Source organism: Haliotis asinina, chromosome 13, assembly GCF_037392515.1.
Source record: "Haliotis asinina isolate JCU_RB_2024 chromosome 13, JCU_Hal_asi_v2, whole genome shotgun sequence".
NCBI lineage: Eukaryota > Metazoa > Mollusca > Gastropoda > Lepetellida > Haliotidae > Haliotis > Haliotis asinina.
The window spans coordinates 5,517,533-5,805,890 of NC_090292.1; the positions used below are offsets into that span (position 1 = coordinate 5,517,533).

The 288,358-nt window shown below is 40.8% G+C and overlaps 4 protein-coding genes and 2 pseudogenes across 5 annotated transcripts; 2 read left to right on the top strand and 4 right to left on the bottom strand.

Moving 5' to 3' along the window:
* Positions 1-111,039: 111,039 nt before the first annotated feature.
* LOC137260375 (atrial natriuretic peptide receptor 1-like) lies at positions 111,040-186,100 on the top strand. Its single transcript, XM_067798049.1, has 22 exons — positions 111,040-111,724; positions 158,569-158,680; positions 163,406-163,601; positions 166,481-166,616; positions 167,519-167,610; positions 169,324-169,462; positions 171,554-171,638; positions 172,106-172,232; positions 172,868-172,963; positions 173,311-173,388; positions 173,977-174,081; positions 174,920-174,991; positions 175,463-175,628; positions 176,338-176,493; positions 178,382-178,553; positions 178,791-178,940; positions 179,481-179,604; positions 181,045-181,113; positions 181,847-182,021; positions 182,307-182,405; positions 182,583-182,674; positions 183,756-186,100. Exons 1-22 carry the CDS (start codon positions 111,040-111,042, stop codon positions 183,804-183,806), a joined length of 3,177 nt encoding a protein of 1,058 aa, XP_067654150.1. The 3' UTR covers positions 183,807-186,100.
* A 4,935-nt stretch (positions 186,101-191,035) lies between these two features.
* LOC137260064 (uncharacterized) lies at positions 191,036-196,799 on the bottom strand. 2 transcript variants are annotated; one of them, XM_067797757.1, is made up of 7 exons: positions 196,711-196,799; positions 195,236-195,302; positions 194,823-194,899; positions 194,033-194,104; positions 193,055-193,256; positions 191,763-191,933; positions 191,036-191,344 (listed from the first exon to the last, which is right to left on the bottom strand). In XM_067797757.1, the coding sequence occupies exons 1-7, from the start codon at positions 196,720-196,722 to the stop codon at positions 191,085-191,087; spliced, it is 861 nt and encodes a 286-aa protein (XP_067653858.1). In that variant the 5' UTR covers positions 196,723-196,799; the 3' UTR covers positions 191,036-191,084. The 2 variants fall into 2 exon arrangements, with proteins under 2 accessions (XP_067653858.1, XP_067653859.1); XM_067797758.1 differs by lacking the exon at positions 196,711-196,799 and adding an exon at positions 196,409-196,545.
* A 1,783-nt stretch (positions 196,800-198,582) lies between these two features.
* Positions 198,583-204,853, top strand: LOC137260155 (acetylcholinesterase-like). Its single transcript, XM_067797852.1, has 4 exons — positions 198,583-198,647; positions 199,008-200,515; positions 202,993-203,171; positions 204,223-204,853. Exons 2-4 carry the CDS (start codon positions 199,038-199,040, stop codon positions 204,339-204,341), a joined length of 1,776 nt encoding a protein of 591 aa, XP_067653953.1. The 5' UTR covers positions 198,583-198,647; positions 199,008-199,037; the 3' UTR covers positions 204,342-204,853.
* Positions 204,841-217,262, bottom strand: LOC137260376 (uncharacterized; annotated as a pseudogene).
* A 30,784-nt stretch (positions 217,263-248,046) lies between these two features.
* Positions 248,047-256,633, bottom strand: LOC137260377 (uncharacterized). Its single transcript, XM_067798050.1, has 4 exons — positions 256,496-256,633; positions 252,868-252,972; positions 250,901-251,007; positions 248,047-249,034 (listed from the first exon to the last, which is right to left on the bottom strand). Exons 1-4 carry the CDS (start codon positions 256,631-256,633, stop codon positions 248,047-248,049), a joined length of 1,338 nt encoding a protein of 445 aa, XP_067654151.1.
* Positions 256,634-267,666: 11,033 nt separating this feature from the next.
* On the bottom strand, positions 267,667-268,590 carry LOC137260379 (uncharacterized; annotated as a pseudogene).
* Between the last annotated feature and the right edge of the window lie 19,768 nt (positions 268,591-288,358).

A 288,358-nucleotide genomic window follows, 5' to 3' on the forward strand; every position in this document is an offset into this window, starting at 1 on the left:
AGAGATATAATATCTATGTTGTCTTCACTTGGATTGGATATTAATAGATTTTCTACTGACACTGGCAGAATAAATAACCATGGACATAAGCTAATTTATATGTGTAGAAATAATGATCAGTTTATCATTAATGACCGTTTTGGCGTTGATAAATATGTTAGTAAAACTACTTGTAGAGGATGCAGCTTAGTTGATTACTGTATCTGCTCATTTAATATGTAGAAAAAATAGCACATTTCAGTGTACTGGATTTTGACCCTGTACTCTCAGATGTTCACTGCGCATTGAAATTGAGTGTTAATACGTGTGATATAATAGCTACGAACTGTAAATCACTACCGGAAATTGACAAGAACACGGACTCTGCGCGCTCCCACCGCCGTTGGGACAAACGACGTGTCTCTCAGTTTCATCGTGGAATTGACTCTCGTCAAGGTGAAATCGACAAGATTGTATCTGGCATTGATAACTGTGCAACAGATGATCATATATCTTTAACTAATCTTGTTTCTGACATCAACAATGTTTTTATTGACTGGGCTAAGCATGTGTTAGGTCTTAGGAAACCTAACAACGTTACCCATACGTATAATAAGCGACGACACGGGCCTTGCTTTGGTCGCGATTGTAAAGTCAGTAGAGGAAAATATCACGAGGATAAATCTACTTTTCGAAAGCATGAGACTATGGAAAATAAACGAAGACTTATGAACGCAAGTAAATCATGCAAACACGCATTGACAAAATTTCATAACCTTCACAGAAATAACTCGAAGGGCAAACTGTCAAAATTACGAAAAGATCATCGTTTTGGAAACTCTTGCGAATAACCAACAACGATAAAGACGACGTTTCGAAGTATATTCTTACTTCTTCATCAGGTGAATGAAGCAATGGAGTGCAACAAGCTATTTATGTACATGTAGAAGCAACAACAGTGTTGCAAAGGAAGCCAATAGTTAATTGGTGGATGGACAGGAGGGGAAGCCTGGTGAAGAAGTAAGAATATACATAGAATATACTTCGAAACGTCGTGACTCTTCACAATAAAGAAGTTGTCAACGCCCTGGCTTTCACTCCGACAGTATGGAGAGCAGCACTCTGGAGTAAATTACTTTATCAAGGTATTGACTGTAAATGTTAAAAAATTATAAAATCTATGTACAATGGTATAAAAGCATGCGTTAGTGTACAAGGTGCGGAATCGGATTTTTCCCATGTTTAGCTGGCGTTAGGCAGGGTGAAAATTTGTCTCCTGTTCTATTTTCTTTGTTCGTAAATCATTTAGAAGCTTTTTTAATGTCCAGTGAATGCCCGAGTGTTATTATCAATTCATAAACATTCAATACCAAGTTAGATTTCTCCCTCAAACTTTTTGTTCTTCTATATGCCGACGGCACTGTCCTCCTAGCTTCTTCAAGGGATGATCTCTTAAAAAAGCTATTAATCATTTTGAAGTTTATTGCAAAACCAGGAAATTAGCTGTAAATATGAAAAAGACACAAATTCCTGTATTTGGTGGTAATAAAATGATATGCGTAAAGGTATTTTTCTACACAAAGTCCCTTTAGAATATGTCAATGAATATAAATATCTTGGCGTTATTTTTGATACAAACTATTCTTTCAAATAAGCTATCTCAAATCTCTGCCAACAAGCTACTAAAGCCATGCATTTTGTCTTACGCAGAAGAAGAACGCTAAATTTATCAATACAATGCCAACTATCTCTTTGATTCGACGGTGAAACCAATTTAATGTACGGTTGTGAAATCTGGGGACATGTTAATTTAAAACAACTTGAAAATGTACACATGTGTTTCATGAGAAAACTACTACCTGTTAAAAAAGTACCCCAATGTTTATGCTTTACGGTGAACTAGGTAGAATCCCACCTTCTGTTGATGTTAAACCCGTATGGTAACGTTTTGTTCGAAATCATGTACAAACAATCCACTTAAGTTGTCTTTAATCCTATATTCTATCGTGTGTAATCTCCAAAATGAAGGTACCCATGGTTGTAGCTGGGTTTCATGTATACAGAACATTTTTAATAACGTTGGTTTGAGCTGTGTATGGTTCTCACAGTTCCCTACTTCATCTTCCTTGATCAAAAATACAGCTCACTCAATCTTAAATGACAATGCTATTCAACTTTGGAGCTCAAAGGTGGACAGTTCCCCAAAAGGCCAAACATACTCTCTCTTGAAATCTCAGTTTGAATTTGAAAGTTGCCTTACGTCCCTGTCCTTTGACAAAGTTATCCCCTCACTCCACTTTCGTATTTCTTGCCACCATTTACCAGTTGGAAAATGAGGACGGAATAGGATTCCAAGAGATGAGAGAAAATGTAAATTATGTTGTTTAAATGACATTGGTGATGAATTTCATTATAACATTAAATGTGTACATTTTAGAAAAGACAGATTAGTGTATGTATCACTTCACCTTGTGAAAAGGCCAAATATGTTAAAATTTAAATCACTATTTACGTGTAAAAATATATATGTCCTGAACAATCTCAGCAGATTCTGTAAATGTATCATGCAAATTGTAAAAACTTCTGGCTAACCACTATTCTGCTATATATTCACATCTATCTGCCATTTGTACCTCATATGCCGAGGATATCGGCCTGTGTGTAATAAAGTTCTGTTCTGTCCTGATGTAGCCTCCATCCCTAGAAGACTTTAATCCTGAATTACATTGTCTTTCCTTACCTATATATAATGATTTTTACCTGAAGACCTGAAGACGTTCATCATTCTCCTTTCAGTTAAAGACGTGATCCTTGATTAAGTAGTATTTTGTCACCTGGTGTTAGAAAATATCTGTGCTATGACCGGTCCAAACTTAGGTGTCTGACACGCTTCGTTTCCGCTCGAATATTGTGCTCTTCGCTACATACCCACTTATGATGGATATCGTTTTGGGATATGTGACATCGTATGACATAGAAAAGACACTTTTTTTCTTGCATGCACCAAACGTAACGCCCCTCTTCCTCACCCCATTGTGCTCACTTGAGCAATCGAACCCAGGCCCTTAGCGTGATGAGCGAACGCTTTTACCATTGGGCTACCGCCTCGCCCCTAATCCATTGAGGAGCGACTGTTTTAACTAGGTATCTTCCAAACAGATAGAAGCGTGATGTCACTTCGACATGATTAAGTGGTTAAATACCCCGGCTGTCACTGCCTGGTGAGACTTGATCTCTTCACATATGCCGGGTGTGTGTAGACAGAAGGGGATGACAGCGTTACCAGGCTGAGGAGGGTGACTGAGGAACGCGACGCCTTTACTGGGTGGGTTGAAGAGATTGTCTCTGCATTACCGCTGATCTGGTATTTTATTTGGCTGTGACTTCATGAATTCGAAATTTCATTTGTTATAAACCCCACGTACGTGCAGATTAAAATGTTTGATTGCTTGGATGGTGTTGATTGGGTACATTGAGACACATGGATTTCCAGATTGAAACGATACGGTATCCAAAAATAGAAGAAAGAAAGGGGAAAGAAAAACCCTCTGCGTGAAATGAACAAATGAAAAAGAACGAGATGAATTACCATTGAGGATGGTATTTACAATTCACTTCCCTTGCAAACTTACAACGCAGTAACAATGCTTGTTCATATAGGTGTCACAGAACAGCATACATAATCAATCTGAATCATAATAACGGATCAGATAGCGATGTAGTTATGCGATGAAAATATTAATTTCCCTGCAACACCTGCAAAGACGCAGTGAAAATCTATAAAATCTATACATGTTACAAAATTACCTAGACTACATTGAATTTTGTATATCCTCGGTGCCAACAAATTAGTGACACACATTATTCTGAACATCTGCATGGAGTAGGAGAATGCGCAGAGGTCCACAGAGCGAGTGATCACTAAAGGGAGAGAACCGGAAAAAGAACCGGAAAGAAAGACAGAGCGAGTGAAACGGAGAAAGAGAAAGAAACAGCCTAGTTGTTACAACGTTCACTTGTCACGCTGAACACCGATGTTCGATGACCCACATTGGCACAGTGTGTGAAGGCCATTTTTAGTATCCCCAGCCGTAATATTGCTAAAAGCCTCGAAAAACTAAAATCCACTCATTCTGCCACGTGCCCATTTATTGATGTTATATTTACAAATATGATCGTGGTATGGCAGATAGTGTTCTGTTACATAGTATGGATTTCGTATTAATGGCCTGTTTCATGCCTCTGTTGTATGAATACAATGAAGATCAATAGAAACATATGCACACGTAACACTTATGAAACAGAAATATATATTACAGTCATTATAGATGTGAAAGCGAAGAAAAAAATGCTTTGTTTGATGCCCCCACACATGAACACGAGCATTCATTAAATATACATGTTTTTAACGTCCCTATGTCACACTATGATTTTAGTTAGTAATAATACATTATGTTGGTGGATATAATTACGTGATTGTCTTGTAGTTATACACGACGCTGCACGCAATGTTCATCTCAGTTATAAGCCGACTTCCTACATGGTTGTGGCAAGGGTACCAAATATTATCCCTTGTTTTCCAATACCTGTCGTAAGAAGCGATTGAATGGTCGGGCATAACTGGTCATTTTATCCCAATATGCTCATGCTGCTGATCACTGGATTGTCTGTTCCAGATTCGATTATTCACAGACCGCCGACATGTAGCTGGGATACTGCTGATTGCGGCTTTCGACAACAAACAGCCCAGTGACTGACATGCCCCATTCCACTCTAAATGGATTCAGTCAAGTTTTATTTACAGCGTGGCCGAGTGGACCTACTTATCTTCTCAAGCGACCAGGTTATAACACAGCACAGGTGGCTGTGGAAGTGGTCGTTAGTGCCCGCTGCTGCACATAGCTTCTCACAACAACATAGATATTTTAATATGTAAACTCTATTAAACACGAGATAACAATATAAGATTACTTTCATGCTGCAGAGCTTAAAGGTTTGAATAAAAGCAGGCCGTCGTTTTCATTACACTTTATAAATGTATCGACCGGCATTTCTAATCATGCCCCCGGTGGTTATCGATGATCACGAAATGATAGTCACCATATCGCCATACGAACGACACATGTAAGTTGTCTTGTAACGCCTTGTGTCGATGTATACAACATCACGTCCTTGAACACCCCTAAACTCCTCAGAGAATGAGACCAATAGATCGAGCTCCCAGGCCGTGGTAAAGACGAACTGACTCAACACTGAGGAGAACAAAACGGAAGGAGGGGGGCTTGGCGCATTATGGCTACAACAAACAGGTTTTATACTATGTGGCAGCGACCAACTGGTTTTGCACTGCGTAACAAGCAATTGGCTTTACACTTTGTGATGGCAACCGCTTGAATTTTACACTGCGTAACAGCAACCAATTGACTCACTCTGTGTGGCAACGACACATTAGCCTTACTCTGTGTGGCAACGACACATTAGCCTTACTCTGTGTGGCAACGATACATTAGCCTTACTCTGTCTGGCAACGCCACATTAGCCTTACTCTGTGTGGCAACGACACATTAGCCTTACTCTGTCTGGCAACGGTACACTGCTTCACGGTGTGTGCGTTACGTCAGTTTTGGTAACCCCAAGGCTTTACGGTTATCAAAAAAGAGTGAGGTTCAATCAAACAGTTTGGTTGTACACGCGGTTGAGAAATAGATAAGCATTACACTGAGTGAGGCAAAACTCACCGTGTACGTAACTAATCATAGACATTCAACAAAACTTGACGATGACGCCGTCAGGGTCCGACTGATTTAAGGTACCAATGTCAAGAATATGTGTCAGCTACCTCGAGGTAGGGGTACCTTAGAGCTTTGGCTGGGCTATATCCACAGACTTAAGCGTACTTCTCTTAACCGCAAAAAAGATGAAAATGGACTGTTTGTTTTTCAATCGGCATCCATGTCCGAGTGAAACATTTTACTCAGGAATTACTTTTAGTGTTTTAGTTGACTAGCTCTATAAAGTAGTTTGGTTCGACAACCCACGACACACATTGAGGGGGGGCTGTAACCATAATACAACGATAGTATATTCCCCTACATAATACCCATGTCCCTTCACCTAACAGGGTGCACGTGGCAGGGTAGCATAGTTGAGGGGACCGCTCATCACACTGAAGGACCCGGTTCGATTCCCTACAAGGGTGCAATACGTGAAGCCCATTTCCGGTGTCCCCAGCCGTTATAATGCGGGAATACTGATAAATTAGAAGCTGCGTGAATCTCACTCACTATTATCTCACCTGCAAGTTTGCATTCTGAAGACATGCCGGTATTTGAACTATGAAGCCCATGTAAACTAGCCAAAAACCAGAAAGAAAAAGTATGTCATTCAGCAGAGAGTGGTGAGTCATTAGACAACACTTGTGCAGCTCGTACCACATGTGGTATATCACGCTCAGAAAATTACCTTTAAAAAGGCAACGTGTATTGAGTTTACGATCATGTCGATAACCTAACAATAGCACACATATGGTAATATTGCACCACACAATATTGCCATAGATGGCTTTATTTGATTTTATTCAGGAAAACCAACTGGTCTGAAGTGCAAACAAGGGAGAGGTCAGAAATACAGCACACGCAACTCCATTGACCGACTGAGATTAGAGGTACACTGTTAGTGTACAAACCTGCAAGTTCTGTGTGTCTCATAATGTAACGTGTCTCTCACTAGATAGATGTCATTTGTGGACTACTGGGTACGTTTTAAAGTGGTCATTTATCAAACAGCGGACGAGTAAATAGAAGCGAGGGATTATCTAACACTTGACATTGCAAATGAGCATCATGGGATATGTTCCAGTCACGTGACACGGCAGTGGGTTTACTTGTGAATGACACCGATTAAAGGAATTTACTTTTATGGATACGTACTGATGTTACAAGCAGTAGTGAAATGTCGACGAGTGTTGGAGAATGTACATGTTACAACGTCACCAACAAGTACTGAAGAGTGTATTCAGTGCGCACTGACGATCACTGAAATTGTAACAGAATGGAGGAAATCCATTGAGTACCGAGGAGCATAAAACATTGAACACAACCCGTTCAACAGGTACTTGCATATCTGCATCATAAGCTGAAGTTTATTCACCATGAGCTATATTGGAATTATCTACAAACATCAGAGTATCATTAGGACTACATTAAATGAGCATTGAAGAGTGCAAATATTTCTCCGTGGTTAATAGATCTTGTCGCATCTGCTTGTCGTGAATGTATTCAAAGAAGTGCTGGAGTGTAAGGTGTGATGACGAGTATTCACAATACTTTACACTAATTTTAAAACGTAATGGAATTTATTCAGCGAGCGTAGATGAATGCATATACCACACCGCAGACAACAAGTATTGAAGCTTGATGTGTTTCTACTCTACGAAAGTGTGTGCAATGTGTATTAAAGTGTATCTAAAATATATTACAATACCTTAATATATATATATACCGCTGTTCCTTTAGTGAATACATCCATTCAGCAGGTATAAAGTCATCTGAAGTGTTTACGAGGTGTATTGAAGTGCATTTAAAACAATATTTGAGTGCGTTCAAGAGGTACGGATAGAGAAGGAGTCAGGTGATGAGAGAAAACAGAGAACAAGGAAGTACTCAACTGATAACTAGCCAGATTATTATGTTTTCCCAGTAACACAACTTTCTAACGCCAGAAGTGTTTCTTTGTCTCGACTCTCCGTAATGTTTACCTGTCAGTCCTCAAGAGCCTAAAAATACAAAGATCAAACTAATTGCAAAACACCAGAAGGGTGACAGGTGTTGAGCTATTCTGAGTCCTGCGCTGCGGACCTTTCTACCGTGAGCTATTGGCGTCACGAAAAATCATTTCACATCCTTAAATCGATCCAAGTGCAAATATGCTTCAACCTTAAGTACAGGCATAGCATTGTGTTTACAGTATACAATGACGCACGTGAGTACACATTCAGCCACGAGATTTGTTGCGCTAATATGCATTGATATATAAGCTATGGATCTGTATGAATATAACACTTGACTACACAATAAGGAATGTCATCTGCACGTGCGGACCGGTATACAAAACGCCTGTACAAATATCTACTCTTGGCATGATGTTTAATCAGGGAATATTTAGACGAGATGACACTTTGACTTAGTGTAAGAGCATTGATTGTATGTACGGATTGTGCACGCACGGTGAAGTACACGAAACCAAGCTTATTTCCGAACGCACCTGTTTATCCTGCAAATGGCTGTGGGTTGCGATAAGGAAATATTTCATAAGCGGAAATACTTTGTGAAGCTGAAACTTGTCTGAATGAACCGTATCGGTGCAAGTCAGTGTTATTTTGTTGTCAACCATCAACCTACCGCCATGGCGTCAACGGAAAACTCAAGGGCTGTGAGGAAATGTTGAGATCTCCTTGTCACCAGGAACTATTGCGACCAAGAGCTGTGACGGTGTGGGCGAGGTCGGTGTTGGTCCACGTTCATGAAGCACGGAGATGATTCAAATCCTGATGATATCCTCGTCTGACAATTCAACAAAGAAAACTGTGGCTTTGCAACATGCGTGACTTGCGAACTTAGTCAGAGGTGGACTCACTCCCTGAACAAACTCTGATCAGCGTAAGCACTGACATCTGTTATCCTCTATCTTGAAACTCAATTCTGAAGACATTGGTGGTTTTCTCTCTTCGTGGAATGTGATGGGATGTACTCTGTAATATCATACCGTCGTAACAAGCATATTATTTCGACATATTTGGGAACATATCCTGTCATATGAAACCTTAATCACAAGTTAACAACTTCGAGATATGGGAGTGGTATCCTGTCATATGCCACCTTGATCGTAAGTGGACTTCCAGATATTTAACCCTCTAACACCTTTGGCAGAGACTTGTGGACCAGTCATCAGAGTCTGATCATTTGATTCCTCCGATTTGCAAGTATTCGTTTCAAACTGAATCAAACTGTTAACACAGAATGTTTTTGAAATATAACGTGGTTAACAGATGCAGATTTCAGATGAAAAAGAGATGTCACTAGCCCATAAAGAATGAATGCAATAGTGAAACCATTTCCACAAGAGGACTTAGAGAACTGTGTTTCAGTTCAGTGAGAGAAGTTTACATTAATATATATCCATAAATCAATGTAGAAAAACGGGAAAAATTCGGCAGGGTCCGACTTATTCCACTGTGAGGATCGGACACCACTCTCTTGCTTTGTACTCCATTTATCAAACTCTCTGTCCCTTGTCATAATTGTAGTCTCATATTTTGTTTATAATCACTGTGGATCACCTAAGGGCTGTTACAACTTAATGCTTCTGTTGTAATATAACACTGCAGCTGACAGAGATTGCTACAAGATTTGACATTGTATTGCCCACACTGTTACTGCACAATAAACAGCTTTCGTCTCGGTGAAAGGTATAGCCCTTACAAAGATCGAAGCCTTAAGCGAAAACGTGTTAGGGTTAAGCCTACTTACACGACGTACAGGTAAAATAAGCACATTATTCTAGGTCATCAGGGGACACGTCGCCCTCAACCGGGACAAAAGAAACATTCGCAGTATCTTTTACTGACCTGTTGGACGGTTGCGTGTCATTCTTGCTTGGAGTACCTTCAGACATATGTGTTCATCTAAATTACTAAAGGTCACTTGATAAGTTAATCGATCCATCTGTCGTTCTGTCGTGGTTGTGGTAGGTTACTTACCTATGTTTGGCGTGTCAACAGTGACAAATTCTGAAGTGCGATGGATCAGCTCCAGTAAACGTCACCGTCGATTGCCGTCAACTGGAAGGTTGACGTTTCAGGACCGTCGTTGTCGAAAGGTCAGCATGATCCAAAGAAGAAACCCTGTGACTATCGGATAATGGAAGATTAATAGAACACCTGTTTCTGAATCGGCGCCATATTAGCACAGCTCAAGCTTTCATTCAGCTGACAACGTTAATTGTAAACACATCGTCGACAACTCTGCCACGCCTATTGCAACTGATGAGGTGCTGAAAGAAATGATTCATGAAAACCCGACCAAAACTAATACGTTACCACTGACCTTTGGTAACCAAAGAGTGAAACTGAAACAAGTGTTCATCGAGATTCGAATTACAGGAATTGTAAGCACACTTGTTAGTGGATTGTGATTATCCAATAGTAAATGCCTCAATAATATTTGTCTTGCAAACACGAACAAAGGTTTCTCTGTATGGAAGGGCCGCAAAAGTATGACATCAGCATTGGTATACTTGCCGGTTTTCAGGGAGGACGACACCACTTGGAGTACGTACATTTCGACATGGTGTAAGCGTCTTTCAGAACATCGCTGTTTGTGAAGTGTACAGGGTGTTGTGTAGAGATACCACTTAAAAGTCGTGAATGTGAATACCTTGGTAAACAATAGACAATCCCCCACATACCAGGGTACCTCGTTTTCTTAGTGTCCTCTTGACCCTCAACTCATTCCCGAGTTCGGTGTACTGCAAGGCTGTGTATTCATTCACCCACTGATGTTAAAATGCTAAATACACTTTTCCTCTTGTGGTTATGTTGCTTCGTTACGGCATGTGTACCGGCTCACACAACATACGTCCAGTTGGCTGTGATTGTTCCTGATGACACGCGACGCCTGTTTTCATCTCACCACATCGCTCCCGTCCTTGATGTTGTCATAACTCGTGTGACCCAGCGGGCCCTATTACCACATGTCAACATCTCTGTGCAGTTCGGAGACTCAAAATGTAATTCCAAGGAAGCTCCTCTCCAGGCCTTTGACTTTTATCGCCATAAAAAAGTTGATATCTTCCTGGGGCCGATTTGTGATTACAGCCTCGCTCCCGTGGCACGGTATGCCCCGTATTGGAATATCCCAGTCGTGTCGCCAGGAGGGTTTGCGCATGATTTTGGGGCAGACAAACACAAACCGGAAGCTGAATATTCGACCTTGACCCGAGTGGGTGTGACCTTCAACTCTCTGGCAGTGTCCTTGATTAAGATTACACGTCATTATAAATGGACTCGGATAAAGGTTATCTATGAAGGTGAAGGTCACAAAGACGTTACGCCTCGTTTCTGTTTCTTGGCGGCGTCAGCGCTGGTTTTCTACAGCAAAGAGCATAAAATGGATTACGACTTCCACATATTCCTGCCAGGGATACATGACACAGAGAGCCTGCTGAAGGAAGAGGTCGGGGTGCAGTATAACAGTGAGTAAAACCTTTATTTACAACTATAAATTTATCGGTGTTGGCGTGTGTGTTTGAAACGTACTCACGTCATGTGCTGAGGTGTGCGTCACGTGTTTACTCCGAAGAATTGTGATTTTCCACATGTGGTGTGATGGCGCCCTGTAGGACTAAGAAACCACTGACGTGAATAGTTCTATTGGTCACTGTTTACGTAACTCGGGTAGACTGCACTTTACGGGTATCCGGAAGTTAGGGTTAGGAACCGTGGAGTGCAGGTGTCCCCTTAACACCATCCACAGTTCAGAGTATCAATGTCTTGACTATATACCGGATATATTTCAGTGATGCGCATGCAGAGCTGACAATCACATGCATGGATTACCTAGATTCAGATAATAACGATGACGACGACGACGACGATGATGATAGTAACTTTGTAAATAACTACGAAGAAAGATATGACTGAGTACACTGAAGTTGGTGATATTGACCACCCCTATTCAATGATATACAGCATGTCTACTATGGCCACCCCTATTCAGTGATATACAACATGTCTACTATGGCCACCCCTATTCAATGATATACAGCATGTCTACTATGGCCAACCCTATTCGTGGTATACAGCATGTCTACTATGGCCACCCCTATTCAATGATAAACAACATGTCTACTATGGCCACCCCTATTCAATGATAAACAACATGTCTACTATGACCACCCCTATTCAGTGATAAACAGCATGTCTACTATGGTCACCCCTATTCAGTGATAAACAACATGTCTACTATGGCCACCCCTATTCAGTGATAAACAACATGTCTACTATGGCCACCCCTATTCAGTGATAAACAGCATGTCTACTATGGTCACCCCTATTCAGTGATAAACAACATGTCTACTATGGCCACCCCTATTCAATGATAAACAACATGCCTACTATGGCCACCCCTATTCAGTGATAAACAACATGCCTACTATGGCCACCCCTATTCAGTGATAAACAGCATGTCTACTATGGCCACGCCTATTCAATGATAAACAACATGCCTACTATGGCCACCCCTATTCAATGATAAACAACATGTCTACTATGGCCACCCCTATTCAGTGATATACAGCATGTCTACTATGGTCACCCCTATTCAGTGATAAACAACATGTCTACTATGGCCACCCCTATTCAATGATAAACAACATGCCTACTATGGCCACCCCTATTCAGTGATAAACAACATGCCTACTATGGCCACCCCTATTCAGTGATAAACAGCATGTCTACTATGGCCACGCCTATTCAATGATACACAACATGTCTACTATGGCCACCCCTACTCAGTGATATACTGCATGTCTACTATGGCCACCCCTATTCAGTGATATACAACATGTCTACTATGGCCACCCGTATTCAGTGATATACAACATGTCTACTATGGCCACCCCTATTCAGTGATATATAACATGTCTACTATGGCCACCCCTATTCAGTGATATACAACATGTCTACTATGGCCACCCCTATTCAGTGATATATAACACGTCTACTTTGGCCACCCCTATTCAGTGATATATAACATGTCTACTATGGCCACCCCTATTCAGTATTATATAACATGTCTACTATGGCCACCATTGTGCATTGATATACAACATGACCCCTATGGTCATCGAAATTCAGAGATAGCACAACATGACGAGTGTGTGCACTGCTGCCAGTGACAACGTAATGACTAACTATGACTACATGAAACAAACACAACATCCTCCCATAACGCCCGTCAGTCAGGCAATTTTCATAAAACATTTGAAAAATCTTGGCGTGGACTGGAAAGTTGATTTAAAAACCGAAAACCTTCCTTTGGATCTACACCTCGTCACAGTGGCTTCCATCAGCTGGAACCGATACGGCCTACGCCTAGATTAATAATTCCAAATGTTAATGTTTACGTGCCGAAAGCTTTATTCCATATTCCACACAATAAACTCCTACTCGCTAACCCCAGGCATTAGCCCTTAGCTTTGGCAGGAGTTCGTTGAATGAATGAATGAATGAATGAATGAACAAACTGGCAGCAACTGACGAAGACGTGCATGAGGCTTCCATGAGGCAGATGTATGCACCAGTACCAAAAGTCTGTAACCCATTCCGTATTGCGTCCTTGGCATATACAGGTGGTTGATAATTGTCATACGGATAGACTAAGTGATTCATTGCTGCTGTATTCACACTGTTGTTGGAACTGATGCATATCTGTCACGATTCACACCTGGTGGACACCTCCTGGCCATTGGTGAAGGCTCATTAATAGCTTATGTTAGAGTAGTTTTAAGTTGTTATTGAAATGTGAGAAGTACATTTAGATAACAATGCCCTCATGAAAGACAATTTAAAATAGTTGGGATACCGAAAGATCAGAAAGTTTACGTGATTTATTTTGCACGTATATTCAGGTTGAGTCTACAGAATTCTTGATTATATCATTTAGGTTTTACAGTTTTTACAACGCTTTCCCCTATAGCCTTTGACGATATATTTCCGTTTGTTACAATGATTTGGTGTTTTGTTATTTCTAGCACTAACATTGATATCATTGATGGTACTGATACGATTCACTTATCGCGAAATATCTTTGGGTGGTTGTTTTTTCAACACCGCACTCAGTAATGTTCTAGCTGTATGGCGGCAGTCTATAAAGAGTGGACTTTGGACGTGAAAATCCAGTGGGGAACAGCATGAGCGTGTCTCATCATATGATCTTGTTAGTCGCCTCTTACGACAAGCATGGGTTGCTGAAAACCGATTCTACCCGGACCTTCTTGGGTGTCGCGAGTAAAGGCCCATCACGGTGTCATTTTACACCATGGTACTCATATGAATCTTATCGTTTAAAATCCTATATAAGAGGTATGTCAAATAATGTGATTTTTTTTCTGATAACAGATACAACAATATACAAGAATGTGTACAACAGCTGATTTGTCATATGACTTCTTCATACGTTGACTTACCAAGTAATAGACTGCTCCGGGGACAATTTGATGCTCATAAATTTCTTTCCACCAGTTCTCTCAAACGTTCGCATCCAGGTATAAGTGGATTTCAGTTTCCATGAGCGAATGTTCGTAACCACACCTGAAGTTATGTCAAATGCTAGATCACGACAGGTACTCAAATACTATAACACTACAAACTCTCCAAAATACACATCAAATACACAGCCGTAACCATTTCACAAATGAGTAAAGAAATGTTTGTACGTGAAGCTTAGTGGATTATCTCGGGTGTTTCAATTATGTAAGTCCCCACACCAGTCTGAGTTGTGAACTTACTGCATTCATTCACGAGAGAAAGATTAATCCAGACACTGAGATTTGGGCAGGTAGGCTTGCCACATTACCCACTATCGCTGTAAGAGGAAAGTGAAGAAGGATTTTCAGGTAAGCAAACATTGTGGTCTGACGATGTAATGTCACCTGTCTGTGACGTCATGACATATAAACCACTTTGTAACAATTGTTTGATCGGCATTCGAAATTCATCATTCACTTGGTATTGCAGCATTCCGAAAAATCAGGACCATTCACCTGAACAATCCGAATGGACAATGATTATTATAAGCTGATCACAGGGAAAGAGGGGGATATGAGGTGATATATCGTCGATGTTTGTTTATAACCCCTGACACCGTATCTGTCGAGATATAGCGACCGTTGGTTCCTTTGTTGTTGGGATCTTCATTTTGAAATTATATGATGATACCAATTGCACACATCAATATTCCAGCTACATGACAGCGGTCTGTATATAATCGACCCTGGACCAGAGATACGATGACATGAGTCAACCAAGTCAGCAACCCTGACCGCACAATCTTGTCAGTCACCTTTTACGACAAGCATGGGTTCCTGAAGACCAATTCTAACCCGGATCTTCTCGAGTATGGCTCTTCTTGATGTCTTGGACGTGAGGTACGTCCCGTCTCACACTGAGCAGCATGGGTGTATAGTTGATAGTGGGTATGTAATGGTATCTACGAACATAACGAACCAACTTGTTTCTTGACGCTGTTGGTGGAGATTAGGTTCACGATGGAGACACACGACGTTTTTGTCTGCAGTGATGGAGTTACAGCATGAAAGGCAGACGGGTAAACATCATCATTAATTCACAGAAAGAATGTACCCCGGAATCTGTCCATTACGGACTTGGCTGGGACCGAATCATCTGTGCGGATTTTAAACAGTCTGTATTGGACAAATACTTCCGTAACCATAGACACTCCCTCGATCTCCTTATGTTAAGGACAACCAATAAATGGAATGCGTGTAGGTACGCTTTCATATATACAATATATGTATTACTCAGTATAGTTATACTTTCACTGGGAGAAGTCTTTTAACGTGGTTTGTTTCTGGTTTTGTAACCTTCCATTAATACGATGTTTTCCGCCATGTCTTCTAAATTGAGAACACGGGGAAGAATATCGGAACCATTATTCTCAGCAAAATGTCTAATGTCCTTCAACAGTTGCAAACCTTTAACATGTGTCCATGCGGACAGGAATCAACTTTTCAAGCGGTGTGTCATATGATTCATCGTCATTTTGCATTTCTTGGGCAGTATGAAATTCACATTTCTGAAAACAGTTAAACACTGTTCAATATGTCGTTTCACGTAAGGCAATGTTAATCCAGCGCATTGCACCCAACACAGTCAAGTCTTGAACAGTTCACCGACATTCTATCGCTATCCTATCTATCACTTTCCTCTATCCTCGATAGTAATGATTCAGGCATATGTCTCTTATATCGCGCTTTGAATGCACGGATGATGCTTTGGTCCAGTGGCTGTAAGACCGGTGTGGTATTTACAGGGAAAAACGTGAGCATTGCTTATACGGAAATTAGTTCCGTGCGAGGAGGTATTCCCGATGCTTGACAGATTCCGCTGTATTAAGAAATCCCCCATGAAATGCGTGCAAGCTATGCACGGTCACTCTACTGACAGCAGTTCATCATACAGAAAATGAATGACACAAAAATGCCCGTGTTTCTAAATTTACCTATGAAAAAGCTACTATCGTTCGAAAAGTCGCAATTCGGAATAAGGCTCACTGCAGAGCACATAAATCCACTGTCAGAAACTTTGAATTTAGAAGCTTCTAAATTCTAAATGTGGTATCTTTATTTATCTCCCAGCAGATGTTATACACGATACAGTTTACCGTGTTTAGTGTTTACACTGTCGTAAACGCAGCTGGAAAACAAAAGATCGTGAAAATACCGCGTTCTCAGTTAATAGTCTGTCTACCTTTGTCCACAATGAATATTTAATAGAATTAAAAAACACTGAACACAAACAGCATTTCAGGAATACGGTGTACATCCGTGACAACACGAGATTGTAGTAGTAGTAGTAGTAGTTGTTGCTGTTGTAGTAGTAGTAGTAGTAGTAGTAGTGACAGCACTATTCGTGGAAATGGTTTTGTCGTGAGAAGAGTCTTTTACGAATGCTTCTACTACTGCCACCGAAAATAGGCAGACAGTTCCAAGGGAGAGAACTTGTCAACGCTTGTTGCCATATTGAAGTTTGTGAAATCCATTATGCACCGCCCCCACCTCCGATCGTGTCGTTGTTCATCACACGGCCATCGGCCTATAAATACAATAATCGTGGAGGGAAAGTTAGTTACAGCCCAACTGATCTGAATATATTCCCAGAAATTAGTGAGAATGATCTACTTTATGTATCAGTTTTCCTTGAATGAATATGTTGAGATATGGTTCTCTTACAGCCTATGTGTTGTTTTCAGGACTTTTGGGGACCTCATTGCCCTGTAATACGCGACTGAATGCTCCAAGTTACACTACCGACCAAAGTTCGTTGGAAATCGTGCGACAACGTATCCCCGTATCTTTCTGAATATCCTCAAAATTTCTAAGTCATATTTTCTTTATTCTGTTCCTCATTGGCCCCCACATATTCTCAACAGGGACTGTAGCTGGGTCAGTCTAACACCTGGCCATTATTGTCCGACAATCACTGTCTTGTTTAGCCAGTGTGTTTTTGGTCGTTCTCATTTTTGAAGATCCAGTTATCTTCCTACAGTGTTGCCGATGTGACGTTAAATATTAACTCACGCACTCCTACAGTGCTCGGGACGATAGTAGGGGTGATCATTTAAGGTGTTAACAATTCGTTCCTTCGCCATATGTCCAGTGAAAATACACAACGGCGTCACTGATATCTCACCTCACATGGGAAATTTCGGGCCATATTTGGGGCGTTAGTAAATATGGTTCTCTCCGTATTTTGTCCATATTTTCTCACAATTAAAATACAGACATAACTTTAATCAGAAAAGAAAACATTATTCTTGTCTTGATTTCCGCGAGCCTAACACCTGTACAAAGTATGTGCCTTTCATGAAAGGTAATGGAATTCCTTTTTCAACAGATTAAGTATTTTTGATTCTTGTCTACGGGATTCATTACCTACAAGATTTTTCCGGAAGAAACTGTATTTGTGACATAATAACTGAAATAATAATTTTGAAAACCTTTAATCGAATGAAACTTTTATAATAAAGAAGCTAACATCCATAGAACTCTCTTCTTTGTGTGTATCACTTCTAAACGTCACTGAAGGACCTAATTGTAATCGATTTGTACTCTCCTCGTCCCGTGTACCGCGATCCGCAATTTTAGAAGACAGTGTGAGGCCCACACATACAGGCAGGAGTTGCCTGTAAGCAGCACTCACCGTTCGTACTGCTCAGGGCAAGAAGCCTCTGATGGACACTGATGTGATAAGTACATGGAAATGCCCTTGGTTGATTTAACTTGTACGTTAGTCCCCTCACAGCAAAGTCGAGAAGTCTGTATTGGATTACGGTTTGGGGAATGCAGTGACACAGTCGCTAAGACGCACCTCCCTGCTTCTTTCATGGTTAAAAGGATTAATCCTGCCGTCCCCTTTTCTTGTTCCATACATTTTTATCTTCATTCATTTCTCGATACCATCGATTTGTTTCAACGTCCTAAATGTTTCGATCGATCTGCTACGGTTGCTTACAAATGCAGGATGAATTCCAAACGTGTGTGTGCAATTTGATTGTGGGTTCATACAGGGATCATTAATAATATCACGCATATTTCTTTAAACCCAGAAACCTCCTCATAGATGTGTCTCTGCAAGTATGCACGTTCCATTACCCTCTTCATTCAGAGTATGCCGAATGTGGCTAGTTCACACTCTGGAACAAATGTTATGCTACAGTCATAACGTCCTTCCAACGCCGTACGAGCATTGTACCATGGTCAATGACTGCAGCCAAATGTTTCCTCAGTTGATGTGGAAATGTTACCGCATCTCTGAATATTTCTGTATGGTTCAGCTTTGACATAGTGTCGTCAGCTATTTCACTTTTTGTAAATCCTGACATTGAAATTATATTATTTACACTGTACATTATTTCTCTGTGGTGTTTTCTTACGACAATTTACCTATGATAGTCATTTATAGAATTTATCTCATAGTTCAGTTTCGTATTTCTCTACAGAGATTTCTAACATTCTTTCTTTGTCTGGTCAGTCACTTCGCAGCAGCGGTTTCATTACTATTACAGACTGGTCAACTATTTACCAGTGGTTATTTCATGACATGTTTTCATTTACCATTGTCAACTGTCTCGATGTTGGGTTTTCCTGTTGATGTAATCTGCAGCACTTCAGGCTGGCCTTCTGACGGCACGGCCCGCGAGGGACCAGGCACCATCAGAGTTTTGTAATCAATAGGAAGTCAGCCATGGGTCTAGCACTACCACCTGAGATTGATGGTCCAAACGCTGACATGGTGATACGCCTCATACGTAAAGAAATACGTTATGTTCTTCTGGGATCTAATTACATTACAGAGCTGTCGTGAAGCTGAGCGCAGGGAGTTCACTTGTAGATATAATGAGTGGTGTGGCAAACAGTATTCTGTGACCTTACAACGATGACCTTGCTGTGAGGGCTCGAGACAGGTCAAACATGATTCTGCTGGAGTCAGGTTTTTGTACCTGGCGTCTTGCTCTGAAACCTGGTGGGAGTAGACGATATTCATCAACTGTTCAACAATTATGTCAATAGATAGAGATGGGGTCTGAGTGATGATGTTGAACCTTCTAACATGACGTTTTCCCCTGAGACCATCCTGATGATTCTTTTCTCAATTGTTTGTGAGTAGCTATCTCACTGATTGGTTCAGACTGTGCAGACTCGCATTACCAATGTTACCAACTCACGCCACATGCTGTCTTTTCATGGGCAGTAGATTTGCCTGCCAAGAAGTTTTCTTCTGGCATGAGCGCTCATTTACCAGTGGCGAACTAATTTGGTAATACTCTGGTTAAAGGCTTCAAGATCTGAGACTAGCGCAGCGTGGATTTTGTAAATCATGACTAACGAACAGATGTGACATCTCAACATCCTTGTGACATCTCAACCTGATCATAAGATATCTAACTTCAGTTATATCATTGTGCGAACATTGTGATCATAGTCAGGGAAATTATGTCTCTATTGATATATTCATTTTGAAAGTTGATCATGTACTGAAACTGTCTCTTGCATTCCTCCCTCATAAGACGTAACTGTCATCCTATCCATTCCGTGCATGACGACGGATGGAAAGGGAAACATAACTGACTGAGTTGCGGCCCTTGGTTCTGTTTTAGGTCTCAGTCTCTTCCTAATCATTGCATTTTTTACTTGAAAACATACCCATGTTCAAGGGATTCTCTATTGTGTTTAATTCCAACATCTGCCTTGGTATTGTGTCCAAATTTAATCACAGTGAAGCTCATAAGAAAGCAGTGTACATGTACACCTCAATCACTGAAAGTCGTCACTGACATGTTAAATATGATTCCAATACACAGAGTCACATTTCTCTACTATTTTAAAGGAAGCTAACATCAAATTAGCGCCGGACATCCATCACCGTCTACTTGCTTGTGCTAGTTTTGGTTATGCTATTAAACAACTTCGTCTGTTTCAAAGCAGTATTATATTCAGTCCCTAAGACGTTAAAGATGATTCCTAAAGTTTCAGCTAACTAGACTGTGCCATATGTCTGTGCTTCTTACATAACTCACGTTAAACCAAACGTCCATTCTTGTGTCAAATATATCGATTTGATTCATGCAAGCATAGATGGGTTTCAATATTCATATAACTATTCCCAATCCATAATCAGGTAATTCCACGCCAGGAAAAGGTATTACTGAAGCATTTAGTGGATAGATTCTTCTGAGCGAGCACCTGTAAGACGAGTGTGGTGTTCCAGCTCATGAACTATTCATATTGCCTGTACTGGTTTTCATGTTCAAAATATCATTGAATATAGTTCCGGCTCTCATAGTTTGACATTCGAACCGATTCAATTTCGTTGGCTTAATTTCACGAAACGATTGCAAGCCTGTGACTGCAGAGACATGTATGTATTGATGTATTGAGATTATTATCAAGGTCTTTGACTCCTTCATTTTAGCAGCAGAGGAAGGATGTATATTAGGCAGAAATACTGTATTACACTAAAGAAGTATTTTCATCAACACATAAAAAACTAAAACAGACATTCCTTGAAAGATTAATAGTAAATTAAAATAGGACGATATTGTCACTAGCTATCCATCAGCAAACAAAAATCCAAATTTAATAACACAAGTTTAAGGGATCTGACGAGGTCGCTGTAACGCGAAATATACATCAATGCATGAAAAAGCACCACTCTTTATTTTGCGTGAAAGGAAATTCTAAACCCTAACTGTAAAAATAACATTTATCATTTGATAGACCAAGCATTTAACATTTCAAAAGCAATTCATTACCATGATAACTGAGTATGTCTCAAACCGGTGTTCTAAACATATCACTGTTACTTGGCCTATCAATTCGTTATTTTTTGTGAATCGATGAAAGGTTTTGACAGCGATTTAGGAAAGGTTACACTCAAACGTTAAAGGCAAAGTTAATAATGCAAAATAGTTGCTTTACGCAAAAAAAAACCCCAAACAAACAAAAAAAACAAAACAAAACAGATGTTAGCTGTACTTATTTATCAGTATCCGCCGTCGGTAAGTGTTTATACAATACATTTAACGCGATATCATAAGAGATTTATTCCACAATCTCAGTATTGTTGCCTTGTTCAGTTTTTGTGAATTAGCCATCGGAATCGTTGGAAAGAGGGTATTCGGGATCTCCTACAATATGCATAATATTGCTTACGTGATGTGTAAATGTCATGTTGGCATATAACAGATTGCTGTTGTTTTTTTTTCTTTTTTTTCTGTATTTTATTTTAATTCAAAACATATTTATTTTAGCAGAGACCATATATGGTCTCTGATTTGAGGAGGTACAGCAGGAGCGGAATAGCTAATCTGGGTGAAAATCAGTCCCATCACATTTTCTGGAAGAATAGAAAAGGTCATGGTATTTGTAAAACTGTCAGTGGATAAAGCCTTTTCAACTATAACTTGATTAAATTGATGGCTTTCCGTTAACCTTTCTATAGCATGACGTCTTATTTTCAAAACAGGGTGGTGCTTAATTAATGCACGGATGTATGCTTGAAATAAAAGTAACATGAGAACTGTGCACACCACGTACAAAGTGTTCGAATGTGTGTTGCAACATCCATATAGTGATGACGTGATAAAATAAAATTAAATATTATCCATTAGATTTGTTGGCTCATTAACGTAGCTTGATTAAGCATCGCTCTATTTAGGTAGCTCAAATCGAGAATAAAATGGCGTCGTTGGGTTGAAATCGTCATATGATCCTGGTTGAGAACACAGCTTTCGTGCAACACTAGTATCTGATGCGACTGCATAGAGTTCTAAGTTGAAACTCTAGTGTACCGTAAATTCGCGGTAGCTTAGTCGTCAAGACTAAGCCAGCATAAACAGGAAGCCGTTATTAGCTGCGTCGTGCACGACGTTACAATGAGGGACAGAACAATGGCTTACAATGTGAGATGTTTATAACTTTCGCACACCTTCGCACAGTCGTCATTCACACCGCTCAGCAGAATGTCAGTGATAACAGAAATATTACTGTATCCTGTATTAGTCGTCTACCGACAGTGCCAGTGCTCTTGATCCGCTCTCGTGACAAGTCTTCAAAAGCCCACTGCCTGGTGACAAGTACTGTTTCCGTGAGAGGAGAACTTTTATGTGTAGAACTGGTCTAGTCCTCAGAAAATCTCCGACAGCCATCTTCTCAATAGTTCCCGCCTAACAAATCATTGATCTTTGATCGGCCTCTATAAATATTCAGCTGTGATTAGATCTTATTTGCTAGACCGAAATCTATTGATGATGTAGACCTTGTTTGAGTGCCATGTCCCATCCTCGTGTAAATACACTGCTCTGTGTAATAACCCTGGTACAGACAGGTTAATGCTTCATGACTTTCCGTAATGCTTCTGTTAACGGAAGATGTGATATGCACTGCAACGAATGGAGTGTCTTATGATGTCCACAAAGAAAAGATTCCTTGCGCACGGGGACACAAAGCATCTGATGAACGTACTGTGACAGCGAATGATACTATGCCGTTCTTATTTAGGGTAAAATATGAAAATATATGTATAGTGAGTAGTGTCATGATCAGCAGGTCATGAGGTCATCTACACTGCTACATCCCACACGACTCTCCACCAACATAGCGCAGAGGTAGAAGCACGTCGTTGACAGATCATATGAAGAAACCGACTTCACAATGAAACTTTTTGCTTGCTAGTCATTCTACTAAGCATAATCTTGTGAATATGTTACGATGTCGCGTTTTATCATGCAAAGGTGGTGGTATTGTCCAGTTGTTTTCACCAGGAGGACGCTCCTGGGGACAACGGTGATACCTATACCAACGATGAACAACCGTGCTCCTGACACCTCTAAGTCTCCATGCTACGAGCTCTTAACGTCTAAGAGTCACGTGCTCGCTATTGTGGCTTGAAGTCATCGCTTGCGGAGAATTTAGCCAATCAGCGACGTAACTAGGGGCCGTTCTGGCCAATACAGTGTATTATTTTCATATTATTTACATCACTACCAGGCCTATCGCAGTCCTCCAACTGTGCTTCAGCGAACATGGCATCAAATCAAATTGACAGCTCTTTCAGCTCCGGGAAACTAATAGACGAAAGATTCGATAGTTGAATGTGGAGCCATGTCTATGTATTTTGAATCCAAGTCAAGTTATACGAGCCCTCTTACATGACCGACCAAATGCAAGGAGACGATTGTCCGTCCGTGGCAATTCCATTACGCGACAGATGGGAATGCTACACTTACATGCAGAACTTAAAAGGACAGTTGATTTTGCTATGTACGTTAGCCAGATTATAAGCACATATATCGGGGAGTGTTGAGCTGTGTTAATTAAGGACTGTGGAGAGGTGTGTACACAAACATGTCAGCCTTGTCGCTACATATCTGAGTTGGAGTTTGTGCACAGAATACACGTATATTCGTAAAACGTATTTTCACAAGCACCGACTATTGGTGATAATGAAGGCACCAGTTTCATTGTTTGGGTCGGTAACTGTATGGAGAGAGAGTGAGAGAGAGTGAAACAGAGTGAGAGAGAGCGAGAAAGAGAGAGTGTGAGAGAGAGTGAGAGAAATACAGAGAGAGAGAGAGATGGAGAGACTTTTGTTTTATTGATTTTTTAAAAATAATTTGTTCAGTATGTTAATGTGGTGGCCTAAATTTTATTCAATCATCTTGTCGGTACATTGTACAGGTGTATTTTCTTACTTGATATTCAAAGTATATTTGTTTTACTGTCTGGAGAATCCACGTCTGAAGTTATACATGACAATCTGGAGGTGTGAAGTTGTTGTGTGTTCTGTAGAAATGAAAGCCGTTCCTGTGAGAGACCATGTTTTTTAAACATTTTATTCTAACAGTGAAAGACAATTTGGCCTTGCTGTTGTCAGCGCATCATGAGTGCCACTAACACACTCATCAGTCAGGACGATGCATGTGCGGCCATGTGGAGATATTAAATTTGCCCTAATCAAGGGAGGATCAAGCTACAAAGGCTCTTCATCTCAGATAAACGTAATTGTTCTGGCACTTGAAAAGAGGACATCTGCTGAATCGGAAGGAGAAACAGTCCATCATCATAATGAATCATTAGTCCGAAACACATCTCTACAACAACATAATAACTGTTCTTTAGTACAATGAACTTTGGTGATGTGAACTACAACCACATATTCAAGGAAATAATCAGTTAGATAAGTTTGAAGACATATTGCTTACGGAGGCACGATTTTATACGTGTGTAATATGAACACGATTATCATCAACGACAAACGCAAGTACAAATACATAATTATTTGTGATATCCATTGATCTATGTAGGCGACAAAGGTTCATTTTATCTGAGCTACGTAGATCGGTGCTCCTTATATCAATCACTGAAATATCTGATCAATGATATTTACTGACCAAGGTCAATATGGCTAAGTAGGGCGTTCGACAGCACACTTTGTCACCTTGTCAATGTGACCCTCCCCTAAAGTCTTTTCACGTAAAGACCCCTGAAATGTTGTTAGTGGTTATCTGGGAAAAACGTCAATGAGATTGTCTCTTTTTCTGCCAGAAGTTTTGGGCGAAGCTACATTTTTCCTTCGTGAAGTTTGGATGTTCCCAAAGTATTCAATATTTGAATCAACTGTGCTAACAGTGCCATAACAATTCAATTTCACTTTGAAAAATCAGCACAGACCATTGTGTAACTTCTGCAAATCTCATTCTTCGTTTCATGAAACGTGCATCTAACGGGGCAGATCAATAATATGTGTTGAAATGTTTGAATATACATATCGGCCATATATTAAATTAATAACTTCTATACTATGAGTAGATGTACCATTTCTTCTTATCACTATAGATGTGGAGCGCACCATCTTATGAACTGCAAATGGGAAAGGCCCGTTTTCACATCCCAATACATACACAACTACAGACAAGAAACGGCAATGTGGACCTTCACACGATGTTTTCATTACAGAAAGGAGTTCCTGGTTAAATCGACAATCATAGTCTGATGAGAGCCACATGTATAGAACATTCTCAATTTTTTTATCAACTATATCAACCAAGATGACTTGATTAAAGTGTCTGATGAAGTTGAAACTACTATTGAAGAAAGTTAGTACATATGTTATAACAGAATGGGAGAGTGTCACGTTATGCTTGTACAGAGTCACAGTACAGAAGTTAATGGGCTGCAATGATTACTGATGACAAAGCCGATTAGATTCAGTGCATACCACAACAACTACATACATTCTATAGAACACAATACTTATAGCACATGACACACCTTAAGCACATAGCACATACTATATCACATAACACAAACGTCCTCTCACACAGCACAATAACTAACGCAAATGACAAATATTTTTATTATTATCTCACTAAACACATCAGTCTCAGAAAAATGGTTAAAATGCACTGGACAGTACACCTACAAATCCTCCCAAAGCTAAATGGCATTTAAAAATCAACGTCTTCACATGAATTCATATCGCAGTTAGAACTATGTTAGTTAACACAACACTCTACACTCATGACACAAAACTGCATCACATAATACAACTGTACAGCTTTATCAGGTCATTTCTGGTCCCGATGGCAGTGCTGTTTAATGCCCTTCGAATCATTCCTTTTGCTGTAATGTCAGCCACTGAAAGTAACTCCAAGACTATTGCTAATTACGCTATCTGAATATATTGAACAAGACGTGAGGAAACCACTGCAAAAGCGAATGTATGTATTTCATGCGATCGTATTTGAAGTACTGTACGTGTTCAGTGTTTATTTAAAACTTCACAAATTATCTTGGAATGAGTGTTTGAAGAAGCGTTTAAAGAGTTAAGAGGAAGATAATGATAGAATGGTTTAATACGACACGACACAGAAGAGCCAGAATGACGATTTGTTGCCTGTGGTTATCTCCCTTGTCTAGTGCCGGTAATTGGCAACGCTGTGTGTACAGAAGGTGAGGGAGTGGGGCGTGCAGCACGTGATCTTGCACAGAGCCTAGTTATCTGTACCAGGGGAATCTCGCTCTGTCTTCACCTGGACTATGGTCTAATGCCAACCTTGGCCCTGTGCCACCACAAACTTCCATTGTTCAAACAGTACACATTGATTATTGCTAATGCGTGTCAAATCATAGTGACTGTGCCAGTGTTTGCCACAGTTAACTTAGAAGGTGGTTTCAAAATATTTCCTTTGATTTCATTTGATTTTCTGTTTTGTGTTGGATATCATGTTTGGAAATTCAAAAAGAAATTACTTCCACAAGTATTCAAAATAAGTTATAGAAACACGATCATTGTTCCTTTTCGGGGTTTCGTTTCTGTTTGTACATGTTTTTGTTTATCTTTAAATTGGTACAAAACTTGTAATGATTATACAAAGTTCTTAGTGATCCACAATTCCTTATTTCGTTTCAACTCAACTGACATCCTCAACTGACAGGTAGCAAAGGTACCGTAAGTCTCCATGGTCGCTAGTCTGGTGATCTACCTTTAGTTGTTTGTGATTTCCAGAATATTTTTTCTTTTCTTTTTTTTTCTTTCTTTTGGCAATGTCCATAACAGTGTGTCCAGTTTTACAGCTCCATGCTAGATTTGATTGTCTGTCAGTGATAATCCAGTTACTTTACTGCTCTTCGTTGGCAGTGTTTCACAATCAAATTGTGTCTCTTATGAATTTACAACTTTCAAGGCAGGATATGACTAAAACGTTGTAAATGTGCCAATAAAGTTTAACTAACTCAGTCACTCACGTCGTCTAACTTGAATACTTTAGCAGCATAACATGCCACAATATGCTGTGACAGTAAAGTCAATCTGTAGAATACTACAATAAAAAGTATGATGACAAGATGTCTTAGGATGATAAGTCTACTTATCTTCATAAAATTTCAAGTGTAGAGTATTCACATGTCCACAGTATTGATAAAGTGGTATATATAGAGTGACATTTCCCAAATAGTTTCTATATTTTCTTATTGGGAAAACTTTGATTATCTGTGAAAAGATTACTGTATCCCTTAGAGCAACACTTCAATTACATCCACCATGTTGTAAGGGCGTTTTTCATCCTAACCAGGGCGTATTTTCGACTGCGGGTTTCAGCAAGATCAATGTTAAGGGTGCAGAAAAACCGCAAATCCGTAATGACTAGATAACCCCTATGCCGTAATCGATGGCATGGGGATGAAAGAAGATGCTGGCAAATGACAAGCAGACGCTCTCTGGCTCAGCACCGACATCTCAAGTTTCCTGGAGAAACTGTTGCGTCCAACTGTCATGTCCGGTTGTGTTTTAACAACATTGTTCAAGGTTTCATCAACAACAGGTCAAATATATCTGAAATAGTTGACAGCGTTGACGTATTGTAACAGAATGCAATTTCCATGTCTTCACTTTTCAGACAGCACTCCCGAGAATGCCATCAATACCTTCAGCTGTATTATGCTGGTGTATCGAATGTATCCACAATGAATTTCTGCTGATGTGAAGACCTCATTTAGTCAAGTCCTTGAATTTGGGTGGTTAAACTCTGCAGCAAAAATTGAATAAATGTCAAAGTTATTACAACCTAGAAAATGTGAACTTATTTTCATAAGAGACCTTCAGGAATCAACAACCGCAAAAGGGATATATTTTTTTTCCAATCTAGCCTTTTTGTCAACTGTTTATATGAAAGTGTTTAGAAATCACTGTCATCACTGTTGCTTGTGGAAAATTATGCACCGATGCACAAACATGCAAAGTCGAGGCACTCTCAAAGTGAGTTTGGTACTGTCAGTCGAGACATGGACAATGGTGTCTAAACTCAATCGAAACTTGTATGTGGCTGTTACAGTCTCTTGCATAGTAGATGCACTTCTTCATGTTCAGTCTTATCAGTGGATTTAGGATAAGACAGGCAGCAGGCGAGTGTGTCTAGTTAGTGAGGAACTAGTTTGAGCTGGTTTGAGAGTGATATTGCACAAGTGTACGACATCCGGGGACTGTGCCTAATCAGCTGGACATCATGGGCTCAAACAAATACCAAGGCACAGGTATATGGTATAGACACATTATATAGTCTCAAGAAATACGTTATGTTCGTCTGGGATCTAATTACAATACGGTACTGGGGTAAAGCAGTCTGTAGGGATTTCACTTGTAAATATAATGAGTGGTGTGGCAAACAGTACGATGTGAGCTTACAGTGATGACCTTGCTGTGAGGGTTCGAGACACAGGTCAAACACGATTTTGCTGCAGGCAGGGTTCTGTCTCTGGCATCTTGACAAATGCTGCTCTGAAACCAGGAGAGAGTAGATAATATTCATCAACTGTCTAACAATTATGTCAAAAGATCTGTTTTGACTGGTGATGTTGAACCCTCCGTTATAAAATTGCCCCTGAGACAACTCTGAAAATTCTTTTTCATCTTCAAATTCTTTTCTTAATTGTTTGTGACTATGTAACTGACCGATTCAGACTGAACTAACATGCTTACCAAAGGAATGTAAATTGCCGGATTCTGCAATTAGATGTGTCTACTTACAGCAATGAATCGGTTTGCATATATGTCACAAAGACACAGGCTCAAGCCAGGAATGATAGATTAACCTGCCAGTAAAGATTTGTCCTAGCGTAAACGTTCATTTCTATGTGGAAAACTAGTATGTTGGACAATGCTCGAGTTAAGGTCTGAAGATATCTAGGTGGTAGAGTGTGGGTGTTGTAAATGATTTACACGTGATGAAGAAATGGATGCACAAATCCTTTGTGACATCTCGACTTTATCATATCTCCTCAAAAATTGATTTTTTTTATGAAAGTATTCCGGCACTCATACATCCTTGCTGAATACTGTGTTGAGTGGGCCTCAACTATCGTAATACATTTTTCATATTTACTAGTTGTCATATTCGCGAGATGCATAATGTTACAAATGAGTGTCTTATGGTGTAGAGACAGTGCCCTCCCTATGGTGGACTGTATAAATTATCAACAAACCAAAAAAAATGAATGATACAGTTCGAGCTATAGAAAATAGTACTGTCACTTACCCATTTGCAGAAGTCGGACAGTGATTCTTCATCGTCAACGAAGACATTGTTGATAGACTTTGGTTGACGCCATGACCAGCTGCGCTATTTGTCCGGTGCAGTCGAATATCTTAGTCTGTCTTATATAGGTTTTAATAAGACAGACTTATTCTGACAAAGTCATAGTCACAAAATCCGCTTACATATGTTTTTATCTGACATTAATCAGCAATGCTGCATCGTGCACCCAGAGATAAGAGTGAGCACCCTGAATGACAAAGGAGAAACAGGTGTCCTTGGTACACATACTGGAATAGTTAGGCTTCTTGAATTAATGAAGTTAGTTAGACAATAACGTAAACATCCAAAAGTGAAGTGGGTTTAGTGGGGCACTGGTTCATGGGAGATGGAGTCCCATGTGCTACCATGGCCGCATGTAAATGCACATAATGAAACAGCTTGGTTATTTAATGATCGCATGGACCCGCTTTGCTGCATTCATATATATTGATTTTAAAATAACGATTAAAAATGTACTTCTTAATTTTTCTGGGTTCATTAGCGAGGGTGCGTGAGATGTCAGATAACATTAACCAGATAAACATAACTGCATTCAGCGATGGAATCTGTGTCATACATAGGTTGATTACTCCAGCTGTCTTCCCCAAATCCCTGACTACGCCAGGAATATGTCTGAGTTTTTTAAACGTTCGTAAATTTCACGTTCACTGCATAATAATCCCTCATGAAAATTAAACATTCGAAAAATAAATCCCATGAAGTTTCTGATGAATATATATGTAGAACTTTTTAAATCAAATTACAAATATAGACAGTTTTTGAACGTTGAACGATAAGCAATGGAATCACACCAATTTTAAAGAAACGTTGCTCTTAGTCTTCTGTGATTGTAGTTTCAAAAGAAAATGTTCTTCAACGATTTTAGGATCCCCTTTGTACCACCACGTGGTTTCGTATAATCTCCTTTCTATGCCCAAATGTCAATTTTGCTTGTTTCGTCGTTTTGAAACAGGATATGATAAAATATCAATGCATTACAATAACCCATTAGTCTATGTTCTTGTATATAAAGCACGATCATTTAATGCAAATTGTCATATAACCATTTACCCACAGGTATATAGGTCAAGATTATAATAATGAATATTACAGTATGGATGCATGTATGTCAATGCAGTAACTTCTGCTGCAGTAAAATTAGGTTGGTTGGAACATGCACAGTTGAGCTCATACAAAATGTCCTGAGCTGAACATTTTCAAATACTGTTGTTTTTCAGACATTAGACATTATTACCGGAGTTACATCGAAAGTTCATTGTCTCCTTTAAATATCGATTTGGTTGATACGACCATAGTACAGTTTTATTCTCCCCATAACTACTTCCATTCTCTAATGAGGTAATACCATGCCGGTAAAAAAGTACTACTGAAGTATTTAATACATAGTTTCCGCTGGTCAGCGTCTACCTCGTCAGTAGGATAAGTGTGGTTGTAAAGCTCATGAACTATTAATATTGCCTATGTAGTGGTTTCTATATTTCCATTTCATCAGTAAGGCTGCCACTCACCCGGTTTCGCATTCCAGTTGATTCAATTTACTTAATTTATCCAAAAATCACAAATATCATTGAGATTAATATCAAGGTCACTCTAGACAGCGAACAGCTGCTGTTACTGGCTATCCTTCAGAAAATAAAAAACAAATCTTAATTACACAAATGTAACATGGATCGGATACTATGCCTTACTTTTGGAGACAGAATTGCTGTATCCTTAATACCTGAACCTAAATAAAGATGAAGACAAGATAGTCAGCTAGCAGCTTCCTGTACGACGTTAAGCATATCAACTGAGGAGAGAGAACAATAGCAGGCAAGGTGAGATGTTTATCACCGTCGCACACCATCCCACAGGCGTCTTTCACACTGCTCAACAAGATGTCAGTGATAACTGAAATATCACTGTAGCCTGTATTAGTCGTCTACAGACAGTGCCAGTGCTCCTGATCCGCTCGCGTCACAAGTTTTCAAAAACCTACTGCCCGGTGACAAGTACTGTTTCCGTTAGGGAACTTGGATATGTAGAACTGGTTCAGTAATCAGAAAATCCGGCAACAGTTCCCGCCTAACAAATCAGGGACCTTTGGTCGGTCTCTATAAATATTCAACTGTGATTACATCTGATTTGCTAGACCGAAATCTATTGATGATGTAGACCTTGTTTGAGTGGCATGTCCTATCCTCGTGTTAATACACTGCTCGGTGTAACAACCCTGATACGGCAGGCTAATGCTTCTTGGCTTTCCTTAATGCTTCTGTTAACAGAAGATGTGTTATGCAACAGATAGAGTCTTACGATGTCCCAAAAGAAAAGATGCCTTGAAAAGAGCTAGAGACCAGAAGAAATAGATGAATGAGTTAACATTTCAACGGTAGGCTCAAGATGGCATATATCATTTGTATTTAGGTTGAAAGATCAACATGTGGGCACAGTCAGTGGTGTCATGATCAGCAGATTTGGAGGTCATCTTCACCGTTACATCCCACATTGATCTTCGCCAACAGGCGCACAGATAGAAGCACAGCTTTTAAGCAGGTAGTTATGCTACTGTGTGTAATCTTGTGAATATGTGACAATGTCTTGTTGCGTCATAGAACATAGTGGTATTGTCGATTTGTTTTAACCAGGATGACACGAGTCATGCCATTCACAGAGGTTACCAACTGTGGGGTCTGGGAACTTATAAATTCCCATTCTACGAGCTCCTGACATCTAAGACTCACGGGATCGCTTTTGTGGCTTGCTATCCTCGCTTGCGGGGAATTTTGCCAATCAGCGACGTAACTAGGGGACGTTCTGGCCTCTATAGTGCATTATTTTCTTATTATTTACATCACTACCAGGTCTATCGCAGTCATCCAACTGTGCTTCAGCGAACACGGCGTTAAATCAAATTGACGACTCTTTCAGCTCCGGGAATCTAATAGACGAGAGATTAGATAGTTGAATGTGGAGCCGTTTCTTCCCTGTTTTATGCCAAGTTAACTTATGCATGACCGACTGGAATCAAGGAGACGATTGTCCGTCCGTGGCAATTTCATTACGTGTAAAGACAGATGAGAATACTACACTTACATACAGACCTTAAAGGGACTAATGATTGTGTTGTGTAAGTCAGTCAGATCATGAGCACATATAATCGGGTGTGTTGAGCAGTGCGGATTAAGGTCAGCGGATGGATGTATAGGCAGACATGTCAGCCTTGTCGCCACATATCTGCATTGGATTTTGTACAGAGAATACCACACATACATCTGTAAATCGATATCTCATAAACCATCGATTTCATTGTATGAGTCGTTAAACTATGTCTTGTAGAATGAATCGTATCAATTAATTTCTTGTTGAATCCTTGACGATGAATAAATTATTCAATCTTAACAATATCCTTACCGAGCACGTGAATGCAAACTCTTCTTTCAAATGACTTTTGAATAATGAAGAAAGAAAGAACTGTTTTTATGGATTTTTTAATACATTTTTTTCAATTTCTTGATTTGGTGACAATTGAATGATCATGTCAGTACATTTTGCAGCCGTATCTTCTCTTGGATGTTTGCCACTGTATTTGTTTTAGTATCTGGAGAATCCACGTCCGAAGCTGGCATTGTAGTCTTTAGATATGAAGTAGACATACAGTTCTGGTGTTCTGTAATATTTGAAAGCCGTTCAAAGCCGTTCAAAGCCACTCTGTGGTCTAAAACACCACACTACCGTATTTCAGCCTCAGGCAAATTTTAGCCTTTTTATGTATTTGATTACTTTTCTTTATCAGTACGCCAAGTGTGCCGGTAATAAACTCCTTAGATAGGACGATGCATGTGCGACCATGTGGAGACGTTAAATTTGCCTTAATCAGAGAGGATCAAACTACAAAGGTTCGTCATCCTAGATAAACGTCTGTGTGCTGACACTTGATAACAGGGCACCTGCTGAATTGGAAAGCGATACAATCTAGCATAATCGTGCTTTTCCAAACAGAGCGAAATTATCAGTCCACAACACATCTCCACAACAACGAAAATAACTTTTCTTTAATGTAATTTACTTCGGTATCCTGGACTAAAGTCGTTTATAGCTGGAAGCCATATCGTAGAGTGTAGTTTGATTTTCAGTATATGTATTATAAATGGTAATGTCATCAAAAATAGTTGAAATTAACAATATGTACCATTGTGGAAAATGTCTGATGTGGTAGCCATTGATTTACGCAGGCTCATTGTACCCCCGGTACTTAGGTAGGTGCTTATTATGTAATATCCATAGCTGAAATATCCGATTCATTCATTTAATGACCATCGACACATGCCCAGTATTCGACAATGACCAATACAACAAATTATACAGTTTCCCAATCCGTCCATCAGATAGAGTGATCATTTGTGCTGCCAGAGCCATTTAAACAACTCTGAACAATTCAACAGTCATTGCATAACCTCTGCTAGTCTGATGTCTATGACACGAACATTTAATGGACCAGAGAAATAAGAAGTGAAAAGTTTTGATCACTATTAAATATTGATAATTTATTTAGTGTACCTTTGTAAATTACAAGCAGACGTCCAAGTGCTTGACTCCTGTCCTTGTCACTATAAGATGGAACTCGCCATCTTATGAACTGCAAATGTTTAATCGTACACAGAGGAACGACATCGGTCCTTGTTATTTATCATATCAACCAACATGAGTTGATAAAACTAGCGGAATAGACTTTAACGACCATTGCAGAATATTGATATATATCTTTTAAATAGGACAGAAGAGTTCCACATTACAGACCTGGTCAGTCTTGATACAGATGTCACGTGACTGTTGATTACTGACGTCTATGTCGAGTTGTGCATACCAGGACACCTACATGTATAAAACAGAAGGCAATAAATACAGCACATACAAACTAGCTGAAGTACATAACACATGATGTATAACATAACATAAAATTGGTATTATAAAGCACAATAACTAAGTGACATGACAAAAAGTAATACATCACAAAACACAATATCAACCTCAGAAGAAACAGTGAGAATACACAACAAAAACAATGTCATCACATGATTTACTGCTATACTACATATATTCACCTTAATTTATAACCATATGCAATTAACACAACAGCACAACTAACCCCAAGACTAGTGTTAATTACGCTATCTGAATATATTGGACAAGACGTGAGGAAACCACTGCAAAAGCGAATGTGTGTATTTCATGCGATCGTATTTGAAGTGCTGTGCGTGTCCAGTGTTTATTTAAAGCTTCCTAAAATATCTCCCAAAGAACATTTGAAGAGGCGTTTAGAGAGTTAAGAGGGAGGTAATGATAGAATGGTTCAATACGACACGATACAGAAGAGCCAGAATGACGGTTTGTTGCCTGTGGTTATCTCCCTTGTCTAGTGCCGGTAATTGGCAACGCTGTGTGTACAGAACGTGAGGAGTGGGGCGTGCAGCACGTGGTTATGCACAGAGTCAAGCAATCTGTAACAGGAAGGTCTCGCTCTGTCTTCACCTGGACTACGGTCAAATGCCAACCTTTTCCCTATGTCGCCCAACATTTCCATTGTTCAAACACTACACATTGATTTTTTTCTCATGCTACAGACTTTTAATGTAGACGTGTCAAATTATAGTGACTGTGCCAGTGTTTGCCTCGGTTAACTTACAACGTGGTTTCAAAATATTTTGTTTTGATTTCGTTTTGTATTAATGTTTTGTGTATGTAATGGGTATTGTGTGAGGAAATTAATATAAAAATATCTTGCACATACTTCAAAACGTCCTATAACAAAATTTCCACTATGTATAATTGTTCCTTTTTGAGATTTCGTTTCTGTTTGTCTATGATAGTGTAATCGATTCAAAGTTGCAATGATGATTGAAAGTTTTTAGTGATGTACAATTCCTTGTGTCTCTCCACCTCCCCTAACTTGAATACTTCAGCAGCATGTCATACCGCAATATGTTGGAATGGTAACATCATTTTATGGTAACACAATTTTAAGTATGATGACAAGATGATACGTCTACGTATTTTCTTTAACTTTACAAGTGTAGAGTATCCATATGCCCATAGTATTAATAACCATAGTATACATTGTGTGACATTTTCAAAATATTTTCTTTCCGAGGCTCTTATTGGGAAAACCTTGATTATCTGCGAAAAGATTACTAGTATCCCTTGGAGCAACACTTCAGTTGCATCCACCATCTTGTAAGGTTTTTTTTTAACCTTTCCAAAGCGTATTTTAGACTGCAGGTTTCAGCGAGATCAATTTTAATGGTGCTAAATAAAACGCAAATCCTGAAGGTATTCAAATCCGCAGCAGAAATCAGATGGATGACAACACTATTACAAGCTTTGCAAGAAAATTGGAATTTGTTTTGACAGCTGTGAAAGTGGATACGTGTTTTTCATTTTTCAATTCAGTCTTGTTTCCACTTTCCTTGTTTAACAGTGAACATATAAGATTCGTGAGACAATAATGGTTCTTGGTGATATTCGTGCCGCTGAAGTACGGCGGTGCTCCATACACAGCATGCTCCATTATCACACCTTACTTCCACATAATGTTCGTCAAAATAATAGCTTTCAAAGTTCAGTGCTGAATATTACCACATGACCCACAGAAGTGTCATTACGACTATTATGTATAACAGCTTCTTGTTTATTGCGATTTGACTAACTAACTCTTGGTGGCGATGTTTTCCCCTAAATTTTTCCACTATCCGCTATGGACCAATTGATACAACCAATGCGTGTGTACTTTCTGTTACTCCAGACAGAAAAAAACCCGTAATACTACAACCATTCTACCGCCATGCGTTGCTTCCAAAGCTCATAGCGAACAGAGTAAGTTTGTGTGAGACAATTCCGACATGGACAACGACTTCTAAAGTCAATCGTAACGCATATCCAAGTAACTGGACACCTTCGTCTCCTCTTCATCTCTTCTGATACCCTCCTCTGCAGTGTATTTGGTCAGACGGTGCCAGGTATCTCTATTCCTACGTTCAGGTTCGGTTTACTCTAATCCTAAATCCCTGGATCAGACACAGCATTTCATCACCAACAACAGCAGGTGACGTCACTTGGTGGTGGCTTGTTGGGATGACAGTACGATCCTGCATAAACACACCTGCTGACTGCGTTAGAAGGGACAAACCCAAGTCTGGGATGGGTGGATCGTATACCTTATGTAGACACAATGGTATGTCTTTTTATAAAAGATATAGAAAGATTGCTGATCTAAAGATTAAGCATTCACTAAGCATAGACATGCCAAAAAATGAAGCTTCTTATCAAAACCTCTTCCTAATAATGTAGCTCGACTTGAAACCGCCTGAACAGGTTCTTATAACGACTTGTTACAACGGATGAACTCATCACCAGATAATCTATCACTTTGGAAGACAATGACTGTCCTTCCCCTGGAAACCTCAGAATGCCGAGACTGTCAATATCCATCTTCTAACATACCAGAATATATACTGAAGGTATTATGCTGTACTCATTATGACATATTACGGGTTCACATGACAGCAATAAAACACAGGGACTGTTGAAATATGTACGCGTCGAGTTGGCACTTAATACGTATGCTTAGCGATGGCTTGCAGCCAAAGAAGTGGTCTAATACTATTTCTCACGATTTGCCGTCGTGAGATTTATATTTGTGCCCAGACATGAACAAAACTCAGTCTGGAGCCAGTTGATGTCGGCGATCTGGTAGTCCAGGTCACGTAGTTTATTTATCCCTTCCGACCATTGTAAGTTGACCATCTGACCAGTGTAAGAAGCCACGGTGGTTGAAGTATACACCTGGAAATTAATCAAGCAACACCCCAATTTTTTCTATTGGAGCAACTTTGAAGTGTTCTGACAATCAAAATATGCCGGGTTGATATAGTTTGACACTTTTTTATTCAACAGACGATCTCTGACAAACAACTTAAAGGGAAAAAGTATCAAGACTTTGCTTTATTGCAACGAAATCCAAATTCTTAAAACTGTCTTAAATTCATGAAAAAATGGACACAATTTACTATTCATCCACAGACGTTGTTGTCAGGTGTATTAACACAAATGTCACATGGAAAGAAAGAACAGTCATCTGAGAGTCTGCACACCGACTTTCATCAATATCTAGTGTGTCCTCCCTGCGCACGCACCACCGATTCCAGACGCCTCCTCATTCCTTGGATGAGTCTCCGGATCTGATTCTGGGGGATCCTGTTCCACTCCTCATGCAGGGCAGCCGTCAATTCGTTGAGATTATGGACTGGTGGGTCTCTCTGCCTCACACGACGGCCAATAAAGTCCCACAAATGTTCAATGGGGTTGAGGTCAGGGCTCATGGCAGGCCATGGAATTCTGTCAATTGCATTTTGCCGCAAAAAATCATTTACAGCATGCGCCCTGTGAGGTCTAGCATTGTCGTCCATAAATATGGGTCTCGTTGCCAGAGGATGGTTCTCAAAATGAGGTACCACAGCCCTGTCAAGAACCTCCTGTTGGTAACGAACACCGTTAAGGTTGCCACGGATGGTAATGATATCCAACTTGCAGTTCATGGAAATGCACCCCCATACCATAACGGAACCTCCCCCAAAGGCCACAGTCTCCTGGATGTTCCGTGGAGCCATTGCTGTGTTCCTCTGCCTCCAGACCCGAGTACGACCGTCCACCATGTGCAGCAAGAACCGGCTCTCATCTGAGAAATGGACCTTCCTCCAAGAGGCAATGTTCCAGTGCAAACGGTCATTACACCAGGCCAGTCGGGCTGCCTTATGGGCTGGAGACAGTCTGGGTCGCTTGATTGGCCTCCTTGCCCGGTATCCTGCAGCTTTCAGACGATTCCGAACAGTCCTGTTCGAGATGGGTCTCCCTGGAAGCCACTCCTGTCTCAACCGAGAGCTCGAGTCGAAGGACCTGCGCCGTACAAGTCTCAGTAAAGCTCTGTCCTCCCGGACTGTGGTCTTCCTGGGTCTTCCTGGTCTAGGCAGGTCTTTAACTTCATTAGTGGCCCGGTATTTTTTCAAAAGTTTTGAAATTATGGAATGATGTCGTCCGATTTGAGTCCCGATTTGTCTTAGAGACATACCAGCATTCCTCATGCCGATTATTTGCCAACGAGTGGCCTCTGATAATTTCCTACGTGCCATGACATTGAAATGAATGAAAAACCGAATGCAATCGACAACCTGCGCTTGTAAACACCCCAGGGAAAAAGTGCATTTTTCGAAAGTTGAGGTTAAAGCAATGCACGTGCGCTGTGCAAGCTTCACGCGCGTCATATCAACCCATGAAAAGCTCATGCTGTATGTCAATACATCAAAATTGAATAATCAATCATCAAAATTACTTCGTTAAACTTTGTTAAGTTTTTATGTGTCTTTGAATTTGGTGTTGCTTAATTAATTTCCATATGTATACTTTGGTTTCTGACTTTGTGTGCTCTCTACCAGGTGCCTGCCTCCGAGAATGCAGTTTCGATCCACTGAAGGAACTCAAACTAACTAGATCCTATACGTTCCTGAGACAGTGTTATCCCAAGCATGACATTAACTACATTTTGTTCACGTCAGTCTGTGTGAAGCTGAGACCTGAAACGTGTATTCTCCTTGTGATGGTATTACACAGACGCTTCTGAACTGCTCGTTTCGTCCACACAGCGAAGACTGGTCTTTGTAGCAGAATATTACGTAATACAGGCGGGTGGTAGCACCGCGTGGTAGCGATTCTTTACATCTGGATGGGTGGATCATTACACTAGAACATTGTCAGGCTATCATGGAGTCACAGTACTCTGATACCGCTTAATGAGGCGGTGCAGCTGTTGTCAATCATCTCAGCGTAAATGCAAATCTCTAAAGTAATAAGGAGCCTCTTCTATTGCTCATTAACAATCATTGCATACTAAACCAGTAAACACCAAGAGTCCAGTGAACGGTTTATTGCGATGGATACAGCGTCACGTTATGGCGATAAATCAATCAAAGGGACACATACTACTCAAATACATCCTAAACTAGAAATGGCATGGCTATTGCATTACCCAAACTGAAACACTCATTACGTTCAGCCGACAACATAAATAAGCCTTTGGTCAAGCACATGCTTCCTGGGAAACGACGCCAGAGACGACGAATAACCCCTAGCCTTTGACCTTCATGTTGTCTTTCATGTTAACCTCTGTGTCCAGCAAGTACATCCATCACACATGCTACAGGGCACGACTGACAAGAGTCTATAACGGAACACTCACTCAGCACATTCAATGGTTCTTCAGAAGGCTTGATTCACGACCAGTTGTCCGACAAGCACAATATATATGCAGATGTGAGAGGAAATCGATGTGGTCAGTATTGGGAGGGTCTGGGGTAATATTGACGTCGTCCACGTTTGATGTAGCGTTGTTGGAAGCTGCCGTTATTAGGAACATGCTGCACTTACAGATACGTTTGATGTAAGAGACTGTGTATACTAGACTGACGTCTCCCACCTTGTATTTGATGTGTCTACTCGCTGCCATAATGAAACGCGTGGAATGGATTACTCCCAACAGAGCGGCAAGCAATTGGCATGGGCGCAGCAGGAGTTTCTTCACAACTTTAAAATACCCACATGACATATGTAAAAGATGAAATATGTATGTAAAAGAACAAGTCAAGATGAAAAGTTACGTCCGTGTATATACTAGCCTTACTTGAATGTGAACATTTTATTCTACTCCTTTATTTTCTTTCCTAATCAGTTCATTAGAGTCACATTATGCGTTTAATAAGTTTAACTTATTATTGTTCTGGTTCTGGTAATATTACTTGTTGTAGATCAAAGAAAATGTAAAAACATCACATTTTCATAACAGTTTTCATTTATTTAAAGACGCGGAAAAGGGAAATATTGGACAGTCTTCCCGCGGGGTATTGTGTGTGTCTCAGACGTCATTTTACACCATGATAACGATGGAAAAGTCGCCTTCAGCAAGGCCAGGGTTACCGAGGTTTGAGCCCGACTCCTGATGACGGATAATGCTTGTAGAACGGACACAAAGACTCGAGATAGTTAACTGTTCCAGTTACACAGATTTGAGATGGCTGTCGTCAGAGTGAACGCAATACACTGACCTGATTATAGGTACAGATAGTAAAGTGCAGTTGTTTTCTTGCACGATTGATAATGTACATGGTAGTTCGCATATTGGCTATCGCATATACTTAAGGATGGACCGCTGTGCAGTCTTCCGCTTGTGCTTTCCATATGCATCCACGCACTATCATCTGTGTTCATTATCATCTCTTCAGTGAGGTATGCGCGACATTCTGTCCTTTGGACAGAATAAAATAAAACGAATACTCTGACATGTATATGATGTGTCTATGTAGACGTGTGGAAACAATACCTTACCTATACCTTACGCCCACTACTTTAAACATACGAAATTTCGGAAACATTGGCGACTACTTGATGACACCAATATTGACGATTGGATGCACCACTTACCACTGGATGAATCTACATAGACTGACACGCAGCCTGTTGCATGTCGCTGTATGCGTAACCATAGAGGAATAAGAAACCTGTCGCTGGATGTAGCAGTATAGACTGGTACTCAGCTTGTCCTCTGAAGCATCAGTGCAGACGGACATGCCTTTCCCGATATGCCACGATATGAACGGCCACTATTCACGCACCTCTTGAGGCAAAAATATATCCCGATACTCTACCTGTTCATGGATGCATCAGTATAAACGGACACATATGTTATTTGATGCATAAGTATTGACGATTGACTACACTGGATGAATTTAAACCTTAAACTTTTAAGTTTTAAACCTGTAAGCATCAATATAAACCAATGGACGCTCTCTGACCTATCTCATGGTTAGATACAGAAGGTGCTCTGTCAATCAATCAGCTGACATCTGATGGGGATGGACACACGTCTGACTGTTTACATTAAGTAGGACCAGATGTACACGCTGATGTGTGGAGACCCGCCATTCAATGACTCATTTACCCTGAACACTTCTTTTGCAAGTTATCAACATCAAAACAGACTGAAAGTGAATCGCATATGCCATTTGCAATGATCCTGCCCCGACATCGATAGCAAGATCAAAGGACGTTTTTTGCTCATCACCCATGACACCGCAACCTACGGTGTCTTTATTATGTCTGGTGAAGAAGATAGGAGGAAGCTGACATTTATAAACCAGCTCTTGCTCAAGTATCTTCTCATAACAGATATCTGACGTGATTGGTCGGGCAGTTTGGCCATATATGGCCACGGTTATTACAAAAACTCTTAGCTAACAATTTCAGTGATACTTGAATACTGTTTTAGCCGTGAAATGGTCCTATTTAAAGCAGATTTTCTCAAAGTCACTCATCGTGTGGCATACACCATTACAGCTCACTGTGCCTATGGCCCGGGACTCATCCAAATCATTGCAACATTCACCAGCATAGTCCTTCGCCCAGCCATCTGTCCAGCTTACCTACCCACTCAGCAAACCACCATTCACCCACTTGTTCAGTCCTCCATGCTGACACTAAACGCTCCGCATGTGACAGAGCCATGAGCCAAAGCACTGAGCCGCTTGACGCCATCAGGAAGCCAGTACTGTTTCTTAAAAGACTGTACAGCGTTCAACAGTGGTGCAGTAACGTTCCACACACAAATAACGACACAATAAAACACAACGAGCGCTGCACGCTCTTTGTCTCTCGAATTCTGAAAACTGAAGGGGAGCTGTCGCGGAGAGTGTTCCAGGTGTCACCGGGATAGACTTGAGGGGTTTGAGACTACTGTAGCGACAACGAGGAGACGTCATCTGGTTGCGGAGTGTACAGCGAGAAGTAGCTGTAGAACGTGATGTCACTCACAGCCCGGCAACAACACTCATCTACTCTCCGTTAGAGGAATGAGTGTGGGGCGACCTTAATTGACCAATTGTATTTGTCAATGGAAAGCTCTTACTCAGCATGAAGAATGACCACTGTTGCCGTGCACTACACATCGTTTTAACTTCTTAGATCGCGTTAGGTACGCCTGGAACCGATATCTGACATAAATGTGAGCTGATGTAAGTTCTTTCCCACTCGATGTAGTTGAATCTGGAAACCGGAGCTATATGTGATGGCTGCTGGCGGATGTGACGACATACTAGCAGATACAGCAACTCTATTCGAACACTTCACTCGATCGTATCCCCATAGTCATATGTTTAAATGATCAGCATGTCATTTTTATGTCCTAATATCTCCCTAGTAGCAGACTTAGCAAAACTGACAACCTAGTTTGGGGTAAAAAAGGTTACATCGTCTATACCCTGTGTTAGGTGACATATTAATTTTTTTCTTCTGAAAATGCGTTTTTAGAGACGGTGGGGGGGGGGGGGGGGCACACATTTTTTACAGAATTGACGAGTGGTTGGTAAGTCACATTTTTAAGCTTGGATAGAAAAAACGTACGCAAGCGTAACACATTTTCTATTGCTTTCTCTCAGTAATACAGTTTGGGAAGTTTAGCACGTGCTCTTGAGTTGTAGATTCGGTCACATTCGTTCTTACAGACTATCACTGTTATAATGGACAAATGAATGATCGGGTTAATGCCAATAAAAAAGTGTTAAGCGCACAAATAAAGTCACGCACCGATGCCCGAGAAACTTCTTTTATTTAGCCTTTTAAACTTGTAACACATGTGTAATTGTTAGTATTGTTTCTCAGTGCGTCGAATGATTGATTGGACAAAAGAATGCTCCGGCATGTGTCCCATAGGATCATACATACAGACTAGATAATACTTATAGAAATAGACATCGACCCGCCACAGGTATACAATTAAGAAGTGATATGCACAGAAAGCTCAGATTACACTAATCACCGGCGTTGTTTGACAAATTCCAGTATTATCGATGATGACATATCTACGTTACATGGACTCGTGTTATAAAGATTACAAAGCCAGCACAGATACTCAGACAGACCCTTTTTCAAGATTAGCCATGTTAAGGCGTGAATATGTTAGATACTGCACGCCAGAAGTTGGCATCCGTCCAGGTGATCAGACGCCGACGTGTGTCTTGGTCTGCTTGGGTGATGACAGCACGTTACGTCTGTCGTGGCCACTCTCCTCTCACTTGCTCTTCATGTTGGAAAGGTAGGAAAATGAGTGTACGTATTCACATTCACATTCACATTTCACATTCACATTCCACATTCACATTTCACATTCACATTCCACATTCACATTTCAAACGATGGCCAAATACCAAAGTTTTATCATTTCTTCGGAATAGACGATCGTTTTAAATGCAACTGCTCTGAAGTACCGGTTATGCATTTTACACATATGGTTCCTGAATTGTGGATGGTAAAGCCCACTACAGTTTCGTGTCTTCCGGTAACACGACATGCGGGTTTTGTGGTTCATCACTGCCTAAAACATGTCGCTAATCTTCTGTTGGTTTTGCCTTAATGATGAAGTAGTCAGTCTTTTGTGTTCTTTGTACATTATATCTTCATAAATTTCAAAATGCTTTCGTATATATTTTTATAGCCTAAGAGCCATTGTTAATTCTTGTGTGCACTATAGTCTGTTGTGCACTAATTGCATGTTTAAACTGCAATGTTAATCACATGTTTTTCTAAACTATAACCATGAACGTTTGACCTATGATACGCTAAGGTAACTGTAATTACAGCGTTGATATAATGTTCACCTAAACATAAGAGAGTCGTGTCTACATATCCAGAGTGAAGATAACGATCTATATCCATTGACATTTTTGAGATATGTGAGATGTCCCCATTTAAATCCATAAACAATGTTCCATATTCTGCTGGTTTGCTGTATGTTGTTTCAGGAGGTTCTTAATCACCTCTAAGTAGTAAGGCATATAATTAGAGTAATTCTTAGATAACATAAAAGTATATTTTGGACAACTAACTATTGTCAAAAGTGCATACAACTGTCACAGTGTATTTCTACATAATGCACTCCCATATAACAGTAGCTGACATTGCGCAGCTGAGGCGAAACGTGTAACCTGTCTCATGTCTGTTTCATGTATACATGGAACAAAGTGTCATATCGCCTTTAATTCAATAAACACTTTCTCTTGAATATTTGAGCAGTTTCCTAGAAACCGCCGCACACATCACACTTTCCATGCTTGGAGCTGAATAAGGGGACGACCCCAGTGACATAACATATCCCTGGTGTGGGTATTTGTATCTGCTTCTTCCTCCCATTTGATGAGCGTCTGACAGAGGACAATTACAGACCTGTCGCCTCTCTCTGTCCCCTGGGAATTACACCTGTCACCCAGACAACACAACGAGACGGCTGTTCCATTAGGTACCGATACTAAGTAGGATTAGCTTGACACACTGTCGAGAGATGTTATTTCATTTGTTTATAGGTTGTATAGACCTCCTAAACAACAAGTGAGTGAGTGACTAACTTTAGTTTTACTCCACACTCAGCAATATTCCAGCTATATGGCGGCGGTCTGTAAATAATCAAGACTTAGTCTGGACCAGACAATCAAGTGATCAACAATATGAGCATCGATCTGCACAGTTGGGAACCGATGACATGTGTCAACCAAGTCAGCGAACCTGACCACCCGATCCCGTTACAACAAGCATAGTCGCCTTTCATGGCAAGCATGGGTTGCTGAAGACCTATTGTATGCCGGACCTTCACGGGTCTGCTAAACCACAAACCCATGGCGTATGTTTCTATCTGTCTTTGGCCGAGTTGAAACACTGGTTGTCAGGATATACTCATGTTTTAATGTGTTTATGTATGTTTCTATATATTTTGCAGCTTTGATTTGATTGTTAAGTAACTGCCGATAAAATAAAATATCTTGAATACAGGTTTTTTCAAGAATGTCATTAGTCAAATCAGAATCTGTTCGTCGATTAATACTCACTTCTTATAAATATTGCAGTTTTATCGACTAATGTGCAGCTGGAAAAATGCCCTTCAACCAGAACTGTCAAGAAACTCTACGAGATTAAACATGGCATTATTACGGTGATTTTGTATTGGCTTTGGCCAATTTACTGATGGCATCTCACTCTGTTACCTCTCAACTCAGATATCCGTGCTTTTTCACGCAGAAGCACTACCTGGTATCCTTGACTGCAAAATATATTACAAGGCGAAATTCGAATGATTTGGTGAGGGGTGTCCTGCCAGCCTGTGCTTTCTTGACATGAAGAGGCAAATGTCGGTATTAATATATTATCAAAAAGCGTTATAATCAAGTAACTACAAATCACAATTGCTTTGGTTTTCTAATTACCATTGTGTGGAATTATGAAATATTAAACTGATCGCTTCACTAATATTTTCATGTTCATTTAGCTTGTGTTGAAGTTCGTCTGGGGAGAAGTATCATCTATCATTTTAACACGTATCCTAAGATATTGCAGTGATTTGAATACATATGTAAACTGTTGATATTATATATGTACTACCTAATAAAGTGGTTTGTACATGTAAGCTGATGAAAGTAAAGGTGATATGTAATTATTTTTACGTATGCTCCCAGTTTACACGTGCTAGAATTCTTCTGCTAATGTAGTAAACGATAAAGTAACGATTAGCGATAAAAAGTGCTATACTTGATTAAAAAATCTCCTCTTCTAGAGAATATATGTATTTAGTAGCTGTTTTAGAGGTTCTGTTGCGATTTTCATGAAATGTATATAATGTCAACGACAACAATACAATAACCGGGTTCGATTATTAATAGCACAGGAGTTTTATTATAAAATATCAATAGACGTGCATGAATGGGGTCACTAAAATCAATACGTCGGATAGATTTGCCCATTAAAAGGCTGACCTTTTATAATAACGTCCACAGACACATTATTTGGAATTCCAGAAAACCGTTATTATCTGGTCGCTGTTTGAACACGCATCTTTTCTTGAAGAAACTTTGTTGACATTATGCAAAGATATATACTCAATGGCTTATAAATGTAAAAGCTCTCCATGGCTTATAAAAGTAACAGCTCGCTAACGTTACAAATCGCTCGGTCAGATGGAGTGAGTCTGGTTATCGATGGGTCAGAAGAACCTAGAGCTCTTTTCTCATGCTTCTGGTTTCCCGTCTCAGAAGCAAAATGTGGAACAAAGCTCGCTGTGTTCGTGTGATATTATGTTCATTATCAATATATTTTCAGTATTTGTAAAATGCCCTGCGTCGTAATAAAATCTTGGTCCTTTATACAATTTTGACATATAGAAGGTTCAGGTTTGTTAGACTCACCATCATTAGTCTTGAACAGAATGATTCTATCCTGCTCCACCGCTGGCATGGTTTAGGCACGCATGTGCAGTCAAGGTAAGTTTTCATATGAACGAAGACAACACCATACGGAAGTCGATATAGATCAGCTGTGCAAAATGTCATTGGAATCTCTGCCACCAATTACTTTGTTTCTACAAAGATTCGACTTCAGTTTGAACCTACATGTATACCTACAGTCTCAGTATTTCATCCTACTGAAATGTCCACCACGAACTATTTCGCCTCTTGAAACCTCTGACTCCGGTGACTCATCTGAACGTACAAATCTATCTCCAGTCTCAATGTTTAATACTGGACCTACAAAACTCTCATAAATGTATGACATTTGTTGTTTTGTTCAATATACTAGTTACTCGTATTTATGGTGGATTGTAGACACAGTTGGTTAGTCCCTGTCTGTAGTGTGCTAATCCGGGTCGTAGTCCGCTAGTATAAGAGCCAGCTGCAGATAAATATCCATGTGGATAGCCATTAGTTGGAGCCGGGTAAACAGTTATTATACCGCTGTGTGCGCATCGACAAAATCTGTGCCGAAAAGGGCTGAAAAAGTGCAACGTGGAGCTGAACTACGGGACATAGTTTTGACTCAGTGGTGTACAATTGTCTCTGAGACTCGCGATTGTCTCCGGATTTTACTGTACGCGCATTAAGCTACTATAGTGCTTGAACAGCATGGCTTTAATACGTTCTGGTACGGTGGGTCAATATTCGTGTCGGTATTCATCACTGCAGGTACAGTGAAACTCTCCCAGTACCATCAAAGCTGGGTAGTGTCCCCCATCTTTAACAATTTTGGTGCAGATGTTTGACAAATCTTTCAAATAATTACGAACTGCTGTACCTCTGCCCCAGTGCTCATGAATGGGTACAGATGACGAGGAAGGGTTTGTCATCGTGTGAAATATTGATGCTCACTAATAGGGCCTTATAGAGGCGACAAATAACTGTAACAAAATAAGAGTTTTGGGGTTAAACAGGTTCTCGCTCAACGCCATTTAAGTACTTTCTTCTAAATAAATCTAACACGAAAATTTAAAGACGCGAATTTAATTTCCTAGCGCGGAGGCTTCCCTTACGATATAAGGGCAAAGGTTAAGGGATCTTTAAGATTAGCAGTAAAACACAATGGAAACTTAGGCAATGTAGGGACATCAGGTCATATGGTAATGGGCGTGGACAGCTGAAATCCAATATGTTACATTTTAAACCTGTAGAAACAGCTAAACAAACATGTTTTGAAGTGATTGATGTTTTCATACCCGCTGGCAAACTCTAATAACCAAATAGACTGAATAGAAATAATAAATCTAGCTTTTCACTGAGTGTGCTATTAGTGGATTTCAACATTGATGTCTAACTGTAATTGCGACAACAGACCTAGTATGACCTTTAGTATTGATAAAAGCAGGATGATATTATTATAACGTCCCTTCTGTCATTAACAATGTCGCCTGCCACCGCTGTGTTGAAACGTCAAAACCTATTATGTGTATGCCTCTGGGACTTTCTCATTAAACCACCACATATTGGTATTAACAAATTATAAATTGAAAAGAGAATGAAGAAAGCAACAAGAATTCCATAACCGAAGGAATTCCACAAGAAGCAACAAAGAAACATCACATATGAAACAGCTGATTTTAAAGTTTAATGACATTTACAGATCATTACTAATTGCTGGAAAATAACTAGCAGTGATATTACAAGGGCAATAGGAAATTAACAATGAGTAGCAATAGCACTGACATGGGTTAAATTATTCTTAATTCATCCTGAAACAATAGTGTCCATGGGTTGCATAATCCCGGATAACAACTTTGATTGCTCTTGCTCACAAGCAGTGTCTACGTGTCCTTTAGAACGTTTCATGTCCGTGACAAACTGTTACATAGACTGGATCATTCCACACACCAATAGACTTCATAAGTGTCAAAAGTAGTAATGTCCACATTGCACCTAGAGAGAATTATCGTTTCGCTTGTTTGGTCTCCCAACACAGGCGTGGAACCTACATGTAAAATTCCAGTACCTGCAGTGCAACAATATGTAAACCTTATGGACCTTGTAAGCAAACGTGGCATATTTTTTTCTGAAACGAACATGAATTCAGACATGGTTTCTTAACGACTCAAGTCCAATACTGTTTTGCGATCGCTAGTGTAATTTGACGAAGTGTTCAATCTAATATAATCATTTAGCCTTCTCGTATTCCTGGTCATATTGCCATAATCGTGCTGAAAGCGGCGTAAAATGATACTCACTCACTCACTCACATAGTGGTGACTTCACATTTTGGAGTGTGTTTACCGGCTTTCAATCCTCAATCCCATGACCCGTCTTGAACTCATTACAGAAGAGGGACATTGCTGTTATTTAAACATGGTATGTTTGGCATTCAGTTGGGAAGTAAGAACAAATGGGTAGGTTGCTGAGAGAATTCACATCACCTCTGTGTCATCCACGCTTTCAAAACACCTTCTACCACCGTTCATTGTGTCCATCACTGTGTGATTCCTCCGGTGTGGTCAAGAACAACTAAACTCAAAAGGACGTGACTGTTTTCATGTCTAGAACTTATGGGAACAGCCGGAGAGTCAACCTGACAAGCGGATTGCTTCCACTTGACTTCCTACCCCGTCCCAAATGACAGATCTGACTGCCCCATGCAGCAGGAGTCAGAGATAATATTCACACACGTCAATTACCCTCAGTCTGTCTCTAATGAAGCCAGCTCCCTTCCCACAAAGACTTGTCCTGCTCCACGTGTTGACCACACATGGTGATTAGAATCTGGATATTGGAGGTATATTATTTGTCCTGAAAGTGGAAGAAGAATGTACTTGAGTATGTAAAAGATTGTTGGTATGGCAACACAGTAGGAAGACTCATTTTCATACTTAGAGAGCTCTCGAAACTCCGATAATTAGATTTGAATGATGGCTCTGGCAATTATGCTTTTTTTGTGTGTGTGTTTGTGTTTTTTCTTTTTCTTTAAATCTTGATTGCCTGGGATTACAGATGAGGGGCAGGTGGTAGAATTTGTGGTGTCTTGTGTTGTTTCATACCACGTGATGTTGTTTCGTTCTGAAACATCGATTTTGAAATAATATTTATGCAGAAAGTAATATGAACTATACGGTGTACGTTACTAGCGATGACAGGTACGTTTGTGCGTGTGAACGGATGATTGTGGGCATGCACGGGGTCGTAAGGAGGATTCGCGTTTGTGTATGACCGTTTGAGCGGTCGGACGTGGCTGTTTGTGTGGATATTTTAGCAGAGTGTTAGTGTAGGTGGCCTGAAGGAGGTATGTTAGTGTCAGTGTCCTGAAGGAGGTGTGTTAGTGTGGATGTCCTGAAGGAGGTGTGTTAGTGTGGGTGTCCTAAAGGAGGTGTGTCAGTGTGGGTGTCCTGAAGGAGATGTTTCGACTTGTGTCAGTGTGAATTGGTAGATGGGGTGATTGAATGAAGAGGTATATGTTTATTATGCCTCTATCATTTATCATGCAATATCAGTGTGGAACCAGACTTTACACATTGTGCCCAGGCAGTCGGAGCTGGGTCTTCAGTGAAAACTAACGCTGTACAACAAGCCTACCCAGCCTGAGTGATATCCACCAAAGTCTCCGCTGATATATGACGTAGGATGTCGGCACGCATGATGTTACCTTTAACTTAAAATATGTACGGCGGTAGATTTATAGACGCTTCATAAACACCATCATCCTCTGGACATTGTCTTCATTTGTTTTTTACTCGAAGGATGACATATATGTACTCTGGTCAGTACTATTATACATTTTTAAAGCCCCGGGTATTAAATCCGAATATTAGCTGATATACAAGTCTGAGTCTTGGAGGCTTCTTTTCATCACGGCATCACAGTCTTGCCATCATAACCGTTCACGTTCCACAAAGAAGTCAGTGGGGCTTTGTTTTAAAAATATATTTGTGAGTATTATTGCTTTTTCTTGGCTCTCTACTCGAAACAACGACTATGAATTTACGGATGTTATGGGGAGGGTGGAGGCAGTTGCCGACTAGACAAAAATATTTTTATAAGCTGGAAGTTTTTGTAGGGACCAAAACTGAGAATGGTACACAAAGCCAAGCCTTTGTGAGAGTAGAGGCAGTCAGGCTGATACTGTTATTAACAACTAACATGGCGTCGATGGGTTCTAATCAGTGGACTGTAGTGGATGTTGCCCGGGAGTCCAGTTCATTCAATGACTGAAGACGCAACAATACCCCTGATATTCATGGCTCCATCCGATATGCCTTTCGCATGTATATTGTCTATATATTAGCATTCTAGAAATTAATGATAGGAAGAATGAGGAAAAGGTTTTTCCCAAAACATCGAATTTACAGAATAAAGAAGTTGTATATGCATAAAAATAAAAATTGTATTCTTTCTTCATGTCATACCGATCAGTCAAAGCAAAGCAAAAATATCCCAAATATAATCAGGATCCCTAACCTATAGTGTCCACAAGACGGAATATACACTTCTGTAGCATTGATTACACTTTAAGAATGAAACATCGTGTTATAAGCGCAGTTCTTTAGGCAGGGCAGTATTCATCTGTTTTATTCATTCGAGCATGATTCGTTCAGTCAAAACATGCAATCATTTTGGCCACTGCCTTACTTGCTACGCCGTCTGTCAAAGCTTAAAAACATCACTTTGATCATGCTTTCATTGTCCTTCTGCAATATTGGCATCTAAGTGCCTGCTACTCGGCCAGGTAAGTGTTTTTGGATAATCTGTGGATATATTTCGTTGCAATTTGCAGCAATCCAAGTTTGTCTCTCTGCAACGTACCCGATGGTTATCTGATCCTCCTTCAGCTAAATTGATTAAACCAGATGCAACATACATCTCTCCAAGTAGTTGTCTCCGTTGTCGTGGCGGGAATGCTGGTGCTTGAGGAAAGCAGCCTTGAAAATACAATAGGTGTGGATGACGTCACAGATGAAGAGGTTGATGCAACTGATCCACTCCTGAATACGTTTAACATTGCATCTTGTATGATATGGTATCAAACACGTGATAAATCGACACCTAGGAAACTTATGTCACTCATTGTTACCAATCAAAAACGTTTCAGTCAATTTTCAACTGTCCTGGGACAACAATATTTAAATCCTTTATCATAGTACCATACATTTGATAGATCCCTCCTTACAGAAAATTGGGACCTGTAGTCTGGCGCCTAAGTTTCAAAATGGCGCCAAGCAACACCTCACATCTCATTTCCCATTTGTTGTGAAAAAAGTGATAGATAATAAACATGACGGTAATTTGAGAGCGTCCCTTATTTTCTCCCCTTCCAGAACACTGACTTTTAGACAAACTAAGCCCACTTCAAACATCACCTCTTTGTGATAAGCCTTCAAAGTAGCGTTCCATTGTGGTTGAGTCACAGAGAGACAAGAATCCGATCGCTGATTTTATTATTGGCGACCTTATGCTGATGTAAGTGTAATATTGTTATGGAAGTATATATATAATATTTCCTACTCTCAGAAGTTGTACATCAGATAGGTTCTTCTTCTGTCTGTGTTCCATCTTCTACGTTACTTTCGTACTCACGGGTTTTGCAAAAATGGTAAACAATTACTACCTCTATGCATGAGACCTGTGATTCTCATCAAGCTGTCAGATCGTTCCCTAAGACAAATGATACTTAAGGCGGTGTTAATATGTACTCCCCATTGCTACATTCAATCAGGTTTTACGAGACTGTATTTTCTGTAATTTGTATTGTTATAGATAGAGTGATAATTATTATTGGGTCACAATATTAAGACTAGAGTTTTGAGTGATAGTTATTGGGAATCACATGTCGTATCATAAACGTTCAGTGCTATTGGCTATTTTAGTGGCACGTCTTTAAAGTAGTGCTTTAGAGTTGCCTCCCTTAACTATATGTGTTACTTCCGGGAACCTGCGAAGAAGTTCTAAGTTGGTGGCGATGTGGTCGCAAATTGCTTAAATACTCAGGAATTAATTAACTGTGTATATATAAGGCTGGTCATGGTGTTCACACACACACACACACACACACACACACACACACACACACACACACACACACACACACACACACACACACACAACTGGAGTACCTCATTCGGCCAGCATCAGTCTGCCTGCCTTTGCTTGCCGCATGACTGTTTCTCACTCTCAAACCAACACTTTGGTGAGTTGATATCATATCTGTGACCCGTTACTTTAGATGTGACTCAGTTGCAGTGTACATGAAACCTCTGTTGTGAATCTTTATATCTTGCTCTTGTTTCTCCAATATATGTTACTGAAAATTGTGGACTTGTCAGTGTTATATTTTGCTGGTTCTGAGAGGATTTCTTACCTTTTACGTGTCGAACTTGCAAGTAAAAAGCTTGGACTGTTCCTTTTCTTTCTATAATTATTTATTTGTTCACTGAGTGACCACGGATAAATCAAAGTATTTCCTCAATCATCAACTTTGAACCAATTGTGTTCGACTGGATCTTATGTTCCTGAGATAGGACATTAACATAGCACAATCTTTATCATATGACGTAATGATTTCTCACAGTGAAGTAATTTTAGGAACAACGTAACTATGAAACAAAATGTCTGTGAGAACACAGGATTGTTTACATGATGGTCCTACGTGCTGATCTTGCTTGCATAATAATTGGATAGAAATACCAACCACAGTGGACTGGTTATTGCATTAACCAGCCGTAACATTATAGCATCTTACCATTATTATCACCTGAGCGTCGTCTTGACACGTGGCCGATGACACCAAGGTCGCCTGTTCCAGGTATGCCAAGACACTTGCTTGACGCCATGTGCACCAGACTCCAATCAACTTAACACATCATAAAACATTCGCACATACAAGGGATGCATCATGGGACGTCATATTCTTTTTCCGACCAAAGCGGGTAATTTTCCCCTGAGAATACAAAACAAAAACAATTAATTAAAAAGGAACGTAACATTAATTTGATCATTAGTGTATGTCATGCAGAAAATTTAATAAAACGTAACGAAACCAGGATGTGTGGTGTTAGGTAAACCTGGTTAATATGTTCCCGCTCGTCATGGACAATGCTAACGTTTGAAGCCCACGCTCCAGTATAGTAAACCATTTTAATATGTGATGCATGTGTATATATATATTATATATATATATATATATATATATATATATATATATATATATATATATATATATATATATATATATCCGACTCACTCACGTCATTTGAGACATTGTAATGTTTCTACAATGTTTATGCCAATGTTTGTTGTATGCTATTTTAGCATACCTTAATGTTTAACTTAATTACACACAAGCTACGGCTCGGTTTTCCACAGACTGGAAACACTGAAGAGAGTAATGAGAGTACTAGGGAAAATTACTTGCCGTAAATATCTCACTACATAAGCTATCAAAGCACATATATGTGCGCATCTGAAATATGACAGAGAACTGCAATATACATTTATTTCGTCCAAAAAAGGCCAGGCGGAGATGAAAAATGGCTCTGAGTGCCCACAGATAGCTTTAATGTGACACCTAACGTGGCTTTAACTTAACACAGAGAACCCCACAGCTGGTAGATCAAAGGCACAGTCATCATAAAGTAAGGGCGTCCGGCCTCCAACGTTCCAGGTCTTGTTTACCCTTACGGAGCCCATCACAGTGATGAGTTCAATGAATGTTGGAATTATTTATTACGAATGTATTAGTCAGAAGATGAGACTGCTAGTCTCTGCTGGTGCAGCTTGAGCTCACTACTGTCATAACGTCCGTCGTAAGAAGAAGATTGATAAACCATTGAACGTGGGGAATATAACCAGGAGGTAGTTTCACAGTCTTACGCTCAAATATTGTCAACGCAATACGACTGTACGACTGATTACGTCAATACCTCCCCACAACCTCATCTGTACCTCCTTAAATCAGGTTATTTTTGTAATGTTGACTTGTGAGGTCTTAAAGCTTTTATAGAATTCCTCAACTACATAACGGAATTGTCACGTGGAGTGATGTACTATGTTTGTGTTGTTGTGTTTGTCGCTCAAACCTAGCTAGAAACATGTGCGTGTGTTCATATGTGTTTGAGACTGATCCGCCCTCTTTTGGGCTGCGTATTGTTTTGTTTTCGTTTGGTTATGTTATTTGTTTTCTGTTGTTGTTGTTGTTGTTGTTGTGGTTGCATTCTATGTATTTTGTATTATTTTTTCTATTATTTGGTTTCCTTAATTTAGAGACCCACCCCTTACACCATATGAAGATCAACTTACAGAACGAACAACATATGATATTCAGATTACCTTCCCGATAATATGCACATTGCCAGTCGTTCAAATCATGAAGTAGCCTGATTGATCTTTTTGTAGATATTACATATTCTCGTATAAATTCATAATATATATTCCGTGTTTCAAAAGTCAGAGGAGAACACCTTTGGGAGTAGCATAGCATAGCATTTTGGACCCAGAAGACATATTAATTTTCTGCTGAAAGAACGCATATCTAATAGACTCACCATGGTGGTATACATTTAGGTAGTAAACAGAAAGCAAGTTCGAGTTTATGTGACTATCAGGTAATATTATACAAATATATAATGCGTCGATTGATGAATGGATAATAAATGGATGACTGGTTCATACATATAGATTAGGTAACACTGATAGAAACAGACTTGGGTATACGATCAAGAGGTAATACCATTAGGAAGGTATTTGAAGATCAGCTTAAACTAAACACTGTCGGAGTTTGAATAATTCCAGTACTATTGATGATGACATATCCACGTTACATATGCTCGGGCTATAAAGATTGCAAAGCCAGCACAAATACTCAGACAGAACCTTTTTCCAAGATTAGCCATGTTAAAGCCAGAATCTATTAGATTCTGCAGGCCAGAAGTTAACATCCATCCGGGTGATCAGACGCCGACGTGTGTCTTGGTCAGCTTGAGTGATGACACCGACCTGTGTCTTGGTCTGCTTGGATGATGACACCGACGTGTGTCTTGGTCTGCTTGGATGATGACACCGACGTGGCCATTCGATTCTTAGCTAATCGTCATACGAGTGTAGTTACTGATCTTATTTTTTTATCCACATTCTTGTTTTAAACACTGAACATAGAGCGGAGTTATATCGCGGGTGGGGAATGCTGGATTATTCAACCCACACTTGTTTCGATATACCACTTTTATTTATGTTCCTTGCAACAGAGTTAAAGATGGTTAGGTCTCCGTATATATGCCCCTCTATGCAAAGCTTCATTGGTTAACATTAACTGTTATTGTAAAGCAAAGCGAAAATTGTAAGTCGCCGTTTAGTTGTATCAAGGTGAGACTAGAATATGTTCCGGACATGTATCCATTGAGAAAACGCTGTGTTATTAGCCTCTACCTATGCGTCCTGTATGCATGTGTGTCACATGGCTTTTATTCAATAAACACTCTCTGTCAAATAAACAAACCGTTTCCTGGAAACCGCCACAGTTCTTACCCTTTCCATGCTTGGATCTGACTAACGGAACGACCCCAGTGACATGACATATCCCAGGTGTGGGTTTTGTGTCTGGTTCTTCCTCTCCACTGGGCGTCTGAGTGAGAACAATTACAGACCTGTCACCTCTCCCTACTCCAAGGGAATTACACCTGTCACCCAGACAACACAACAAGACCGCTGTTCCATTAGGTACCGATACTAAGTAGGATTAGCTTGACACACTGTCAACTGATGTTATTTCAATTGTATATAGGTGATATACACCTGTTAAAACCCAAACCCATGGCGCATGCTTCTCTCGCCGTTTTAAAACTCTGACTATCAGTAAAAGCCCAAGTTGTAACGAGTTTGATGTATGTTTCTGTATATTTTGAAGCTTTCATTTCAAGAGTGGGGCTTAATTATTAAGTAACTATTGATTCAAATGGTTAAATGTCAAACCCAGGACATGTACCTAATGTCTTTGTGTTAAATCACTGTCAGAGTAAAGCACTGAATATACTTCATTGTTCGACAACGACCAATTCAAATGGTTGAGAGATCCTCCGGACACCCTAAAAACGATAAAATAGGGTGAATATATATATTTTTTTACCAAGAATGTCATTGGTCAACAAATTTTGGTTTTATAGACGTTATGAAGTAATTCCACCTGCGACATTGTATGGCTCAAACTTTGATTTAGACAGAACGAGTGCAGAAACTGATGGTCGATCAGTGTTCCCTTCTTTTGAACATTGCTTTTTTATCGACTAGTGTAGTTGAAAAATTGTCTTTTAACCAGGACTATTATCACGGAGCTCCTCGCGATTAGATATTACACTTTTGCGGTCAATTTGTATTGGCCAATTTAATAATGACATGTCACTTTGTTACCATTCAACTGGAATATCCGTGGTTTTACATGGAGAAGCACTACCTGGTATCCAAGTCTGACAAATACATTACAACAGGTCGATAGCTGTAACAGCATTCGAATGATTTGGTCAGGATTTAATACGGAAGACCGTTGATTATGTGTCATGAATAAAGCAAATGTCAATGGTAATAACATCACTTCAAGTAATTAAAAACCACAAATATTTTTTTCTTTCTAATTACCATTGTGAAGAATTATGAAATCCGATCACTGTGCGATGAGGCATCAATATTTTGTCCCTTCATATATTTAACACGTGTCCTAACATATTTCTGTGAAATGAATACTTGTATAAAATATAGATACACTACCTAGACGAGACGCCCAAAAAATACCCAGTCTCGATTTCGAAACGAAACGTATTGAGTGTAAGCCTATGAAGACATTTGAACATAAATGATGTCAAATGAAATTTGCAAATAATGTAAGTTTGTCTCTTGTATCAGTATCAACGATAGGTGTGTGGTGTTTGCTAGGGTGAAGCGATAATTCGGAAATGCATTTGTGGCCTTAAGAGAAGCCAGATAATCCGGTGGTTAACTGGATAAATGAAGTTACTTCTATAGTGATGAAGGTAGAGGGGATATGTAGGCGTTTAAATATGCTTCCTGTTTACAAGTTCGGCAATTCTGCTGCTAATATAGTAAACAGGAAAGGGTACGATCAATGATTAAGAAATCTCTTCAATTTGGTAATATACGTCCTTTGTAGCTGATTTAAAGATTCCAGTAGTACTTAATACTCCAGACATACAATAACTTGTTTCCAGTATAAAGAACAATGGGCTTAAAGTATATAACAGCAACCGAAGTGTATGAATGTCTCCATTAAAATCAATAATTCGGAAAGTATTGCACATTAAGTGTCTGACCTTTCACAGAAGGATTCACATTTGGAATCCCAGAAAACCGATGTCATTATCTTGTCCGCCGTTTGAAAATGAATCTTCCTGGAAGAAAATAGTGTTTTAATTATTTGAAGGCATTTCGTCTTAGTCTTATAGAAACGGTCAAGTAAGGTTCACCAACGTTGCAAATGGCTCTGTCAGATCGGCGGGGTCTGCTTACAGATGGATGAGATGAGCCTGGTGTTTCGCAGAATCCCAATGCCAGATGGAATCAATTTAATCGCTGAATGTGGAACCAGGTTATGTCGTTTTCAGTATCAATATACATGTATTTCAAACATTTTGTAAATAAAACTTCAAAACTATTTAAACTGTTGATCTATCGTACAATTCTGACTATACCTGGAGCATGTGTCTGAGAATAACCAACTAATGTTCAAAACAAAGCGAGACTATCTTGTTCCAATCATAAAAGTAGAAAGCGAAAAGGCGAGGTAAATTTTCGCATGAAAGACATCCATATACGGAAGTCAAAACACACTAGTTAGCAATGTACAAAACTTTGAAATGTCATTGAAGAGTCCATCACAAACTACTTGAGGTCCTTGAAGCCGTGATCTTTGCTGGCGATCTACAGCCGGGTTTTATAGTGTATTGTAGAAGTGGTTATATTAGTGTTAATTGTCCACTTGTGATATTCTAGTCGTTTTACTGTCCTTCGTTGTTGACAGGTCTCTTTTATGATATTCACTATGTACAGGTGTTTTTTTATGATATACACTATGTAATATTCATATAGTATCAGTCGTCTGAACGTGTATATATTTGCCTCCAGTCTCAATGTTTAATCCTACTGGACCTACGAAGCACTCATAGGTATATGGCATTAGACGTTTTGTTCAATATACCAGTTACTCGTCGCTACGGTGGATTGTAGACGCAACTGGTTTGTAATGGGCCCGCAGTCTGCTAGTAAAAGCGCCAGCTGTAAATAAATTATCCACGTTTACAGCCATTAGTAAACAGTTATTACACAATTAGAACCGTGTAAACAGTTATTACACCGTTGTTTCCACATTGGCAAAACCTGTAACGAAAACGGTTGAAAAGGCGCAACGTGGAGCTGAATAACGCTACATAGCGTGTACTCAGTGTTGTACGAGTGTCTATCCGAGCCTCATGGTTGTCTCCGGATTTTACTGGACACGTATTAAGCTACTGGAGTGCATGAACACTACAGCTATAAGACGTTCAGGTATGGGCTGGACAATACATGTGTCGGAACTTGGTATTGATCACTGTAGGCAGAGGGAAGCTTTCTCAATACCAACACGCATGAACAGGGTTGGGTCAATTCTCCCTGTCTTTAACTTTTTCGGGGAAAATTTCACAAATGTTTGAAATAATTACGCATTGCTGCGCCACTGTCAAATCTTTATGAATGAGTACAGCTAACAAGGAACGGGTTGTCCTCGTGTGAAATATTGATGCTCGCTAACAGGGCTAACAGGCTTTGACATGTAGCAGAATTAGAGCCGTTGGGTTAAACAGGTTCACTCTGAACGCCGTTTAAGTACTTTTTTCCCGAATAAATCTATCACAGAACTTTAAAATCACAAATCCAATTTCCTTGCGCAGAGACTTCTTTTACGATATGAAGGCAGGAGTCAAGTGATCTATGAGATTAACAGTAAAATATAATAGAAACTTAGGCAGTGTGGGACATTAGGTCATATCGTAATGGGTGTTTACAGCTGAAATTTGATATGTTATATTTAAAATCCCTAGAAACAGCCAAAACAAGCCTGCTTTGAAGTTGTTCATGTTTCACTATAAGCTAGCATACTAAAATAACAGACACATTAAAACCGGCTTTTCACTCAGTTTGCTCTCAGTGAATTTCAACATTGACGTCTAACTGTAATTACGAATCTGCCTATATGACATTTAGTAAAGGCAGGATGATATTATTATAACGCCCCTACTGTCATTAACATTGCCGCCTGCCATCGCTGAGTGGAAACGTCTAAATCTATTACGTGTATGTCTGTGGGCCTTTGTCATCAGCCTGACACATGTTGATCTTATCAAATTCCAAATTGAAAAAGTTTTAAAGAAAGCAGCACAAAATCCATAAGGCAGAGACTCCCACAAGAACCATAATTTCAGCAGTTGCATTACATAATTTTAAAGGTCATGGGAAATGGAAAATAATTGTCAGTGCTATTTCAAGAGCAATATGAATTAATTCATCAGTGGCAATAGCATTGATGTAAGCGCAATTAGTGTTAGTTCATCTGGAAACAATAGTGGTCAGTGCGTCCACTATCCCGGGTAAACTTCCGATCTCCACACACCCTGATACAGTGTCACAGAGACATGCACTCTCTCACAAAGTCTAAATGTCTTCTGGAAAGTTTCATGTCCTTGACAAACCTCGGTGATTCTGGGTGGTTCCAGATGTCCTGTGAATCCAAAAGTGTCAAAATTTGTAATTTTCTCGTTGTGCCTAAGATACAATTAAGGTCCTGCTTTTTTGGCTCCCAACACAAGTGATCATGATGTTCCTACATGTATAATTCCAGGTCTTTACAATTTCACGTTTTCCTGGTTATATCTCCGACAGGTAGCTATTAGATCTCTTTGTTCAAAAGTACGAATACGCTACTTATGGAGCTGGTCTTATATGGTCTGTACAAGGATTAAACCAACATGATTTCAAGCCTCACTTCTTTACGACACAGGTCCTGTGCTGCCTCGTAATATAATCAATCCTTTAATTTCATGAAATGTTTGACCTACGGCAACCATTTACCCATCCTGAGTGTCGTTCTCACAAGTGCGGTGGGACAGGCCAGTGGTTAACATGCTCTCTCCTCCATCCGAAGACCTCAATCTTTAACTCAATACAGAAGAGGGACACTGCTGTTATTTAAACATCATCTTATTGGTATTCTGTTTGGAAGTAAGACTAAAGGGGACATATGCTTGTATAATTCACTCCACCTCTGTGTCAGCCATGCTTTCAAAACACCTGCCACCGTTCATTGTGTCCAGATCATCTGAACAAGACACTGTGTTTCCGCAGGTGCGGTCAAGATCAACGAAACTGAAAGGGATGTAACTGTTTCAATGCTCACAACATATGGGGTTAGCCGGACAGCCACCCTGACAAACATACTGCTTCCATCTGACTTCATGCACCTTCCTAAGTGACAGATATTACTGCCTCACATGGCAAGAGTCAGAGACAGTACGTACACACGACAGTTACTTCCACAAAGACGTGTCCTGCTGCATGTGTTGACGACACAAGGTTAGAAGAATTTGGATAGACGATGGGTTTTGGACGTATCAATTTATCCTGAAAGTGGATGAAGATGAAGAATGCACTTATAAGGGATTGTTGTTATCTAAATGCAGACGAAAAGCCTGATTAGATAGTGACGCACATTTTAAGCAAGGTGTGAGAAGGGGTGGTAGGATTTCATATTGACATATATGTTAGTAAAGGTGTGAGTATAGAGAGTAATATGAATATGGGTCACACTGTCAACAGATTTTACACATTGCACTCACACAGGCAATCGGACCTGGGTCTTAACTGAAGACTGAACGATTTCATCACAGGGCTACCCGCGTCCTCTTGAGGCCCAACTAATGTCTTAGTTGATATGCGATGAAAGATGCTATCTCGTCGCAAGCTGCAAAAGCATGTACGTTGGAAAAGTGAGAGAGGCATTCTCGTATCAGAGGCCAGTGGGTGTAAGATAAAAGGTGCAATATTGATTATTGTCCTTAGATGTTGTTATGGTGATACTGGGTACGGCCCTGTTTGTATCTGCCCCTACGATATCACCCTGTGGACACTGTCGACATTTGTTTCAAAAGTTGATGTATATGTACTCTGATCAATGCTATTTTTGAACATTTGAAGCCTCGGGTATTAAACCAAAATATTAGCTGATATACAAGTCAGAGACTGTAAAGCTCGTCAGAGACTGTAAAGCTCGTTTTAATCATGAGATCACAGTCGTGTCATTGTAACCCGTTGCTTCCACGAAGAATCCAGCATGGATTTGTTTTAATAATATCTTTATACACATGTTTTATTGCTTGTTCATGGCAATTCAAAACAGCGTCTGTGAATTTATGGATATTATATTTCTTTTGAATCCCAACCATTAAACGTCAGACATTGATTTAATGAATTATCTTTGGTAAGAAACACATGGTTGCAGTTTGTACCCATGGCAATCCCAACCGGTGTATACAACAGTATTAGGTATCACGCAAGCCCCAGGATGAACATGTTCACCATCCCATCTTCCAGTCACTCATGACACAGACCGTCAGGGGGAATACAGTGGTCAGAGAGAACTGTTTTGTTTTCAGTTTGGAACTTTTGTTTCATTCATTAATATCCAAGCAATAGACAACAACAACCAGTGGAACCTTCAGGGGTTTAACACTATAAAAACATTTGGAAATATTATCTTGTTTTGTCCAGTATACAGGGCGGACTACAAGCCTCGACATCCTTGATTGCACTTCAAGATACCTCACCGTGTTGCTTCAAGTGAAGTTCTTTGAGCAACGTATGTGGTCGGTATGTCATTCCGAGCGGAGAATTAATTCGTTCAGTTCGTTACCTGCAATAATTTCGATGTTGTCGGTCAAGGCTACCAACCATCACTTGATCATACTTTGACTGTCCTTCTGACCTAGGGTATCTACTGGTCTGCCACTAACACTGACTCAAGTGCGTGTTTGGGGATAAATTGTGAAGATATTTTGTTGCAGTTAGCAGAAATCCAACTTTATGTCTCTTCCGTTTACAGGTTCTTTGATCCTCCTCCGGCTACTTTGGTTAAACCAGATACAACATAAATCTGTCCACCTAGGATTGACTTGACTGTTGTCGCTGTTGTCGTTTTCGTTGTAACGAGATCAGCATGTGCTCTGAAAGCAGAATACGTACTGTCCTCCTCGAACTCCGATGTGCCGAACTTGCAAGTAAAATGCTTGGACCCTACCGTGTCTTTCTATAGTCATTTGTGTGTTCATTGAGTCTGACCACGGACAAGTCTAAGTATTTCCCCAATCATCAACTTTTAATCACTAGTGTTCGACTGGACCTTATATTTCAGAGATAGGACATTAATGCAGCACAAACATCTGATGGGAATATTCTCTTTATCAAGTGATGTTGTTGTCTTACAGTCTGGCAGCGATTTCACCCAGCGAGGTAATTATAGTAACATCGCAACAATGGAACCAGTGTTTATATGAACAGACCATTTTACCACATGTGGTGTCAAATGTTTTGCACTAAAGATTGTTTACATGAATGCAGTAGCAGGTCAAAACATGCACATGTACTGGAGCCAACAGTCAACAGTGTGTGGGAAGTGTCATCTGGTAATGATGCATAAACCTTGAACATAGTTCCTGCAAGGCCTCAGCTGACTATTAATTGGATACAAATACCAGACGCATCGGACTGGTTCATTGCCTCTATCAACCATAGCATGATAATCATTATCATCATCTGAGCGGTCGTCTTGCCACGTGGCCGATGACACAACCAAGGTCACATGTCCCAGGTGCTTAACGCCATGTGCACTCCACTGAACTTAATGCATCACACAACACTCGTGTATATAATGGATACTGCATAAACTGTAAGGAAATTAATGAAACGTAAAGAAACCAGGATGCATATATATATGCAGGTAGTTTCAACGTAACGGGTGTATGACTGATGACATCAATACCTTCTCACAGCCTTATAGCCTTATCTGTAGGTCCTTACATCAGATTATCTTTTAATGTTGACTTCTGAGATCTTAAAGCTTCTATAGAGTTCCTATACATAAACTGATTTGTCCTACTCAGCGCTCGTCAGGTGCAGTTACGTACATTGCTTGTGTTGGTGTGTACATGAATGTGTGTTTATGTGTGTTTGTGACTGTATCTAAGCACGTGCACGTGTGTGTCGCCAATGTAACTTACAACTTCCTAAGAGCACTCGTAATTCTTATGTCCTTAGTTGTATGGTTACCTTTTGATTGACCAATTGTAAGGTTGAACTGTTAGATTAATGTGTTTGCTTTTGTTCTATTATTGTTTTCTTTACTTTCTGTTCTTTAGGACCGGTGTAAGGTTCTTGCTTGCTTGATGGTGTCTGAGTGAGAGTAGTTTAGAGACACGTTCTTTACACCATGTCAAGGTCAACGTCCAAGTCCTAGGATGAATATAATATGATATTCAGATACGTCTCCTAGAAATAATGGCAATAATAATACAGGTATAGCCTTATATTTTATTGAGACATTTTAACTTTGCATTTTGCTGAAAGAACACATGTCTAATGGATACACCGTGATGGTATACATATAGGTATTAAACGGAAAGCACGTTCAAGTTTATGTGACTATCAAAACGATTTATGCTATTGTCCATCAATGCGTCGATTGATGAATGGATAAAGGTGTCTTCGACCTTAATTTCCACTAGATCATACATACAGTGTAGATAATACTGACAGAAATTAAATAGACGTCAGTCCGCCATTGGGTATACGATCAAGAAGTAATACCTTCAATGATCTGTTTAAAGATCAGCTTAAACTAAACACCGTCGGAGTTTGAATAATTCGGTACTATTGATGATGACATATCCACGTTACATGGACTCGTGCTATAAAGATTACATAGCCAGCACAAATAATCAGACAGAACCCTTTTCCAAGATTAGCCACCCTAAAGCCTGAATGTGTTAGATACTGCACGCCAGAAGTTGGCATCCGCCCAGGTGATCAGACGCCGACGTGTACCTTGGTCTGCTTGGGTGATGACAGCACCTTACGTCTGTCGTGGCCATTCTATTCTCACCTATTCGTCATTTCGGACAGGTAGGAAAACGCGTGTAGTTTTTCCTCATTGATTCATGTGCTATGTCATACATTTTGAATATTGGATTATGTAACCCACGTTTTTTAATATACTGGTTATGCCTATTCTATTTAGGCTTCTTGAAAACGAGTTACGGATGGTCATATATATATATCCATTCGACAACAATTTTTCGTCTTGTCGATACTACGAGGTGACACTCTTGTGTTTCTTCACTGAACCTACTAATTGACACTGTTATCGGCACTATTTGTCTTAATGATGAAACAATCCGTCTGATAAATTCTTGTCGACATGTCTGTTTGCAAGATTTAACATCTTCATATTTAGAAATGTAAAACCAATTCTGTCAATGTTTCAACATCCGCATATGTCTTGATTCTATTGAGATGTCTTTGAAAACGCGTATCTGCAAATATGTAAACTATAAAAGGAAACGTGTGTAATACTTAGTGCAATGGTAATACCAACTAATCTGTGATAGTATCATTCATTCAGCAGTAGTAGGGATTAAGCTTCCTTACTAAGTCTCAACATCATGTGTGGAAATACGATCTTCTTGACATGAGGTGAGATCAAAGAAACCACACATATTGCCTTGAAGAATCTTCCAGGCCTGTTGTTGGAGATTCTGCATCAGTTCCACACTCCAGGAGCATCTGAACGTAATACATTTATGTCAGATAAAAATACAAAACACCATGTTATAAATATTCACAGAATGTGTACAATGTCATGCTATTTTTTTCTGTACTATGCACCATTGGGTAACATTTTACGTTATTATAAAGCAAACACGAAATCTGTAACCTGTCGCATGGATTTGGAGGACACCATGTTGTTAGCCTCTACCCATGCTTCATGTCTGCATGGAAACAGTGTGCCACATGGGTTCTATTCAATAAACACTCTCTCTCGTATAATCAAACCGTTTCCTAGAAACCGCCACAGTTCTTACACTTTCCATGTTCGGAGCTGCCTAACGGAACGACCCCAGTGACATAACATATCCCAGGTGTGGATATTTGTGTCTGGTTCTCCCTGCCAACTGAGCGTCTGACAGAGAACAATTACAGACCTGTCGCCTCTCCCTACCCCCCTGGGCATTACACCTGTCACCCAGACAACACAACGAGACGGCTGTTCCATTAGGTACCGATACTAAGTAGGATTAGCTTGACACACTGTCAACTGATGTTATTTCATTTGTATATAGTTTGTCTACCCCTGGTAAGCCACAAACCCATGGCGTATGTTTCTAACAGTCCTTTGCTGTGTTAAATCAGTCAAAACTGTCAGTAAAATCTCATGATCTGAGGAGTTTGATGTTTGTTTTGAAGCTTTGATTTCAAGAGTGGGGTTTCATTGTTACGTACCTACTGACTGAAATGGTCGAGAGATCCTCCGAATATCCCTGAAATAATGAAATATCTTGAAAAAAGGTTTAGTCAACAATGGTTTGGTTTTACGAATGTGATGTGGGAATTCCACCTGTATACCAAAAATTTTAATTTGGATGGCACCAGCAGAGAATCTGGTCGTCGATAAACATTCATCTTTCGCCTCCTGTAAATATTACGCTTTTGTCGACTACTGTGCAGTCGAAAGATTACAGTCCAACTTCGTCTATCAATGAGCTTCTCGAGATCAGATATTGCACTTTATCGGGTTTGGCCAATTTACTGATGAAGTGTCGCTTTGTTATCACCATTCAACCCAAATATTCGTTGTTGCACATGAGGAAGAACTACCTGGTATCCTACAATGTCAAATATAGCACAGTTCGTCGATTTCCGTAACAACACACCACTGAATGGGGCGTTACACTGTCAACCGTTGAGTATGTGACATGAAAACTGAGAATGTCAATGTAAATGAATTATCAAAAAGCACTTTAATTAAGTAATTAGAATAATAATTAAGATGGTCTGGAATTCTCACAACGGATCACTGCAAGATGAGATACCAATATATATTTCCAGTATTTGCAATCCTTTTTTTGAAGTGCAGCAATTCTACTGCAAATGAAGTAAATTAACCAGAACCGATTAAGATGTCTGACACCTACTTAAGAAATACTTTTGTTAATGTATATCTTTTGTCGCTGATAAAACGATTCCACTGGAGTTTTCTCGATACTCCAGGAGATCAGAAATATACAAAAAGTCACTGACGTACAATAACTGGTTTCAAGTATGTATAACACAGGGCTTATATCATACAATAGCAACTTCATTAATACGGTTAATATTGCCCGTTCTACCATGACTTCAGTAAATACTGGATTGTGATTGGTTAATCAAAGCCATTCAGAGGTATATAATCACGTTATATACCTCTGATTTTCCAACACTTTATGTATGTGATTAAAATCTGAATAAGACGATCTTGGTAGAATGGAACGCGTAGCGTGAGGTTTTAAATGCAAAATTTAGAGCTATTATAATTTCGTTATATACCTCTGATTTTCCAACACATTACGTTTATCTCCTAATTATAGATCTAACCTTTCACAGAAGGATTCATTTGGAATCCTGGACATCAGAATCTTCCTTTTTCAATTATTGACAGGTATTTCATCTTTGTCTTAGAAAAGGTGAAGCTAGGTTCACCAACGTTACAAATCGCTCTGTCAGGTCGGCTGGGTCCGCTTATCGATGGATCAGATGACCCAGGCGCTTCTCTCATTTCCAATGACGAACCCAAAATCTTGAATCGCAGATTGTGGAACCATGCATACTGTGTTCATGTCATATTGTTCTCTATATCAATAAATTTGATAAGTATGCATTTGTGTGTGTGTGTGTTTGTGCACGCGCGCGTGTGTCTGTGTGTGTGTGTTTGTGCGAGCGCGCGCGCTCGTGTGTGTGTGTACACACACACACACACACACACACACACACACACATATATATATATAATATATATATATATATATATTAGGTAATCAAAATACACCAGTAATATACAAATGTTCCTTACAGACGTGACCCTATGAATCATCTGAACGTACATATCTGTCTGGAGCTGCAAAGCTCTCATAAATATATCACATTTGTAGTTTAATTTAGTACACCCGTCGTTATGGCGGCTAGGAAACATAATTGGTTTGTCCCGGTCTGGGTTCCAGTATTCCGGGTGGTAGTCTGTTAGCATGAGAACCAACTCCAGCGCACTATATTCACGTGGATAGTCATTAGTTGTAAACAGTTATTATACTCTTGTGTGTGCATCGACAAAGCTTGTGCTGAAAAGGGCTGAAATGGCTCAACGTGGATCTGAATTACGGGTCAAAGTGTTGATTCAGTGTTGTACGTGTGTCTCTGAGCCTCGGATTTTGTCCCCGGATTTTACTGTAGTCGTGGTAAGCTACCAGAGTGCTTGAACAGCATAGCTGTAATACCTTCTGGTACGGCCCGGTCAATACTGATGTCGGAACGCGGTATTGATCACTGCAGGCACTCTCCGAAATCTCCCAATACCATCAGAAATGCACAGGATGAGTAACTGTACCCATTTTTTAGGCGAAAGTTTGACAATTTTTTCAAATAATTACGAGTTGCTGTACCTCTACACCAGTGCTCATGAATGGGTACAGATGACGAGGAAGGGTTTGCCACCGTGTGAAGTATTGATGCTCACTAATATGGCCTTGTAGAAGCAACATACAACTGTAACTGAATAAATCTAACACGGAAATGTAACGACTTAGATCCAATTTCCTTGCGTAGAGACTTCCATTGCGATATAAGGGCAGAGGTTAAGTACTTTTTAAGATTAACAGTAAAATACAATAGAAACTTAGGCAGTGTGGGACATCAGGTCACATGGTACTGGCTGCATCAAAATGTTACACCTGAAAGCTCTAGAAACAGCTAATATAACATGTTTTGAAGTGACTGATGTTTTCCTACTCGCTTTCAAACACTACTAACCCATTAAACTGAACAGAAATAATAAATCTGGCTTCTCACTGAGTTTGCTGTTAGTGAATTTCAACATTGACGTCTAACTGTAATTACGAATCTGCCTATATGACATTTAGTAAAGGCAGGATGATATTATTATAACGCCCCTACTGTCATTAACATTGCCGCCTGCCATCGCTGAGTGGAAACGTCTAAACCTATTACGTGTATGTCTGTGGGCCTTTGTCATTAAACGGACACGTTGATTTTATCAAATTCCAAGTTGAAAAGATAATAAAGAAATCAACAAGAAATCCATAAGCGAGAGAATTCCGCAAGACACATCAAGAAGCGTCATAATTCGGCAATTGCATTACAACATTAAATACATTTACAGATCATTACCAATTGCAGGAAAATAATTGGCACTGCCTATGCAGGGCAATAGGAAATAAATAATCAGTAGCAATAACGTTGACACAAGTGAAGATATTTCTATTTCATCTGGAAACAATAGTCGTCAGGGCGTTCGCTATCCCGGGGGAAAACTCCGATCTTCACATACCTTGATGCAATGTTACAGAGACATAAAGAATCTCACCCAACTGTCTACTGATATCAAATATTTCAACATACGTTTGCAAAATAACACATTATTGATATCAGTAGACACGAGGGTGAAAATCTATTTATCATCCAAAATCATTCTTCATTAGTTTTCAATGAAAAATGTACATCTCTGAGCAGAGCACTGGCATCAGATTTGCAGTGCAACGATGTCATAGCATTGTGACGTCATCACGTTCATGACGTCATAGCAATGTCAGGATTGGTGCAAAATATACTGCCAAAGTGATATCGCCTAGGGGATATCGTTTGGTCTCACACAAACGATATCTCATATGGAACACAGTTTCGGATGATAAATGCATTTTCTCACAAAGTGTAAATGTCTTCTGGACAGTTTCATGTCCTTGACAAACCTCAGTGATTCTGGGTGGTTCTAGATGCCATATGAATCCAAAAGTGTCAAAAACTGTAATTTACTCGCTGTGCCTAAGATACAATTATGTTCCTGCTGTTTTGGCTCCCAACGCGGGTGACGATCCTGCAATTCCAGTCCTGGTTATATCTCAGATAGGTTAATATAATCTCTCTTTGTGCAAAAGTAAGAATACGCGACACATAGAGATGGTTTTATATGGTCTGTACAAAGGTGACACCAACATGATTTCAAGCCTTACTTCTTTACAACACAGGCCCTGTGCTGCCACACAATATAATCAATCCTTTAACTTAAAAAAAATGTGTAATCTAAGGCAACCATTTAGCCATCTTGAGCTTCGTTCTCACAAGTGCGGTGGGGCAGGCCAGTGGTTAAAGTGCTCTCTCCTCCATCCCAATACCTCATTCTTTAACTCAATACAGAAGAGGGACACTGCTGTTATTTAAACATCATCTGATTGGTACTCCGTTTGGCAGTAGGACTAAAGGGGACAGATGCTTGTATAACTCACTTCACCTCTGTGTCATCCACGCTTTCAAAACACCTACTGCCACCGTTCAATGTTTTCTGCTCTTCTGACCACGACACTGTGTTTCCGTGGTCAAGATCAACGAAACTGAAAGGGACTTGACTGTTTTAATGTCCACAACATATCGGGTTAGCCAAATAACCACCCTGACAAACAGATTCCATCCATCTGACTTCCTGCCTCTTTCCAGATGATGTCAGATCTGACTACCCCATATAGCAGGAGTCAGAGACAGTCCGCATACACGTCAATTACCCTAGCGTCTAATGAAGCCAGCTCGAGGCCCTTCCCTTTCCACAAAGACTTGTCTTGCTCTATGTGTTGACCACACACTGTGATTAGACGGTAGAAACTAGGAATGCTCACGTTCGCACTTGAAGAACGCTCTCTTAAGTACTTAATTAGTTTCGAATAATAACTTCGGAAATTACAGAAAAACGAATGATGACATGAGATTACATAAGAGTTGCAGGTGGTACAGTTTCGTGTGTTCACATCACTTGATTTTGTTGTGTTCAGAAAACTCGATCTAGAATAACATTCAAGCAATGTTAGGTGTGTGCGTGCGTGCGTCTATGCGTGTGTGTTTGCATGTGTCTGTGCGTATATGTTTGTGGGTGTATGTGTGGGGGGATGGTGTGTGGTGTGTGTGTGTGTGTGTGTGTGTGTGTGTACGTGTGTGTGTGTGTGTGTGTACGTGTGTGGATTTCTTCATGCACAGGAGTATTCGTGCTATTTGAAAGTTAGGATGTGGTTGTTTGTGTGGCATTGTATTAGTATGGGTGTCCCAAAAGAGGTGTCCGGGGTACGGGTTTAGATTTGTGTCAGTTTGAATGTGTGGATGGGGTGTTTGAGTGAGACGGAATATGTTTAACCTACTTGCATCCTTTTCCCTTTTGTATCAGAGTGGGTTGCCATAGTTACAAACTTCATGAAATGTTCTCACATAGGCAATGTAACATAGGTCCTAAGTGAATTTAAGTGAATTTAATGACAGTGCTACCCAACGTCTGCTGATGCACCAAAATTCTCGGAGACGATATATGAAGAAGGATGCTGTCATGCTGCTACGTGTGACATTTGTCTTCAAATATGTATGGAGGAAAAATGAGTGCGGCATTATCACTTCAGATATCAATGGGTATAAAATGAAAGATGCAATATTGATTATTGTCATTATACGTTGTTATAGTGATACTGGGCCTCCTCTTGTTCCTATCTGCCCCAACATCATCGCCCTCTGGATATTGTCGACATTTGTTTGATAATCGAAGAATGATGTATATATGCTCCGATCAATACTATTATCCAATTTTTAAAGCCTCGGGTATTAAACCATTAGCTGATATACAAGTCAGAGTCTTTGAAGCTCGTTTTAATCACGACATCACAGTCGTGTCATTATAACCCTTTCCTTTTTACGATGAAGGCAGTATGGATTCGTTTTAAAAATATGTAGCTTCGTGTGTTTTATTGCTTTTCTGGTCAATTCAATACAGCAGCTATGAATTTGCGGATGCTGTATTTGTTTTGAATCTCAACCACTAAACACCTGAGACTGATTCAGTGAACTGACTTTGAGATTTGCATTTTGTTCCCACGTTTCCGACTGCAATTAAGACATGCAACGTGGCAATCTCAACAGATGTGTCCAACACTATCAAGGTCAAAGAAGGGGCATGTTCACCACCCCATGTTCAAACACTCAATGCACAGACGGGAATACAATCGACTAGTTAGAAAGAACTGTTTTTAGCAATTTTGGAAATTATGTTTTATTCATCAATATACAAGCTATTGATAACACCAAACACCGGAAGCTCCAATTTAAAAGAAATAAAAACTTTCTGGCAAGCATTTCCTGGCAGCTCATGCAGTTTCCTTAACTATCATATAGGGAGAGTGTGAAAGTGTAAAAGGAGAAAACAAGAGAAAGTAAGAGAGTTAAAGTCAGAGCACAAACTCAGTGAAGCGCCATTGCTAGACTTGTATCAGTCTTAATGGCGGTCATACTACTACTGACGTATGAACTGACAATAGTTTCAACGTCACTTACAGCCAGCGATGATGTTCAGGAAGATTGACGATGACAGGGCGATTTCTCCTTTCATGAACATCAATATACTATTCTGTTGTAAAATTGTTATTGATTTTGTATTGGTGTATCAATGCCATTGATATTTATAGATCCACTGGACATATTTTTCACCTGTATATTGTCTACATATACCGAACAGACGGCATTGATGGGGATAAAGTGATTAATTTTATTTATGGCTCGGACAACACTAAAAAATACAAGTTTCAAATACTATCATGATCCCTAGCTTATTTTGTCCAATAACAAGACGGAATATACTCTCCAATAGCTTGACTGCACTTCAAGGGGACTCACCAAGTTGCTACAAGTGAACTTCTTTGAACAGCGTACAAGGTATCTGTCCTACTCCTTCCGAGGGAAGACATGATTTGTTCAGTTTTTACCTGCAATAATTTCGACCAATGCCATTCTTCTAACGATGTCTCCCAAAGCTACAAAACATCTCTTTGATCATACTTTGACTGCCCTTCTGATCCATGGGTATCTAATGGCCTGCAACTAACACTGACACTAGTGAGTGTTTGGGGAGAATTACGAACATATTCAGTTGCAGTGTGAAGCGATCAGATGTTTGTTTCTCTGATCCTCCATCAGCTAAACTGGTTAAACCAGATACAACATAAATCTCTCTAACTAGGGTGTGTTCTATTTGGCTGACTGTGCGTTTTCTCGGTGGTCGTTGCGAGAATGCGGGTGCTTCAGAAAAGCAGTCTTGGAACTTCGGTAGGTCGTGATGACGTCATTGATGATGACGTTGATGCACGTTTCTTCCACTCCTGCATATGTTCAGCGCGTCAATAAGGGTGTCCCTAGAAAACAGTTGTCTCCATGTATGAGAGATGGATTTCTACTACCATTTGCGTCCTAATCAGTCAGGGTTACCGTTGGTTTCAAACAATTTCAATTTCTTTATGTGCAAAATACATTTCTGTAGATCAAAGACGTTTTTCAATTTACATTTAACCAGGAACAACTGTGTTCAACTTGAAAAAAAGTACACTCTGTCGTCATGGCAACATGCATTTGATAGATGTCTCCTTACAACAAATTGGCGCATGTAGTCTGGAGTCGGAATTGCAATGCCTCGCGTCTCATTTGTGGTAGATAATAAACATGACAGTAATTTGAAAGCCTTCCTTATTTTCTCCCCTTCTGGTGCACAGGTTTTCAAGAACACTTGGGTAACTTCAAACAACACATCCTTGTGATAAAGAATGAAAGAGTCATATAATTGTGGCTGTTTTAACTCGCTATTTAGACAGGACAATGTATGTGGACACATTTGCTGTGTCATATAATCTGTTTCTTTTTTTGCATCGGTGGCTTCGACTAAACATTGCTCATTTTTGTGTCGAATTCTGATGTGTCGAACTTCTGGTTGCAAGTAAAAGACTGGATCCTTCTTCTTTGAGTGACATTGTAGAAGTTGGGAGGACAAGATTGACAAACTTCATGGATATCAACTTCTTTATTGTTTCCTGCTTGACAACGGTGCAAGAATCTGTACGTTGCACTATCGCAATAAAGAAGGCTTGGACCCTTCGTACTGTATCTATAGTCATTCATGACCTCAGGTAAGTCAAAGCATTTCTCCAGTCATCAACTTTGACTCTTCTTTGACTGCAGTCTCTGACTGCATTCCATATTTCTATATAGGTCGTTAACACAGCGGAAACACGACGCGATGGTAATCCTCTCTTTATCATGTGATGTTGATGTCTTATAAACTGAAGGTCATTTGTCCCAATTTTAGTAACAATGTTTGGGTGAACAGACCCATTTTAGTAGTGCCAAATGTTTTGCACTATAGATTGTTTATACGATGGCTCAAGCAGACCAAATTATGCACATGTACACCTGATGGAACCACGAGGTAACAGATTGTACAGCGCATCCTCTGGTATTGACATACAGACCTTGATAATAGTTCCTGCAAGGTGACCTCATTTGCATATCAAGTGGTTAAAAATGCCTGACACACTGGATTGGTTTATTGCCTCAACCAGCCATATCATGGTATCATTCCTGTGTACAATGGATGCTCCATGAGTCAACATATTCAGGTATGTTTTACTAAGTTTCCAAAGGCATAACAATATTTTAAAAACAGGAACCTTACACTTATTTGATGATTATCTTGCATGTCATTTTGACAATCTTGTTATCTTTATACAGTGTGTTACGGTTAAGAATTTACCGTGACAAACTATTTAACAAATTCCCTTGTAAGCCAGCAAAACAGAACAAAGACAAGTTGTTTACGTTCAAATAATATATTGTTAAACCACGAGAGCGAGATATACAGAGTCACAAGTCAATATATCAATGCTGATTACAAATACATTTCAAGAGAGACAAAATCTAAGTCATTGGGTCACAAAAATACAATATATCAAACTCACCAAAGTCTTGGTGTGAGAGGGAACAGCTACGGCAAAATGTAAACAAAGCGATCGGTGCGACAGCAGATAATGTAGATTCAGGATTTCAAGCGTGACAGAGAAGTAAATCCAGCAGACAGGTATGAATATCAGTGAGAGTGTCGCCCTTCCACACGGCAACCAGCCTATTTATATAAACTAAGCCACTTCCCGAAAGTTCGGGCACAAACTAACATCGTGAACACTGTAGAATGGTCTCGAAGCAGTATTCCGGAAGTGAAACATTGAAAACTAAGAGCAGGTAAATTCCGGAATGCCAGAATGCTAAAAGCGTTGACCAGATATTAAAACGAAATGTGACCCATAATATTTACTATCCAAAACACCAAACATTGTGACCCAATAATGATTAATACTGAATTAATAACAAAATATACAGGAAATACACACTCGTAACAAGTGTTTCAAAAGTTTACAGTGTTTAGTGAGTATAAGTTTGGAAATAATTTTGCCCATACTAATTGGACCTAGTTTACTTATATACACAAGTCCATTAATGATATTACGTTATAGTTAATATATATTTTTGTTTTACGTTATAACCTTACATTTTACGTGAGGAATGTACTTCACATAGATACACCATGGTCATGTACACTGAGACATTTAACAGAGAGCAAGTATAGTTGTATGTGTAGTTGTATGTGATTATTAGACAATATTCATACATGTACCACTGTTCATCGACCCGTGAAGGTCCCGGGGTAGAATAGGCCTTCAGCAACCCATGCTTGCCATAAAAGGTGACTATGCTTGTCGTAAGAGGCGACTAACGGGATCGGGTGGTCAGACTAGCTGACTTGGTTGACACATGTCATCGGTTCCCAATTGCGCAGATCGATGCTCATGTTGTTGATCACTGGATTGTCTGGTCCAGACTCGATTATTTACAGACCGTCGCCATATAGCTGGAATATTGCTAAGTGCGACGTAAAACTAAACTCACTCACTCACTCACTCACCACTGTTCATCAGTGTGTCAAGTGATGAATGGTTAAATCGATCTTAATTTCCACAAGATCATACATGTAGAATGGATAGAAATAAACATCAGTCCGCCTCGGGTATAAGATCAAGAAGATCATCAAGAATTGTTTTGAGGATCAGTGAAGATCACCTGCACTATTGATGATGACATATCTCTGTTACGTGGGACTAGTGTTATAAAGCTTACACAGCCAGCAAAATATTCAGACAGAACATTTTTTCCAAGATTAGCCATCTTAAAGCCCGAATCTGTTAGGCACAGCTCGACAGATGTTAGCATCCATCTGGATGATCAGGCACCGGCGTGTGCCTTGGTATGCTTGGGTGAGTGATGACGTCATGCCTCTTCTATAATAAACAGCAATTACAAGACTGACAATATTGTTCACACAAAAGTAAGAGAGGTATGCGTTGGTATCCAAACAGCGAAAACGCATATACGTCTAGTTATTATTACATAATACAAGAGTTTCTTCTGGACGACTAACTGTTGCCAAATTACTATGTAATTTTCAACTACCGAATCAAAGCAAAGTTCATACAATTGTCAAATTGTTTTTTTCTGTAAAATACACTACCATGGAACATAAACTGATACCGTCAACCCAAGGCGAAACCTAACTCATATCTATCGTATACATACATGTAACGAAGTGTCATATCGCCTTTAATTCAATAAACACTTTTTCTTGAATAATCGAGCAGTTTCATAGAAACCGTCACAGTTCTTACACTTTCCATGGTCGGTGCTGCCTAACGGGACGACCCCAGTGACATAACATATCCCAGGTGTGGGTATTTGTCTGCTTCTCCCTGCCAACTGAGTGCCTGACAGAGAACAATTACAGACCTGTTGCCTCTTCCTACCCCCTGGGAATTACACCTGCCACTCAGACAACACAGCGAGACGGCTGTTCCATTAGGTACCGATACTAAGTAGGATTAGCGTGACACACTGTTGGATGATGTTATTTCATTTGTTTATAGATTGTACAGACCTGCTAAACCACAAACCCAGGAAAAAAACCTATTCCATTGTATTAAATCACTGCCAGGGTTTAAACAGTGTCATGTTTTTGTCTGTATTATTTTGTTTTCTGAAGAAATGAAGTCTTGGGTTTCAATGTTCAACAACTATCAGTTCAAAAAAACTTTGAGATCCTCCGAACATCTTGTAAATGATTAAATATCTTTAACAAAAGTTTTACCAAGAATGTAATTAGTCCACAAGGGTTTGGTTTTACAGATATCATGAGACAATTCCACCTGCGATATGGTATGGCTCAAACTTTAATTTAGATAGAAGCAGTGCAGAATCTGATCGTCGACCAGTGTTCACTTCTTTTGAATATTGCGTTTTTATCGACTAATGTGTACCAGAACTATCAAGGAGCTCTTCGAGATTAGATATTGCACTTTTGCGGTGATTCTGTATCGGCTTTGGCCAATTTACTGATGGCATGTCACTTTGTTACGATTCAATCAAATATCCGTGGTTTTACATGGAGAAGCACTACCTGGTATCACAGAATGTCAAATAGATCAGAATTGATCGATTGCTGTAACAACATTCGAATGATTTGGTGAGGCTATTCTTCCAGCCGGTGCTTATCTGATTTAAGAGGGGAGAATGTCAATGTGAAACGATTATCGAAAAGCGTTTAAAGTAAGTAGTTACAAAAGACAATAATTGCTTTGCGTTTCTTTGTGATATTTGTTTGTTTTGGCTTTTTGTTGTTGTTGTTGTTATTGTTTTGTCCGACTAATATGGTGTGGAATTAGGACATGTCAAAACTCATCACTGCAAGAGGCGGTCCGTCCGGTCATCAACACAATAAGGAGCCTTTATATACACAGTCACTGATTCCTGAATATTCGAGCTCAATTCGACCATCGCCATTAACTTAGAAGTCTCCCAGAAGTACGAACAACTAATCAAGGGAAGGCAACTCTAAAGCGCTACCTTAAAGCCTGCTGCCAAAGTATGAAAAACACAGAACATTTATAATACGACATGTAACCCATAATACTTTTCACTCAAAACTCTAAACATTGTAACACTATGATATTTCTTCCTTAATAATACACTTTACAGAAAATGAACTCTTGTAACAGTATCAACGCCTCTTATGTATGTGGTGTTTGCCATGGTGAAGCGATAACTCGGAAATGCAGCTGAGGCCTGAAAACAAACCAGACAATCAGGTGATAAATCAAGAGACTTGTGCATGTAAGCTGATGGAAGTAAAGGTGATATGTAATTATGTTGACGTATGCTTCCTGTTTACAACTGTAGCAATTCTTTTAATTTGAAAACTAAAAAGTAATGATTTGTGATTGAAAAGTCTTATACTTGATTACAAAATATCTTCGTCTTTCTAATATATGCATTTTGTAGTGGTTTCAAATTCCACTTTGATTATCGTGATATTCCAGAAGGTCAGAGGAAACATCAACGGCATACAATGACTGGTTTCGATTATAGATAGCAGAGGGTTTAAGATATATACTAGCAATGGAAGCGTATGAATGGGGCAATGAAAAGCAATAATTCGGAAAGTATTGCTCATTAAAGGTCTGACCTTTAATGATAACTTTCAACAGAAAGATTCATTTGGAATCAAAGACAACCAATCTCATTATCGTGTCGGCTGTTTGTAAACGCATCTTGTTGGAAGGAAACGGTATTTACATTAGTCAATGGTATTTACTCCATGCCTTACATAGGCGATGCAAAGTTCGTCAACGATAGCAATTGCTCAGCCAGATCCGCCAGGTCTGCTTATTGTGTCTAGGGCGTTCTCCATGGGTCACATGTTAACTTTGAAGCGCAGAATGTGGACCCAACCATACTGTATTCATGTGATAATCGTCCTCAATTTGAAAATATTTCTTTCATTTAGGAAATGCCTGCGTCGTAATTAAAACGTGATCGTTTGTATAATTCTGCCATATCAGGGTGAAAATAGTAAGGATCTGTCCATCAGCAGCATGAGGCATACACGCAAATAAAGGGAAGGGAAGATTTCCATAAGGAATTGACAATGTCACAAAACAGAACGGCAGTGTACAAAGCTTGGGAACGTCATTGAAATGTCCACCACGAACTATTTGGTCTCTTGAAACCCGTGACCCCAGTGAATCCTATGAACGTACAAATCTATCTCCAGTCTCAAAGTTTAATACTGGACCTACAAAACTCTCATAAACATATGACATTTGTAGTTTTGTTCAATATACTAGTTACTCGTATTTATGGTGGATTGTAGACACAGTTGGTTAGTCCCGGTCTGTAGTGTGCTAATCCGGGTCGTAGTCTGCTAGTATAAGAGCCAGCTGCAGATAAATATCCATGTGGATAGCCATTAGTTGGAGCCGGGTAAACAGTTATTATACCGTTGTGTGCACATCGACAAAATCTGTGCCGAAAAGGGCTGAAAAAGTGCAACATAGGCCGGAATTATGGGGCATAGTGTTGACTCAGTGTTGCACCAGTGTCTCTGCAAGTTGCGGTTGTCCCCTGATTTTACTAGACGTGTATTAAGATACTGGAGTGCTTGAACAGCATGGCTTTAATACGTTCTGGTACAGCCGGTCAATACTCATGTCGGAAGGTGGTATTGATCACCACAGGCACAGTTAGGCTGTCCCAGTACCATCAGACATGCACAAGGTTGAGTAATTCTCCCCATCTTAAACATTTTTAGGCAAACGTTTGACAAATCTTTCAAATAATTACGAGTTGCTGTACCTCTGTCCAATGATCATGAATGGGTACAGATGACAAGGAAAAGTTTGTCCTCGTGTGAAATACTGATGTTCACTAATAGGTCCTTGTAGAGGCGACAAATAACTATAACAAAATAAGAGCTGATGGGGTAAACAAGTTCTCTCTCAAAGCCATTTATACATTTTTTTCTGAATAAATCTAACACAGAATTTTAAAGTCAAAAATCCAATTTCCTAGCGCGAAAACCTCCTTTACGATAGAAGGGCAGGGGTTAAGTGATCTCAAAGATTAACATTAAAATACAATGGAAACTTGGGCAATGTAAGGTCATCAGGTCATATCCTAATGGGTGTTTACAGCTGAAATTTTATATGTTACATTTTGAACCTTTTGAAACAGCTAAAACAAACATGATTTGAAGTGGTTGATGTTTTCCTACTCGCTTTCAAACACTAATAACCCATTAAACTGAACAGAAATAATAAATCTGGCTTTTCACGGAGTTTGCTGTTTGTGAATTTCAACATTGACGTCTAACTGTAATTACGAAAACAGATCTAGTATGACCTTTAGCATTGATAAAAGCAAAGTGATATTATTATAGCGTCCCTTCTGCCATTAACAATGCCGCCTGCCACCGCTGAGAGGCAACGTCAAAATGTATTACGTGTATGCCTGTGGGCCTTTCTCATTAAACTGACACATTTTGGTATTTTCAAATCTCAAATTGAAAGATAATAGAAAAAGCATTAAGGAATCCATATGTGAAAAGGTTCCACAAGAAGTACAAGTCAATACTCCTACTATTCTTGGTGAAAATACACGATTGTAACACGAAGCCATGCACTTGGCTTCCGTAAAAAGTCTAAATGTCTTCTAGAACGTTTCATGTCATTGACAAAGCTGTACATAGACTGGGTGATTTCAGATAAACCTTGACTCCAAATGGGTCAAAAATAGTAATATACACAATGTACTACAATTACCTTCAGATACTTGCTTGGTTCTCAACACAGTGTGGGATCCTGTACGACTTTGTACATTAATTCAAATTCTAGGAAATTTCGCCGCGCTTTTCCTGGCTTTATGACCGATAGGTAAACATTAAATCTCTTTACTCAAAAGTAAGAACGCGACATCTAGAGCTGGTCTTGTCTGAAACCAGCATGATTTCAAACGTGACCTCATATCGATGCAAGTCCAGATACCAAATACTTTTTATTTTATTCCTTTTTATAACAAAGGATATGCATTTTGTCGTGTATCCGGGTGCAGAAACCTAACATCGGGTGTCTGCTGAGCACGAAATTTCATTTTAGAAAATATTGTTTCTGGAGTAGTTGAAAAGAATAGACCTTTTCCCATTCCTGGCAGATGTTTGTGATTTTCAAGCTAAAAGTTTTTCTCTTGTATACAAGAAACAGCTCCATAAAAGTATCAAATAATCCGTGATCTCTCATCTTGTGAAAGTGGAACTCCCTATCATGCTCATTAACAAGTTCTGGGTGAGAGTGATAAACATGCGGCGTTACGTTAAAGACAAAACTTGTAAAGAAAATGAAGTAGAAAAGGTAAACATTTGCAAGTATTTTGTATAGGTGTCTTTTAAGTAACATCAATTAACAAAAGAAGCAAACAAATGTCCAAAAATATGTGTTTCTCTTTGCATTTGGAACCATAATTACAACGCAAAGATGTTGTGTGAAATGGGGAAGGGAATAGTCATTATTTGTTTTTTCGAATTTACTTTTGCAATTCGTCTCTCAAATAACAGTCTTTTCTGTAACAGCAATTTTGTTAGTGGAAAGACCATCAGTGTTACTTCAAAGAAAAATGTCTTGATTAGTCACATACTCTTTTTATTTTAATGCCAATGTCATTATCAGCTTAACTGTGATAAAGATCTAAGTAGTATATGTGCAGAAACTGAACCATGTTTTACACTTTCTCTTCTGAACGCAGCTATACTTATTTTTGTAAAGGTTGTTACTGGAGAAGCAAGTTATATAACTGCAAAGACAATTCAATACAAATTTGAAAATACCCAATATATCTAGAAGGTCTTCACCTAGTTCATCCAGATTAGCTATGTCCTTACATTAGGACCATTAAGTCTATATTTGAAGTAACAATCGATATTTTCCTTAACAATTTGTATGTTTCACGCCTTTGAAAAATACCTGGTATTTAAAGGACTTATGTTCTTACTGCAAGGACAGTCTAATATAAATGATCTTTCATTTTTGTTTTTCTTTCCTGATTTATTCAGATGTGCATTAAGAAATGAGACGAAATTACCGTATCCTTAACACAGAAGTCTGTTCTTGAAACTTATGCTTATATCCATTTTAAATACTGTTATTTGAAAGACAGTGTGTGACTGATCATACTAATTATGACACTGTAATACTCAGTCTGTAAAAACAATCAAAACGTTGAACATCTAGTTTCCTAAATAAAGTTAATTGGCACGACATATACAGAGTTTAATTTTGTTGATTTATTTGTTACTTTGACAGCTTGAGGCAGATGATCAAAACTTGGGTTCGTTTGTTAGTTGTAAGCCTGTTTGACTGTTTGAGGATGGTGGTACAAACTTTGATACATTTGTTACTTGTACACTTGTTTGACTGTTTCATAAATTCATGACAAATCTTGTCATTACTTATTTTTTTGAGTTCCTAAAAGAAACAAATTACAAGATGGTAACTGCTACTTAAATTGTCGTTTATTTAAAGCACGAAGTCTATGTTTTTTAAATTCTTCTTTGTCTTCCATTAACTTGTTCTGAAATGTCTTTCCAGTAACACTGACTTGCCTGTAGGCTAACAAATAGGCAAAGACTATATATTTTGGTCCACAAGTATGGTAAAACAATACCTTTAGAAACTGATTGATATGAACCTAGCTTATCATCAGTGCCACTGATGTGTTCTAATCCTAACTGAATATACAATCGAATTGTCTTCTCTGTAACAAACATGTCATTGTCAGTCACATTATTTGGCGATATGGATATACCATGTAACACTCACTATGCGTCTGAGGGTAACACGCAAAGAACTCTTTCTTTCATAACAGATAGTTCAAAGATATTTGTTACAATTAAATAGTTTTTCAAATTTATTTCACACATTTTCTTTCCAATAACATGTCTTTGGCACAATGATACTGTCTTTCATATAACAGGACTTGACAGTAAATGTTTTATGATCTACAGAGTAAGACATTGTCAAAAAGCAATCAGAAATATCACGATATTCTCTTCAAACCGCATTCAGTGCAATATGGTTTTTTTTATGACACACAGTTGAGAGCATATCAGGAACATTGAAAAGTACCAGCAGATTTCACCTTTTCATCTGACACAGTGTCCATCAGGTCAATTTCATAAACATGCAATCACAGAACTGAATTTTATGTGTGTGCAACAAAATAACAGGTAAGGTAGAATTCACAATGCAGTATCTTTAGATATCAATGTATTTTTAAGACAAATATAAGTACTGCTGTTGCTACAGGAAAGACATTGTGACTTTGACCTAAATAGATTAATTAATCTTCATGACAATATCGAACATAATTAAGCCTCGAATATTATTGATATGTGAACCTTAACAATGTAGTTTGCCATTTGTGAAAATAGTGATTGATTATTTTGTCTTTGAATTACGTTGTCTTTTGAACACCAAATAGCTGCAACTTTTGAGAATTACCCATATACATCATCAGGATTCTGTCTGGTATTTTGTTGGGAGATAAGGGAAAAGGAGAGGGATGCTTGTAGAATTCGCTTCACCTCTGTGCCATCCACGCTTTCAAAAACCTTCTCCCATCTATCACTGTGTCCAGCACTGTTTTGTGACCACTGTGTTTCTGTCGGTGTGGTCAAGAACAAACGAACTCAAATGAACTGGACTGTTTTAATGTCCACATCACGTGGTGTTAGCTGGACAGTACCTCTGACAAACAAGTGGCTTCCATTTGACTTCCTGTTCCTTTCAAGTTCCCAAATGACAGATCTGACTGCCCCATGTAGCACGAGTCAGAGATAGTACGCACACACGTCAATTACCCTCAGTCTACCCCAATGAAGCCAGTTCCAGGGCCTTCCCTTGCCACTATGGCTTTCTCAGGACAATGTAAAACAACGACTATCAATTTACGGATATTGTATTTCTTTTGAATATCAGCCATTAAAATCGGACATTGATGTAGCGAAATAACTTTGACAAGAAACACATTTTTGCAATGCATTCCCGTAAAGTATTTTCGGCTATCATTAAGACATGTAACATTGCAATCCCAACAGTTATATGCAGCAGTATCAGATAACATGTAACATGCCTCGGGAAGGGCATGTTCACCACCCCCTCTTCCTGCTGCTTAATTCTGTGGGAATACAAGCGAGGGTTTAGAGAGAAGTCTTTTTTATGTATTTAGTTTTTTCATTTACTTTTTTCTAATGGTATTTTATTGATTATATATAGATAATATCGCCCAAGTGTCTACTGATGTCAAATATATCAACAGGAGTTGATAAAGTAACAGATATCCGAGACTTGCCTGTCTATACCATTTCACCTTTGAACATCAATATACTATTCTGGTGTAAAATCATTACTGGTTTTGTGTTGATGCAACAATATCATTGATATTCTTGATCCAACTGTCATATTTTTCACCCGTATGTTGTCCATATATTCCGAACACACGACATTGATGAAGAATACACACGACATTAATGGAAAAAACACACGACATTGATGGAGAAAACACGTTTCATGACATTTTGCGGTCATTCTTCCAACGATGTCTCCTAAAGCTACAAAACATCTCTTTGATCATACTTTGACTGTCCTTCTGATCCATGGGTATCTAATGGCCTGCAACTAACACCGACTCAAGTGAGTGTTTTGGGATAATTATTGTGAACATATTTCGTTGCAGTTTGAGGGAATCAAAAGTTTATTTCTCAGCCTCTTTGAGGTTCTTCGATCCTCCATCAGCATAATTGGTTAAACCAGATACAACATAAATCTATTCATCTAGGAATTGTTGACGTAACTGTTGTCGCTGTCGTGCCGGTGCAGATGCTGGTGCTGCAGAAAAGCATTCTTGTAACTTCGGAAGGTTGTGATGACGTCACTGATGATGAGGTTAATGAATTGTATTTCCACTCCTGCGTATGTTTGACAGTGGTACTTGTATACCATGTCATCAAACGGGTGATAATACGATACCTGGAAAACCCGTGGTTCACCATCATGTGTATCCTGAATAAGCACTTATTGTTACTATAGACTATAGACACAATTTCAATTCCCTTATGTACAAAGTACATTTTTAACGTTTTATTCAATTCATATTTACCCCGGAAGAATTGTGTTCAAATTGGAAAAAAAAACAAATCCCGTCGTCATGGCAACGTGCATTTGATAGACCTCTCCTTACAACAAATTGGCGTCTGTAGTCTGAATCCTAGCTTGCAATAGGACGACAAATAATGCTTCACATGTCATTTCCCTTTTGTTGTCAAAACGTTGGAGATGATAAACATGACGGTAATTTGAAAACGTCTCTTATTGTCTCCCCTTCCAGAGCATTGATGTCCGGACACACTAAGGTCACTTCAAAAAGCAAGTCTTTGTGATAAGCCTACAAAGATGCATATCATCGTTACTGTTTTAAGGTCTCACAGAAACGAGGATCCGATTACAGATTTCAATTGTGGCGGCCGTCATGTTGTTGCAAACGGAATTTCTGCTGAAGTATGCAATGCTATTTTCTTCTCTCAGAAGTATAAGTAGAAATGCTCCTTTTGTGGTTTACCATCTCCAGCACTATGTTCGTGTCCGTGATTTGTACACGATATCATGTTTAAGATCCTCATCATTTCAGACCTCTTGCATCAGGCTGTAAGATTGTTTCTGGGCAGAAATAATGTTCAAGGACGTGGAATACTAAGCTACCAATTGCTATTTTCAGTCAGGCCAATGCATGTCGACTGTGGTATCGAAGAGATACCTGTTTATGCTCTGGTGAAGATATTTGCCGAGAGTTGTATTCTGTGTCGTACGGATTTGGAACAGATATTGTATTATTTGTAAAGCAGATTACACACAGCCCTACACTGTTGTTTCGAACTTCCGGCTGGACGTAAAAGCTTGGGTACTTTGTTTTATTTCTATCTTCATTTATATTGTTATTGAGTCTGACCTTATTTCCCCACTCTTCTTCTTCGACACAATGGTGCTTGACTGTATGGTGTTGTTAACGCAGTGAAAACACGCGATGGCCTTCACCATGTTAAGTCTGTGTCATCAAATGACGATTATTGAAACAATTGAATCCTTTGACGCTGGCATATAACGAATGATAAAACCAGACCCACGTTGTTTAATGCATTGTACAATGCTTCTGCAAATGTTGTATTTGTTGTACGGTATTTCAGCATAACTTCGTGTTTACCTTCATTGCACATAACCTACCTCTCGGTTTTACACAATCTGGAATCAGAGAAGAGAGTTATCAATGAACCAACGCCTTTAAAATCGGCCAGGAAAAAATTCTTGCCATCACTACATAACTACATAAGCTATTAACACACTCATGTAGGTATCTGATATATGATAAGCAACTGCCATGAAACGACCAGGTGGTGGTGCGAATCTGGCTTTGGCTGCCTATGCATCGTTTTAATGTGACACCCAACGTGGCTTTAACTTAACATAGACAACACCAGAGCTGGTAGATCAAAGGCACAGTCATCATAAAATAAGGGCTTCTGACCTCCATCGTTCCAGGTCTTGTTTACCGTCACGAAGCCCATCACAGTGATGAGTTCAATGAATGTTGGAATTATTTATTACGAAGGTATTAGTCCTAAGATGAGACTGCTAGTCTCTGCTGGTGCAGCTTGAGCTCACTACTGTCATAACGTCCGTCGTAAGAAGAAGATTGATAAACCATTGGACGTGGGGAATATAACCAGGAGGCAGTTTTACAGTATTATGCGCCAATTTAGTCAACGTAACGTCTGTACGGCTGATTAAATCAATACCTCCTCACAGCCTTACATGTACCTCCTTACATCAGGTTATTTTCTAACGTTGTCTTGCGAGATCTTAAAGCTTATATAGAGTTTCTGGAATGCATACATATATTTGTCGGTATTCCAGCCATATCTCTGCGGTCTGTACATAATGCAGTCTGGACCAGACTATCCAGTGATTAACACCATAAGCATCGAACCACGCGACTGGGATACGATGCCATGTGTCAACCAAGTCAGCGTGTCTGACCAGCGAGTTGTCGCTTCTTACTACAAGCATGGGTTACTGAAAATAAATTCTAACCAGGATCTTCACGGGTCCTGTGTGTACGTGTTTGTTTTGGTGAGTGTGTCGCTAATTGTATTACTTTACACATATTTAATGATGCAAGACAATTCAGATACCATGACAAGGTGAGATATGAATACAATGTAATACACAGTATACGAGTTCTCGGCCGTCTGTCTTCAGATAACCCTTAAATGAAGAGCTTTAAGCAGCGTATAACCCTTGAACACCTTTAGGTATAACTCGTCCTGTGATCGAAGCAAGACCTTCCGTGGGACGGCGCAACCCTACCACTCCAAAGGACATTGCTTGACTGTATTACCTGTACTTGTTAGTTTTACTTCAGAATCCACGGCTGCCGTGACGTAAAGTGCACGCATAATTCTTAGAACAAATGAGACAAAATAGATTCACATGCAGCTCATTTAAGCGTTTAAGCATACGGAATCAGTTGCATTCGGTAATCTGAAACCCATGATATGGATCAGCCACTCAGCCCGAGCTTTCTAATATGGAGAGACTGTTTGTGAGTATTATTTAGTATCGCTGTGATCTTAAATCCCACAATTAACATTGCTGAGTTAGTGGGTTCGAATCTAGCTAAACCACACCCTCAACAACAGTACTGTTAAGCCAGAATGTTGTGATCCGAAAGAGTCCCATAATGCAACTGACTTCTCCCACTCCACCCAGCAGACATAGAAATCGTTAAGGAGTAGCTTCATGCAATGTAGACTTCTGTGTCTACCAAACTGCTCACCTCACACAACACATCGAAAATCAATTCGTCATACAGCCAGCCCTGTTTAACCTTGTCTAACGTATTTTCTCTTACCTACATGTAAAATACTTTAATTCCATTGGTCAGTGATTCTTTAACAAATTTCAGTGTCACCACTTCCAGGAGGTTGACAACTGGAAAACATATTACCCTCAGCCACGGCAACGGCCAAACTCTCCACCGAGAAGCCGTAACGCTAAGAATCACATGACGTCATAATATGACGCATGTGGTGCCAGGAATATGGTATAGTGAATGGAACATCTCTATGTAACATAAATATAGTAAAGTGCACGCTAGCATTACATCCTGGACATCCTATTCAGCTACACTTTACAACAAACTTCACAGCAGATTAACAATAATAAACATACCATACGTCCAAACGTTCAACTGTTAAAACTAATATTTGTTATAAATAAAACCTATCAACATAAATTGTTTCCTGCAGATGAAAGAGAAGAAAACACACACTTCACCATCATCTTACGACACTCGAGTCACAGGAACGTATTGTCTGTTTATCAAATCGTAAATATTTTCTCAGATGTGTTTGTACACCAAACGTGTCTAATGGCACGAAGGCCCAATTGGTGTCTTTGGCTTCAGTTGAAGCTGCGGATATCCTTCACACATATCATCCATTCGCCTTTATATAACACTGTTTGATGAAAAATGTTAATGTTACATGCATTAGATGTAACAAGCTCTATCACCGACGAATCGAACGGGGATCAAAGACTATCATGCGAGTATTTTTCAAACGTGATCAATTTCTCCTTGAAAAGGTGAATTGGCCAAAGCAGCGTCAGATCGATATAAGCATGTGAGTTTCTAAAGTATTCCGTTGCCTTGAGTTTGCTGTGAGCTTGGCAAAACAGTTTCTTCTTTGCACTAAGTTAAAGATTCTGTTAGAACGCATGGTTGTTTAAATTCTAACTATATTAACTGATCGTGAAACTCACCCAACGTTCGTGATGAGCTGTCTAAATATTGGACAGTTTTAGTTTGAAAAACGATATATTTGTGAACCTTTTCTGCCATGCCAGAGACATTTCCGTGTGAAGATATTTCAATTAGGAAAGTTTGGAAACTGAATTGATTTCGAATAGCATTTGCTGAAAACAGTGTCAAAATCGTCTGTACATCATGCCGCTATAAGACCTCAGGTCAACGTAACTGGTTAACTCCGGAGCGGTGCTGGTGATTAGAATGTACAAGATCAGGAGTCAGTGAGTGTAGGGGCTGTGACAGGCTTCGGAGTTGACACGGAAACCCAGACACTAACTCAGAGCTCCTCACAGCGTTGTCACTTATCGTCATACTTTGTAGGATTTACGGCTTCAACTCTCCTATGACTGTCAACACAAGACATCATTGTGGAGAACGGATGCTTAAAAATGGAGCATAATATTTATTTATTTATGTATGTATGTATTTATTTATTCCTTCACAGTTTCGTGCGTGTTTGTAATGGGACTGAGTAGCCATGGGTCCCTAGGGACCAGTGAACAACATATTTATCTTCCCGAACACCTCAATGCAAATTTGGTGTTCGCGTTAAGCACAGGTATCGGATCGTACACTTCAGCGAACCTGTGTGAATCAAACGATTCGAATTTTGCATCTTGACGGTTTTTTTCGTGCACGTCTTCGTAATGTCGTCGCGATGTAATTTCTGTTCTTAGTTTTCATACGGACTAAATAGCTGTATTTAATCGAATCGTCAGCGGAACTTATGATGCTTCCCCGATAACGCTAGAATAACTTAATAATAATTAATTAATAATTAAACATCAACCAGTTTGGACAGTGTTTACAGTGCCCCTTCTTTTAAGTACACCGAAAATGAGATGCTTATCTCTCCACGTCTATTTCCAGCACAGCATCGAGGTCTTTGTCACTATTACAACGTCTCTATGAAATCCAATGAACCAAATTTAATATGGAGCTGATAGCACTTTGTGGCTTTCGAAAGTTTTGGTTTTTTTTTTTTCCACAAATAATAATCACTGAACGTAAAGCAATGTAGTCTGTGTACATTAAAAATAGGCGAAAATGTATGTTTGTGTACGCATAACTAACGTTTGAATGCCATTTATTGTTGTTGGGGGTTTTTTTTGGTTTTTTTTAACGCGAACCGTTCAATATTTGCAATTATATGTACTTCATCAGACAAGACCGGTAATATTCTACATCCTTGCTTTAACTACTCTTCTGGCGAAGATAGTCGTACGCACAATTCACGGCACGGGCTCACTTGCTATGGAGGTAGCGTTATAGACAAATTATACTCTTTTTAAACAAGTAGGTGATCTTCATTTTTTTAAATTTACGATTAAAAATACTTAGGAGATTTATCGGACTCAATCAATATTATTGAATGTTTTTGAGAGTGCATCACCATTTGCACTTCCTTACAACCATAGTTATTTGGAATGTAGTCGATTTTGAAAGATGAGTGGTATATGGCATGTAATGTGCATGCATACGATTTTCATTAATTTTTAAAATGACTAGAAACAAACACAAACAAAAGTGTGATGCAAGATTAATGTCAAAATTAATGTCCTGAGTGATTTCTCGACCTTCTTGAAAGAAACGTCAAAATCATGAATAGGAGCCCATGCACGTGTATGGGGCTACTGCGTTGTGCACGTGCATACCGTGCGTTGTGTTTAGGGGTGGTAATAGAGGGAAACGGTGGTGCGTTAATAAGATCTTTATCCTTGAACCTTTTTGATAACGTTTCCACTTCCTATCCAAATTGAAAGTTCATTATCCCTACTTTTTCTTAAGAGCACATTAGTAATGAAGGATTTCTAACAACATTGAAATGGAATTAGGTGCTCAAAGCAGAGATGATTTCCAATTTGCTTCTCAAGTGTTACATAATTCCATCCTAAATTCACTGCATGAAAATTATTTATGCTACACTAATATGCCATATATATCGCACGGGTCTTTATATGCCGACACGCGCACACTGCAAATACAAACGAATATCCATCCATCTCTTTTACGGAAATGACGATAGCCTTTCCCGTGATGCATCAGCCATGCCCCTGGGTCCTGCTAGTGTACGGTCACCACGTGACCTGACCTCCTCTCTGACCTCCCAGATGCTGTCATGAACGCTATCTCTCTGTCATAGTCTGGCTATCCACGGTAGAGTGAGCGATGTCGGTAACGACTTGGTTTTCATTAGGTGTTCGGCTCCGTCACCTCAGTGTCATCACGCCTGACAGATGCTCTCTCGCTGCTTGTACATCAACGACTGGGGAGTAAGGCTGACATCGTAATCAAATAACAGGCCGCCATGTTGGTCTTTACACTCCGTGGAATAATGTTGTACACTGAAATATGTTGTATGGCAGCTAGAGGTAACGGCCCGAACGATTTCGTAGTTGCATGCGTTAGTGAGTGAGTGAGTGGTATGAAGCCACATTAAATAACGTTACAGATGCCAGGGCATTTCCAACCTGATGTGATGCAGCAGTAGTGTTGTCAGAATCAGGAACATCAATCAGATCGTACCCCGAATTTGAACTCACGATCTTAATATGTTCGTAATACTCCTAATACACAACTGCCATCGACGATGTCAGGTGGAGTGTCAAGACATGTCAGATGGTGTACCAGCGGCGGAGGGTTGGTCTAAAGTCCTCATTATACTATAACGAGGACATTCAAATAATGTCATTTACACCGCACCATCGGTTCGGGCAAAATGCATGGAGCACTAATTATAGGTACCAAGTCTCCACCGGAAACAGCCCTATGGGGTGAAGATGAGAACGGATGCATGTGTATTAAAGTTGAAGAGGAAGACGATACGCTGGATTAGTGATGGTTCTAATGTGATAAATGTGGTATGTGAAGCGCATGTCCAAGTTTAGCAGCAGTCACACTGGTATCGTTATTTTGATAAGCATCTCCAACGCTTGGTTGTAGTGGTCGCGTTGTCGAGGATTTGGGTTGCTGAGGAGAGTCCACATTGGTTTTAAATAGTGACACTGCCAACACATCTGGATTTATTGGATTTATGTTGTCTGTGACGTTGCAACACAATATATGGCCAAGATTGGCAAAATGAATTCAATAGATAAATAAGGCAAAGGAGGTGTTTGGTACTTTCTGTGGAATTGAGGGGTGGGGGATAGGGAGTGGGAACTTTCCATCCAGTAAGGGAGACAGCCCGTTACCGGCCTAGTGGGTGGGATTCTTCATATCAACCAGAGAAATATGCGAACTAGGACAACTACAGCAAGCCTTTTTCACTCGTTGGGTGGTACAAAAAATGCATGATCTAGACTACCAGTTGTGACTTTCAGCTGCGGTAGCTGAGTGGGTCTGACTGTCTTTGAGGATGATTAGATGCCTAAGAATATGGTTTACAACTCCGGAAAACTATAGAGATATACAGAAAAGAAACACCAACAGCATGAAGGTAGACGTTTGGAAGCAAACATTTGTTGCATACAAAACCACTACAGCTCACTGTGAGTAATGAAGAATACGACACGAACTTGTTATTTTAATCCATTGTTAATGTACTATAAAAATATTTCTGCTGCGAACTATTCTTTCGGAGTTCGCTACATTAAAACTATTCCTACTCGGAGGTCATTATTTGAAATCACTTCTGACACGAGAGTCCGCTCGTTAAAAGCTGTTCCTGTCCAGTGTCTGCTCTTTGAAACTTTTTAGCAAGACAAACAATAGCTATGATACAATGAATGCAAACGTGAAGGGAAACTTGAATATTTTTTGATATGATTTAGAAACAGTAGCAACAAAACCCGTTATCCCACCACATGCAATTTCTACTGGAAGAGTCAATTGAACTAAAGATGTCCACAGATCAGATATTGAAATTTATAAGGGACCCTAATGTCTCATTCCCGGAGTATCCAGTTTGGAAACTCTAGGAATAACACTGAACCCTAACGTGACGTACACAGCGTCCGAAATCAACTTGAAATACATCATTGTAGAGAAGGTGATTCATAGTATCATGGTATTGAGTTGACCCTTCCACAAACAAGCAGCAGCTGGTCCTGAAGAAGCATATGTTCCACCAAATTGCCGCATATGATTGTTGTATATCAGGTGACACTACTAGCTGGTGTATCTTTACACGGGTTAAGTATAATGGTACAATTACTGATACATTAACCTTATCGCCAACTCCTGAGTCCAGCAGGGTGCCCGTAACGAGCAGATAGTGTCGCCGGAATGATCACATGCAGTGTGTGTATATTGTTTACATTTGTACACCTGATACGCTGTTGAAAGAAATATAATCCCGTGATGTAGTCACATTTGTTATCAAGGTGGATAGAGTTTTTGAATTTGATGAACACAAAAGACAGGTCCTCTCCTTGTCGGATGTACTTTCTGTATGTTGAAATCAATGTGCGAAATTGTTTCCAAATTTTGATTGTCAGTCGGGCTGGCTAGCCCACAAACATAATTGACAACCCCCAAACTTGGATGTAAAAAATAAGCAAAATATTACAAAAAGGCCAACTGACACCATTTATCAGGTCACAATCTGTCATGTTTTAAAGGCTTTTAATGCCTTGCAAGTTGGAAAGACTGATATATTTGTGAAAATAACCCTATAAAAATTCACCAGCAAGCGACTGTCAAGATTTATTGGTCCGATTGGATTTTAACTAGTCATTGGCTAGTGGGCCCCTGGCTATTTCCCACACTGTTTGAAATGTATACGGTCCATATAAAGTGTCCAGGGCTGGGACATTGCATGATCACCATCAATAAGGCATCCACTTGTGGTCTCACCATTTCATTCACTGAACCATTCACTGACTCACTCACTCGTTCGCTGATTTGGGTGATAAGGTAGCCTAGTGGTTAAAGTATTTACCTGTCTCGTAAGTCCGATTGCTCACATGGACACCATGTTTGCAACCCATTTCTGGAATTTTGCTGAAAGTGGCGTAAAACGATACCCATTCACTGATTTCCCCACCGTCTAAGAAAGTCCTCTTACTAACTCAGTCACTCACTCATTCACACATTCTGTACAGTGTTAACTCTGATTAATGACTCAACAACATCAAGGGACCTAAGTCTTTACCACGCAACGAAGCGTTGTGCATAAGTACAGCTGCCTTCAGTTGAATCCATTTTTCTTAGAAGTATTGTTTGTCCTTTGAGAATCTCGGCACTTAAAACCCAACTCTCACATCTCATCCCGTACCGACGTGAACTCCTAGGTAGGTGATTGAAAAGTCTCGTATACTCCATGCGGATCTTTTTAGGGATTTACATAAAAGACATTGCATGTTTTCACCGAGGCAGCGTAACTTGTGAAAGCATTAATGCTTCTGTTTGAATGTAGAACAGCATTGCGAAAAATCGCCTCGTAACCAGTTAGGAAAACAGCTCAAACATGTGGACACTAACTGAGATATATTTTAGAATGAATGTTTTCTTCGGCTAAACCACCTGCCATTGCAGTTGCTTCTAACATGTTCTGTTTCGTTTTTCAAAGACCAATTCCTTACTTGAGACATGTCGTTGTTACTGGCCAATACCTGTTGTAATATAGCACACTGCATCCCTTTGAAGGCCCTTTACTCCTTGTTGAAAATTCAGCAAAATACTCGTGGACTCGGCATCAAAGTAAGCTGTTCCAGAGAAAAAGTCTGTTTTTGCAAACTCAGCGATTTTGAGCTCAGCTCCTTGTGATGATTAAGCTTATAATTTCTTAATGGTATTAAAAAGTGGAAATGTACTGCTTTTGGATATTAAGGTTTCCAGGCTATCGTGATTTACCATTATTTGTTGGTTTCTTTGATATCGATTTGTTATATCTCACTATGTCTCCGGGAATTTTTAGAAAAGCTGGCGTAGAAGACCGTTATGAACTTGGTAAACTAACTGATGAAAACAGTGATTCACTGCCATGTAGAAACGTAGCTTTTTATTGGAAAATCTCAGGAGACCGAGAGGTGTAATACAGTAGTATATTCCCGTCAGAGAAGAGGCTTGTTCACTGCTGTGAAAATAACTCTTTACCCGACCAACATTTCTCGTTCAACTTTCCTTAATGTTAGATCACCTTTTGACGATATACAAAATTGACAGTCTGTCATGATGAATTCTCTCATAGTGTTTAGTTGATTGGTTGGTTAATTGTCTAACGCCGCACTTCACCTGTATGATCAGGGTCTGTGAATAATCGAGTCTGCACCAGACCACATGATCATCAATGTACGAAACTGGGATAGTATGATTCAAGAGTTTAAAGTAACGATCGGGTTTTACGTCACACTCATTAATATTCCGGCTATATTGTCGGCGATCTGTAATTATTCGAGTCTGGACCAGACAATTCAGTGATGAACAGTATGAGCATCAATCTACGCAAATTGGGATGCTATAAAAATGTGTTGGCCAAGTCAGCGAGCCCGACCACCTGGTACCGCTAGTCGCTTCTTTAGACAATCATTGGATGATAAAGACCAATTCTGTCCGGATCTTCACGGATCCTCGGATCAGTTGAACGGATCGGTACCGTCCAACAGCGGTCGGAAACGACGTTACCTTCAAACTACTTGTCACATATCCTGCAATAGCAGGGCTTCTCAGACCTAACAGTTCACAGCTGAAACATTTTTTTTAATACTTTCTTGATATTTTGTTCTCAAACATTATGTGTTTGAATTTCGTCCCAAACTGGATTCTTGCCTTCCACATATGGTAATTCGTTATCGCATCCGGTTCCTTATCGTGACATTTTATTGTTAAAAAAGTGATATTGTAAATCGCTAGAATTTGATACAGCCATAACAAAATTACTATTTATTAATTCAGTATGTTTGAAATAAAACTAATCAGTATGATAATAAATTAATACTTCAACTATTTATGGACCCCGTTGTCATTTTGAATCATTTCACAGCATGCTTTGTGTGTGAACATGAAGCCAGGTGTGAAAAGGTCAGCGTTGACAGCACAGACGGTTTCAAGTTGACGTTGTATTTAAGGGGTAATTAACATACCCAATAAACGAAGTGTATAGCAGATAGTATGTGTCATGTCTAAATATCATGCATATTGCGCCTGACAACGTGGAAGATAGGATATTAGTAATCGTGAGTGCGCCGTTTCTGAAAAAATGTGTTGTTTTTTTTTCATTTCCACGTCATGAGACAAAGATCATATTGCATTTGACACAAGACAATTCGTATGTACCCTCTTTGTGTTGCTCATGTAAAGTGGCCGTTCTCTCCAGATCGAGAATTGTACAATGCAGCTTACATGTTCTACTAAAATCAGAAGTAGGGGACCTTATTAAGAAGAAGGTATGAGCAGGCTGTTACATAGAGAATATTGAGCCTTGGTCGGTGTAATGCCATATTCATGAAGCTAGGAAATGGTTTGATATCTAACGAGTGACAGTTCCCATTAAGACCCAGATACTCGATTAAGACCCAGAACTAGATTAACCCACGCATCACAATTCAAACAAGGTCTGTACACCTAATGTTCTACAAGAGCATTAGTAAATACTAAATTGTGATTGGGTAATCAAAGTCATTGTGAGGAATATAATCACGTGATAAACCTCTGATTGTCCACGAGCCTGACCACCCAATCCCGTTTGTCGCCTCTTACGACAAGCATAGTCGAATTACATTTAGAGCTATTATAATTTCGTTATGTGCCTCTTATTTTCAAACACACTATGTTTATCTCCTAACTAACATATTTTCTCTGAAAACTGTACCAAACGTACACGACTGGCTTCAGGCATTAACCTTCCCGGGTCTCGTTCCAGAAAACGATCACAGCGCTACGACTGCTCTAAGTCTGAGTTAAAGAATAGGACGATCGTCTTTGAAGAATGGGGCCCCGGGCCTCCCGAAAACCACCTATATGTAAATGTAAACATAACCCGTGTAAGATGGCGACTAAACCAACAGCAAACATGAAATAGGGATTTGATGGTGGTGTATTGATTCCACTGTCATAGCTGTGTTTTGATCCTTAAGAAATCAGAGTCTCAGAGGTGATCAGAGGGTATAACATTTTTCTGAACCCTAGCGCAATGCATAGTGCACTGTTCTGGCGATGTCCTCTATACCGTTTGTTTTTCTTTTGATCCATGCTGACTTCCTTTCATTTAACATAATTGTGTCTGTGTTTCCAACGCAAAGGTTGGTTCATTTGATTCTGATAACAAACGACCGTAGGCGCTCACCACAGACTTCAGTTGGATTATGGTTGAATCTCAGCTTCATTGATATATTGGCTCACTTATGCCATATGCACAGAAAACATCATTTAACCTCAACAAATGTTTTCCTTGCATTGCATTTAGAATCATGGAACCTTTCTAATATACAAACTGTCCGCGTACTGTTACCTATCAGCATTATTCAGAGGTTTATCATGACTTCTTTGCATCCAGAAAGCGTCTCTTCATCACTTAGATATACGAGTTAGAATTCGTCTCCAGTGGTACTTTATATATGACAATATTCAGTGATGAAACGAGAAGTTCGCGAACCAGACACGTGAAAATCCTTGTTAGAATTGGTCTTCAGCAACCCGTGTTTGTTGCAAGAATCGACTGACGGGATCGAGTGGTCAGGCTCTCTGACTTGTTTAACAATTGTCATCTGTTCCCAGTTGCTTAGATCGATGTTCATGCTGTTGATTACTGGATTGACTGGGGCAGACTCGGGTGTTTTACAGACCGTCACCATAGCTGGAACATTGCGGCCTAGTGAGGCCTAAAACTAACCTGAATCTATGACACATGATTCAGAACACAACTAACAACCACGAAGGCCTTTATCAAAGTTCCTACCTGCAAAACATTGTTCTATAATGCATGTTTGCTTGTGGTTTAAAGCTGTAATTAGCAATGTCACAGCTAAATGACCGCAATCAGTAAATAGTCCGATTGGAATCGACAATCGAGTGTTTTACATGAGCATGAATTTGCTTTATTAGTATGCGATACAATTGACCATTCCAGCTCTATGACCCTGAACATCCGTGGCTTCTGATGAGCGATTCTGACTCGAATGTTCACGTTAAAGGCAAGTTTTCATTGGAAATGCAGTCTTGTCGCACAAACGTCCACTCTACGTTAACTGATACCAGAAGACGGGACTTGAAGAGGCGCATAATGTCGTAAAGTTGTTTCCGCTAATAAGGGTATTTAATGTGGCATCGTCGTTTTGCTGCGACATATCAAGATCAGATGTGACATTACTGAAACTGCAAAGCGCCGTTCATGCATCTATGTTCGACGTGGAACCCTGTTTTCACCACTGGTAGTGTCATGGATGCAGGTCTCCAAGAACAAATGTTACAGGTTTGTAGGAATCTAACACACTGAAAATACACCACGCCATTACGCCAGCTATCAGTAGCTTCAGTTAATAGTCAATACCAGGTGCGGAATCCATTTTCCAACTGTTAAAAATTCCAGAAACAACAAATTTGTGTTTGTTCCCAAACACCTCGGATACAGACGCCTGTTCAAAAACCTGTTCTTTACCCGGAGTTCTGTAAATCTAATATAAACGAGCATATTGTTTACATAGCACACTTCCCCTCTCCACTAGCCATCGTATCAATAGTTTATCAATGCCCACACTATTAGACGTGGGTGATAGTATGTACCTTTGCCTAAACACAACGTTAAGTACAAAGGCCACGCCTGGAACACAACTATAATTGCGTAAAGAATGCAACCACGAAAACTACTTTTAAAGTATACCAAGCAATGTTTTGAGTCGTTTACAATATTTGTCCAACAACGATTTTCAGCTGTAACGTTGCGTCCCCGTCGTTGCAGATACTTTAGTCCAAACGCCATCGCTCGCTCTTGTAGTTGTTTTATCCTTGCACGCTTAAGCAGCGCGTCGATATCTCACAGTGTTACTGCTGATTCTCGTTCACGACTACCGAAAACCTCATGACCATTCCTATAAGGCCGTGTGTGCACCGCTCCCATGTACGTTACTCTTACCGCTAAAGAGATACCGCTACTGTTCCCGCTAAACGGACACAATGGTCAATACATATGGCCGAACTGGTGTCACGTCACATTGAGGCTCGACAAAATGAGGGCCGTCACATACCTTCATGGAGAGTGACAGTCACTGATTTCTCCGATTTCTATCTAATTACGGAGGAATGGCGGGTTTCTGTGCGCTAGCAAATCCCTCCATCAACTGTCAGTATTCTGGATGAAGGATACTAGAGTCGGCGACTGTGCTCCGAGGGGTTCCAGTCTGCATGCATTGACTATGTTCGACATATCTCAAGCAATTTAAGGACACTGGAGAACAAACATTTAAACATGTTATTTCTGTAAGTCGTTAAGCGTCTGGGAGCGGGATAGATGGAACACAATGCCCTGACGATAATAGACTAGGATCCGAGGAATACGACCTCTGCAATAGGACTGTCACACACAGCCCTGTCTCTCCGTCACTGATATGTGTAACAACGCAACCTAGCAACAGTACACGTTGACGCATCAAAATGAACCAATTCAAAAAATAAGTAAAATCAAGCTACACCTCCAGGTGTCCGGTTATTATATGCAGAATTTCTGCTATTTGGTTTTGTTCACATCTTTGCGTCTATTGTCACTTTATCCCATATGCAATATGGCACGTTAGTACGAGGACTTTCAATGCCCCAGGCTCTGTTTTTTTTCCTTCTTGTTAAACAAATATTCAGTAGTTCAACTGCTACCCCGAAACAATATTATGTTTACTCACGGGAATTTAGTTTGGACAAGTCTCTTTGCTATTTGTTTTATTTGCGTTGAAAATTAACTGTTAGGGTTTTATTGACTTCTGTGTCCTTGACTACTGCCAGGGCAGGAAGTTTAACCAGTTAATAAATTTCGATTTATTCATATTTTACCTCTACAGTTTAGTACATAAATATTAGTAAGTGTTGTATGTTTTCGCAAGGTATCGATGCGATAAATACGTACGATGTGTTTCGTACACTCAACTTCACGCAGAAGGAGTTATTTTCATCGACCCAGTTCATCGATGTAAAGTCTTTACACTCAATTAACTTACGCAAAGCATTCATAGTTAATATAACGTTGGTTTCTGTGAACGTTGTACATAAATAATGCCTGGCAATACTCCTCGTTTTAGTATTCCGCATTGATACCCAATATGACATTTATCCAGAGTGTCAAAATGTCTTCAGCATCTAGTATTTAACAATGACGTATAATGACGAGGATGATACAGCTACCTTCAGTAATCATGGATCGGATCAGACTGTATGTTAGAAGATCAGGTTTTGAACGGCTTGTTCTTGACATTTGGTGTCAACGGTCAGGAAGAGTCAGCCTTTTTGTGACTGAGCAGGTGTACGTCGTCTTATTCCTTATCGCGATATTCCTTGCTACGTTCCAGTTCGTTCTAAACTGGATGTTGCTTGGATGAAGACAGCAAGGTGCGATCGTTCTTACATAGCAACTGCACCCTTGGCCTAGTGGATGAAGCGTCTGTCAGGAGGAGCGGGAGGTCGTGGTTGAAATCCCAGCAGATGGACGACTTTTTGTAGGGTATCTGCATTTTACAAGATGAAACTATTGTCAAAGAAATCCACACTCACGGTTCCACATCAAGTCTGTCTGATTATTACAGTGCACCGATCTTGTTAGAGAATTCGTTTGTAAGTCTAACAAAGCCCCTTTGTAATATCAAACTTGTCCCGAACTGAAACACAAACGTTGAGGTATATCTAATGTCATGTTGCAATATCAGGCTTCTCTCGAGTGGAAGTACAAATGTGGAGCTATATCTAATGTCACGTTGCAATATCAGGCTTCTCTCGAGTGGAAGTACAAATGTGGAGGTATGTGTAATGTCATGTTGCACTATCTGGCTTCTCTCGAAATGAAGCAAAAACATGGAGGAATATCTAATGTCATGTCGCAATGCTGATCTTGTCTAATTGGGTAGCATCATAGAACTGTATACTTTGAAAAGAAACGTTGGAAAGTCAGACAGTTCTCTCGTATGTAGGCACACACAGAGAACTGTATTTCAAGGAAGGACGTTTCTCGAGGGAACGGTCTAATTTACCTGAAATGATTGACGTTAAGAAATGGCAGCTTGAGTTTTAACCTCTCCGTGATTATGACTGACGCACAGAATGAGAACAGTTGGCGGAACGTAACCCGGGGAATCAATACTAGATGTTCCAACAACTGGTTCGACAACTGCGATGGGGGTGACATTACATCATCCAAAGGTTGCCTCCGCATTTAAGATGAGGATGAAAAAAACATCATCCATCATTCTCATTTCATTGCAAAAATAATTATTTAGGTTTATTTCGCAATTAGATTGGGTGCGCAAGTACATAGTATTACGTTTGTAACGTGTTTAAACCATAAAATGCCAGAAAGTGTGAAGATAACGGATAGGAGAAAGTGACGGTGGATGCTTGCCTCCAACAATGTCGACAATAAATGCTAACTTCATCTATCCACGTGTTCATTGAAGCGAACGCTTGTTGGTCTGGAATGATAATAAATATTTTACTGCGAAAATATACGATGGTTAGCTTCCCCCCAATGAATATAAGCCAAAACGAAAGTATTGCATTGTATATAAAGTTTACTTGCATTGCATATACAGTTGACCTAACTCGTCGATGTGTCGTCTGTAGCGTGTGTGCGCTCGTGTGTGTGAGTGTTTGTGGTTGATCAGACTCATTTCGTGTTTCTTCACCCGCATACATGTGATCTACAAAGTCAGATATAATGCACCAGGACGTAAAGAAGCAACAAAACGCATGTGTACCTGTATAGCTGCTGGTCCACACTACCCGTGACGGGTGGTTATAGAAGTAAGTGCGTTGCCCGTACATGAGTTCCAGGGGGACAAGGACAAGCTGACGGGGTACCAGAAGTACTTATAAGTGCTTCATCGACACGCTGTATAATCTTTTAAAAATTCTTGTTTTCGACCCACATCAAGCAGGCGCAACGTGATTACTACAGTGTTATTCCTACAGAAAAATGTGGTTGTAGCTATTCTACTCCGATTTTTATTCGGTTTCCACTCCTATAAGGCAATATGATGTGTGTCTAACCGGATCCATCTTGATTATTAAAAGCTGTTCATATGTCCAGCTGATTATAATATGAAATATTTTTTGTCTATTCTTATCTATTATTGTCTATTTTTGTGCATTTAACTCCATGAGAAAGTAAACTAACATAAACAAACTAACTGATAAAGAGATTCACTAATCAGAGCGTCTTACATGAGACTAATTTAGATAACTAAAACATACTTCATGAAAGACTATCAAGGTATACTGTGAATATGATCTTTGTGATGGACGTCTTCTCATTTCTGAGAAATCAATATTATGATCATTAGGCAAGTGCATATTAAAGTAACATTAAAGGGCATATTGGTCCTTGTGCAACAAAAATATATCACCGTAGGCAAATACCTTAATGTGTTATATAGATAGTTAATACTTCCGGAATCAACAAATCACAGGATTTTGCCAGTATGTGAAGGATATATTTATGCTCACAACGACACGTTATTTGAGTCGTTGTGTACGTCGGGCTAATACATTCGGGATAAACAATCGGAACTCCTTTCACCTCATACATTACGCTTTGTGAGGTTAAGTAGACGCATGGATTATCTGTCCCTCGTGGACTAGATACTTCAAGAATGAAAGAGAGTATGGAAACAGTACCTCTAGAAATAGTGATGTTCTCAGCTTCATTGCGGATAGTTAGTTAGTTCATTACTGTTAACTGTCTAATTCTTTAGAAAGGGTGCGGATCAGAAAACGCCCTCAATAATCTTGGTATACAATTCCTACTCCAATAAAATGCCACTTTTGAAACAAGAGAAAAGAATGATACTTCTGCTCCTGATGATGATACGATGATGGTGATGGTGATGGTGATGATCCTGTGGTGGTGATGTGGTGGTGATGGTGATGATTTTGATGATGATTTTGATGATGATGATGATGATGATGATGCCGACGACGACGATTATGATGTTGATGATGGTGGCGGTGGTAATGGTGATGGTGATGGTGATGATAATGATGGTTGTGTGGAGATGATGATGATGGTGGTGGTGGTGGTGATGGTGATGGTGATGGCGATGGTGATGGCGATGGTGGATGTGATGTGATGATGATGATGAGGAGGAGGAGGAGGAGAAAGAGGAGGAGGAGAAGGAGGAGGTTGGTGGTGGTGATGGTGATGGTGATGTGATGGTGATGATGATGATGATGAGGAGGAGGAGGATGGTGATGGTGATGGTGATGGTGATGGTGTTGGTGATGGTGATGGTGATGGTGATGGTGTGGTGATGGTGATGGTGATGGTGATGGTGATGTGATGGTGATGATGATGATGATGAGGAGGAGGAGGATGGTGATGGTAATGGTGATGGTGATGGTGATGGTAATGGTGATGGTGATGATAATGATGGTTGTGTGGTGATGATGATGATGATGGTGGTGCTGGTGATGGTTGATGTGATGTGATGGTGATGATGATGAGGAGGATGAGGAGGAGGAGGATGGTGTAGTGATGATGATGATGATGGTGGTGCTGGTGATGGTGGATGTGATGTGATGATGATGATGAGGAGGAGGAGGAGGAGGAGGATGGTGTGGTGATGGTGATGGTAATTCTGATGGTGATGCTGATGCTGATGCTGCTGATGGTGGTGCTGGTGCTGGTGATGGTGATGACGACAACGACGACGATGTAACAGAGACGACCACGCTGCTGCTATGCTGCTGCTGCTGGTGATTGATCGGTGTTGATATCCGCCGATAATGACATTGCTCGTTATACGCAATATGGACGGTAAACGATTGAGGAACTGTGACTGACAAACGAAGCACGTTGGCTAGGTTCATTTCACAAGAACATGCCCTGACTGACAAGATGAAACGGCCTTATTTCATAACACATATGTTATATCGATTTAATCAATTTACATAGAAAATACACCTCGATGTGACAGGAGAGATTTGCTGACCTTTGCTTTGAACAGTTCAATTACGACTTACACCGCATGACCGGAGGGAGAAGAGCGGTGATAATGATAAGCATGTACATCAGTGGCTGTGGTAGATACCTATCTTCCGTCAGAATCTCAGCTAATTTTCTATACCAGTGTGGGTAAGGTGAAATAATAACAGCACTTATACCTTGTTGACGTGATAGATGTAGCGCTGAGCTGGGCAGGATTTAGAAGATGGATAGGTCGACAAGTTGTCTGTACGCTGGAGGAGAACGTGGGAAGCTGGAAGAGTGAGTGAGAGAATAAGAGATTAAGTCAGTGACTGAGAGATTAAGTCAGTGACTGAGAGATTAAGTGAGAGAATGAGAGATTAAGTGAGTGACTGAGAGATTAAGTCAGTGACTGAGAGATTAAGTCAGTGACTGAGAGATTAAGTGAGAGAATGAGAGATTAAGTTAGTGACTGAGAGATTAAGTCAGTGACTGAGAGATTAAGTCAGTGACTGAGAGATTAAGTGAGTGACTGAGACATTAAGTGAGTGACAGAGATTAAGTGACTGAGAGATTAAGTGAGTGACTGAGAGATTAAGTGAGTGACTGAGAGATTAAGTGATTGAGAGATTATTGACGTGTAACAATATGTTTGGAAGGATGGTGTTTGTTCGGTTTCTTCGGGTTGTGAGTGAGTGAGTGAGTGATACCCTACTGTATGAGAGATCGCAGTCAAAGATTCATAGAAAGATTAGCTCGACAAATTTGTTGTACAATCAGTTCGTGAATTCGTGGGTTAGTTTGTGAGTGAGTTCGTGAGTCAGTGAGTTAGTGAGCGACTTTACCTTGCTCCCTAAACTGACTCCAATGGTCGACGTGGGCGTATGAGAAGTAATCCTGCATACACTATAGTAGTAGAAAGGGTTGGTTGCCGTGACTGAAGATAGCGCTGGCCTCGTATTTTTAAACCCATAGTGGTTCTGTTGGTGCTAGACCGACCATTCATACAGGCTGTCAAGATACAGCCATGTTTGATAATGCAATCAAGAAATGTAAACAATGGGAAGCTTCAACAAGCAAATCCTGAATTAGAGTTGCTTCTACCTTGATTTAACATGGACACGTTTCACAACAGCACCATGAAACTGACAGGATCATTTTTGCATAGACACGAACGTAGAGCCATGGTTTTTGACCTATGTGTAGAACAGTCGGAGTATTGACTTGCTGCGTAACGAACCATATATTCTGATCGATTAAAGTAAAGCGCAATCCGATGATGTAACTTAACACTAGCGGTAGTTATATGCCCAGAATACACTCCAACACGTGGCACACACGTGGTTCTACATTGCTGAATTTGGCACCTAATCTATAAAATATTGATTGGGTATTTTGTTTAGTAATGACGATATGTCATTTTTGTTTGTCTTGTAAACTGAATTGTTTTGTCAGACTGGTGAGGAAAAACTGACCGTTTATCTATTTAGTGATAGTAAACTGGCAGTTTAGTATATCTTGTAACGGTAAAGTGGTTGTTTATCTCACGAGTGAGGATAAACAGTCAATGCATAACGGTAAACCTACCATCTGTTCTGTCTTCTGTTTCACATCTGATATGTTTGTGGTATCTCTATTCACTATCCAGTAGCTGTTGGTCATCAAATCTAACTGTTTTGTCCTAATGTAAATTCCACCCAGATTGAGGGATTGGGTGTTCGCGAATAGGGATGGGTTGCGGTGCGAGGTTTCAAGGTGGGTCATTGAGGAAAGTGTGTGTGTGTGTGTGTGTGTGGTGGGGGTGGGGTGGGGGGATGGGAGTTGGGCTGCTGAATGATAGTCAACTATGGCTTTCTCTACGGACGAGGTTCAGAGTGCGAGTACGGACTGTGAAATACATTTGGCTGCGGACAGAATGTGAGTGCATACGAACTGAAAACTGCACTCGGGAAACGTGCCACCTTGGCGTTTGATTATGGCCTCCACTTATACATTCGTGGATTTGTCAGATTGAGATTGTTGTGGTCAATACAGATTCCCAGCTTCAATGCCACAGTACACCATTAATGGTAGCGAGTTAATCTGTTTGTCTTTTTCTGTTTATCAATAACACATCGTCACGCCTGCTCGGTCGATCAGCGATAACAGACATGCCATGCCATGTCTTCTGTTCTTCATTGTATCAAAATGCACATTATGTCTTAAGTGTTATACCAGCGAAACTGATGTAATCCGCGCACCTTGTGAAATAGCAGTATGTACCAGTCTGGTTCAGAGAGGCAAATAACTGTAGGCGCATACAAAGAAACGTCTCGACTGGTGAATAACGCATTCGAGGTTCAATACAATTTGGTCCGCTATTGAGTCTCTCCTATTCGATATTTGTTATTCGCAACGGTCTAGGGGTTCCTATTCATGTAGGGCATTTGCGGAGCTGACTAGGAGGAAGGTCAACGTCTCTACAATACAACAGTAACGTCCTCCCCACCAGTACTGTGACTGCACAACAGTAACGACCTCCCACCTGTACTGTGACTATACAACAGTAACGACCTCCCCACCTGTACTGTGACTTTACAACAGTAACGACCTCCCCATCAGTACTGTGACTATACAACAGCAACGACATCCCAGCAGTACTGTGACTACAACAGTAACGTCCTCCCAAGGAGCACTGACAGTATACAACAGTAATGACCTTCCCAGCAGTATTGTGACTATACAACAGTATCTCAGCAGTACTGTGACTATACAACAGTGACGTCCTCCCCAGCAGCACAGTGACTATACAACAGTAACGTCCTCCCCACCAGTACTGGGACTACAACAGTAACATCCTCCAAATGAGTACTGAGAGTATACAACAGTAACGTCCTCCCCAGCAGTACTGAGACTATACAACAGTAACGACCTCCCCACCAGTACTGAGACTATACAACAGTAACGACCTCCCCACCAGTACTGTGATTATACAACAGTAACGTCCTCCCCACCAGTACTGTGATTATAGAACAGTAACGTCCTCCCCACCAGTACTGTGACTATACAACAGTAACGTCCTCCCCACCAGTACACTGATTATACAACAGTAATGTCCTCCCCACCAGTACTGTGACTATACAACAGTAATGTTCTCCCCACCAGTACTGTGATTATAGAACAGTAACGTCCTCCCCACCAGTACTGTGACTATACAACATTGTAAACCAAAAGTCACTGTGTTCTGTAGTCTGATTGGTTGAAAAACATGATCAAATGGTATTAGATTCCCGGAAACTGCAAGACTATTCACTGCGTATTTACACGTAAACAATTGTTTTGTTGTGTCATCAACAGTGGTGACGTCATTCAAATCATATTGTGACGTAAAGTTAGAATGACGTCACAAATGAGCAACTCCAGATGCTACCATGGAAACCAGCTGAAACGGCCAGCTGATGACACTTTACTGCTGTACTCATACTCGATGTAAACGAGTGCAGACATTAAAACCCCTTTGGTATACTTTTGTGTTTACAATGTCGATAAACATCATGTGTTGGCCAATTTCCGGGTGTTATTGAGTATTTGAAGCACGGGAATATTTCATTTGAAACCTCCGGTTGACGCCGTCGGTTCCAAATGCATTCCCGTGCTTCAAATACTCAATAACACCCGGAAATTGGCCAACACATGATGTTTATCTCCTAAGTAATGTTCTCCCCACCACTACTGTGACTATACAACAGTAACGTCCTCCCCACCAGTACTGTGATTATAGAACAGCAACGTCCTCCCCACCAGTACTGTGACTATACAACAGTAACGTCCTCCCCACCAGTACTGTGATTATAGAACAGTAACGTCCTCCCCACCAGTACTGTGACAATACAACAGTAACGTCCTCCTCACCAGTACTGTGATTATACAACAGTAACGTCCTCCCCACCTGTACTGTGACAATACAACAGTAACGTCCTCCCCACCAGCACTGTGATTATACAACAGTAACGTCGTCCCACCTGTACTGTGATTATACAACAGTAACGTCGTCCCACCTGTACTGTGACTATACAACAGTAACGTCCTCCCCACCTGTACTGTGATTATACAAGAGTAACGTCGTCCCACCAGTACTGTGATTATACAACAGTAACGTCGTCCCACCTGTACAGTGACTATACAACAGTAACGTCCTCCCCACCTGTACTGTGATTATACAAGAGTAACGTCGTCCCACCAGTACTGTGATTATACAACAGTAACGACCTCCCCACCTGTACTGTGACTGCACAACAGTAACGACCTCCCAAGCAGTACTGTGATTATACAACAGTAACGTCCTCCCCACCAGTACTGTGACTGCATAACAGTAACGACCTCCCCACCTGTACTGTGATTATACAACAGTAACGACCTCCCCACCTGTACTGTGATTATACAACAGTAGCGACCTCCCCACCAGTACTGTGATTATACAACAGCAACGTCCTTCCCACCACTATGGTGACTATACAAGAGTCTTTGGGGGCAGTGATCCCACACCAGTAGTGCTATGATTCCGAACCGACCACCGAAAACATAGATCAGCCAATCAGCTTTAGTCTTTGTTGCGTTGATGATTTTCATTGGGTAGCGGTGTAACCAATTGATGGCATAAAATATGTAAAGAAAAGTAAAAATAAAAAGTTACGTTAAACTTATCTGAGCGCGCATTGTTATAGTGAAGCATGATCCCAGTTGTAAAGAGGATCCCAGTTTGAATAGCCTTGACACGACGCCCTGTCTACAATGAGAGTCTTTAACAAATCAGGCAGAAAGGTATTGGCGACAATAAAAGCAAACCGACGCAACCCCCCGGCCGACTCGTGTCGTGCGGTAGCTAAAGAGAGATATTGACTGTTCGCCTAGCTGAGCGACTAGTCCTTGAGTGACTGTCATGGTAGTGCTGTATGACTGAGGTTTGTCTGCCAGATCGCTCTCTGGTGCGGGACAGGGGAGCTGCACATTTCCGCTGATCAGCTGGGAAGTCTCTCAACAAGCAAAACCCCAGTGTAGCGGATTTCTGAAGGAAGTTTCCCTGTCTTGAGGTTTGTGGAGTTTAGTTGTTGTTGAAAGTTCTTGTTACAGTATCGTGTTGACTATGTTCAGTCAGAACGTTAAATTTGCTTTAACCTTTACGTGTTTCAAAACTCAGTCGAAATGGATATTTCAATTACCTTAGGAAAGTGATATTTATTACAGCAGTATTCTTCCACATAAGTCAAGTGTTAAATTTAATGCGATGGAACCACTGGAACTGGAAGCTAAAGTGCTCATTTAGAATTACAGTCTGTCTGTAAGATCAGGTATTCTTTCTGTAATATTTAGTCAGTGAAAGAAGATGGCTTTACGTCGACCCGATTGCTCTACCCTCAAGGCCCGTTATCATTCTCACAAGAGAAGCATCATATATAAGGTTGATCGCTTCACCCTCTGCATAATGACAACAAACATTAGAGTGTTTTCTCTCATGTGAAGTGGAGATATTAATAAAAGGCTCGCTACGTCGCTCGAATCCGTATAAAATATCCTTAATGTGTGACCGGTCAATATTGGTATATTAGTGTGCGGCGATACATATCGACATATATGTAGGGATACTTCATTATATATTGACCTGTTATTGATGTGCTATTGTCAAGGTGTTTAAACCGTTGTGACAGCGTGCCTTCTGTTATAACGTGATGACAACCGAACTGACACAGCTGGTAGGAGCTGCACAGTTCAATCACAGCCCCTGACTCACGGTGATGGGGTCGAGATAAACCATATCTTGGAACACAATCTGAAGGATAAATAACTGTCTTCCAAATCATGTATACGATATACAGGGGCAGCGAATACTAACGGATGTGTTCAATGGTAGTTGTGACTAAATTCAAGGAGAAGATACACAGTACACATTTTCGGCCGTTAAAAAAGACCTACATATAAGGAATTGTCAATGAAGACAATGCAGGAATTCAATGATATTAACAATGCATGTGGACTCAGAAACGTCCAACCTGATAGGGACGCTTTCTTTGGAATACGCCATGGATTTCAGCAAGAATAGTTTGTCGTACATCCTGAAACCCTTGTCCTTTGAAAAGAGGTCAAGTGTCCATGTGTGTTTTCACCTGTAACTAAAAGGCTGTTGAAGAGTTCTGGTCAATAGATGACCAAAGGACGAGACCATATTTCCATAAACGGACATCACTATACATATTCCGGCGACGGAGTGACTTGTACGTATGTGTAATACAGAATGGACCCGGTCATCAATATATGAACAATACTACGAGTGATTACATTCTTCAGTAGTCCGGTCATGACCGAGCCAGTGGGCGTCAGAGTGACCATTATTGTCATCCCAGACTACTGGAGTCTATCTCTACTGCTTTTGTCTTCAGTAATCGCCCTATGAATGGTAATGTAGCGCCTTGTTGGCTGACTTACTGCCGTGTTAACCTGGATTAAGTGGACAGAGAGACCAGTAGAATCATTTGCATCACACGTCGGTGGCGTCCGTTTCAGGTGATGTATTCGCATGTGAATCAGCTGGGCCGGATGAACATAACACCATAGATTTGTGTCCAGCTCATTGTTGATACCTTCTTCTTCACCATTCTCATCAGTTATGTCCTCAGCAGTTTGTGTTTGGCTTTCAGCAAATCGTCAGTCCATAGGGTGTATCTAGTACAATGTGTGCTGATGTGAACAGAAGCATGATATTTAATGATACACTGAACATTGATTACGTCGTACATATATGCATAATATAACAAAAACGTCTGCGAACACAACAGATCCAACTGGGGGATGTGAAACAGTGGATTACAATCATAAATGTTGTGCAATGTTCATGGCACCCCGAGATAGTCTTTTCATGGTAAGACTGTGACATTTCATGAAATCAAAAGACTTTTAGATGTGTGGACTGAAATTAAACATCATATCGATCACATACTTTATCACGACTCAATTTTCCGTTGTTGGATTTCCTTTGTAAAGTGAACACAGAAGCTACCCCAATCGTTGTAATCTCGTGTGGGGGAACAGACGCGACTTCATCGACTCTTGATGCTAGTGTTTAGTGGTTGCCCAAAGGCCCAAAGTAAGTGATTGTCAAACATATTCAACACGTTTACCAGTCACCAGAGAAAACATGTCGACCTGGAAAATACACACCGTTTCGTTGCTGTTCATTGTACAAGTTCTGATGACCATAGGCAAAGAGGTTGTAAAGGTTGGGATCATCCTCCCTATGCAGGGTGATAATCCCTGGATACTACCTCGAACCCGACCAGCAATTGACTACGCTGTGGATACCATTCAGAAAGATCCGAACATATTACCAAATCACCAGATAGAGACCACGTACAAGGATTCCCAGTGTTCTGAGACGGAGGCGCCATTGGTGGCCATTGACATGTATGTTGAGAAGACTGCTCATGTGTTTCTGGGTCCTGCTTGTGACTACAGCGTGGCCCCGGTAGCCAGGTTCTCCCCTAAGTGGAAAATACCTGTCATCACAGCAGGTGCGCTGGTGTCCGCTTTCCATGACAAGAAGGAGTACAAACTGCTGACACGGATCCTTGGCTCGTATGCGATGACTGGAAACTTTTTCCTGGAAATGTGCCACAATTTCGGGTGGAGTCATGTGGGGATGATGTACAATGATTACAAGACCAACCCCAATAAGGGCAAGTCGAACTGTTTCTTTGTAATGGAGGCAATCTACCTGACCATGACCAAAGAGTTCGGGAAACCGTGGCATCTCAACTTCGATGAAGAGGCTGGCGATGTGGATTTCGAGGACTTTCTCAACCAGGCGGCTAAAAACGCTAGAAGTAAGCATATGTTTTTACCACTCCTCTGAAACCCCATTAATCCAGACTGGCTGTTTGAAACTAAAATGTTTAATGTTTAATTCAAAAATTATACACTACTTTATAAGCAAAAGTAACATTTCTAACGAGACTTGGTTAATACTCAGTAGATCGACATGGACACACGTGTTTCTCTCTGGATGTTTCTGAGTATTCATATTTGGTGACTTTATAAGGCTTACATTTTTTACTGAGGCTTATTTTTGACAAAACCATGTCGCATGAGAACCCTACATCTCTGTACTAAGGATTGCAACTCAGTAATAAAGATTGGAGAATGTCCTTCTGGTCAATGCCGCACGGTTGGCGTGTCATTGTTGTCTGGATTAGTGGGGTTTGACTGTACGTGAAGATGGATGACGTATTTTCAGGTGTTACAACATGTAGCTAACATTTAGTAGATGTATCTCCGATACACGAGGAATTATGTGGGGAATATAGGGACAGATGGTCACAATATCACAAAAGGATGTGAATTATTTGTCGTGTACTAAAAAATGTGTCATTTTTTAATAAAGCACGAATACTCTGGGCATATAAATAATAAATGTTCAATTTGCATTTTAGTGTTGGCAGGTAAATAAAGCAAATGACACCTTTGTTTACAACTTTGGAGCAATTAGAGAAGTATGGATGCAAGAATTTATAAGAAAACTTAGCCACATCCCAAAACCAGGTGTTCCTGTCAAAGTTGTACGTGGTCGTATCTATTCGTTCATATTGGTTTACGGCAGAGCAGAGTGATCGAGATAGGTACAACTTGCGGTTACAATAGTAACAAGGCTTTGAACATTCGTTTCTTAAACAGTTTAACACAGTGTTTAAGAGTATTCAGTCGTATTAGGACCTGTTATTTAAATCTGGGGAAGAATTAAACCAATCAGTCTACGTTGTCTGTCCCAGTGCCACTGACTCTGAGGGTCTTCGGTTGATATGTTGCATGAATACGTATTTACGTTTAATTTATACATTTCGATATCGGTCAGAACAAGCAACAAATCCCTTTTTTGCAATCTCTACTGTTTGCAAATTCTATTGTGCGATTTCATGAGCGTTGTGCTTATGAATCACCATGGGATGATAACAGGTGCTTGTGCGTATAATCTGTCTCACTACTGAGACCAGTAAACACGTTCAAAGGCATATCAGTTGTTTCATATGACAAAAACAACCTAGAAACATATTGTATTGGAAACACATGCGAACACGAGAGACAACTAGGTATGTGTTTTGCTCGTTACATTCATGATAGAGATACATCAATGGCGACCGTGGTCGCACGTCAACATTTCAACCTCCAGGATATATTGCCTGTCTTAGAGCATAGGATGAGACATTTTCACTCATTGGCTCCAAGTTCGTCATATGCCAAGCGGCCATTCCATCCACTGGTGTCAGTGACGTCTTAATAATCATTTTCATCAACGGTAAATTGGTAGTGCCACATTCAAGCGTCCTCGTTGCTAGGATACGAACACTGTCTTAAAATGCCACGCCCCTCCTAATACACATCATTACTACTGTTTGGAGTAATTCAATCTCTTTCCTCCGTTGTTAATATGACTATTGGCATTGTATTATGTTTCATTCAAGACATTGTGTCTGAGCTATTTATATCGGACTTCTCGCTGGCTCTTTTAGTGAGCATTGCACCAGACTATTCTTCAACTTGCTGTCGGCACTTTTTGGTCTGTTTAGTTTGTTGCTTGCAGTGTGTTGTTTAAAAATCGAACAGGCATGTACACGTCATGAAGACTGCACGATTAAACATAATTTAGCTTCGTTTCATGAATTCCAATTGTTTTATAACAACGACGTTTGCCTCCGTTATTTTGTGATATTTCTACAGTGAGTACAGAACGTATGTTCAGTACAGAATCTTTGCTGCGAGTTGAGGGTATTACTTTGCGAAAGGTGGATGTCGCAAGCCGTTCCCGTTGCTATAATAGTGTATAATTGTTTAGTCACGTTTCCATTGCATATAACTGACAGCACAAAGAGCGGCAGCCATTATGCCTCTGTTTCTATAACGTTTAAAGATATTTGCTAGCTAGTTCAACGCACTTGTGGCAATCTGGTAATCTGTTCTTCATTGTAAGGGATTTACATTTTATGTGTCTGTATTATGAATTTTGACAGAATTTTAGTCACGACATGGCTGAAATATTGCCGATGTGAAACTTCACTCACTCACTCACTCACTCTGTCCCTTTTCAGATTACTAGGATATATTGTACGGTGTTTTCATACCGTTCCCCACATGGGTACAATGGTGTCCACCGCCGTGATATTGCTGGAATATCGCTAATAGCGGCGTAAAACCATACTCACTCTCTCATAACTAATACCGTGTGCGAAATGTATGTGTCAACTTCACACGCATAGCTAGAGAGTTAATTGGATATGTTTCCCTGTTCTTTAACATTCGCATTGAAGTGTGATCTCCCTTTTGTGTATCTGTTACATGGTTGCTGTGCTTCTTTGTCCCAACAAGCCGTTACAACATTCCGGATAGCACGCACATGCTCTGTCTAATACGACATATTTCGTACGTTATTATATCCAAAGGTTCGAGTCATATCGGTGGTACTTTGTACGTGAATGTCAATACCGCCATATATTCAGACACATAGTCAATAGCAGGACAAGACTATTATGAAAACGACAATGCCCGTTCTGGTTGATGGTGATCTCAACGATCAAATGTTGCCTTCGTTGGGGCATTAATGTCCTAGATAGGCCGCACACGCAAACAGACCCACTACTGTACGAGCCATTGAATACGTTTGAGTAACTTATTCCTTGGCGATACCACCTCCAGCAAGAGCTGTAATATTTCATGGGTTAAAGATGGATGATCTCTTCTTCAATTCCCTTAACAGGTTCCATACGTGAGGTGTAGGCATTATGTATGAGACGAATACTGAGACAGTTTCCACTTAATAAGCCATCCATACACATCTGTGTGAGCTCTAGATGATTAGTTAGGAAAGAGGATTAAGACCAAACAGGTTCCACCGTGTTTATCTCACTGCTTAAACCTAAGTTTCCCGTCATACCTATTTGAAGGCAGTCTTAGTATAGAAAAGATTATGGATAGTTGGGATCTTTTATTTGCATTTATGAATCTGAAGGAGCTTGAAGCATTATAATCCCTGTATAGCTATCGCTAACCCAACAGCAGAGGAGATGATGCACAGGCTGTACACATATTTGGACACAAAATATGAAAAATCCTGTTTTTCATGTGGTGTATTCAGTTTGGTAAATTCTGTTTTCAGTGTGTTATTAATGTGTATATGTACTAGTGTCGCCGTTAGGTTGGTTAGACACCCTTGTAAACTCAGATTCCTTCTACATAAATCTCGCATTTTGAGATATTAACACCCGGTGTTGGTTAGCGTGACCTATGTTTCAGGCATTATATGTATATTTCATTTATCAATAACTTATCAGAAACAAATTTAAACCAGTTTGTCTAGGTAATCTTCAAAAGAAAGCGGCTTGGTTGCCATAGAAACAAATGACGGCACTGTTTGCCTAGACACGTGCATTCGACGCCTTTTTCAGCATGTATATGTGTATATACACATAATATAAAAAGCCTGATGTACATACCGTAATATTGTGTACACAGCCGACAATATCTAATGACATCGGTGTAAGACACATACAGGAACATGTTTAATCGCATTGAAAAAGTGTAATCTAAATATTTATCCCTAAAATAGAAAATGCGTGGTGCTACTTCTGAGACGTTTCCGAGCATGAAGAATATTGCTCATTAATTACAGACCAACGTTGAATATTGACTTGGACTTAAAGAACGAGGTCATTGCAGGTCTTGTGTATTGTATTGACATGCGGTGTTGGTCCTTGTATCGGCGTGTTGTTGGTGGCAGTCGACATGGCTTTTTCATACTATATTCATTCTCACACATATGACTGTATCTGTGAAAGGTATCTGCTGAAATATAATTTCAGCTTGTTTCGGAAAATATACACCTCCAGCACACGATTCATGAAAATGCTTTTGTCTTTGTGGAGATGCATTCAATTTTCATATTTAATGCACTAGAGTACCATATGTCATTATCTATAACCCTATATGCGGAAAAACAACGAAGGGCATTTGAATATATATGACTTCTTCAAACAATGGAACCTTTCACTCTGCATATATTATCATATTTTAAAATACTATGTGTTCGTCTCAATAAACACAGCTGTTGGAGACGGACTATGAAAGGTGCCATCACTTAATATTTGAATACCTACAAACGACTAACAAAAGAGTTATGAAGGGTGTTCAGTAGGTCATTTTTAATATTATACAATACCATTCTTTCCGCCTTAGTAAAACATATCAGCTGATTAACAACATTGACAGGTATTTGAATATGTACATTACCTACACAAAACATTGAAAGGTTTTCTAGTCTAACAAACCTGATATATATTCTGAAACCGTTGTACAGAGATCTGTCCCTTTGTATGAATGTGTTTGGGGGTCTACGTGCATTAAGCACAGAATGGATAACACATGAGGTTTCATTAGTATCCTATGAATTCTGCTGTTAAATGAATTCTTCACCATGGAACAGAGTGAGGTGGCTTTTCCACCGCTTTATTTCACGGTGGATCATCTTCATGTCAGATATGGTTAGCTCTCTCATGTGAATGTCGGATGGCGTAGCCCAGTGGTTTGCTCGGCATGCCGGAAACCCGGGTTCGTTTCCTATCATGGGTACAATCTGTGAACTCATTTCTGGTGTGTCATCTTTGTGCCAGATATTGTCAGTTTTCTGATATGAACGAGGACTGGGGTAGGTCAGTGGTTCAAGCGTTCGCTCATCGAGCGACCAGGGTTGGATTCCCATGGATTTTGTTGAACTATTACTAACAACGGGGTAAAACATTACTTACCCACTCACCTATTTCCGAGAACGGTTCGACGTGTTCAAGTCTCATATATTGCAGCAATGCCACCATTCCGGAAAACAAGTGACCTGAAATACGAACTCACCATCTAAAGTTTCTTACATGCCCAATGGACGTTACTCTATAAGGTGCATTGCGGTACCCTTGACCTATGAGCAGTCCGTGCCACCTCAATTGTCCCGTTGTCTTATTATGTTGTATAGGAAACACGAAACTCAGGGTTTTGTCCACCGACATGGCATGAACATTGTGTTCTACAGTTGTTAGCCTCCCAATACTTAATTAGATCCTGTACCGGAAACCTAGACCCGATACTTGCTAAACAAATATAAAGATCACATGAGTTTAGTAAACGCATACTAATTTGAAGTAGTTAGATGTTGAAATGTCATGTTAAATTTACCCCCTCAACCTTCAACTCCTGAAGTGTAATTGTGCAGCGTTTTGTTGAAAATAGACTAAATGCCAGCCTCGAAAGGGCGATGTGATATATTCGTGATGCTGGCAATAATTGGCAGTGGACGACACGGAAAGGGAGATATAAGATCCCCTTTAGTCTACTTCCGGCCTTGGTAAGACCGCCATTGTGGGATCCTCGCCTCTAGCCGTGACATGGGCTGCAATTACTGAGTGATTGTCTCACGATTGTGACACTGGGTTAAGTGGCAGTGTCAAAATCGGTAGAGGAGATTCGAGTTGTGTTGGAGCAGAAATAACATTCAAGGTAAACTGATTGAGACGAGATTCGAGGAGGATCATTTGAACCCCATTCTACAGATAACACAATAAATGGTAAGAACGTAAGTAAGCAGCTTTGTTAAAGGCAGCTGCGAATAGCCAGTATGTATCATCGAGAGCGGGTGACCAGCGAACACAACTCGAAAACCTTTGCCATTTCAGATAACTACACAACAGTTAATAGCAAGGTTCATAGCCGGTATAAAAAGTTATTGGTGCGTGTGAGTTAGATGGGTTTTACACCGCATTAAGCAATATTCAAGCAATATCAAAACAGGTTTCACGTATTGTACCTGTGTAGCCAATGGTGTGGGGAGCGAACATTTAACTGTAGGCTAATCCACCCCTTGATTCGAACCTACCACAAACGGAACAGCCTACACCCTGCGGCTTTCCGTCTCCCAATGTTAGCACACGTAACGACTTTTATTCACCTATGCCTCATCAACATTTCCATTCCGCGATACAGTTAAATATCTTCATCTAAAACAAGTCAGATCAGATTGTCTACGTAAAAGCGTGATCGCAGTACACCCCTTAGACATTGACGAAGGTCCCTTCAGAGATTCGAGAGTAGTAAAAATACCAAACATGGTGTAAATTCTGAAATCTTGGACAATGCAGTTCCTTACGTTCTGATAATTGGAATCTGACAGAGCAGACATTGAAGCAAATACCCCGAACAAACGGAATGGCGTCCACGGCATCTACTCTCAAGAAGTTCCCTCTCTGAATCATTTCACCCTGCACTGATTCGGTCAATAGCTTGAATGATACTGTAGGCCGTAGACAAAGATACTTCGTATTGTAAGAGTAATGACATCTCTTTGGAGAATTCTACATCAGGAGCAGCTATTAGACCAAATGTATGCTCCTTCGGCGAATGCTCGACTTATTGTTTGTTATGAATCCCCTGTGATCAACAGCATAAGCATCGATCTGCGCAAATGGGAACCCATCACATATGTCAACCATGTCAGCGAGCCTGACCACCCGATCCCCTTCCTCGCCTCTTACGAAAAGGATAGTCGCCTTTTATGGCAAGCATGGGTTGCTGAGGGCCTACAAGGTATTCTTCCAGTGTCCTTCATGTGTCCTTGTACGTTAGCGTTCTAGAAGTAAACTAGACGATGGTATTATTGAAAACCTTAGCGTGTGTATTCTGAGACATCTGGTAAATCCTATTTCTGAAAATATTTGTGACAGAATAATAAAACAAATATTTACCAGACGTTATTCCAAACGAGTGCACAATTCAACAGGCACTCGTGTTTGCTTTGGAGCCGACGAAAAATACGAATGCGTTATTACTTCCATGGACTACCAATAATGAGTTATCCTCTCCTTTGAAAACCACTTCCGATTTTGAAATTTTCAGTTGGCTCTACGTACGCGTAATGATATAAACTGTCATTTAACAGCTAGTTAACCGATTTTATGCTACGCATTTTGAGGAAGCTTAGGAAAAGATTGTACAAACATCCTTGAAAGCCACGGGCTGCTGCCTCAAGGAATGTCCTTAGTCTTGAGAACAGTTTCACGAAGAAGGGTGTTAGACAACTCCCTACACATAAGCATCGTCAGTTGAAGTATGACACAAGTACAAATTTCTTCTGAGCTAGGGTGCGTTTTGGTCCCGTGGGGAAGACCGAAATACCGATATTCGCTGCTGCTTCGGCATGCACGAGAGGACTGTGAAGCCCGGGCTTCGTAATTAGAACCAAATATTTGCTGGCTTGTGCTAGCCTTGGGCAGATATCTTGATCTGGATCCAATGACATTTACACTATACTTGAGAGGACTGTCTATCATTCTTAATTGTCGGGAATGGGAGGGCGTGCAGTTGATATGAACAAGGTGTTGATGAGGTGTGCTCGTTAAAAACATATGGCATCTAAACGTTTAACGACAGGAAATTTCTGGGTCTTAGGTTTAGAAGGGATATATAAAATATAGACTATGTATCTTGCTGTCAAGGATACGGTTTGTTCCAAACAGCCATTATTCTCGGTTAACCTTGCTTCTTTTCAGGATTAGGCTAAAAATAAACTTTAAACATTGAACGTTTAATATAAGTGTCTTCGGAAAGAAAAAAAAATACACAACAAAACATTTTCATAGATCACATGAGTGACACTTTGATTTCTATTTCATGTCCTTATAGAAATGTAAAATTGTATGCAGTAGATCACATCTATTGAATAATGATTCCATCTGTGAAATGTTAATTATTATACCATCTAGATGAAATCACGTCATACCTTCCTGAGAAGCTTTGCTTTAAGAATTGGAACAGCTTTCTGTTCTCACATTACGTTTAAGATAGTTTAAGACTTGCACACTCTATCTTACACGTCTCTATCTCCGCATAGACATAGCCATAAACTGATGGCCTATATCAATAAATCTCACGCTGAAGAATCGATATTTCAGTGATAATCATGAACGTAAAATGCCATCAAATAAATAACTCATAAGACAATCGTGTGATATGTTCTTCACAGCGCTGGGTTATACAACAGTCTGAGATATTGACAAGCGTGCCCTGGATACGAGGTTCTCAGTAGACGGTGGTTACCCAGCAGGGCATAAACTAAGATCCTAGAGCGTTCTCTTTGTGATTTTTCTTTGGCTATTGCCAATTCTTCGCTGGTATGGTCGCAGAGCAGTAAGCCTCATTACTATACGGATAATTGTGTATCTGTCAGCGCGGAGTGGTGTTGTTGATGGTGACCCGTGCAGATAAATACAAGAAGTGTTTTCTCCTTGAAGGGTCTCATTAAACAGAAAGCATCTATCACAATTATACTGCCTCCTTTCGAATGTTTATGCATTTCGTGAATAGTTTGTAAACGATGTGATGAATATAGAGACGGTGGGTACTTACTCCGCGTCATATAGCCTCGTTGTTACTTTTTTTCAGAGGTTGGTAATGGTGTGATGTAATCTTTTGGGGCATTAACTGGTGCGCTCGGTCACTCAGGAACCCTGTCACTCACTTATTTACTCACTAACTCATTCACTCGCTCACTCGGTTACTCGGTCGGTCATTCACCGACTCATGTTTGCACTCTCACTCTCTCGCTCATTCAGTTTCTGGGCTACTAACCACACTCATTCACTCACTCATTGTACTCACTCATTCACTCACTCACTAATTCACTCACGCTCACTGTTATTTATTCATTCAATACTCTCACTCATTCACTCATTCATTGTCTTGCTCACTCACTCGCTCACTTAGTTACTCAATCACCCGGTCACTTCGTCAGTCACACACCGGACTCTATGTATGATATCTGCCATGGTTTCTTGGTTTACAAACCCCGAGTCCGGTCAACTGTTACATTGTGTCAGCTGCTACACTTTCATTCCAGTGGACGCAAATCTGAAATAAAAATTGGAAATCAATCTTAAACAGCCAAAACATATCTCCAAACGTTTAAGCAATATACACATGGCTATAAATGACTATTTCTGACATATCAGCTGACATTCCAGCGTCAAAGAAACATCTAGCAAAATGATTCTGGGCCAGCTGTCGACATTGTCGGCAAGGTACTATACGGAGAGCATGCGGTGTGATTCAGTGCGCACGTTCACTTTCATATAGTGTCACAGCGTGCAAGTCTATTTTGGGTATGTTCACTTTCACAATGAATACTAGACTCACCGCTTAAGAACTTATCTTCGGATTGAAGGTCTACATGTAGCAAACTCTGTTTACGTCTGTTCTGAAATCACTGTATGTCGGACAAGGCCAAACGAACATAGTATTCACGATGTGCGGATCCTGTTAACAAGGAAGGGTCGTAAATCCTGGTTATATGACTTCATCAAATCTTCCCTCCACTTGACAAACGTGACTTGCACTATGCCAGATTAACTACTTTGAAAGTAAATTCACAACGATGTCAAATTGTTTCGCATCGTCTTTTGTACAGTGTGGTCGATACTCATGCTGTTGATCACTGGATTGTTTGATCCAGACCGTCGCTAAAAATCTAGAACGCGGCGTAAAACTACAAACTAAACTAGTCGGCCAGTCTTTACGATAATCATTATGTGGTCTGGGAATAGCTCAGGCTATGGCCGACGTGTTATTCGGTGAAGCCTCGTCAAAGTGCCACAGTCACAATAATGCCACAGAATAATACTCTATATCAAAGTGTACATTTCAATTATTTAAAGTAAGGAAAAGTTTTGGCTCCATTGAAAGCTGCATTGTACGTGGTTGTAAAACCAGACGCTGATAGATCTTGTGCAGGGAGTTATTGGAAGAATGTATCAACAAGCACACAATCACTGCCAGAATGATACAATTTTAAACGTAAATTTATCGAAACCTGTTCTATTTTGTCTCTTAAAACAGAAAATTTCAATTTCCGTTCACAATGTTCTGTGAAAATGAAGACTCGATGCTGCCCATAAATACATACTATCCACCACTGATTTAGAGTGGCTTAACGGGATCTTTCTGTTAGCTGCTGTACCTTTCACAAGATACCAATAATACAGAACGCTACTAGATTTTCCATTCACGAGATTTGCATGTAGCAAATGCCTGATATAAAGGCGACTAGTATTTAGTGGCGTATTCAATTTTTACTTCGTCAGCAACCAAATGTTTACTTGTCCTCATAAATCAGATGTGTTCTGTTTTTCATAGTTCCACTTTTCTGTCCAGGAAGAGAATATTCCTCATGATAAAGCTGTAAAGTTTCAATTTAGCTGATTCATATTGGTCATTATTTTAGAAATGTCCATGCCTCTTCTACACCATCAGTCCATCATGTTCTACGACCCTCCCAGACAGTCAGTGTAAATGTGTGTTCTTCACTGTTCGTTCTACACTGTTCGCGAGCAGTGCCGTGTGCAAAATAGCCAGTGGCTCGCGAGTCGGAGGCTAGTTAAAGTCCAGTCGGTCCAGTACATCTCCACAGTCACTAGCCCGACTAACTAGTGAATGTTCATTGGGTTATTATGAACATATATAACATATGTTAAGTTATAGTATTCTTGTACACCATACTAGATCATGGCAAGATGAGAATGTTCATCATTTTAGCAGCTTAATGATCAAACCCATGTCTACATTCAAATTTCCGACTGGTTAAATATTTGTCGTCAAGTAACATTTCGGCATAGCTAGCACGACTGACTAGGAAATATGGATAACTAAATCGCACACTGGAACCGTGTACTTTTAAACGAATTCTACCTTCCTCGTCCTGCTCTAGCTCTTCAGGAAACTCTCTACGGTCCCTGCCACCTACCCACATGACCAGGGTCAGAGTTGACATTTCGTGTAGCTATCACGCATAGCTTACATTTGAAGCCTGAAATGGATTATCTTCACACAATAGCTAAATACATATTTGTTTTGTAATGTTTATAAAGTGAACAAAATGCAATAAGTCTGACTATTCTTTATTATTTGTTAATAGCATTGCGTGTTCTTAATCGATGACTGTGTAAGTTCAGATTAGTGGGGTAGTCTTGTTGTTAAAGCTTTCGCTTGTCACGCCGAAGACCCGGGTTCGATCCCTCACTTGTGTTCTGTGTGGGAAACTCATCTCTGTGTCCTTCGTGTTATTGATGGAATATTGCTAAAAGATAGCCCGACTCTGTATTTGAGTATAGTCAGAAGTGAACACCGTAATTACCAGCCTTAACCTACCATTTAACCAGTCACATCTATCGACTCATCCTAAGCATGGCAAAGCGCACATAGTTACAAATCGATCAACGTTGTATGTTTATCATATCCACGCTTAGTATAAAACGAATGGCAATAGTGTAATTTAGTTAATCAACGATATAAGAAGGAATGCGTGTCTGCTTATTACATGTCCTTTACGAACCATCAACAACACTTTAGCCTATCATGTCCACTTATCTTTAGTTTTTATGAGGCTCGATGAACTCGACGTCTTCTCTCGGCATACACCTCGACGCCACATGCCATAACTTGACAAAGGTCAGAGGAATATGAAAGCAAATTCCTTCCAATATTGAAGAAAGTCTAAAGGTCACAGTCAGCTACGAAAACATAAACAAAACGTCAAAACACTCCGAGGGTCTATCACTTGTACGTCTTGTCATAATGTTGCCATGAATTTGAACACACGGTGTTCTGACTACGATATGTAGTTTTCAGGATGCAGAAAAAACATTGGCCAGTATTACGTCATAAATTTGCTCTGTATTTTCATTTCAGTCTTGTATAAGCTCTTCAGCAGTATATCCTATTATCCACGTATAGGTTGTAGGCGCTGTATCCCAGACACCTGGTGTCTCTCAAAGCTCCTGCTCCACCTTAGTGTCTGTTCCACGCAGTCTCTTCTGGAAGCAGTAATGCTCCAAATGAAGCAAGCGTGGATCTTTTTGGGATCAGGATCTCCCACGTCACCGACACTGTTTTTCAGATTAAATGGAATTGTTTGTTTGAAGAAGGTATAATGATTCAAAAACGAAACGCCAGTCCACCCAGACACACACAGTTGTCCACCAGTTAACAAGAGTAAGAAAACAAATATGAAAAAAACTAAAACAACCCAAAACAATAACCAACCTACTTGATTATTAACCAAGACGATAACAGCTGTCAAACAGTCAAAAAGAGCAAGAAAAAAATATGAAGATGAAAACAACCCAAAACAACACACTTCGATTATTTACTCAATCGCCCAGTTGTCCAAAAGTCAAAAACAGCAAGAAAAAATTAAAACATCCCGACAACTACAACCAACTAACACTAGTATCTACAAACCGCCGCCATATTAGATAGAATATTGCTGAGTGCGGCGTTTAACAGCAAACCAACCAACCAAATCGACTATTTACATACCGCCGCAATATGGCTGTTGTTAACAACAACCAATGTTCAAACATGAAGCGGTATTCAAACATAGAAATCATTACTGCTGTAGCGCTATTCACCCAGCGCCGCCATTTATATGCTGCTTTGTTAACACACATTGTCACATTGTCGTATTCATGTGTATAAAACACATTGTTAACACGCGGTTGTCATCTCAAGGAATCTTCGCCAACCGTTCATATAAGGTGGATGATTCGTTAAGCATTCTCCTTAAGCGTCCCTGTAAGTGACAGCCGATTTACCTTGAAGATATCGTAGGTCATAGATCAAGCATGTATCAGGCATCGAGAGGTATTTCCTCTTTAAAGCAAGACTCATTTCCAGTTGATGAATATTCATGAATTTCTGGCAGCTATCTGTTTCATTTCACGGACAGCTCCTGTGTGACACAATAAGGAGGTCAAACATCTAGGGAGTGGTGACCTGAAGTAACTAGATAGTCTCAGGCGATTAAACAAGGATTGTGTATGGTCAGTAACACTGCTTAGATGCTCTGTATATAAAGTACCGTTGTGTAAAAGAGACGAACTGCTGACAGTTTCACAACTTGCCAATTACGGAAGTGCTTCACTTGCCACTGATTCCGGAAACTTCTTCACTGTCTTCGTACTGTCTCAGTATTCTGATTTACTTCTCCAAATGGTTGTATTTTTAAACCAAATACTTAAAAACACATCTCTTGAAGCCACTTCTCAATAACACCGTCATATCATATCGATATCCTATGCAGTTTTATTTTCTAAGCGTCTGGAAGGATCTTCAAAATATTATATTTTAATCAAAATACATAATACATTTTTTGAAGTTTTGAATTCCACATCACAGTCCTATGCTTCTGACATTTTGATGTATTCTAATCTCTTACGAGCCAAGCTATGCAATTCAGTGACGTTGTATATGTGATATTTATGTTGCCCGTTATTGAAGAGGAAATTGAGAATTTTACAGAAAACAATAAAATCGACAGGTTTGATGAGTCCAGTAGGATTCTATACAAATCGTTGTAAATACAAACTGTATGTTTCTGAATTCAAACCACGGCAGAATTCCTGTTGTGTTTGCATGACAGAGACCTACTGGCGTCTGGTGACGTCAGAACCGCCCAGGCTGGTGCTCAGTACCGAGTTGTATAAACAGTTAAGACGACCAACGGACAAATATTGAGTTTCCAATACACTGAGAGTTTATAGGGAGGTGACACTGCATCTGATGGGATTGTAGAATCGTTATTTGCCAAAGCTTGTAACAGGTTCATCTCGGCCTCACAACGTCAAACCTGACCGACGCACGTCTACTTCGACGACGCCCCTATGTGATGTGTACAGTGTTACTGGCCCCGAGGCAAGCTGCATGACATGTGACACCATCATTTCGATTTCAAGATAACGAGATGAAGGTTTTTAACAAAGACTTCGTAGAGGTGTGTGTTTACGAACATTTGTTAAGTCCCTTTTGGGAATATTATATTCCAAACAATTACAGACACCCATCCTCCAACTCTTATACAAACAATGTCTGCGATACCTAACGCAAGGTAAATATACTCTCAACAGTTGAATTGATTTTGGGGCTGAAACAGCACTGTTGTTAATTTTTCGTTTTCCCAATGACAAAGTGTCATTTAAGTTAAATATTGCTGAATCAAATTTGAAGAGACCTTCGTTTATAAATGCGCCGAATTTCCTGACAACCGGAGCGCATGAGTAAATTGTGTAATAGAGACATCCTTGGATTCGACACAACTAAATTCATGTTGATAAGAGTATTGCAGATGCAGTCTGACGACCTTTTTGGAATGTATATTCTTGAGGGACTGAAAACTCTCATTTCCCATCTGATGATGGTTAGGGTAACCTTTGAAGGTTTCTTTTAATGTTTAAAGAAATTAAATCTAAATCCAAACTATTTCAATTCCGCGTTCTAAGCAAGGGTAGAACACAAGCTGGCGTCAGTCACGTCACTATGCAATACACACTGGTGATGTAGATTTCCCTACTGCTAAGAAGTTAGCCATTAGAAAAGGAACGTGTCGCAATTCATCCCGTGATGGAATTCTCTTGAGTAAAAACTGAAGATTAATCACTAAAAGTGAATCAATTCTAATTTCTTTTAGAAATTTTGTGGGACAACGATTCTACGGGCTTTCAATTTTTTTTTTGTCCGAAAGTAATTAAAGACCGCTGGAAATTGCCTCTGTTTAATATCGGGAAGTGTTACGTGCCTGTCCGAGGGAGACAATAAACTGTCTTCTTACCAAATATAACTCGTTGCATATTCCGCGCACCCAAGTAAATTCATGAAAGAAATATTCCGTCTATGAACACGCGGTGCGTTGTATGATCCGGTAGTAGTCCTGCCATATGCTTGACGGGTCACCATCAAGATTACCTTCTTCAAGTCGAGGCTCCAGCTTACGGTGGTCAACATAATCCTTCTTACATGTATAAATTATTTCAATTTTTTCAACCCTATGTCCCTAAGAACCGTTGTGTCGATATCGACAACAGCCAGTAAACAGATATCGCTATCATCCCTATACAACAGGTAAGTATCTAAATACTCTAACTCATTCTTAGTAATATGGTATTAATATTAATCTCGTTCATGGTTTGCTTAGGGAGTTAAAGAATATCTGCAAATACCTGTATCACATTAATTATCAATAGTATCCACCGGTGACACGCAATACCACTGAAGTTGGCTACTGATTATGTCGTTGTCAGGTGTCATGGACTGACTGACATGGCATGAGTCATGTGGTAGCTGGCGTCACTCGGTAGCAGCAGGTACGTGTTTATATTGGAAACAGTTTGGAATAAACAGATACTTCAGTGAGACATGGAGATGGAGACACGTGGCTGTGAGGATGTTATTACCGCGAGGTGTCATATGACAGGGGGCTACGTAATATGTATGGCAGGAATAAGTCAGTTGCGAACGACTTGTTCCCTGATGTTGTAATCATGTCTTGTACAAATCTCACGTTTCATGCAATAACTGCCGTTGAGATGGGTTGATAACGATCGACGTGGGCTGATAACGTCATGTTTAGTCTGATGAAAGGACATATTTTAACGACGTGCATTTCATCGTGTGTTTCGTGCATGATATTGTTGTTGGCGATGACGATGACGATGACGATGACGATGACGATGACGATGACGGTGACGATGACGATGACGATGACGATGACGACGACTACTACTACGACGACGACGGTGACGATGACGATGATCATTAGATACAAGATCACTACTATACAGGTGTGTAGCCTTCTTTCAGCAACGATTGTTGAGCTCTGCACTGAACCAGAGCACGAACGTGATGTTCAAACGTAATCCAATGTGTCACGAAAGCAAAAACAAAGCATGCGAAAAGACGTAGCATTAAAAAAACAATCAAACGCACCTATACACTACTTGACCAGTATAGCAGGTTTCATGCAGTAAAAGCTGACAGTAGGTCCGGGAAAGGATTTCGCACTGAGGATAGGCCGACGGGCGGAAAGGCCGATCAGAATATTACCCTTTTTCAACCTCGGGGATAATAATATATCATTACTTTAGACCAGTTTAACAGTTTAATGTGATACCCTTTGCTTCCATGATTGCACTCAGGGTGGATTAATGAGACTATAGTATGGATAAACACGTCCATCTCAGTTACGCCAGAAGGTCTTCATCGTTCCTTGTATCTGCCTCTATATCCTCGGGCTTGTCTGGGTGGAACCTTGTAAGAGTACAGCTGCTACCATTCCGCCTGTGACTGTCGGAGACAAAGGTCCCGGGCAATGCCCCTAAGAAGGATGTGTTTGCTTTGCCTGTGGAGACACTACAGTTTCCCATCCCGAAGTGGACATGCAGGTGCTCCTCCACGATGGTTGTACCGTTATGCAATGGTTTTGTAACATCGGCTTGCCCTTTCCTCGTCCTTGGGGCTGTTGGTACAACGGTTGTTACACAATGGCTGGTGATAATTGAAGACTAAATATGGTATGCTGTCATGGCTATCTTGCTGGATTTGTACGAGTACTCTGCGGCGTTGTGTTATAAGAAACTAGACGTGTCAGATTCTTTATTGGATTTGCTTGTAGTCTTCGTCAAGACTCCTCAGACACTCTGCACACAATTTGTACAAATTTCGTTGTAAAAAGAGCAATTGATATGCCGCGGTAGGGAAGGTACCGCTGTGAAGCCTTATGTTTTACGTGTTCGGACATTACAGGGTTCGATTCCCACAGGGATACAAGGTGTGAAGTCCATTTCTCTGGTGTTCCGCGACTGTACTTGTCGTAAGAGGCGACTAACAGGATCGGGGGGTCAGGCTCGCTGACTTGGTTAATACATGTCATCGGTTCCTAAATGCGCAGATCGATGCTCATGCTTTTGATCACTAGATTGTCTAGTCCAGATTTGTTTATTTACAAACCACTGCCATATAGCTGGAATGTTGCTGAGTACGGCATAAAACTCAACTCACTCACTCTGGTGTTTCCCTGGAGTTGAACAGGCACAACACCGTAAAACCATATTTATTTTACTCCTCATATATATAACCTTAACAAACAAAACAAACAAACAAAAAAAAACAAAAAAAAACAAACAAACAAACAACAACAAAACAACTGCTATAGTATAGTCAGTATGCATCATGACACAGAAACTTGTATTGTTCATTGGTATCAGTATAACGATTTATACGATGGTGTTCTTGAAGCAGTCGTGGATAGGTATGGGCTCATCGGGACATAATTATACGAGTGGAAGTATCCACGGCTGAAAAACACAAATACAGTGATGCCGGAAGACTCCTCAGTTAATATCACTTTGAACTGATGCGTCTGAAGCAAAGGGTCAATGTATCAAACATCCGGGTCTTTAACAAACACAACAGTATTTTCCGGCGACGTTTATGTTGCCTGTAACGTTGTTTATTTGCAACCAAACCCCAGAAGCATTTCACTCTGATTTGAAAGAACCATATGATGTCGCGTTGTAATGTTCTCTAGTAAAGGCTCTCGGAATTAAGAAGGCGCATCTATCAAAACTCAAACAACTTCAAAGTATAGCTGCCGCGTCCATATAAAGCGGGTGTTATAAACGTTTTACAAATAGGGCAATTATTTGAAATTTTACGGCTCTACTGTCCTTTTATAAAGTCCCTATACAAGCACGCGGTACAATTTATAACAAATTGTGTGTTGTCATTAAACTGATTTTAGCGTCATTGAGAAGTTATGTCCAATAAAGCCCCAATCTGTTCATGCTGTGACCTTCTGCGCAACACTATCCCTGGATGCGCTGAGGACGATGCAGTCGGCCGACTTGCACATTGCTCTATTAGAACCCTGATCAAAGACTCATGTAAAGATTAAAGCAGTGCTGTAGGCGATTGTGAACGCCACAAGGTCGGATACCATATTCACAAGCTCCAGTTCTCTGTGTCCTACTTTGGTGTTGGGCGACGCCAGTATGTCCGTCCTTTGAACATTGTACATCCTTGTTTTTCCTTTTATACGCAACCGTAGGGTTTTCGATGTGTCAATTTTGGTGTTCTCTGATTTGACAAAGTAAATGCAATGTAAGTGATCTCTTTAAACAAGAAATATGTGATTAAAAATATAGATAACCTCTTTCGTATCATATCAAAGTGCTCCTTTAAAGAATCTGCAACATTTCCATCTTAATACGTACTCAGATTTCCAGCGTAAGGACTCGCATTGCTCACCTCTCACATTTGATTTAAAATGTATTGAATTCATATTATAGCATCTGAACCGTAATGATATTAAATTCATTAACTAGATATTGAAATGTTTATGCAAAACCTTTTTTTCAAAAGTAGTGCACTTTTGTGTTTCTACGACATATGGTAATAACGTTTTCTAAATGAGAAAGAAAACAACAACACGTGACATTTACTCTGACGAGCAAGTCTCACAATCTGCATTTTACGTTCGAGTCGCTTGGTCTATGCATTGATGAGTGAGTAGCCCATCTGTCTACCTTGAGGACACTCCCAGTTCTCATTCCCATCTACCATCTTAACTGACCCCACTAAATTCCTGACATTTGAAGTCAATTATCAATCGCCTATCAAAGAAATACTGCTTGCCACGCGACTGCCCATTCCTATACGACAGGCAGCTTTAGACGGATCAGTTTGGGATCTTCGTTGTGAATAAGGGTGAGTGTTTCATCAGCATATGCAATCATCTCCCTGTATTTCCCTCTTCGCTGTCCTTCACGAGTGACAACACCACAAATTCCCTCCCATTCAGCCCATGAATTCCTTGACAGTTTAATATTTGACTTGCGGCTAAACAGAGCTTCCCTCATCAGAATAGGTCGCGAGGTCAATAGCATTCAGAGTGGTCTAAACTTCCCCTTCACTGCAGACAACGTGTGTCACGTGACTACCTTTTGATCTTACGTTGGCCCGAATCAGATCCAAAGCCGGAAACGCCAAAGTATAGACTCGGTGGTGGTACCGGTCTTGTTGAGGACACATTACAGTAAATAAATCATTCCTTAACAACGTACAAGATACAAGAAGACTTATCCTCCCGTGATACCATAAGTAAACGAGACTACCTCATTGAATTTTTTTTAGCAACTCAGGGATACAGAACTTGGAACGAAAGCTCTTACTGTGCCGACGATGACGATGATGATGGTGGTGATGATGATGATGGTGGTGTTGGTGGTGATGATGATGATGATGGTGGTAGTGGTGGTGATGATGATGATGATGGTGGTGGTGGTGGTGATGATGATGATGATGATGATGGTGGTGATGATGATGATGATGGTGTTGGTGGTGATGATGATGATGATGGTGGTAGTGATGGTGATGATGATGATGATGGTGGTGGTGATGATGATGATGATGATGATGATGATGATGATGATGATGATGGTGGTGATGATGATGATGATGGTGGTAGTGGTGGTGGTGATGATGATGATGATGATGATGATGATGGTGGTGATGATGATAATGATGGTGTTGGTGGTGATGATGATGATGGTGGTGTTGGTGGTGATGATGATGATGATGGTGGTAGTGGTGGTGATGATGATGATGGTGGTGGTGGTAATGATGATGATGATGATGATGGTGGTGATGATGATGATGATGGTGTTGGTGGTGATGATGATGATGATGGTGGTAGTGATGATGATGATGGTGATGATGGTGGTGGTGGTGGTGATGATGATGATGATGATGATGATGATGGTGGTGATGATGATGATGATGGTGGTGGTGATGATGATGATGATGATGATGGTGGTGGTGATGATGATGATGATGGTGTTGGTGGTGATGATGATGATGGTGGTAGTGGTGGTGATGATGATGATGATGGTGGTGGTGGTGATGATGATGATGATGATGATGATGATGATGATGGTGATTGTGATGATGATGATGATGATGATGGTGGTGGTGATGATGATGATGATGATGATGGTGGTGGTGGTGATGATGATGATGATGATGATGATGATGATGATGATGATGATGATGATGATGAAGCAGTACTAGAAGCACTACCTTGCAATGCTAACCCTTAGCAACAATACACACACCCAAGTTTTCAGCAACATAATACTACCAACATTAGATAGATGCATGATTACCCTCCTTCCAAGCCGACGTCCAGGTGCAGTTTGTAGATCTTTGATACTGATTAGATCTGAAAAATACCAAGTTACATTTTAAATATCATATTGGTCGATGTACAGAAATAGTACTATATGATACCGTTATGTCTATTTAATGGTGTAAACCTACACATTTCCAGTACACTATACACGTGACAAATCGTGCAGACAACGTTAGCGAGAATCTCCGTAGCCAGACTCCATCAATTGGAAAAAAGTCATTCATTAGATACTCAGAAGGTATAAGTGTTCATCTGTGTTTCCCTTGGGAGGCCTAAGGAAGAGATTGCACCATCACTACCGCTACAGAAGCAATACGGGGAAGCACCAAACACATATAGCAGTCCGTGTTGAAACCCTGGGGAGAAACTGTCTAGCGAGAAAAGTACCGCGTGCCCGACACAAGCAAACAATCTCACAAAATACCTACAAAATATTATCCTTTTAACAGTCAGCGTCCCCACGCTGCGATTCATCGCGATTGTATGTCACAATCATACTGAATTATCCCATTGTGCGATCCTACAATGCACATTGATGTGGTATGTTACAGTCAGGCACCCTCTTCCAAACACAGTGAGATCCTGTGTTACGCTTAGGGACCTCATCCCATTCACGGGGTGATCGCATTTTCCAATCACGCACCTTCTTGCATACAAACATCAGTATGATTCACGCACCTGACATTTTATGTTACGATCACGCACCACACATACAATGAAATTGTACGTAGCAGTCAAGCACCTCCCTTCCCACACTGTGATATCGTATGTTTCATTCAAACATTTCTCTACAAACACATAGATATCGTATGTTACAGCCGAGCACCTCCCTTCTGACACATTTGAATAACACGTTACAATCATGCACATCGTATGTTACGTTCAAGCACTTCCCACCACGCAATGGCTTAGCATGTTACGTTCAAGCACTTCCATCCACACAATGAATCTCATGTTACGTTCAAACACCACCGTTCACACAATGAATCAGATGTTACGTCCAATCGCCTCCATTCACACAATGAATCGTATCTTACGTTCAAGCACCTCACTTCACCCTTATTCACATCGTAAGTTGTATTCGAGCACCTCCCTTGAGGCACGTTTAAGATACATTCAGGCATCTTCCTTCACACGCAATGCCATGGTTTGTGACAGAAAAGAACATTCATCGCACCGCCACTCTACACATTTTAAGGCTAGGTTAAAAAAAATGATTTTTTTTTCTCATGCATCTGCGCTTCACTTTTCTGTAAGCGCATAGCAAGTGTTACTGAATCTACAGCTCTTTAACAGGTGCTAAACTTCCCAGGCTGTATGTCAGAGATAAAAACAGCAATAATGTGATCTTCCCTTGTCATTTTTCTCCTATCAAACATTTATAAAAGTCTTGACGCCCTCGTCACTGTTGAAAACAATGTGCCCGACAACATTTATGATTTTTATGTCGCCTAATATTTGTCAGTTCAGGTTTAGATCCATTCAGGTAGACACCTACACTACAAACAGAAACGTGACTACGCGCATGCAATGCTGGACAAGGGAATATTTATCCGTCCGTCTTAACGCATGAGGACTGGGTGGTTACGTGGCGTGCCATGATTCCCTCCCTCATACCTGTCCATGGAGGGTCGTCCTTTGTGTATGTTAATTTTGTTAAACAGGAGGGTACTTGCTGAAGAACGTCGTACACGGTAGTAAAACGCCACCACATGATGACTCCTGTAATTCCTCGGCTCTTGGTCAGACAATTAGTGATTGATGTTAGGAGTTACCACTGATGACCTCCAGTCACCCAGGTCACCTAGTCTGACCATCCATACATTATGTCGAATAACATGGGATTCATGAAATAAACGTAAGAAAACCATTTCTACTTTTGTAAGAAATCTCGAGTCGATGGCACCATTCCGAGTATACTGCCCGCATATATGTGTTTGCAGTCAGCAGTAACTACATCTCAACCATGCGAGCTGCAAAGAGTGGCGTCGGGCCACACAATCTAGTAACACAATGAGATATCATGACTGGGCATGATGCCAGCGAACCACTTCTGACCTGAGAGTTCCATCAGGTTTTCCTGTCTCAGCCACAGAAACACTTCTACAACATTTACACGTGTATTCACAATATTCTGTCTCCACCCACTTGGTCAAGAGTTCTAGAGTTCCAGGACGCTGGAAATGGCATCAACCAATTTAATAATTTCTTGTTGCGTGACCTTTTGAGATCTCTCCTTAAAAGATTTCGATAAAACATCACGATATGAACAAAAATGTTCACTTAATTTGCATATTCTTGTGATCTGGCTGTGTAAGTTCAGTGATGATAACTAAAAATCAATCACATTCCGAGACGAACCGGATAAGCATTACAGCGATTCGGAACTTGAAACATTGAAACATTAGATTCAAACAACTGTTAATGTAGAGCGCCCACTTCAAAGACAACAGACTCATGGGAGGAATTCGTTATTTTCTCCCAATCGCCTTGCTGAGGATAATGAATATAAATTGTAAAGTGGCAAGTCCTTTACGGTTTTTACCCGGAAATATGGAGAGATTACTTTTTGAAATGAGGAGGTTTAAGCGCCAAAACTACAACCATGGCCTCCTTCAGATAGCCTTTCAAATTAGTATCAACGGATTACTGGTAAAAAATTACAACCTCCCTTCACATTACTAGATGGGTTCAACAAGTAGTGGCTTGCTTGTACCGATTTCGGAAATGAGGGAACGCATTTTTTAGCATGCTTCATTAGGTATCTATGGTAACAAATTGTATTTTGCCCGATTTCTGGCTGTGTGTGAATTTCAAATGCGACCATAAAGGATTGTAGCAGAGCAATTTCATCTGCTGTCGGAGAGATGCTATGGGCTAGATGAGATTTACACAGAAGCGTTCCGACCGATAGCTGTTCTACAGAAATCTGGCAAAGCTGCCTCCTCATCAGACGAAAAAATCTAATCTGCGTTACTCGGGTTTGACTCAATCAGCTTCTGTAGGACACTGGGTTCGACTGTGCAGTTGGTGCTGTGTGCGATGGTGTATTTAAATTCCACACAATATTCTGTCTGAGATGTGTATTCACGTGATATCGCCCAGACTGACTGGCGAACGCTATTGACAGTCGCTAACGTGAAGGCTAAGTAAAGCATCTTGTGAACAAATTGAAAAGTTCTATAGAGGAAATACTTGCCACCCAATGTTAAATCAGATTATATACTATTCGACAAAACAGGACATATACCCCCAGAAATTGAACGTCACAAATATTTTTATCTGTTGTCTGAGCATTACATTGTGGAAATCAGTTGCTGACACATATTTTACGGACATACATTACAACTCTGCAGTACTCATATAGAACACATCCCAGTAGAATGGTAGCAACCGCGTCCTATTTGTTTCAAGTTTCACCGTGTTCATTTGACCGATGTCCACCTGTTACCGAGCATATGAAGCACGGGAATTCAGAACGGTCCGGAAAATTGAAACTGGACACAATGCGGAAACATGACCATAAACTCGAAATGGCTACAGAAAATAATTATTGGAAAATGCTATGTGTGGATTCAAGCATATACTTTCTTTATTTTTAACCTCATAAGAAGCATGGGTGTTATTTTACAAGAACGCCAGACACAGTGAAAACTTGTTCATAGTATTGTTGAAGCACATAATTTCTTTCGAGACATGTGGTGTTAACTTACGCTTGAGATGGTTTCAAAAACTGCAGTGGGTGAATTTAGTTTTACGCCGCACTCAGCAATATTCCAGCTATATGGTGGCGGTCTGTAAATAATCGAGTCTGGACCAGAAAATCCAGTAATCAACAACATGCGCAATTGGGAACCGATGACATGTGTCAACCAAGTCAGTGAGCCTGACCATCCGATTCCGATAGTCGCCTATTTTGGCAAGCATGGGTTGCTGAAGGCCATTCTACCCCGGGACCTTCACGGGTCTCAAGAACTGAACATCTTAAGAGATATATTAATGTGTCATTGGTGTTGAGTAACTGCACCTCAGAATACGGCTGATATATAGGGTATAATTTCCCTGTCTTCATATTCTTCTTGCAAACGTTGCAAGGAAGTAAGTGAGTCTGGTTTCAGTCCAATATTTCCATAAATATTTCCAAGTTGTATCAGCTTGAAGGCCCGAGTGGCACAGATCTGCGACCTTTGTACATTTCGTGATGCCAACCAGCTAGGATGTCAGAAGTGGCACACCCCGAAACATGACCATTTGTAATAGGATCCAGACGCCTAAGGGAGACAACTCGAATCGTGAGCCCTCGAGGTGCTCTTGTATCTAAGGCTTTTTGCTGAGTTTATGTCACGTATCAAAAAATCTTAAACGTGGCGTTCTAGAGAAAAGCGATCATGTATTTTCCGTTGCGGCATTATTTGGCCTGAGCATTCCATGCGATTCAGTCCTAAAGGCAATACTAGAGCACATCACTGCTGCAGTCAAATATAACACCTAAACCTATGCTGTCAAATAGAAACATTAAACCAAGCCATTTTTTCTGCTCTTGTATTGAACGAGCATTATATTCTCCCCAAAACATAAATTGGTTGCTTGAAGTTTTAAGACATGACCACTAAGCAGTAGAGCCTGTCATTTCATCAGCATATTTTAGTACAGTGAATACGTTCTTATGTATGACAATAGTCGTTTGCAGTATGCCTACTTAAATTTGTGATAGCTCAACTTGAAGTTATGTTTTAGGCGCCAGTGGTCCCTCCTTCTGGTCCAGGTCACCCGAAAACTTTATCAGCACCAGCACCAACTTTGGCGGGTCTTTTGTATCCAATACAGTGCACATGTAGAACTTCATTACCTAACCTTCTAACACGATCAATAAAAACATGAGCATATACTACACACATCTCCACATTGTGAAATGACGCCCCAGCGGCGATGCTGTCCACCATGCTTTATACAACAACATGCCCACATATTTTTTATTACTCACAGTAAGTAGGTCATTAAGAAACTGCCGTTGCAGACGATGTTGTGAGTGGATGTAGGCGACGTCATTAGTGTTGTATGCAGTTGTAAGCGCGTTGTTTTTCAATCCCCTAATGCTGCTTTTCTGTTCTCCTGTGTTATGCAAGCGCCTTCTCAAAGAAACATTTCAAACTTTCCGTCTATGTTCGGGTGCTATAGTGAATCAGACGTATATACCATTATTTTCGGTCGACTTTGAAGTTTAATGTTTTTTCCTTACGGTCTATATGAAATCAGCAAAATTCTATTCAGAGCACTTAATGAATGAATGAACGCTTCAAAGTGATTACCCAACTAAGAACTCATTACTGCTAAAACACAATACCGCGTGGGCTGTGCTGGAGAATTGGACAGCAATCAAAACTCAATTGAAATTTCCCTTTCTAATACATTCGCAATCAACCTGTCATAGCCTGTGACAGATCAAGTGATAAACGTGGCCCATTCAGATTATAGCTACAATACCTGCCCCGACTTTGGCTTCGTCTCGGCTGGGTTTTGTTGTCAGATTGGTTAAGCTGCGTTTATGTGCTCCTTGGGTAAGCGAGCGTGGTGTCAGATCGATATCACCATTTATAGGGGTAATTACCCAAGGGAGCTGATGCGCCATGAAATCCTACCGTGGGTCTTAAAGGGGGGATTCACGTTGAAACGAAACAAGCGACTTTCTGTTATCTGACGAAAAATAAACTGAACACGATGTGACTTCAATCAAAGAACAAAAGAGAAAAAACATGTTTTTTTCAGTTTAGGCAATTCATGTTATTATACGCATTTCGGAGGTTGTTATTCTTACAAAAGTGTGTTTCAGATGTAAACTGAGTTAAGTGTATATGATTCAGTCCTGTCTCATCATTTATTTTTCACTGATATTAAAACAATATGGGACTGTTAGGTTTTTTTGGTGACAATCGTTGCCTGCTTGACATAAGAAATTACAGTGCTGTCACTTAAGCGGGGCCATGTGTCTTTCCAAGGACACTTAAGCCATATAATGTATTTATGCAGTTGCACACAGAATACACATGTACTTGATGGTACTCAATGAACCTATAAGAATAAAAACTGCATGCGTACATGGCAGTTTAGGAAGAAAGTTTATTGTAAGGGCAATTTAATTTAAATTGCACAGAATTTGTGTCTTTAAATTTTACACATTTAACAGATTTAAATACAAACAATTAATGCTTAAAGTATTATTATTACGATACCATAACTAAGGCAGCGCGTGATATAGATTGCAGCTCTTTTTGGACGTTAGTTTATCAATGTTGGGACTGTGGATCACATAGGTACCTAGCCTGACACGCGAGATATTTTAGGATCTTCTCGGTCCTGTTGGATCCAATACTTCTGACTTTCACCTTGAATTTACATCGTTTTAATACAGCAAAAGCATACGCGCACGTGTTCAACTTGTGGCGATTGTGATGACATTCTAGGACGTCAGATAACGTCCAATGAAATTACATGCCACTAATTATGAATACACTCAAAACAAATATATCTGCAGACCAGGGCCCGCTTTCACAGAGCATTCATAGTTACAATCAATCTTCGGCCTCTACAATCAACTTTACAATCACCGTACAATTGCTCTAATCCACTTGCACAAACACGATCTTAAGACAGCATGGATTTAAGATCCCAATCTTAACTAAGATCGAACTCTTCAACGTTGGAGGTAGAAATTTCTTAACTCGACTACTGTCTACAGTTGTCTTCAAGTGCGCATAGCATGCAGCGCAAATAAAACGTGGAACTGGTTACGGCACGCAAATGACATCCCTTCCTTAATCGCATCTAGCAGATTTTTCATCAAAACAAAACAACCCCACCCCACCCCACCCCACCCCTACCCCCACCAAAAAAACAAAACAAATAAAAGCAAAAAAAAAAAACCCAAACCACTAATTTTTGAAGGAAATGATAACGTTGAAGAAGGAAGCGATAATGTGGAAGGTAACACGTATAATCACTTGTACCTCAGGGGTTATTCTCTAATTTTTCTACATTCTATTTTTTTAGAACCAAACATGTGATACTGCAACCACAGAAATATCATGTTTTATGCAAGTATTGAAATACAAACAAATACATTAACAGATTGGGTCCTGAGTTATTGACCTTAAAATCATGAAAGTAAAAGATAGCACATAAATAAAATTTCCTTAAGATATAACACTTAAATGTACCATGATTTGTCTGTGGCTGTCAGTTGAACATAGTTTGGCATGTCGTAGGTGTTATTTGGTGTAAAATTCCAAATATATCCCACAAGCATTAGATCTGGAAAGATATGAAAGTGTGACATGACTGTGGGAGTGTTGTGGAAAATTCATGACAGGGAAATATGAAAACGTTATTATTTCGTGTGTGTTGTATGTGTTGTTGAATGCTCATCCACTGTATATTAATTACTTTATGCTATTTTGTTGATAATTATTTTTTCGTTTTGTTAAAAAAACGTTTTATGCAAATTTCACATACCCCAGCAAATGTATTTTTCCCGTTTGAAGAATACTTGTATCATATTTAAAATGCATAGATTACAACTCTCGTCAGATTTAATTTTTACAAGTAGAAAAAACATAATTTTGCACGTTATCCAACTGTAGATTATTTCAATGATAAACTAAGACAAAATCATTAACCGAAAGGAAACATGTGGAGATCTGTTCTGTAACAACAGGACATGCATTGTATTTGGGCATGGAAGATTTTACGGCAGCGGCATAATACGCAAAGGGAAACCACTCCCATTTTGCGTAAAAACTAAGATTAGCTGCCCTTGAGTTTATTGAAAAGGTCATGGCCACTGCTAATCGCATGCAGACACATTTCGTTACTATCCTTTCTTTGTTTATCCAAAAGGTATGGTGTTCATACTTTTTCATCGTCCTAGTGCAGAAGAAAGACCATTCTGACTCTGACAATTATCGAAGTATTCGTCTTTTGAATATTTAAATCATTTACAAACTGCGGGAAATTCCTCTGTACGTTTGCCAACTTCAAGAAAGCTTTTATCTTGATCTATAGAGTGAAATTAATGTACATTTTTCCGTGTAAACAAAATGTCGGACGAATGTAAACTGTTCTGTTGTCAACAATATAATTATAATTATATGAAAACGTGAACACGTAAGAACTGACACCTGTACCTGTGTCTCTAAGGCAGACAGACCCGTGAAGATCCCGGGTGGAATATGTCCTCAGCAACCCATGCTTGACCCAAAAGGCGACTATGCTTGTCGAAAGAGGCGACTAAGGTGATCGGGTGGTCAGGCTCGCGGACTTGGTTGGCACATGTCATCGGTTCCCAATTGCGCTGATCGATGCTCATGCTGTTGATTACTGGATTGTCTACAGCCCGCAGCCATACAGCTGGAATATTGCTGAGTGTGATGTAAAACTGAACGTACCCACCCACTCACCCATCAGGACTGCATGTTGTCCCCAGTCAGTCTACATTTTTATTTTCCGAAGACAAACATGGAATATTTATTGACAGTGACATAGAAGAGACTTTCCTGCTATTGTTTGCCGACAGTGATGCTATATTTGCAGACTCCGTTATCAATGTATTGTCTTAGCTAGTTATGTTGTGAAATGGGGACTGTGTCTTAATACTTAAAAAGTGAAATCATGGTACATGTATTAAAAAATGGTGGTAGGCTCTTAAAATATGAGAGATGGAACTTCATGGAAAAGACGTTGAACACATCTCCCATTATAAATATCCTGGTATAGTATTTTATTCTACGAACATTTTTTATTTGTCTGTAGCATGTTATACTTTAGCACAACAGGCAGACAAAAACAGGCCCCATTCGTAAAAGGTTTTATCTGTTTCCTGATTTATCAGTTGACACCATTTTGAGGATGCCAGACAATAAAACCGTACCTATTCTACTATATGGTGCGGAAATTTGGGGAGTGTTTGTCAGCAAACCAATTAAACGAGTCCATACCATGTTTTTCAAATACATTTATAAAGTTACGTACAGAAATTCAAATGTAGTTGTTGTGGGAGAGTGTGGACGTACTTAATTGCATGTTAAGATATAAAAGCGTGTCATTACATGATGGTTTCAAATTATACGAATGCCTGAAAATAGATAATTTCAGGTAATTTAAGCTACTCATTGTTATGCTATGTTAACAAATTTTAATGCTCAAGGCTACGCAAACTGGAAGTTTTGTGTTCGCCACATCCTATTATTTTCACAAAGCTTAGCTTTTGTTTGGCTAGCTCATAAGTTGGTAATATTGATAATGTGATTACTGTATTTAAGAGGCGATTGAAAGATGTATGTATGCAGGACTTGAGTGCACGTCTACACGAATCCTTATTGTTATCATCTAATAGGTAAGTACTTTGAAAACCACCCTTCAAACAGTGCCTTGTGTACAACTCTGTATAATTTGCTGTATAGTGTTTTAACTAAATTTCATTGTGTATCAACCGATTTTAATTTCCAAGCGTATAAACACGGCGTTTGTGCTGGTTCCGCTATTCCGTTGACAGATGCAATCTCTCCCTTCTGTAACGATGGTTTTGAAGGTTATAGGTGAATATCATTATCCTGTTAGTTTGTCCTCTGTATATACCACGTTATTACTTTACACGCCACACTACACTTAAATTTACACAACTGATGTCCAGTCACATAACATTCTGTAGATATTCATTGCATGTGGTACGGTCTACCAGTTATTGCATACGGACTCAGCGAGGGAGACAGCCAGTGTTCCCGTTATAGCACCTGGTAAACAGCTCTTAGTCTATAAACTGCCGCATGGTTTACACACACACACACACACACACACACACACACACACACACACACACACACACACACACACACACACACACACACACACACACACACACACACACACACACACACACACACACACACCACCCCCCTCGGAAATAGAACACGTGTCTTAGACATGAAGGAACAATTCAACCATTCAACTGCACCCTCGCCCCAGGAAACTGCAGATCCTCAGGTATAGTACACACTGTCAGTCTCCGCTAATGTCTAGCAAACACATCATACAACGATCAGGGCAAATTTCAAACAGCTGCAGCTGGTGTTCACACTTTTTCGAACGTTCCTTCGTTAATTATGGCGCTGATGGGTTTCTTCTAATTTGATGGATGTCTAGACTAGCTGAAGAATGACGCAAAGGGTCAAAAAACAATTTCCCTGAGATTTCATTCCGATCGGTCTTATTTCACTGGCTCTACACTGAATCAATCCCGAGCTTTTTAATTGATAAAAGTGCTGTAAAAATACCTCCCAGTCCCAGTGGGTATAACTCGACTCGTTTCACCGTGGTGAAGGTCTTATATCGCCTGCCCCCCTAACAGCTCTTAGTGTAAGTGTAAGACAGTAAAGACATTTACATAACTGCAGGAACAGCAACGCTGGTAGGTGCTGATTGCACCGGTCTTTTACCGAGCTGTGTTGAGTGCACATCTGTGTAGCTCTCACGGCCGTTAAGGAGGCATCTCCTGAGGGGATGTAGGAGATTTGATACACTGCTTGGATTAACAGTTCAGGTAGGGGTGCGAGGACGGAACATAGGGACCTAATTAACTCCCTAATGTCTCCCCCCTCCGTCTCCATCACTCCTATCTTTGACCCTTTCACCATTTCTTCTGCCATTCCCGTTCTTTTCCTAAGTTCCTACCTCCTTCCTCCCCTCCTCTCTCTCCATCTCTCTCTCGTTCTTTTTCTAACTCTCTTGCAGTCGTCTCTCTTTCTTTCTCTCTCTATCCGCATTCTTTTTATATCACTTCGCGTCAATATATCATGTTAACCATTATTACGCTATTTGCCTACTCTACCTTACTATATCCTCTCCCTCTCTCTCAATATTTTTGTTCTTTTCTCTCTTTATATATCTCTCTCATACCCTCTGCCTAGCTATCTCTCTCTATCCCAAATCTCGCTACATCTCCTTCAATATCTAGCATCTTGGTGTCAGTGGTGGATACAAATGAGTACCAAAGAATGGTGACTCCATACTCCATACGCTGTGTGATACCATTACATGAAGTCTGCAGGCATCTCCATGTAACACTGGGGAAATGACGTTATCCAGCAGTCATTGGGATAACAATGGTTATCAGACACATACACGTAGGTACCACGTGTACCTCCTGTTTGTGTCAAGTGTTTGCTGAAGAGTCTGCCCATATCGCCATACTGTGTGTGTATCAGGTACGGGTAGGATCCTTGCATGTATCTCCACGGGTACCATAAACAGCCAGAAGCATCTGTTAGAAGTGGTTGGGGAAGTTTAGACATATTCTTAGATAAGGTCAACGTGATACACAAATTTAGTTTAAATACTCTTTCTACGCTTATGTTTGTTTCAAAACGTTCTTTTGTTGAATGTCAAAGAAAGCCTACAGTGTCTGATGTAAGCAACCAACAATCAGTTTCAAAACTTGTTTTTGGTGTGTGTCTTCAAAGTTTCTGTCTTTGTAATATTATACCAAGAGAGCCAAGAGCATACACTATAGAGAGGAAATGAAGCTGGAATCTGGTCTACTCCATCAGATCTCACAAATCACTGTTTTAATTGTTTCAAAGACCTTATTGGACGTTATACAAAGAGAGATATCACGGCAATGCTTGTGTCAGTATGCAACACGTTTGACTTCAATTCGACGTACGACCTTTTACACGTTGAAACGTGATACAACTCTGAACAGCAACCCGTACAACCCTATTCTACACGCACGTAAGCCTTTAGTTATTTCTTGACAGCGTGCCCACAAACAGTATGTCCAATACTTTAATGAATTTCAGACGTCTTTAATATAAAGATACTCCCAGACTTATTTCCGGAAAGCAATTAATCACATGATGTCCCAAACATTATCCTTCGTGGTGGAGGACATGAATCTACCTGCAACCAGCCTCCCCAGACACCTCAGACACATTGACAGATTGTTTGTGTTGAGAAGCCCATCATCACACAGTCACCCGCAGCAGACAGATTACTGTTAAACAGTCTTTGCTGGCTGCTGTTAAACTCCCTATTCAATCAGAAAATACCCCGGAACTGTAATTTGCATTTACAACCATATTGTCCCATCATGACAGCTCCGCGGTTAATAAATGTCATCCCGCACTTTAGCCATAACAATCCCGCACTTAGAAACGAGTCTCGCACCTTCTGATGATTACGGAATAGTAAATTTTGGTCGTATTTGCTTGGAGGAGTTTGACCACGTGCAGATGTGTACATTTGCTCGCGAAATGTCTTTACATTCGGTCGCTGTGGGTCATGAGGCTGTTGTGTGTTAATGCTTGTTCTGGGGTCCTAACGTTGTTAGACGTCGTCAAATAACGTATTTCTCTCGAGTTTGTTCTGTTCAGGTAATTGACATATGCGCCTGTAGCGACTGTGCACTGAGAAATCCTATTTCTAACCGATGCAGAATTCTATCAAACATTCGAATTGTGGTCTGTCAGCGTTATTCGCTGTCTGCATATCGATTTTCTTTTGGGGAATTCACGTCTGCAATAGACTGTAATTGTAATATTTATGTCTGGCATAAAACAACGTTCAATCATTCTTATCGCCACTACATATTTTCGATGTTAAACCGTTTATTGGTCTGTGTACCGCTAATGTTATAAATATCATAGTAATATCCACGCTTAGAAACTGTACAATATATAGTATATAGCATGTGCCAGTAACACATAGTGTAGAGACACAGAGGATGTCTGTACAGTATGTAGGGTGACCAGTATCACTATACAGTGTGTACTACGTCTGTACAGTATGTAGCATCTGTACGTATGTATTACAAATATACTTCCTGTGTCTATACAATATGTAGAACAGAAGGGTAATACGCGTTTATTTACTGTGTCTAAACAATATGTAGCACCGAATGGTATTATTTAAGTTTATTTACTGTGTCTATGGGATCTGTGGCAAGGGCTAGAAATACCAGTGCCTATTTCATATGCAACACCTCATAGTAATGTGTTAGACTCTTCCCATACGCTCCGTGACTCCGGATAGCATTACCTGAAGGTATATACTGCCACGATACACTCTACAGCACCGACGCGTATTATAGGCTGTGAATCCGGGGAAAATAACAGGCGCGCAGAGCAGCGAGTAGTATCTCTTTAAGCTGAACCTGTTACAATTATTATCGCTTATGCCATAAGCAGCTTGGTATATCGCTTGCAAAATACTCCAGCCGTAGTTTGAATCAACGTAGTGTAAATTGCTCTCCTGTATTCTATCAGAGACCATTGTGTTATATACACATAGACAGAAGTAGTGTAACAAGATCTGACCCTTCTGCAGCATCAGGGGATGCTAATGATCAAAGGTATCAACACAGATATTCGTATTATGTATGCTTCCTACTTCAGTGCTGAAATCAGAACAAACACAGACAATAAAACCCTTCTCAAATTTATAGAAACAGCAGAGTGTGCTATTTTGAGAATGCAATACATCAACCTTTAACTTTTTCTTTTACAAGCTATGCTTGGTATAGAATACGTAAAAAATATAGCTCTTTAAAAATGCATGTACAATTGACAACTATAATATCCACGGATATCCACAGATTATTATACTTAAATAGAATACATGTTTTCCGGGGAATCTGAGTAATTGTCATCTTTTTGTAACATGTATTTACATTGATCCTGCGTTGTTTGGAACCAGGATTTCAGTTCAGAAGTTCATCCGGTAATTATCAGATATCTGATAGTGAATGAATAAATGGTTGGCTGGTTGAGTGAGTGAGTGATTGGGAGCGGGAATGAGTGAGTGAGTGAGTATTTGATATTGTGTATTGAATATCCAACATTCGAACATTTACGTAGTCATTTTACATCACGCCTCGTTTGATCAACAGATACCTAATTGTCTGCATACAACTCCTCGAAAGATATGTTAATTGAAGCCGAATCAGCTCAGGGCGCGAGTCTTCTATCACTTTCCCGTACTCGTGAGACGTTGTAATACTGGAAAGGCTATCCGGGCCTCGCAAGAACATACAGGTTATTCAATATTCAAAATGTCACCATCAGTAACGTTTATGAGCATCATCTGTGAACGTATCACAATCATCCTCGACATCAAGAGATTCTCTGGACATTAAAATCCAACGTGGAATATCTTTGAAACATATAATACTGAAAGACAGCTCTGTGTTTGTAACATTGATCTGCACTGTGTAGTCCGGATATTGATTTGTAATGGGTACTGGCAACATTGATCTGCATTTAGTAACGGGGATTTATATCTGCGTTGGGTACCGGCAATCTGCATTGAGTCGTGCGGACATTCACCTGCTTTAGGTAATCGGAATTTTTATATGTATTGAGAACTGGTAACATTGATCAGAATTTGTTAGTGCAGGCATGCATCTGCTTTGGGTAATCGGAATTTTGATATACATTGAGAATTGATAACATTGATCAGCGTTTGGTACTGCGGGTATTCATCTGCTTTGGGTAATGGGGACTTTGATCTTCATTGGGAACTGGTACCAATGATCTGCGGGTACTGGTACCAATGATCTGCTCTGGGTTGTTGGAGACATTAACCTTCATTGTGTAGTTGGGACATTGACCTGAACTTGGTGGTTGGACATTGACCTTCAACTTGTTTTGGGGACATTGACCTTCATTTGATAGTCGGGTCAAGGATCTTCGTTTAGTACTAGGGAACGGAATGGAGTAAGAGGGCCTTCTATAACTTGGCGGATGCAGTCTCACGCTGAAAACGCTTTTTGAAAGCATACTTTCGACTTTTGGTTTTACAAAGGTGTTAGCATCTACACAGATACGTCCATTGCAAGACAGAAGTTGTCTATCCATAAACGTCTTCATGCTCCTCACACCAGCTTCTAAAATGTCAGTTAAAGAACAAAAAAGTAAACGTTATTTCACTACATCTATCTAACTTAAAACCATGGCGATGGGGATGCCTAATCACTTTAGTCTTTGCACGTCGCCAGGAAGTTCTCCTGCATCATTTATGTGAGAGTCCATTTGTAGGAGAAACTCCTTTTGTCACGAAATGGCGTTTATTCACACTAACAGCGAACTCCACTATGTTACTATTCATTATCAAGAAACACTGAGATGAAAAGCCTCTAAATATCATGAAGATTATCATGCTCAATTCAGTATAAGATAATAGTTGTATAATATCTATACTTGCAGTCGAAAGTTGGACTAATACCCCTATTTCAACATACTGCGCCTGAATATGATTGTCGTAGCTGGATGCGGACTCACACCATTTGCACTGGAGAAACAAGAAAAAAAAGAGAAAAAAAACAAAAAAAAAACCAACCCAAAATAAAAAAAAACGTCTTCTGCTTCCCCAGCTCCTGTCAAACTTTGAGGAAACGAAAACAAATGTCTGAAACGGATTATATACACTTGACTAAGCAATTTTAAATACACACGGCCACTTAGCCACACTCTTACGTCATTTTGCCGCTCTTTCCCCCCTCCCAAACACTCCCCACCTCCTCCCAAGCACATATATCCTTGTCTGTGGTGTGTCTCCTTCAACCAACAAAACGCTAACACAGGTTGGTTATAGCTTCCTTCATCTGACAAATGATTGATCGTGTTATATATTTCCATTCACATCACGTTGGATGTACCGCAGTTAGATTAGGTGTGGATGTCCAGTCGCTCATTGAGCCTCACGATGTCCGACTGGAGAGAGCAGAATCGCTAATTAGTGGTCACTTAGTGGCTATCGTGAAATGCATATTTATGGACAGTGCCGACAAAACAGAACTCACTTCTCAGAGATTGCAGACCTTGATGCAGATGACCAGCGGTTAGTGAGTGAGTTTAGTTTTACGCCGCACTCAACAATATTCCAGTTATATGGCGGCAGTCTGTAAATAATGGAGTCTGGACCAGGCAATCCAGTGATCAACAGCATGAGTAAAGATTTGCGCAGTGGGGAACCGATGACTTGTGTCAACCTAGTCAACCAGCCTGACCACCCGTTCCCGTTAGTCGCCTCTTACGACGAGCATAGTCGCCTTTTATGGCACGTATGGGTTGCTGACCATCCATTCCACCCCAGACCTTCACGGGTCCACCAGCGCTGGCATAATGAGGATCGTATTACTAGCGAAGTCGCAGTGGTGGAAGTAGTAGTAGTAGTAGTAGTAGTAGTAGTAGCAGCAGCAGAGGCAGTAGTAGTAGCAGTAGTAGTAATAGTAGCAGCAGCAGCAGCAGCAGCAGCAGTAGTAGTAGTACTACTAGTAGTAGTAGTAGCAGTGAGGAAAGTAGTCTTGGAGATAAGGGAATCTGGAGCAGGCAAAATACTTACAGCACACGGACCCAAATGTCCCTCCGTGGATGCCGAACGTTGCTATATGCTCAGCGTAAAATGGCATTCACTGCTTTAATATGACTAGATGAAGATTAATATGAACAAGTTGTAGAGATTGGCATTGATTCTATTGCCTTCGTGTTCTCTATTCATCATTCCCGTCACCTATCACCCTCCTCAGGACATTTGACCACTCGGGAGTCCCAGCGCTCAGATGGCTCAGCTCGAGGACGCATCACGATTGCCGACCATTGTCATGCCGTCAGTTTGTCACGTAGCATTAACACGCGGTCACGTGGTCGCACGCAAGTGCTGATTGGCTGGAGGTTCATTCATTAATTGGTTTACCGTTATTGGCACCTCGCAGTCAGCTTCTGTACCCCGTGCTTCAAACTGAAGTCTTGGGGAGACTGCTCAGCACATCTGGTAAAATGTCATGGGCCTAGTGAGTCGGTAGGACATACTGGTGGTTAAAGCGTGCGCCCGTTACACACAAGACCCTGGTTTGAATCCCGACATGCTTGCAATGTTCAAAGTTTTTCTGTTGTTCTAACCTGTTATATTTCTAGATTTTTCCTAAAATACGTCTTTCACCGACAGTATTATTGTTATGTATCTCTGGTTCATGTTTAACTGCAAACTTAGTAACGTTCCAACTTGACAGTTAATACATAGTCGAAACTGGGCTAGACAGTCCTGTGATTGGCATAAACAAAGTGAATGACTGTATTGTGCTCAGCGTTGCTTTACTATGAACAGCTTACTTTACAGTGTGTGCATAATTAGAATACTGATTTTTTTTGGATTTTTTTCTACTTTGTTTTCTAGCAGATAGAGCACTAAGCTGCTTCGGCCACATAACTATCAAGCGTCAGTGTTAGACGAGTGTTAACTTACCTAATTGGAAACTGAAAGACACAGAACCTGACCGGGGAGATCTTTCTTCTTCTAGATCATGAAATCCCTAGCTTGAGAGTAGGACTCACTGGTTTGTGAGTCCAGCTCCGTAATTGCTATATTAAGTCCCACATTGTGAAGGAGATGTCTTTTCATTCTGGCGCTGAAGGAGCCTTTTATCCGCCAAGATTACCGTCTCAATGTAAGCAGTTAGTGACGGAGCTCCTCACAGCGCGTGCCCTCATCAGGAACGTGCAGCATTTCAGCCCTGGACCACCCATGTTTAAGCCCAGGGCGTATGTGATTACCTACTGTGACATCTATGTCCATCTTTGCTCCCATTTGAAAGGAAGGACACACGTATTATTTCTTTTCGGCATGCAGACAACACAACCCCATTTCTCAGCTTTTTCACTTGATATTTTCGGAGGCGTTAAATGAATCTCATCTTTTAACACGCCACGAGACGTGGAGAGCCTATGGTTTTACTTAAATAGACAGATAAAGGGGACATTTTTTTCGGTGACGAAATGTCATGAAATTATCCCTCGGTTGATGAGTAGTCTGAACTCATAGGTCCAGACATACAGAGCTGTCATTATGAGTCAGCCGTTTTACAACATTGATCTGCTGCTCATTTGGAAACTTTGTTCGAAGTTGAAGTTTGTGATGTATCGTTGTCCGAGTTAGAACTGGTCTTCGTCGACCCACTCTTGCCTGTCAACATCCGGGGTAGACGTGGTCTTCAGAAACCAAATGTTTATCTCTCGTGAAGATCCGGATAAGAGTTGTTCTTCAGAAACCCATGGTTGTCTCAGGTGAAGATCCAGGTTAGAATTGGTCTTCGGCCCCTCAGGCTTATCTCCCGTGAAGATCCATGTTTGAACTGCTTTTCAGCAACATATACTTGTCTTTGAAAATCCGGCCAGAATTGATGTTCAGAAATCTAAACCAGTAGTTGAGGAATCGTGTGGTCAAACTTGCTGATTGGCCTATTTGCAATTGCACAGATCCATGCATCTGGTATCAATCATTAAATATGAATTTTCTGGTCCAGATTTGATTATTCCCAGACCTGCGTGATGTAGCTGGGATATGTCTGAGTCCAGTGTCAGCAACAACAATAACAACAACAACAACAATTACAACAATTACAACAACAATAACCACACAGAATCCATCTGTTACTTGGAACAGCTTGTCTATTTCATATCCCAGGTTTACCATACATATTTCACCAAACTACCAGGAACTTTTTCCTATGTTGTTTGTAATGGTTCCAGGGTGGTACATCAAACAATTTGGGAATTAAGAGCTGACCCGAGAAAATCCTTCTCTTCATCACCTCACGCTTGTCGAAAGAGGCGACGAACTTGATCGGGTGGTCAGACTTGCTGAGTTGATTGACACATTTTATCGTATCCCAGTTGCGTACGTCGATGTTCATGCTGTTGATCATTTGATTGTCTGGTCCATTCTTGATTATTTACAGACCACCGCCTTACATCTGGAATATTGCGGTGGCAACCTGCCATTAATAGCTATCTCGGTATGATAACATAAAGGTGACATACTGTCAGCTCTGGGGTGTACAACAGAGCGTCAATTGTTCATTTGAAGTTGAATTTTTACTGAAACATATGGTCGGCATAGTGAGTCTGTATAAAGATGTATGACAATATTGGACACTGTCAAGTTTCTCACTACAAAAACGTCATTACAGGCAGCTACCAAATGATACAGATTTGCATAACTCTAACACAGGCGCCCCTCAAGTCAAGTTAAACCTAAAACAAGATAACAAAATAATAATAATTCATTTATGAATAAGCTCTATACGTGACATCGTGCATCATCTTCGATGATCAAGGGAGTTAATAATATCGTTATTCTGTATCCATTCGCTCCCGAAGGTTTCTTTCGCATTCAGCGTTTCGTCTTCACCTGTAAGTCGGCTCAAGATGCCCTTGCTTGTGAAAATGGATTAAAGTTTCTATCAAAAGAGTCATGTGATTTAGCTACTGTGTGACAATACTTGGCAGCGGTTCCCGGCACAATAAGGCTTCGTTCTGACACTGATCAGAAGCCCTTACGTTATAAATGATCCTTTCATAAACAACTCATCAGTCAGCGATATGGCGCTGGTTCTGACGCTCTTTTCGTCACGCGCTACGGTGGCCTCGCTTTGGGCTGACTTGTTTTTGAACTGTCCTCGTGGTTCAATCGGCTTAGTATAATCTAATTACCTGCAGTGCCTGAATGAAAGCTCAGGGCTCCAGGCACGCGATGTCACAAACAGATGAGTGCATATTTACCCTTATGTCACCTTCCCGCTGACACACGGAGTCCTTACGCTGATTACTGTAGGGAGTATAAATTAGCCTCAGTAATAGTACAGTGTTTCTGTGCATTTGTGGTGTGGGAGTGTTAATATAGACGTGCATGTATTTGGGCACAAATGCACCTTACGTGTGTTTGAAACTTATAGTAAGGCCTCAGGTTTTCGCTATGATGCTAGGAAACAAGTTAAAGAAATAATTGTCTACAATGATATGATATAAGTGGCAATATTTTATATTGCCATTTAAAGCAATCTAGTATATTTTCGCATGGGACCTAGAAAATAAGTTGAAATTGTCTGGACTGATTTTGTTTGGGACTCTACTTATATTTTTTACATCACATTGGATACTGAAACTTACTTCCTTTGATGAGGACATCAGTGTAGATTGTCCCGGACGCAATGATTAGTGACTTTGAGAGTTAATCATTGTCGCTGTATCATTAGAGCAATCAGTTAGAGATGGTGCCCTACAGTTACAGATAATTAGACCAAATGAGGCTGTTTTGATAACTACATCCTAACTGCTTGTAATTAGCTTAAGAGTTCAGACTTTCATTTATAAGTCATAGGTTCTGAAGGCCATCATTGTGTGCGAGACCCTTGCCGTGTGTTGCCGTATGTAGACATATACGTTTCAGTGCTGTGTCAAAGATGGCGTTTATCATCAGGCCCAGTCGGTTAGTAAACACATGATTAAAGAATTGAAATGCCATATAGGACAGCACAGTTTAAGTAAAAAATCAAATAAGCAATGCAGTACATGACAACCTTTGGCCACATTTCAAAGGAGGTTGACTGCATGAATGTTCGGAAAGGGGTCCATTGTCTCGAAAAGAAACCTGCTGAATGGTGTCCACAACCAGTGGTCAGTGTATGTTATTATCTACCCACTGCTTAATCGACAAAGTGGCCTTCAAAGTGTATTTTTTTTTGTTTCTTTTGTAAAACGGTCGCATGCCACATCTTCACGAGCCGTCACGCCCTCTATGGACTTAGAGAACTAGGGGCGACAACTCAGAATTCCATTCAGTATGGGTTTCCCTTCATCAGTGGTCGTTAATTATTTTACAACTGTAATAAATAATAGCGGCCTCACAAGGATCAGTATAGCAGTAGAACCGTTGCATAGATAGATTACGCTTGAAGCATCAAACTCATTTCAGCTCTGCACAACGTGTATGTGCAGTGGTGTAGCCAAGCGGTTAAAGCGTTCGTTCGTCACGCCACACGCCTGGGTTCTGTCTACCACACGGGTACGATGTGTGATGCCCATTTCTGATGTTCCCCGCCCAGATTTTGATGGAATGTTGCTAAAAGCGGCTTAAAACTAAACTCACCCACTCACAACGTGTATCGACCTGATTTATCCAGGGTCGTCAATCTCATGTTAAGAGAGAAATAGATATCTGAAGAGAAGTCACAACTTCCAATTATTAAACTCAGCACAAGATAATTTCTTTCGAAATTAAAACTGGCTCGACTGGGCTTTTCAAATCGGTTCGAAATAAAATTGTGACAGCGAATCAATTCGATATCTTAATCGTAGTGTGAAGCCCACTTATTGTGTCCCCTGTCGTTATATAACAACAAGCTGCAGTCAACCACTTTAACTCACTCATCGCGGCAGGATATGATATGATGTAAGATATTTGTATAGCACATATCCACGCACTAGTGCATGCTCAAGACGCTGGTACTTTTTCCCTCGATCACTGGATGTCAGTCTCAACAGCACATCGTATTAGCAATCTCAACCCGCTGTGGAGTGTGCGACTCTTGTTGCCACTAGGCGCACCGAGCCATTGTGGCTTTCTCATCCTAACGATTACCCATTACAGCTTGGTTGACTGGGACACAAGGACACAGCACTTTGTCCAAGTTCACTGCACGTTGCTGTAACCGCAAATATGTGTTTGCACGTATTCATGTGGCCACCATCTGGTCGTATACCAACGGATTCGCGGGTTCTTTTAAATGCACAGGGTTGCGTACTGCACACTAGGGTTGTGACAACACGGGAGGAGTCTGCATACAAAGTTGACTCCAACTCCAAAGTTTTTACACCCGGTCACAGGTGGGCTCGATTCCGCCACCTCAGCCTCGCTGGATCACTAGCCTGGAGCCTTTGTTAGCTCATGCAGCACTCAGTGAAGATGCTAATTCATTTTCCATGATACTAAACGCCGGATGCACACACCCAATAGCAGCAGAATCTTGACCTCCTTATTGTCATCCCAGAGAGCTGTGGTTTGCTGGTTCTATTAACCAACAATAATAGCCAGATGTTATAATCGTGTTTACAGAAAATGTATATGGATAGCCCTTACGGAGGACGTCTGTCCAGTATAGTAAAGAGCAACCATATTTTGATGCCGTTTAGTGTCCGGAATTACAGATGTACAAAAGACACATCCCTGAGGATTTACACGGGAATGATACATTTTATTTATAGCGGAGATAGTTGGATAGACAAATGTTGCATGTTCTTTCTTATCAAGAGAATATTTTTCCGGTGGGTCTTATCTTATATAGCATGTAAGCTTTGGTATTCCACTTACATAGTCCCAAGTCATGGTGGCTGGGTGGGTTAGGCGGCTGATTGGGTGCTGACACTGAGGGTCTGGGTTCAAATCCCAGATGGGACTCAACTCCCAAAGCATGAGACTCTTTACTAGGAACGTGTAATCCCAAATAGCACGTGTCGACGTTACAGTTTCCAAATGGCATTGCGTCAACAATCAGAGTCATATCTTCTCCAACTACGTCTGGATTTGGTGGCCATTGGCACCATGTAACCGTCCTCAGTCTAGGCAGTAAATGAACATAAACATGCTTACATGACACATGTACCTAAATCAGCCATGAAAGGATAAGGCAGAACTGGTCGACGTAGGGTAAGCACAGTTTTGTTTTGTTCTGAAACTCAGAAGAACGGGACCGCATGACCGACAGTGCAATACAAGGACACAAACACGCATGCGCGTCGCATGTATATTTAGATCAGTATCAAGTGGAGTAAGATAAAGCGAGTCGGCTAGGGATCAGTGATGTGTCTCTGAATGGAGCCTGCATGTTAACTACAGCGTTGCAACTCAGATGTCTGATAATACAGAACATTAGCCCAATACAGGGAGGGGATACATAAGCATGCATGACCCTTGTGTTTGGGTGAGCCATAAAGTGGTTGAACCAAGGTGTATTTAACGACGGGTCAGCATGGCGTGTCTGGATGGGGCATGTAACAGGTGTTCAAACATGTTTTTAAAAGCCACTTGCCACATAGCAAGTGACTTGAAAAAAGTGACTTGTCCTGACTAATGTTCCACTCGCCCTGACGTTTATAACATAATCATGTTGTTGTAACTACGAAAGAATAAATCATCATGGTATTTGATGTTAATATTTACTGAACTTCTTCACGGGAAGTGATAAATAGCCAAAAGAGATAAATCTGCACTACTTGATTATCTTTGCGAAACCTAATAGCTACATTTTGAGCAGACAAATCTAAGTTTATTTGCAGTCTGAAACCTTAAGCAGAAATGATGTAGTGGCGCAGGGAAAAGTCATATACCATTATTTGATTGCTCGAAATGAAAACTGACTTATCCTGGGCGTCGAGCCGTGAGATTTTTGAATCGCTGTTTACTGGATGTTACCTGTGGAATTCTGTCTCAAAGGGATGACTGCCTTTGGTTCTGGCGGAATCTCTCTCTCTCTCCCTCCCCCCTCCCTCTCTCTCTCTCTCTCTCTCACACACACACACACACACACACACACACACACACACACACACACACACAAAAACATTACCTTAATCCCCTTTTTCACGCCGTAACATCGCACTGGCTGATACCGACTCGCTGTTTGTGTATACGATAAATCGATCTATACGTCATTAATGACTGAAAGCCTGAGTGTTGTCCTAGCTACATCAACAGGCTGTTTCAGCATGTCGAGAAAGACATAGCTCATATGCTCCTAGCTCTGAAGAGGTAAAGAAAATACTGAAGTAACAAGTTATCTTGCGAACCTTTGTCATGCGAGTTAAATAAAGCGATTACCGTCACGGGGGCAAACGAGTGGACCCAATAGAGTCTCTGAGATTAGAGAATCTATTACTGCGATATCAGATCGATGACACACGGTCGCTGTAAGGGAATTAACACAGGAATCAATCATCGAATAATCTAATTTTTACTGGCAGGTCAGGTGAAGGGTTATCTCCCTTCGTCTCCATGGTATTGAACGACCGTGTCGTACTGTTTGTAGGGGGTAGATTTTAAAAGTTTAGTCAAGGAGAAAAGTTAGATAAAAGTGTTTCTGTTTGTAGTCACCGGCTAAGAATTCAATGCTCTGAATTATTCTCTAGTTTTTCTTCGTTAAAAGACAGCTGGTGTTTCATTTAACAACGAGACCGAGTCCACTACAGAAAACACAAGACGTCCCCGTTATAACACAAGTCACACACTCACCTGCATGGGCAGCATGGCAGAGTGAAAGGATAGACATATTTATCGCAGACGCTTGGTCTGTAAATATTTTATTGTTTTGTATGTTCCTGGTACTGTAAAGAGAGAGAGAGAGAGATCGGGAGAGGGACAGAAAGAGAGATGGAGAGTGGGAGAGAGAAAGAAAGAGATAAAGATAGATGGGGAGAAAGAAATAGAGGTGGCGAGAGAAAGAGAGAGGTGGGGGAAGAGAGATAGAAGGGAGAGATGCCCTCAGTTTCTTAGGGAAAGAAGAGGAGATATGGCATGATGCAGAGAGAGAGAGAGAGAGAGAGAGAGAGAGAGAGAAAGGGATGGAGATGGCCAAACCTGCATAGGCATGTTCTCTCTCTGGTTAAAAATCACGGTCCCTGTATAAGCAGTTAACCGCTGATTCTGTCGCATCACCCACCTTGACGAGATAATGCACAATAATTCTCCTATAATCCCCAGTTTGATATTGCACATCAGTCCCAAACTCACTTAACAAAACGTCAGATCTGTCTGTCAAATACTGTTAAAGTCTCACCAGATAAAACATCGGTTTTCTAAACACATTCATTTTCTACTGGATCCTTTGACTCAAAGATTATTACTTGCGATGCATTAAAAAAGACGTATAGGAAATTCATACAGTTTTTTAAAGAAATGTGTTTAAACTAGAAAATGGCTTGATATTAAAATCCGCATCGCCTGGATATAAACACGCAAGGCTTCCTGCAACGTTCTTGATGTTGCTCAACATCACCGACGTTGTGCGTCATGGTTGGGGTGAGGTGGCGTTGTCGACGTGTCTGTAACATGCTTCAGACCCACGACCATGTGTTTTCTTACGGCCAGGACACGGCGGCAGATTTTGCGATCAATAAAACTTTCAATCCGTCTTCGATCACAAATGTGTTTCTACAGGGAGACGGAAGTGAGTTTAACTTGCAATGCCCAGTTCATAAAATACAGGATATAATTAAACCCTTAATGTCTATTCCAGAGGTTCCATTACAAACTGAATGGCACTTTACCTAACGACTCTGAAGACGTCATGAGCTTTCCACTGAATAGTCTTTGCCAGTGAACCAATACATCATGGAAACATTAAAACTTTCTGATACGAACTTTACCTGGTATTGTTAGAGTACATGTCTGTCTGTGGACAATGTGACTGAAAGGAGAGCTATACATAACAATATATAGAAGACAACTTTACTGACAATTGCAATATAAATTTGCATATTTACGAATTATGCAATAGACGACAAACATAGAGAGTTTTATTGGTTTGAAACGGACGTATACAATACATCACCACCATGACTGTTTTATGTATTCATGAGTTTTTATTGATGTTAAATGGCTTTCAACTGGCTTTTTAAAATATAAAAGTGTTCATGAAAATATATTCCGTTGACAAATGTGGCCACGTTTATAAGACAGATGCACACAACCACCATGGAATTTATACATGTGTAGCATGGATGATTACACGTGTAATAACAACGCCCATTGCCATGTGACCTAAATGTGAACTGTATAGAGCAAAGTCACCTCTGTGACCTTGACCTGATAACGGTCTGACCTTGACTACCAGAAACATGTTTGAATAGACTTAAATGTGAATAAGGTAATTTTAAAGGCTTTCCCGTAACCTACAGTAATCAAATCGTCAACCCATGCCCGTTGACATATGTCGCCAAGCCTAGTGACTTATTTAATGATAAAATGACAAATCTTGATGGGACCGCCTCGGCGTCACAATTCTAGGACATTACCCTGAAGCCCCACTGACGCTCACATGTCATGGTTAACCGTCTTGACAGGCTGTCAGCTGATTGCTGCTATTTATCCTTCTTAGCATGACCTACTGTGTGGCAATATGTTGTGTGGTAGTACCAGTTGGTATAGGTATTTATAGTTACAGTCAAACCGTAATGGGCTATTCACCCGAATATATCAGCATTTTTACAATTGACTGAACAGCATTGATAAGCTCAAAGCTGATTTCAAAACAATACAGTAATTATGTTTATGGAAACTTCAAGATATATGACATTTTATTTTTTTTCCAATCCATTCATTTGAAGACCGTCAAAAATGTCAGCATCAACATGTCTTTGATTTTAATCTTATAACCAGTGGATTAATCTTTTACATGTCTTTGTAACTGATATAGTTAGCATCAGTGAATTTTCGAAATGAAAATGTCTTTAAACAGTATTTGGGAACGGTAAACTTCTAGGCAATAATTTACGTATGCCTTTACGTTTATGAGCAATCCTACACCATCAGGTGGAACTTTCAGTCATTTTTACACGTTGCTTCCAGCATATACACCTGAAGCTACAATAATGAGAATATTTGTAACGCTAAATGTCCAGCTCAAAGCTGTGCCAGAGTGAAGCTATGACTGGTTGTGTGTACAATCACTTGTGCTGTATGGTCTGGTTCTAATTTCAGTCATCGTGCTGTGCGCATCCCCAGACTCCGTCAGAGAGATTATGATAAAGGCACATGAACTGAACTTCGACAATGGCGAATACGTTTTCTTCAACATTGATCTGTTCTCGAGGTAAGTGCAGCGGTAGTAGTAGCAGGAGTACCACCTCCAACAGCAGCAGTAGCAGTAGCAGTAACAGTGGCAATAGCAGTAGCAGTAGTAGAAGCAGTGGCAGCAGCAGCAGCAGTAGTAGTAGAGGTAGTAGTAGTTACTGTAGCAGTAGTAGTAGTGGTGGTGGTAGTAGTAGTAGTGGTAGTGGTAGTGGCAGTAGTAGTGGCAGTAGTAGTGGTGGTAGTGGCAGTGGTAGTGGTAGTAGCAGCAGTAGCAGCAGTAATAGTAGTAATAGTAGCAGTAGCAGTAGTAGTAGTAGTAGTGGTAGTGGTAGTGGTAGTAGTAGCAATAGTAGCAGTAGTAGCAGTAGTGCCAGTAGCAGCAGCAGCAGCAGTAGTAGTAGTAGTAGCAGCAGCAGCAGCAACTGGACTAAATGGATATTTTTTCCAAGACGAGGCATTTATACTGAATCTGGTTGAGCATCTGGAGGCATTTATACTGAATCTGGTTGAGCATCTGGAGGCATTTATACTGAATCTGATTGAGCATCTGGAGGCATTTATACTGAATCTGGTTGAGCATCTGGAGGCATTTATACTGAATCTGGTTGAGCATCTGGAGGCATTTATACTGAATCTGGTTGAGCATCTGGAGGCGGCTTGCACATCATGTACATTGCTATATCTCCCGGCTACGGCTGTTTTACTACTTGCTGCAAATGTAAAACAGACATGAGCTAGAACTGATAAAACATTTAAATCGCAATGGCTTCACATAACCTAACATCACCCTATCGATAGGCGTTATCCAGAAGTATCCACGTAGGTATTTTGCGCAGATGAAAGACAGTGTTTCTGGTTGAAATCTCTAACGCTGTGAGTTATGTCGTTATAACTTGGTGTGTAGTACACAGACTGTCAAGGCAGATAGTGATTGAACACTTCAAGCACGGCACCACATTATCAGCTTGCTCGTCAGACAACCGTGATGGACCCCCGATCTGCTCACGACATGCAGTGATGACAACAAAGGGCTCCATCTGCGAAGGTGACGACATGAACGCCAATCACACCTCCATCTCCATCCTCACCGTGCGACAATCAGGTCTAAAACGAGTCTCCGGGGAAACTAAAACATAAGTGCGCAGTCACAGATACATAAAAGCAGATGAAGCGAATTTTTTTTGGCAGAGGTGCCTCGTCTGAAACTATATAAGTCTCTCGGGGAGAAGTAAAGATGGTTTTACGATTTAACAACCAGCAAGTAGTAATAACACGGCGGGAGAAACCAGAAATGGGGTTCACACAATGTACTTTCGTAAGGAATCGAACCCGACCCCGAGCGGTTTATACGCATAACGTCACCCAGTGTGAGGTGAAGGTTGTCGCATTATGTTAACACTGCATATGCAAGAATAATCGAAGTTCGTATAATGAATATCGGTTTCAGCTGACAAGTGACTGCATGCTGCAGCTTCATATTGCTGACGACCTTTGAAGATCCAGGGTAGGATAGGTCTTCAGCAGCCCATGCTTGGCCCTAAATGCGACTATGCTTGTCATAAGAGGCGACTAAAGAGATCCAGTGGTCAAGCTTGCTAACTTGTTTGACACATACCATCGGTTCCCAATTGCGCAGATCGATGTTCATGCTGTTGGTCACTGGGGTGTCTGGTCCAGACTCGATTATTTACAGACCGCCGGTATATAAGTGGAATCTTGCTGAGGGCGGCGTAAAACTAAACTCATTCACCCACTCGTTTTGGTGACTAACGATCTGGTGTTGAGCAACTCTACATCCGGGTTATGATGAACAGAACACTCTTGCTCTCTTTTGTTCGTTGAAAGATATGTCTGTACCTTTGTCTACAGAGTTTTCCGTGGGAAGAGGCATCTGACGGGGGCGTGGTCGGGTCTAAGATACTGTATTTAGTCATTGCCAGATGATCTTTAAGCAATGATTTCTTGAGATGAGAAAATCTTATGGATGATCAATTTTACGTTACAGTGGTGAGGTTTCGGTAAAGATGATTATATCGTTTGAAGCTTTTTCATTTATATCTAAAGGTGGATAACGCCTGAGAAAGCCCAATGAACTTTCGCAAGACAGAATTATTTCCTATCGTATATCACTGAAAGTATTCCATCAGTTAGCAAACATAATCAGTCTTAATAAGAAAGCTGCAAGCGGAAAATATCGACACAGATTCTCCCATGTCTTACATCTGCGTCTGGTATGGCGCGCACTTGCTGGTCCAGTGTAAGAGTCTGTGTCTGTGAGCGGCCTCGCTGACTGATCTGTAATGCAAGTAATGCGGTATTTATACGTATAAGCCACACTGTTTACCTGCTTGATAATGAAATATCTTGTACTGTAGCATATTCATCTTGTTGACTGTCTCTTTCACGAAGAGACATTTGAAAAAATAACACAGAGCATGGCGGATAACACGAATTATAGAAGTTTTTAACTGAAAGACGTCATGCAATTATGTGAAGAAAGAAATGCAATGTACTTTGTAACAACAAAGTCTACTCTATAAATGTGCATTCTAGTTGAGATGTGGACAAGGAGAATGGTCACTGAAGGTTCTCTCTATCTATCTCTCTTTCTCTCTCTCTCTCTCTCTCTCTATCTATCTATCTCTCTGTGCGCGTTTATGTCTCTCCGTGTGTTCGTGGAAGTGTCTGTGTTGGTTTCTGTGAATGAGTGAGTATAAGTTTACGCCGCTTTTAGCAATAGTCTAGCAAGATAACGGTAGGACACAACATAGATGGACTTTATATATTGTACTCAGTCGAGGAATCGAACCCAGGTCTTTGGGGTTTCGTACTTTTTAGAAGATGCTCCAGACAGTTCTTAGACGGAACAAGTCACGAGTTGACAGAAATTATTCCGGATTCCTTTGATCAGTGCTATCCTCTTACTGTCAAACGTGCCAGTGTATAGACCTCCAGGACGAAAGCACGACTGGCTGCCAGCGGGGTCGGTATGAACTAACCCCTGATCAAAGGGGGATGTGGGGTAGGCTAGTGATGAAAGCGTCCACACGTCACGTCAAAAGCCCGGGATCGATCCTTCATATGGTTTCAATGTGCGAAGCCCATTTTTGGCGCCCTTACCGTAATATTGCTTGAATACTGTTTAGTGCGGCGTAAAACTAAACTCACTCAGTCACCTGATCGACCCTTACAATCAACACAATTTCTGTATATATGTAAATCTCGTAATACGAAATGCAACTGTCCTAAACGACCTTGTCCGGATTATCTTGATAAGGAGTCACCGACCACCGCCAGCCTTCCATTTTTAAACATAAATAACTGTCGAGATAAGAGACAACTAACAGGATCGGGTCGTTAGGTTCGTTGATTTGTTTGACACATATCATCGAAACCCAGTTGCGTAGAACGATGTTCATGCTGTTGATCACTGGATTGTCTGGCCCAGAGTCTGCCTCTATGGAGCTGTAATATTGATGAGTGCGGCGTAAAACTAAACTTACTCACTCACTATGGTTGACGTCTTCACATATAAATTGTCGAGTATCTGGATAAACGGGGTCTTTCTGTTGCACATCATGCCAATATGTCAGGCATAAACTGACGGAGACGTTGAAATGTAGTTCCGTCGTGAGAGGCCCATTCCACTCCGATCAGTGCAGGACTGCTTGAGTTTCTGTACTCTCGCTGGTGATCAAGGCTTTGGCGTTTCCTATCAACCTCATGCCATTTCCGCTCTCCTCGCCTGCAGATAACCCCTTGTTCCTATAGTCTCATTCGTTAACATCAAAACCTGCAACACATAGCTGCCAATGAATATATTCAAGCCATTGATTTCCTCAATTTTCTGGAATATACGAGGATCGTTGTTTAGCCGTGTGTCTCCGCATCGCTCGTCTTATGTGGATTAGCTACCAAGTACATTAACTTGCTTTTTTGTCAAGGACATTCCTCTTTCTTCAGATAATTGCAGGACGTCTTTCGCGTAATTTGTTTTTCTTTAGAGGAATGTTTATCCACGAGTAAATCGATTAGCTGCGGAAAATAGGTGAGAGTTGGAATGTGATTAGGTTCAATAGAGCAGGTGAAATAGAAAGTTTTTGTATAATTTGCATGAGAATTGGTGTATCTTACATGCAATCTCTTCTCAAGCTCTTAAGCTACCGGCTTTCAGCCTTTGATGATTGGAGTCGGTTTAAAGATAAACAATTAAATTACGTAACCCTGATGTACTCCGGTGTGATTGAAAGAGTTTATATTTGAATTAGTTCGTTCTGATGTGTTTAATAGCGAATCTATTCTCAGTCAGAATCCTCTATCAATCTCAGTAGAGCAATCTGTCTGATTGGAAGATTATAAACTTCAATTTATTTTTTTTGTGTTAACTCATGAATATAAAGCTATGTCTGTGATTAACATTTTAAAAAAAGCTGAATAATACCAGATAAATACATTAGTTGTGCACAGAAAGGATATGCATATTGTATCCGTCATATTAGTAATTAGCCTGTGCTGTACGTGTGTACATGCCTGTCAATAATGGTGAGGTTATCTTGGTGATTGAGAGGTGTGTGGGTGCATAGCATGTTTGGAATAACGTGCATTAGGACATACCACGAAAACGTCAAAAGCAGGTATTTATTTTCTTTCCACCTACAAAAAGGTGGCATATTGTAATATAGTGTGATATCTTTTTGTGACAGTGTTAATTTTTACTAACAAGCTCACAAATCTTGATTGACAGCAAGAACGCCAGTGAGAGGCCATGGTTCCGGGAGAACGACACAGAAGATCGCAACAAGAAAGCAAGACTTGCGTATGAAGCACTGATGACCGTCACCTTGAGAAAGCCGACGAGTCCCGAGTACAGGCGTTTCTCGGAGGAGGTGAAAAGAAGAGCTGCCCAAATGTACAAGAACTTCACTTACGGGGAGGAGGAGGTAAGATCTAATGATAGAGCGTATTCAAAGTGCATGTGAACTTAAACTGTACGGATAGGTACATCTGGGCTCGTACAATAAAATAATAAAATAATAAAATTAAAAAAAGGCTATACAGACCGCTCACATCAAGAGTGAACGAGTAAATGTTCAGTTGTATATTGTTGATTAAAGTGAACTTAGGACATAAAGATATTGAGGATCAGTAAGAAGGCACGGAAAGACGTGAGATGCCGTCACAGTGCCAGAATTACAAATACCATCGATCTTTGGAAGCCGAAACTCCTCTTAGTACCGCTACTAATATATCTCTTTTTTCATTTAATCAAACAAAGAGGGATTATTTGATTCTTACAGTGAAGTACACGTGACCTTGTCAGATTATTCAGATCGTGCGTCAGCTGTATGCACCGTCTGTTTTTACATACTGAAATGAGTTTTACGCTAAATCAGGCAGTACCGATACTATGTGTTTCGTCGTTCAATACTCATCCCCTAGTGACGGGATTCATCAGTCGAAAAGGCGGACGATTTAAGTGGAGACTCTTTTAGGCGACTGTAATCGATCCTGTACGTTTTAGTACGTGATGTCTGCAATTTATTCCCAGAGCTGTTTCCAATAACGAGAAAGTCTCTCCTCGGTGGCTGTACGGTTTCGCTTTTGTACCTATCCCCTCTTTACTCATTCGTCCGATTAAACAATGTCCCTCTAGCCTATATCCACGTCTTCAGCACCTTTCTCGCTATCCCATCACCCAACACAGGCACAACATTCTGGCAACACCAAGCGAGATTCCTTATTCTCAACTCCCATTCTACATGACCCACACCCATCGTCATTAGCAGAGCAGCCCAGCATTCAGTCGCCCTATTCCTCTACTACTCCAACACCATGCAGTATTCGCAGTTTGTATCGCCCACATTTCATAAGGCTAAGTACATAGAAAGCAAGAAATGTTTCTCGGGCATCGGCGCGTCACTGTTATTTGCTTTTTGTTGCAACTATGATTCTACGAGCAAAACAAAAAATAAATATATAAATAAAAATGTGGTCCTCCCGCGCCACTTTTTTAATCAAAAATTTAAAACAGTCCTCCACCCTCTTCACTTTAAAAATATGCCCGAGAATCCTTTCATTCTTTTATGTAGCCTAATTCGTTTTATACCCGTTCTATCGTCCCTACAGTCCGACTACTCCAACATTTTAATTTCACATCTTTCATAAGTCATCTCCATTGTCATCAGCATCCCCCCATCACCTCCTGTTACCACCCTCACCAACCCCCCCCCCACACACACCCACCCACCCACACACACACATCTACAGTCTTCTCCCTCATCACCCCGTCACTTGTCTGCCTTAGAATGAGTGAGTGAGTTTAGATTTACGCCACACTCAGTTTTACGCCACACTCAGCAATAATCCAGCTATCCAGCGATATGGCGGCCGTTTTTAAATAATCGAGTCTAGATCAGACAATCCAGTGACCAACAGCATGAGCATCGATCTGCACAACTGGGAACCGATGACATGTATTAACCAAGTCAGCGAGCCTGACCACCCGATCCCCGTTAGTCGTCTCTTTCGACAAGCATAGTCGCCTTTTGGGTCAAGCATGGGTTGCTGAAGACCTATTCTCATCCCGGATCTTCAAGGGTCTGTCTGCTTTAGAGTCTCTGAACCATGTATTTGCCTTCCTGGTAGTCCTATCAGTAATTCATACAACTCATATGAAGGAAATCTGTGTTTTCCTCAAAACGAGGTCTCTTCAATTGTTTCCATGAAACGTTCACGTCACAATCATTACCAACCCGCTACCTGCAGTTCTCAGTACCACCATACACCCCATTCGATCAGTAATTCATACACGGCTCAAATGTAGGAAATCCTGTTTTTTGCTCAAGAGGAGGTCTTTCCAACTGTCTTTATGAAACTTTCCCTTCACAGTCCTTCTACCTGCAATTTCCTAGAAGCGACCTGTGGGACATATATCCCATATTACTAGCATGTGGAAGGCAGATTCGCTTATTATTGCTTACCTTGAGTGATCAGTCTAAGTAAACTCAGTGTCTCAGTGTATTTCGTTACTCTCCGCGACTGAGTCTAACGAAACTTAGTAGAAGGTCGCATCAGCTAACCTTTGAGCGACCAATGCCCGTCCAATCAAACGCGAGACAGTCAAACATATTTAACCAATCAGACAACCGGTATTGTTCAGGGATCAGAGGGACTCTCAGAATATTCAGGTCACTGACACAGAACTCTCCACAAACAAAAATCCGCATATAACACAATCATTTGATCTGCAGTATATACGCTTTTGGGTTTCTGTTGACATCGTTACCATTAGCTAATATTTCCGCAAGATGACATCTTTGAATATTGCCAAAACACCATTTTCAGCGACTGTCATGGTAGCGTACGTTAAATAGCTTTCGGAATCGTTCGGGTACGAATCGTTTCGAGATAAAAAGTTCAAAAGGTATGTGCGAATGTCCACTTTCGCGATTTGGTAAGCTGTGGTCTAATTGGTCAATCTCAAAGGATATAATTACCTGACGCGACCTCCCATAAGGTTTAGTTAGATTCAGTAGTAGAGTGTAACGAGATGTACTGGGGATTTACTTAGACTGCTTGAGTGATCATTTTGATTATTGTTTCGATGAGACTGCAGTGGATCTCTAATCATGACTCCTAAATTCCACATGCTGAACTACCTGCCTTATTGTTATCAGAATTTGAAGACAATAGCCATGTTCATCATTTTCAAGAGGGAGGTAAAAGACTGTGCCCTGCAGTTTTTGTCCTACATGTAGCTGCCATAATATATAATAGAACAAAAAGGTTAAGTTACCCCAACATCCTTGTCTTATTCCAGGTGAACAGCTTTGTCGGTGCTTTTCATGACGCGGTCATACTGTACGCCCTGGCGCTAAACGAGACGCTGGAGGCGAACGGCTCCATCTCCGATGGCGCTGCCATCACACGTCGCATGTGGAACAGAACGTTTGAGGGTAAGTACCGCTCTAGAATAAGTGTACATGTACCCAGAAGGACAATGGCTCTCGGATATTTTACTCTAATTATGGTGTATCCTTAACTCAAATATATATTTTTCATAAGTTTTACTCACATATTTGCGATATGATATTTGAAACAAAACAAAACAACCAGTTGCTTACAAAATTGTCGCCTTTTTAACACTTGGGTGAATTTTCAAGTTCTCATTTCATAAAATACAATATTAATTTCGTTTAAAATAATTTATATTCTTTGAAAAACACACTGTTTTGATGGATATTTTAGACATTTTATCTCTACAAATCAATAAAAGTGCTTTTTTACGGAATACATGTGCAACATGTTTAACTTACTAAGTCTCGTGAGACTGCAAATTCCTTTTTTTTCTACCAACAACTCGATGAAATCCTTTTACAAAGTTTATACCGCTACAGATTTTTGCAAAGCGTTCGTGGTAAAGGGTCAAGGTTAAATGGACATGATCAATGTTGACATAACGTCTTGCAAAGGTTAGTTACGAAACTTTCCCCACGCCCCCTCAGCATCAAGCGTTATACAGAGAAAGTATACTGACATTGTCGTCTCTGGTTTCACCGTTGTTTGCAATGCCGTCACAATGGCGGTTGTCACCTACTATTTTACGAACGCATCAGTAAAATGTTGAACGTCTTCGTTCAAAGATGTCTGAACAGTGTAACGTTTAACACCCGTTTGGACAAAAACCGGCAAATCCCGAAGTGATGAAGTTTTTGTCTATAACCTTTTCTTGAATAGCTGGCAAAGTGTCAAAAGGGTCTAAGTGTCCTTCACCGTGAAAAGAGAAGTCACTAATGTATCTTCGTGGTGATAGCCGCTATCCAACTTTACTGTAACTGTCCTATATATCTGACTGCAGGCATCACAGGGACTGTCAGCATTGACGCTAACGGAGATAGGAACGCCGATTACTCGCTGCTGGATCTTAACCCGGAGTCAGAGAAATACGAGGTATAAAGCCTTTTACAGGATTACAGGATGTGTCGTCCTGGCGGTTAAAGTGATATATCACATAGTGACTGCCAAACAGCCCGTCTGTGTAACTGCTGCCTTGTCTCATCCATATCGGATGGTGGCGTAGCTCCCCGTGTCTACCTCATCTATATTTCCCGGTAGCCTTTGTGTTTCCAGTTTCCAGCTTATAACATATCATCATCATCCTCGTTGTCGTCGTCGTCATCATTATCGTCATCATCGTCGTTGTTGTCGTCGTCAGCAGCATCAGCATCCATTGATCGTTAAACTCATTTCCCATCCATCAGTCCATCAACCACCCACCATACCATCATCCATCCATCCATCCGCCATCATCCATATATCATCCATCATCAATCTATCCATCAACCACCACCACATCATCATCATCATCATCATCATCATCATCATCATCCATCCATCGATCATCATCATCATCATCATTGTCGTCGTCGTCGTCGTCATCATCCATCCATCGATCATCATCATCATCATCATCATCATCATCCATCCATCGATCATCATCACCATCATCATCATCATCATCATCATCATCATCACCATCATCATCATCATTATCCAGCCATCGATCATCATCATCATCATCATCATCATCATCATCATCATCATCATCATCACCATCATCATCATCATTATCCAGCCATCGATCATCATCATCATCATCATCATCCATCCATCCATCATACATACATATATCATCTATCCATCCATCATCATCATCATCCATCCATCATCATCATCCATCCATCTATCCATCCATCATCAACATCATCCTCTTCATCATTTATCACAACCCACTAAATCAGATGGCTGTTACTTGTAGGGTTAGAGAAATAGGTGAGAGGACGCCATGATGAATACAACTGTCAATGTGTGTCACACGCTGGGCTGTAGTGAAGATTTGCTGTAGTATTGTGTCGTTGTTAATGCATTTACCTCCGTGTTAAGGTCGGCGCAGTCATGATGTTTTTTCTCGACTGTATTTGGGGTTTGTACGAGAAACCACATGGACGTCAGAGTGCAATCCAGATACCGTGGGCGTAACGCCAACGAAGGTGTCGTATTGTACCTTGATACGTTAGAAACTGAAATATTGATGCTACATAAAGGAAAGAAACACACTCTTGACTTTGACGAGTCTATAAAAAAGTATGAAACAGCAGATGCAATCCGTCACGTGAAATGGGGAAAAATGTCGCGTTCTTATTGAGTTTACACATTCACATATATGTGAATATAAGGGTGCGTGTGTGCGTGTGTCTACTATGTTTTCTCCAAACTTGTGACTATTTAGTAATATTTGCCCACTGACATGCCATGGGGATACTCCATTCAAATACTCTTTACTGACTCCGACCGACCAACGCTTGTTTTATCCCCTGTCTTGTGTCCCGCAGGGAACGGTGACTCGACCGGGACTCGAACGGCCTACTTACTTCAGTTCTGGCTGACACACTTTCTACATTTGCTCATACTATAAACACATACGACTGCACACGTATCACCCCTAGATATGGCTATGCGACTTTCAACAATTATGAAAAAATATCGTCAACATTAATCCGATTATTTTGCTGTCTCTCATGCACGATTGTAAACAGAGATATAAATGAATGAAATAAGACTCAAGGGTATGTTACCATGTTTATCGTGATATTCTTGTTACAGGTGGTGGCTAATTACTATGGCAACCGGAGACGCTACGAACCTGTTGCCGGCAAGAGAGTGTACTGGGCAGGGGGACTGGACTCTCCCCCTGCGGACACGCCCGAGTGCGGTTTTGACGGATCGAAATGTCCCCCTGACGGTACGTCGTTCCCCAGTGCAATCGTAGGGTATTTATAGTGACCAACATAACGACAGTGATAGTGCGGACTTTCCAGCATCTCAAGCTAAGCGTGGCTTCATAACTATTTCTGTTTTGTCTTTTTGTGTTGACTACGTTGGTGCAACTGTCTGCATGTCTCTCTGGCCAGTGAACAAACATTTATAGAAAAAACCCTCACTGGTCAATGGTTTGCCTTGCCTAGATTGTAGAATGAACTGATTTTAGTGACATGACTTGTTCACTGCCTATGAGAGGGGCATGGGTTGATGTACCCTCGATGTTTGTTTGTTCTCTAGCCCGAAGGTTGAAGGACCTGTGAACAATGTGTGTATTATGCCGAACACCTCAATGTTAATTTTGTACTGTATGAAGCACGGATATAAATCTTTGCCATTGCTAGATTTTGCAGACAAGAAAACAGATTTACAGTTATCTCCCTTCCATCGATTTGCATTTGCATGACATTTGTAATTTTCGTACATCATAGATGCTTCAATGTTATTCGAGGTTATTACAACGGACAACAAAATGAATGTTAGTCGCCTGTAAGCTGGGAACATTGTAAATAATAGGAGAGCGCTCAGTCAGTCAGAAAGCGACATTTATGTGTGAGGTAAGATAAAAAAGTTATTAAATGTACCAGTCAGTCCAGAAACTATACTACCGACAAGAAATAAGGGAACTAATGAAATAATAGCGAATTTGAAACTGCTTTAAATATCCACTAAATCAATTTTAGGCGTCAAGTTCAATATCTGGTGTGTCCACCATGTTGGGCAACACATTCACGGCACCTTGATGGCATGCTGTTAATCAATTTCCGGATGGTTGCCCGTGGTATTGCCCGCCACTCCTCTTGGAGAGTTGCACCAAGCTGGGCCAGGTTGGCGAGTCCTGTGTCCCTGGCGTACACTCTTCGACCAAGAACGTCCCAGAGATGTTCAATTGGGGACAGGTCTGGGGACTTAGAGGACCAGTCCAATGTCTGGATACCTTCTTGTCGGAGATAAGCAGAGACAATTCGGGCCCGATGTGGTCTGGCATTATCATCTTGGAATACAAAATTTCGGCCGATAACTCTAGCCAATGGAGCCACAACAGGACGCAATATTTGGTCAACGTATCGCTGACCAGTCATGGCTCCGTTAATGATGACCAAATCTGATCGTCTGTCATGTGTAATCCCACCCCACGCCATGACACTACCACCTCCATATCGATCATGGTCAAGAATTGCTGCTCTGGCATATCGCTACCCGCTCAGACGCCAACAACGTTTTCTGCCATCTATGAATCGTAGGCAAAACCTTGACTCATCAGAGAACATGGTGTAACGCCAGTGGCGCATAGCCCGTCCCTGATGCTGCCTAGCCCATGCCGATCTTTGGCGCTTATGGTGAGCTGAAAGGGTGACACCCTTAAAAGGCCGTCTTGCTTTCAGACGAGCTTGATAGAGTCGGTTTTTAACGGTTGAGTTTGAAATGCGTCTTCCAGCGAGTGTGCGGAATTCTCTATTGATGGCAGGGGCCGATTTAAACCTATCGCGTAGAGCAATTAACGTAATGAGACGATCCTGTCGTGGTGTCGTTGATTTTGGTCTACCACGCCCAGGTCTCGTTGCAACCCCACCCGTTTGACGGTACTTATCCCACAGGCGTGAAATTACACTTTTTGATTTACCCATCTGCCGGGTAACTTCACATAATGATGTCCCCCCCTCTATCATCCTCACAATACTCCATTTTGTTGCTTCACCGAGATACTGCCTCGGAGGCATTTCTGTCAGTAAGTGTCAATCTCTATTGCATTAGTGATTGCGACTTCTCCAGTACATTTACAGGAGTTAACTTCTGTATGCACGTGTAGCACGTGCTGGGCATGCATTATGCGAAATTCCATTGTCATTGGATGTTGCGTTTGGGAGATACGCCACGATAACGGATCCTGTCACAGTCAAAGTCATCTACATTCAATTTCTTGGTTCCCTTATTTTCTGTCGGTAGTATATGATGGCTTCCTCTACGTCGCCATTCCAAACACGCTGTGTATCAGCATGTGATTTTATTACAGAACCCTTCCCTGAATATGGCATCGTCATTATTGTACTCGGATCTGTCCTCCTCGTGGTCCTCATCGTCACATTCTTTGTGTACAGGTGAGCTAGGGAGGGGTCGATACTTCACTCCTGAGCAAAGCAAAGCATGCGCTTAAATATAGATTTTACTGAAATATTGCGAACATTATCAAAACAGTACTAGAGTGACCATAGCTGCAAACACAGAACCACCACAACCATGATATCTGCAACAAATATGATATAGAATTAGTTAGCATTTTTTAGTTTGGGTTTTGTCTTATCACTATCAAAAAGTCTCTCTCTCTCTCTCTCTGTGTGTGTGTGTGTTTGTGTGTGAGAGGCAGAGAGAGGGAGGGAGCGAGAGAGGGAGCTAGTCATCAATTTGCGTATAGCAGAGTGTCGTAATATTTGAGTATGTATGGTATTTCGTGGGTATGGAAACAGGAAACACGTGCACGTGTGATAACGTCTACGTCTGTTCGAGGTAACATCAGGATGTTTTCAACATCCGAGTGTGTGAGATAACATCCGGGTATATGTTGCAGGCACATCCGACTTGAGGCGGAGCTGGCAGAGATGAACTGGAGGGTGAAGTGGGAAGACATTATGTTCGGGGCGCCTGAGAAGAACCGGAAGCTGGAGAGACAAGGAAGTCGGTATAGCCTGAACAGGGTAAGCTAACATGTACAGACGAGTTGTCATTACCTGAACACATATACAAGATAACCTAACCTCCCATGCGTTTACCACAATCCCTGTGATGGAATCGATTTGTCCAAACTCGGCAATTGCTGTGTTCAAAACTGCAGTTTGGGAGTTAAAAACTTAATTTGAGTTAGAAACTAATTTGTTTTAACTTGTATTTCGAATACATTTTCACAATGGTATCATTCCCGATGCGCTTTTGAATAGTAAACGATCAAACAAGAGGAATCACGTGGAACAGGAACATAAAGGTCATTCGTTTGTCAACCACAATTGCACTGCACCCATGAAGATCCTTGTTAAATTGGTCTTCACCAACCCTGTTTTGTCGTAAGGGGCGACTACCGGGATCCGGTGATCAGACCCGCTGACTCGGTTAACACATGTCACCGTATCCCAACTGGGTCGATCGATGTTGATCACTGGATTGTCTGGTCCAAATTCGATTATTTACGGACCGCCGCCATATAGCTGGAATATTGCTGTGTGCAGCGTTTAACAAACAGGCAAACACAACATCTCTGCGACTGCAGTGTAAATGTTGGCATCAATATCGCGTACGCGCATTCTTCACCATTCAATCCAACTTTGTCTTCCTACAGAGGTACTCCTACGTGAGCGACTGTTCCCGGGACACAATAGCAGTACAGCTAGGAGATGTGAACAGACAGCTGTTTACAAAGACCGGATACTTTAGGGTATGTGAACAGAAAACTGTAATAAGATCAGACACGAGAAGGTATATCAAACAACAAAGGCTTTAAAAGTATTGGCTGTTGTTCGTGAAAGCCTGATAGGGTACGCAAAGTGACGTCACCAAACATTTTATGAAAAGTGTATAAAATGTACTGTCAGGAAAGGCATATTTGAATGTATATAATTTCAACACATCTTTGAGAATATGAAATGTTCAATGTAGGTTTATCTCCCCAAAGACCTGCATACACGTAAGTGCTCTTAGAATAGTTTCCTTGTAGTTTATGTTTTGAGGTGAATGAGTTGGTCTGAATGATGTCATGAAGAGACTCTATATTTGTGTTTTCAGGGAGCAATTTTAGCTATCAAAAGCATACCAAGACAACATATCACCATCCATAAACCGTTGCTGCTGGAGGTGAAGAAGGTAAGGATGTATCCATATGTGTAGTTCTATCAGTAGTATTAGACGTTGGTTATTGATGTCGTAGAGAAGGTCGTAGAGGTAGAGGAAGTCCGTGTCGTCCACAGCGTCATCGTCTTGTACTGATGAGCTTGTGATGTCCTACAGTGAACACTACTGAGGTTGTGTCTAGGTACAGTGAGGCATGTCAAGTTGTGTTTAGACCAGAAGGCCCAGTCAACCACCAACAGCTCGCATCAGCTCTTCCAAGACTGTAAAATGAACTTGCCACAGTGGCACTTTGTGTGAGAAGAAAACAGCCCAGGTGTCTCACGACAACTTTGCTATTATCATCGTATCAGTATGTACTAACATATGGACTGCACAGACATCTATCTGCTAAACTTTCTCGTCATGTGGCGTTGTGTGTTCCTTTTCCAAGTTAGGTGATTTAAGTCCCTGTTAAGATTATGTTCATCCTCCAAAGTCCAGTTTGACATATCTGCATCAACGATTTCAAGTATATGATTAACATAAATGTGTCAGGACAATGCAATTACTCGCGTCAGCTAACTCAGCAGAATACACTGGTATTCAACGCTTCTCTTTCAGATAAAGGACCTGCAGAACGACCACCTCGTTAGGTTTATTGGAGCCTGCATAGATCCCCCTCACCAGTGTATCCTCACAGAGTACTGTCCTAAAGGCAGTTTACAGGTGTGTCTTGCAGGCATTGTACACATACATTTATGTTCTGGACCTCTTCAGTCCGGACATCAATCCTGTCTGAACGCCGGCAGTAGAAATTCAAATATTACCAAGAGCTCCTGTGTGATTACCAAGGACATCTTTCCCGCATTAAACTATGAAAAGAATTTTCTGTACCGATCAACGAGAGGTCATCAACTTCTGTTTGGGATATTAACATGGTCGTGAAGGAGAGTGATGTAGATCATATTGTCATTCCTGTAGAGAAAATATCTTCAAATCTAAAAGTAAGGTCCTGGATGATGAGAACGTCTTCATCTTTGACTAGCATATGTAGAAGTAGATGTTTCATCAGTATCTTGCTTGACAAGACTTTGTATCGAAACGTCGCACCACCTGAATAAAGAAGTTTTTCACCCATAAAGTTTCTCCCGTTTCCTAAAACACCCTAAGTTCCTCTCCCTTGTTTTCCTTGTCCCACTGTAAACGTATTAGAAAACATTGTCCAAGTGTGAATAATTCACATGTTACAGAGCTAGTTGAACACTATAGTACCATGCATACATACTCAGTGCGTACACTGATGATCTTAGTATCAGTCTCCGGATTTATCTAGTTCAGCCTCTATCTGTGTCTCTCATTCATTTAGTCACTGTACACTCCCAACTTCTTCTTTTCCCAGACCTGTTTTACTATATATTGAGGGGTTACGTACCTGTCATTTACCTACAGTCTCTGTAATGAAAACAATCACTGCCCCCATGATGTCCGTTGCATGTCAGTGTGAAGAGTTGCATCCTTTTCATGCTCGTGCAATTACTATAACGAGTACAATCATTGATTTTAGGATGTCCTGGAGAACGACCAGATCAAGCTAGACTGGATGTTCCGCTACTCTATAATGCAGGACATCGTTAGGGTAAGTGGCATAATACCAATGATACTGAGATTGGGAGAGTAGTAGAGTACCAGGGTTGGCAGCCGTTAACAAAGCCGGTCTGGTTGTCTGGGTAATGCAGAAGGCTACAGTGTGGTTGAGCCTTCACATCCTCGGAACGTACTGGCGACTTAGAATAGACAGAGCATTGTACGGGCTATCTGGACTGCGGGTAGAGGGACTTTACTGATGAGAAGTTTAAGCAGTTTGATTGTGACAGATCACATGAACCTATTATAACGCAACAGTAATATATGATAATCTGACATATTCCGAACTCATGAACTCACCTTTTACAATCCGTGTCTGTTTTCCTTTGGAGATATGTTCACTTGAATTTATATGTTTTATGTTAACACGTTCATCCAAAGTCTTGTACATTTGTGGCAGGTTTAATACAACAGTTCCTGTTGCCTGCTCACACTGTGACCATCTTTGACTGTTTGTTACTAGGGCATGGCATATTTGCATAGTACGGACGTACATTCCCATGGCAACCTGAAGAGCACCAACTGTGTTGTGGACAGCAGATTTGTGGTTAAGATCACAGACTTCGGTCTTCACTACTTCCGGGAGTCGGATGACGACATGGCAGAGGACACATACGCTTTCTACAGAAGTGAGATATTTCACGGTTGCATCTCACGCGCAATGCCCTAGCAACCATTATCAACTGCCCATGTTTGTCGTAAAAGGCGACGTTATTGATTGGCGGATCCACTATCGTTCTTTGATTATAATATCATAGGAATTTCTGATCCATACCTCGGTTGTTGGTTGTGTCTGGTGAAGCAACCATCTTTACCAACACAACATCTTGTCATAAAAGGAGACGTTTTTGTTGATAATCACTTGAACGCCCGATCAATTTCTCGGTGATATATTTTGACAGGATAGTTAGAATAGTTTCCATTGTGGCGTTAGACAAGAGTAAAAAAACAAGTTTTGAACACACATGTTTTCCAAATCATTGTCGAATGTTACGGTTTTGATCACCCGCTTGAAGTAACATAAAACTTGACAATTACATCAGGCTATGTAACAGCAGCGTGTTGTCACTACCTTATTAACGTAAATAACAGGTAAAATTGATATGAACGGTCTTTCTTCACAAATGACATACGTTATTCCAGAAACTGATAAGGACAGTATGTTCAGGATTTCATTACAACTCCATCTGCTTACACTGACTCGAGCCAATATCCACCATGACATACCTTGAATAAGCATGTTATTTAAATTGCAGCACGACAACATAAATAACTCATAACATCTATTGGTTCAAACGTGGAGAAGAGTGTAAGCAATACTGGAATTATCATCTTCAGGTAAACTGTGGACGGCGCCCGAACTACTGCGCATGACCAATCGTCCACCAGAGGGCTCCACAAAAGGTGATGTGTACAGTTTCGCCATCATCTGCCAGGAGATCGTCTACAGGAACGGTGTTTTCTACCTGCAAAACTTGGACGTCGGACCGCAGGGTAGGTGGAGATGCTGTGTGTCGCGTGGGCTCATGATGCACCTATAAAATACTTACCGAGCCTTCAAAATATTCTGAGAAACACGCAGAACCAGTATAAATACAATTAGAAACTTCGAGGGATATTTGGTGACTGTCATCTCAATCTTTCGTCGGTTACACAGATCATAGAAATAGAGAAAGACGGGAATGCCAACACTCGTGCTCAAACACAAATAGATTCCATTCGCGATACTTCGGCGAGAGTTTGGTTCCTCACTTATTCGCTTACACTCTGCGACAATGAGCCCCAAACTTCTTTTTCTTTGGATATGCTCGACGTAAGTGAATATATAACACCAATCGCACAAGACGATTTCCAGACTTTGTGTTTTTCGTGTTGCATGAATTGTTGTTATGAAATGAGTTTTGGTTGGATCGTCGTTAAAATGTGGCGGTTGATTTCAAATTATTTTCAAGGAATAAGCGGCTGAAATCATGTGTCTGTAGCTGAGTTCATTTCTCAAACACGTGAGAATATGGATAGTGCATTAAGTGTGAATGTCCATATAAGTCCATGAAAAGACCGTCGAGTGACGAATGCATGTTATTTATGTCCGGTGACTACTGGCTAGCGAACAGTTATCACCATAGTCTAGCCGTGTTTTTACAAAATAACTCCGCCGTTCGTTAATTAATGAACAGAATTGATTATAGTATGAAACAGATTGATTTAATTTAGCTATTCGTTGATGTGTTCCACCCGCACTCTGCCGCCGAACATGTTTTTACGTTGTAACACGGCGTCAGGAAATAAAGGCAGGAAAAATAGATGTTTTCTCACTATTAACTGTGTCAGTTATCACTATTCCGAGGTTCTCGTGCCATTCGTGAAATAACAGATATATTTACATCATACAGAAACCTGCGTAACTGATTGTGCGGCTACTTGCGTGCTTCACTTACAGTAGATTGAAAAGGAATGCAATAATGAATGACACGCATACTTGAGCTTGCTATGATGTAGGTCGTGGAGCATCCCCACCCCAACCAAATTATTCTTTTTTTCATTTATAGGATCCATAACCTTATTTTTGATTTTCATAGCCATATCTCTATTGTTCTGTTTTGTTGCCTACTGTGAACAATGTTCCTTTCTTGTCCTGTCTTGTCTTGTCAAACACCGTGGGAAGTATGCTGTTACCGTAACTGCGCACGTGTCATACTACGTACTGGCTGTAACTGTACGCTAGCCATTACAGTCGGTAGACTGACCTTTGCTCGTTGTATTGTTGGCCACCCATCTGAATATACGGTCTATGTGCTGTCTCTGTGGATGTGATCAGCAAATATCGTCATTTAACTACTAGAGTATTTACTGTGTCCCCGCCGCCATATCGCTATTGCACACCTACTCACCCTTGAACGGGTATTTGAACCCATTTCATTTCCCCATAACTTTCCAAGAACAAGAGTCACTTATCTGAATTTTGCGGTCAAAAGCCCATGACATGTCACTTTCCTTTCCATGTTTGTAGCGTTTGGTACACAGAGGACAAGAAAGCCTTGTATTCGGGATTACACTGTTTTAGTAACGCACAGAGTCCCATCCGGGGTTCAAACTCAAACCCTCACAGTCAGGCACCTAATCACCAGCACACAAATTCAGCCTACTAAGTCAGCCGAAATATTGTTAGAAAAAAATCGTTTCTTCGATCCATACTGTGTACACATTGGGTAACTCAAGTACAGTATGTGCTAATTTGCACTGTAGATCGAATAGCCTTACATGCAAATAAATCCCGCGCTCTCTTTCTCTCAAAGTCAGCCGCCTAAGCCGCTCAGCCACCATGACTTCCATTTACTGATTGATTTCAGTCTTTGATCAGTGTGAATATTTCCTGTTCCAGAAATCTTGGAGAAGTTGAAAAGCGGTCTGAGACCCTACTTCCGACCGACAATCGAGGAGTTTGACTGCCCGTGTGATGAACTAGCCGAGGTCATCAAGAGGTGTTGGGCGGAGGACCCCTCCGAGAGACCTGACTTCCAGTCTCTTAAAACTATCATTAGGAAGTTAAACAAGTAGGTTGTACGAGAGGACGCCTTGCTTATAGTTAGACGGCCAGGTGTCAACACGAAGCTGAATATCAGCTGTATACACTGACTGATGCGGAAAGATGGGTGTATGACTGGATGTAACGTGATATTTGATTGGCTGTTTCCAGGGAGGATAACAATGGCGATATCCTTGAGAACCTGCCGTCCCGGATGGAGCCGTGTTGACTTGAAGTAACATGGTATTTGATTGGCTGTTTCCAGGGAGGGTGATAAGGGCGACATCCTTGACAACCTGCTGTCCCGGATGGAACAGTACGCTAACAACCTGGAGGCTCTGGTTGAGGAGAGGACGTCAGACTACCTGGAGCAAAAGAAGAGGGCGGAGGATCTGCTGTACATGATGCTGCCGAGGTGAGCAGGAGCAGTGTGTTCTGGAGCGCCTCTGTTGACATAATCAGTTGGATAAATCTCACACATTTTACATACAGATGGGGCTGAGGGCGCCCATAGGCTCTCCGTTGTCACTATCACCTAATATGCATGTGGAGTTGGGTGAACTTGTCACGCCGAAGACACGGGTTCGATTCCTCACATAGGTACAATGTGTGAAACCAAAGTCAGTCGTTCCCTGTCGTGATATTGCTGGGATATTGCTTAAAATGGCATAAAACCATAGTCACTCCCAGCCCCTACATCAACCCATGCGTTTCGTGAGAGGCGACAAACGTAATCGCATGTGGGTCTGAACGAGCCTGGATGGGCTCAGGAACTTGGTGGACAGCGTAGACTGTTGCTCAAACTGTCAATTACTGGATCCAGACTCGATTACTTACAGCCGATTGCTATTAAGATGGCGATAAACAGTAAACAATCAAACAAACAATAAACACTGTCCAAGACAATACACAAATAGACAATACTCGGACGTTGCTTCTGCCGTATCTCCCACAGGAGCGTCGCTAACCAGCTAGTGAAGGGCCAGTCTGTAGCAGCGGAGTCGTACGAACAGGTCACCATCTATTTCAGTGATATCTGTGGCTTCACCGCCATGTCAGCTGAAAGTACACCCATGCAGGTCAGTGAAAGGCGTGACTTCCGGTCCTAAGCTGGTTCCCGGCGCCAACTTCCGATATCAGGCCTCAGGTCATAATTATTTTCAGTCTTTGCTATCTTCAGTGAAACGCCATTCCACCATAATTAATATCGTTCATAGGCTGTTCTCCTGTTGCATGCTGACCAACCTGCCTCTAGTCACTTAACCAGCAAAATATAACCCTGGGTTGACCATCGACATTTTTTTTTGTATCCTGTGTCAACAATGGTCACTTTCGAGCCGAAACACGCTAAACTGTCTTCAACTTGCAGACTCTCAGAACATGGAAGGCTGGTGTCAACACCATGGTCAGAATTGGGTCGAAAAGACGTTGGCAATAGAGTGCATCGTCTGTTCTTCCATTTAAGCTATCACAAATCATCTAGAAAACATTAGCACAGACAGAACTGCCCACTTAAACAAGGCACTATATTCACCTATTTTCTTTCCGGGTCATGCTATAAGTTAGGAGGGGAAGCTATGGTCTAAGGCCATATATGAGACGGGACCCAGCTTATTTCCAATACCATATTTCCGGTGACAAACGTGTATTCAAGAACCAGTTCCAAATTGCGCGACCGTCAAATGTGAGTGGACCAAGTGTACCTTGCTGGCATGTTGCAGCTGTTGACAGTCGTGATATTTCGCTAACTGGCGATGGTAAGATCGGAAATTTGTTAGTACTAGTAGAATTATCCGTTCCTTACTGTCCACTGACAACCAGGAGACCAAACGGTTCCAATTGGTTGTTTGTAACCGGAAGTACGAGCACTTTATGTTGTCTAATGTGTCGTACTATGTAAGTAATAGGTACATGACTTATCTGTTTTATACAGAAGTTGAAAATGAATCACTTTAAACATATTAAATATATCATTTTTCAAAACAACAAATGTTGGTGTAGTATGCTAGCTTTAGGGAAACACATTAAAGGATATCTGACGTATGTTTCATTGTATATCTTCATGACAGATTTTAAAATGGCGACTCAGTAAACAAGTACAACACCAGATTGCCACCTACAACAACCCAGTACAACACCTCATGTGCCAGTCACACCATGGCACATCATAATCTACATGCAACTCTCTTTCCAAAGAGCTACAATATGTCCAAACAAAACATGAATCTGAAGCCAAGCGTGTATCCACCATCGGAAGATTTGCTTTTCTTTGTTTTTAACACCGGCGACGAATTCCCGTCAGGTGCGCCGATCTATGTCTCGTAAGGCTGGAGCACGACTGTTTCCCAGACATCCTGCTGCTAATCACTAAATTGTCTGGTCATTACTCGATTATTTACAGACTGACGCCTTATGGGTGAAATATTGATAAGGGCGACGTCCTTCTCTTCTCAATCTTTTACTTTTTCCCGTCGGTCAACGGAGGTTAAAAATGCTTTCATATTTATTTTTTCATACAGGTTGTAGCACTGCTGAACGATCTCTACACCACATTTGACTCCATCATTGAAAACTTCGATGTTTATAAGGTAAGTGCACTTTTGACATGGATGTTCACAACTTGAAGGAATCTTTTTATAAGTTTCACTGACAGATTTCGTTGAATACAATAGTTGATTCTGTTGTATTACCCATACATGGTATTACAGTGATTCGAATCACTGTTGGGACAAAAGTTTATGAGAAAGAATATCTAGATTTGTGTGTATGTTTTATGTTGCATGAATTGCAATGAGTGAAACGGTGGAATTTGCGCTTCATTTCTTCTCTGATTTACTTTAAAGTGAAACATATGTTAACCCTGACAAACAAAAGCAAGTTGTGATTGCAAAAGGTTTGTGTTGTACGAAATATATGTTGTCCAAACAATGATTCGAACCCATATGTATTGTATACCGCGTGATTATGGGCACTTGCTCTTCACACAAAAACCCGAGGTTTAATTCAAAACCTCGATACAACGGACAAATGTTATGTGTCCGTAATGGTGCTGAATACTGTTGAAACGGTATAACACACAACGGAACAGGTTGTTCTCTTTTCAGGGGAGCTGAGATTGAAAATAAAAGTAAATCACAGTTGACAAGGGCCTCCTTTCACGCAGCACTAAGGTGACCGTAAGTCACTAAGGTAACCTTAATACAAGATTAAAGAACGCGAGTTAAGGTTAACCTTAGTAAAGGTTGCTCCGTGAATGGAGCGCCTGACTGACAATGTTATGACTGTGATGGGGTGTGTTAAATGTGATGTGTACTATGTCAGGTGGAGACTATCGGGGACGCCTACATGGTGGTATCGGGTCTTCCCATACGGAACGGGAACCTCCATGCCAGGGAGATCAGTCGCATGTCTCTCTCCATCCTGGACGCAGTACTGTCTTTCAAAATAGGTCATATGCCCAACAGGCAGCTGAAGCTCCGTATTGGCCTGCACACAGGTGGGTAGATCTAGCTATACGTCTAGACAGATGGACACAAACAGTGTGCGTATTAACACAACACTCAGCGATATACTAGCTATATGGAGGCTGTCTATAAATAATTATACATAGATAAGTGAAACATTATTAACATCTACTAAAGCAATTTGGATACGATGACATGTGTTAAACGAGAGAGAGAGAGAGAGAGCAACAATCATGGATTAAACATTGACATAGCAGTGTAGCACTTTCTGTCTGAATATACATTCACTAGTTCTACTATGTTGGCCTTGTCTGCAGGCTCTGTGTGTGCGGGAGTGGTGGGGCAGAAGATGCCGAGGTACTGTCTGTTTGGGGACACCGTCAACACTACCTCCAGGATGGAGTCCAACGGATTACGTGAGTTTCAACATATGTCATGCTGCCAAGTTTTTCTTCAGAGTGGTTGATATTCTCCTACTATTTGTGCCTCGACAGTTTCACCAAGTCCAGCAAGATGCCATACCATACACCAGATTCCACTTATGTTAATTCCGTAGTAGCTTCCTCGTCACGGGCGTCTTATTATTCTTACAGCTCTGAAGATCCACGTGAGTCCGCAAACGAAAGAGGTGCTTGATACTTTCCATACATTCCAGCTTGAATTACGAGGCCCAGTAGAAATGAAGGTGAGAAGAAGTAAAGACCAGATAATCTCCTGCATATACATATAGCATCGGAACTACCCGTTAGAAAGGAAAACATGAACTAGAACTATTATGAGTGATACATTCAGAGACATACGTATCTCTATGTGCAATAGAACTAGGAAAATAAATGAGTGACATACGTATCTCTATGTGCAATATATGTGCAATAGAAGTAGGAAAAGAAATGAGTGACACACGTATTTGTATTTGCAACAGGAGTCGGAAAGGAAATGATTGGCAACCGCACGTGTGTGTACAGTAGAAGTAGGGAAAGAAATGCTTGGATTATGTTCTTGTATTTGCAATGGACATAGGAAACAGCAAGATTGATGCGAGGAAATGATGAGGCACTGACACCAATCTACGTATTCCTAGTGGCAAGAACTAACAGTTTTCTTTTGACATTGAGAATCCACCAGGTGTTCTCATGGTGGTGCCTAAATTAAGTTAACGTAGTGTCCAGATCCCTGAAGAAATCCGTGGGGAGCGAGTTATACAGACCGCAGTATTTGAACGTCTCATTCCAGATTAAAATGACGACAACACACCGAGGTTCTTGAAAAGTAAAACTCTGTAGAAATTCCGGAACGATCATAGATGTCTGAGATACCTAGTTGTACAAATAATAGTGAATAAATTTCCGAATAACAGTGAGTTCGGATCACGTTGTACTGTTGGTTATAATCAACACTGGTAACTCGACGACTATGAAGTTCACAGAGGTGGTTTTGAGAACCTGATGATCATTTGTTAGCAACTAGGACTCTCTGAACTGGTATATATTATATATATATTGCTATGATTTAGGTAAGTCCACGGTGTAGAGACAGAAGTTCGGAGAACTACGAAGAGCAATAGCGTTGTAGTTGGGAGGAAAGCTAGAGTTATCTACCTTTGATTACTTGGTGAAGGTCTAGAGTTCAACGTTGAAATATCGCACTAATAATATATTCGTGAAGGACCGTCAATGGCGACAACTGTTATAGCGACAGCTGTTATACATTATGTATGTATAGTTAGTTCAAGCCTATGGCTCTAACATACCACGTTTTACTTGCAGGGTAAAGGTGAGATCATCACGTGGTGGTTACTAGGGGAGCAGGGCCGGTAGTACACGTCCACATCGCAGTTGTTGCTGCTGCAAGTCTAGTGTGGTCATGGTCGTGCCTGCCGATGCGGTCAGGAAGGTGACAACGCTGACAATTATTGTCGCTGGCGCCATATCCGCGGCGGTCGTGTTTCAACACCAGCATTACCAGGAACTGTATTGGAAGCCATCATATGCAGAGTGTCAGAAGTCACCTGGAGCCTCATGGCGCCAAACCCAAATCATTTCAGTATCTTAAGTTCATCACCAACATTTTGTGCCTGAAACCGATGGACGGAACCGTTGTATATACACGCATAAGGTAGTGTGTGATCGATTTATGGACAGGCACGCCAACCACAAATAGATGAACAAGGTCCATTGTTAACACCGTGTATACATGAAAATCGTCATGGAATATATGCATAGAACGATGATGATGGATGTATGCAAACATCAGTGTAAGACTTTGGGTCTTACTTCCAGTATCCTGGCTGAACCCTGACTGTGATGACGACAGGTCATGATCATGCTTGCTCAATTATGATAGTTTTACAAAGGCTTTCTGTGTCGTCCTCTCGTGTGATATGTATTTAACTTCTAAGTGGATTTTACATTACGGAACCCGATGCTGTGGCCGGTCGTTGACATCTTTCACCTGAAAGCTGCTGACAAACCAGCAGATTCAGAGACTCCAAAAGTGATCATTGCTCGATGAGTCTGTTCAATGTACCTGAGGTAACGTTACAGAATATGCACACCTGGGGCAAACGTATGCAGTCGGCCAGTTACATATCTGCCATCAACAGACCGACACTGGACACTGTATGTTGTCACATCGTCTACAGTCGCATCTTCCAGGATGATACAAATACATTGGTTGCTATGACAGTTATTGGTACTTCTCGCCGGACACATTGCAAGCATATGCATATCTGCTATAGTGACCGAGTACACGTGCATGGTACAGTGGTACGTTTTTTTGTGGGTAGCAAGTAGATGAAATGTTGGGTCGCTGCAGTGGAAGCTAGTTTGGATTTCGGACACGGGTTCAATGTGTAGACCGAATACCAGTGCCACACGCAATGATCTTGCTGTGATATTGATAAGGCTATTGAGATATCAGATATAAGATATAAGATACTGCTGAACCAAAAAAAACGCAACCAGAGGAAAAGGTATATGCTGTGTTGATCAAATTTATGTTAGGGAAAAAATGCGGACGTTCCTGCACCACGACATATATATAGCAAATTAAATGTGACACCCGATGGTGGTGTGTTTTGTTTTGAAGGTTCATAAAGTATCATATTCATAGAAAATCAACTTTAACACCTTATAGAAGTTTAACTGACGCAGGAAGAAGAATCAAGCCCTACACACACACGCACACACACACACATACACACACACTAACACACACACACTAACACACTAACACTAAAACACTAACACTAACACATACACACATCTAAGACCATACACATGCATGCACATACACGCGCGCACACACACTAACACACACACTAACACTAACACATCTAAAACCAAACGCACGCATGCACACACACACACACGCACATGCCCCCAAGCACACACACCAATCAATCACACACAAACATACACACACATAAAAGAAATTCAAGCCGTTGTATATATAAGATAGCCAACACAGAAATAATGTGCTATTAAATATAGGCTGTGCATGAGTTACATTTAAATGATATAAACAGAAAATATTAGTTTGCAAAACAAGAATAGTCTTGTTTAGGACACTTAACCGATGTGCGGAATGGTTAATATTTTGAAATAGTTGTAAACGTGTTGTGCGGAAAGATTAGGAATGATTAATACTTGGAACTAGTTTAACGTGTTAGCTGTGGTGAGGAAATATGTGAAAATAATGTGTTATTCATGTACAGTTGACAGATACCATATTTATAGGAAAATGAGAGGAATCTAAAGTTGGTAGTTTGTGTAAAAGATTAACCATGTTGTGCAGGATGCGTTATATTTAAATGCATTAAAGAAGAAAACTAAATACAGCCTTATCATGTTATGCTCATTGTCTAAAGGGCGTAACTGAAACGAATGTGTGCGTTATATAGAGATGCTTGATAATTCAGATGACAGGTACTGTAGTCTTGCGGACGAGTGTTTAGGTGGGCACTATTTTGTATACTGTTTGTTGAATGTAGTCATACTTATAGCAGCATTCATAGATTACGTGACTTTGTATATATTGGTACACTTCCAATGTTGTGATGGTTTAAAAAATATATTAAATATGTACCAATATAAATATTGATCAAGTTTCACCCCTTTTCTTGACAATCATGTCTTTCTGTTAGCTCTGTGCTTTGTCAAATGTTTGACAGTGTTTGAGAAGAGACACGCTTGTCACGCTTCGTGAATGACTGATCAGCCTGTTTGGGTCAGTCTTAGCACAATTGCTTGACCTTATCTACCTTAACATATTTTCTTCCTTGGTCGTTTGGGGACAGTGGAGTAGCCGAGTGGTTAAACCGCTCGCTCATCGCGTAGAAGACCTAGCGTCGAATCACCACATATGTTCAGTTTGTCTGGGTCCACGCTGAAATCGGCGTAAAACTATACACACACCAATATGACAGTGCACATATATCCCTGCTTTCAATGATTAATAAACTTTGATATTTATCTCTCAAACGGGTTCAGGTTTACAGGGACTGACAAAACAAAGAGAGTTTTAATGTTGTTCTACACTGATGAAATTGTGAGGTATAAAATGTGTTTGACGATGAAAACTCCTCTCTCGTCGACCTTGGCTCATCATAATCCTCACTATACAAATTCTATCCATTATTGATTAGGGGACACTTTTCGGCGGACTGTATTTATCTATATTTACAGAACATTATTGTGCATAAATAGACGCAGTTCAGAGTTATCGATTTCACAGGACGTCACCTCGAGTGTGGGTTGCGACTTTACATTGTGACAGGACACACATGAACAAGACATTATTTGCAAGTTTAGAGGTCCATTCGCACCCAGAAAACCAAACATATATCAGTATTGCAACTACGTGTATCAAGTGTACGTATTGAAGGTTTAACATTGATGAGTCGTTTACAGTTATATTACTGTTATGTCACCATATCTTTCTCTTGTATTTTTCTTTATTATGTCTAGTTTTGGGATCGTCCAGAATACTCCTTTTCCACTTGGATGTATGATCATCCAGTGATACAACTATTGTTTTGTGTCATCTCACATGCTGTGCTATTGTATTCAATGACGGATTTCCTTCTACGTTATTGATACTGTTGCCCTCGTTCATTTTGACTGACTTTTCAGTAACACATGTTTAGTTCTACCGTCTTCTGTGTAATTATCGCCCCGGGGGTCTACCAAACAAGAAGCCAAACTGCCACGTGCTGGAATATAGTAATCGTAGATTGTGGTCTGGTGACATGAAACGTACAAGTAATTTTAGGTTTCTGGGCTTTAAAGGTAGGGGCGTTAAATACATATATTACTGTAGTTCTACCTCGGCAGATGCTGCACTGTTGATGCTTACACGTGTACAATAAATGCACTATCCTCCGTATTGTTTTGCGTTCTTGCTTCTGGTGAAATAGCTTCACAGGCCGCTTTCCGTCGTGACAAGCACACTTCAGACTACTTCACGTGACCCTTTGGTTTGAATTATGTGTTAAATCTAGTAATTAGTCATCAACACCGTAAAATCTCTGCTTAAAATTAGGATTGAGAGTTCAAACGGCAACGTTATTTTCAGGTCAGTTCATTAACATTTTCGATTAAAAATAATAGTATTTTCATGGTTCAGATGCACGGCAGGACGTACGATTTCTCCATTCAGCTTCGTGCAGGCCTTTCCAAACAGAAAATGTGAACGTATTTTGTGGTGAATAGCTGTAGGTCATTTAAGATGATAATTAATTATAGGTTCCTTCATGTTCTGTGAACCATCACTTCAAACGAAGAAGTTATCGCTCAATGCCAAAAAAGATTCTGCAAAAGTGAAAACAGAAGTTGGTTTTACCATTGTTTGTAAACTGGAATTACATTCTAGCATGCTTCAGTAAAACATCAAAGCGCCGACAGTACCTTATCAAAGGATGAAGAACACTGTAGTTTTAGGTCACACTGAACTGACGTCGTTATCAAACACGCCGTTGCTAACCGACGTCACTATTTACGCCAGTTGTCATGCGTAGTACAGTCTCCTACAGTGCAACCAACTCTGTATGCAAGCACGCCATGGATTGCTGGCTCTTCAGTCTGTGGAGACATTACCTTTTCTACTAACAGACGCTTCAGCTTGTCCGACAATAAAACAGAGACAGATAATGCTTTCGTGGAATGTCACGTTACTTAGACAGATCTAAATGTACTCATCTTATCAAACACTGGGAGTAGATGTGCGACGTTCATATTTCTCTGTGTGTATAAAACAAGATATTACGGATGTCAGCTTCGTTAATGCACATCATTTCAGGGCTATTTTACGATAGCTTCATGGTTCACTGAAATAATCACACACATACACACACACACACGCACGCACGCACGCACGCACGCACGCACGCACGCACGCACGCACGCACACACACACCAAACTAACGTATGAAGTAAGTGATACCCCTGCATGTCATGTTGAAAAATCGCTATTGGGATTTATATGTTGTTTATTGTTTTGTGAGAAGTATAGTTCAGAGCAAATCTGCCGGCAAATTGTTTATCAAGTAAACCTTCGTTCATTTGGCTCACTAAAAGCACGTTTAAACGTAGGGGCAGACAGCACCAGCGGTATATATAGCACGACTTCAACGTAGAGCATTAACAAACATCGTCATGTGTAATTTCTGTCTTAAAGTATCTGGTATTGTTTGCAGTAGGTTTTGTACGAGTGCTTGCAGATATACCATTGCAAATATGTCGTCCAAAGGTTTTGCATGTAAAACGTTCATAACAATCCTGGATCATTTCAACATTTATAATTTATACATACATTAGATCAGAATCTATGCGTGCAAAACACCGCCTGAAAAATACTGTTTACGTGTTGTTGTTGTTTTTTTCACGAAAAACAAACCCCGCAGGTTTCTGCCTTAATGCGAAACGTGATCCGTCAAAAATGAATTTGGCATCTGAGGAATCAAATGCAGTTTGTCGAATCCCAACCCACTGTATGATAAAATGGACGTTCGCCCTGAACCATTGCTACACATTTTGGTCGGAACGAATAGCATTTCTTTCTGAGACAGCTAAGACCTGTCAGCTTTCAGTGGGAAAAATCCGGAGTGTCTGAAACTTTTACTATTTTGGTGAAATCCAAGATTTTAGTAATGACATAAGCAGGAAACCCTACTGCCCAGTGCCCGACGTGCCCAGTGACGCCTTTCTCTACGGCAAATCGCGAGTGCGTGCGTGCGTGCGTGCGTGCGTGCGTGCGTGCGTGCGTGCGTGCGTGCGTGAGTGAGTGAGTGAGTGAGTGAATGAGTGAATGAATGAATGAATGAATGAATGAATGAATGAATATGGCTCAACACCGCATCAGCGACGTTGCAGCGACTCGCCGTGAGAAAATATCTTTCGATTTAAAATACTGAAAATAATAGGTATGATGGTAAAAATCACTACAATATCAGCCAGGTATCACTTTCGTAGGGAAAACCTGATCTCCGAAATAAAAATATGTATGTTTTACACACTTTCTTTTTGATATGCTCAAATCAAGTGTCTAGAAACGTTGTTAAAAACAACATAAAGTAGGAACATAGTCATAGAAAGTTTGTTTTTGATAGCAGAAAGGAATGTGTTTCAATAGAAAGGAATGTGTATAGTTTCTGTGTCCGATACTCGTACAATATCGCCGAATCACAATCTCATCTTGGCGAATTAGTCCAGTAAATAGATTCCGCCCAGTACAGTGGAAGCTGTCTAAACCGGCATTGGGACTGAAGAAATAATCTGGTTTAGACCATGTACCTGATTGTAGAGCTTATTATGAATGTACAAGTAACGAACGGGACTGAGGCTTTACATTGTTTGCATTTGTTTTCTGCCGTAGTTGAATGGTGGGTATTAGGTTTGGCATATTAGGACAGATATATAGTTCCCAATGTATGACATGATAAAATGTAGTTTTATCTTGGTGCTTTCGTCGGTTCAGTCACGAGGACCCGGTATTCTTGTTCAGGGCATCTTTGAGCACTGTATTCCACGTACGGCAAACTCTATTTCATAATTATTCCAGTTAAAACATGACCTGCTGGAGGATAGTTGTAGGAAATAAAACGGTTACTTCTTTGGGGGAACCAACGATGTTAGTGGCGACACACCTGGTAACCGTGTAGTGGTATCGCCTGCACAAACTGTCAGCCGCCTAAACAATCCCGTCGTATCGGCTTACTTAATAGTAAATGGGTACCCCGTGGTAAATGTAAAATGACGTGGTCCCCACGGTGGAAAACTATGAATACACAATGACATTTCTTGAAAGTGGCCAAATGTAACATATTACATTTTCTCAGTAGCGTACAGCATCTGTACTCTTGTCCATGTATTTGTTGAAATAGCGGTTCCTGAGCTGTAAAGGCGGCTTATTTCTTAATGGCACTGTGTGTTCACAATGAGCATCTCACATCTCGCATCTCGCATCTCGCATCTCGCATCTCGCATCTCGCATCTCGCACCTCACATGCAAGGAGTAACAATTACGTAGTACTCATTTAGGTGGGTGGGCTGTCTAAGGCGCAGGGTAAGCAACCGAAAGGTGCCTGGGTCGATTCCCACCTGTGGCCGAGTGCACAAACATTTGAGCTAACATTTCTTACAGGCTCTTCCAGTCTTGTCACAACCCCTTAGTGTGCAGCACATAAAAGATCCCACACATCCGATGGTAGGTGGCCATATACTGGACACACAGACACATTCGGACACCTAGTTGTGGGTATAGTAAAGTGCAGTGTCACTGAACAGAATACTTTTAAAATGTGTCCCAGTTCAACCAGCTGACACTGGGTACCTTGCGAGGATGAAGCTGTGTGAAAATGCCGACGAAGAGGCAGCATGAGTTGAATACTCCCCAGGGACCCGAGTTGTAATAGATGAATACCGAATAAAAGACATCCTTTGATATAAAGGAAAACCCGAGCGCCTTGAGCATGTACTAGTTGCTTAGATATGTCAATATCCTGTAGTAATGGTCCTCTGACACTTCTAGTTTCAGTATCAACAAGGTGTAAACAATGCCCTCGTTTATTAACACAGAATGAGGACAATCTGAAATCATCAAACAAAACTGCGTTCACAAATAAACCCGAGAGCAGATGTATAGCTGTAGTTCTGCCAGGCCCACCCGGAGAAGGTCGGGTACTTGATGGGGTTCACCATGGCGATCCTGTAGTTGTACGGGTAGGTGGCTGATGAGGGTTGAGCCGGCCCCCAGGTGGTAAACGAGGCTGTAGTTGTCAGGTCCAGCCAGTGCCACTCGTCTAAAGCCATCACGTAGTAACCCCCGGTCCAGTAGCCGTACGAAGGATAAGTCGTCGCTGTAAGAATGACGTCGTCGGGGTGTGATGATGATTTTTCGTGGAGTTGCATATACAATGTGAATGTCCCCTTTAAAATTAATGTACAAAGTAAGTGATACCCCTGCATGTCACGTTGAAAATCATGCCACATGCATTTTTGTATGTTGTTTCTGAGGATCACTGAAGGTTACATTCTTTTAGTATTTACTTTTCAGTAACATGGCGGCAAAAATCGCTTTGAGATTTATATGTTGCTTATTGTTTTGTGAGAAGTATAGAAAACTCTACCGGCAATCTACCGGCACGTGTTGTGATTCCTGGCAAATTATACACGCCAAGATTTAAAATGAATGATTTTCGTCAACATCTAGCTGACCAATACGTCGTTATCCGTGTCCAACCCCAAGCCCCCACCCACACGTTCCAGTACACTCACAGTTGATGAGCTTGAGTTGCGTGACGAGGAAGGATTGTTCCTGCTGCGAGTTGACCGACACGAGGTCAGCCCCTCTTCTCTTACAATCCTGTCTGGCCTGTGTCCACGTGACTGCCCAGCTGGCGATGTAGTAGCAGCTATGAGGGCCGCTGATGAACGTCGGGGGACATGCTGGCAATATACACATGGAAATTTAATTAACCAACAGCTTTGTTTCGACAAAAATAATTCTATAAAGCAAGATACAACATGTTAGTAAAGATTTCAGACATATGCCCTGTTTTCTTAATTCATAGAAATATAGATTTCTGAATTAGGTGTAAATTATGTAATTTCCGTGTGCATAAAACACTCGGCTCCGCACACCTCTCGGAATACACCTCGACAGCATCCTTCCGTGTTTCAAGAAGGGCTATATACGCGAAGTCATGCAGAGCTGGATATCTCGATATTCATAACTGAATGACAACTTTCCTCCAGCATGTTCCATCTGAGCATCCTTCTCACATGAAAAGACAGAAACTACAATTACCACAAACCAGCAAAATCATACAGAAAACATCGTAACCTCATTTCTCCACTGTTTGAAGGCAAGACTCTGTTTCAACACGGGCAGTATCAGTTTACGTTGGTTCGGTTCTAAATGGATTCGTGGTAACTAAATCGTCCAACCAATTAAGTTTGTTTACCATACCTTTTATAGTGCGCGTGTGTGTGTGTGAGAGAGAGAGAGAGTGTGTGTGTGTGCAGGTGTGTGTGTAGGTGTGTGTGAGTGTGTCTTGTTAAGTAGTAGACATAAACATGAGCACTTACTCACTCATGAGATTTCATTTTCTTCGGTATTTCTTTTGCTCCACAACATATTTCTAAAAGCCGGAATTGTAATGTCCAAATATAAAATAATCAGTTTTGTGGCAAGCAGTGGGAACAAAATGCAAATTGCCACAGAACCTTCTTGGCTTAAAACGGAAACGATTTAACTGAAATGCAACATGGTGTATTGGACCTTTCTGGAAACGATCGACACAATTGACAACAAATGGAATGTGCAGGATGGTAGTGAGTGAAGCAATTTTACATCATTACCAAAGCGGGTGAACCATTTTTATGTTTTTGCTCTACTCTTACACGTCATACATTACACCAGATGTGGACCAGAAATCCGTTCTTTGGCGTGACGGGCGAGCGCTCTAACCACTAGACTACTATATCGCCCCTGTGAAGAATCAAATTGTGTTTCTTTTTCTCACTACAAGCCTTGAGCTTCCAAGGCAGTGTGTTTTTACACTCACTGTGGGAACCGGTTCCTGAGTTCCCCACTCCAGGTTGTGTCCCCAGAGAATCTAGACATAGACGGTCGTTGCAGTCATCCCCAGAACAACACTGGTAGCATGGTCGTGGCGTCGCAGGGTCATCATCGAGGTCAAGGTCAGTAACCTCCCTACGTCCAAGGATACCGAGGACGGCTTCAGCGTTGAAGTACAAATCACACCTCTGTTGAAAGAGGACATGTTGAAAAGGACGGTTGTGCAAAGATCATCAAAATTGAAAAATCTAAAAAAATAATTAAGAAACAAAAACAACAATATCGACAAAAAAGGTCAAAAGAAACAAGTAAAAAGTCACATTAATATGAAAAATAATCAGATCATCATTTGACTATCTAAAATGAAAGTCAACAGAAAGTTAGTCTGTCGTACAGACCCTGAAGTATATATATCCAAGAAAGCCGACGCAAGTCTAGAAAATGTGGCAAGTCTAGATTTCCATAGCTTCTGAAAATGAAGAAAGTCTCAGGGCTCCATTTCATTATATTATTGTTTGCACTATGGACGTTTTTTCATTAAAATATGTTCATTTCAGAGACTAGATGTCAGTCTAACAGAAAGTATACGCTTCAACACCATATCTGATCCACAGATTACAAAGGTTATGATCACAAAAACCGGAACACGGCCAATTTAAGTGACAAAACAAAACAGTTATACCTATCTAAATTATCACTACTGACAAAGCCCAGCGTATACGAACACTTCTCTAGCTGTATGTTTTATTATCAATCAGTGCATCTCATCGTTCCAGTGTAATCTTGTTTTATTCACTGTAATGCAAACTGTCCATATAAACACGAAGAATAAGTCTTGGGTATACTATATCATCAAGGAATGACCACATGTTGTTGGATGTGATATTAGCCAGCACCAAACATCGCTGTGAGCTTTCGTCTGCGCCAAAGTCTATGAAACAAGGTGTTCCGTATGGACACCTACCGTCTTTTCCTCACATCCCATCCGGAATTTCTTGTCCCCGTTGCTGTCAGTGAATTCCTGGGTGAAACAGATCTAGGGACAGAAACATTTGTGCGTTAGAGACTCCTTCTCAGACGTAAGAACCTATATGCTTGGGCTGTTTGTTGAAGTACTCATGGTTTCATTGCCTTGGTGTTTATGGGTGCACTCAGCAATGTTCCAGCTATATTGCAGTGGTCTGTAAATGATCGAGTCTGGACCAGACAAGTCTGTGACCAACAGCATGAACGTCGATCTGCAATATTGGTACAGGATAAGTGTCAACCAAGTCGGCGAGCATAACCACCTGATCCAATTAGTTGTCTCTTACGACAAGCATGGGTTGCTCAAGGTCAGATCAAACTCGGATCTTCTGCAATACAGTAGATAACCAAATGGACATCATGTTTCCCGCCAGAGTAATCATATCTCTCTAAATTAGCCAAATTAAGTCAAAGTGAGTTGAACGTGTCATGATACTTTTAAACATGCTCCCGTTGAATTAGAACCTCCAATACACAGAAAAACATGTATTTTGAGCAAAAGTAAATATTCTCTCCCATGGGCCATTTTTTTCTCCCACTGGCGAAATGTTTATGCATAGCTCTAAATTAACCAAATCATGTCCAAATGAGTTTTGTGTCACGATATTTCTAAACATACACACATTCATTTACAATCTTCAAAACATGAATTTTGAGCGAAACTAAACACGCTCGGCCATTGGCGAGTGTATATACTTTGAACATGTTCCGGACATAATGTACGTTACCTCTCCCTGTCCACACAACGCCCACTTGTTACAGGAGAGAGGCGAGTCGGTTCCGTGACACTCCAAGCACCGAGCAGCTGCGAACAACGATAGCACGATTCCAGTAGAAAGTAGTGATATAGCACTGATTACATCGGCATTGTCATTATGTCATTTCGCGTAAGGAAACCGGAACAGTTTTCGTACGCCTGTCCACACACACACACACGCGCGCACACACATGCACACACACATATACACACACACACATACCTACACACACTCTCACATACATTATAGGTAAGCAAACGTAATTGGTTGGACGATTTAGACAACAACAACAACAACAACAACAACAAAACACCAAACCAAACAAACCAAAATACAACAACAACAAAAACAAAAACAACATCTGGAACACTTGGAACACTTACTGCTATCTCGTCTCACCATTGCCGAGACCTGGTGCAGCAACAGCAACACGATCACCACCAGTTTCATCTGAGGTAAGAACAACAAGAAACTTTGAATCCACGGAATGCCCACTGAAGATGTCATTTGTTTAACAAAATACGTTTTGTCTGTTTTGTAACTATAGGAACCACGTTCATGCCAGTATCATTTTGTACATTGTTTATTCACATACCCTTAGGTGTATCTTTCAAACACTGTCTCTGTTCACAGTGTTTTGATAATCAATGCATTATAAGGCTCTAAATCTGATTCTAGAAATCGGTGCTAGAAATGAATCTCATGAACTTGGTATTCAAATCAGAAAAGTATGCAAAGGTCAATACACAAACTACTTTCAGAAAACTCCATAAGCGCCATGCAAAATTGAATCCTAACCCGTTAACATTACAAATTTCCATTGCGCAGTGCAAGTGACGACCTTCAGCACTGTGTAATGGAAAATATTCTAACGCCAGTGCTCAATTATCTTCATATAAACACACGTTCGTTTTTCCTCTTTTCAGACTAATTTTAAGAGTGACATTATAAGATAATGAGATTATTAACCTCGGGTGTTTCCTTGTCATTAACATTAAATGTTAGGAATAGAAGTAGTATGATGTTAACTGGAGATTTTAAACACCGGGTATGTCAGTTACAGTACAAGAGTCGTGCATCATAAAGCAGAAACCCAGCATTTAAAGATACTGTGCAGCATTGCATGTCATGGTCCGTGGGTTCGAATCTCTGGTTTATGCCGTTAACGCTCATTACTGACAAGATTCTTCCGACCCCGAACAAAGCACATGCAATATCACGGCTGACACATCTTTATCATCACCAACAGCAGGCTGTAATCAACCACCCCACTACTCCCTAAGGAAAAGGAAAGTTGAGGTTCTTTAACTGTCCAGTGTCCCTTTGAAATAGGACACATGAACTCAGTGCATGTATCGGGACTATGTTACGACTAGCCAATCTTTCTACTTACGTTAACGGGTCGGTACGTTAGCCTTGTGTTTAATACACTCGGGGACCAAGATTCATTCGCCCACATTGGTATAATGTGTAAAAGCCGAATTGTTGTGACTCTCATAGTGATGTTGTTGCAATATTGCTAAAAGCCGGATAAAACTCGCTCACTCACTCAATACCTGATCCGACATGAGTCAAATACTGTTGGAAGTGGCGGCAAAACGACACATGCACACAATAGAGTGAGAAACCGGCAGACGGAGCAGAGCTGGTCTGCTTGTTAACAGTCGGTAGCGTCTGCTGACTGCTGGACACTCTGTCGTGAAAGACCATACATAAGACGTATACCAGACATAAACACAAAAGTCGACACATAGGCCACAAAGTTTAGTTATATGTAATCTAACTGAGTCACACAATACTCTACCACATCCCAAACAAAGAAGACAATGAAAGAGGTAAATATGTAAGTAAACCTTACACTGTCATCCATCGGCGCGTGAAGTTCTTATCTTGGTTAGCAGACTGTGGGACTAGCAGCAGCTGTCTGGTACAAGTCGGAAATAACGTCTAGTCGGGTGTAGGGAGTGCACATAATCAGTGTCGTGAGTCGTGATAGGCAACACGCAAAAACGAAAAAGCAAAACCATTGTTGCTTGTAGTGCTTTGTGTAGATTCATGTACAGTAAGTCATATTACCCATCAGAGTGCGATGCAATGGTTGATTGATTGGTTTCCTTGTTGGTTGGTACATTGGAGAGTAGGTTGGATGGTTGATTTGTTGGTTAGTTGTCATTTGGTCGGTTTTGACTGACTGGTTGGTTGGTTGGATGGTGACTAGCTAACTGGTAGATATGCTGGTTGATATGTTGACGACTAACTGGTTAGTTGGTTGGAGAATGTAAGACATGAACATCAACAATACTATGACACACACAGCTGGTAGCCTCCTCAAACTCAACATCATACAGCCTTTCTGTTGTTAGCATTTGACAACTCTGGTCTGTTGAATCTAAGTGACACAACGGACAGGGAGATTTTAAAATTATTGTTGTTGTTATTTTGTTTTGTTTTGTTTTGTTTTGTTTTTGTTTTTTTGTTTGTTTTATTTGTGTGTGTGTGTTTGTTTGCAGTTATATATTCTGGAAGACTAGGCTCAGGCATATTAGCCGCATTTGGAACACATGTAATAAGGTCAATCACTCAAGTCTACCGATCACTAATGGCAGTAACGTGAGGTACAGAGGGCAGTGAGTCACTTGTTACTGGAGATTTCATGATACTGTGAGTTTTAATAGAACAAAGTAAATCAATCTAAATTCTTCAGTGCCAACATTTTTCTTAAATAGTTTTATCGTTCATTTAAAACAGCATAATAGTTCGGTATCTTTACGATTTTCTATTTGGAATTGTCAGTGTCGGAAAGGTTCTTGAGAACTGAACAAGTCTTCTAGCTTGTTATTAGCTCTTCATCTGCGCAATAATAACGGTGTTCAGTCATACAATATGTATGTTCTGAATCAAACACAGGAGATGTCCGACATCGGCAGTTGCTTTTATCTATGATATGTTTGCAGGAAATAACAGCAAGTGTTGACATGAGTGGCAACAAGTAAGTGATTCGTACATCCAAGAAACACTAGTGTCCATCAGACATGTTGAAGGTTTGACAGAGGCTTCAAAGGACTTGCCGACCGGAAGAGAACCTGATAGATACGTCGTAGTATGAAAATGCTTGCAGAATCAGTTCGCATCCAGCATTAGAAACACTTGCTAAGTCACAACGTGCTTACTATGCTGTTCGCATTATGTTGCTCCGGTTTCGGGAACCTGTATGTAACTGGGGACAGAGTATGTCTGGTTATCGTGGCAACTTTCCATCGGGAAAAAAGGAATATCAGACTTGGCGTATATGCTGCTGACAAGCTGGGAACTAGTGCGAGGACGCATTCAGAATGAATACCCTGCAAGTGCATAATTTCAACAGATGGTTTGCAGGGTACCTCACAACAGCTCATACAAGGCAGATGAGAGCTGATCTTCAGCAACCCATGCCTATAGTAAAAGGTGACTAACGCGACTGGGTAGTCATTCGCGAGTGAAACATGATTCTCATGCTGATGATCACTGGATTGCCTACTCCAAACTCCATTATCTGCAGACCGCCGTCATATAGCTGGACAATTTATGATTGCATCGTTAAACTAGAAGACACACTACTCAAACAGGTCATAGTACATTAAATGCGAGTCTTTATATGAGACCGGATTAGATCCCCCGACCGCCAACATTCCTTTGTCCACAGGTATAGCGGTATTTCCCCAGTGCGACGAACAAGGGTCACAGCCTCCACATGACAGAGGACATTCTTACAGTTAAAGTTCACCCCATTTTAGACGGTATACCAGAGCTTTACAGGTGAGGACATATCTTGATGTAGCACTGTTTCATGTAAATATTGTAAGGCATTGTTCGATGAGGGTTAAATCTTTCTTTAAACTGAGATTTTTTAAGCTTACACTGACGTGGCGTGAATATGAAACCATATAAGCAATTTTATCTGCCCCATTATAGGTCATGAAAAGAAACTGTCCATTTTCGATAATCCAAATCAGCAGTCACGAAACCCTTATCACGTGCCCTTGCGTTGTCCCCAGGGGACTTATAGTAGACGTTTTAACTTATAAACTTAGCAAGATAACTCGGCTGAAATTTTGGGGGCCAAAGAACAGCTTTTATGGGATGCACGGTCCAATGAAATCTTCATTCTGATTTCAGTAGCTCAGCGCTATCTTCCCACGTAACAACATGGCGCGAAAAGAGCTTTTTTTGGCAACAGTTGTGTCGATTATTTGCTGCGTCTACGTCGTTCATGGGCAAGAGGTGAACACAACTGAAGGCAGATTGAGAGGCACAACGCTGTCTGTTCTTGGGAAAAATGTGGACGTTTTCCACGGGATACCATTTGCTAAACCTCCAGTTGGAAACCTCCGCTTTAAACATCCACTTCCTCCTGATTCTTGGGATCCAGAGATCCTGAATGCCACTACTGAGAAACCTTCCTGCCTTCAACCCAGGGACATCTTCAGTTTCCCCGAGGACTACCGCAAGACTCCAGGCAACATCAGCGAGGACTGTCTTTACTTGAGTTTATGGAGGCCTTCGAACATCTCACACGCATCTACGCTGGCAGTCATGGTGTTCATATATGGCGGGGGATGGGGCATGGGATCTAATCGTCTTGGTTTATATAACGGGCAGTATCTCGCTGGTGAGAATGACGTGATCCTTGTGACCATCAACTACAGGCTTGGGCCCCTGGGTTTTGGATACTTGGGCCCAGATACAATACCCGGCAACATGGGTTTGATGGATCAGCTGATGGCCTTGAAATGGGTCAGTGATAACATAGCCAATTTTGGTGGTGACGTCGACAGGGTAACCATATTTGGAGAAAGTGCTGGCGCAGTGTCGGTAGGTCTGCACCTTTTGTCGCCTCTGTCCCGTGACCTGTTCAAATACGGAATACTGGAGAGTGGGTCCCCCGTTCAGAATCTGGGTCGCCATGTGTATCAAGACCACAGTACAGCGAGGTCATACGTCAGATCCTTCGCCGCCCTCGTCGGCTGCAATAACAACACGGACGATGATATCTTCACCTGTCTTCAGAATGTGGAGTCTGAAGCCATCACGCCCGCCTTTGTGGAAGGCCTGAAACAAGGAAGAGCTCACGCACCTGTCATAGACAAGCATTTCTTGACAGATGACCCCCGGACGTTGATGCTGACGGGTCAGTTCAAGAAGACGAACATATTACAGGGCTGCAATAAGGATGAGTCAACTGTCCTCATGTTACCTCTGCTGACAAACTTCACTCGAGACGGCCTGACCAGGGAAAAGTATCTCGAAGTCAAGAAGCCTTACACGCGATTCTCCGGTCCGGAATCTAAAGCCGAAGCCTTGAGATTATTTTATGAAGACATGCAGGATCCATTGATCCCTATCAACTATGCAAAGATCCTTAACAGCATCCGGGATGATCTGGAGTTCATTTGTAGAGCTGTCGCCTTCTGTTCGTTCTACTCGGAACACAATGATACCTACATGTACAGCTATAACCACCGCCAGTCCAACAGCAAATATCCCATCTGGATAGGAGCGACACATACGTATGAACTTGAGATGGTGTTCGGCCTCCCGCTTGACACGACACTGGGATTCAAACAGGATGAAGTGGACCTCAGCAGGAGTATCATGACCTACTGGACTAACTTCGCCAAAACAGGGTGAGTTGAACTATGGATAAAGACTTCGGGGTCAAAATGTATTACGGTTGTCGGTAATGGTGGCTTGGTCCATGCACTCTTTTAGTTTAGCAGTGAGTGAGTATGGCTTTACGCAGCGTTCAGCAATATTCCAGCAATGTCTCGCTGGAGGACACCTGAAATGGGAATAGCACATTGTATCTGTGTGGAGAATCGAACACGTGTATTGTGCATGACAGACCAGTTCTTTAACACTGGGCATCCTCACCTCATTTAGTTTAGAAATGGCTTCGAGAGTATCGAAGCTCTTAAGCTTATAGCACCACGGATTAGAATTTCACTCCAGCGCCTCGATTTTCGAAGCTCTCTTAACACTAACATAGTCGTGACATTATCTTACGACTATCATAGCGTTAAGAGAGCTTCGTAAATCTAAGTCCAGGTTATTTGTAGAACTACACGACAATGATTTATTTGAATGTATTATACAACTGAAGAGAACATGGTGGTGACATCATTCACTCAACATGTTACACAGAGTGAATAGTTGAGTGAGTGGCTCATTGAGTGCGTTAACATCGGCCATATTTCAGTCATATCGTGATGAAACACAGATAAGAACTAACAATAAATATACTTATACGTTTTAAAAGCCTTTCAACAAAAACGTATTATAAATAGGGACCATGGGGACCTACATTACACTTTGCTACATAGGCTGGATTTACATCATCCCTTCAGCTGTTGGCGAACTTTGAGCCATGTAGCCATTAATTAAATACTACATTCTAGGATTACAATTTTAGCAGTGATCAACGTACATTGAATGATGAGGTTTTAAGAACTCTCTTCGGAAGACAATTGTTACTGACAGAAGTGCAGCGTGTGTGTCTGTGTGGATTTCACACAGCAACACATTTCCGGAGGGGTTAGTCTTTAACGATTGATTGATCGTTAATCAGAGGGCGCGAGTTTAGTTTTACGCCACAGTGAGCCATATTCCAGCTATATGGAGCGGTCTGCAAATAATAGATTTTCTACCAGACAATCTAGTGATCAATAGCATGAACATCCATCTGCAATATTTGGATATGACATGGGTCAACCAAGTCGGTCGCTTCTTACGACAAACATGGACTACTGAAGATCAATAATAACCCGGATGTTCACGGGTTGTTAATCAGAAGTCACATTCATGTTTCACGAAGCGTCTGTAAAATCACATGTTCATGTCGCCTCTACCGACATGCATGGGCAATTGAAGATCAATAGTCTAGCCCGGACCTAAGAAGTCAAATCCACGTTTAATGAAGCGTCAGTAAAATCCCATGTTCATAGTTCTTGACGTCGATATTATTCAGAGACCAAAAACAGGTGTCTGAGAATTTTATCTCCCAACCTATTTTATAGTCTGTTTGTAGTGAAAACCTAGCGATGAATTTCACTTCAAATTTTAATAAACCGAAAGATATTTCTTCATGAACCCTTAACAGTGAATACGTTCACTATCTTGATGTGTCGGTGTTGTGCATTCTAATTTACCTATAGTCTGTTTGCACTGAAAACGTACCGATGAATTTCACCTTAAACAAAACTAGCACATCGAATAAATTAAAATTCGGAATGCGAATCTTCATACTTTTACCTTGCCAATCGAACATTTAAATATCAGAATTGTATTCAGTTTAGGATAAAAGTTGTTTGATAAACGATCACAGTTTCAACTCGCTGTTATTGCTTTGTATGACAAGGGAGTAAGCACAGTCGTTGGAACAGTGAAACAAATGCACGCGCGGTACGTGACGAGCTTTATCTTAGACCAAACCTACTTGTTCTCGGTGTTCCATGCAATGTGCATGCCCATTTAATCCTACAGGTAAATTGCAATGCATAATACCAACACCCCGAGATGGTAGTCGTTTTCACTGTTAAGGTTCATGAACAAAATTAATATCTTTCGGCATATCGCAATACGCGTTGCAATGGGCTTTATTTTTGAAATGGCATATATAAACATAGGAAGTTTTGTGAATATCTTTCAGGTTTGAATCAAAACCCACAAAGGCTTTCATTCTCACTGAAGTTTATTACTCAATTACTGTAATTAACTGACCAAACACCTTACTCTACATGCGATATACAAAATAAAATGCTATCGCTCAATATCAATTTTAAATTGTATTTTGTGGGTTTTAATATGTAGAAAATAGGCTCTGCAAGTACAATTAATGTCAAACAGTGAAGATCCCAGTATATCGCAATACGCACCGGAATACGGGTACTACAGCTACAATATATGACAAATATACAATGTCTTTGCCATTATGGAGCTCTACACATAAAACAAATCTCCCCAAAACACACTTTTCTCTCCAAAACACACTTTTACAACTGTGTGCATAACAGACATTAGCTTCAATATCTGACAGCATTGTACTTAACGTTCATAACCTGGCTTCCAGCATCCTGTTGCTATGTCCCATTCTGATTAATTTCAGAAACCCCAATGAGCCCGTCTCATTGAGAAGCAAGTGGGGAGTGTTTAAACAACCAACGGCTCAGTACATGACCTTAGATGTTGGTGACCTAGCAACCAGACAACGTCTACACCACCAACAATGCAACTTCATCAACAATATATTACCTCTGGTACAAGACCACAGCTGCCATGATAAAGGTACGGGTAGTTTCAGGTGATCGTGTTGCTTTATAATTTTCTCCTTAATGGTACTTGAGTGAGTGAGTGAGTTTGGTTTTACGCTTTTTAGCAGTACTTCAGCAATATCACAACAGCGTACGCCAGATATGGGCTTCACAGATTGTACCCAGGTTGGGAACTCGGGTCATTGGCGTGCGGAGCGAACGCTTTGACCATTACGCTAATTCACCGCCACCTTAACATATTGTTGGACTTGATTGTGTCGGGTATATATGGTCCCATTCAACTGGTGATAGGCTGGGTGTCCGCGACGTTGCCAGTGCCCACGGGCGGTGGGTTAGCCTAGTGATCTAAGCGTTCGCTTCTCACGCGTGATGCCTTTTTCCGTTGTCCCCCGTCGTGATGTTACTAGTATATTGCCGAATGCGACGTAAAACATTACTCACTCACTCACAAAAAAAGTAACGTGTCTTTCACATTCGAGTGGGCTGTTATTACAATTTTTTATTGTGAACTATATCTCCTTCGTTAATAAGGTGTGTCTGTTGTGGTTATTTTAACGCCCCATCCACCAATATTCCAGCAAAGTGGCTCCATGTTCTTAATGGTAGACTCTCTAACATACATTCAAGTGATCAACAGCATGAGTATCGATCTGCAGATTTAGGATAGGATGACATGTGTCAACCAAGCCAAGTCTGCGAGTCTGACAACCCGATCCCGTTGGTCGCCTATTAAGACTAAACTCGGGATGCTGAAGACCAAACATGTATCAGAATCTTCACGTCACGTGACAGACGATAACGGGATCGGGTGGTCAGGCTCGCTAGGTTGGTTAACTACTGTCATTCTTGGTGATCTGGTTTATTATTAGCATGGCCTACAATGCACATACCATAAAACTAATTACTCCTGTTATCACCATTCTTAAAGATCATCCACACATACACGCAGCGTATACATTATTTCAACATAATCAAGATGAAAAATAATTTTAGCAATATCTGTATGTACATTTGTTTCATTCATTTCGTATTAACATAACCCGAGTATTCATGTTCTTTTGTAGACACTACACCAGCGCCGTCCCCCGTTTGCACAAACGCCAGTCAAAGATCTTCATATACACGTATACTTCATATCATGGCCCTTATGACTGGTGCACGTCTACTGTGGTTCCTCCTGTAGCGAATGAAGATGCAGCCACCATAGAAAGTGCCATGGTAACTCGTCTTGGCTACATGTTAGCAGCCATTGGACATATCACATTAGAGCAGGCCTGGCTCATCTTGATTCAATCTATCGTGCGTTATCACACGACAATAATGGTTAAAGTCATGACGTAAGGCTATACAGAATGAGTGAGTGAGTGAGTGAGTGAGTTTAGCTTTAAGTCGCGCTCAGCAATAGTCTAAAAATATACCGACGGTTTGTAAATAATATTTAACAACTTACGCGAACATTCTTGATATTTGAATAGATGTAATCATTTTGCTGACTCTACAATAGTTTGAGTATAAATATCAAATCGTCCCTTAGTTTTCCTAGAATGGTTACCCTCCCATAGACGAGCGATGACCCTCCCATAATACAGCAGGATTTGCACAAAATTATGTTTTGACAAATTCCCGGGCGACCTTACCCCAGGAAATGTGTTTGATGTTCTCAATTGTCTTAATAAATAACATTAGATTATGTCATGGCCGGTGTAACGTTCACTCACAGCTGTCAGCGACACGTCAACACCGTCCCTCAGGACAACTTTCAAATCACGTTCCTTTTTCGAAGCAGTGCCGTCATCACTCTTGTTGATGGTGGTCAAAACCTGATGCAGCTGCTGTTGACGGTGCCGTGTCTGTCTCAGAAGGCCTGCTGACTGTCGATAGAGCCGCACATGTACTTTTACTGGATTTCCTATGAATGACGCCATCTACGCGGGCGTCCATCTCTGCTGTGGTCCTCTACAATAAAGGAATGAATTTATACATTATCGAAATAGTTTCCTGGAGATTTTTTCTTATGCGCACACTGAACGATATTCATTCTTTATATTTCGGAAACGCAAACAATGCAAACAAGATTCAAATGTATCAGCTAGCCATGCCTTGTAGCTTCGGATTGCCAGAGACCTGTGTCCTGTCCTCTCAGCTATCAGCTGCTCGTCCAGGCCAGAATCATAGAGACGTGTTGCTGTTGTCGCCCTCAGTGAATGATTTGCATAAAATGCACCAAATCCTGCCATTTTACATAGTCGTCCGACAGTGCCTCTCAAAAGGTGCAATCCAACCGGAATATCAGCATACCATGCATCTTCTTGAATACATTTCAGGGGCCTCAAGTAAAAAGCAGTGCACTTTCCGTCTTTAGGTCTAAAAATTGGCAATTTTCAAATGTAATTACTGTAAACACAAGTTTCCAAAGTCTGAAACATACTACAGTTAAAGTGATTAATGATACAGTCCCTTGCATAGGTTTAAGTATCTCATTTCAATTATGCCTTAGTGAGTGAGTCTACTTTTACGTCGCACTCAACAATATTCTAGCTCCATGGTGGCGGTCTGTACATAATCGAGTCTGGACAAAGAAGTGATCAATAACATGAGCAATTGGAATTATTACACGATTAGGTGTGTCAGACAAGTCAGCGAGCCTGATAAGAAACAGGGATAAGACGGACTGGAGCCGAAAGAAGTTTACGAGAAGCAGGCAATGACTAAACCCATTTGGTTTGTGAAAGGTAGACCAGATGCAACTGATTCTGCGCGTAGACAAACTATGAAGATAAAGCAGGAAGCATATTTTCCTGCCAAATCCATTGATAGTTCACCTGAGTGACATGTACTTTTCATAAAGCCGGACAAGGCATCTCTCTGGACGATCTAAATTCTGGAAGACGTAGACACATGTTCTTTCACACTTTCGATGTTTTAAGCCACCTCTGTTGGTTTTGGATACATCATCCATGTATCTGAGACGTTTTGACCCATCTACATCTACTGTTATTTCGAACTGTGAGTTTGGACCCGTTCTGAGATACCTATGCTCATCGCCTTCTCTAAGAGCACAATTGAGGACAATGAGGTACACCATTGTATCTAATAGCTGTTGTGGGCTGAGCTCCCCTAAGATCTCCTTCTCCCACAACACGTCCTCCTGATCTACACTGATCACTTCAGCCTGTCTTTTCTCTATTCCAATTCTCTGTATAGCCAGCGACTTCCTTCTTGCATCAAACACGGATCTTAATCCCTGAAAGAACTGAGACTCGAAAAGGTTTAAATGCGTGCCATTTCTTCTGATGTAATACTGCAGAGATGAGACAATTTCGTAAAAGCGTATTTCCACGATATTCCTCGCCCTTCTGATTTCCGACCTCAGCTATGAAAAACATTAAGCTTTTCTTAATGTCAAAATCTGATGCTGACTGGCCGAACCCTGCTGAAGTAAAATCAGTATCAGAACCAGAAGAAAAACCTTCAAGATCAACCTGCTCACATTGTCCCACATCGAAGTTTGGAAGTGCATTATAATCACAATCAGATTTTAATAACATCTCAAAATCTGAATTAACGTCAACCTCAAAAGTGTCTGTAAAACTGTGTTGTGTAACAAACACATCTATGTCAGAATCACTCATACTGCATAGGCCTACCGAGTCACACGATGTGTCATGATGTACACGAATATATATAACCACCGTCCTCCTATAGTTTATTTGCGTGTTTTAACGACACGTTTGGGCATGGCCATGTACAGCTAGAACAGTCCTCCATTAGTTTGGCTCTTGAATATCACAAGAACATTGGTTTGAGTTATATACTTGATCGAACTTTGTTTTAAGTAGGAGAAAGTCCTCAACCTCTTATTATTTTCGCACGTGAAACTTGTCTCGGCCTAACGGCCTCAAACAAGCTACACGTGCGAAAATAATATCGAGGTTTCCAACATTCTCTTGTACATACATTTGAAACAAGCCGTAGGCAGTGTGGGTACTGGCTCCCACTGATGATTACTGGCTCCCACTGATGGGTTCTGGCTCCTACTGATGGGTACTGGCTCCCACTGGCTCACCATTGGGTGAAAAAGAATGATATGCAATAGTCAGAAATGTCCGTCTGTTTTAAATAAGTGTCCTGTAGACAGAATGCTGATGGAGTGAGTGAGTTTGTTTTACGTTGCACTCAGCAATAATCAACTCTGGACCAGATAATCCAGTGATCAACAGCATGAGCATCGATTTGCTTAATTGGGAACCGATTACATGTGTTAACCACGTCAGCGAGCCTGACCAAGGGTCCCGTTAGTCGCCTGTTACGAGAAGCATAGTCATACACCTGCCCAGTGTAATGGTTGTGTCGTTTTTACGGGTTGTGAAACGTTTGACATATAGTACACCCTGATCTCTCATCTCAGAAAAGATATCAAGTTTAGACATGTCTGCAAACAAGGGATTGCGATCTCGCACGTTTCCCCTGCTCGTGGTCAGTGTTTGGTCTATCAGGTCATGATGGTAAACGGAACGCCAACAAAGTATCAGTGTTCAGCTAGTTGGTTGACTGTTGCCTTTAGCTGAACTCGATCAACAGCGCACCAGAAAGGAAATATGTTAATACTTTTTGCATCACAAGCAATGCCTTGGATACACTTAGTGAGTGAGTTTGGTTTTACGCCGCTTTTAGCAATATTCAAGCGATATCACGGCGGGGGACACCGGAAAATGGGCCTCACACATTGTACCCATGTCGGGAATCGAACCCGGGTCTTCGGCGTGACGAGCGAACGCTTTAACCACTAGGCTACCCCACCGCCCCTGGATACACCTAGACATGTAACACTATGATTGAAGGATGTGTAGATGGGCAGGCTTGTTTTCCATGGAAGACAAAATTCATTCAGTGCTGATCAAGAATTTGTGATCAGATAAAGATATGTTTATGTTGTCCACCACTAATGACTGGCTGATGGAACAGATAAAGACTGAGTTCGTGATAATTTTTCCAACTGTCCAGTGAAATGCTGACTGGTCGCTATGTATTGCTGACTGGACGCTACGTCGGTAAGCCGTCCAGAGAAATGCTGACTGGACACCGCGTATTGCTGACTGGACGCTACGTCGGTAAGCCGTCAAGAGAAATGCTGACTGGACACCGCGTATTGCTGACTGGGCGCTACGTCGTTAGCCGTCCAGAGAAATGCTGACTGGACACTGCGTATTGCTGACTGAGCGCTACGTCGGTAAGCCGTCCAGAGAAATGCTGACTGGACACCGCGTATTGCTGACTGGGCGCTACGTCGGTAAGCCGTCCAGAGAAATGCTAACTGGACACCGCGTATTGCTGACTGGGCGCTACGTCGGTAGCCGTCCAGAGAAATGCTGACTGGACACCGCGTATTGCTGACTGGACGCTACGTGTTCCCGGGAAAAAGTAGACAGAGAAAGGCAACTTGAGGCATAGAAGGGCGCTGAACTGAGCAGAGAAGTCCGAAGAACAACCATGGTTATACCTGGTCATAGCTACTCTCACAGCCTCCACCGCATCCTGATTGTTGTTACTGTTGACTGTTATAGCTCTATACCGTCGGAATTTAAGAACAGTGTTGAAACCTTTCATCCATCGTTGTGTTATCGTGCTACAGACACAGCAAACGGGTTTAGCTTCAATCATGTGTCACCTTTTGTTTCCCTGACAACAAAACGTGGCCAGTAATCAATCCGTTTGGACAGTCTGGGGTCGTTGTTCGAAGGATCATTTTCAAGGAGACATTTACCTCTTTTTGTTCCACAAGCCATGGTTAGTGTTTTAGACTTCATCATCCGAGCTTCCCACCCACTACTATAGAAATGGCCAAGCTCCAATAATAGCTTTAATGTGCAAAAGTAGTCACCGCGCACAGGGCTTGGCGTGACCAGCCGGTAGAGAGAACCGGACCCATTCTACCACCCGTCAAGGTGAAGTCAGGGTAGAAGTGGTGTGTTAGGCAATAGGAACACTGTTCCTAGCTGCTCTGCCCTCAACCACCAGAAGTCCTACCTGGAGACTCCAAATGATCTCCAATCTTCTGATGGGGGAATTCGGTATATCTTCTGTGATTTTTCGTGTAAAATTCGGGGAATTTTCTATATCATATATCATCATTAGTGCATCTATGTTATCTTGGAAACGGTGGAATAACCTAATGGTTAAAGCGTCCATTCCTCACGCTAAAAGACACGGGTTCAGTTCCCCAAATCGTACAGTGTGTGAATCCCATATCCGGTGTCCCCTGCCGTGATATTGTTGGAATATTGCTCAAAGCGGTGTAAAACCTCACTCACTCACTCACGTACGTACGTACGAACGAATCGTGACCATTGTAGAGCAGACACCTGTGAAGAGCCACCTCCTCGTGGTGGGCGCTGGATAACGTTAAGCGCTCTTCTCCCGTGTGGACCCGGAGCAGAATGTATCTACCCCATTGCTGGTCGTAAGTTGCGACCAAATTGGGCAACCTGTTTGCCGTGGGTTGCGCCCATTTGTCGGTGTGATGCCCGTTTTCATTTCTGTTTGAATCCTATATTAGTAATCCTGCACGTAGTCTGATTCACAGTATACCTCATAATTTTCTCATACGGATACTAGATCCAGCCATACACATGTACTTGTATCGTTTCAAACCTACGGCTGCTATATCGTAATAATTTTCAGCAAAATGGTCAGTATGAATAGAACCATTCCGTTAAGCGACGACGCTCAACCACTCTGGACTTCACGGCTAGATGTACGTTCATTTATTATTGTTCTGATGTGAATCCCTGGGTATCTGAACTCTTTAAAAATATCGAAAAATAATCATGCTTGTGATAGTTTTATATTCCGCCGTGACTAATAAAATTTTGATGAAACGTCGCATTGACGCATCGCCGCGCGTCGCGCTTTGTTAACATATTGACTACAGGATGTATTTTAAGATATCAGCCAAAACGTGACACGCGACACGCGACAATGCGACAACGCGACATTTCATCAAAATGTCTCGTTGTCGCATTGTCGCGTGTCGCGTTTTAGTAAATACGTTATAATCCATACTGTGGTCAATATTTTAACAAAGCACGACACGCGACAATACGACAACGCGACATTTCGTCGTAAAGCAGACAGACATAGTTCTATAGTTCCATAGTTCTATAGTTTTATGTTTGAGTGGCATTGCAGATGCTGATGCGGTATTAGGGATATTTGGAAAGTGAAAACATTCCCCACAAACCAAAACTAATAGAAACACTTTTTGAATCGTATCGTATTTAAACCGTGTCATCTATATCGATACTATACACGCTACACTGAGTAAAGCAGGCAGACATAACGGTCGATACTATACACGCTACACTGAGTAAAGCAGACAGACATAACGGTCGATACTATACACGCTACACTGAGTAAAGCAGACAGACATAACGGTCGATACTATACACGCTACACTGAGTAAAGCAGACAGACATAACGGACAGACGTAACGGTCGATACTATACACGCTACACTGAGTAAAGCAGACAGACATAACGGTCGATACTATACACGCTACACTGAGTAAAGCAGACAGACATAACGGTCGATACTATACACGCTACACTGAGTAAAGCAGACAGACATAACGGTCGATACTATACACGCTACACTGAGTAAAGCAGACAGACGTAACGGTCGATACTATACACGCTACACTGAGTAAAGCAGACAGACGTAACGGTCGATACTATACACGCTACACTGAGTAAAGCAGACAGACGTAACGGTCGATACTATACACGCTACACTGAGTAAAGCAGAAAGACATAACGGTCGATACTATACACGCTACACTGAGTAAAGCAGACAGACATAACGGTCGATACTATACACGCTACACTGAGTAAAGCAGACAGACGTAACGGTCGATACTTTATACGCTACACTGAGTAAAGCAGACAGACGTAACGGTCGACACTATACACGCTATACATTCTAGTAATTGTGTTGGGTTGAGCACTTTCGTGGCTTCAAACCCGCACCCTCGTAGTCTGTGCCTAATCCCCTGAGCCACCACGAGAACGTACCCAAAGATGCATTCAAATGAATTCACATCTGACTGTGTATATGGAGGGCAACTTTAACGCTGAAGGACATGATTTCCCCATCATCATCAACAACAGAAAAACAAAGTTTTAGAAGTATATTTATCTTGCCATATTTTGTGAGATCTTACATCGTCATTCTCTGTCCACGAATACCCCATACAAGACAATGTGACTATTATGAGTGACTGCCATCACACAATGACGGAACATACATATGCGATGTGATACGTCAATGGACACTTTCAACAAAACAATTATGACTTATATTGTCATTAATAAACATATATCACTCTGTGATTTTTAGGTCCAGACAGCATAATCACATACATGAAAAGCTTTCATCGTTATATGATTCAAGCAAACACTGATTCATTGTTACACCATGACAGGATAATACAACTATACAACTATTATCCTAATGTAAAGGCTGGATATTTTGTCTCTGGCCCTTGCACTAGTAACCCACAATCCCTCTCTTTCCCAAATATCTGATAAGGTTTGGGGGCTCAAGGCACCCATAGTAACAGTATTTCAGCCAATCCCCAGGGGGTATGTTGTCGCGTGAAGGTGGCGAGAGGGAGCGTGGGACCCCCAAGCTCGAAATCGTCCCCTTTCTGCCTGTACTGTCTAGGTGACAACACGCCCTCTGACCTTGCGGATTGTGTTGTAGGTAAGAATCCCGGTTTACCTCCAAATTACTACTAGGTCTTCTGTATTAGGTTCCAATGTATAGTTATGCTGTTAGCAAGAAAAGTAATTGTGAGCAGTTTTCAAATTAATACGTTATTATTTAATAACTGTCCAAATGTCACTCATCTGTGACTGTCCAAATGTGCACTCGATGGCAAGAACAAATGACATGTACTCATTGAAAAATACTTCCCTCAGGAAATTAATTTTAGCAAAGTACTTTGTGTGTTAGAATTGTAACTTGCTCATTTGATCTGCTTGTCAAAATTGCTCAATTGCTAAATTCAAAGTTCCATTTTATTTAATACTTTTCAGCCATTTTATGCTACATTAATAAGTGGCTGTACCATTGTTCCGGTTTCCATTGTTTTGCACTGCGCTCAGCTGTGTCATCTGGAGGAAATTAGTGGCGATCATTATCATGCACTGACCAGTGCTGACCTCTCCACCGAGCAGCACACAACTTTGGTAGTATTCGGCTCTCCTCGGCTCCCTTCCGGCTGCATTACATAAAGGCTGCACCGGATGTAAACAAACCAGGGTCCGTCGTCTCATGTCACCATATCCAGTATATCTGTATATTACTACTGATGGGTAATGGCATATTTGTTACATGATCATTCAGCATCTGAATATTACTGTCATCTCAAAACTGTGTTTACTTTTCTACACAAGACTTTTTTCTCGTTCTCTTCGCGTCTGGCGTTACGCAATCTAATGTGGCCAAAAGCCTTAGCATTAACTACCATGAAATATCAATCGCAGTTATTTCTTTGGAATTATGTAGTATTTCTACATACCGTTGTGTCATTATTAGGATGTTTCCCTACTTGAGGTGAAAGTGAAGTCACTGTTTATTCAACAATAATATGATGTATCGATACCAATAATACACCCGCAAATTGTAGCAGTATAAATGATGTATCCATTTATTACATCTTATTAATTTATTAAATGCAATTAGATGTTCATCCTGGGTAACCACAAGTGGTTTGCGTACTGGGTGTATCGACATGCTGTTGGAGCTAGCCTCGTATGGACCAGTTCGATCATCCAACAGGCAGTCATGCCCCATCTCCCTTAGCCGCATACATTGTACAGGCCAGGTGTCCTGTCGTGGTTATTGTGATGTACAAATTAAAACCGGTTTATATATATATCACAAATGTGTTCGGCATACATATTGCCCCACTTTGTGCATATATTTGTATACATTTATCCTCCCCGTTGGTCCTGTGCATGTGACTTTCACCCCACCTCAGGTGGGAATCCTATGTAAACACTGTATATCACTCTGTATTACTGTTTTTGTGTAAGAGCTCTTTCTGCCTGTACTGTCTAGAAGACAACAAGCCCTCTGACCTTGTGGCTTGTGTTGTAGGTTTCACCTGGACTGTGCAGTCAGAACTTTCAAATCCGAGCTAAGCCTTTTTGTTCTAATACAAGTTATTATTGACCGTTTGTGTTGTGCCATCTTTGACTGGAGGACTTAGCGCAGTAGGCACACTTGCCCATCCCTTTTCATTGTCAGACGTAATTGTTACGCAGTCGGAGCAATTCACCATGTCTTACACTAATACAGGTGTGGGAGACACAATGTAGTCAGATTATGTTACTGGATTCACTGGAATCGCTTTAAAGGATTAAAGAGAAAATAACTATTTGCATTTCTTTTCCAAATTTTGAAAACAATCTCTGTAGACACCGTTCTTTTTTGTTTTACCTTTTTTTGTTTTTGCTTATTTTTTTGTCTTGCTTTTTTTTGGTTGTCTTTTTGTATTGTGCACGAGGATTTGGGGTTGCTTGTGGTTGATACCAAGATACGAAGATTGAGTGAAATGCTTGAAACAGAGCCATTGGACGTCCAGAGGTCATCAGTATTCCGTCACCTGAATGTCAGATCAAAACGTTGACAGCTTTACAAACGCATTAACAAGATGTCAAACGAGAAGTGACAGGCCAAGGATAACAAGTCCCGCTTAGGACCGCTTCATCAGGATATTTTATCTGCAGAATCAAACTGTCATTTCAGTGTAAACATCACACAACATTCCTGGAATCCATGATGTCGGCACAGACATGGCACAATGAGGCCCATAACTGGAATATTGCAAAGAGCGGCGTAAAGCTTGCTCACTCATCTGTAGAGTTAACAATATCTAAACTGGCGCGCCACTGATCGTGTGTGTGAACATTAAAATGAAGGTTAATGTTTATATGTGATCTTGTGTACTATGTGTGTATGTGTACTAGAATTTAAGCATCGTGTGCAAGGGGGGGGGGGGGGGGGGTGAACGTGATCTCACTTCTTCCCTGATGCCTCGGAGAATCTCAATCAAACTTCAACAGGTAAGTTTCGTTTAATTTTCCAATTCTCCTTCGGCATCAGGTCACGTGAGACCCCGCGAGATTTTAAAGATGTTCCACAGTCAACACGGATAACCAAATATCAACTGTTTAATCAGGCAAAAAGGCATAATGTAAGTGCACATGTACAAATACATTATTATGTTCCTTAACAATGAAGTTGGCACCACCACAATACAACACAGTAATTAAATGGTTATTATGAACCTGCAGAGACCACTAATTTGTATCAGAGCTTCCCGATACAGAGGCAGAGCGAGACTCTGCAGAAGCTAGGACAGCCTGCCCAAAGGATAGTTCCTTACAAACAGACTTGTGATAAAATCTACTAAAGACACCTGCAGAAGACCAACCTGCAGCATTCATTATACACTCCATGGGTACCCCTTGACTATGGGCAGCACTAGTAGAAGCTGCCCGTGTGCTGTGGCCAGAAAATGTAGCTGTATCCATACCTGCAGCAGCAAGTGACGATTTTAACCACCGGGAAATAGTTTCCCTGGACACTCCACAATGAGGAGCGGTGAAACTCACCAATAACTGATTGTCTCTTCTCAGCTCCTTGGTTCTGGCAAGATAGGAGTCCAGACGTGACTGTATCACACAGAAATTGTCATTGCTAAAAGGCTTCACTTCGACTGGTTTCAAGTGGGTACCTGGTCTAGATTGTTTCACTAAAGTACTAACTCTAAACACTACACTGTCATTTACTCTATCAATGTGATCCAGTATACCGAAAGGAAAGGCCACCAGAATAAGACACCATTATACCAATTAGCTCTGCCAGCTGTCTCATGGTGAGCCCCCTGTTCTGCCCTTGGTGCAGACTGAGGCACATTTAGTAAAAAAAAAATATTTTCTTCTCGGTGAGCGAAATTGTCATATCCCTAGAGTCTAGGATAAATCCTAAGAAAACAATATTCTGACTGGGTTTCAACACAGACTTGTCATAGTTAATAAAAAAATCCCAATCTTTCCAATTTCGTTTTGGTCACATCAACATTTTGTTCACAAATTTGGAAAGTCTGGCCCTGAAAATATGAATTGTCAATGTAGATAACAGATAAATGTCTCCGTTGCCGTAGAGTACTGAATACAGGTTTAAGACGTTTTGTGAACACACGAGGGGCAGATGTCAAACCAAAAGGCAGGCAACAGTATTGATAAGTAACACCTCTCCAAATGAATCTCAGGTATTTTCTGTCCCCTTCTGCAATGCGTACAGAGTAATACGCCTCTTTCAGGTCAATAGATGCCATATAACACCCAGGGGTCATGAGACACAAAGCCTACCAAGGTGTTCAATCTTAAAATTTAAAGCAATTGTTCGATAGATGAGTTTAATTGTTTCAGATTAAGTATGACCCTATAATCTCCATTTGGCTTGGGAACCAAAAACACAGTACTCACAAAGCCATCACTCTTTGAGTCTACCTTTTGGATAAGTCCCTTGTTGAGCATGGACAGAATCTCTGTCCAAGTACGCCCCTTGTTTCTGATTTAGGTTTGTCTCTCTCACCTGAGTCTTTCTAGGTAAGGCTAAAAATTCTATTCGGTACCCCTTCACTAGAATATTTTCATCACTGGTGAGCTGTTCCCATTCATCAATAAAGTCTGCCAGTCTACCTTCTATTGGGGAACCACTAACCAGATCAACCTCTAAGTCGTTTTCTTCCCCTCCTTTCCCTGTGACCTGCGCTGGAAAGGAGGCCTGTTGCTTTGGTAGGGAGACTGTCTGACAGGTGCCTGGCGATAAGGCTGGTCTAAAAAACCTTGACCGCGGCCTCTGAACTAGTAGGGACGAAACCCCGGTCTGCTTCTTCCTCGAAAAGCGCCTCTCATTTTCCCTTGTGCTGCCTGGTTGCCCACCTTACACATAAGCTTGTTAGTTTCACACAGCTCTTTAATGTCAGACTCCAAATTATCTCCGAAGATAAATTCTGTAACGGGTTTGCTGTGAGCACATAGACCCTTGAACTCAGGTTTGATGTTTTGCCTAATGGCATCTCTACGTTGGATGCTGAGTTCATAATTAGCTGATGTGACTAAAGCTAATCCGTCCAACAAAAGGCTTAACACCTCGGTAAGCCTAGAATTATCCGAACCATCAGTATTTTTCAGCATGTCGTAATGGCTGTCGCAATGGGCATGAGTCCCTGACATAGTATCTCCTGGATGTGCGGCGTTTTTACATCTCTTGCCCGACTGTCGCTCATCATCAACTGTCAAATGCCTGGGTTGACTTTCGGTACAGAGAGTTTTACATTGGCCGGGCGAGGGTGTTTATCATGGAGGTCCTTCCGTTGCTTATCTTCCAATCGCGTTAGAAGAAGCTTGTTCACAAGGTCCGCTACTGCCCTGTCCACCTCGGGGCCTGTTTTTTTCCTCAGTGCCATATCTGGCAGCAAGTTTGTCAAACAACGACGATGATCCTGGCGCCGCCATATTGGATGACGATACACTAAGGGAGGCAACTCCTGTTGTCCCTTCCCCGCTTGCCGCTGCTGTGCTCTGCACGCTTGACTGATCGTTCTCCAGGAAGGCTTTATGCAAACTAACATCGTTGCATGGATTGGGGCTATCAATCTCTTTAACTTCAAAACCCTCGCAACACTGTCGCTTTAAAAAGTTAACGTCAGCAATAACAGCCGTCAAGGCAGCCAGCTGTTTTTCTTGCATAGCTTGCATAGATTGCAATAATGTCATTTCACTGGCACACCTCATGGGGGTTGCACTTTCACGTGTGGTGCCTCTCGCGAGGGTCACCGCGCCTTACTGTCATCACTGTTATCACATGGGTCGGCCCGTGCAGGGCTAGACCCGAGACAATGTTTGTCTACCTCAGAGTACGAAGGGTTCTCTGTAGTATCTTGAGACTGAGGCACAGAAGATGGCTTCAAAAGTTCTTTCTGTAGTCTCTCCAATAAACCAGCGCCACCGTTGCCCGGGGTCGCCATCTTGACAAAGTTCGCGGGGTCGAAGGTCGACACTCAGAAATACAGAAGAGTGAACACCTCCTAGTAACGTGGAATCGCTGACACACAAGCAACACGCCCAGAAGTAGTCACTGAACACATACAATAGAAATCCAACTGGTCAAGCCGATGCCAAACTGCGCACTGAAGCCAACTGCGCGCTGAAGCCGATTCCTCACGCGCAATCTCACGGGGTCTCACGTGAACTGATGCCGAAGGAGAAATGTAAGGACATGCGCATATGTCTGGAATCCCAGAAAGGACACTGTCGCCATAACAAAGGCAAAAAAAATAGTAGCAAAAATAACCATGTTGCGACAAAAGGGTAATGTCCCTTTTAGGATTCCATACATATAACCCAGCTAACACAAAACGTTTCTGAACCGTTTTCCAGTGGTATCCCATAGTGTTTCAAAAATATATAAATATTTATTAAAGTCTATATAATTTCCTATCCAGAATAATCGTTAATTTTGCATTGACCCGCTTTGACCTTTACAAATTCCCAAATTGGTCAGAATTCACCACTGCTAGATGCTACCTACCTACTGCTACCTCTGTCTGTTCATGTGCATATGGTAGGCATGTGAGTGAGTGAGTTCAGATTTAGAGTCACATCAGCAATATCGTTACTAAGTTTAACGCAAAATTTATCACTGAAGTATACTTTATTTAAATGTATGGTGCACCCAGAAATGGCTCTAAATATGTGTAACACACGTACACTCTCATGTGAGCTACTGTTTACGTTACGTCAATCCCCCAAATGTCTGAAAATAAAAACCATGGGCACCTTCAATACTGTGACTGTTATTAGAATGTGTATAAGAATATTTGTAATACGTTATTGTTTCTCATTATGGGGACCTTAATTGAACGACATAGACAGTGCTTAAAGGCATACGTACTCTCTGTCCCATTTTGCCTTGTGCAGTCATTTGTATTGACTACACTTTCCAGTATATTGTTGTCGATTCATTAGTCAGTTTAATATTGTCGAACATCATCACTCTGTTACAGCGACTATTAGAATGATCCTATGCCTGGAAGTGTGTCAGCCGATGACAATAAACCCTGACTTCGTCACAAAGATAGATAATGTCACATGACTTGATTAATCTCACTGGCTGTGCCTCTTCAATTTAACAAACGTAGTGTGGAAAGAATACAATAGTTCACATTTTTGTCGTTGACAGTGGACTAACAGAAGATCTCTAAATCTTTCTTTGTTTCTTGTCATCAATTGATGTCGTGTCAATTTCCCTCAGCCTGCCACCCCACCTGTGTTCATTCGTGTTTTGACACATCTCTTATTTGTTTCAAGCAATGATATCTTGTTGAAACATTGCCTACGTTCACTATATGCCACATATAGTATAAGGACAAACTACAAAATCAAACCCTCCCTACAATAGATTGATAAACTATCAGACTATCCAGCACACTGTAGTGTTAACATACCAGTGCAGGCTGTTCAGATACTCATCATGCTTGTTTTGCATACATGTCCATGTATTTCTTCATGAAGACCTGCTTAATAGGAACAAGCTTTATCTTACCAACTCAAAGCAAAGGGAATGGACTCAAAACATATGACCTGTTACCTCTCTCAATAATAAGACGACATGTATTTATTTCCACGATAAATACTGCTCATGAATACGAATATAGTTTTTTGCTTGAGTGGCATTTTAGATGTTGATAGAAAGCTGCTAGGTGGATTACAAGTACTTGTATAAGATTGTTAAACCGATGTGACGCCTGAGATGATACTACCTTATGGGTGCTCGGCAAGTGAAAAGTTTCCTGATAAACCTAAAATAAATTAATACAGTCGCTTCTTGAATCCTGTTTAAACCGTGTCATATAATGGTAATCCCTATTTTTAACTCACAAAGCCTTCAACCGCGTTAACTAGATAGTGCGATTGGAATGAGTGGACTGTACGAATGAGTGTGAGTGAGAGAGATGCTATTTATCGTCACATCGGCAATATCTTGACGAAAGTAATTTAAATAATAAGTAATGAAAACATTTTGAAGAGTAAAACCTGTCGACAATGAATATGAACATGGATGGAAAAATAACATGGAAGACTAAAAGATTTTATTCAAAGCAGACAATACAATATAAAACACGGGCTATAGATCACCAGCGACTGCAGGTAGATCATCATAATCGAACGATACCAGTGATTATTTCACTCGCTAATTAATGTTCATGAACCTCGCTAAAACTGGCTGGAGCTCAAAATATTAGTTGACCCTGTGGCAAAGAAGTTCCTGGTTAGAATTGCTCTTCACACCGAGAGATTGACAAGCTTCTACAATTACCCAGCAACCACCACGAGGACATCACGTGTGTACATCGATGCTTATGGTGTTTATCACTGAATTGTCTGGTAAAACGTGTTGGCTCCATTAAGTCGCCCGAAACTGGAACGTAAAGTCTAAAGGGTAATGAAAAGGTAACACGGTCATCTGTGTCAGGTAGTGCGGAGTGGCACCTGGCAAATACCTCTGTAAGTGATAATATACCTGCCAAACATGTACAAATTTGGTATTGTTTTCGTTTGGTTTATTTCAAAGTGGCAGTGAGATTTAATGCCTCTAATACACGCTTCTCAGACCTCTTAACAACACGATATATTTTGGGATGTTCTCGAAAATTCGATTTTATTATTCATTAATGGAATGAGTAAGCTTAGTTCTGCGCCAATTTAGCAATATTACAGCGATATCAGGAACACATTGTACCTGTGAGGGGAATCGAATCTAGATTTTCAGCGTGACCATTAGGCTTGCCACCGCCCGTTTAAGCCAGAGATTCATCACCATGTATGATATTGTGTATTGTACACTTTCTCTGAAGCTGTAATGGTCATGACGCTTCTTGGGATTATTTAATTGATACATTGTTTGTTTTTTTCCACATGGACTTCAACAAAAGCAACACAGATTATTGTATAGCCAAGCTCTTGAACGCCCCAAGACACTGAAACCTCTTTCGGGAGACTTCAATCAATTTGAACTCTTGTGGTCTCGATGGCAACACCACGAAGCCAATACTTTCATCTTGCTGGCGTAATGGTTGCCAGCGTAGACGAAAGGCACTGAAATGGACAGTTTCCATCTTTCAGTATATTTAACTAAAAACTTCATAAATACAATATTATATTCTATCACATTAGTTCAACACATGGTGCCATGTTTCGCCCAGTCAATACCAAATATCAATTATTAATCCAAAACAGATAACTTAGGATTACTTACCCCACATGCCACTATCGACCAATACATAAATCAGGCGTCAATAAAAAATGAAACGGTAGCCAAATCCTCATCACATGACATCCACCTACAATACAAGTATTACTGTAAGACAACTATCACAGAATTGAAACTTATTATTGTTATGGACATAAATATAGTAAGCAAAATTTATGAGATTGCGACCTATATACTATTTGAGGTTGAAATTATTAAACAGGAGTTTAAGTGAAGTATGGATATGTTAGAGGTATATACAATAATTAATAGTAAGTGTAGTAGTGAGTGAGTGAGTGAGTTAATATTTAACGTCACATCGGCAATATTGCAGCCATAGCGTGACGAGAATGATTACTTATAAAATACAAATGAATTGATAGCACATACATTGTAAAACCCTGACAACGAAGGACAGTAAAACTAACTAGAATATCACAGAGTAGAAGGTAAAACTAGTGAAGACACCTAAAACAATGTATCTTTAGAGGACAGTACAATATAAAAATGAGCTATAGCTTGCCAACAACTGAAGGTAGATAACCATACTAAGGACCATGGGGACTTACAGTACATTTGCTTCCTGCATGGAACCCTAGTTGGATTTACATCATCCCTTCAGCTGTTAGCAATTTAGACAAATCTAGCCATAAAGTAAAAACACACTTATTCTACGATTAAAAAGCTGGAAAACTTAAATTTACTTTAAATGTTTTTGGACTTAAGTACCCTCTCAGGAGGACAATTATTTTACGGTACTTCAACCCCCTTTGAGGGTACAGCCACTAACGATTTGAGTTACTATTTTAATCTTCCAATTTTAAAATATTTATCTATTTACAGTTCAGTCAACAAATCTAATTCCTTTAAAAATGCAATAATTAAATGAGGACTAATATTGCTAAAAAGATCCTTCATAGATTGTGAATTAAAATACTGATCCCTTGTGATGGAATACACAACACAGTCAAGCAAGATATGCCTGACTGTGATTCTTTCATCACAAGGGATGCAGAACAGAGGATCCTCACCTTTCAAAAGGTATTCATGAGTATATCTCGTATGGCCAATACGACATCGCCGCAAAATGACCTCCTCAAATCTGGACTGACAACCCAAGTGGGTATAACCAATATAAGGTTTTATTGCATGTAATTTATTGATACCCACTTGGGTGTCCCACTTCTTCTGCATCAGATCACGGATATACGCTCTAATTGCAGCTGTATAATCAGAGTATGGAATAAGAAATGGAGTCACAGATTTGTTGAGTGCTGCCTTAGCAGCAAGATCGGCCATTGTGTTGCCAGAAATGCCTACATGGCTTCGTAACCAACAAAAGACGATGTCGTATTGGCCAGTCGCAAGATTACTATGCAATTCAATTATTTCTATTAAAAGTGGATGTTTACATGATAGGTTTTTAATAGCCTGAAGGCAAGAAAGAGAGTCGGAATATCTTATATACTGTTTACGTTTCGGGTGTCTTTCAATATATTTAAGAGCTGTTAATATGGCGTTAGCTTCTGCTGTAAAAATAGACCTATTATCCGGTAATCTGAAAGATATTGTTCTGGATCCAATGACAGTGGCACAAGCCACTGCGCCACCGTCCTTGGACCCATCTGTAAATAAGGATTTATAACTGCTACATTTATGTTTCAATTGATTATATTCTTGTTTATACTGTAATTCATTCGTTTCTGATTTTTTATATGTAGTTAATGTTAGGTCAAGTTGTGGCCTAACCAATTGCCAAGGAGGAGAAGAAAGAAGTCGGAAAGGAGCTATATTGTCCATCTCAATGCCGGAACCAGCAAGAAATGGCTTAATTCTGAGACCAAGAGACGGAACAAGGGAAGACTGTATGCTCCCCATAAAGAGGATTAAAGACACAATTAAATGCGGGGCTAGACTCATTGGAAGCTAATTTTGTGTTGTACTGTAAAGATAGTTTTATACGGCGTTGGCTGAGAGAAGGCTCAATAGGAGAGGTTCTAAAAGAACCAAGACAAAGTCTTAGGCCTTGGTGATGGACAGAATCAAGTATGTTTAGGTTGCTTTGACAGGCTTCACCATATATGATGGAACCATAATCAAGTTTTGATCGCACGAGAGATCTATATAGGTGAAGGAGGGTAGTCTGATCTCCTCCCCATTTTGATTTAGAAACAACCTTTAATAAATGGAGAGCCTTCAAGCAGAGACCATAGAATAGAGGGACGGCCCTCAAGCCAATGCGCGAAACCATCCGCGCTACGGCTTGTACTGCGCAGCCTATCCGGAAGCTTCGAGGAACGTGTGTTCACCTCAGTCATAGATTTTGCGTATTTTCATAACAAAGGTAAGATTTAGTTTTTCATTTATTCTCATGTACATACATATATTTGTAAGAGTGCATCTGAGGTTTTTAGCGGTGCTAAAGCGTATACACGTCTTTGTATTTGATGAATGCTGTCATGTGTGATCGTTGGACTGTGAGGACAATGGCGGCGGTGCAAAATGGGCGAAAGTCCCGATTTTGATTTTCAATAACAGCTACTAATTTTCAATACCAATCCTTAGTTACCGGGATGTAATAAAAGCGGATTAGATAAAGTTTGGTTTAGTGGTATTTATAAATCTGTGGAGGACGTGTAATTCCTTATTTTGACTCCTGCAATACGACGAAATGTGAATGTTTTCTGAAATATTTACTCCACAACACATGATTTCCGCACGCTTTCACAATAACAGCTTACTACTAGCATTTTTAAAATAAGTATATGAACATTTATGGCGAATTCCTCTTTTGCTTGGTACTAAATTTATATGGCTATGATCGGTAGTTTATTTTTTATGATTTTCTACGTAAACCCGCATTTGCATCATGTACTGCACATTTCAGATACCATGTAGCAGACGACACAACATTAATTTTGTTTGTTAATATGACCCGAATATATGTTTAATCCATTCTTCAAAAGTCTCATGCACTTATGGGTTGTAAATAATTGTACATATTTCCATTTTTGTTCATTGTGATGATTATGCTTGTAGCAAATATCCTTATTTTTCATGAAATAATACATTTTTCTGTTTTGATCATTTTTCTCCTTAATGAAGTTTAATTATGATTTAAAGTACCTTATTCAACTTTATACTTATATCATCACACCAATCATAGCATAAACTTATTATTTTTTCTTGTAGATGAAAAGAAAGTTCAATGAACAGTTCTTGATTGCAGGTAAGTAATAATGGAAGTAATATTCAAAATGGTGTCTCTGTTAACTAAGGGTGCACACCAAAGAAATCATTTCATTGGATGAAATTTTGTTGATAAAAAGTTGATAATTTGTAGTTATTGGTATTTATTTATTCTATAGGTGTTTGTATTATCCGTTATCTGCAGAAAAAAAGTTTGAAATATCAAAACGTTTGCATAGTCAAGAATTAATTTTGCTTCTTTACTTATGTAAGGAAAGATACAGTGTTAATTAAGTGCAATATTCCCATCTTGAGAGTAAGTAAACAGATCTTGTTTGAAAGAGCATTGACAACCAGCTATCATATAATTTCAGCAAGTATTTAGAGCACTGAATTCATGTTATTATTTCTTTCATATCAAAATTGTTCCTCTCCTTTTTTCAGTTCAATAGATGTACCGTGTGACAAACAGTGGAAGTCATTCTTCATTGACCTCACTGATGAACGCACAGACACCCCATGCCAGCAGGAACAGACAGATTATGATGGCTGTTCTGCCATTAATTCTGCGGTTTAACAAAAACTGGGTGAAGATGTGAATAAGTCTGTGATGGTTGCTGACTTTTTCTATACAGGTGTGCATACTCTAAATAAAATCTTCCTGTATGCACATCTGATCATATATGATCCAAAGTACCTCTCGAGAGCTTGATAATGAGCTTCAATCGCAAAACCCATTGAACACACAGTGTAACTGTATTGTCACAATAACTATGACTGTCCAGATAACTTGGTTTTGTCTTCAACTATAAAATCGTTTGTGACATGGGAATCTCTACTAAGGGCTTTTACAGTTTGAATCAGATCATGACCAAGTATTGAACCTGACTGTGATGCATCCATCATAGGGTTGCAAATACACTATCTTTCAATCATCCATCATTTGAACATCACTTGCAAGACGCAAGACCTTTGAACTGTGTTTTTCATCAGGTTTGAAACTGTGGTTTGATTGTTATTCTCTTAAAGATATCCGTGGACGAAGTTGTGTACAGATTTGATATTTTTCATTTACAATATCATGTTTTAATATTTTTAAAAATTAGTGTATTCTTTAGTGTTAGTCTCAATTTCAAACAGTTGACATTCATATTTGTTTTTAATGAAAGCTTGAAAGAATATTATCTAAATAGTTGTATTTAGCAATACATATACATTTATTGTTCTTTTATAAAACATATAACATAACATCACAATCACACCTGCACAGTCCCAGTCAGTTGCAATTCCGGTATTTTCGGAAAGGTATGTGACAAAGTTTTCATGGTAAGTGTCATGATAAAATTAAAGTTATGAACCCTATGAAAATAATTAATTTCATTGGGTGGTGTTTTTGGGGGGGTGCCTCACGATCTTTATATCATGACAAGTTCAAGTTCTCAAGTCATTGCTTCATTCCCTCTCAATCTACTGTGAAAGAAACGGTCGAATGGTCACAAAATCAACTATACGCGGTTACTGTATGTAATGTTGTACATTGACGTTTGAGAAAATGGTCCTCGTGGTTTTAGTAGTTCTGAGTAGCTTTCCTTTGCAAAAAAAAAACCAACATATTATAATGTGCCTCTGTCTCCGTACGGCGCCGAAAGCGTTATCACTGTCAGCCCCAAACTGGCATTCAAACAAACATTACTATAACGTTAGTGGATAACGTGTAATCGTGTTTCGTTTCGACGATCAGTTTCATAAAGTTAGGCAAATTAATATGAAATCAAAATCAGAGACTAATAGCGTCATTTAGTGAACCACCAACCAGTGGCAACGGATACTTAAAACAAAATCTAGAAGTTATGTGATGAAGTTCAGCGAACATCGGGGATATTGACAACAGTACTGTTACGTGACTGGCCTAAAACGGCACGGATTTCGCGAACGATACACATTTTCAGCGATTTTGTCAGTTGACATGTGCGACAGTTGAAAAGTTGACATCTTCTGAGAGACAAGATAGGGATTACGATTATTGTAATCAGTTTATTGGAGCTGTTCATGTAATCTTTGACTGTCAGTCGCAGCCGGTGAAATCCAGCTAAGGAACTAACTCTCGGTCCGGATATTACGCAATATTGTTTACGTGGTTACCAGAGTGTTCATTTGCGAATGTCTGCGCATCTGCTGCGCATGTGTTCCGGTAACCGGAAGTTAGCAGCAGGGTGTCGATGTGTATCAGTTACATGCCAGACCGTAGCGCTGATGTTTAATGATGAACTGTTGGAGAGGGCCGTCCCTCTATTATATGGTCTCTGCTTCAAGCAGTTGGCTTTTAGGGATTTAATATGGGGCAAAAAGGTCAAATGCGAGTCAAAAATAAGTCCCAAGAACTTAGCCTCCTTGACAACTTTGATAGAGGTGCCACTGAGAAATAGTTCTGGGTCTTTATGGGGTTTATATTTACGGCAGAAGTGTATACAGTTGGTTTTTGATTTAGAAAATTTAAAGCCATTTTCAAGACACCATTTATCATAGATGCCGTTCAATAGTATGCATATTGTTCCCACGACAAGAAATATTTAAATCATCCACAAATAGCGAACCATCTATTGAATCGTTTAAAACTTTAGATAAGCTGTTGATCTTGATGCTAAAAAGAGTGACAGACAAAATACTGCCTTGTGGAACACCCTGATCCTGATTGTAATGATCAGACAGGGTAGAATCCACGCGGACTTGAAATTGTCTGTTACTTAAAAAGTTGGATATGAATTCAGGCAAACGACCTCGCAAACCGAAATCATGTAAATCTTTTAAAATGCCATATTTCCATGTTGTGTCATATGCTTTCTCAAGATCAAAAAAGACAGACACAGCATGTTGTTTATAAATTAGAGCGTTTTTGACAAATGATTCTAAACGCACTAAGTGATCAAGAGTACTTCTGTTTTTACGGAAACCACATTGTATATCTGTTATAAGGTTATTGGTTTCCAAGTACCAAACTAGTCGATTATTTATCATGCGTTCCATGGTTTTGCAAACACAGCTAGTTAATGAAATCGGACGATAATTGGATGGATCCGTACGATCACGTCCAGGTTTAGGTATGGGTACTACTATAGCATCACGCCATGTAGAAGGAAATTTCCCGGATGTCAAAATGTCATCCAAAATTGATAAGAGCGTCTCTAAACAGGATCCTGGTAAGTGCTTCAGGAGTTGATAATGTATGTTATCAGCTCCAGTAGCAGTGTCATGAGCTTGATCAAGAACAGTATGGAGTTCATGAATAGAAAACATTTCATTATAATCTACCCCATTATCAGAATTGAAATTAATAGTTTTCTTTTCTTGTTGTTTTTGATGCTGCTGAAATTTAGGTATATAATTCGAAGAGGAAGAATGTTTAGGGAGAGTTTCACCCAATGTATTCGCAATATCTGATTTATCAGTAAGCAATTGATCTCCATGTTTAAGATGATGGACAGTAGATTTAGTACCTTTACCTTTAATTTTCTGGACCATGTTCCATACCTTGGACATGGGTGTCCGAGAATTTATTTTCGATTCATAATTTTGCCAAGATTGGCGTTTGTTCTGTTTAAAAGTACGCCTCGCTTTAGCATTTAATTTTTTAAATTTATTTCAGTTATGCACCATAGAATGGCGACGGAAATGATGTTCTGGTTTTTTCCTTGCCTTCATAGCTTGTTTGCACTCGTCGTTGAACCATGGTTTTCTTATGTGTGGAACTGCAGTGGACTTTGGTATACAATCATCAGCTATGAAATTCACTTCATCGGAAAAGCATTTAACAGCATCGGGAACGTCAGGAAAACGTTCAGGTTTAAGTTTTTCAGCACACAGTGTTTCATACAAAGTCCAGTTAGTCTTTTTAACATTTCGTCTTCATGATGGAGGTACATCAGATGGACTTACAGCTTTTAATACAGTAGGAAAATGGTCACTTCCACAGAGGTCATCGTGGACTGACCATTCGAATTCATTTAGTAGTTCTGAATTTGTCAATGACAAGTCAAGAGGAGAGTAGGTCCCTGTACCAGGGTGTAAATATGTGTTGGAACCATCATTATAAATACATAAATCATTGTCAGAACAAAAGTCCTCCAACAATTTACCTTTAGTGTTTGTAGTTACACTACCCTAGAGTGGGTTGTGCCCATTTAAATCTCCCATTATAATACAAGGCTTCGGGAGTTGGTCATACAGGGCTTGAAGATCAGTTCTGGCAAACGTCGAAGATGGCGAAAAATAGAGTGAGTATAGCGCAATCGCTACATGTAGAGTAATTATCACAGCAACAGCCTGCATATTAGTATTAAGTGAAACAGGGCTTTGAATAACGTTTTGTCTGACTAAAACGGATGACCCGCCAGTGGCTCTATCACCCGGAGGTACAAAACAATGATATGCATTAAAATGACGAAGGTCAAATGTATCTGTTTGTTTTAGATATGTCTCTTGGCGACATATCGCTGAAGGTGTGAAATCTTGGACTAATAGCTGCAATTCATGTAAATTAGTCCTCAATCCTCTGCAGTTCCACTGTACAATATTATTGGAATAAACTACCTTTTGGGGGGATTTATTGGGGATCTACCCCGAACTCTTTTGGAGGGCGACAAGCTATGTGCCCTAGAATGGACGTTTTCAGAAACGTCCATGTCTTCAAGAGACCCATATTTATTAAATATCTGAATTTTGTTCTGTGACCCTTTAGGAGCTCTGCCAGTTTGTTGTTTTGAAGCATCAGGCTTTGGCTTCGGTTTACTTTTCACAGTTTGTTGACTATCAGCTGTCGATTGAGACTTTGAATGTGACTGAGATGATGATTTGTGATCAGACGAAGACTTTGAGGTACTAGGAAGTGATTCCTCAGTCTGTGATGATATAGCAGGGTACAAAAGCTGTGGAGAATCGCAATTTACCCAAGTCAAGGTAGTCTGGCAGCCTGTGGTTGATGTTGTTTTAGAGCTAGAACCCGATGATGTTTTTGCTACTGTAGCATAACTTTCTGGAATATCAGACCTCTTTACGAGTTTTTTGGCCTCAGAAAAAGAGATATTTTGAGTGAATATTATTTTATTGATCTCGATTTGTTCCTTCCAAATAGGACACTGTTTAGAAAAGGACGAATGGTCGCCTGAGCAATTGGTGCATTTTTTATAATCACTGTCACAATCTTCTGTTGTGTGTGTCTTCTCACCACAGTGAGCACACACAACAGACAATGTGCAAGTATTTACACCGTGTCCATATTTCTGGCATTTAAAACACCTGAGCGGGTTGGGGATGTATGTATCAACTTGTATGTTGCAGTTGCCTGCCTTCACTGATTTCGGAGCATTTGGACATGAGAAAGTAAACAGATACGTATTTGTTTGACGGTTTCGTTGTTTCTGCGAGTTGAAAAGCGTTTGACATAAAGTACACCTTGATCCTTCATTTCAGATCCTATATCAAGGTCCGACATGTCATCAAACAATCGATCTCTATCTGTCACGATACCTTTACTTGTATTCAATGTTTTGTGCACAGAAACCGTGACGGGAATGCCCACAAGGGATTTAATATTCATCAGATTTGTTGCTTGCTGCTTTTTTCCGCACTCGACTAGCAGGGCACCCGAACGTAAGCGTCTTATGTTCTTCACATCCCCAGCAATGCCTTGAATACCTTTGGATACAGCAAAGGGGTTCAACTTCAAAGGTGTCTTGTCAGGAGTGAGTTAATATTAGTAGTATATACAATGGGGGTTCTGGACCACTTTCAAGAAATGTCTCTACAAAGCCTTATTTACTAAATAAGGCTTTGGTTGGGACCTTAGATCTTGCTACTATTACCCCTACTACAAAAAGGTTGGGTGTCTATGAAACAGTTTACCGTGTATTGGTTGGAGGTAACACTGTGCCGTACGGTACGATCAATAATTCTTCTCTTACAAACCCCCTACCCGGCCCACCCCTCAAGTAGTACAAGTTAGGTTCGTCGGCTTTCATATCCACTTTATCTATGTTGTAAGTTTTGACTGACCATATAGGATCGGTGGCCCGCTTACGGCTATCGCCCTCGTGTTCCCCCTACTACTTAACGTCTGTGCCTATGTCACGTTTATATCGATGAAACAGTTTAACGTGAACCGCCTACGATCTCTTTGGTGTTCATAATAAAGGCTTGCTGGGCTTTTTGTATCCCCTGTTCTATGTACTTTTTTTTCTCGTCCTCGCTGATAGCAGACTTACGAGACTTGGATCGAATATCTTGTTTCATTCCGTTATATTTTTTAAGTTCAGAGAGGATTGAACGAAACTCCTCTTCTGAGATCTTACTGTCAGAGAGTGCCGTGGAAATTCGCTCACTCACTGTGTTCAGCTTTGCTTCGGCCAGAACCCTGATCTCGTCGTGTTTCAATGCCTTACGATTAAGTCTGCGTGATACTAACTTAAGCGCCAACCCTGCCAACCCTGCCACCCCAGCTGTTATTTCAATACCTAGCACTATAGGTGCGGCCACGATGGTAGCTAACAACCCAACGCCTGCCGCCCCTAGTCCCATGCTGGTTGCCATAAGGGTAGTGTCAGCCCCGTCCACGATATTGAAAACTCTATTATATTTTTTACATAGTGCTTTCCGCGTGTCACGGTCTTGTTCTAGTTGACGTTTCACATCACATATGTGCCTCAAGCGGAACCCATCTACGGTTTCCAGCGTCTTCGCTACTTCCTCTACGACTGGGTACAGACCCATCTATAATATATATTTTGAAAAATATTTTAATTGGGTTTCAGTTAATATTTCACGAATGAATTTGAAGCCTACAAGGGATAGATCATGATTAATGATAATAGGTGTGAAGCCAATAGACTTTTCTGTTGTAATATAAACCCCAGGGAGGCTTATTAAGCGGTTTATAGGACCCCCCGGGTTATTCCGTTGTATAACAATACGGCAATATTGACCTACGTGTTCGTTATACCAGTGTATTGTCAACCCGGGTAAAATTTGGCGTCCTTTCGAGGAGTTTTCCTGGTTAAAATACGTAAAGACGACTTCTATGATGATTGTGTAGAGGTAGTTTATTTGATCAAGATGCTCCTTGGGTAAAAAAAACTTACTGCTAAATGTTAATTTACTTTCTGTGTCAGAACTTAACCCACTTTTTTCTCCAATACGAGAATCTATCGAGACTGTTGCTTTATTCTCCGTAATGAAATCCCCGGGCCAGATACCGTTATTCCTAATCTTAGAGATGTGCCCCCACTTTTCTTCTTTTAATGTGATATAAGGTGAGGCGATTGTTAAGTTGAGCAGCCATTTAGGCTCTTTTAAATCTGATAACGACACCCGTCTGTACACGTTGTCTTTGAAGTGCAGGATGTATAATTCATCTTCCTCACCAGGCTGATCGAATCCCTCCGTGTCTCCTAGGTCGTTAAGCGTAGTGTTGGGACGATGACTGGTCATTATTATACTATTACGATATAATTTCCAACTGTTTTTTTGATAATAATTCAGGGGTTAACTTCATACCCATGAAGTGTATGTTGTCAGCCAGGAAGATCTTGGTTAGTGATATCTTGTTTTCCACGATCACGTTGACCCCCTCCATACTGGTGTCGGCTCCAACACCCACCCGCACGTAAACGTTGCAAACTTGATACTGGTGTCGTTTCACCCACCCGAGTTTGATCCCCTTCACGATCTCGACATCATTCACCGATGGTTCCCCTAGGTAGACTTTGATGATCAGTGTGGCGTTTGCCGGTAGACTCTCTAGTATCTTGACCACGCCTTCGAATTCAGACACCAACTGCAATGTCACGTTTTGTATGGCCGGTTTACTCGATAGCATGTGGGCTGCCATAGTGTTGACTGGGCTGACGACTACGCTACGTCTCTGAGTTGGGACATAAGCCACGAGCAGGGTTCCATTGTTCACGACTTTGTTTAGGTGGTTGTCTTTGTTATCCGTAAACACGTAAGGGGAGACGAGTCTAATATTGAGAAACCAGTCGTCGTTATCGGGTAACAACACCCACTTGTCATCTTCGGTGAAGACGAGCATATATGGTTTGTTTTGGACGACGGTAGTGCTCTCAACATCATCTAAGTCGAACAGTTTACCACCGAACGATGGGTATATTATCCAATTATTATCACCGGTGTTGACAAGGGCGTACTTAGTGTTGACTGTTGCTCTTGTGGTATCTATCATATCACTTAGGGTTCCACCGGAGGGGATTTCAACGCGTTTGTAAATGTTGTTTTTCAGTTGCAAGGCGTACGATTTACCATCTACTCCGGGAGCGTCGAAACCGCGCGTGTCTCCGAGGTCGGAGATCCCGATATTGACGCATTTTTTCACTCCGGGCCCTTGTGCGCTGGTCATTTTACATGAAGCGTTAAGCTGAGGTATCCTATATTTACAGGATTATGATTTATATCTAACACCGATATTGTCAGCTCAGGTATGTTGCCCTGGGTTAATCTCTTATACTGCCGTGGTGAAAACGACTCGGTTCTACCGTCATTGTATTTCTCAGTTTTAACCGGCACTGCTCTCAGTATAGTGGAAGGGTGACCTCCTTGAATGTTGTACGTTGTGCTCACCTGACCGAGATGAATGTACAGCTCTCGGTACGGTACTAGGTCGGGTAACTTCGTACCTGTGACGGTTGTTGTTGGTTTTATCTCGTCAGGAGACATACCGAGTATCCTCGCTAATGGTCGGCCGAGCCTCAAGGAGGTTCTTCCATTGTTGATTAACACCACTGTGCCGTTTGAGTCGTTCATCTTGAGTTCGGCTCCCAGGGGTTTGAAGACCTCGTCGTTTAGAGAGCACACACTATAGTAGCCGTCAGTTATCTGACTGCGAGTTCCACTGACGAACAGCTTATTGTTGCTGATATTAATGTTAGTCCATTGCGGTAGGTAGGTGATATCGCAGAGTGCGACTTCGAGTTGACCTGACGTGTTATCGATCGCGTGCGTCAGCTGAACGGCCTCACGGCTCGTTATTCCTGGAAGTGTTGTGTACATATTATAATATATAATTTATATATTATAATATGGATTTAGCACACTTGAAAATCGTGGTGAATGCAGATGGTACGGGGTTTAAAACAACCTTTATTGATATCTTTGAAAACTATATCGTGTCCGTTAATAACGCGCAGGCGGTGTTAAACTGGAATCAAAACCCAATGCAGTTTTGGCAGAACCAACTCAACTTTGCTGTGTGGTGTGCGACGACAGGGTCGGGTGTGACACCAGACTACGGTATAGATGAACTGAGTAAGGCGGTTATTTTGTTTCATATTTATTATCAAACGAGACGAATATTGAAGGAAATAAGTGCTCCTCTTCCCCAAGATAAAGCGTGGAGTATGACGAATAACCCCTATGATAGACGCGCTTATGAACGTGTTTGTGGGGAGTTTGAGATTCCAACGAATAAAGACTTTCGCCTTCCTGGTGTGAACCATGGTCTCGGTATAGTTCTCGTGTACTTCTACAGGTCCGGAACATATTATGCCGGTTCTAAAGATGGTTCATACAACCCAAACCGTCATACATTTACAGGCCCCACAACGAATGAAAAGATCCATGTCAGCTGTATAAAGCAAACCAATCCTGATGCAGCCACAGCCTGGACTAAAATGATCTCAAAAACATCGAAAGGATTCACTCGTGCTGGTACAATACGCTTGAACGACTCGATTCGAACGTACGTGTGGGCGCTGTTGGGTGCGCAGTCGATGACGCGTTCCAACATCCTCGGTAAGGGAACTGCTTACGACGCTCAGACACAATTCGTTTCCAACGTTGAGGATGCTATCAATTCTCCAGTTGATCTCCCGAGGGTCATCGACCGTTACCAAAACGTGTTAGAATACGCCAGATCGAAAGTCAATTACGTGTTCGGCGTGGGGTTGTACATGGCTCCGAGTGATATGCAACTGAGAATAAAAAAAGTGGTGGGTTATAACAACAAAATAGTCATAGCCACGGCGGACCAAAAGTTGGGTATCAACCCCGATATTAACTCCCCCTATATCCCACACATCCCACCACGTGAAAAGGGTATAGTGGCGCCACCCCCGGAGTCTAAAGTTCATGTGCCCCCCACACACCCCCATATGCATGTGGGGGTACCCCCCTATCAGCAGCATATTGATAATAAAACGGCCCTGGTGGTTGGTGGGGTAACTTTGGGACTTATTTGGTTAAAGATTTCTTAGCCGCTACGTACACCAGACCCGCCACGGCGACGATGGCTGCCCACAGGTTTTGACTGAGCCACATGGCAGTTTTAGACAGAGCGCTCAACAACCACGAGACGATGCTACCCAGGATGCCGGGAAGGGCTTCGGCGGCTTTACCAGCCAGTTTAGCTAGGCCTTCCCCGAGTTTTTTTATCCAGTCTTTAACACCACCGCCACTTGGAGTTCCCCCGCCGCCGGCAGGCCCCACAGGGGTTCCTCCCACCAGTGACACCACCAGGGTTGATATGATGAAACCCAATGCAGTTAGAATGCTGACGATGGTGATCCCTTGCTCCCGGAACAATATCCGAATCCTGTTGGCTAAAGTTGTATCCTCATTCAGTATTCTATCGATTGTTTCCCGAATGCGACTGATCTGGGATCGAAGCTGTTCACGATTCGAGGAAGCGGCTTCCAATCGTGTACGTCTCTCGTCTTCTAAATCACGTAGTCGTTCATTGATACGACGCTTCATATCATCGTTTTCAGTTTCGTTGAGTTTGGTTTTTTCCTTAGCGATGTGCTCGTCGATTTTGTTCAGTTTCCCCATGTTGTTCACGAGTTCTCCACGCACGCGTTTCACGGCTTCGTCTAAGCCGTGCAGTTCCCTTACCGGAAAGTCAAACCCCGGTAACGGTTTGTCCCAGTAGGTGCTCAACAGTTTTTCTATGCTGTCCGAGGCTTCTGTAGCACGCTGTGGTGTCATTTCATCTCTAGTGGTGAGGTGGGATCTGGTAGCTTGCAGATCTTCAACAACGGCCTTAGGTATTGCACCAACGTAATCATTCATGTTTAGATGTTCACGGATAAATTCGACACCATGGCGGCTGGCTAGAGTTGACAAGGCCAGTGGTTTTTTATTGCGCTTGTTAAAGAGGTCAACCTCTGGTTTAGCCTTAAGGCGTAGAACACCCTTTGTATCAATAAAAAAATTATCAAGGTATCGGCCCTGTGGATCAACGTAGTATTTATCACTTCTTAAACTTTCGTAATAATCATCTACCGTTGTTGCTAAAAGTTCTTGGTTCAATGGTGAACTAGTAAATGAGGTCTCCTGCTCATCAGATGCCTGGGCACTAGCGCCCGGCATCTCCGTCATATCTATGTCTTCATCCATTAGTATTTAAATATATTTTATTTATATATAACAATGTACGGCAGAAAATTAGATCCTTTCAGAAGATTGAGAGAGCCATTAGGAGCCAGAGCCGTGCGCCAGTCGGTGACCATCACCAACAATCCCAGCAAGATAGACCAGAATCAAACTCTGCTGGTTAGATTTCCAAACCTTGGTGAGAATGACCTCATTGTACCAGGCACTGTTCGACTGGCGTTCAATATCACGTTGACCTCCGACAACGACAAACGCGAGCTAGTGCGTAACGTGGGTCGAGCTATCATCAAGAAAACGACCGTCAAGATCAGCGGTAACGAGGTGCTGAGTATCGACGACAGCGACGTGTTTCACTGCTATAAGGATCTCTGGAAAAGCGAGGGAGAACGAGTCAATGATGTGTACCAGGGTATCAGCAAATCAACCCGGGCGCGCATAGGGTATGTCTTCACGCAAGACCAGCAAGACAAGCTATCGGACGGTGAAAAGGCCATCGCTCGAGCATACGGGAATCGATTCTGCGTGCCGCTCGACTTCGAGTTGCTCACGGGACACGCGCCGTTTTACCAGGCCGCGCTGGGTGATAGGCTCGAATACGAGCTCACGTTTAACGACTATAGCAAAGTAGTGCGTACGCCGAACGGTGATGAGGCCAGTTATGCCATAGACAACATCTCTCTGGAGTTCGACATGGTCACTAGCCCGGAGCTGGCCAGGCAGGTTCGAAGCCAGTACTCTGGGAAGATGGCTATCCTGTACGATCGCGTACTGAGGCATAGATCAGTCGTGCGAGATAAGAGCGACACTGTGTGGATTATCAACCTGAACGTGCCGGCGCGATCGATGAAAGGTATCCTGGTCGTCCCCGTGGAGTATTACGATCCATTCCGGAGGGACAGCGAGAAGTTTTTCAACCCCGAGATTGAAAAGGTGGAAGTGACCATCGAGGGTGTACCCAACCAGCTGTTCAGTCATGGTATGAGACCACACCAGCAGTGGGATGAGATAAAAAAGCTACCAGTGGGGGATTATATAACAAAGGACCTGGACCTAGGCTCCGTGCAGATCGGTGAATACCTGACCACCAAGTACGCCCTATGGTTGGACATGCGATCCACGGATGATGATAAACTGCACGGTAGCGGGCGCCGTATAGATAACGGCAGCGAAGGGATAACCATTCAGATTACTAAAAAGGCTCAACCCGCTGGTAAGTTGAAATTATATCTGTACGTTATTATGGACGCACAACTTAATATAGACAATGGGAGATTCGTGCAAGCCATCTACTAGTGGGGGAGACCCCCACAACCCCCGGGGGTACCCCCAACTACCCACTGACCCACACTGCGCCATAGTGTGCGGGCAGACTGGCTGTGGGAAGACCGTTTTCGTCTTGGATATGTTGGAGGGTTACTACAAGGATGTGTTCGATAACATCGTTATCATGTGCCCTACTCTGAGTATGAATAAAACGTACGCGCGACCTTGGGTGATGACGTACACAAAATCGACCCTGGAACACGCCTGCAGGACTGGTTGAAAGCTCTTCACGAGAAATTTAAAGGGGAACCGACGCTGTTTATACTGGACGACTGCAGCGCTAATCGCGAGATAACAAAAAAGAGAGACATGCTATCGTACCTGGCCTTCTCCGGCCGGCATGCAAATCACAGCGTCTGGGTGCTAACGCAGAAGTTCAACTCGGTGTTGAAAGACCTCAGGGAGCAGACGCGATGGGTGGCCTTATTTCACTGCAAGGACAGGGATTCGTTCGAGGAGTGTTTGAGAGAGAACGATGTGATGAGCAAATTAGAACGGGAACGAGTGAAGAAACAGCTCGCTGAAACTAAACACGCTACGCTCGTGCTCAAGACCGACCAACCCGTGGCTTATATAGTATGCTAAGCAAAGCTAAGCAAAGCTAAGCAAAGCTAAGCAAAGCTAAGCTAAAGCTAAGCAAAGCTAAGCTAAAGCTAAGCAAAGCTAAGCAAAGCTAAGCAAAGCTAAGTATATAGCTATGATATTTGAAGTATTTGTCGTGTGCAACTTAACCTTCATTTCTCTGTGTTTTGTCTGCATCGGGTATTATATAGTTAAAACTAAATCTTACTTGTTATATTATAAGATGGAGTGTGAGGAATTGCTCGAACAATTGTCTGGGGATTCCCCCACTGGGGGTGTGGGGGATTCCCCCAAGCGAGAGAAACTGGTGGCGTTGGCTGTTGGCGGCAAAGCCAAACATTACTTTGGAGACTACACTCCGGATAAAATTCACAAAATGTCAGCCGAAGAAATCGATAAGCTGTACGCTAGATACGAGTCCCGGCTCGGAGCAGAAATGACAAAGACAATAGGATCGGCTATGACCCAGATATACACCGGTATTGTGTCATACTTCTTTCCCATTCCACCAGAGCGCCGACTTTACCTGTGGGAGGACCTCGAGAAAGACCCTTTTATCGAACACGCCGTGAGCTCTATCAGCTGCGGGCTGTACCACAAATATGGTATGTTGTTGGCTCCAGTGACGGCGGCGATTATCACGGCAAAACATTGTCAATTTGAGAGAAAGAATAATAATAATAGTATAGATGGATGCTGCACAGGAAACCCCAGTGGGGGAACTGAGGGAAACCCCTCCCGAGGTGACGGTGGAGACCCCTTCACAGGAACCAGTGAGGGAAGTGACCCCAGTGGGGGTACCCCCAACAGTAACCAGACAGAAGAATCCTAAGAGAGTAGCTGCCGGTAAAAAACGGTGGTGTAACCAACATAAAGTGACCAACCCCCGACTGTTGTTGGCTGTAGGCGTAACTGCTGCCATGGTTATAACATGGTTATACGTGGGGGTACCCTCCCACAGTGAGGGAAACTCTGGGGGTGTGGGGGAAACTCTGCCGCCGGCAGTCCCCACTGTCGACCCGCATATCATGTTATAATTTTAATATTTTATATCATATACATAATGTCTGAGGGGAAAACGTTCGTCAACGACGCATACCACGCCACAGTGGTCGCCAGTCTAGCAGTAGGGTACGCTCGGTTGACTAAAATGGTGCTTAAACAACCAACTATCAAGCTAGATTTCAACCTGCAGGATATGGGTATGCTCATAATGAACCTTGGTATGGCGATGGCCACAAAAGACATCCTAGTAAAACAAGGGATCATACCTGAAAATATAATGAAATAAATATAGGGATGGCCACGATAGCTATGATGGTCGGTGGGGCGTTAGTGAATGCCCTGGCATTTTCCGGGAGTAATTTCCTCTTCTCGAAACTACGAGATGATCATGCGGCTGAAATACAGGAAGAAAGGAAGCGGCACGATCTCGCTACTGAGAAATTACAAAGAGCACAGGCCGATTACGCTAAAAAACGCCTCCAGAGGATCGATTTTATTAACGAACAACTCCAGCGTGAAAACCATGCCGTTCAAACATTCAATGATGTCGATGAAGCAATGAAAGAATACTACCTACTAACTGGTAAACAATTGGAACCGCTCAATAAACCCACACTCGCTCAGTACTACACACCATCCAAGGGACAAATGAATCGTGAACTGGGCTTCATAGTGTTGGGTATAGCAGCTACTGCGTTGGTTGCGAAGCAATTAAATTAAAATACCTATATAAGTAAACATGAGACCCGCTCCATACCGATGCGAATACATACTTATGAGGGAAGACCGAGGCCTGTGGTAGGAAATGCAGGAATCAGGGGTTCTGTTGTTTCCATATGGGAAGTCCTAACTACACGTGTTCTGTGTGTGGTATCGGGGTTAAAGGACACTACTGTCTATGTAAAGCTCACGGAGCGAACGTAGTCAGACATCAACTCATCTACGAGAATAAAAAAGGCTACATAAAAGAACGTAGGCGACTGCTCAAGATAGACTCCAATGCGTGAAAGGGTTACCTCCCTTTACTGTGAAGCAATTAGACATTGGTTCTCTTAGGTGTAAACACTATGTCTACTGTACGCGAGCTGAAGAGGGTCGCAAAACAGAGAGGTGTGATCGGGTATTCTCGAATGCGGAAGTCAGCATTGTTGAGATTACTAGGTTTAGAAGCCCCTCCTTCAGTAAAACAATTAAAAGCTCAAGCAAAACAGCTTGGATACACGGGTTATTCAAACCTGGGGAGAGCCGGGTTAACCGCATTGTTATCACATGCCCCCGTAGCAAAACCTCCCACTGTAAAACAACTGAAAGCCGAGGCACACGATTTGGGTTTAGGCGGGTATTCCCGTATGAGAAAACCACAGCTTGTAGAATTATTACGACAGAATAGAGCTATTGACCTACAGTTCGTGCGCACTGAGCGCGCTGTAGGCAACTATTTGAGAGGTTGGCGCATGCACGTTGATAGAAATATAGACATTATAGATATCAAGCCTCTGATAGCTGATAAGGTCAACCAGGAACTAAATAACTTAGGAAGTATCAAGTTTCAGATCACAGTGAAAATGTCGCTCGATAAGCAGGTTGGGGGCCCCACAGGGGCCACTGAGTATGTTCAGCCTTACTTCTGAGGTCAACAAGAGGTCGCCACACATACAGAGACCATTGACGCATCAATCGATACCAGTTTTCAGCAGATACGAGAATACCTAGAACGCTACACACACTTGGGGTCCGGGTGGGATAAAATCGATAATGTCTATCTAGACATAGCTAACTACGTGCCGTTCAGAGGCGGATCATACCTAGCCTTGCCACCCTACTATAGGAACAAACATGCCATAGTAAACGTTAAGAATAGAGGAAACGATTGCCTGAGGTTAGCTATCAGGTCAGCCTTATTTCCAGCTGGCACTCATTCAGATAGGCTTTCTAGCTATCCCCAAGACGATGGGCTCAACTGGGATGGTATAGATGAACCCACCCCCATATCCCAGATCACTAAAGTAGAAAAACAGAATAATCTGGCTATAAATGTCTTTGGGCACGAAGGTAACACAACAATAGTACACAGGGTCAGCCCGGTGAAGGATCACCAAGTTATCAATATATTCATGATCCAGCGAGGTGACAAGTATCACTACACATGGATAAAACATTTTAGCAGGCTGTTGTATGACCAATCGGCACACAGAGAAAAGACCCACTTCTGTGAACGATGCCTACATGGCTTCACCCGAGCTGATTTATTAGAATCCCACCGGGATGATTGTCAAGGTGTGGGGCAGACGGCCATACGAGTCGACATGCCTAAGGAAGGTGATAATATCTTAAAATTCAGTAACCACAAGAACCAAATGTCTGTGCCTTATATCATATATGCCGACTTCGAAGCCTTAGTGGCTGCCGCCGGCGAGGCTCCCAGTGGTAGCTTCACCCACAAGACACAAGAGCATAAAGCCTGTTCGTTTGGATACATTGTCGTCCGTTGTGACGGGGAAACGAAAGCTCCGGTAGTGTATAGGGGCCCTGACGCGGCTGAAAGGTTTCTAAAGTGTTTGCAGGAGGAAGAAAAAAATATTAGGAATGCATTGTATAGAATCGCCCCCATGCGTATGACCCGAGTCGACAGGCTAGCTCACGCTAGTAGCACTAACTGTCACGTGTGTGACTCACCACTTAACGGTGATTCGGTGAGAGATCACTGTCACATAACTGGTAAGTATAGAGGTGCCGCTCACAGCGCGTGCAACCTCAAGCTTAAAATCAACCCTAAGACAATAAACATCCCCGTTGTCTTTCACAACTTGAGAGGGTACGACTCACACTTGATCATGCAGGCCATCGCGAAAATCGATGGTAATATAACGTGCATCCCCAACAACATGGAGAGATACATCTCCTTCAGCTTAAACGGACTTAGGTTCATTGACTCGTTTCAGTTCCTCCTGTCGTCACTCGACAGTCTGGTCAAGGCCAACAATACCTTCCCTATCACCGATCGATACACAGACGCCGAGACTAGACCCCTGCTTATGAGGAAGGGTGTGTACCCCTATGAGTACATAGATAGTTGGGCCAAGTTCACCGAGACCAGACTACCCCCTATTGACTGCTTTTATAGCAAGCTGAATGAGGCGTCCGTCTCACGAGATGATTACTCGCACGCGACTAACGTATGGAATAAACTGGTTTGTAAGAACCTGGGTGATTATCACGACCTGTACTTGAGGACAGATGTACTGCTGTTAGCCGACGTGTTTGAAACGTTTAGGCGGACGTGTTTAAAGCAGTATAAACTCGACCCCGCATGGTATTACACCAGCCCAGGTCTGTCGTGGGACGCCTTGCTTAAAAAGACCGGAGTTAATTTGGAATTGCTCACAGATTACGACATGCACCTATTCATTGAGAAAGGCTTGCGAGGTGGGATTTCCATGGTATCCAAACGATACGCGAAAGCAAATAATCAATACGTGAAAGGTTACGATCCTAACAAACCAACCAATCACATTCTCTACCTCGACGCAAACAACCTGTACGACTGGGCCATGAGCCAGTATCTACCTACAGGGGGATTCGAATGGGTACCCCACGTTGATGTTATGGGGGTTGCACCAGATTCAAACAAAGGGTATATCCTCGAGGTTGACTTAGAGTATACCAAGGAATTACACACATCACACAACAGCTACCCCCTGGCCCCCGAACGTATGAGGGTTAACCCAGACTGGATGTCTGAGTACCAACATAACTTGTCAGGTGGGCGTGTGACAGACGTTGAAAAACTCGTGCCTAACTTAATGAATAAGACCAAGTACATCGTTCACTATCGCAACCTACAGCTGTACCTGTCGTTGGGTATGAGGCTGACCAAAATACACAGGGTGCTCATGTTCAACCAGAGCCGATGGATGGAGCCCTACATCAGAATGAACACAGACCTACGAAAAAAAGCCACTAGTGATTTTGAGAAAAATCTCTACAAGCTCATGAACAACTCGGTGTTTGGTAAGACTATGGAGAACCTGAGGAAACGCGTGACCGTGAAGCTGGTTCGGTCGAGTGAGGAAGACAAGCTCAGGAGATTGATAGCCAGTCCGGCATTCAACCGTAGTAAGATATTCACAGACAACCTGGTTGCCCTACACATGAAGAAAAGCCACATAAAATTCAACCGGCCTGTTTACGTGGGGATGAGCATCCTCGATTTATCCAAACACCTGATGTACGACTTTTACTACAACGAGCTCAAGAAACAGTACGGTGACAGGTGTGAAGTGCTGTACACTGACACGGATTCCCTGCTGATGGAGATTCGAACCGAGGACGTGTACGAGGACATGAAAAAACACCTCGATTTATACGACACCAGCGACTACCCTAAGACCCATGCCATACACAGTACGGTAAATAAAAAGGTCCTAGGTAAGATGAAGGACGAGTGTGCTGGCACGCCCATAGCCGAGTACATAGGTTTGAGACCTAAGATGTACTCCATACTGAAAGCCGACAATAGTGAAATCCGGAAGGCTAAGGGGGTTAAGAAGTATGTGGTGAAACAACACATCAAACACGCCAGATTCAAGGAAGCCCCGTTCAAGACCCGTACCTTTAGACATAAAATGAACACACTTAGAAGTGATGGACATAAGATATACGGACTGACTATAAACAAGACGTCCCTGTCGCCTATGGACACGAAACGTTGGATAGCTATTGATGGGATAAACACATACGCGTATGGACATGAAAAAATTTGAGGCTATTTACTACAGCCCGCGTGGGTACTGGAAAGGAGCTAGCGCAGTAGATAAGCTAGCTAAAATAGCGCGAGTACCCCCGGAGGAAGCCAAAGCGTGGCTTGAAAAACAAGCCCTGTGGCAGATCTATTTGCCGGCACCACGCTACGTGCCTAGAAGGAGGTTCGGTATTAACATACCTAATAGCGTTCACCAGGCAGACCTACTGTTCCTACCCCACGACAAGAGGTACAAGTATGCCTTAACCGTAGTGGACGTAGCCAGTCGTTACAAGGAAGCCGAACCCTTGACAACGAAAGATTCGGCCCAGGTAGCCAGAGGATTCGAACGCATATACAAACGCAGTCCGCTGACGTGGCCAACAGAGCTGCAAGTTGACCCCGGACGGGAGTTCATGGGTGCCGTGTCACAACTGCTAGCCAAACACGATACAAAGGTCAGGCGTGGCACGGCCGGAGCCCATCGCAGCCAAGCCATAGTTGAAAGATTTAATAGGACTTTGGCTGAGCGCTTGTTCGGCTATCAGTATGCTAGGGAGATGGCCACCCCTGGAAAACGATCGACTGAATGGGCCACGAGGTTACCCAAGGTGGTGTCGGCAATCAACTATGAAGTCACCCGTCTCACCGGTAAGAAACCGGCAGACGCTATCAAACTAAAATCAATAGTTGCAGAGTCGGCCGCTCCACTGCGTGGGAAGGAGAAACAGATACCAGATAGGGCCCTAGTGAGGTATCTATACCAGCCGGGGGAACACGAGGGCGATAGCCGTAAGCGGGCCACCGATCCTATATGGTCAGTCAAAACTTACAACATAGATAAAGTGGATATGAAAGCCGACGAACCTAACTTGTACTACTTGAGGGGTGGGCCGGGTAGGGGGTTTGTAAGAGAAGAATTATTGATCGTACCGTACGGCACAGTGTTACCTCCAACCAATACACGGTAAACTGTTTCATAGACACCCAACCTTTTTGTAGTAGGGGTAATAGTAGCAAGATCTAAGGTCCCAACCAAAGCCTTATTTAGTAAATAAGGCTTTGTAGAGACATTTCTTGAAAGTGGTCCAGAACCCCCATTGTATATACTACTATATTTAACGTCACATCGGCAATATTGCAGCCATATCGTGACGAGAACATTCTTGGAAAAAGGAAATTTATGCATATGGTAAAAACCTGTCAACGAAGGACAGTAAAACAGCTAGACTATCACAATAAGAATTAAAACTAGCATGAAAAGTTAAAACCAATATCACCATTCGGACTCTTCTGGGCATAAGACTCTAGGCAAAAGTTCAGAACTTCAAAAATGCATTTTAAAATCAGAAAAAGCTCAATGAACAAATAGGCCGAAAGTAAGAATCCAAATAAAATCTGTGCAATGATATATATTCTCCATGCACAGGGCTTGGCATGACCAGCCAATTGGTCGAACCGCGTCCATTCGACCTCCCGTCTAGGCGAAGTCAGGGCTAAAGTGGTGTATTGAGCAACAGGGATACGTTTGCAAGCCCCTATTGCCCTCAACCACCAGGATCCCGTCCTCCGCCGACACAGGGCTGCAACCCACGGCAAACGGGTTGGTGGACCAAATATGCCCCCGGATCCACACGGGGCGTTGGCGAGCACTTAGCGTTACCCAGCACCCACCACGGGGAGGTGGCTCGCCACGGGTGCCAGTAAGTGCAGTAAACTCACTAACATGTATGAATTTGGTCTTGTAAATAACTAAGACTCTCATGGGCTGTAGACGTCTTATATGGTGCAGTGTACTCTGAAACCTAACAAATTTTCACACCTAGCAACCAGTGCTTACATCTTAATGGTGTGAGTGAATGAGTTTAGGTTTAGACCATTTCAAGAATACATGTATTTTAGCAATATCACCACAGAAACGGGCTCCACTCATTGTACTCATGTGTTGAATCAAACCGAGCCCTAGTCTTCATGACCCAACACTTTAACATATATAGCATATTTACTATATTTGCCATTTTGGATACACTCTTTCACAATCACCAAGAGATGATACAAATCCATCTAGCATCCACAAAAGTGGCTAAAGTACTGTTTTTCCTCATGGTCTGCAGTAGGATGATCTACTTCAGCTCCTGGTGACCTGTGGTCCATTTTGTATATAGTATTCATCTACATTGTATCAAATATTTTCTTGCATTAAACTGTTGGCAGATTTTGTGAAAGAACTATATCAATTATGAATGTATTTTTACGAGAGTGTATTTTTCTGTAAATTGTATTATTAATTAAGTCATGATAATTTTGGGGTCACAACGTTTAGCGTTTTGAATAATAATTGTTATGGGTCACATTTCGTATCATAAATGTTCAGCACTTTTAGTATTTTGGCAGCAGGCTTTCCGGAAGTGCTTTAGAGTTACCTCCTCTTGTGTTTATGTTTTGATTCATTGTTTACTTCCTGGAGACTGCTAGAACATTCTATGGTGATGGCAATGGTTGTAAGTGCTCGAAAGTTCCAGAGTGAATGACTGTATCCATAAAGGCTAGTTGCTGTGTTGTGGGACACTGAAAATGCACACAGACAACTGCAGTATATATCTTCCTACCTCTATCAGCGCCTGATCTTCGTAATCGCTGCCTGACCGCTAGCTGTGTTACATTCTGCATAACGGTTTCTAACTCTCATATCAAGACTTTTGTGAGTTGACATTATATTTGTGACCCATTATTTTAGAATTGACTCATTTGCATTGTATATGAAACTTCTCTTACAATTCAGTATATTTTTCCCTTTCTTTTGCTCAATAGAAATTATTGAAAATCTCAGACTTGTCATTGTAATATTTTGCTGGATCGGTGGGGGGTTCTTACACCTTTTGTCACGGCAATTTTTAACCGTAACAGTATTAAAGGGTTTTGTCACGATATCGCTGAAATATTGCCGATGTGACTTTTTCTCTCATCTCACTTCAATAGCAATTTCAGATTCTCCGAAGTCTGAAGTAAAGCTCTATATTGTTTGTTCTATCCCATGGCGACAAAATGAAATACGTCTGAAAGGGTATTGTGATTTTGCGTTTCTTGTTACTCTTGCGTAAATATGTTTCATGGGTATGAATTGCTTTGAGAGGTACTTCTTAGTTGGCGCAGTAAGACAGAAAACAAGGAACAACATTTTTATTACATGTTTGTGTAGGTTCTAAAGCCGTTATCATGCAAGTTCTTCACAGTTAGTTCAGAAGACGATGCGATATCTTAAATCTACTACCGGCAAAAAATACGGGAACTGATGAAAATGAATATGAAATTGCTCTGTATGTCCAGTAGATCAAATTTTGACGTGAAGTTCAATATCTGGTGTGTAACACATTCACGACACCTTGTTAGCATACTGTTGATTAATTTCCGGATGGCTGCCAGTGGTATTCCCCGCCATTCTTCTTGAAGAACTGGGCAAGGTTAATGGGTGCGGGGTCCCTGGCATGCACCATTCGATCTAGAATGTCCCAGAGATGTTCCACTGGGGACAGGTCTGGGGACTTAGAGGGCCAGTCTAATGTCTGTATGCAGCGAAAAGCTGTGACAATTTGGGCCCAATGTGGTCCGGTATTATCATTTTGGAATTAAGAAATTCCTGCCGATGATTCTAGCCAGCGGAGCCATGACAGGACGCAAAATTTCCTGAACGTATTGCTGACCAATCAAGGATTTATTAATGCTGACCAGATCTCATTGCCAGTCATGAGTTACCCCTGCCCGACACCATGAAACTACCATCACCATATAGATTCAGGTCAATAATTGTCGCTCTGGCACACCGCGCACAGCTACGGCGCCAACAACATTTTCCGCCATCTGTGAATCTGAGGCAAACCATTGACTCATCTGAAAACATGGTGTAACGCCAGTGGGTAAGGGTAAGACCTTGAATGACCACCTTGCTTTCAGACATGCTTGACAGAGCCGGTTTTTAACAGTTGAGTGTGAAAATCGTTGCCCAGTGAGTGTACAGTACAAATTCCTTATTGATGCCAGTTGCTGATTTGAACCTATTGCATAGGGGCATTAATGTAATGAGACGATCCTGTCGTGGTGTCGTTGGATTTGGTCTGCCACGCCCAAGTCTTATTGCAACATGGCTGAACAGGTTAGGTGGCTGACTTTGTGTGCTGGCGATTAAGTGCCTGACTGTGAGGTGTGGGTTTGTATCCCGGATGGGACTCAACTCAAATAAGTACTAGAATTTGTACTTTACTAAGAAAGTATAATACTAAATATAACATATGTTACATTTATCCCATAAACGTGAAATCTCACTTGCTGCTCTACTAGGGAGTCGGGCAACTTTTCTCCATTTTGTGTGTTTGTTGAGATACTGCCTCTGAGGCATTTTTCAGCATGTGTTCAACTCTGTTGCATTAGTGATTGTGAGTTTACAAACACTACCTTCTGTGTGCACTTGAACGCGTGTTGGTAATGCATCCTGAAGAATTTCATTCTCACTGGATGTTGCGTTCGAGTGAACGCTACGGTAACGCACCCTTTCACCTCAGTATTTGCTGCATTCAGGTTTTTTCTTTCCCTTTGTTTATGTCGATACTATGTATGTATAAACTGCAGTGTAAAATTTGTAAATAATTCAATAGACTATTCTTTACATTTATAAGATGAACAACGAAGCACAGATAAAATATTTTAAATGGCTTAAAACTAACTACAGACAAAAAACCCATAAAATATACTTTCTATGCTAGCAATTCTGTAAAGATATAGACTGTGCATTATATATCAAAGTACCACCAATCTGTAGATATTTGAGACTAATGCAGGTCAATATTGCCAGATTTCAACTGTCAACATCTGTGAGTAGATTAGTACAACAGAGACAGGAATGTTACTACATCTGCAAGGCATCGGGTCACGGAAGACATGACATCTAGTACACCATCCACTAAACGCATGAACAATGAAGCCTAGATGAAGTTATTGTATATGGTTTATCGTTTACAGTTACATGACTTTTGAATATATTTCTTAACGTAATGAAAATGTAAATTGAAAATGTACTTTGTGCCTCAAAGGACATCTCTATTTATGCCAGGACAACAGTCAAAATGCTTGAGGAAGATGAGACACTTTTAGAAATCCAAGTACGATATAACACATAGAAATAGCTTTCCACAAACAACACTGGGATGGCGGTTAATTAGTGAAACTAGTTGGAATGTAACTTCACCTGCAGGTAACTGTGGAAGAAATGCACTCAAAACACCTTGGATTTTAGTCGAAGATCAGGAGTGACCGTACCATTATCCAATTCATATAGTTCTTGATCCAGGTGTGACATCATGGCAGCCCTGACGCTGAACCCACTTTTTGAAACAACGAGAACCGGACAGCGACTGAGGACAACCTGGTCTAGCAGCGCCATCTCAAAGCCAAAAACGGCATTAAGCATATTTCCTTGTCTGCCAACATGAAGCACCAGCCCATCAGTGTCAATTTCCCTGGCGCCAAAATACTTCCTGGCACTTAATCGTACGTCCATGGAGTCAGTAGCAATGAAAACACGACTTGCGTTGTGGAATTCAGATAGAAAGGCCCATAAATGTTTGACTGACGGTAGAGAATTGATCTGCTGTCCATCGTTTGGAATAGTTGGATTTCTCCTCATTCGCACATGAGCACACACTAATTCATCCGGTCTTGGCAATTTACTCATAAACATATCGATATGTTCCTCGAAATGAAGAGATGGCTTCATGAGAAGATGCCAAATTGTGTGAAACACTTTGCCACGGTTGGGATTTCTGAACGGTTCTGGAACAAGATGACCATATTGTGGACTCATTTGAATCATTTGGATAATATCCATATTTGTTCTTAAGAATATGACATCGCTTGGGTGCTTTAAGTTGAAGTCACCATTAACGTCTTCAGTTCCCTTTCTATTGTTCAGCCACATTAGACTCTCCTTACTTAAACCCTGAACTGTACTTTCTGGGATATACCAACTGATAATATTCGGAACGTAGAAAAGCTTTATATCAGAGGGGTGTGTCATTTGGATGCCAAACTGTCGTCCTGTTACATTTGCCAGAAGATATGCAGCTACCATGCCTCGTTGTCTGTCTGCCCATCCGCCACACGATGCTTGTCTGTCACAAATGTAGATGATATAACGCAGCCTAGAATTATTGTGTTGGTGTCCGTAGTATCCGAACGTTGTGGTTTTCTTGGTCTCTTCATCTCTGAAATGTTTGAAAGCATCTTCAAATTAATGGTACACGTTTTATCGTCCTTGGTGGAGCCTGCGATTGAATGAGCGAGTGTTTGAATTTTAACATCTAATATATGGGCAGTGTGTGAGTGAGCGAGCGAGTGAGTGATGTAAAACTTATGCACAGTAGATATGTTCTTTAGGACTGACAGCTGTTGAATAGGCAGATGTCTGATGTATCATGAACATCGATTTTGATAAACTGGACAATGGAGAGAGAATTGTTTGGGTTTTTTTGGTTTTTTTGTTGTTTTTTGTTGTTTTTTGTTTTTTATATCCAGGTCAATGGAAACCTACTTTAACCACAACTGAGACAAAATGGTCACCTACGTCCATGGACGTAACATACTAGCCTCATGAAGACACTGTGCATTGTCAAAATATTATGATGATTGATAAGTACTATAACAATGTCAAAGGTATATAAAAACTTTAAAGGTGGGATCATGAGACCATAACAAGTCGGGAGAATTTCAATTGAAAAGTGAATCACAATGACGTCACGAGTCCACAAGCGGGACGGGTTAAACGACCATGCCAGAAGTTCAATAACGGGTATCCCCACCATCGGCACTGAGCACAGCAGTGCATCGACGACGTATACAGCAGATCAATCGTGCAAGGGAGGCTTGTGTGATGTCGCGCCAGATTCTCAAACGTTCTGTAGCAAAGTAAAGGACGTTTTCTGGCAGATGAGGAACACGTCAATCCCTCTCGTCCCAAACATGCTCTATCGGGGAGCGATCTGGTGAATTTGCAGGCCATGGCAGTAAGTCAACGTGGTGGTGTAGCACAAAATCCAGAGCAACCCTTGCAGTATGAGGGTGGGCATTGTGATGTTGGAAGGTTAACCCAGGGCCATGACGTTGCAGAAAAGGAATTGCCACATGTCTGATCCCTGTAGCTGACACCAGTTAAGTTGCAATGAACTATCACCAATCACCATCATGGGCCCACCACCAAAGCGATTTCTCTCCAAGAAACAAGCCTGTGCTAAATCTTCTCACACGCGTCTATAGGCAAGTTGACGCCTATCACTACGGGAAATTTTAACACTGGACTCATCTGTAAAAACAAAATTTCCCCACCAAAACAAGGGTCTGCAGATATGATACCACTTTCGGCGAGCTTGTCGATGACGTTGTGTCAGATAGATCGTATGATGGGAAGTGGTGGTCTGATCCCGTGATGACGTAAACGTTGTTGAACTGTCTTGGGGTGAATACGGCAAAGTTCTGCGATAGTCGTGGCATCACTGCAGTGTGAAGGCTGTAGCGAAGATGGGTCACCCTTATCCATCTGGTCGGTCTTGGCGTTGTTACACGTGGACGTCCAGAACGTGTCCGATCGATGACGCCGTTTGTGTTCTGGTAGCGTCTCACCAGTGCAGAAATGGTGTTCTGGTGGCAGTGGAAATGTGCAGCCACTTGTCGTTGAGACATTCCGCCACTGACAATCACAATGGCCTCATGGCGCTATGTGGACGTTAGCCTTGGCATGTTATGCGTTTCAATAGCGGTTTATTTTTTTGAAGGATTGCAAGGGCAGGGGTTGAGCCTTCCAAAGTGACAGTAATGTCAGTAATGTTTCTCCTGCCCGGAATTCACGTCTCAAGGACTTAATGTAACGTGCCACGTTGGATACAAGTTACTAATCTCTCAGTTTCAATCCTTATGTGTCTACACAGGCTCTATAAATTTTTATTTTAAATTCTTGTATGCACAGTTTCTTTATGTGCCTGGTATAATCACAAACATGTCCAACAATGATGGCCCAATTATGTCAGAAGCGATGTTGACAGATATACTGATATCAAACGTAATATATCATAAATTACCTGGGGTATTTATTAACATCTGGAAGTAGCATCGACCCGAGGAAGATGAATGCGATGACAAGGAAAGATAGAATCATGAACCGCTTAGTCTTCACAAGCATAGCTCTCTGAAAAACGAAAGTCTCGCTTTTACACGAAAAAAACATTATAAACGATTATAGTATTAAAGTCCATGTTCCTCTCTATCCAGAATGAGTGTTAATGTTGCGTTGACCACATTTCCACATAGATCGTATCTCACTATTGTCAGATGAATAGGAATATTCTCAGAGGAACCCCTGTCTGTTCAAGGGTATATGATAAGCATAAAATAGGTATGCACATATCCTAGGTGCTGGGTCGGTTCAGATGTTGCATTTTCCTTTTCAGTAGATATTTCAGAAATTAGTTGAGTGAGTGAGTTTAGATATAGTCTCACATCGGCTATATTGCAGCGTCACTATAATAACACCTGGCTTAAAAATAAAATTGTTATTTCGTAAAACCAGTCAACAAAGGACTATAAAACAACAAAGTTGTCACACATAGAAATTTAAAACTAGCCTGTAAGCTTTAAAATATATTTATTACAATACAGGACAGTATAATTTAAAAGATAACCCAGACTAGGGACCATGGAGACTTACAGTAATCTTTCTACCTGCCTGCATTTGCACTGTCCATTCCGTCACTGGTGATAGTGAATGAGTGAGTTACATAGACAGTATTTCTGTCATACTGTGACGAGAATAATCTATGTATTCAATTAATATATATTTATGCCTTATGAACATGTCTAAGGACAATAAAAGTACAAGAATATCACGTTGGTTTAAAACTAGTATGTGGTAATCAAATGTATTACTAGAAACAATACAAAATGAAAATAGATGGTGCTGATTGCAAACAAATGAAGGTAGATTGCCATACTATGCATTAAATTAAAATACGTTTGTACCTTATGAACATGTCTGAAAACAAGCAACTGGAGGTAGATCATCATACTAGGGACCACTGGTGAGTGAGTTTAGCCCCAAATTTAAAACACAAATATACTGCATTTAAGAGTATAGTGCACACAGAAATACCTCCAAATATGTCGAACGTACCTTCTTAGGTAAACAGAAGTTTTACACTACTTCAGTTTCGCAAATAACTGAAAATGAAAACCATGGTGACCGTCAATGGCATGCACCCTATTAGGATGTGCATAAAAGTCTTTGTTATACGTTCACATAATAATTTATCAACACGAGGACCATGGTCTATTACTAAACGTCATTGACAGTGCTTAAATAACATACTTACGTCCTGGTGCACTTGGTCTTGTGAACAACTAAACCTGGCATTTGTATTTTGTAGTTTATTCAATAATCAATGTGATATTGTCGAACATCAATATCGTCAGTCTGTTACAGCGACCATCACACTAATTCTGTGCCACACACGACAATCTGTGCCTCTCCAATTTAAAACAAAAAGTAATGCAAAGGAATTCAGTAGGTCATATTTCGCCTTTGAAACTATACAAACAAGAGACGTCTGGACAATTCTTAACAGAACATTACACCAACTCGCAGTTGTCCACATGAAGCACTTGCTTACCAGCAATTCGATGCATGAACTTCGAGCAATTCATCTGTATAAGGTTAGCAGTTGGTTCCTAAAGTTATCAGACAAATCAATCTTCAATGTAAACATATATATAAGCACCTCTCTCTCTCTCTCTCTCTCTCTCTCTCTCTCTCTCTCTCTCTCTCTCTCTCATCTACTTCCCATAAGAAGTTTAGACTCACTTAAAACACTCACTCTTATATATAATATCTATATATACTAGAGTCCAGATTCTAGTAATTTCGTTTTGTTGAACCCTTCTCTCTCTTTAAACCCCTACGTTCATAGCCTAACACACTCAGCCACCACGGGAGACTTGAACGCGATGACCCAGAAGGACAAGATGCTAGTAACAAATTTAGAAGAATATTTACCATGCGCAGGGTGAGGATGTTGAAGTGCAGCAGGTGGCTCTTAAGGCCGTTTCTTTTGAGGAGGTTAGCAAGGTGCCAGTTCATTATTGCTACAAAGATGGTGTTCTGGTGAGGAAATATAGGTCGGAGGATGAATGGAAATTGTATTATCAATGAGTGAGTGAGTGAGTGAGTGAGTGAGTTAATATTTAACGTCACCTCGGCAATATTGCAGCCATATCGTCACGGGAACAGTTAACAATGAACAGGACTATATGTATATTATAAAATTATAAAAACCTGTCAACGAAGGACAGTAAAACAACTAGATTACCACAATTTGAAATAAAACTAGCGTGGAACGTTAAAACTAATGTCACTATTTAGACGATGCAATATAAAAACAGGCTATAGATCGCCGAAGGTAGATCACCACACCAGGGACCATGGGGACTTACAGGCCCTTTGCTACCTACATGGACCCTAGTTAGATTTACACCATCCCTTCAACTGTTGGCGATTGTAAGAAATGTAGCCACGATTAAAATAGAGGAATACTGTGTCTAAAAATCCTGGTAAGTTCAAATTTACTTCAAATGTTTTAGGACTTACGTATCCTCTCAGGGGGACAATAATTTTACAGTACTTTAACCCCCCTCGAGGATACAGCCACTAACAATCTTAGTTACTAATTCAAATTTCCAACCATAAAATATATATCTATTTACAAATCATTTAACAAGTCTAATTCTTATAAAAATGCAATAATTACATGAGAATTTGCCTTACTAAAAAGATCCTTCATAGTTCGTGATTTAAAATAGTTATCCCTTGTGATAGAATACTCAACACAGTCAAGCAAACTATGCTTGACTGTAATTCTTTCATCATAAGGGGATGCAGAACGGAGGATCCTCACCTTTCAATAGGTATTCATGAGTATACCTTGTGTGGCCAATACGACATCGTCGCATAACGACCTCCTGAAATCTGGACTGAGAACCCAAGTAAGTATAACCGATATAAGGTTTTATTGCATGTAATTTATTTATACCTACCTGGGTATCCCACTTCTTCTGCATCAGATCACGGATATAAGATCTTATTGTAGCTTTATAATCAGAGCATGGAATAAGAAGTGGTGTCACAGATTTCTTGAGTGCTGCCTTCGCAGCAAGATCGGCCATTGTGGACGATGTCAAACTGGCCAGTAGCAAGATTATTATACAATTCAATAATTTCAATTAAAAGTGGATGTTTACAAGAAATATTTTTAATAGCCTGAAGGCAAGAAAGAGAGTCGGAATAGATTATATATTGTTTATGTTTAGGGTGTCTTTCAATATATTTAAGAGCCGTTAGTATGGCGTTAGCTTCTGCTGTGAAAATAGAACTATTATCTGGTAATCTACAAGAGATTGTTCTGGATCCGGCTGAAGAAAGAAATGGTATAATTCTTAAACCAAGAGGCGGAACAAGAGAAGATTTCTTTTTGTATAAATCCTCATACAGAGAACTGAAAACACTGTTATATGCAGGGTTTGACTCACTGGAATATAATTTTGTTACATACTGTAAAGCTAGTTTTATACGTCGCTGCTCAAGAGATGGCTCATCAGCCTCAACGTACAGGCTGCCAACAGGTGAAGTTCGAAAGGAGCCAAGACAAAGTCTTAGACCTTGGTGGTGGACAAGGATCAGTGATCGATAAAGCTGCAGGAGGGTAGCTTGATCCCCTCCCCACTCAGAATTTGAAACGACTTTCAACAATTCAAGTGCCTTCATGCATTTAGTTTTGAGGGATTGATATATGATAGAAACGTTAAATGCGAGTCACAAACTATTCCCAAGACCTTTGCCTCCTTTACAACTTTTATGGGAGATCCATTTAGAAACAGTTCAGGATCTTTATGCGGTTTATATGTTCTACAAAAGTGTATACAATTAGTTTTGGATTTAGAAAATTTAAAGCCCTTTTCAAGACACCATTTATTTATTTTATTTAAACACAGCTGCAGTTGCCGTTCAGTAGTTCAGTAGTTCAGTAGTATGCATATTTTTACCACGAAATATTAAAATCATCCACAAATAACGATCCATCAACTGAATCGTTTATAACATTTGATAAACTATTTATCTTGATACTAAAAAGTGTGACTGACAAAATACTGCCTTGTGGAACACCCTGATCCTGATTGTAATGATCAGACAGGGTAGAATCCACGCGGACTTGAAATTGTCTGCCATTTAAAAAGTTTGTTATGAATTCAGGCAAACGACCTCGTAAACAGAAATCATGTAAATCTCTCAAAATGCCATATTTCCAGGTTGTGTCATATGCTTTTTCAAGATAAAAAAAGACAAACACAGCATGCTGTTTATGAATTAGTGCGTTTTTCACAAATGATTCAAGTCGCACTAAGTGACCGACAGTACTTCTATTTTTACGGAAACCACACTGTATATCTGTTATGAGGTTATTTGTTTCCAAGTACCAAACAAGTCGATTATTTATCATGCGTTCCATGGTCTTGCAAACACAGCTAGTTAATGAAATCGGACGATAATTGGACGGATCCGTGTGATCACGTCCAGGTTTACTATGGCATTACGCCATGAAGAAGGAAATTTCCCGGAAGTCCAAATATCATCAAAAATTGATAAGAGCGTCTCTAAACAGGTTTCTGGTAAGTGCTTCAGAAGTTGATAATGTATGTTATCAGTTTGACCTTGCAAGGGTTCAAAGTTTTGAAGGCAAAGACAATGTTTGTCCTGATGCACTTTCCAGACTGTAAATGCATTATGACTTGATGATGTTGTATGTAGGGTTTTGCATTATATCATTGTAATTCTGCAAGATATTTCTCATGTTCTTCATATTGATATGTCATGTTATCCTGTTTGTTATCTTGCTATGGTTGTAGCAAAGAGTTTCTGCGAAACTTTCTTTTCCTCAAGAGGGAGAGTGTTACAAAAGTGTATATTCTGTAAATTGGATTATTATTTAAGTAATAATTATTGGGTCACATTCCGTATGATACATGTTCAGTGGTATTAGTATTTTATCGTCAGGCCTTTAAGGTAGTTCTATAGAGTTACCTCCCTTTGATTATGTTATGAGATAAAGAGGAGTCTGGTCTAGGGCATTCTACGGTGATGCAAGTAGCTCGAAAATTCTTGTAATGTTGACTGTTTATATAAAGGCTAGTTGCCGTGTTGTCGATTCGGAAAAACACACAGATTACTGGAGTATACATCTGCCTTTCTGTCAACGCTTGATCTACATAACCACGGCCTGAACGCTCGCTGTTTTACATTTTGCATAAGTGTTTCTCACTCTCACATCAAGGCTTCGGTGAGTTGACATTATATATGTGACCCATTACTGTAGAACTGACTAAGTTGTATTGTATACGGAACATCAAATGTGAATCTCTGTATCTTACTTTCTGTTAATCAAAATTATTAAAAATTTCAAACTTCTCAGTGTTATATATTTTGTCGGTTCTGGGGGGATTTCTTACACCTTTTGTCACGGCAAATATTTACACGTAACACATGGAAAACTAAACCTATTTTAAGCAGACAATACAATACAATACAAAACACAAGCTACAGATCGGCAACGACTGAAGGTAGATCACCATACTGGGAAGGTTACGAGGGTATGTCGCCGAGCATTATCATGCTGGAACTCTAGACCCAGGCTGTGAGCCGCCATGAAGGGAAGGAGTTCAGGGGTGAGCACCTGGTCGCGGTAAGCTGCAGCTGTGAGGTTTCCACGCATGACTAGAAGTTGGGAATGCTTGTTCCCTCAGAAAGCACCCCACACCATGCAACTTCCACCCCCGAATCTGTCGACTTCCTGTACACAACACTGGGATATACAGTTCACGATATCGTCTCCAGACTCTGTGCCTGCCGTCTTCGAATCTAAAACCTGGATTCACTGGTAAAGACGACTAAATTTCAGTCCCTCTAGCCCCACAACAGACGTTGACGTTGATGAAATCGCGTCAATATTGGCCCATGATATGGACGTCGAATATGGAGATTGACAGCCGATTTTGAATGGAGTGTGAGGGCAGTCTACCTCTAAACATCTCAGCCCTGTTTCGTGTAGCCGGCAGAAATCTGTCACGTAGGTGACGTAGGACGATTTGACGGTCTTCTGCGCGTGACGTCACACGAGGACGACCCGACCTTGGGCGATCAGTTTGTTGTTGCACGGTACGACGGCTGCATCCCATTCCTATTGCTCCATCAATAACCTCCCGCTTGCAACGTGCCAAGGACAGTTCACGTTGCACATTTGACAATCATGGCACTTAAAGTACCTTTAAGAGCTGTGGGTTAAAAGTGTTTTTGTTTAATTCTTGAGGCCAATGCAAACACGTGCAAATGAAAAATAGTTCGGTGCGAAGATCACGTGATCGACTGCACATGCAGAACCTGATTTGGCACTAACGTCGGTTGCACGACGAATAGATGGGTTTGAGTGGGTTTTGCTAACGCTTTTCTAGAGTCGAAAGATAGGGATCTCATTTCGGATGCACAGATGTATTATCAGAGAAAAATATTCATTGTTCTTAAAAATCACATTTTGTGACGTTTCATTTTTTACTCAGTCTTCATGCGGGTCCACAGCAGGGGATTGACGAGCCAACGCGAGGCCGAAAGGCACAGAAATGGACAGTTTCCTTCTTTCAGCATAATTTACTAAAAGCTTCCTGAATACAATATTTTTTCTTCCACATTAGTTCAACACATGCTGTTAAGCACCAAATATCAATCACTAATCCAAAACAGATAAGTAAGGATTATTGACACCACATGCCACTATCGACCAATGCATAAACAAGGTGTCAGTCAAAGTAAAAGTCGCCAAGTCATCGCCACATGACATTCACCTGCAATGCAAGCATTACTACTGGTAAACACATATAAGATGATCCACGACCTGACAAATGACTCCAATTTGCGTACTTGGGAACGCCTCATAGAACGATGAAATTGAAACAAGAGGGAGACAGGTTGTCTGATGAAATTTAATATCGAGAAGTTCATTTTCCCCGTGCGTTTCACGCATGAATTGTTATAGCACACTCGATTTGGGAACAGGTTCAATCTCAACGAATTGAATCAACACAATATACTGAGCAAATATGCTTAAGACCACCATTCACGAAGCAAATGACATTTTCCTGGGTTTTTAAACAAAATTGTTGAATATCTAAAATGCTTGTCAATGCCCCAATCATCTATCTGTCTTCGTCTTAACTAAAGGTTAGCGTGGAATATCAGTATCTTATGCATGAAATTGCAGTCTTATCATTCGAAGGAATATGTGGTGTTGTTTTAATGGGTAAAGTTGACTTTTCGTCTGCTAAATATTAAACAGATAATAACTACATATAGTTAATTGTGTTTCATTTAACTTTTTAATATGTTAAAAGTTATCCGTTACTGAATGGTGGTGGCTAAATCTGAGTATCCCATATTTTTATCCCATAATTTTGTTCCTATTTCTCTGTACGGGCTGATTTTCGTCCATAATTCCGCTGGTGATCCACCGGGAATACATGTCTTGGAAATGTATATAACCGGCTCCAGAGAAATGGTTAGTATTCAAACAATACTTCCAAATTTCTGTCATATTTTTATTATGGTCACCAAAATTGTGTACAGAAAATTGAAAATACCTTTTGACATTGATAAGTCAGTGAGAAATACCTTTGTACACAAATTTGTCGGTTTGGGGATTACTCAGTACCAGACTCAGTAGATTTATCAGTGACTAAAAAAATATAAAATACAGACAACTCACCAAAGATTACTCTTTTTTTATGACAAAGTATGGGAACAGTAAAAACCTGATATAGTATGTGTCAATTATTATACAAGACACAACAATGCTGGAGAAGTAGGCGGACTTACTGATTTATGCTTTAATTATCACTCCCTGAATCAGTCTCGGTGTCTGAATCACTTGCAAGTCCTAAGTCAATCACTAGTCTGTCAATTTCCCTTTCTACTGCGATTTCGCGTTGCCGGTAACCATCTTCAATTGTTTTAACATGTTTACAACATTCCGACCATTCTTTCGCACCGATTGCCGACATCCTTTCATTTATGGCAATTCTTAAGGAACTTTATGTGAACTGCAAGTTTTGTGAAGCGACATAATGTTTCACATTTGCCCAAATTAACTCAATCGGGTTTAGTTCTGCGTGGTATGGAGGGAGACGTAGTACATCATGACCATGTTGCTTCAACATCGTGTCTACTCTGTAGACAGGGTTCGATTTGTTGGATTTTGCAAGAAACAATAGTTCGACTTTAAGTATTTTCTCATCAAATGAGATATTGTGCTTTAGTAGCCACGATTTTATGTCATCTTTTCTGTTGGCGGTTGGCGGACATTTGTCCACTTGCTTGCTATGATATGGTGCATTATCCATAACGATGACAGAGTGCAGTGGAAGGTTTGGAATCAACTTTTCCTGGAGCCATTTGGAAAAAATTATCAAAGTTCATCTCGTCATGATAGTCTGCTGATTTGAGTTGGGAATCAAAAACAAGCAAAGCATTTGGAACAAAACCGTTTGCACCCCCTGCATGAACCACAATAAGCCGAGGTCCGGTGCCAGTCAGAGATTAAGCCCCATTTATTACGACTTCACCCTCAACAGTTTAGGACAACGTGGTCTACATGCAAACATGTTTCATCGATAAAGATGAGTGTTCGATTTTCTTCTCTGTATTTCTTTATTGCACGCAAGTATTGCAAACGTTTGGAACCAATGTCTTCACGTTCCATAAAAGGTTTACGGTTTGACTGCATTTTTCGCCGCCTAAACCCCATGTCTTTGAGATTTTTTTCGAAAACTTTCCTTAGAACCCTTGTAGTTCAACTGGCACTTTGCCATATCATACATCGTCTCCAGAGTGGGTAGTTGTTTTTTTATGCCATATAAACTTTGTACAAATTGACGGACTGCACACTGGTCGAAATCATCAAGTTTGTAACTGCTAGTTGTGAGTTTGCACAACTTGGTGGGACTGATAAATGAAGGTCCACTCGCACTCCTACCACCTTCTGCCTTAATGCGCTTTAAAGTTGCCGTTGAGAATCCAGTAGCAAGGCTACTTTGGTTGCTCAATTTTTGTCCATATGCATGATAAGATTGTATACTATCTCCCTTGCCTGAGAATGAACTATTTGCCCATGTTTTCCTAACTTGGACATTTTTTACTACAACTGAAATCTCTTTAACAGTATAGAGACAGTTGTAAAATGGTAGCGAGACAGGTGTTACACAGAAGCGGGACAGGTGTTAATCAGTAGCGGTGTTGATTTCATGTCACGGTTAGCAGGTATTGCATGTGCATAATCGTCAAGCTACTTGTAGCAGCCAAGTGTACTCGCCCAATTCGTTGTACCGCCTCTCTTGTCACAAATGCGTATAGTGCTCGGGATCATCTAATATGTATCTGGCAGTAACTACTTGGCCAAATGCAGTAGACCTATTTCCTGTCAATACAGCTTGACATGACCAGTGAAAGTGTAGTTTACTCGACAATACTAGCTACGGGATAAAGTGGACTTAAAACAAACAAAACCTAAAAACACCTACCTAAATGCATAATAAGCTGTTCTCTCTTAGAAAGAGAAATTCTATTTTACACAATGAGATACCAAACGACACTGATCAAAAAAGCAAAGAAAATAATTAAAAATGCATGATACTGTTATGAATTCTGTTCCTGAATACTTCAACGCGGAACGCCAAAACGCAGCTTATGGCGGGGGAATGCCAGCATTTCAGACCCGGTTTTTAACATACCCGGTTACGTTCGGACGAATCGTTTCTAGTTGATCAACATTGACATAGATAAATTCATTAGCGTTAAAATTCTTCTGCGTTTGGTATATTTATTATGATATAAATTCATTACACTTCACAAAGATAAGTTGTCTTTGTTCGGTTGCATGTATTCCAGAATCTGCATGTGATTTGTCTGTCAAACCATGTGGAGCGGTCAGGTCACTAATGTCTAGTTTTTACACCAGAAATAATAATATCTTGAAACTTCAAGCTGGGGAAATGTTAGACGGGATAAAGCAAACACAGGAGTATTAATCTGCACCGCCCTTTCTTGTAACGTGCATGATAACCTAGGTTATGGCGAGCCACACGTAATATGCAAAGGGTCGAACAACTGCGAAAACCACCTACAGGAGATCTGAAACAAATATCAAACATCAATTGAGGTCAGGTACTTCAACAGGAGTGGAGAGAAGCAGCTTCCATGTGTACAGGTACATGCATGAGCACATCCACTGCGTGATTCATAGTGGGGTCACTGTCGAAAACTAGTATTGAATCACGAGTAGGAGTGAGACATCCGGCTATGTTGAGATTTATTGCGGTATGTTAGAAAACGACAAATGCAACCTTGATGTATTCTCAAATACCACCCCAAAATGTTACAAATTAACCTGTAAATGTCTATGTTGAATCGAAGTCTGGTAACTTATCTTAAATAACACTTGAACCTGAATATTGACTGCTATATTTTCACCGAAAAATCTAGATTTGTAGTTTTCGGATATGGACACTATAACTTGCTGCCAACGTACTTGTTCTCAAGTCCGGACAATGAAATCACCTATGATCCCCTAATTAGCTCTAACCAGTGTCAGTCGCTACGAGTGATGTTTGTCTTGTAAAATGGAGGTTGCACATGCATTCGAACTGATGTTGACTGTTATATGCAAATAAAAATTCGATCAGTGTCAATAAATTTTGATCAATCAAATCAGACGGACATATAACGGTGATCATTAGTTTTCACTCTCAAAGCCTGCAACCATTTTAACTAGATACTACGATTGGAGTGAGTGAACAGTACGAATGAGTGTGTGAGTGAGTGAGTTGATATTTATCGTCACATCGGCAATATCTGAGCCATATCGTGACGAAAACAATTTAAAAACAAACAATGAAAACGTTTCGAAGAGTAAAACTGGTCGACGATAGACAGTACAAATTCTAGATTATCACAAACATGAATATAAAACTGGCATGGAGGACTAAAACATTTTATTCAAAACAGATAATACAATATAAAACACGGGCCATAGATCGCCAGCGACTGCAGGTAGATCACCATTCTTGGAACGGTACGAGTGAGTATTTCACTCACGCAATTAATGTTCATGAACCTTGATACAACTGGCTGAAGCTCAAATTATATATTGACCGTGTCGCGAAGAATTTCCTGGTTAGAATTGGTCGTCACTTGGTTGGTGTGCCAGATATACACCCGGGTCTACACCGAGAGATTGACAAGCTTTTAGAATCAACAAAGCACTCACAACGAGCAGGTGGCTTGTCACGGATGCCTTGAAATAAGAAGGCCTTGGACATAGTTGGGTATTTTCCCCTGCAACGAAAACCATGGCCAGACCAGTGCACATCTGGATTAGAATTGGTCTTCAGCAATATGTGATTGTCGTAAGAGGCGACTAACGGGATCAGGTTGTCAGGTGCCCTGACTTGCTTGACACGTCATCGTATCTTATGCTGTTTATCACTGAATGGCCTGGCAAAACGTGTTGACTCCATTAAATGGCCATAAGAAACTGGAACGTAAAGGGTAATAGAAAGGTGTCAGGTAGTGTGAGGTGTCACGGATGGTACCTGTCAAGTAACGCTGTAACTCATAATATACATGCACAAATTTGATATTGTTTTGGTTTCGTTTATTTCAAAGTGGCAGTGAGATTTAAAATCTCGAATGTACGCTTCTCAGACATCGACGCGATAAATTTTGGAATATTCTCGAAAATACGATTTTATTGTTCATTAATTGAATGAGTAAGTTTAGTTTTACGCCAATTTGGCAATATCAGGCCGGAGAACACATTGTACCTGTGAGGTGAATCTAATCTGGATTTTCAGCGAGACGAGGGGGAGCATTGACCATTAGGCCGTTTAAGATAGAGATCCATCACCATGTATGATATTCTGTATTGTACACATTCCCAGCAGCTGTAATGATCATGACGCTTCTAGGGATTATCTACTTGGAACAGTGTTTGTTGTTTAACAGGGACTTCATAATTTGTGAGATTGCGACTTATCGACTATTTCAGGTTGAAATAATAAAACTGGAGGTTAACTGAAATATGAAAATGCTGGTATATACAATAATTAATAGCCAGTGCAGTAAACACACTAACATGTATGAATTAGGGCTGGTAGGGAACTAAGACGCTCATGGGCTGTAAGAGTCTTATGTGGGGTAGTGTACTCTGAAACCTAACAAGAACATTTCACACCTAGCAACCAATGCTTAAAGGTCACATGCAACCAAAACATCAAACATAATTAAAATACATTTATCACTTATTCATGACATATGATATACATTGCTGCTTTAAAGAAACAAACAAATAAACCAAATTATAAGCGTACAATCGCGATTCAAAAGTGCAATATTTTGTACTTGGGCTTACTTCCCACGAAACGAAGCCCTCGGGAGACCGAACCCAGTCATAGCGGGTGGATACGCACTCAAGTGTAACGACGGGTTCCGATTGGCTGGTTTATTTGCTAATATGCTGAGGGTTCATTGTGTGTACAGAAATATGAGCTGTTTGATGGGTATTTTAGAAGTATAGCCAGTCACCAGAATGTAACATTCTTTATGGATATCAACTTCTTTTTGTGTACTTGATGCGTCGTTTCAGTATGGATTCATATACTGTTGTCAAACAAAATCATATACACTAAAAGACATCGTTATCCATGAAGAATGTATATACAGATGTTGGGTTTGTAAAATACATGTTCTCTGAATTTGCGCTCGATCCAATCAAAAATCATGTCAGTAGAGATGGTAAACTACTGCGTAGCTGGAATCTGTCATTCGTCCAAGTACAAAGCAGGACTTGAAACTGACAAGAGTTTACACCAGTTCCCGTTAGATCCAGTCATCCGAAAAATAAATGAATGCAGTTTGTTTGCAAACCACAGACATAAAAACATCTCATGTGTATCGCACGTGCCAAATAACATAATGTGGCAGACACGGGACTTGGGTGCACGAGTCATAAATCAACTTATTTTCTTTACGTCGTATAGTCTGATAGGTGTTAAGTTCAAATTGCACGTGGTCAATGATTGAAGCTGTGTATTGCATGCTGTCTTTAGCAGACATATGGGTGTGAATAAACCAGACACTGAGCTTTCTCTGTGACAGACGGCTTACCACAATCAACAAGTTTTTTTACGTAACGAGTAGATTATTTACTTGTTTGTGTATACAATCAAGATTAGACTACTGCTATGGACGCAGCGCAACACAGCTGTTGAAACCAGTTTTCCACCCAGCGCTGGTGGCAATTTAGTGAAACGTTTGAACTCCGATTTCGCGGCCTTTTTTTGCATTGCGTTTTTTTTCAATTTTATAGGTTGAATTGGCACTTTTTATGATTTGTTTCGGTAAGTGCATACCTAAAGGTACCAGAATCTGCAAAGTTGTGTTTTACGTTGCATGTGACCTTTAATGTTGTCAGTGAATGAGTTTAGCTCTATGCCATTTTAGCAATATTTTAGCAATATCACCACAGAAACGGGCTCCACTCATTGTACTCATGTGTTGAATCAAACCGAGCCCTAGTCGAACACTTTAACATATATAGTATATTTTGGATATACTCTTTTACAAACGCCAGTGACTAAGAGATGATGTAAATCCAGTTTGCATCCATAAAGGTGACTAATGTACTGCAATTCCTCATGGTCTGCAGGTCCGTTTTGTATGTTGTATTCATCTGCATTGTATTAAATATTTTCTTGCATTAAACTGTTGGCAGATTTTGTGAAAGAACTATATCTATTGTGAATGTATTAAGTGGTTTTGCCACGATATCGCTAATGCCGACGTGACTCTTTCTCTTATCTCACTTCAATAGCAATATTAGATTCTCGGAAGTTTGAAGTAAAGCTCTTTATTGTTTAGTCTATCCTTTGGCTACAAAATGAAATACTTCTGAGTGAGTAATGACAAATACAGAACGTGGGGAATGATTTTGCATTTCTTGTTACTCTAACATAAATGTGTTTCTTTATATGCAATAAGTGCATATTTAGCAAAGGTTTGAAGATACTGAGTACTTGTGGATGGACCATCTTTCATGGGTATGAATTGCTTTGTAGGTGCATCTAAGTTGGTGCAGTGAGAAAGAAAACAAGGAACACCATTTTTATTACATATTTCATATTTCATATTTTTGTGTAGGTTCTAACGCCGTTATCAAGCAAGTTCTTCACAGTTATTTGAGAAGAGGACACGATACCATAAATATACTACCGACAAAAAAGACGGGAACTGATGACAGTGTCCGATGAGGTTCTTGAGAGGCATTTAGAAGTTGGTATTGTGATATACGACAATATGTTATGGGTGTCAACTTCTTCTTTATTGTTTTCACAACGCTTCTGGGCTATTCATTGCCCCTTCATCTGATGACGAACATTTTGTCGCATATGATGACAGTGACTGTGAAGTTGCTCTCAATGTCCAATAAATCAAATGTGGGCGTGAAGTTCAATATCTGGTGTGTCCTACATGTTGGACAACACATTGACGACATCGTGATGGCATACTGTTGATTAATTTCCAGATAGCTGCCCGTGGGATTGCCCGCCATTCCTCCTGAAGAAGTGCAGCAAGCAGAGCCAGGACATGGGCATACTATAAGTAGTACATGGTACTCATCCTCTTGCAATGGATTACAGAACGGAAACTGGAATTACTCATGAGTAACCCCTGCCCGAAACCATGAAATTACCATCCCCATATAGATTAAGGGCAATAATTGCCGCTCTGGCACACCGCTCACAGCTATGGCGCCAACATCGTTTTCTACCATCTGTGAATCTGAGGCAAATCCTCGAAAATATGGTGTAACGCCAATGACGCAAAGCCGTCCCTGATGATGCCAAGTCGTGGCAATCTTTGGCGTCTATGGTGAGCTGTAAGGGTAAGATCCTTGAATGGCCCCCTTACTTTCAGACGGGCTTGGCAGAGCCGGTTTTTAAGGGTCGAGTGTAAAATTCATCGCCCAGTGAGTATACGAATTCCCTATTGATGGCAGCTGCTGATTGGGACCTATTGCATAGGGCCATTAATGTAATGAGACGATCCTGTCTTGATGTCGTTGAATTTGGTTTGCCACGCCCAGGTCTCATTGCAACATGGCTGAGCGGGTTAGGTGGCTGACTTTGTGTGCTGGCGATTAAGTGCCTGACTCGGTGGGTGTGGGTTCGAATCCCGGATGGGACTCAACTCAAATAAGTACTAGAATTTGTACTTTACCAATAAAGTGTAATCCGAAATAGAACGTGTGTTACACTTGCCCCGCAGGCCTGAACGTTTTGATCTACCAGAGAGTCGGGCAACTTGACACAATATGATGTCTCCACCTCTATCATCCCCACAATTCTCCATTGTGTTTGGTCGTTGAGATACTGCCTCTGAGGCATTTTTCAGCATGTGATCAACTCTATTGCGTTAGTGATTGTGAGTTCTCCAGTACGTTTACAAAGGTCAACTGTGTGCACGTGCACCACGTGTTGGTAATGCATCCTGAGGAATGTCATTCTCATTGGATGTTGCGTTCGGATGCAACGCTACGGTAACGCAGCCATTAAATATTTGTTGCATTCAATGTTTTCGTTCCCTTAGTATTTGTCGATAGTAAATATGTATGAACTGCAGCGTGAGTGAAATTTATTTTCAACAGTGACTGAAATAACATAATGCAATAGGCTGGGCTAATGATCAACCTCGAAAATCCGAGATGAACAACGAAAGCACAGATAAAGTGTTTTATATGGCTTAACGTCTATAACAGACAAAAAACCCCATCAAATATACTTTCTATTCTAGCCTCGAAAACCCATTGCTATACAAGATGAACAACGAAAACATAGATAAAGTATTTTATATAGCTAAAGTTTAAAACAGATAAATAAACATCAAATATACTTTCTATTATAGGACTTCTGTAAAAATATAGACTCTGCTTTATATATCGGAATACCACCAATCTGTACATAGCTGGCACTAATGCAGGTCAGTATTGCTAGATCTTGACTGTCAAAATCTACTTATCACAGTAGATTGGTAGATTGGTACAACAGAGACAGGAATGTTACTACATCTGCAAGGCATCGGGTCACGGAAGACATTACATCTAGTACACCTACCCACTAAATGCATGAACAATGAAGCCAAGATAAAGTTATTCTATATGGTTTAAAGTTTACAGTTTCAGAACTTTTGAATATATTTCTTAACGTAATGTGGGTAGAGAATGTGAATTGAAAATGTACTTCGTGCCTCAAAGGGCATCTCTAAATATGCCAGCACAACAGTCAAGATGCTTCTGAAAGATGAGAAAGGCATGACGGACCACGGGTCACGGATGACATGACACCTAGTACACCTACCCACTAAACGCATGAACAATGAAGCCAAGGTAAACTTATTCTATATGGTTTAAAGTTTACAGTTTCAGAAATATATTTCTTAACGTAACGTGGGTTACAGCATGTGAACTGAAAATGTACTTCGTGCCTAAAAGTACATCTCTTTTTATGCCAGCACAACAGTCAAAATGCTTCGAGAAGATGAGAAACTTTAAGAAAGCCAAGTACGATATACCATATGGAAAGGTGGTGGTTAATTTGTGAAACTATGTGGAAAGTAACTTCACCTGCATGCAACTGGGAAAATATACATTCAAAACACCTTTGATTTTAGTCGAAGATCAGGAGTGACCGTGCCATTATTGAATTCATAAAGTTCTTGATCCAGGTGTGACATCATGGCAGCCCTGACACTGAACCCACCTTTTGAAACAACGAGAACCGGACAGCGACTGAGAACAGCTTGGTCTAGCAGTGCCGTCTCAAATCCCCAAATGGCATTAGGCTTATTTCCCTGTCTGTCAACATGAAGCACCAACCCATCAGTGTCGATTTCCCTGGCGCCAAAATACTTCCTGGCACTTAATCGTACGTCCATGGAGTCAGTAGCAATGAAAACACGACTTGCGTTGTGGAATTCAGATAGAAAGGTCCATAAATGTTTGACTGATGGTAGAGAATTGATCTGCTGTCCATCGTTTGGAATAGTTGGATTTCTCCTCATTCGCACAGGAGCACACACTAATTCATCCGGACTTGGTAATTTACTCATAAACATATCGACATGTTCCTCGAAATGAAGAGATGGCTTCATGAGAAGATGCCAAATTGTGTGAAACACTTTGCCACGGTTGGGATTTCTGAACGGTTCTGGAACAAGATGACCATATTGTGGACTCATTTGAATCATTTGGATAATATCCATATTTGTTCTTAAGAATATGACATCACTTGCGTGCTTTAAGTTGAAGTCACCATTAACGTCTTCAGTTCCCTTTGTATTGTCAAGCCACATTAAACTCTCCTTACTTAAACCCTGAACTGTACTTTCTGGGATATATCAATTGATAATATTCGGAACGTAGAAAAGCTTTATATCAGAGGGGTGTGTCATTTGGATGCCAAACTGTCGTCCTGTTACATTTGCTAGAAGATATGCAGCTACCATGCCTCGTTGTCTGTCTGCCCATCCGCCACACAATGTTTGTCTGTCACAAATGTAGATGATATAACGCATCCTGGAATGATTGGGTTTGTGTCCGTAGTATCTGAACGTTGTGGTCTTCTTGGTCTTTTCATCTCTGAAATGTTTGAAGAAAGCATCTGGAATTTGATGGTTCACGTTTCATCGTCCCTGACGGAGATGTTTTTCACTTTAAGCCTGCGATTGAGTGAGCTAGCGATTGAATTTTAACATCTAATATATGGGCAGTGAGTGAGTGAGCAAGCGAGTGATGTACAACTTATGCACAGTAGGTGAGTGAGTGAGTGAGTTTAGTTTTACGCCGCACTTACAACATTCCAGCTATATGGTGACGGTCTGTAAATAATCGAGTCTGGACCAGACAATCCAGTGACCAAGAACATGAACATCGATCTGCGCAATTGGGAACCGATGACATGTGTCAGCCAAGTCAGCGAGCCTGACCACCCGATCCCGTTCGCCTCTTACGACAGGCATAGTCATCTTTTATGGCAAGCATGGGTTGCTGAAGGCCTATTCTACCCCGGGACCTTCATGGGTCTATGCACAGTAGGTATGTTCATTAGGACTGACAGTTGCCGAATAGGTACATGTTTGATGTGTCATGAACATCGAGATTCATAAAGTGGACAATGGAGATATTTTTTTTATATCCAGTTCAATGGAAACCTACTTTAACCACAACTGAGACAAATGGTCACCTACGTCCATGGACGTAACATACTAGCCTCATGAAGACACTGTGCATTGTCAAAATATTATCCCAGTTGATAAGTGTGATAACAATGTCAAAGGTATATATAAACTTTAATAGTGGGATCATGAGACCATAACATCTCTGGAGAATTTCAATTGAAAAGTCACAATGACGTCACGAGTCCACAAGCGTTAGAGGTCAAAAGACCATGCCAGAAGTTCAATAACGGGTATCCCCACCATCGGCAATGAGAACAGCAGTGCATCGACGACGCATAGAGCCCATCAAACGTATCCCATAAGCCGTGCAAGGAAGATTTCTGGGATGTCACGCCTGATTCTCTCAAGTTCTGTAGCAAGGTCAAGGACGTTGTCTGGCGGAGGAGGAACACGGCATAGACGTCGATCCATCTCGTCCCAAACATGCTCTATCGGGGAGAGATCCGGTGAATTTGCAGGTCATGGCAGTAGGTCAACGTGGTGGTGTAACAAGAAATCCATAGCAACCCTTGGCGTATAAGGGCGGGCATTGTGATGTTGGGAGGTTGCCTCAGGGCCATGACGCTGCAGAGAAGGAATTACCACACGTCGAAGAATTTTATCGCTGTAGTGAACAATCACCAAAGGAGTTCTTTGGCGTGCAGGTATTCCACCCCAAATGATCATGGACCCACCACCAAGGCGATTTCTCTCCAAGAAACAAGCCTGTGCTAAATGTTCTCCCACGCGTCTATAGACATGTTGACGCCGATCACTATGGGAAATGGTAACACTGGACTCATCTGTAAAAACAACATTTCTCCACCAAAACAAAGGTCTGCAGACAAGATTTCAGCACCATATTTGATGAGCTTGTCGATGACTTTGTGTGCGATAGGTCGTATGGCGGGACATCGTGGTCTGATTCCGTGATGACGTGATGTCTTGGTGAGAATATGGCGAAGTCCTGGGATGGTCGGGGCAGTCACCACTGCAGTGTGAAACTTGTGGCGAAGATGGGTCACCCTTATCCATCTGTCCTGTCTTGGCGTTGTTACACGCTGACGTCCAGAACGTGGCCGATCGATGACGTCATTTGTGTTCTGGTAGCGTCTCACCAGTGCAGAAATGGTGTTCCGGTGGCAGTGTAAATGTGCAGCCACGTTCATTGAGTGTTTCCCCCACGGACCATGTGCAGGCGTTAGCCTTGTCATGCTATGCGTGTCAGTAGCCGTTTATAAGGACAGCGGTTGAGCTATACAAAGCCCTGTTTCTCTTTCCCAGCATACATGCTGGATACATGTCACTAATCTCTGCGTTTCAGTCATTACGTGTCTACACAGGTTCGATAAATTTCAATTTTGAATTCTTGTATGTACAGTTTCTTTATGTGCCTAGTATAATAACAAACATATCCGACAAATGCTGGCCCAATTATGTCACAAGCGATCTTGACAGAAATACTGATATCGGACGTAATATACCATAAATTACCTGTGGTATGTATTAAGATCTGGAAGTAGCATCGACCCGAGGAAGATGAATGCGATGACAAGGAAAGATAGAAGAATCATGAGCCGCTTAGTCTTCACAAGCATAGCTCTCTGAAACAAGAGAATCAGACCCGGGGAAGCAAAAGTCTCGCTTTTATACGAAAAACATCATAAATTATTATAATATTGAATTCTATGTTTCTCTCTATCCAGAATGATTGTTAATATTATTGTTTTGATCGGATTTCCGCATAGATCATATTTCCACATTGATCATATTTCACCACTGTCAGATGAACACAAATATCCTCACGGTATCCCTGTCTGTACAAGGGTATATGATAGGCATAAGATAGGTATACAGACATCATGTGGGCTGGGTCGGTTCACATGCTGCCTTTTCTATTTCAATAGATCTTTCAGAAATTATTTCAGTGAATGAGTTTAGATTTAGTGTCACATCGGCTATATTGCAGCGTCACTATAACAACACCTGGCTTAAAGATAGATATAATTATTTCGTAAAACCAGCCAACAAAGGACACTAAAACAGTCAAGCTGTCACCGATAGAAATATAAATGTAGCTTGTATGTATTAAAATATATTTATTACAACACAGCACACTATAAAATCAAAGACTCGGGGCCATGGAGATATAAAGTAATCTTGCTACCTGCATGGGCCCCGCCTACATTTGCATTGTCCATTCCGTCACTGGTGATAGTGAATGAGTGAGTATTTCAGCCATACCGTGACGAGAATAATCTATGTATTAAATTAATATATATCTATGCCTTATGAACACGTCTAAGGACAGTAAAAGTTTAAAACTAGTATGTGGTAATAAAATGTATTACTAGAGACAAAAGTACAAAATGAAAATAGATGGAGCTGATTGCCATACTAGGAACCATACTAAACTACATTTAAGAGTATAGTGCACACAGAGATACCTCAAAATGTGTGGAACGTGTCATATTTCGCCTATGTTATGTATATATTTGGGATTACACTCACTGTTGGGTTGAACCCTTCTCTGTCACCGCACACTCGCTGCTACTCAGCAACCACCAACCTGGTTCCCTCCCACTGACCCAAGCAACCACCACCGCATGGAGGCTGGCACAGAAGGAAAACCAACATGGCAGAAAAGGTACGTTAACATGGGGAAACGCTAGAACGGGTGGTTAGAAGTTTTTCATAGCATTTTCATTACGACGGTTGCAATGTATGAGTGTCGAGAAGAAAGTCCGTATTTTTTACAGGCGCACGAAATCATTATTTAAGCCGATTCGAGACACGAAAATCATCGTCACGCCCACAAAATGTTAACTATGACACGCACCCATTTTCAACAGCAATATTTGCGTTATTACTGCGTGACAGCTCGCTATGGCCATGAAATCGTGTTAATAAGACATGGAAGCGAACGACCACAACCATAAAACATCGCTACTGGTAAACACATAAAAGATGATCCACGACCTGACACATGACCCCAATTTGCATACTTGGGAACGCCCCACAGAACGATCCACTTGAAACAAGAGGGAGACAGGTTGTCTGATAAATATCGAGAAGTTCATTTTCCCCGTGCGTTTCACGCATGAATTGTTATAGCACACTCGATTTGGGAACAGGTACAATTCCAACGAATTGAATCAACACAATATACTGAGCTAATATGTTTAGGACCACCGATCCATTTCACGAAACAAATGACGTTTTCCTGGGTTTTTTAAACGAAATTGTTGAATATCTAAAATACTTGTCAGTGCCCCAATCATCTATTTGTCTTCGTCTTAACTAAAGGTTAGCGTGGAATATCAGTATCTTATGCCTAAAATTGCAGTCTTATCATTCGAAGGAATATGCGGTGTTGTTTTAATGGGTAAAGTTGACTTTTCGTCTGCTAAATATCAAATAGGCAATAACTATATATAGTTAATTGTGTTTCATTTAACTTTTTAATATGTTCAAAGTTATCTGTTACTGAATGGTAGTGGCTAGATCAGAGTAGCGAGGGGGAAATATTTTTATCCCATAATTTTGTTCCTATTTCTCTGTACGGGCTGATTTTCGTCCATAATTCCGCTGGTGATCCACCGGGAATACATGTCTTGGAAATGTATATAACCGGTTCCAGAGAAAGGGTAAGTATTCAAACAATATTTCCAAATTTCTGTCATATTTGTATTATGGTCACCAAAATTGTGTACAGAAAACTGAAAATACCTTTTGACATTGATAAGTCAGTGAGAAATATCTTTGTACACAAATTTGTCGGTTTGAGGATTACTCAGTACCAGACTCAGTATACAGTATACAGACAACTCACCAAAGATTACTCTTTTTTATGACAAAGTATGGGAACAGTAAAAACCTGATATAGTATGTGTCAATTATTATACAAGACACAACGATGCTGGAAAAGTAGGCGGACTTACTGATTTATGCTTTAATTATCACTACCTGAATCAGTCTCGGTGTCTGAATCACTTGCAAGTCCTAAGTCAATCACTAGTCTGTCAATTTCGACCTCTACTGCGATTTCGCGTTGCCAGTTACCATCTTCAATTGTTTTAACATTGTTTACAACATTCCGACCATTCTTTTGCACCGATTGCAGACATCCTTTCATTTATGGCAACTCTTAAGGAACTTTTTGTGAACTGCAAGTTTTGTGAAGAGACATAATTTTTCACATTTGCCCAAATTAACTCAATCGGGTTTAGTTCTGCGTGGTATGGAGGGAGACGTAGTACATCATGACCATGTTGCTTCAACATCGTGTCTACTCTGTAGACAGGGCCCGATTTGTTGGATTTTGCAAGAAACAATAGTTCGGCTTTAACCATTTTCTCATCAAATGAGATATTGTACCTTTGTAGCCACGCTTTTATGTCATCTTTTCTGTTGGCGGTTGTCGGACATTTGTCCACTTACTATGATATGGTGCATCATCCAAAACGATGACAGAGTGCAGTGGAAGGTACGTGATCAACTTTTCCTGGAGCCATTTGGAAAAATTATGAAAGTTCATCTCGGCATGATAGTCTGCTGATTTGAGTTTGGAATCAAAAAGCAAGCAAAGCGTTTGGAACAAAACCGTTTCCACCCCCTGCATGAACCACAATAAGCCGAGGTCCGGTGCTAGACGGAGGTTGAACCCCATTTATTTCGACTTCACCCTCAGGTTGCCAACACTCTGGGACAATGTGGTGTACATGCAACCATGTTTCATCGATCAAGATGAGAGTTCGATTTTCTTCTCTGTATTTATTTATTGCACGCAAGCATTGCAAACGCTTGGAAACAATGTCTGTGACAGAGACGGCTTACCACACTCAACAAGTTTTTTTACGTAACGAGTAGATTATTTACTTGTTTGTGTACCCAACCAAGATTAAACTACTGCTCACGACCTCAGACGCTGGGCATGTTTCAAGCTCCGCGAATCTATTCACTGCGCATGCGTTATGGACGCAGCGCAGCACAGCTGTTGACACCAGTTTTCCACCCAGCGCTGGGGGGAATTTAGTGAAACGTTTGAACTCCGATTTCGCGGCCTTTTTTTCATTGCGTTTTTTTCAATTTTATAGGTTGAATTGGCACTTTTTATGATTTGTTTCGGTAAGTGCATACCTAAAGGTACCAGAATCTGCAAAGTTGTGTTTTACGTTGCTTGTGACCTTTAATGTTGTCAGTGAATGAGTTAAGCTCTATGCCATTTTAGCAATATTTTAGCAATATCACCACAGAAACGGGCTCCCCTCATTGTACTCATGTGTTGAATCAAAACCGAGCCTTACTCTTCACGATCGAACACTTTAACATACATAGTATATTTTGGATATACTCTTTCACAAACACCAGTGACTAAGAGATGATTTATGTTGTATTCATCTGCATTGTATTAAATATTTTCTTGCATTAAACTGTTGGCAGATTTTGTGAAAGATCTATATCTATTGTGAATGTATTAAGTGGTTTTGCCACGATATCGATAAAATATTGCCGACGAGACTCTTTCTCTTATATCACTTCAATAGCAATTTTAGATTCTCGGAAGTTTGAAGTAAAGCTCTTTATTGTTTAGTCTATCCTCGGGTGACAAAATGAAATGCTTCTGAATGAGTAATGACAAATACAGAACGTGGGGAATGATTTTGCATTTCTTGTTACTCTAACATAAATGTGTTTCTTTATAGGCAATAAGTGCATATTTAGCAAAGGTTTGAAGATACTGAGTACTTGTGGATGGACCATCTTTCATGGGTATGAATTGCTTTGAAGGTGCATCTAAGTTGGTGCAGTGAAAAAGAAAACAAGGCACAACATTTTTATTACATATTTCATATATTTGTGTAGGTTCTAACGCCGTTATCAAGCAAGTTCTTCACAGTTATTTGAGAAGAGGACACGATACCATAAATATACTACCGACAAAAAAGACGGGAACTGATGACAGTGTCCGATGAGGTTCTTGAGAGGCATTTAGAAGTTGGTATTGTGATATACGACAAAATGTTATGGGTGTCAACTTCTTCTTTATTGTTTTCACAACGCTTCTGGGCTATTCATTGCCCCTTCGTCAGATGACGAAGGATCAAGGAATAGCCCAGAAACGTTGTGAAAACAATAAAGAAGTTGACATCCATAACATTTTGTCACATGTGATGACAGTGCATGTGAAATTACTCTCAATGTCCAGTAAATCACATTTGGGCGTGAAGTTCAATATCTGGTGTGTCCTACATGTTGGACAACACATTGACGACATCGTGATGGCATACTGTTGATTAATTTCCAGATAGCTGCCCGTGGGATTGCCCGCCATTCCTCCTGAAGAAGTGCAGCAAGCAGAGCCAGGACATGGGCATACTATAAGTAGTACATGGTACTCATCCTCTTGCAATGGATTACAGAACGGAAACTGGAATTACTCATAACTAACCCCTGCCCGAAACCATGAAATTACCATCCCCATATAGATTAAGGGCAATAATTGCCGCTCTGGCACACCGCTCACAGCTATGGCGCCAACAACGTTTTCTACCATCTGTGAATCTGAGGCAAATCCTCGACTCATCTGAAAATATGGTGTAACGCCAATGACGCAAAGCCGTCCCTGATGATGCCAAGTCGTGGCAATCTTTGACGTCTATGGTGAGCTGTAAGGGTAAGATCCTTGAATGGCCCCCTTACTTTCAGACGGGCTTGGCAGAGCCGGTTTTTAAGGGTTGAGTGTGAAATTCATCGCCCAGTGAGTATACGAATTCCCTATTGATGGCAGCTGCTGATTGGGACCTATTGCATAGGGCCATTAATGTAATGAGACGATCCTGTCTTGATGTCGTTGAATTTGGTTTGCCACGCCCAGGTCTCATTGCAACATGGCTGAGCGGGTTAGGTGGCTGACTTTGTGTGCTGGCGATTAAGTGCCTGACTCGGTGGGTGTGGGTTCGAATCCCGGATGGGACTCAACTCAAATAAGTGCTAGAATTTGTACTTTACCAATAAAGTGTAATCCGAAATAGAACGTGTGTTACACTTGCCCCGCAGGCCTGAACGTTTTGATCTACCAGAGAGTCGGGCAACTTGACACAATATGATGTCTCCACCTCTATCATCCCCACAATTCTCCATTGTGTTTGGTCGTTGAGATACTGCCTCTGAGGCATTTTTCAGCATGTGATCAACTCTATTGCGTTAGTGATTGTGAGTTCTCCAGTACGTTTACAAAGGTTAACTTCTGAGTGCACGTGCACCACGTGTTGGTAATGCATCCTGAGGAATGTCATTCTCATTGGGTGAGTGAGTGAGTTAATATTTATCGTCACATCGGCAGTATCTCAGCCATGTCGTGACGAAAACAATACAAAAAAACATGATATATAGCAATAATACTTGAAACAATCTAAACTCTGTTGAGAAAGAACAGCAAAATCACTAGTATATCACAGACATTCATTTAAATCTAGTAATGATATCTAAAACAGTTTAATTGCTGAGAACACTACAGTATAAAAACGGGCTATAGATTGCCAACAATTGAAGGTAGATCACCATACTAGGGACCATGGGGACTTACAGTACTTTTGCTACCTGCATGGACCCTAGGCTGGATTTACATCATCCCTTAAGCCGTTGGCAATTTCGTGATATCTAGCCATATATTAAAACTACACGTATGCTACAAGTAAAACTGTGGAGAGCTTTAATTTACTTCGAATGTTATGGGACTTACGTACCCTCTCGGGAGGACAATAATTTTACTGTACTTTACCCCGCCTTGAGGATACTGCCACTAACAATCTCAGTTACTAATTGAAACTTCCAGTCGTAAAATAGTTATCTATTTACAGCTCAGACAACAAATCTAACTCTTTTAAAAAAGCTAGAATTAAATGAGAACTATGATTAATAAAAAGATCCTGCAAAGTTCGTGATGTAAAATATTTATCCCTTCTGATGGAATACTCAACACAGTCAAGCAAGAGATGCTTTTTACCGCATGTAATTTATTGATACCTACTTGAGTGTCCCACCTCTTCTGCATGACATCCCGGATATAAGATCTGATAACAGCTTTGTAATCAGAGTAGGGGATAAGAAGTGGTGTCACAGATTTGTTGAGTGCTACCTTCGCAGCACGATCGGCCATTGTGTTCCCAGTAATACCAACGTGGCTGGGTAACCAACAAAAGACGATGTCGTACTGGCCAGTAGCAAGATCATTATAGAATTCAATAATTTCTATTAAAAGTGGATGTTTATATGATAAATGTTTAATCGCCTCAAGGCAAGAAAGAGAGTCTGAATAGATTATATATTGTTGATGTGTAGGGTGTCTTTGAATATATTTAAGAGCCGTTAATATGGCGTTTGCTTCAGCCGTGAAAATTGAACTGCTATCGGGTAATCTAGAAGATATTGTTTTAGATCCAATGACAGTAGCACAAGCCACTGCGCCACCGGCCTTGGATCCGTCTGTAAATAAGGATTTGTATTTGCAATATTTATTTTTTAGTTGAATATATTCTTGTTTATATTGTAATTCATTAGTTTCTGATTTTTTAAATGTAGTCAGTGTAAGGTCTACTTGTGGCCTAACCAACTGCCAAGGAGGAGAAGAAATCAGACGGGAGGGAGCTGTGTTGTCTAGCGTTATCCCAGCAGCAGAAAGGAAAGGTTTCACTCTTATTCCAAGAGACGGAACAAGGGACGACTTCTTGTTATAGAAATCCTCATACAGAGGTTTAAAGACACAGTTAAATGCAGGGTTTGACTCGTTGGAATATAATTTGGTTATATACTGTAAAGATAATTTTATACGGCATTGTTTAAGAGATGGTTCATCAGCCTCAACGTACAGGCTGTCGACGGGTGAAGTTCGAAATGAGCCAAGACAAAGTCTTAGACCTTGATTGTGAACAGAATCTAAAAGTTTTAGGTTGCTTTTGTAGGCTCCACCATAGACGATGCAGAAGTAATCAAGTTTTGAACGTATCAATGATCGATAAAGTTGCAGGAGGGTAGCTTGATCCCCTCCCCACTTACAATTAGAAATGACTTTCAACAAGTCAAGGGCCTTCAGGCATTTAGTTTTAAGGGACTTAATATGCGGTAAAAAGGTTAAATGGGAGTCAAAAACTATACCTAAGAACTTAGTTTCCTTTACCACTTTGATGGGAGTGCCACTGAGAAATAGTTCAGGGTCCTTATGCAGTTTATATCTTCTACAAAAATGTATACAATTAGTTGTCGATTTAGAAAATTTAAAACCGTTTTCAAGACACCACTTGTTAATTTTGTTTAAACACAACTGCAGTTCTTTCAATAGTACGCATATTTTTACCGCAACAAGAAATATTAAAATCATCAACAAAAAAGTGATCCATCAATTGAATCATTTAAAACCTTAGATAAACTGTTGATTTTAATGCTAAAGTGACAGATAAAATACTGCCTTGTGGGACACCCTGATCCTGATTATAATGATCAGACAGGGTAGAACCCACTCGGAATTGAAATTGTCTGTCATTTAAAAAGTTGAAAATAAATTGAGGCAATCGGCCTCGCAGTCCAAAGTCATGCAAATCTTTCAAAATGCCATATTTCCATGTAATGTCATAGGCTTTTTCTAAATAAAAAAATATAGAGACTGCATGTTGTTTATTGATTAGAGCGTTTTTGACAAATGATTCTAAACGCACTAAGTGATCAATGGTACTTCTGTTTTTACGAAAACCACACTGAATATCTGTTATGAGGTTATTGGTCTCTAAGTACCAAACTAGTCTATTGTTTATCATTCGTTCCATGGTTTTGGAAACACAGCTTGTGAGAGAAATTGGTCGATATTTTGAAGGATCAGTATGATCACGACCAGGTTTAGGGATTGGGACTACAATAGCATCTCGCCATGAAGACGGAAATTTTCCCGAAGTCCAAATGTCATCAAATATATTTAAAAGGGTTTCTAAGCAAGATTCTGGTAAGTGTTTCAGGAGTTGATAATGTATATGATCAGCTCCTGTAGCAGTATCATGAGCTTGTTCAAGAGCAGTATGAAGCTCATGAATAGAGAATATTTCATTATAATCTTCACCATTATTTGAACTGAAATTTACAGCTTTCTTTTCTTGCTGACTTTTATATTTCTGAAATTCAGGCACATAATTTGAAGAAGAGGAGTGTTTGGCGAGAGTTTCACCCAATTTATTTGTGATATCGGATTTGTTTGTCAGTAGCTGATCACCATCTTGAAGGTGTTGAATGCTGGATTTTGTGCCTTTACCCTTGATTTTCTGAATCATGTTCCATACTTTTGATATCGGCGTACGTGCATTGATCTTTGATACATACGTTCGCCAAGAATGGCGTTTACTTTGCTTAAAAGTACGCCGAGCTTTAGCATTAAGAATTTTCTATTTGTTCAAATTGTGGACCATAAGATGGCGGCGGAAATAATGTTCAGCTTTTTTCCGTGCCTTCCGAGCCTGTTTGCAATCATCGTTGAACCACGGTTTTCTAATATGTGGAGTTGCGGAGGACTTAGGGATACACTCATTGGCTATGTTGTTCACCTCATCAGTAAAACACTTTATAGCATCAGCAACATCAGTGAAATGTTCAGGTTTAAGTTTGTCAGCACAGAGAGTTTTATATAAAGGCCAGTTAGCCTTCTTATAATTCCATCTGGATGACGGAGGAACATCAGAAGGCGTTACAGGTGTTAGAACTGTAGGAAAGTGATCACTTCCACAAAGGTCGTCATGGACGGACCATTCAAATTCATTCAGGAGGATTGAGTCAGTGACAGATAAATCAAGACTAGAATAAGCACCATTCCCAGGATGTAGATAAGTGTGAGAGCCATCGTTATAGATGCATAAATCATTATTTGAAATGAACTCTTCAAGTAACCTTCCTTTATTGCTTGTATGCACACTACCCCATAGTGGGTTATGACCACTGAGATCACCCATAATGATGCAGGGCTTTGGAAGTTGGTCGTAAAGTGCTTGAAGATCAGTTAATTGAAGCAACGATGTTGGGGGAATGTAAACAGAGCACAACGTAAAAACAATGTGCAGAGTTATTCTAACTGCAAGAGCCTGAAGATTGGTATGAGTGAGTGAGTGAGTTAATATTTATCGTCACATCGGCAATCTTGCAGCCATATCGTGACGAGAACAAGTAATACTGACATTGTAGAATGAATGAATATAAGAAAATAAAACCCTGTTGACAACGAACAGTAAAAACACTAGTAAATATCACAGATATACATTTAAGACTAGTGATTAGATCTAAAACAGTTTAACTATAGTGAACAAGACAATATGGGCTATGGATTGCTAACAACTGAAGGTAGATCACCATACAAGGGACCATGGGGACTTACATTACTTTTGCTACCTGCATGGACCCCAGCTGGATTTACACCATCCCCTCAGTCGCTAGCAATTTAGGCACATATAGCCATAGATTTAAAAGAGCACATATACTACGATTAAAAGAGCGGAGTGTTTGAATTTACTTTGAACGTTTGTGGACTTACGTACCCTCTCAGGAGGACAATAATTTTACGGTACTTTAACCCCCCTCGAGGATACAGCCACGAACAATCTTAGTTACTAATTCAAAATTCCAATAATAAAATATTTATATATTTACAATTCATTTAACAAATCTAATTCTTTTAAAAAAGCAATAATTAAATGACCACTGTTATTGTTAAAAAGATCCTTCATAGTTCGGGATTTAAAATAGTTATCCCTTGTGATGGAATATTCAACACAGTCAAGCAAAACATGCTTGACCGTGATTATTTCATCACAAGGGATGCAGAACGGAGGATCCTCACCTTTCAATAAGTATTCATGAGTATATCTCGTATGGCCAATACGACATCGCCGCATGATGACCTCTTCAAATCTGGACTGACAACCCAAGTAGGTATAACCAACAGAAGGTTTTATTGCATGTAATTTATTTATGCCCACCTGGGTGTCCCACTTCTTCTGCATCAGATCACGGATATACGATCTAATGGTAGCTTTATAATCAGTGTAAGGAATAAGAAGTGGTGTCACAGATTTGTTGAGTGCTGCCTTGGCAGCAAGATCAGCCATCGTGTTACCAGAAATGCCAACGTGGCTGGGTAACCAACAAAAGACGATGTCGTATTGGCCAGTAGCAAGTTCATTATGCAATTCAATAATTTTAATTAAAAGTGGATGTATGCAAGAAGTGTTTTTAATTGCCTGAAGGCAAGAAAGAGAGTCGGAATAGATTATATACTGGTTATGTTTTGGATGTCCTTGAATATATTTGAGAGCCGTTAATATGGCGTTAGCTTCAGCTGTGAAAATAGAACTGTTGTCGGGCAATCTAGAAGATATTGTTCTGGATCCAATGACAGTGGCACAAGCCACTGCGCCACCGTCCTTGGACCCATCTGTAAATAAGGATTTATAACTGCTATATTTATGTTTTAATTGATTATATTCTTGTTTGTATTGTAATTCATTAGTGTCTGATTTTTTAAATGTAGTTAATGTTAGGTCGACTTGTGGCCTAACCAACTGCCAAGGAGGAGAAGAAAGAAGACAGGAAGGAGCTATATTTTCCAGCTCAATGCCAGCAGCAAAAATAAGTGGTTTTATTCTTAAACCAAGAGGCGGAACAAGAGAAGATTTCTTATTGTATAAATCCTCATACAGAGGATTGAAGACACAGTTATATGCAGGATTTGACTTATTCGAATGCAGTTTTGTTGTATACTGTAAAGCTAATTTTATACGTCGCTGTTCAAGAGATGGTTCATCAGCCTCGACATACAGGCTGTCAACAGGTGAAGTTCGAAAGGAGCCAAGACAGAGTCTTAGACCTTGATGATGGACTGAATCTAATATTTTGAGGTTGCTTTTGCAGGCTCCACCATACACAATGGAGCCGTAATCAAGTTTCGAGCGAATCAGTGATCGATACAGGTGTAGGAGGGTAGATTGATCCCCTCCCCACTTGGAACTGGAAACAACTTTTAATAGATCTAGTGCCTTCAAGCATTTATTTTTTAGGTATTTAATGTGTGGAAGAAAAGTTAAATGGGAGTCAAAAAGTATACCCAAGAACTTTGCCTCCTTTACAACTTTGATGGGAGTGTCATTTAAAAATATTTCAGGGTCTTTATGTGGTTTGTATTTGCGGCAAAAATGTATACAATTAGTTTTGGATGTAGAAAATTTAAAGCCGTTTTCGAGACACCATTTATCTATTTTATTTAAACATAACTGCAGTTGTCGTTCAATAGTATGCATATTTTTTCCACGACAAGAAATATTAAAATCATCCACAAAGAGTGATCCATCAATTGAAGCACTTAAAACCTTTGATAGACTGTTAATTTTAATACTAAAGAGTGTGACAGACAAAATACTGCCTTGTGGGACGCCCTGGTCCTGAGTATAATGATCAGACAGGGTGGAACCCACGCGTACCTGAAATTGTCTGTCAGTTAAAAACTCGGATATAAATTGAGGCAAACGACCCCGTAAACCAAAATCATGTAAATCTTTTAAAATGCCATGCTTCCATGTCGTATCATAAGCTTTTTCTAAATCGAAAAAGATTGACACTGCATGCTGTTTGTTAATGATAGCGTTCTTAACGAATGATTCCAATCGAATTAAATGATCTATGGTACTGCGGTTTTTACGAAAACCACATTGTATATTTGTGATTAAATTATTTGACTCTAAGTACCAAGTTAGTCGGTTATTGACCATACGTTCCATGGTTTTGCAAACGCAGCTAGTCAAGGAAATAGGCCTATAATTAGAGGGATCTGTATGGTCACGGCCAGGTTTAGGTATGGGTACAATAATGGCATTACGCTAGGATGGAGTAAATTTACGAGATGTCCAAATATCATCAAAAATATTCAACAGTGTCTCTAAACAGGATTCAGGTAAGTGTTTCAGGAGTTGATAATGAATGTTATCAGCTCCTGTAGCAGTATCGTGAGATTGTTTAAGAGCAGTATGAAGCTCATGAATAGAAAATATTTCATTATAATCTTCCCCATTATCTGAATGAAAATTGATTTTGTTCTTTTCCTGCTGTTTTTGATATTTTTGAAATTTTGGAACATAATTAGACGAGGAAGAGTGTTGGGCAAGAGTTTCTCCCAGTTTGTTTGCAATATCAGATTTATCTGTTAACAACTGATCCCCAGTTTTGAGATGATGTATGGTTGATTTGGTACCTTTACCTTTTATTCTCTGGATCATGTTCCATACCTTGGACATCGGCGTTCGCGAATTTATTATCGAAACATATTTTTGCCAAGACTGGCGTTTGTTTTGCTTAAATGTGCGCCTTGCTTTAGCATTTAACACTTTATATTTATTTAAATTATGCACCATTGGGTGGCGGCGGAAATAATGTTCAGCTTTTGTCCGTGCTTTCCTAGCTTGTTTACATTCATTAGTAAACCATGGTTTACGTATGTGTGGATTTATAGAGGACTTAGGAATACATTCATCGGCTATTTTGTTGAGCTCATCAGAGAATAATTGGACTGAATCAGGAACATCAATAAAACGATCAGGAATTAATTTGTCCTTGCAAAGTAGTTTGAACAAAGGCCAGTTAGCTTTACTGAAGTTCCATCTTGACGATGGAGGGATATCGCCTGGAGCTATTGCCTGAAGAATGGTCGGAAAATTATCACTGCCACACAGATCATTGTGAACTCACCATTCGAATTCATTTAAGAGATCTGCATCAGTGAGTGACAAATTAAGAGAAGAATATGTACCTGTACCAGGATGTAAGTACGTTTTCGAATTATTGTTGAATAGACATAGTTCATTGTTTGAAAGAAAATCTTCTAATATCCTCCCATTTCTGTTTGTATCAGAACTACCCCAAAGTGGATTATGGCCGTTAAAGTCACCCATAATGATACATGGCTTAGGGAGCTGGTCATAAAGAGCCTGAATATCTGTTTGTTGTAGAGTACAAGACGGTGATACATAAATTGAGCACAAAGTGAAAACAATATTCAAAGTCAGCCTGACAGCAACAGCTTGAAGTGGTGTATTCAGGGGGACAGGGCTATGTATAACACCCTGCCTCACCAAAATTGAAGAACCCCCTGTAGCTCTAGGTCCTGGAGGAGAAAAATAATTATCAGAATCATATTGCCTTATATCCATAAGGTCAGTGTCTCTAAAATAGGTTTCTTGCAAGCAAAATGCCGATGGTTTGAAGTCCTGTATCAGTAACTGTAAATCATTTAAATTGTTCCTTAGTCCTCTACAATTCCACTGGATGATGTTAGTTGAGCGGCTCATGGAGGTTCAATTGGAGTTCGTGATTTTGAGTGGGGTCCAACTCCACTAACTGGGAGTGACGGATTGACCTCCATCTCTAAAGGTTCAAATTGGTTGTGAACCGTGATAGGGGAAGACTCTGAGGAAGGCACCTCCAAATGCTGGATGGTTCTGGTCCTTTTGGATTGTTTCTTTTCCTTTTTGCCATTTTTTGAAGATTTACTCTGACTCTGTGATCTCTCCTCTGCGATACATTGCGCTGCTGAAGATAAATCTACCGACGGCAGTGATGCTACATCCTCTGTCTGAGAAGTTGATGTAGATACGTCAATCAGAACCTGAGAAGTCTGAGTAGTGTCACTGATTATGACTTGTTGATTGACCCAAGATAAGGCTGTTTGACATGATTTTGATGTCATAGAAGGTCTGGAAACAAGAGCTCGAGAAGAGACTGCATTTGAGTATAAAGTTGATGAAATGGTAGAAAGGGGTACCAACTTTCTTGCAGAAGAATACGAGATATTGTTAGTGTGTTTGAAATGTTGAATTTTTGTCTCGCGTTCATAAAAAGGACAGGATTTAGATGAGGCTAAGTGGTCTCCATCACGTGTGCACTACCACAACGGGAACATACCGAGCTGTTGCGGCAGAACTTTGCCCCATGACCAAATTTTTGACATTTGAAACATCGGAGAGGAGACGGTACATACACCTCCACCCCAATGTTGAAATATCCAGCTTTTACAGATTTTGGAATGTGAAAACGTGAACAAATACGTATTGAGCTTGATTGTTGTGCCATCGTCTTTCTTTTTGGAAAATCGCTTTACAGCGATGACCCCATGATTGTGAAGCTCAGTAACAATGTACTCCTCAGTCATGTCAGAAAGACAATGAGCCCTATCTCTGACAATGCCTCTACATGAATTCAAAGTTCTGTGTACAGAGGCAACAACGGGTGTATTCACAAACTGTTTTAATTTCAACAGATTGTCCGATTGTTGTTTGCGCGCACATTCCACCAACAGAGAGCCATTTCGAAGTCGCGTTACATCCTTAACTTCTCCACAGACACCGTGAATGCCCTTGGAAATAGCAAAGGGGTTCAGTTTGAGAGGGTTTTCATCAGCAGATGAGATGACAATAAATCTCGGCCACGAGTCAACTAAGTCAGATGAGCCTTCATCAGATGACGAAGATTCAACATACCGGCGTTTATTCTTCGATGAACCAGAAGGAATGGAGGTAGCCATTATGTAGCCACCCACCATGGAGTGTCAACAAGGACGGTGTTACAGCGGAAACCAGTCTGTTACACCAGGGCTACAGGGATGTTATACTCCAGCCAATAAAAACTTGAAAAGCTGTTGAATCAAACAGAACAAATGCCAGGCTGGTTCGCCCTCGACACATTTCTGAAGAAACACAGAATTCAGAGGTTAATATTGCCAGATTGGCCCATGAGCCACCGCCTTCTGGCATGGGACTCTAGGCAAATTAGTACACATAAAATTGTACATTGAAAGCCAAAAAAGCCAAGATCATATAATCAAAGTACTACGTGCAAAAGTATTCACCACGCACAGGGCTTGGCGTGACCAGCCGATTGATTGAATTGGGCCTATTCAACCTCCCGTCTAGGTGAAGTTAGGGCCAAAGTGGCGTGTTGAGCAACAGGAACACGGTTGCAGGCCCCTGTTACCCTCAACCACCAGGATCCCCTCCTCCACCGACACAGGGCCGCAACCCACGGCTAACGGATTGGTGGACCAAATATGCCCCCGGGTCCACAACGGGGGGTTGGCGAGCACTTAGCGTTACCCAGCACCCACCACGAGGAGGTGGCTCACCACGGGTGCCTGAAGATTGGTATGAAGTAAGACAGGGCTATTAATCACACCCTGTCGAACTAAAATTGAAGATCCACCAGTAGCTATAGTCCCTGGTGGGGAGAAGGAATTGTAGGTACTGTACTGACGTAAATCAAAGTTATCAGTTTCTTTAAGGTAGGTCTCCTGCAGACATATTGCTGATGGCTTATAATCTTGTATCAATAAATGCAAATCATTGAGATTGGCCCTAAGACCTCTGCAATTCCATTGAATGATTGAACTAGAAACGCTCATGTTAAAGGTGGTTGTACAGGGTATCTGTGTTTCCCTTTTCTAGGCGACTTACTGGTGGTGCGCCGATGAGGGAGAGGAGATACATCCATGTCCTCTAACGTTTGAAAACGATTCTGTATCCGTACAGGGTCACGCTGACCCTTTGGAATGCGATTAGAACGATTAGAATGGTCAGATTTTTTGGTTGCCGTTTTCAAATCAGACGATAGTTTCGGTACCGACTGCAGGTTCACTGTTGAAGTCATTGGCGAGTGTGAGACAACTGTAGATGGATCATCCGTTTGAGATGAAGAACTAGATGACTGTCGAGGAGATGTAGTGAGGATCGGAGCAGAGGATTCCATCCATGTATAATCAGTTTGACAACATACGGACTGATATGAAACCGATCTAGAAGTTGGAATTGAGACTGAAGCAGCAGCTGCATAAGATGGGCCTGGTTTTTCAAGAGCTAGTACAAGTTTCCTTGCTTCTAGGAAAGAGACATTTCGTTCATGTTTTATTTTCGAAATTTTTGACTGGAGTTCCCATGTAGGGCATGTTCTGGACGACGAAGGGTGATTTCCAGAGCAGTTTACACACGCTGGAGGTTTATCACAGAGTTTGCCATCTTCACAGGTGCCTCCACATCGATGACAAGCAGCCGGACTACGGCATGATTTAGAACCATGGCCATACTTCTGACATCTGTAGCACCTCAGGGGATTTGGGATGTAAGTATTAACCCTCAAGTGACAATAACCAGCCTTCAATGATTCCGGACGTGTTGGAAGACCAAATGTAAATAAATAGGCATTGGTCTTTACGATGTCATTTTCTCTTTTGTAAGGGAAACCGCTTAACAGCAGTTACACCTTGTGAGCGTAATTCTGAAATGATGTCACTATCATCCATATCTGAAAGGCAACGTCCCCCATCACGGACAATGCCTTTACAACTATTGAGTGTTCTGTGAGGGGACACCTCCAAAGGAACATTAGCCAGTGATTTGGTTGAAAGAAGTATTTGTGACTGGCTTTTCTTTTTACACTCAGGCGAGCTCATGGCATTACCCAGCACCCACCACAAGGAGGTGGCTCGCCACGGGTGCCCATTCTCATTGGATGTTGCGTTCGGGTGCAACGCTACGGTAACGCAGCCTTTAAATATTTGTTGCATTCAATGTTTTCGTTCCCTTAGTATTTGTCGATAGTAAATATGTATGAACTGCAGCGTGAGTGAAATTTATTTCCAACAGTGACTGAAATAATCAACATAATGCAATAGGCTAGGCTAATGATCATCCTCGAAAATCCAAGATGAACAACGGAAGCACAGATAAAGTGTTTTATATGGCTTAACGTGTATAACAGACAAAAAAACCAACAACATCAAATATACTTTCTATTCTAGCCTCGAAAACCCATTGCTAAACAAGATGAACAACGAAAACATAGATAAAGTATTTTATATAGCTAAAGTTTAAAACAGAAAAATAAACATCAAATATACTTTCTATTATAGGAATTCTGTAAAAATATAGACTCTGCTTTACATATCGAAATACCACCAATCTGTACATAGTTGGCACTAATGCAGGTCAGTATTGCCAGATTTGGACTGTGAAAATCTACAATAGGTTGGTAGATTGGTACAACAGAGACAGGAATGTTACTA

Excerpts from the sequence above, each read along its gene's own strand:
- LOC137260064 (XM_067797757.1), bottom strand. Across the intron at positions 194,105-194,822 it reads CGTTGTGTGGACAGGGAGAG|ATCTGTTTCACCCAGGAATT; the intron begins GTAACGTACATT and ends TTCTGTCCCTAG. Across the intron at positions 191,934-193,054 it reads CTCAGGAACCGGTTCCCACA|CATGTCCCCCGACGTTCATC; the intron begins GTGAGTGTAAAA and ends GTATATTGCCAG.
- LOC137260375 (XM_067798049.1), top strand. The coding sequence starts at position 111,040 with ATGTCGACCTGGAAAATACACACCGTTTCGTTGCTGTTCATTGTACAA. Across the intron at positions 111,725-158,568 it reads GGCGGCTAAAAACGCTAGAA|TCATCGTGCTGTGCGCATCC; the intron begins GTAAGCATATGT and ends TTCTAATTTCAG. Across the intron at positions 172,233-172,867 it reads GTCGGTATAGCCTGAACAGG|AGGTACTCCTACGTGAGCGA; the intron begins GTAAGCTAACAT and ends GTCTTCCTACAG.
- LOC137260377 (XM_067798050.1), bottom strand. The coding sequence starts at position 256,633 with ATGCGTGGAAACCTCACAGCTGCAGCTTACCGCGACCAGGTGCTCACC. Across the intron at positions 252,973-256,495 it reads ATACCCTCGTAACCTTCCCA|AACACCATCTTTGTAGCAAT; the intron begins GTATGGTGATCT and ends TTTCCTCACCAG. Across the intron at positions 249,035-250,900 it reads GATGTTAATAAATACCCCAG|AGATGAAGAGACCAAGAAAA; the intron begins GTAATTTATGAT and ends CAAACATTTCAG.
- LOC137260155 (XM_067797852.1), top strand. The coding sequence starts at position 199,038 with ATGGCGCGAAAAGAGCTTTTTTTGGCAACAGTTGTGTCGATTATTTGC. Across the intron at positions 200,516-202,992 it reads ACTAACTTCGCCAAAACAGG|AAACCCCAATGAGCCCGTCT; the intron begins GTGAGTTGAACT and ends GATTAATTTCAG. Across the intron at positions 203,172-204,222 it reads CCACAGCTGCCATGATAAAG|ACACTACACCAGCGCCGTCC; the intron begins GTACGGGTAGTT and ends GTTCTTTTGTAG.